The following is a 288,358-nucleotide window of genomic DNA, read 5'->3' as shown; positions in this document are numbered from 1 at the left end:
CTGTACACAGACAGCGTCATCATTTAATTAGGGAGCAACGCGGAAAATAATTGTAAATGCTCGCGTCTGTAACACACAAAAAAAGATAAACACCTGTTAGCTTCAGGGACCATCAAGTAAAAATAGTTGCTTCATAAATACTCGTGACACCTAAAAGAAACTCGTTTAAGTACACCCTTTAGACGCAAATGGGAAATTGCGGCTTCTAAACACACACAACCGCCAAGCTGCCCATTCTGTTTTCGGTGCCTTTGGGCACATTTCTGAAATTCTCCGGTGGCGTGGTCCAGCGTTAGCGCGTCGGGTTCCGCGTGTCTGTCCCTCGACCACGAGCGGCCGAAGGGCATCTCGGAACGCGCACACGTGTTCGTGAATGCGCTACGAATTGAATACAGCAAGGAGGGAAAAAGTTGCAAGGAAACACAAAAGAGGAAGGGGCCAACGTCCTGAAGTTTCGCGAAGTTTTGGGGGAGCAATCCAAGGAACAAAAAGAGACGAACCCGCCCGGGGGACCCCTTCCGGGAACCGAGGGGTTTCGCGCGGGGAACTGGTTTCTTCCCTCGAAGTCCCCCTCCCCACCCGAATTCCTTCTCCTTCCTTCCTTTGCTGGTTCTTGGTTCTGGGTGGCGGTAGGAACAGAAACTGATTGTAACTTAGCGGCTACTCTCATACAGTTTGTCTTGGATGGACAAATAATTTGTTGTCCCTGGGAATGAAGCACCTTCGCTACTGCCACATGCACCAAAGATTACGTGGGTCGCTTTTAACACTTTTGGTCACTTCGAAACAGACGGCATAAACTTTCATGGCTTTAGTTGACAGAATGGCGACATGCGACCGACAAAAATCGCGAAGGCTGCTCGGATTCCCGCCGTATGGCCCGGCCACGCGCATTAGTCGGATGAATGTATGCCACAAACTGGGTTCCTTCCCCGTACGGCGGCTGCTGTGAACATGCGCAGCTGTGAGCGGCTGCTGCGAACAGAAAACAAAAGAAAGCTGCGTCCCTGGATACACTTCGCAAATTTCTCAAGCGCGTAAACATGGACGGCGGACTTTCTGTGAACAGGCTGTGCTAAAAACGTTCCTGGCTGTTATGTGTTTAATGCAAGTGTTAGTCCTCAATGAGTACTCGATCTACAAGGAAACTCGTAGCAACAGTCCCCCGTCTACTCAGCAGGGCCCGAGCTAAAAATTAGGCGCAAAAAGTAAAGCACTAAAATCCATTTTTTTACGTCTTCTTGCTGTCGTTGATTTGTGAGTACATTCCCTTGCACGGCGTAGTTACGGTAGGAAATCTTGCTCGCAGGTGGAGGTAAGCTTAACAACCACGTGCGGATTTTATAAAGGGCATTAGCACTCTTCGATTGCAAGGCAAACATACGTTCATTAATTGTAGTGCGACACCGTACGCGCAAATAGCCGGTTTACCTTGCCGGTTCGTGCTTACCTTGGCTAGACGGCCAACGCCGCTGCAACGCCCCGTCCAAGCAGAGACTACCGCCCAAATTTTAAAACCTTCCTTACCTTACCCCATTTCCTCACCTTACTGAAGGAGCCCTTCATGCTCCCTTACAGTGAGGCGACCTTGCAGCTCCGATTCTCATTTTTAAAGCCTCCCTCAACCTTCCTTACCAAAGGGCGCCCTTACTCCCGTCAAGGAAGACATTCGTGCACATGGGTGCGAGGGTAACTGCAATTAGTTCTTAAAATGTGCCTTCATTAGCCGTGATAGGCATGTAATTTGTCGTGTTTTACATTTATACGGGCATATATATTTAATGTTTGCTTATTGCGCAGTTCTTGAAACAAGTTGTACCGGTCGGTTACTGCAGTTGCTTGTAAGTCAAATCTAGTCTGGCAACAGTCTCACGTTGATTTTTGTCAACATCGCATTAAGCGTCGAAACGTGCGAGCCAACGTTTTGTGCGAGCGTAGCGCCAGTGTAACCACGCCCGGGAAGAAAAAAAAAAGAACTTCTCCAAGAACTGGTACGAAAATACAAAAACTTTGTAGAGTGCAACAAGAGCAACGCCATGTCGCTGCACGCGAAACCTAAAGTGTGGAAGCGACTTTGCGACGAATACAACAGCATACCCAACGTGTGCCCGCGTGATGTAAAACAACTCCGCGTCATAAGCGTTTCCTCTTCGTTGCGTTTGGTAGCCGACGTACTTTGGGAACAGGCGCAAGCACACCGCCTGCGTAACTACCCAGAGCCCATTGCTGACTGTGGGCTGCGAAACGTTGACGAGGTTGCTTCTCAAAATCACGCGATTCCCAAATTGGATGCGCAAACCATACCCTCTAAACAACCGCTCACACACACACACGCAAAAAAAAAATAAAAAGAAAAAAAAACCTCACCCCGCCGGGAATTGAACCCCCAACTTCAGCGCACGGGCGCGACGCGCGAGAGCACTGCGCCACTGCCCAAATGGTGCTGCGTTGCGAAATAGCCTGGGTAATAGATGGAGGCCCATCCTTCCGTGTCATACGTCGGTGTTTACTAGCTGGTTTACACAATTCCTGGCTGGTAAACTGAAATTTCTTAAATAGCGCTTGCACAGCAACGTTCCCCGAAGCCCCCACAATAGCTTATCGCCATCAACTCCGCTGCTTCGCGAAAGCGCTCGCAATAATGTGTGTGCACGGCTGCCGGCTGCGACTGCGATTTCCCACTGCGGGGATAGTGCTTGCTGTACTTTGGTTTTACGTTTCACATGAAAAACCTTGGCCGATGTTGATGCCTTATTACCCAAATTACCCTACGTAACTCTTCTTCGGCACGAAACTGACCTTACATTTTCTACAGGCGAGCCGATCGCACACGCATTTGCAGGTTGCAGCTACGGGGTAGCGGCGTCGCCGAAGGGCACGGCCGAAGCCTCGAACGCCAAAATACGGATTGCATTAGCGCTAGTGTTTAGTTGTATGGGCTTCGTGGACGTTACTGAGTTTATTACACTCCAGAAACTATCAAAATAGAGCCGCATTCATTGCGGCACGAATGTTGTCGGGGAGCAGTTTTCGCTTCTCGGTCGATTCCCGACGACGCGTCCGGCGACCGGTCGGACGACCGGTCGCCGGACGCGTCGGTCAACTCGGTCAACCCGGCGCGGTCGGTCAACTCGGCAGTTGGCCGATGGTTTGGCGACTCGTCGGCGTCGCCGTCGCGTCGTCGTCGCCGTCGTGTCGGCCTAGTGGGAACGCGCCTTAACGAGGCGTGTGCCAAGTGCTGCGGAGAAGTGTGCGTCCAGTTGAAAGAGCGGGGTAAGGTCGCATCAAGGTAGCCCGCGAGCGACCTTGCAGTAAGGAGACATCAAGGGAGCGTTTCGTAAGGAAGCCTCAGTAGGGAACGTTCCAAAATTGAACTAAGGCCTCCTTGCGAGTTCTAAGGCGACCTTAGTAAGGTAAGGAAGGTTTTAAAATTTGGGCCTACGTCCACCCGACGACCGCGCGTTGAGGAGTCCGAAACAGGACAGGCAAAAGAAACGCAGCGAAGGCAGACAAAACGTGAAGGAGGAGTGAGCCGCTCAACTCGCGCTGCAGGTGCCGGGCACAGAGGAGGAGGTAGTGAGCGGCAGTGAGAGGCGCCGAGCTGCTCGCCCTCGCAAGCATAGCCAGGGTTGTCCATCTAAGGCCAATATTTTTCAGAAAAAGAAAATTTTCAAAGCCTCCACAGCGATACCGTCGTAACAACGCTGGCAAATTGCAAGTGTTTTCGTACATATATATACTCGTTGAATTCGATGTTTTTTCTTTGCCGATTGCGTTGGAACACCGCCGCTTACATATTTGTACGCCGAGTTTCTCTCTAATACGCAGAGTTATGTCTGCTTTAGACAGCGCAGTAAGTGAAAGTATCTCCCTCAGTTTCTTTTATTATAAGTAAACATCGAGGAGAAATTCTCAGTGCGTTTATTCATTTGAGATGTATTTTATCCGGTACTTCAGATATGCTTTGCGTGAATCTGCCAATTCAGCAACTGAAGCAGCGCTTGTAGTGTACTCGAAATGTATTTCAGCAAAGCTTTATGAATACATTTAAAATGTATTTTCTATAAGTATTTTTCATGCATTGAGAGTGTATTTCTACCATGTTCGTTCGACAAATGTAAAAGGCATTTGAAATGTATTTCGATTATATTCGGAGTATATTTCCATGCTTGAGCACACTTTTAAAGTATACTCAGAGTGCTGCTCTAAATGTAGTCAGGTAAGTGTATTTTTATAATATTTACAGTGCATTTACAAAATGATCGTTTGGCGGGAAGAAATACATTTTCAATATATTCTGAATGCCTTAAGCGCACATTCATGAGGTTCAGTGCATTTTTAATCTATTTGGAGGGTACTTAAAAGCACTGTATTTTTCCCGTATTTTTAATAATGTATTTTCAATATTTACTAAAAATTGAGAAAATGCAATTTTTAATGCACTTCAAATACATTTACAAATACAAAGCATATTTGAAGTGCACTTCAAGCGTACTCGTACGTATTTCAAACGTATTACTTTTCGCTAAGGGCTACGACGCAGGACAAACTGGATTTCGGCCTCGTCTTTCTACCTATCACAGCCTGCTGCTCCTCAGCAGCTTTACCGGCAAGAAGCGCCGACGTTGAACGAAGATTTACGCCGTGATGGTGTCAGTAAACCTCAAAAAATTGCGCCCACCTCCCCGCGAGGGGAACCCTGTGAAGATGCGACGCATCGTGGGGTGCACTTGGTGTTTCCGGTGGATTGATCCTGAAATCGCGTGAAACGTGCCGGGAGCGCGTATGATTATTATGTTTTATGATTACTATTAGGTTTCATTGGCCAATCCTGGTAAATCTCTCTAAGTGGTATGCTTGGGGCTTCGCTGTCACAACGACCTTTACTCCATCGTTGTTGCGGTAAGTGGGAGCTTCTTTTCTTTTATTGCCAGTGTTAATCATTGCCCCATCAAGCGTTGTATCAGTAGCATCTTGACGTAGTTTGAATGAGTCAAGGATATGAGGCGCGTTCGTAGCATATGATTCTGTCTCGGTTTTGTGGAGCAGTGGGAAGAGCACCATGTACTTCGCGTTCCGCCCACAGGGTCGTGGGATCGAAACCGGCCGCCGCTATTATTTTTTTTATAGTGTATGGGGAAGGGTGTGGACGGACAACGCCGTATGGAGGGACAAGGCGAGTGAATAAGATGCAGTCGCATCTAAAAGGCTTTCGACACCGTCCGACACAGCGCCATTATCAAAGCTGTCCCAGACTGTGGTGCGGGTGCGCGCGTGTTTAATTTTGTTGAGAGCTTCTTGAACGGTCGGACGTTTGAAATTAGAACTGATCAAAACTATCCCCGTGTCTTCACCAATACAACTGATGTATGGTGTACGGCAAGGAGCCATCCTGTCGCCCACGCTGTTTAACCTAGGTATGCGAAAGATTGCAAAAGAACTTTGCAACATCCCACACCAGCAGACTACGTATGCTGATAACATCACCATCTGTGTTGGCCCTCGATGTACTACGCTCAACACGCACCATGTCATCGACACAATTCAGCTCGTACTTGATACCATTGACAAGTGCCTGTCTGCTACTGTAATGAGTCCGCCTCCAGAAAAGACAAAATACCTCGTCATTGGAGGGCTCGACCACCTGCCGGCACAAATACACTTAACGCTGAATGATCAACGCATTGACCCTACTGCCGACAAGTCAGTCCGGGTACTTGGCGCGCCACTTCACGGAGACGGAGGGGCTAGAGAATGGATCCAGCACATCACATATGCTTGGAAACAGCACCTTCATATTATCGAAAGAATCGGAAGCCGCTTCGGCGGGGCAACAACGCAGGTCCTGCGGACACTTACACAGGCTGTCGTGACTTCTAAGGTATGCCTCCATGCTTGGCCCTTACGAAAACACGATGTGACCGACTGGAGGCATTATACCGCGAAAGCCTGAGAGTAATTACTAGTTTCCCTCGGCACACCAGCGCGAAATACCTCTACCGCTATTCACACCTTCCCCCTCCCCATTGCGCTATAATAATGGAGAGTGTCGAAGGCCACAACAGGAGACGCGCAGCCACCCTCGCGGGGTAGCTTGTGCAAAACTTGGCTTCCGGTCTGAGCGAATCGCTTTCCCCGCAATTGCCGGCCATTCGACGACCTTGGGAAGATATCTTGGGTCGTGTGCCAAAGCCTATATCTCACCTACGTGGCCGTAACCATCACCACCATGAGCGCGCAGCCGCTGCTGCACGCGCTGACCACCGAGACGGCGCCATCTTTAATTCAGCGGTCCTAATTCATTGCGCGCTTCACTATCGTGTATCGACGGCCAAATGCGCATATCCCGCACGATTGAGATTCTTCGCTCGCCAAGCCCATGTCAGGCACGCCTCGATTCAATTCCTCTCGCTGCGGAGCACTACGAGGCAACTTACGGCGCCGGTGACAACCACGGATTTAGAATATTTACGGACAGCCACGAAGCTCTCGATCGACTTCGCCAAACCCCACACGTCGGAACCACCTGCGATCTCATCAAGACGATTTGTCGCAGACTGCAGGACACATGAAATGTACTCGTGCGGGTAGACTTGGTCGCGGGACACGCAGGCAGCATCAGCAGCGACCCCGCTTAAGCGTGCGCGAGCGAGCACTTTGAACTCCTCTCCAACCCGGCGTTACACGTCCCATTCGCAAAATACGACCCCCACCTTTCAGAAGCAAAGGCGCGCGTCCAGGCACGCGTCCAAGCAGTCGTTCCGGACTTTGGTCCCATCCACGTGGTCCCATCTAATCCTGCTCCTCTGCCCATTGGATTGCCCCGGGTGCACAAGTGCTTCTGCGCAAGGCGCGGGCTGGTGCCGAGCTAACCGAGGATGTCTGGCGAACTGGCATGCCTATGTGCCAGAACGTCACCAGCATGCTGTCCAGGATCAGCAACCTGTGGCCGCAGTAGCCTGGACCTCCTGCTACACAGGAGCCACGCACACTGTACACCATATGTTGTGGGAGTGTCCCGGCCTTCAAGCGCTCCTATCAAAGTGTCTGCCGCCCGGCGTCCGACGACATGTTGACTGGCCAATGCCTCTCCAACCCGCCACTACACGGCAGACGCTCCTCACTGTGTGGGAGTTCGCGCGCTTCTCAGGCGTCGACCGCCGAATGTAACCGTTAAACTCCCTCCCCCACCTTCCTTTATTCCCCATGCCGACCAACGTATCCACCTTAAAAAATAAAGTTTTATGTACTGTTATAGCTTGTCATCGATGTGACATTCTTTTCAATCTCAACACGATTTGTTATGATGTCGCAAGACCCATATGAATCATGAATTAGTAGCCCGACTTACCATCGCGTTTTCTACATCAGAAGTATTTATGATTGATAAAAGTCATGCGACAACATGAGGAATCATGTCCGCCATGGCAAGATATTTTGCCCCTCAAGTAAACAAGCAATTAAACAGCATTCATTTGATACCTATGATGCAAATACTTGTGATGTAAAAAACATCATGGTAAGTCACGCGAATGATCCATTGGACTGATGCGCCATAATAAAGAATCTTGTTCACCATGACAAGATTCTTCTTGCAGATAACGTAATCAAGTAATTCAACAGCGTTCATTTCATACCGATGATTCCAATACATGGGATGTAAAAAATATCATGCTAACTCACGGGACTTATTCATGATCTATAGGAATCATGCGACATCGTAAGGAATCATGTTCACCATGGCCAAATTCTTCGCCCTTCACCTGAACGATTAATGCAACACCATTCATTTGATAGCTATTATGCCAAGGCTCGTGATGTAAAAAACGCCATGGTAAGCGGCGCGCCTAAGTCAGGAGCCATAAAAGTCATGCGACATCATAAGAAATAATGTTCACCATGACAAGATGCGTTTACACATCACGTGAACAAGTAATGGTCATTTGATAAAAGTAAATGTTATTTGATACCTATGATGCGAATACTCATGTTTCAAAAAACCTCATTTTAAGTAACGTGACTATATGAGGATACATAGGAGTTATGTGACAGCATTCGAAATATCCTTCAAATGATGAGATCATTTGGACATTACGTAAACAAGCAAATGAATGATGATTATTTTACAGCTATGACGTCATTACTCGTGAGGTAATAAACTTGAAGGTAAGTCACGTAACTGGGTCTTGATCCATAGGAGTCATGCGACATAATAAGAAATCATATGCACAATGAGAGGCTTTTTTCGCGTGTCACGTGCGCACGCATTTCAATAGCGGTCACCTAATGCCAGTTACGCATTTGCTCGTACAAATGCAAGCGATGTATTAAAGCTCAAGGTAAATCACGTGACTATTTCGTCGTTCCAAATCATTGCCGGATGAGCTGGCAATTTTTGAGTTGTAGCTGTCGTGGAGCTCTCATGTGACATGGTATTTTGAAGATGTCCCGCCATGATACAGGATAAGGAGCCGTTAAATGCATTTATTGATATTTATGACACTTAAAGCACTTGCACTTGAAAGGCATTGCATATGATGCATTTCATGCATGCCCTATTGCTCTGTGCCAGAATGTCGTCCGCGTCGCCAGGTGCGCACGGCGACAGCACCCCTACCTGTAGAGGGCTTAGCGCCCAACGCCGCAGCTTCAGGCAGATGTGCTCCTCTGATCACGCCCAAAGTCATGGAGGTTTATTCGCATTACCCAACTGCATTCACGTACTTATTATTGGTTTGCACGTTGCATCACGCAGAGTGCACGTGCAACACCTGAAACACGGAAGGCATAGATTTTCGCAGATTATGAAAAGGCATTTTACTCACTGCCCACTTCAGCAGTAATAGACGCGTTACGTGAACATGGTGTCGACGAGTCGCACATTGCGTTATTCAATGATATATACGACGGAAGTACGTGAACAATACGGCTCCATCACAGAACTTGCAATTTTTTTATATTAAAGGCGGTCCGGCAAGGGGATACAATATCACCATAGTTATTGACAACCTGTCTGGAGGATGTGTTCAGAAAGCTTACGTGGAGGAAAATAGGGGTGAAAATTATCGGGGAATAGCTCAGTCACCTATGGTTAGCAGATGAAATTGTCCTGTTCAGTAAGAGCAGCACAGCTATGCAGCACATGCTTTGCCAGTTGCGTTTAGCAAGTATGATTTCAGGCTTAAAAATCAACACTGAAAAGTCTAACGTAATGTCGAATCGGTATGGGAAGGTACATAACTTCCAGGTAGGCAATGAGGTATTGGAAACAGTCTCCGAATACTTATATCTTAGGCAAGTCATAACTGCAGATCCACCCCATGAACGGGAAATAATCCGCAGAATAAGCATGGGGTGGGCTGCGTTTGGTAAGAACTACTACATCCTCACTTGTAAGCGTCTAGGTCACTCAAAAAGCTCGTATTTAATCAGCCGGTTCTTCCAGTAATGACTATGGGGCAGAAATTCGGGGTCTCACCAAACGACTGGAAACCAAACTTCGACCGGCACAATGGGTTATGAAACCACGAATTTTAGGGGTAACGTTGAGGGACAGGAAAACAACCGCATGGATTAGTGAACAAACCAAGGTGGAGGATATTCTAGTTCAAAGTAATCGAAGGAAATGGGGATGGAAATGCGAATGAGGGACAACAGGTGGATCATCCGTTTGACAGACAGGCTGTCAATAGAACTCGTGGTCGAGATGACCTATGAAAATTTTGGGGGAAAATGGACTCAGCTGGCACTCAATAGGTGTGGCTGGAAATCTTTGGGAGAGGCTTTCGTCTTGCAGTGGACACCAACAGGCTCATGATGATGATGATTATGAATTTAGAGCAGACTTCTCGTCCAGCTAATGTCAGAATCATATGACTGATTTCGAGAGTTAGGCATTCTGGCAGTTCCCGCTAACACACCGGGTAAATGAGCAATTTAAATGCAATAATTCATACCCATGACAGCAGCCATGGGCTGATTCAGTAAAAAGGCGAGAGTGGTTGAAAGCCACATGACTCTATTTATCCGCTCACTTTTTAAATTATCTGCTAAGCAGGACAGGTAATATGGTTCCCCGAACTGGGATGAAAATAAACTGTGCCTGGATTGTATTGGTTGCGCCTAAGTTACAATCCTTGGAGACTGTCTAAGAGGGTTCGACTTAAATTCAGGATGACTCAGCGAGCAAGTGAAGGGAAGATGAGAGGTGTAACATTAAGGGTCAAGAAGAGAGTGGAGTGGATAGAGAAACAAACGCGTGTTAAGGACGTCTTAGTAGAAATTAAGAAAAAAAATGGACGTGGGCAGGGCATGTAACCCGAATCCAAGATAACCGCTGGTCATTAAGGTTAACAGAGTGGATCCCTAAAGAAGGAAGCGCGGCAAGTGGCGGTAGTACGTTCGATGGGCAGATGAGATCAAGAAGTTTGCAGGAATAAATTGGCCACAGTTAGCAAAGGACCAGGATAATTGGAGATTAATGGGAGACGCCTTTGCCCTGCGGTGCGCGTAGATAGGATGATGATGATCATGATGATGATCACCAGGATCATGAAGATGAAGTTAAAATGCGATTGCGTCCGTTCGAGACTGAGGAACTCCCAGATTATCGTGACAGGCACCTGGATTATATTCACTGGCGCTGAAATTGTATTCACTGGCGCTTGAATTATATTGAGCGTGAAATCCTGTAGTTACTTTAGGGAAAACCTTGGAAACACCATCCTTTTGTTAGGGTTAGTGCAACTGCAACGTTAGCTAGTGAGGCTTACAAAAGAACGGCAGAGGGAACGGCCCTATCATTGAACACTGAGTGGACATCCCTCCCGAATGGCGCCGTGATATGAAACGTGAGCCAAACTTAGTAAGAACACAAGTCCAGGCAACAGCCATTACAAGAAAATATGGCACCTGTAAAGGCCTGTATTATGTAGACGCAGCCGGACCCACTCTGTACACCATCTGTACGGCTGCAGCCTTACAGGAGGGCACACAGGTCGACGGTCTATCGGTGAAAATGAGTAAAATTGAGTTTGCTTAAAAGACGGCTATTGGACTCGCCGCTGCTGACTCTGACGCAATTCACATAATGTCTGACTCCCAACAAGATTGCCGAAGTTTCATCAGGGGTCGCGTAGCACTCCTAGCTAGAAAAATTCTCACAAATGTTAATCCAGAAATAACCGACACCACAACACAACTTTTATGAGTAGCTGGCCACCAGGGAGTGGAGGGGAACGACGATGCGCACACAGCTGCATGAGTGTCTCTGCCCCGGAGTTCCTGTGACTTCCCAGGCTTCAATCGTACGCATGTAGCTTACCCGCTAACCACCATTGAGCGCCGGCCACGTGCCTACAACGTAGCGTAAGCCATGAACGAGAAAAAAATGAAACCGTTCCCCTTAATTTTTAAGCCGGCGGCGGAAGTGCAGAGTAGTGATTCCCCTTAATGGGTGATGGCGCCGTTATCTGCTCACTGCTACCACCTATCACGCTCTTCGCCGCCCTGTCTCACTCCTCTCTTGATGAATATGCAATTAAATTTTTCGCCTTTGCAGTGGTCGCGCCCCCGGCCTGAAACTGCGCCAGCGGGAGTTCTGTTATGAGGTTGCTTTAATTTCACATTCTGGAGCCGTTTTGCATTATTGCGAAGGCGTAATTGTTTTCTTGTGTGCCTGAAACCTTTCTGCGTCATTTCTAATGCGCCATTTGTTTGTTGCGCGGCTAGAGCCTTTCTGTGGCGTTTCAAACGCTCCATGTCTTTCTTGCATGGCTGGAGCCTTTCTGCGTCACTTAAAACGCGTTTTTTTTTCGGGGGCGCTTTTTTCTCTTACTATCGTAAAAACCAGTCAAACGAGCATTCCTAACTCAACAAACGCGGGGGCTGCGGGTTATATACACAGATTTTGCCTGAAATGCACCTACAGTTTTTTTGCGCTAAACCACGGGGAGATGTATGACTACCTCGAGCGGTTCAAGAGATTGGAATGGTTATGACTATTTAAAACGAGTGGTTTTCGAAGCCTCAGTGTGACTCCATTAAGACGCTACAACAGGCTTTACATGGGTCCGTTATCTCGCTCTGCCACCTGATTTCGGCATTCACTTCACATCGACCCTTAGCGAGCTACGACGACTAGGCGATCCCATAAAGTGATCTGCAGTTAAAAAGGGGATCCCAGTTTGGGTTCACTTCCCAAAGCGTTCGGACGTGTCCCACCTCATCTCTCCTGGGCAATCACAACATTTGTAACTCGGACGTTGCAAAGAATGCTAGGAGCCATAATGTACCCTCCCCTCGATTCCAGTGGTAATTGTGCGCCCTCCGCTGCTGCGCACGGCAACTCCGCACCCACTTTCCGCTTGCCACCCTTCAGCACGCGGCACCTTAACGTGTGGTTCCTACAAGGCCAGGTAAATTCCCAAGCAAGCCACATCACGTCACAAGGGACCCGTTTCAATTATTTCCAATAGTCTTTGCATATTGAGGTCGCGATTGGGCTAAGAGACATTCTCGCGTACCCGTCCTCGGAGAACCCTTACGACGCGTCGACGGCTGCCATATTGAGCCCCATGAGCCTTTCGGAATGCCACTGCTTCCCGCGCCCCCTTTGCGCTGAGGATGTATGTGACCGTCAACCAAAGCAGCTCCTTCACAAACTGCAAAACCTGCTCAGCGACAGTGCTTCTGCCATGGATTCCACCTTACAAAAACGACTTTTTATGCAACGAATTTCCCTCTCTGTCCAAATGATTCTCGTGATGGTCTCTGACCTGCCCGTGACAAAGTTGGCTGCGTATGCTGATATTATATCGGAAGTCGCCACATTGCATCCGCCTACGGTCACGGTGGTGCCCACTGGATCTTCTAATAACACCACGATGGCGCCTTCACAAACCTCGTCCTCGCCGGCATCTCACGACGTCGCCACTCTACAAGAGCGCATGCGAAACTTGGAGGAGGTCGTCAAGTATGCCGCCTTCTATCCATCACCGACTCGTGCTCTTCGATCTCGCCGATTTCCCCGTCCCGCATCTGCATGTGTTTTGCGCCATGAAGGCATATCGCCCAGCAACCGCAACACCCTGATCTCTTGCTTGTACCACAGCCTCTTCGTTGCAGCGCCAGAACGTTGCCCTTGCGCTGGCAGCTGTGCGGAAAGCGGGACGCAAAATAGTTTGCGGCGACAACCGATTCCAATAGCAGTAACAGTCCCCTTTTCTTTATAAATAACCAGGCGAATGGTCAGCGTTTTCAAGTTGACACTGATGCTAGAAAAAGTATTCTCCCAACACATTCCCTTGACCGCACTGAGCCAGGGGCCTGCACGCTGCAACCACATTTTCCCCCTTTTAAACAAGCATTTGGTGCGAAACCGGGTGCCACCTTGGCGGCCCGCCCGCTGTGTTCCGGCACCCGCCCTTAAATGCCAGTCGAAGCCACTGCTTTCATAAGCAGAGTGACCATCTGCGACACAGCTGGCACGATGTCTTCATTGCAGCCGTCAAAAAATGCACCCCGGTCCCCAGGCACCACCTCTGACATAAATATTAAGTACAATGCACCACACCAGTTTGTCAACGCTACCGGTGGGTTTTGTCATGTAGCTCACCACTCACCCTTCCGTGCTGGCGCAGCTCCACGTACAACCTGAGGGACAAGCACTTGTGAATGGCATGGTGACAGATGAGCAGGACAGCTGTGCACCATCTTCGAGATACGCACCTTCCTATCAATTTCTGCATAAGCCACCACGCATTGTGTCCATGCACATCCTGATGAATTTCGCAAGCCAGCAGCCAAGCGTACAAACCACGCTTCCGGCCTACCTTTCCATTTACCTAGCGATCGCTCTCTATCTTACTCTGTAACGATTCGCAACCCCTGCGGAAAATTAGTGCCCTTCCACTCTGTGAAGAAGGATGACCTAGAAAGCTGGAAGCTGGACGCAGTACACGGACTGTACGAAAGAAGACGTTTGTTCGTGATTTGCGACAGAGCCCAATTCAAAGCAAATAAGCTGAATACAACTTTGGATAGACCCGAGCTTGAATCTTGTAACAGGAAGAGGAAGAGGTCGACGAGGAGCCGGGCAGCAGCCAGAGGAGGAGGAAGAAGAGGAGGTGAAAGGACGAGAACGGGAATGTTTGTCTACTTAGTGAACTCTACCCAATAAAGGGGAACGTTACATTTGGCGCAGTCGACCATTCCGGACAATGTGGGTGTTGTTCAATCTGACCTAGCGTGAAGATGGTCGTCTGGTGGTCAACGGTTACCAAGAGGACGGGGATGATGCGACCGTGATCCTCCCAGAAAAGGTCAGCACACCTGACTTCATATCTTTCCTTGCCACGAAAGCTAATCTGACGCTAGACGAGTTAGCGTTGAAGAGTAACATCAAGGTGAACATGCGCACCGCTGAGTTTCAAGCTTGGGTGACTAAGCCAAGTGAATCAGTGAACGCAAGGTCAGACCATCCAGAAAAACTCACGCGTATCATGTAACACGTTTTGCGTTTGCAAGAACATCAACTTCAGCAGCAACAGAAATTTATGTCTTTCATGGAATTGAGTCGTGATTCGTCCCGGTACAGACAGGAAGTTAGGCCTGATTGTTTTGATGGTACCACCTCAGCTCCTGCGGCATGGATTCAGTTCTATGAATACGCGTGCTCCAACAATCACTGGATAACAGACTCTGATCGCATAAATAACCTACGAGTATACCTTTCGGGGAACGCGAAGAAGTGGTATGAATTGCGGATGGCAGGGAACGCTGACAAGCCCTGGGCTGACTGGCGAGAGAGCTTTATCCGCGCTTTCGACTTGAACCCCGTTGAGCTTTGGGATCAGGCCATTTTCTTCAAACACAAGGAGGGGACATTGGTGGATTACTTCTGCGAGAAGCGAAGACTCCTGCAGCTTGCCGATCCTAATCTCCCCGAGTCGTCCATTGTACCACTCATCATCTATGGTATGACGAAAGCCGTTCAACGCCAGGTTCTTCCAAGGGCTCCTACCACAGCGGAAGGACTCCTCCATGCGCTGAGGGACGTCTGCGTCGACCTTCTGCCGCCAATAGGCCAGACCCGACAGTACGACACTGCTCGGAATGCATTACTATCGGTCGGCAAGCCTAGTGGTGCTCATCAGTTAAAAAACGACTAAAAGAGGGTGATCGGTCCTACCCAAAAACACCAAGCGAGACTGTGTACCTAATCAAATCTGAATCCAATTTGCTGTATGCACCAATGTATGTCAGCGCGCGACTTGAAAACGTTTTAGTGGACACCAGAGCATCAGTGAGCATCATGGGTACAGGACTTGCCTCGCCAGATGACATATTTCCTGTTAGGGTTGTCCAGGTACATGGCTACGATGGGACTGCTAGGGTGCTTGATAAATGGACACGCGTCGAAGTCGAGTACCAGGGAAGTAAAGTGCTCGTAGAAGCATTACTAATAGACGACGCGAAGTTTAATTTCATCCTAGCCCGTCCTGACATGAAGAGATTGAGGCTCAACCTTTCTTGGAAGGATGAGGTGCTCGTTGACCATCCCACTGAGACGATATGGGCGCAGACAAAGCCGTCCATCAGGCTGGTCACGAATAGCGAGAACGTCTGTTCCCAATATCCCGAACTTTTGTGTGTAGGCACTTATCCGCCAGCCGCAGCAGTCATGGAAGTGCCGTTTCAACTGCGCGATGTTACTGCTGTACGAAAAAAACCATATGGCATGTCCTACGAAAAAAAGAAGTGGCTAAAAGCTGAACTGCAAAGTCTGCTGGAGTATCGTATCATCCGACCTTCCGTATCAACATTTGCGTCACCTATCACAACGGTTCTCAAGGAAGATGGTACATATAGGCTGTGCACAGACTACAGGCTTGTGAATCGCCAGACTGACCAGTTCCCGCACCCAATGCCAAGAATAGACGACATCATCAATAAAACCGGCGGTTGCTCTTGGTTCTCTCGAGTCGACCTGTGCAAAGGGTATTGGCAAGTACCACTTGAGGAGGAATACAAGCACTTCACTGCATTCGTGACTCCTTTTGGTACATATGAGTACAACAGACTCCCCTTCGGATGGAAGAATTCTGGAGCATGGTTCCAGAAAATGATGGACACCATCCTACAAGAGTTCACTGGACAATTTTGTGGAGTGTACGTCGACGACATAATAATCTATTCCAGGAGCAGAGATGAGCCCATATCACATCTCTCACAGGTGCTAGACGCCCTTAGTAAAGGTAAACTGAAGATTAATTTCAAGAAGAGTGAGTTTTTTTAAAATTCTGTTGTCTTTCTGGGAAGAGTTTTTGATGGCAAGACGAAAAGCACGAAGAGGAATCCGTCAAGCGAATTCTACAGCTATGCAAGCCCTATGACGTGCATTCTCTACGCGTCTTCCTAGGACTCGCCGGCCACTTCAGGGCATTCATCAAGGATTACGCCACTAATTCGAAATGCCTCACAGCATTGACGCAGAAAGATGTTCCCTTTGATGGACCAAGGAATGCGACAGCGCATATCAGGAGCTTACAAAGATTATATCGTCGGACCCAGTGTTGACGCTCCCAGATTTCACTAAACCGTTTGAACTGACCACAGATGCATCCCATTACGGAGCCGGGGCGATTTTGTACCAAAGAGATGAGAAGGAATCACCGAAAAGACCGCTCAGGGCCATTGGTTATTATTCTTACACATTTACCAAGGCAGAGATTAATTATTCTAGGACCGAAAAAGCGGCCCTGGCGGTAGTGATGGCACTACGTTACTTGCGAACGTACTTGGAGGGCCGACACTTCAGATTATTCACAGACAATCAAACCTTGACCTATATACTGAATTTGTCCCAGCCAAAAGGGCGGCTGGCCAGGTGGGTCAGTGAACTGCAGCAGTTCGCATTTGATATTGCTCACAGACCAGGTGACAAGCTACCGGACGCCGATGCCATGTCACGACTTCTTATAACTGCCGCACGTGATGATCACCACGTGAGCGCGCTCTTATGGGACGGCACAGAGGCGATGTCGCTGAAAGATGGTCATTTGCAGGTACCTAAGACTAGTGTACCAAAAATCTTGGCTGTTTGCCATGATTCACCTCACTTTGGCGGACATGGCGGATTTTGGCGCACATACTGGAAAATCAAGCAAAGATTTCATTGGAACACCATGAAGCAAGACATCTCTGAAGGCCAAGTTCAAACCCAGAAGTAGTGCAATGATCATTGCAGAACATTCCAAAGAACCATCTCCAACGATCCACCTTGATTTCGCGGAGCTCAGAAAAAAAGGAGAGGGAAGAGGCAGCACGCAAGCGTTCCTACTGGCAATTGATGAGCGCACGCGGATGATCGCGTGTAAAGCCGGAATGGAAGATGCAAGGAGCGTCATCTGTCTCTTGAACCGGGATATGTTTAAAGACACCAAAACAATTGTGGCCGCCACGGACCAGCCTTTCGGAGCGAGCAGTTGAAGAATTGGGCTCTCCAGCGCAATGTGAAGCTGTGCTTTTCAGCGCCGTACCACCCTGAAGCCAACGGGTTAGCTGAGAGAGCTATACGTGACATCAAGCAGTTCATTTCCCTCTATCCAGATTTCAAAGGGGGCTGGAAATGTGCCCTAGAAGCCGCTGTTGCACACCACAACCCCTCGCACACAGAAGCTCTAGGATGCAGTCCATACTTTGCATATCATGGGAAATCTGAGTGGCTGCATGCCGATCACCTCCTGGGGATTACCGATTCAATAGTACTCCGTGAACAAGAAAGGTCCGAGAGGGAAAATGAAAGGTACCGGATCGCAATGAAGAAGCATTACGACGTCTTCACACGGGCAAGGTTCCGGAAATTAACGTTGGGGATTATGTCCGTGTCCGGAAAGGCTTGCAGGGTTCAAAGGCTCCTTTTTCAGGGCCCTACATGCTTGTGAAGACTGCTCGCAAACAAGGAATATTGAAGTACATATGCTACAATGGACCTAATAACGCCGTGGAAGCTGCGTCTATGTGCTACCTAGTGCCGTATCAACCCAAGAGGGTTGACAACAGAGGGGTGGCCTGTGTAACAGGAAGAGGAAGAGGTCGACGAGGAGCCGGGCAGCAGCCAGAGGAGGAGGAAGACAAGGAGGTGAAAGGAGGAGAACTGGACTGTTTGTCTACTTAGTGAACTTGACCCAATAAAGGGGAACGTTACAAATCTCACGGACAAATATGGAGTTGTCTGTTTTACTTCTGCGTTGTAGGCATCTTACTGTTCGTGTAACACAACAACCCAATCCCCTCGCCCACTGAGGGTACACAGGATAAGTCACATTGTGCCGTTTGACGTCCACGTTTAAACCCCCGCCAGCACAACGGACATGTAATCAGTAAAGGCATGAAGGCTATTGTATGTATTCACTGGCGAGGCAAAAATGCAGGAAACCATGAGAGTGCGCCGTCACTGGTTCCGTCGGGCTCCGCGCGATAGCGGTACTTGTCCATGCTAAGCACATGATGTGTAATGGACATTCCAAACTCTACCCCACCAAACAGAATAATTCCTTAACTACAATGTGAGTGTGATATATAACGTCAGTGTGGACACCACCGTAGAAAATGGGGTTGAAACGGAGCAGAGGACGCACGTCAGTGTTTTTTTTTGTCTGCAGCATGGGGCTACAGTTGCACAAGCCGCCCCATTTGCGTGGCGCTTCGGCCATGTCCGTGGGCGTTTCCTGGTTTGTGAAGCGAAGATATTGACAGCTAAACTTCCCAGTGAATGCCATCTATAGCTGCGTGTGTACTTCTCCCCTCCCAACTCGTGCACGCCAGCCACAAGTTATGGGCGCATCGTTACAATTAAAAGAGACCACCTAAAATATATTTCTAAAAGCCCTTTAAGCTTAATACGTAATATTGCGTGACGTCGGCTTTTAAGCGGGCTTCGTTCATTCGCGATGTATTCGCACCTACTCGACGAGCTGCAACTCGAGGATGCTACGGCGGCGCCAGCGGCTTTCTAAAAATTTCGTGCCTATTCACGCTTCTGTTCGGTCCACCGCTTCTTGAATTCCCGCTCTTTCTCCAAGATAACAATATGCGTCAATCTCAAAGCGCGTTAAAACCTGGAAGGCCTCGAGCTCTAATCTAGCGGACAAACATGCCCGTCTAGGCATCGTAGGGACATGTGTAACACAACAACCCTGACCGAAACCGCTCGATTACGGAGGACACCTGAGTAGACGCATTAATACATGCGACTTTCACGTTTAAATCTCGAACCACACCAAAGGGAATTACCGGTAGCAGAATGGACCGGAGCTGTACGTGCACGCCACACTTCTCTCCCCCACCTTGCCACACGGGCGCGCATAAAGTAGTAACTGGTGACGGGCGCATACTTAGGCGTGAAATAAACCTAAATCTGTACGCCTGGTATGGCGAAATCTGTATGCCTGGTAGGACTGAAATCTGTACGCCTGTATGCTCTTCATTGTAAGCGGTACGCTCAATATTTGTTATGAAGGAATGGGCAGGATCGGTCGGAGAGCCATGAGCCCTGCCACTGCTTGTACACAAGCACACGCATTCTATTCAACAGACAATCCAATGGTTAGGAACGGAAAGTGGGGTAAAACTATTTAGAACGCTCAGACAGAACCAGCCAGTCATTGGCCTACTTCAGTCCGCTGGGGCTGATACAGTGTAGTAGCGTCCCAGAGAGACGGGGCGGTGGCTTGGGTGAGTCGATGCGAGGCGGCGCTGGCCGCAACGCTGTTTAGCTCTGTGCGCTAAGGACCTCCAAACCGGCGTTATGGTCCCACGGGAAAGAACGTGGCGTTGCCGATGACTAGCGCTGGGAGTAGATAGCTGAGGCCCGAAGCAAGGCCTCGCTGCCCGCGCTCCGCGTAACCGGCACACCGCTCACTCGTGGGCCCGACACCGGCTTCTCCCGGCAGCGTCCAGGGCTGTCGTCGGGCCTAGGCCACGACTGATAACTTGGAAGGCAACGTAGGCGACGTGACGTCCTCGGGCCTACACCACGAAGGCGCCGCACTGCTGCCGTTTTGGACGACCGTTTTGGAACAGCTTCTTCTTCGTCTTCCAAGCGGCCTCTTTTGTTTTGGCGCCTTCTGTTTGCGAGCGCTACACCACCAGTTCGGCGGATTGACAACCACACTGCGCTGACACTTCACGACAATATTAATTCCTTATCGAAACCAAGGCGTGTGGGAGTGACTCTGGATGGCTTGCACTGTCGCGACACAAACCTTTGTGCACACGTTTCCCTCTAATCATGTGGTCCACCATCGAACCAACGTCCTCTGAAGGGGTCGAGCCGACGTCCATTCTGTCAACAGCAGTCACGTCCACCAGAAGTTCAAACTTTGGGGGATAAGTCGTATCTTCAGGGTTTCGGGCACTCGGCAAAGGCAAATTACGACCCGTGCAGACGAGAGGTCTTTCTTATTTGAGATAATTATATATTGTCACGAAGACAAGGACGATGCAGTGGTGTTGAATGAGAAACACGTTTGTTGGAGCGAACTTGTGCTCCCCTAACAACTCAAAAGAATACAGAGGCGGCGAAGCAGCGGTCAACAAAGTGACTTGTACAGGCGAATGTCGTCGAATCGAATGCCCCGGCGTCCGCACTGCAGGCTTTTTATCTTTTGGCGCGCGTGGTTCTCGAAACGTCGATTCGCATCGAGAACATAGTAGATCCAAGAAGATTATTCTGGGCTGTTCACGTTAGATCGGAATGCTCTCCCTATCACAACAGATAACACATGCGGAACAGAAAGAAAGAATGGAACACGCGCTTCCCTTGGCGCAGAGATAACACAGACCGGCGCAGCCGGGCGGTAAAAGCAAAACACAAATAAACAAACCCAATGTATGGTTCGCGGCATTACCCCCCCTCTAAGAGTGCATCGACCCGATGCTAACATAAGCGACAGTCCGAACAAATGAAAATAAAAGTTCGTCATCGTCCGTAGAAAGGTTTTAAGCGAACCACGTGGACGACTTCAGGCCGGGTGCGTCGTCGTGATGTGCCGGAGTCACCATCGGGGATCACTTCGTAGGTAAGTTGGCCAACACGTCGTAGAATCTGGTAGGGTCCGAAATACCTTCGCAGGAGCTTCTCACTGAGTCCGCGTCGTCGGATGGGAGTCCAAACCCACACACGATCCCCTGGTTGGTACTCGGCGTCTCGGCGTCGGAGGTTGTAGCGGCCCGCATCCACCAGCTGCTGGTCCGTTATACGAACTCGAGCGAGCTGGCGGGCCTCCTCCGCACGTTGAAGATATCCGTGGACGTCGGCGTTGAGGTCGTCGTCTTCTACGTGCGGAAGCATGGCGTCGAGCATCGTAGTCGGCCTTCTACCGTAGACAAGCTCGAACGGCGTCAGCTGTGTCGTCTCCTGGATAGCCGTGTTGTACGCAAACGTGACATACGGGAGCACTTCGTCCCAAGTCTTATGTTCAACGTCAACGTACATTGACAGCATATCTGCGATTGTCTTGTTCAGACGTTCTGTTAGTCCGTTCGTTTGGGGGTGGTACGCCGTCGTTCTTCGGTGATCCGTGTTGCTGTAGCGTAATACTCCTTGCATCAGCTCCGCAGTAAATGCCGTTCCGCGGTCTGTGATTAGGACTTCCGGGGCTCCATGTCGCAGCACAACCTGGCTTATAAAGAACTTCGCCACCTCTTGTGCAGTCCCCCTCGGAAGAGCGGCGGTCTCTGCGTAGCGCGTCATGTAGTCTGTCGCTACGACAATCCACTGGTTCTGTGATCGTGACGTAGGGAACGGGCCTAAAAGGTCCATTCCAATCTGTTGAAATGGTCTCGATGGGACGGCGATCGGTTGCAGAAGTCCGGCGGGTCTTGTCGGCGGCGTTTTTCGTCGCTGGCAGTCACGGCAGCTCCGGACGTAGTGGGTGACGTCAGAGGTAAGGCCGGGCCAGTAGTACCTCGCCTTGATTTTTCCGATAGTGCGGGCTGTGCCCAGATGTCCGGAAGACGGGTCGTCGTGGCACGCTTCCAAAATTTCGTCACGAAGGTCCGCGGGGATGACGAGAAGGTAATTCGCTCTTGTTCCGGGGCTGAAATTCTTCTTCACAAGGACGGAGTTTCTCAGGCTGAATGCTGGTAAACTGCGTTTGAAGGTCCTAGGAACGGCAACGTTGCATCCCTCGAGGTACTCGATTATGACGCGTAAGTCGGGGTCGGCACGCTGCTGGGCGGCTAGGTCGCTCTCCGTCACGATCCCGAAGAACGCGCTGTCTTCATCAGAGTCTTGTGGTGGTGGGTCGACGGGGGCGCGGGACAGGCAGTCGGCGTCGGAGTGTTTCCTGCCGGATTTATAAACGACTGTAACGTCGAACTCCTGCAGGCGCAAGCTCCACCGCCCAAGACGGCCAGAGGGGTCCTTCAAATTGGCGAGCCAACACAGCGCATGGTGGTCTGTTACAACCTTGAATGGCCTTCCATACACGTATGGGCGAAATTTTGAAATCGCCCATATAATAGCCAGGCACTCTTTCTCAGAGGCAGAATAGTTTTTCTCCTCCTTCGACAGACCACGGCTAGCATAGGCGATTACCCTTTCGCAGCCGCTTTGCTTTTGGACAAGGACGGCACCCAAGCCTATATCACTGGCGTCCGTATGCATTTCCGTTTCGGCATTTCCGTCGAAATGAGCGAGCACGGGCGGGCTTTGCAGGCGTTTTTGCAGCTCGCCGAATGCTTTTTCTTGGTCGTTTTCCCAGCTGAAAGGGGTGCTATCTTTCGTCAAGCGCGTAAGTGGCTCTGCAATGCGTGCGAAGTTTGCGACGAAGCGCCGGTAGTATGCGCACAGCCCGAGAAATCTCCGCACGCCCTTCTTGTCTTTTGGCCTTGGGAAGTTCGCAATGGCTGAAGTTTTTGCCGGGTCAGGTAGGACTCCCGCGGCGTTGACGACGTGGCCCAAGAACTTGAGTTCCCCGTATGCGAAACGGCACTTTTCAGGCTTCAGCGTCAACCCCGACGTACGAATGGCCTCGAGTACAGACTCCAACCTTGCAAGGTGTTCGTCGAAAGTCCGGGCGAATACCACTACGTCGTCGAGGTATACGAGGCAGGTGTGCCACTTAAGGCCAGCTAGCACAGTGTCCATGACTCTTTGAAACGTCGCTGGTGCTGTGCACAGCCCAAACGGCATCACCTTGAACTCGTATAGGCCGTCTGGGGTTATAAATGCAGTCTTCTCTCGGTCTCTCTCGTCCACTTCAATTTGCCAGTAGCCGGTCTTCAGGTCCATCGATGAGAAGTACTTCGCATGGCAGAGGTGGTCGAGGGCGTCGTCGATTCGGGGGAGGGGGTACACGTCCTTTTTCGTGATTTTGTTCAGTCGCCGGTAGTCAACGCAAAACCTTAATGTGCCGTCTTTTTTCTTTACGAGTACGACGGGCGCAGCCCAGGGGCTTTTCGATGGCTGTATAATGTCATCGCTCAGCATGTCGTCGACTTGAGTCCGGATGGCTTCCCGTTCGTGTGAAGAGACGCGGTACGGTGACTGTCGGGTAGGTCGGGCTCCATCTTCGGTTATTATTCGGTGCTTCGCTAGAGGGGTCTGACGTAGTTTTGCGCTCGACGAAAAACATTCGCTATAGCGACGCAGCAAAGCCAATAATTTTTTCCGTTGTTCTTGCGGTAGCGCCGGATTCACGTCGAATGGCTGCGGGAGCTTGAATGTTTCTACGGGTGTGCGTTCAAAGTCGGCGACTGCGATCACATCACTTGCTTCTTGCGTTTCTTCGAGGAACGCAATTGCAGCTCCCTTGTTTAAATGCTGGTACTCTTCGGTGAAATTAGTGACCAAAACGTGAGATTGGCGTTGCTTAAAGTGCGCAATGCCTCTTGCGACGGAGACACCGCGGTCGAGAAGCAACCTTCGATCACTCTCTACGATAGCGTCGATGTCAGAAGCAGCATCCTCACAGTAGACGGCGATCATCAAGCTTGCGCGGGGTGGCAGGGTGATGTGATCGTCGGCGATCCTGACAGCAGCACGGTGATCGGGGTTCGGCTGCGGCGTCGTGGAGTGATTGGAGGAAAATGTTATCGACTTGGTCTGCAGATCAATTATTGCGCCGTTGTCCGTCAAAAAGTCCATTCCGAGAATCACGTCGCGGGAGCAGTTAGGCAGAACGACGAACGCCGCAGGGTACGTTGTGCCGTCTATGGTGACGCGCGATGTGCACGTTCCACTTGGCGTCACGAGGTGGCCTCCTGCTGTGCGTATGTGCGGACCGTCCCATCTGGTCATAACTTTCTTCAGTTTAGACGCAAATGGTCCGCTCATTACCGAATAGTCAGCTCCCGTGTCTACGAGGGCGACTACGTCAAAGCCGTCGATGGACACCTTGACGTCAGATGCAGTCGTCCTCGAGTTGCGGGTTCGTCGGGGCGTCGTATCTCTGCTTGTACGTGTTGATGGTCGGGCACTGTGCATCGTCGTTGTCGTCGTCTTCTCAACGGACGTCTTGGTCAGGTCGGGTACGCGTCGCGCCGTGTAGCTGTCGTCGTGTTCAGGAGTCTCGTTAGGGCTAGGTCGGGTCGTCGGGATGAGGGCATGTCGTGAATGATGGTCTTCAGCGAGTCGCTGCGTCGTTGGAGGGTTTTCATTTTTCCGCCGTTGTGCAACTTTACCTCCCGAAGTTGCTGCTTTTAGTTTCCCCCGCGTGGGCTGGGGGACCTTCCACGTGAGAAGTCAGCAGTGCTGCAGCGGTTTGGTGACTGAGACGGGTAGGGCGACGGTGAACGGTTGAAGCGGGCTGGTCCTCGGTTGGTGTTGGAGAGGTATTCTTCGATCTCAGCAGGGCGCTGGCCGTATCGGGGGCGTGGGGCGTCGACGGAGAACCCTCGCAAACCGAGCCTCTTGTAGGGACAGCGACGGTAGATGTGGTCGGCCTCTCCGCAGTGGTAGCACAGCGGGCGATTATCGGGCGTTCGCCACACGTCGGTCTTCCTTGGCGTCTGGTATTGGTCTACAGGGCGTCGGGCGGGCGGCGTTGGACGGCGGTATGGCTCAGCCTCTTGACGACGGGTTGGAGCAGGGCGGGGTTGACGAACAACCGAGGAGTAGGTCATGGCTTGTGGTTCGCGGGGTGCTTCCGACGGCGTAGAAGTTCCCAGTGCGTTTTGGACTTCTTCTCGTATTACGTCGGTCAGGGAAGCCACTTGAGGTTGCGGCGTCATTGGAAAAAGCTTCCGAAGCTCCTCCCTGACCACTGCTCGGATGGTCTCTCGCAATGTATCGGAGCTTCCATTTGCAGCACCGATGGTCTCTGAGAACAGCGCGTTGACAGGGCGGTCGTACTGCCTGGTTCGAATTTCTAGCGTCTTCTCCATCGCGGCCGCCTCAGACGCGAATTCGGCCACTGTCTTCGGAGGGTTACGGACTAGACAAGCAAAAAGCTCTTGCTTCACTCCTCGCATTAAAAACCTGAGCTTCTTTTCCTCGGTCATTTCAGGGTCCGCACGACGAAAAAGTCGCTTCATCTCCTCAACAAAAATCACGACTCCTTCGTTGGGGTGCTGCGTTCGAGTTTCAAGCAAAAGCGCAGCTCGCTCTTTTCTCACCACGGTAGTGAAGGTCTTAAGGAACTCCCTCTTGAATTGAGTCCAGTCGGTCAAAGAGCTCTCATGGTTCTCGAACCAAGTTCGAGCAGCATCTTCTAAGTAAAAGAAGACATGCCGGAACGTTTCTTCATCGTCCCACCTGTTGAAGATGCGGACGCGCTCCAACTTCTCCAACCATTCTTCGGGGTCTTCAGCGGGGGCTCCCCGGAACGATGGCGGTTCTCGGGGCTGCTGCAGGATGATTGGCGACGTTGTTTCTTGCACCATGGTGTTGGTTGCAGCGTTCCTTCTCTTGGGCCCTTCTGGCAGAAGACCGAACTCGGGCGGTAAATCTTGCAGGCGGGGGCTGGCTCTTGTTGGACTGGCTTGGCGGCTTTTCGAGGTTGTAGTGGGCATGAAGGGTGCGTACCCCGCACCTCCACCAGATGTCACGAAGACAAGGACGATGCAGTGGTGTTGAATGAGAAACACGTTTATTGGAGCGAACTTGTGCTCCCCTAACAACTCAAAAGAATACAGAGGCGGCGAAGCAGCGGTCAACAAAGTGACTTGCACAGGCGAATGTCGTCGAATCGAATGCCCCGGCGTCCGCACTGCAGGCTTTTTATCTTTTGGCGCGCGTGGTTCTCGAAACGTCGATTCGCATCGAGACCATAGTAGATCCAAGAAGATTATTCTGGGCTGTTCACGTTAGATCGGAATGCTCTCCCTATCACAACAGATAACACATGCGGCACAGAAAGAAAGAATGGAACACGCGCTTCCCTTGGCGCAGAGATAACACAGACCGGCGCAGCCGGGCGGTAAAAGCAAAACACAAATAAACAAACCCAATGTATGGTTCGCGGCAATATGTTCTGACCAATACTTTTAAGCAGTGTCTCACTTTGTCCTCGCCTGACATCCAAGGATCAACGAGTCAGCACAGTTTCAGGACTTCTTTAATATATATGGTGAACGTTTCGCGGGTTATTTGAGCTTTTTGTGCAAGACCCTGCGCGGTCTTCCTGTTCAAGGAAACATGTCGCCAAAGCAAACCCGAAATTTATCGAAAAATCTGTCCCACGTATCGAATGCGTGCTCATGGTTATCAAACCACAGTAATGCGGTACCGTTCAAGGAGAGTACGTTCGTGAGCTGCGTCAACGCGACCCGCCTGTTTTACTTGCTGACTCGCTGGAAGTGCTTTAGCCAGTCTCTCTTCTTGGGCAGTTTGTGTGAGCGTGCGCGGTATTCTCAGTGGGCCTCGATGGGGTCATTGGGTTCTCGGGGAAGAAGGCCGGCAATGCGCCTACTGTGTCAACAATGCGGTGGCTTCGCATCGTACAGGACGACGATTACCCAGCATCACCGAAAATGCTACGGGCGTAGCAAATGGAGGCAGGCTGTATTTCAAGGCATGCGAAACACAGGCAAGGCATGGTAAAATGGAGAGTGGTGAGTTGAGAGGCAGGAGTCCCCTTCTTCCCTTCCCTATTCTACGTGCGAGCATACCCTAGCGATCCGTTTCCGAGGTCACATACCTTACAAGGGCGATTTGCTGCTGACTAACGTAACAGACAATCTAGCGATCGTTCTGTTGTTAGCACTATAATAAATTTACAAATCAGCAAGTAGCAAGAAGGACTCAGTATTTCAATCAAGTATTTATTTGTCGCAGCTAAAAATAGAAACTTTTTTTCAAGTCTGACAAGGATGTGCGACACATGCGTGTGTTTTATAGTAACGCTATGGGCTTACAATCGGTGACGTTCTGATCAGTGTATGAATTCGACTTAGAATCTCGACGAAAGGGAATTCACTAATGACATCATTGAGCTCGGCTGGAGCTCACCTGCATTTAAATCAATGCGGCCATCAGAGTATAGTGGGTATATTGTAATAGTAAAGCAGACCAAAAAGTTTAGAAAAGAAAACAAAATTACACCATCTTCCCGTAGGGGTACCCTGAAGAGTATGCGAAGCAGCCATGGGGTCGACTGAAGTTCCCATTAGTTTTCAGTTCGTCGTTTCCGTTGACGTTGGGCTTCTCGTGCCTTCGTTGTATCAGCAGCTTCTTGACTTAGTTTGAATGAGTGAAGGACACAAGGCGCGTTCGTAGCACATGCTCCCGTCTCGGTTTGTAGCGCAGTGGGAAGAGCGCCACGTACTTCTCGATGCGGCCAGAGAGTCGTGGGATCAAAAACGGGCGCCGCCTAAATATTTCTTGTTATAGTGGACTGCGCTGACGTCAGCCCAAACGCTGACGGGGCTGAAGAGACGCGCATGCGTAGTAGAGTGCGGACGGCAGACAACGACCACGAGGGAGGGGGGGACACAGCCACGAGCATGAGATGCTTTGTATCTAAAAAATATGAGAGCATGAGTTTGGCCGCTTTGTTTGGAATCGCTGGTCTGAAATTACGACACACCCGGCTTTGGCGCTGTGCTACTTCCCAAAAATGATGATTCTTGACTGGAGCTTTGAAGTGACGACATGAACTTTTGAAGTGACCAGCTTTCCAGGACGATTTCTAACCTCGTACATGCCGGAGGAAAAAAAGCCTATGAGCATGTAGTGTTGAGGGGAAGCTTCTTTTTAGAGCGCCACAAAAAACAGCGCCCATCACAAAAACCGCCATTCACGGCCACGGTCGCATCGTCAGCACGTCTACAGATGTCGAAAGCAATGACCGTTTTACTCATGCTAAACGCAATGGTTTTTTTCTGTATCATCACATAAACACTTGTAAATAAGTTCGATTTGCGCTAAAAGTTGTGTCGGTGCAACACCTGAGCTTCAGAACTGACTACACTACATTTTTGGACAAAGTCATACCACCTCAATTTTGAAAAAGAAAAATACGCACAACCGGTGTACGCTGAATGCCGCCAGACATAATCTTGCACATTTTTACCGTCAGAAAACCCAAACACAAGAAAATAATGCGAATCGGACGGGCACACGGTGTAAATTGAATATTGAAAGTAAAGACATTGTTTCGGTAAATCACCACAACCTAAAAACAAACACTTCTGCACAAAGCGCAACAGTACACATTTTTTTAGAAAATCAAGCTTATTTTCAAAAGTCATAGGGAGCGACTGTTATACATTACCTGGGCATTATCGCTAATTATATATGCTGAGAATATTTGTCCCTTGCACAAGGAAGCTCCACAGAACCAGCGTCCTCTGAAAGTGTGGGTACAAGTGCAGCGGCGGCTGTGATCAGACAATTAAAATCCGCAGAAACTGACTCCACTGCGTCTCAGTGCTGTCCCAGTTTGCCACATATGCACCGAAGTGTTTGGCCTACATAACATGTGTCACAAGATAGTCGTATCTAGCTTTCTACGCAAACCTGGTAGAAGATAAACAACGCTGCATTCTTTTTCTGGCAAGGCACCTTGTCGCTTCTATTCACTGTGCTATACATTCGTGACAAAGGCCCCGGGGCAGTAAAAACAATGGTAATACGGAATTTTTCAGCCGCCAATCTTGAGGTGGTGTGACAGTCGATGCACTCAAGGGAACACAAGGAAGCGTGTTGGGCGTTGTTGCAGTGTCTCAATGGCCACAGTGACCGCAGACTGCACCTCCTTCACGATGCTTCATTTAACGGAGGCTAACGTACCTTGTTGAAACCTAACAGTAATCTGCCGTCGCACTTGCCGGTGCACCCAGCAGAAAAACCCTTGGGGACTGGATCTTTTGATGGGACTCCGCAGGAGTCTTTAGATTTACCTCTTTAAACAAGTTATACTTGGTCGAATAATGCTTTAGTAAATATTTCGTGGACGGGGCCTATTACCACATAAAAAATACTGTGGAAATGTATGAAAAACTTGTAGGTGCTTTTGGCTGATAGTTTGAACACCCGCCATTCTCTGCGCAATAATCCCGGCACGGTGCATGGAATATTTTTTGCGATCAGAAATATTAATCACGGATTGCAACTTCGTGGGGTCCGTGACGTGCACCAACTCAAATGAACTCCGTTCTGCGAAATGAAGCACTTATCTCTAACCCTGTACTGTAGTGTAGCAACTTCCGGTTCCACTAAACCGGGGAAATCGCAGCAATCACCGAGGAGGGATGATGTAAACAATGCTTTCACGCCGAATAATGTGTTCACTGGAATGATTTCTCGGTAATCCACCGTGCAGTGCGTGTAGCGTGTAATATATATTTTATGCCACTACACAACGCGTGTCCGTGACATCTGGTTGCGTCGTGGTTTTGGGCACCCAGCCGAGGTCCACGCTCCTGCATTAGGCGAAGATGCCAACATTTTTTAGGTCTCCCAGCCCGTGACATCCTAAACCGCAGAGATACCAGAGGGAACTTTTAAATTACTACTGCAATAGTAGGGTTATATTTATTATATCCTTATACAGCTTTTATTGGGGCTCAACCGGTGAGAACCCTCCCCCGCTGGCTCACTGGTGGAGCTACAGACAAACCACGACTGGAGACGAACTGCTTTACGAATATGGAAGCATATTTATATGTAATATTTACACAGATGAGATAATCGCAGGAGTGCGAATCACTTCGTAGAGGACTCCATTGCTCAGCGCAGCACAAATGTGCGTACCCACCGCGGTGCCTCTGTGGCTAAGATGTTGTGCTTCTAAGCCAATGGACGGGGTTTTGATTCCCGGCCGCGGCGGCCACTTTTCTGCGGAGGTAAAAGAGAAAACCCCCGTGTTTTTAAATTTCCTGTTACTTTGTAATCCCCAGGTGGTGAAAATTACTCTGGAGACCGCTACGACGCGGCGCGTCGTCGCCCCTGTAACGTTGTCGCATTACACCTCTGAAGCAGTCAATCCCAAATATGTGTATTATATATATATATCAAGATAAGAGACATAAAGAAATGCATTAGCCTGAAATTTAATACTCTCGTCGGAATAAATATTTGCTATGTGTGCGCAAGGTTCGAACTAGTGTAAAATGTACGAATGTTGAAGGGCGCCTACAATGACTTTCATTATGTTGTTGGCTACCTGTTTTGAGGTATATCACGCGCTACTGCACTGACTGAATGCTTTATTAATCTTCACGTATGCTTCCTCGCATTTCATGCTGCGAGGTGATGGCAAAATTTACCTTTTCTTCCCTGTGGGAGTACGTCATGCAGCGCAGCTGTCATCGGGGTCTTTGTTCGGGAATCCGCGAGGTACGTTTTATGTTCCCTGCGCACGAAAAAACTCAACCGATTTCTCACGAAAATTGCTAGTTTTTATTTTGTTTGCGGAAGTGAAAATTCCCGGGGAACATGGACATTTGCCAGACGTATTTTCTGATTGGCCTTCAGTTTCAGTCACGTCCTTCTGGTTGACAAAGCGGTTCTGTGTGCCTTCATCATTTTGATGTTTTGTTATGTTTACGGGCACCAGTTGTAATGTTTGCCTTATATCACTTTACTGAAAATGCATAATTCTCAGCCGGCAATAAAACACTAGACTAAATGCACAGGGAATGACAACGTAGGCCTGCCATTGCTCATACTGCTTGTAATACACGCCCTCTCTGTGATTTGCTCAGACGGCGCGACGTATTTTCATTTGAACGGCAGGCGGGAACGATCACGTCACACATTGCCAACTTCAGCCTTCGTAAAGGTGACGTAATGTTAAATTTGAGCTTGAAAATGGCGGCTACTTTTCCCGCGACATAGGGTAAAAAAATTCACCGACCTTCGGCGCCGCGAAATGACCATGAATTTTCAGTAGGCGCAGTTTCGCATGACGCGTTGTTAAAGAATGTTTTCTACCTAAATAAATAATAGTTTCGACTGTGTCCGAGACAGTGATCACGGAGCATACAAATACCGTTCAGCATGATGCTTTTATGTTTTCCAATAAAATGAAAATGATTTGTTTAGCGTAACCGCAACATAAGAGGGCAGTACAAGCCTCCCCGTGACTAAGAAAACCCAAGGCATGGCATTTTTCCACCCTCATCCTAGTAAGCTGCTGGGTCACGTGATTGGAACTCAAGACAAAAATAACAAAGAAAAGAGACTCTTGTTTATGAACGCGGTGATTGAAGTTGAGCTTTACGAATGAGTGAACCGACGACATCGGTACGCTCCGAGGTTATAGGGCGTGGCACTTCGTTTCTCTTATGTGTCATACAAGCTATGGTCGTGGCAGTCTTTTCATGTGATGACGCCGTATACTTGTAACGTAGCAGCAAGCGATAGCGTGACGGCGGTGGCGGGCGGGAAGGTGATGACCCATGGTGATAACGCAACACAAATTGAATTGACGATTGGCCAACTACGTTACTAAAAGCGATTGAAAGAAATAAGGAGATGCGGTAAAAACAGTGTGAAGTTCTTTAGCTCAACATCACCCTTTCGCTAGATTTTAGATCAACGTTTCTCGATCGCCTTGTGGTATTGACGACAATTTTGGCCTGCAGAAATAAGGTTGACCTTGCCAACCTCAGTTACCGTCTAAATGTTTATAATCCATGTCAAGGGTTTTATATCTTTTATGGGCAATATTTGATACCTTACTTGTGATCTTTATGAGTAAAGCGTCAAATTACGCTGCATATCGTCAGAGCAATACGCGCATCACGTCACCTATTGCTTACGTTGTGCTTACGCATAGAACATGGCGCATTGCCTTGAACTTTGCGCAGTCGAGAATAGGGCCACTATTTAGAAATGTGTTCGGTAGCCTTGTACTCTCAGCACTTCCTGTTCACAAGTGTACCACATCTCCGGTTTCATTATCACTTGAATTGGGCAGCAGATTTCACTGAAGAGCATCGCTAATGCGTCACATTAATTTCGAGCGGACTGCGCATTGCAGTGTAGAAACGCTAAATAGCTACCATCGCAAGGTTGCGTAATATCTTTTCGGACTGCTATCGTCGAAAAAACATCCCCCTCGCGAGGGGCACGGTCAAATGCAGAGCATTTTCGGGGGTGCACGACGTTAAGTAGGTTGGGTTACGTTAATGTTGTTGCAGTTGTTGCTGTTGGTTGTTATTGTTTTGAAGGTCTTGATTCCATCCCGTACAACGCTGACTCCGACGACAGCATCTGAAGAGAGCGCAGGCGATCACTGGATTGGAGCCCGGCACATACCCGATTTTATCTGGTTCGAAAATAATTGACATAGAGAGCGAACGCCGAGAACCGCCCCATCACGGCACGACCGCGCCACGACCACGTCACGACTACATCACGATCACGCCACAACTGTTGTTGCTCCCGCGCCAATCTACGACGCATACGCGCCCCACCTGTTGCTGAACGCGATCCGAGCCCGCAGAGAACACGCGAGGATAAGCGCACAGCAGGCGAGGAGGAGTGGGGAAAGGGCGCAACTGGAACGGCTGTGGCGGACGCCGAGGCACGCCGACAACGCCGGCTGACATAGTGAGTTAAAGAAATGCTCTGCATTTAAAATGACACCATCTTTCCTTAGAGGAACCCTGAGTAGCATGCAAAGCAGCCATGGGGTCGATTCAAGTGCCCATTAGCTTTCAGCTCGTCGTTTCCGTTAGGTTGAGGTACGTAGCTACCTTTATATTTACAGTTTGGTTTCCATGGTAACTACCACACTTTTCACTTACCGGAACTACGAAATGGGAAATCGCGTTGAGCCCATGGCTGCTTCGCATACCACTCAGGGTTCCCCTACGGGATGATGGCGTAATTTTACTAGATGAGACGGGGCTATGTCATTCCCTTGTCGTTGTTGCGCCGTCCACACCCCCACTGCGCAAGCTAGGCTTGCTGAACGCCCGGTGGTGTCTTACCCTTTAATGGCTCCTGGAGCGACAGAGTTATCGGTGTCTTCCTTGGCCGGCCAGAGATGAGGCGAGAATGCGCAGTGGGATTGTGGACGGCGCCACAACAAGGGAGGGACATAGCCCCGACCATGAGATGCTGGAGTGACAGTGTTGCTGGTGTCTTCCTCGGCCGGCACAAGACGAGCACGCTTCCCCTTAAAGGGCTCCTGGAGCGGCAGTCTTGCCGGTGTCTTCCTGGGCCGGTCTGAGATGAAGCCAGCATGCGCAGTGGGGGTGTGGACGGCGCCACAACAAGGGAGGGACGTAGCCCCGGCCATGACATGCTGGAGTGACAGTGTTGCTGGTGTCTTCCTAGGCCGGCACCAGACGAGCACGCTTCCCCTTAAAGGGCTCTTGGAGAGGCAGTGTTGCCGGTGTCTTGCTGGGCCGGTGCATGGACGGACGATGGACGACGGAGCTGAGAGCAAGAGATGCTTTGCATGTAAAACAATTACGGTGGGCGCGCTGTAGGTTGCATTGCGCTAAGTGGCGCGAGCGGAACTGCACATCTTTGTTAGGTCAGCTTCGCAAGTAATCTGGATGGCACGTGACCTTCCCGTCTGCCGGGCATATACTTTTCCAATGACTGCCCATACGTAGCGCCAGTTAAGTTCCCGCTTCCTTGCAATAGTCATGCCTAGCAGTTTCTTCAGTTGAGAGCAAAGATGTGTGTTGACATACACAGGTGGTTTTACGGCGTAGCCTCAGTTCAACGGTTGCGAACTTCATTTTTTGTGCTTTCAGCATCACAGCATCCCGTTTAGTCTGGTGTTTGAAAAATAACACTTAAAAATGCTTGTTTACATTCTGTAGACATTCCACCAGCTTTATTGCTATCCGCAATTCGCGTTTAAGGTTATCGATTTCGCTGGCCATAGTCAAAGCTAACCCTGCGGCACAGAAACGCAGCAATTTAGAAAGCAGTTTCATAACACTTTGGCAGCAAAGGCAGCCAAGAATGAATGAAACAAATGAGAAAATGCCAACCTCTTGATTAAATCAAGTGAGAATTTGCACTGCTCGCTCGCTGACTCCGCTGCCAAGTGATCGCACAAGCGCTTTCGCCAGGGTCCGAACTGCAGCGTCAGGCCACGTAGCGGAAGAGGCGGGCCGTAGTGCAGTCGGTGCGACCGCTTTGCGGCTAGCGAACTGGTGGCCACGCTGCGCTGTCTCCTGTCGCTCAAAGCCTGTCCGGGCACGCCTGAGGATTAAGCCGAACAATTAAGCCTTTGCACTGCTCGCTCGCTGCTTCGGCTGCCAAGTGATCGTGAAAGCGCCTTCGTCGTCCTTTCGAGGGGATCCGAACAGCAGCGCCAGGACACGTGGCACGCGGAGGCATGTCGTAGTGCAGTCGCTGCAACTGCACTTGCGCCTAGCGGTAAGGTAGCCACGCTGCGCGGTCTTCTGCAGCTCAAAGCTTACCCGCACACGCCTGTGGCTTAGGCAGAACAATTAAGCATTAGCACTGCTCGCTCGCTCCCTCCGCTGCCTACATCATCCATGTAAAAACATTCCTGCATAATCCATGTACTAACTGTTTTACATAGTAACCCAAAACTCCCATTTGGCCCTCTTACTGCCACCCGGGCTTTCACATCGATCCAATAGCTGAATCCTGCTTTCTACGTGTTCTAACGGGGCACGAATGCGGCATTCTTGTTGCTCCAATTACATACGCACTGAAAGAATAGGTAGCATGAAGTATTTTCAACCACACAATGAATGATGTTATGGCTTTATGAATATTTGTTGAACACCCCTTTCAGCTATATGTACAAGGGGCCGATGCTTTGTATTTGAGAATTCTCATCGCTCCCAAAGCTTCCACGTATTGCGGTCATCCTGCTGCCCCTTACTCGGGGTCATATTCCTGAAGCCATTGCTGAGAATTATTAAAACATATCCCGCTTCTTTTAAATACGCAGTGATTCTTTGCCGCATGCGAAATAACGGTGCACAAATTTTGTACACTGCATTCTTCAACATCTACTTGTATAAAATACAGGTTTGTGAAACAATACAGAAACACCAAAGCAATAATTTTCTAATGCAAAATTGTTACAGATTCCCACAAAAGAGGTTATTATAGAGCACTCAAAATGAAATGCAACACCAAGATTACCTATCATACATATTCCCTGTGCCTTCTACCGGTTATACCTCATCAGGCCTCACAGAAATGAAGAATTCAACTCCTTTACTTTTTGTCTTATTAAACACGCAATTTTGAGATTGAAGTTCTCTTTGCGTATGGCCGCTTGCGGTTAACGGCGAAGGAGGTAGATAAAATACAGCAGCTCCTACTATCCACAGTATAATGAACATAACTTGTATTTTGTAAAGAGACTTTAAACTTTTTCGGCAGGCATATGCACCAATATTGGAGTACAGAAGTAAGAAACAAGCCCTCCTCTCCCTCTTTTTCCATGAAGCCATCAAAAATAAAAGCTCCACAGGAAACGAAAACTGGTTCTTTGCCCTTACAAATGACAACCTTGACCAACAATATCGACCAAATTATACCTGTTAGATACAAACGCACAACAATTTGGAAGAAATGCAAATTTCGATAGCGATAGCTTATTTTATTAAACATCGTAGGAACAAATGCACATAACACTAGGACGACACGCACTAAAAATATGCCGAATTGTTTCGCACATATTATACCGCAAATTGAACACTCCTTCCACACGAATGTCGCTTTAAAATCACCGAATTTCGAACTTTCCCCCCAATCATCCGTATTTACACTGTTTTTTATTCAAACCGCATGACACCTTACGTTATCACCTGCACTACGTTTATTGCAATACCCACCTATGTTCTTGGCATTCCTTTTATAAGCATGTATCCCTGATAAATGCTAAACATAAAGAAGCTCCCATGAATTTCTTTCATTTAGTGTTCAGTAACCCACAACACAGTTTGGCACAACATACCAGAATAGCTCTGTGTGTCTGTTGTTTGCTGGCGAGATATGGTAAGAAAATAATTGTAAACGCCAAGTGAATCTAGCGGCCACGCAGAGTTTAGCTCCAAAAAGAATATTGTTGAACGCACTCTTAAATTTAAGCGAAACAGCCATTGTTTGCGTGCCAATGGCTTTAGGCTTGATGCAATGCCCGACCTGAGGGAACACAGAAAAACTCAAAACTATTATTTCAGAGCGAAAAAAAAAACTGCGAAAAGCCAAACGCATATACAAAGAAAGTCACAAGGAGATAACAAACGGAACTAGTTAAAATATAATTACAACATACGCTCTAAATTTAGTAAACTCATTGACCCGTTATAGTACTCTATATCTCAAGATTTTTATGACCACGCTTAATAACTAATCTTTCATAAATTCGCCAAATATATGAAAGCGTTTTTCTATTTCTACAGACATTTCTGTAATGACCATTGTTTCCGCTTTCCACGTCGCTTTCCTCAACCAGCACTTTATATGGTTACAGTTACAAGCCCTCTTCTCCCCATTCGGAAGCACGTTCTTCCTGAGGAGTAAAAACCAACTAATTCATAGATAATTTTGCACTTGAATGCACAGACCAGTACTGACTCCCGGTAACAAATCACCGGTTTCGTTCCCTGAAGGTGCTATTTCCCGTCGTTTTCTTGAAGCAAACTTTTTACCTCTACCTGCCAACGGTTCTTTCGCGGCGTGCTGGACAATAAACTCCCAACGCGGTGGAGACGCCATCGGGGGTGGGGGGTGGAGGGGGGTTTCAGGGGTTATTCCTCACGAAGCACATTGCAGATGGCGGGGCGAATTTGCCCAGCGTTCCCCGCGCGGCGGTGCCTGCTCGGCGGTGAGCGCGTGGGCGGTACGACTTTTTCGTCTGCTTTAGCGACGATAGTTTTGGGCCGGTTCAGGCACAGCATCGCGACAGACGTGCGCTTCCTTCGCATGGCTTGATTAACTACGACAGCACCTCCTGAGTAATCCGGACCCGACGGAATTAAAGAAGCCATGAAGACAGAATACAAGTTTGTTTTATTCGAGAGAGAGAGAAATAACTTTATTCACATAAAGGGTTAGGGCGCGGTGGGCACGGCCCGAAGGGTCGCGACGACTTCAGCCGCTCGAGTCACGAGCTCCTTCTGGAGCTGGGGGTCCGAGCGGCCCAACGCCTCCATCCACTGGTCAGGAGAATTAATTGGAGGGAATGGGTCCTCATCACAAGCCCACATTTGGTGTTGGACCGTGGCTTTTTCACCACAGCGGGGGCAGAGCGAGGATGGGTAGAGGGAGGGGTGGACATGATGGAGGACGGCTCTGCACGGTAGAGATTCCGTTTGGAGTTGACGCCAGAGGCGTTCCTCCTCCAGAGTGAGGGATGAGTGAGCGGGTGGAAGCTTGCGGCAGGAGAGGCGGTAATGCTGTGTAACCTCTCGGAATGTGACGAGACTGTCCCTGGTCGATCTGGCTCCGTGGAGGGAAGAGTCCACATCGTACGCCCGGGAGACAAGTGCTCGGGCTGCCGTGTGGGCCGTCTCTATCCCTCCAATGCCCGTTTGAGCCGGGAACCATTGGAGTTCGACCACGTCGGATGGCGAATTTAGACCGAGAATTTTGTGTGCCGGGGCAGAAATGAGCCCTTTGGCGAAATTTTGGACGGCCGTTTTCGAATCCGAAAATACAATTTCAGGGGTAGGCCTTTGGGTTATTGCTAGTGCGATTGCCGCCTCTTCCGCGACATGCGGGTGACGGGTGTGAATGGTGAGGGTTGCAAGAGGAGGAGATGACGTGGAGTGAATTACGGCAATGGCGAATGCATCTTTATGCCGATATTCTGCGGCATCGACATAGAGTGTCGCTCGGGAAGGGGGAAATTTTTATCCAGTGTCGTGGCTCGATGAATCCGCCTGTCAATATGAAATTTTGGGTGCATGTTTTTGGGAATCGGTCGAACGATGATATGATTTCTGATTGATGATTTGATGCAGCACACAGACTCGGGGCTTTGAGCTGGTCCGATCCCTAGTTTCTGCAAGAGGTGTCTGCCCGCGGAGCAGCGCCCTAGGCGGTTGACTTGGCCAGTGCGGTGGCCTTCGATTAGTTCTGCTGCCGTATTGTATGTCCCTGTTGCCTCTAATCTGGCAGTGGATGCGTTCGGTGGTAACTGCAAGGCGGCGCGGTAGACTTTGCGGATGAGACCATCTACTTTCTTCATTTCGCTGTCGTTGAGGGGAAGATAGGGAAGAGCATACGTTAGTCGGCTGATAACAAACGCTTGTACAAGTCTCAAGCGGTCTTGTTCTTTCAGGCCGTGCCCTCGGGCAACGATCCTACGGAGCAGGCCAATTATTTGGGTAACATGGGCCGAGAACTTTTTGATTACCTCCGTATTTCTCCGATTACTCTGTAGCAGTAGGCCTAGAATTTTGAGGTTCTTGACCTGCGGTACAGGCTTTCCGTCCACTAAAATATGGATGGAAGCCTCTCGCGAAGGTCCAGATCTTTTTGCTGGGAAGACAAGCATCTCTGATTTGGTGGGAGAGCATTGTAGGCCCGCTACGCGGGCTCCTTGCACGATGGCTGTAGCGCCAGCTTGCAGGGTTTCTTCTATGTATGCATCACTTCCTCGAGTGACCCATAAGGTTATATCGTCTGCATACATGCTGTATTAAAAAGACCGGGCACTTGATCCAGAGCACAGGCTATGTGTGACACTGCTAGATTAAACAGTAAGGGGGATATGACCGACCCCTGCGGTGTGCCGCTTGACGGTAGTTGTATTTCAGGAGATTGCAAGTCACCCAGTGTCAGCGTGGCTGTTCTGTGAGATAGGAAGGCGCGACATAGTTGTACGTCCGTACGCCTGGCCCTATGCGTTCTACGCCTGCCAGGATGGCTGAGTGAGATACCTTATCAAATGCTTTTGTCAGGTCCAAGGCTAAAATGGCTGCGGAGTCACGTGAGGGAGGCTCCTTCAGCAAATCCCAGTATAGCCTCAGGTGGAATTCGTTTGTCGCAAGCCCTGCCCTGAAGCCATACATGTTGGGTGACAGCAATTCTTTTTCTTCTATAAGCCTGTTTATTCGTGCCATAATTATTCGTTCCATTATTTTTCCAATACATGACGTTAGCGATATCGGCCTGAGATTTTCTGTCGAAAGCTGTTTGCCCGGCTTAGGGATCAGAGTAACATTCGCATGACGGAACTCTCGAGGAAGACTGCCCTCTTTCCAGTGCCTGTTAAAGAACTCTGTGAGATAAGATATCGAACCATCGTCGAGGTTCTAAGCATCTTATTCGTGACTCGGCCTTTCTCTGGGGCGGAAGAAGTTCGCACGTCCTGCAGCGCTCCCCTGACCTCTGCCTCTGTGATATCCTCGTCCAAGGAGGGGTTAGGCGGCCCAGAGTAGTCCGGGTGCTGTTGTTGTTCCCCATCTGGTACATATCTATTGATGAGGTCTCGAAGTGACTGGTGCGGATCGATCGCAAGCTGTCTGGTTAGTCGGGTAATTTGGTTCGCCTGCTCCTTTTTAGAACGTGATGGGTCAAGTAGGTGTCTTAGGAGGCACCAAGTCCTCTTCATGCTCATAGCGCCTTGTAACCGATCGCACAGCTCTTCCCATCCTGATCTCATTAGTTTGTTTGCATAACATTCGATTTCCTTAGCTAGGATGGCTATTCGCTTTCTTAGGCGCCTGTTATGCTTTTGAGTGCGCCATCGCCTCTTAAGGCCTTTGAGGGCTTCCCACATATGCTGCAATTTAGAGTCGACGTGTGGCGTCGGTATTTCGGGATCTAATTCTTTTTGGTGATTCCGTACATCGCCCAGGAGCTGTTCCGTCCATTGAGCTAGGTCAAGCGTTGGGGAGGAAGGCAGGTCCCCAGCTTGTCGTCCGTCCCGGATAGCGTGCCAGTCTGCGATGAAAGTCTGCATTCGCTTTGGTGGTGTGGGGTGTTTGAGTGTCGTGTGTAGCTGTATTATGTGATGATCACTGCCGAGGGTGTAGTCTATCCTACTCCATTCTGCATGGCCCACTCTATAGGTAAGGGTGAGGTCCGGGGTGGTGTCCCGTTGCACACTCGTTCCCTCCCTAGTTGGTAGATCCGGTGGAGTTTCGAGTGTCAGCTTCTGAGATTGAATCAGATCCCAGAGCAGCCTGCCCTTTTTGCTGTCCCTACGATAACCCCATGCAGTATGTGGAGCATTAAAGTCTCCAGTAATGATGAGGGGTGAGCCTGAAGCGGCTTGTTTAGCGGCCAGGATTAGTGACCGAAAATTATGTGTGTGTTGCTTGGTGCTACTGTAAATGTTTAGTAAATGAATAACCTGTTCTCTCCTACGCTTCGGGTAGACCGTTACAAAGTCATGGGGGATGCAGCAGCTATCAAAGTGTGTGTGTTGTGCTGATATGTTTCGCTGTACTAGAACTGCAGTGTCGTGTTGTGTTTGCAAGGACTGATAACCTATACATCTGACACGCTTTCCGGGTTCCTGCAGCGAAATTATATCCGGGGGATTCTCAACCTCTTTTAGCAATAGCTGCAGTTCCGCTCGTTTCCGAGCGAAGCTCTGACAGTTCCACTGCCAGATCACGAGTCCCTTAGAGGCCTTCATCGGTGATACCATTAATTGGGACGTTTTGGGGAATTATTTGTGCGGCCAGGTCTCTGACACTTGACAGCATCTCCCGAGTAATGTTCTCAAACCGGGCCTGCATTTCGGCCTGGGCGCTCAGGATGCTGTGTACTGTTTGGGTGTATTCAAGCTTTTGCTCGGCTAGCACCCTTTCTATACCCTGCAGGCGCTCCTCCGAGGGGGACTCGGGGAAGAGATGACTCTTCCCATTGGGTGGGTTTGGTGCTCTCCGCTTGGGCGGGGGCTCCTCTCGCTGCTTAGTTCGTAACTGCGTGATCTCCTTTTTGAGGGCGGCATTCTCAACTCGTAGCGCGGCTATTTCGAGGCGCATGGCTTGCAATTCGCGTGCTATGTCAGATGAGAGGGGAGGGGTGGGTCGGATGGAGATGGGTGATGAGAGGGGGGATGATGGAATGCAGGTGGGGGTCCTGACCAAGTGAGTAGAGGCGTTGGGACCGCTCACCTGTTGCTGTGGTGGTCTGCCGTCTTGTCGGAGGGCGGCCTTGTAGCTGTTATTGAGTTCCGTGCCGTGCTGGTTTCGGGGTGGGTGCTGCCCCGCCTTGTGCTCGTTGCCCTCGGGAAGCTTGTTTCGGTCCTTGGCGTTGCGGGCCTGGCGCTCCAGGTGGTCGGTGCGGGTTCCGTGATGGAGTCCAGGGAAATCGGCGGGCCGGTCGTACGGAGCCTTGAGCAATTTTTCTTGTTCCGAGACCACCTGGGCATACGAGGGGGCTCGCTTGCGTGGTTGAAAGCGTCTTGGGCAGTCGACGGAGCCCGTGGGGTGAGGGCCCTCGCACACTATACACCACGGGGTGCACGGGTGGCCATCAGAGGGATTCGTTGTGCCGCAGCTGGAGCATCTCTTGGGCTCTGTTATGTTCGGGCACACATCTTGCCGGTGCCCGGCTTGCCAGCACACCGCGCATGCCTCCGTCTTGCGGCGAAAGGGCTTGCACCGGTACGTCGCTGCCCTGTATCTCACCCAGAAGGGTACCCGGTGGCCGTCGAACAAGATTTGTACCATGTTAGAACTGTTCAAACGTTTGGCATCAAGGATTGGTAAGTCCGAGTTGTAATCAAAAATGCTGTCGCGCACTTGTTCCGGGGTGTCTTCCTGTGGAATGTTGAAGATGATTCCCATGCTGGTATTCGCTGGAGCGGACACGTGAGCGGCTATTTCATATTGCTGACCGCGAAGCACGAGACATTTAATCCCGGCGTATCTGGTGGCACGGTCTTCGGAAGGTGTGCTAATAAGCAGGTAATTAGTCACATGGTGTATCCGGATTTGGTCCTCACGGTTGGGCGCCACTCCCGCTTGGGCCAGGATGGCGTCGGCTAATGTGGCTTGCGCTATAGACGAGAGCGCAAGTCCTCCTCGAGGGCGCAGGACAATTTTTACATCAGAAGATGGCAGAGGCGAAGCCGGCGGCGGGCGACGCGAGGAACGCTTCTTGTTTTGCTTTGGCGCACGTGCAGAGCTCGAGGTGTTCGTGCCTCCAGTCGAGGCACGTGCTTGATCGCGCAGGGCGTGTTGCCGGTGGCGAATCGTAGCACACCCGGGCTGCTGCAGCTCCTCGGGGTCGATGTGCTCCCCTTCCACGAGGCTTTCCATCCCGGGTATTGGCTCGCGCGGCCACTTGCAGATGTGCCGGCGGCGATGGCGACTTCCCTAGGCCTGGTAGGCCTAGCGAAGCTGGTGGCGTGGCAAATCTATGAATCGCTGTAGCTGACCGTTGGCGTGGTCCACGGCTGCGATGTTGGTGTCCTCGGTGTCCGTGTGACTTGCCGGTTGTCGTGGTGCACAAAATGGCAACGTCCAAATAAATTAAACAGCAAGAAAGGGGTCCAAAAGCGGAGCCGACAAGAAGTGAGTTCGCATCGTGCGGCCCCCTAGCGGCCTTTCTCCTGTTTTATTCGAAGTATTTCGCGTTTTATAGCGCCCACAGCCCTTGTCCGGCAACAAATGCTTCCGTGTTCACAGAGAAATTGGTGAATTTATGTTAAAATAGTGATTATCGCACCAAATCGTGGGTTTGCCTAATGTCAGCAATGACGTCAGAAGCGCATGTATTCAAGCGAACTTCAACTGCGTCATTCGGGTTGGCGGCCTTGCTGTCCGTCAGGCCTCCCAGATGGCGCTGCTATAGTCATCCACGAAACGTTGTCCGCCGTTGCTGTTTGTGAGCCTATTTGCACTTGGCTTGTTTGCGTTTCTGTAAAGAGTGATCGTCTTGTGAAACCTGGGGGTATCTTCTACAAACATGGCCATGTAAGCCAACGCCGGCTACGCCAATCGGCCAGTGTCCTGTAAAACGTGTTCAAAGCGGCGGAGTGCTGTCCAGCTAAAACAAGCATAGTGCGCCCAATGCCAACAGCAGTGCGCATCGGTACTTCTATGCTTACGTGCGCTTTCGTAACTTTCATCGTTTATTGCACCGTTCTTACTGCTGAAAAATAAATATGTATTACACGTAAGCGTGAATAGTTCGTTCGGAAAGCCTATGAGCCGTCCCTAATTAGCGTATGTTTCCCGAACTCAGCCAATCGCAGAGCTCGGCTCATATGACATCATAGGTTCTGTAGCGGGAAATGAGCTAGTGGGTCGCATGGCTATTCCGCTTTTTCCCAGTTATGTAGCTTACTTGAGCGAAGTGTGCATTAACCATGGTGTCGGTATGATTCTATCGAGATAATCTTTCGGATGAACCGAGCTTGTGTTTTCTCCTCGTGGCTCCTTTAAGTGTCGGTAGGCAAAAAAATGTTAAGGATTGGTTTGAACGGCGGGAAAACAAAATTTGCAAGCCACATACAGACATTCGGCCGCTAGTGAAACGCTACTTTTTATGCACTGGTTGTGGCAAATGGGACTCCGTTTTCTAAATTGATAAATACCATTTCGGTTGAATTTTAAGAGGTATTGCAAAAAGTGGAAGGAGCAACTGGTTCTGCTAAATAGCGATTATAAAAGTTCTCTCAGCTCTCTCACAATTCTTGCACTGACTAAAAAAACAGTTTAAATTGGTATATACGGGAATCGCTAAGCTCACATGCCGAATTGTTTCGGTGTCTATGCTTGTGTCGCGCGGTGGTGCAGCCCCGAGCTAGCTCGGTTCGGATGTCTCACACTTCTAAAGACTCTCCTCTCCATTTTCTTTCTGTCGACGCACGGCCGAGCTACGGTTGCGGCGTCCACAGCTCTAGCCCGGGCGTGGCTGACGCTGCTGCGTTCGGGACCCCGCCCCCGTGAATCCTAAGTAAGGGCTGGCAGAATCTCTCGTTTCACTCTTTGTAGAGCCACGCGAGTGACTTCATTTGACGTCGCATGGGTAATTGTTGTAGGTGTCGTTTAAACTTTGCTTTAAAAAACCCTTAACAGTGTGGATTGGTTGCCAAATTTTCTGTAAATTGTTGGGGTCGGCAATGCCTTGCGGGAATAGGTATTTTTGTGAAGTATGGTAACAGTAAGCAAGGGACCACAAACGGCCTTTTGTTAAAGTCATCGAAAGTAGTTCTTGGTTTCCTTAGTTTAGGTTGTTTTAAAATATGCCGTTTGCTAAAAATCTTGAGTATTAAAAAAGCATATTTTTGGTGAGTGTCAAACACTACATCAGCTTTAAAGCCAACTGATGACCTGCGCAACCTCGTTTGCATACTTTGCTAACATCAATCACACTATTGTCGTAGTTATGAAACAAACCGGCCATATAATTATTAGGCACCTTGCGTTGCGAAAATTTAAAAAAGTGAAGACGCATAATTGCAATTAGTGGGACCAAAGTACATCAATGGCAATCGTAATGTGCCGCCCAGATTCAATGGTGGATAAATATTTCCACCAATCGTATTCTCTGGTTTGCAATAAAATCCCCTTAAGGTGAAAGTTATTACTTACGCTTTTCGCTGGTATTTTGTTATATTGAAACAAGATGGCTTGCTGATAAATACTAGAAAAATATTTGAGCCTTTGTACTTATGCACTTTTTACGTCATGCAATAGAATTTAATACAACCTTCATTTACAATGTTTATTGCAATGAATACATCAACAAATCTGATACGGGAATTGTAAGAACAGGCAATCATTCAATAGAAGCTGCTCCAGTTGAGCATCCTAACCGGCCTTGCAAGAATGCGACAAATTCAGCTCTGTAAAGATAACGTTGTCGTTTATTTTTTCTCGAGCTTGTTCTATTTTCCACTGTTCCCTTCCTTCTGATCCATAAACATATTTGCCTAAGCCTCAATCCTTGCACGCTTCTGACTACATCGTGCAAGAAGAACTGTTTAGCTTCGTAAGAGTATTTTCTAAAATCATGAGTCTTCCCTGAAAACCCATGTATGCATGGTTGTGTAGTTGTACTATACCCTTTCCCCCAGTACACCTAGCTAATTTTATTGTGTTCATCCTTGTAGTGTCTGCATATACCTGTAGGCATTGCTTATGAATGTTCTGTGTCCTTTTCGTTTTGTAAGGTTTTGTGTCTGGTGTCAAACATCCTTTATAAGAGGGAAGGTCTTTAGAAAGTCGTAATTTTGCGTGTCCACAGATAAAATACCCAAGAAATTGCCAAGCGCGCTCACGTGCGAGCGGGCCTCGCGGTGACTGCCCAGCTATCAACAAAACCGCCCGGCTGTCAATGCTTAGCGCTCGTGCCTGCGTGCCTCGCCGCACCACTAAACCTCCCCTCTTCACGTTTGTCAAGCCAAGCATGCCCACTTAAAGAGAATGGTCATGTTTCCGGCGACAGCCCCGTGGTTAAAAAAATTCACAGCATATCCACGGGGTGAATGATGATGAGTGGGCGAAGCTCCTGAGGGGAAATCATCGGTAAAACCGTGACTCTTCAGTGAAAGTTCGCCCACTACATCTGTGTCCGAACGTAACGTCTAGAAAGTCTCGCTTAAACCGCGCGTCGGCAGCTTGGGGCTGAGCTCGCCTGATGCGTTTTGCAGACGCCTCGCGAGCTCTCACTGCATCGGGGTCTGCCTGCCGATACGCGCGCTTTCTCGCAGCAAGTGTCGGACGCCCTCGAGCTTCAACGCCCGAAAGTGTCACCCCCACCCGGGGGTAGGCATGAGTAGGTGACGGAAGCCGATTGGCCGGCTGACACGACGTGAGGCCGCGTCGCGTTTGCAGGACAAATAAAGATGTTTTCTCTCTCTCTCTCGCCGCTTCCCGTTCTCTGACGTTTTGGAGATCCTCTTCGCACCGCAGCCGCGCCGCTTCGCGTACGGCAAGGTCCTCGCGTCGTTGCCGTGACGCTTGGGCCTCTCGTTCTCGAACGCTGGGATCTTGGCGGCGTCGTCGCGCAGCCAGACGACACGCTTCGGCCTCCCGCTCTCGTACGGCAGGATCTTGGCGGCGGCGTCGCGCAGCTTCACGGAGCGCTTCTGCCTCGCGGGCTCGCACATCTGCAGCCTTATCCATCGGGCGACTCCGAGCGCGCGCCAACAGCGAACGGATTTTATTACAACGCTCCCCGCCATCTAGTAAACAATCCAAGAACTAAACTAGAGGTAGCCACGCCATCTAGTAAACAATCCAAGCGCATCTTTTCATCATATACAAGTACCGCCATCTAGTAAACAAACCAAGAAATAAACTAGAGGTAGCCACGCCATCTAGTAAACAATCCAAGAACTAAACTAGAGGTGGCTACATACATACGTCGAGGATGGACAGACCCACGCCTTAAGGAGCTTCGCCCCTAAAAAACCAAGAAAATGCCAAGCGCACGTGTGTCCGTGCCTCGCTTCGACCGGCCAAGCATACCCACTTTGGAGGTTGTCCAATATTGTCAAAAAAAACTAGTGTTCGCCGTTATCGTGCCAACACTGGCTCGGAACGAGAGAGACAGGCCATAGCGCACGCCTGTTTTAGGTAATGACCAATGATTATCACTTCAAAAAAATGAAGGAAGCTCACACCTACAGCAAGAATCAGTGAGTAAAGAATTTTGCGGCAGCAAAGAAGAAGCAAATTGGCTGCAATCGTGGACTTAAACATTCGTGATGGTCGTAAAGGTAACGTAAAGCTTCGTAAAACTTCGCTACTTTTACTAAACTGAACACTCGCTCTGCGCCAGGGTCTGATGGCATCACTAACAAGGTACTTACCAATCTGGACGACTCATCCATAGAAGACCTCACAGCTTACATGAACAAAGTATGGGACAACGGCCGTCTTCCTCCTACGTGTAAAAGCGCCCTCATTACGTTTATTCCCAAACCCGGGAAGCAACTGAAGCTTGAGAACCTTAGGCCCATTTCTTTGACCTCGTGTTTGGGAAAACTGCTCGAACACGTAGTGTTGAACCGCCTGCATCGGTACATGGAAGAACACCAACTCTTCCCCCATACCATGGTGGGCTTCCGGCCATCACTATCAACGCAAGACGTCATGCTCCAGTTACATCATCAAATCATCGATAACTCCGCTGTATCCCCACTAGACACTCGAGCAATCTTGGCCTTAGATCTGACCAAAGCTTTTGACTCCGTGCAACATAGCGCTATTCTCCACAACCTGAGCGACCTCCACGTGGGCAAGAAGGCCTATAACTATATCGCGGATTTCTTAGCGCAACGAACCGCACAACTAACCGTTGGGCATTCACAACACGTTGGATGAACTTATAGAAGCACAACGCATTGCCCAATACAACAGGCTGGCGGGGACCCCAACTGGGCGGGCCATTCTGGAGTCGCTGAATATACCTTTCGCGGACCAGAATGGAACCAAAGGCGTCATTGAAACGGACCTACGAGACAAAATAAGTGTGGCCCCACTGCCTAGAAATATGCATCCGGAGTACCATCAAGACCGACGGCTTGCCCGTGCGAAGGCGCTCAACAAGCAGTACAGTGCCAACCCAGCGGTATGCTATGTCGACACGGCGAGCTACCCTGTCCAACGTGCGGTAGTGGCCGTGGTGGTAGATCAGCAGGGAAATGCAACCTCATCTTGTTCAATCCCTACGTCCAACCCAGAAACGGGTGAAGAGGTGGCCATAGCTCTTGCAATTACGGGCACGCAGGCTACTACCATCATCTCGGACTCGAAGGCCGCCCTGCGCAACTATGCGCGCGGTAGGATCTCCACCACAGCCGCCAATATCCTTACGAACAGCGCGACCCCAGTTTCAAGGCACATCCGCCTGGTATGGACGCCAGCTCACTCGTCTCTTCCGGGGAACGAGATGGCACATGAAGCAGCCCGAGGATACACGAACCAGGCTGACTTGGAATCCGACAACGTGGCGTCTGTGACGGGGGGGAGGGAGAGACTGGAAACTTACCGAGAGATTACTCAACACTATAGGCTGAGCCGACTGAAATTTCCGGCTGCCCACACTGCTCTAAACAAATGGCAGACAGTTGCTTGGCGCAGGTTACAATCAAATACGTTCCCTCACCCCGCCCTGTGTCACCGCAGCTATCCGGATAGGTACACGGACAGATGCAAGTGGTGCAACATTGCAGCAGCCACACTACAACATATGGTCTGGCAATGTCCCAATAAACCACGGGCCTTTGAACAAGTAATACATAAAAGAAGTAGTGAGCAGTGGGAGGCCGCACTGCTCAGCTCTCTTCCCGGGATACAAGCTGCTGTCATCCAACTGGCAGAGGACGCCGCCAGGGACCACGGGTTCCTGAACGCCGTCTAATGGGACGAAGATACCGGACTTTTCCGCACGGTACATTCGTCTTAAAAGGGATGACACTAAAGTCTGTTCTCTCTCTCTCTCTCGCTACTTTTCAGTCTTACGAGTTAGAGGGAGGTTTTGCATTTTTTCTAACAGAGAGACGTAGTGCAGAACGACAACATTTTCGTGTTGAACTGGCCGAACAAGAACTCTCATGTTTCGGCATTCCAGGTAAAATTATTTTTACACCATTATGACTGCATGAAAACCACACTTGCCCTTCTTATCAAAAGGGAGGCTTGCCCTTATGAGGAGGCCTTGCTCCAAAGTTTTCAGCAACATTTTAATGCTTGGCTGGCGGCACCCAAGCTTTACGAGAAATTAAAGAGTACATTTCACCACGTGGTTCTGTGAAAAATATAGGGTGGTATATAATACGGTCGTTCGGTTCTCCAGTAATGGGTACGGACACTTGGCGTCATATGACGAGGTATACGCTGCAACGGTAAAGGTTTAACACTACTATATAGGTAATCCCTACACCAGAAGTACTTCACCCCGACGATTTGCTTACACTGTATATACATGACTAATGGCATGAAACGAGGGTTAGTAATGGCACTAGAGGAGAAGTGATGTGTAGATGCATGGAAAGAGAATAAGCACCGGAAAATTTTTGCGAATAGTCGGTGGGAGGTTTTAAAAAAAAGTTCATCAGCTGCTAATTCACCTCTCTCGCACACATGAGGCCGGAGCCGAGACACACAGCTTGCTACATTTGCAAGAAACACCCTGTGGAGGGTGTTTCTTGCACACACTTCTCATAGCGCGCCACCTTTGCTTTGTGTTCTGCCTCTGCGGTAACGTGTGCTCGATTTTGTCAGCAGCACTCTCCGCTTCTCGTTTTTTAAGTGCAGGACTGTGTCGGTATTTCGTCCCCGGCCTTTCTATTTAGTTCTTTCTCGACACTTCGTTCCCGCACGTGCGTCGCATCACACACCGAGTTGCAACACGTACACGTGGTAGTACGTGTCAAGAAGACGCGTACTACACGTACTGTTGACGCGTACTCTAGACGCGTACCGCTATGCGTCAAGAAGACGCGTACCGGGAGACAGAAGTCGGCCGGCAGTGATACGAGGTTTACGTTCTCCAAGCAGCTGCGAGCGCATCGTCACCTTAGCCTAAGTCGCCGCCCCTTTCCACACGCTCTCCAGGGCATGGTTTCTTCTACCCACCCCCTCCACCCGCGCTCACCCACTGCCTTTTCGTGTTTTACTCGTTGTCGATAAATCGATGGGTGGAATTCTTCCCTACAAGCCCCATCTATTTGTTTACATAATGATAAAATATCACGGAGGATGAGAAGACCGACCATCTCGCGAATAGGAAAAAGGCAGAAATAGCAACAGGGCAGAATGGAAGCCCTGAAGCAACGCCGTGCCATGTACGTAAAAAACATAAGCAAGAATATAAGGCAGAAAGTGTTTGCTGAATAAGAAGCAAACACCGAAAAGGCACCAAGAAAATTTTCTCCGACCACTTTGCAAACCGAGAGAAAAATATGTTTGTGTGTGTGTGTGTTTGTGTGTATCCGTGCGTGCGTGTATGCGTGTGTGTGTGCGCGTGTGCACCTGTGCGTGTGTGCGTGCGTGTGTGTGTGTGTTTGCTTGTGTGTGTTTGCTTGTGTGCATCTGCGTGTTCGTGTGTGTGCGTGCGTGCGTGTATGCGTGTGCGCATGTGTGCGTGTGTGTCTGTACGTATTTGCCTGTGTGTGTTTGCGTGTGTGTGCGTGTGTGTGTGTTTGCCTGTGTGCGTTTTCGTGTGTGCCTGTGAGTGTGCGTGCGTACGTACGTGTGTGTGTGCGTGTGTACGAGTGTGTGTCTGTGTGTCTGCGTCTGTGTGTGTCTGCATGTGTGCGTGTGTGTATGTGTGCATGCGCGTGTGCGTGTGTGTGTGTGTGCGTGTGTGTTCGTTCGCGCGCGCGTGTATACAGTCCAAGGGAAAGCAATAGGCGTCTTCATTAAAGAGTGCAGAGTGACTATGAAGACATTCAAGGGTATGTTGCACTCCCCGTGATCACATCCGCTTGCGCGGTGGTGTCACCAGACACGTGCTCTGAAACCCATAATAAAATCATCGGCAAGATTCTCGGCCACCTACCGTCCCTTGCGAGTTTAACGTTGTGATAGCTTGGGGGAAGTCATTGAGCAGGGAACTTCAGGCTGAGTGTAACCCTCGCATAGCAACTTCTATGGTCCAACCACTGTGGCTGTAGTGCGCCCGTCAAGATGATTCCTTCAACCGAGATTGCCTCCACAATATAAACCTGTCTGCTTTGCTTCCTGGTTTATATTGTGGAGACAGAGACAAAGGGTATAAATACTAGTACAAAGCTACTGGAATTCAGAAGGTCGCTTATTGCTATGCAGTTTCAGACGTCTTACGTGGAAGTAATAATGACATACAATGGCACACAAGTATATATGGCATACAAAGGTGAACAAATATAGAAGAAAAGGCAAAATGCCGAAAGAGGCCATAAAACGTTTATTTCCTCATTCGTAATATTATACGGTTCGTTCAGGTTGTTTTTTTGTGAGAGAACATTCCCGGCCATTTTTATGTAGCACTGGAATGTCCTTAAGGCCCATTTTTCTGTTCCAAACAATAACTATTTTATTCTCGGCACGACCCATCGTACTAGCTCATACCTGTTTCTGGCTGACTGGCCTTGCGACCAAATACCGCAAGTGCTTTCGTTTTATCTACGTATGTCGTTACCTAGATAGTACGTATACCCACAGCACGTGTACAAACGCTACTAGCCAATGTCAACGCACTATCATTATGACGGCAAGTGCATTCATAAACCACCTGAGCCAGGAAGACAGATGGAATGTTTCCTTTGTTTTCAGTCGGTGAAACATTTGCGTCGCAGAAAGAAGAGCGAGCCGGATGCACAAGTGATCGACCCCTGCGATACGTATAAGCAATCCCCGCAGCGTAAGCAGGCGTATGACGACCTGGCCCGAATATTTCATAATCCCGGCACAAAGGCTTCAGTTTTGCCGTCACCCTTAAGTGGAAAATCTTGTTCAGCTGCCCTGGGATGCAGTCAAATTTTGGGAAGTCGATGAGGTCCACTTAAAAACTTCAAATTTTAAATTTTTTGAAGAACTGGCCCCATTATCGTTACTTAGCAATATGGATAAAAAGAATATTCAAACGACCTTCAGCTGTATTGTTATTCGAGCTAATTGGCTAATCCCCATAAAAATTCTCAAAACATGAAGGAAAGAACGCAGATGCGGGTAGTCTGCTACTTGTTATTGGCCGAGGGGAACTATATGCTTTACGAAGGACACGCCGCGGTAAAGAAATAACAATGTTAAGTGATTAGAAGAAATGGTTATTTCGCGGCAGAACACAAGTCATACGGACCACAGTAGATGATGACCGATGCACTTAAAAGATATCAGGCGTCCTTCAGAGAGCTTTCCAAGGCTCCCTCCCAAACACTCTCCTTCGTCGTCGTACGTTGGGAAAACAGCGGGTCTTACACCGGCCTGTTATACGTCTTCTGACAATAACGTGAAAACAAAATCCCAGTGGTGCAGACGTGCAATACTGACCGCGATTCTGATTCTTCCCCAATAAATGTAGTGGTCTACTCGAGTTGTTCACGGAACACGTGGAATGGCAATTTCTGTGGCACCGTGTCATCAGTAATTACGGTGGGCCCAAAATGTTTCTTAAGTGCTATGTTCATGCTCACTGCTCACTGCTTTTATTATGCTCACTGGAGATTTGCCGTAGCCAAAGCGGAGAGCGAAGAAAATTCATAGCAAAGCGTTGTTCTTTTCCTCTGCAGTGCATACGCCGTGTGCATGCAGAATTGCCTCCTTTTGGCGCTTTTTTTCTAATTAAAACTGAGCAAAAACCGGACAAGAAGTACAAGGGAGAAAAAAAATAGCGCCGTGCTATCATGCTCCACAAAGAAGTCAGTAAACTCACGCTTTTAGGTACTACTTTTTGTGTTTATCCCTGTTTAAAGACAGAGTTACAAAATTCTGGAAGTGCATTTTAATTAAGGTGTCGAGCCAAGACATCAGAAGAAGCGAACGCACGGGCAGGATACGGCTTCGCTTCCACACTGCATGCAATAATTATAATGTCACGTACAGGCATGAATATCACGGAGCCACAGCGGTAATGCCTGCAATATATTTGTATGAATATATCAGCCCCAATAACTGAGTGCATCATCAACGAAGAGATTCATACATGCCAGTCGAGACTGCTTGAACCGCGGCCTAAACATTCGGCGGCACATTTCTATCACCTTGTCTGCTCTCACGAAGGGACGTAATTGAAAGTTAAAAACCTGAGAAACATGAAGGGGGCATATTGTGTTTTCATGGATGCCTTATTCTAACCGGGCTCTTGGAATATCGAATAATGTTTTTGTCAATATATTACCTGTACAAAACTAGGAAAAGTTTTTAAAGACGATAGTCTTTCCTGAGCTACTTAGACGCAGACCTTTTTGTATATCTGTCTGTCTGTCTATCTGTCTGTGCTTTGATTTAGCCACCTGGTCAAAGTGAAAGAGAAGCTGTGCTTTAGTTGTATATACCCACTGCCAAGTCTAAACGTCAAAGTCCGGTGTCATTGTTCATACTTGTCAACATTGTTGAACAAGAACAAGACATTGCGCAAATAAAAAGCAGAAAATCAATACATAAGTGATATTTGCAGTGTTGCTTCATTAAAAAGCTCACGAATGCTTGGTTTTTGCGATAGCAAATGACGTGTTGCATAACTGCATAAACCGCCGCCTGCTGTTTCCCGGGGTTCTATAGCTCTTGGCGGTATTTCAGAAATCAAACGGCGAAAGCGATCACAGCTTCGGCAGGATAGGTTCCACACTTGGAACGCTCGTGGAGTGGGGCAACTTGGTCCTGTAAACGTTACAGTAAGGTGCTGTATTCACGCGTGACTCCGCCGTATGGCGGTGCTGGCATCCAGGCACTCCACTTGGAGCATTGGAGTGCGGTAAATTTAAATTGACGACTAAACCTCCAGCGTGTTATCTTGGGAGGAACAAGACGGGAGAGGTACAGCACGAGAGGTGAGCGGGAAAGCGAATGGAGGCATTCACTTGGCAGGGGCCCCAGTCGACTATCTTCTTTCGTCGCCATTTTCAAAGAAAGGAGCAGATACCCTGCCATTTTGTTTGCCTTTGCACATCCAAGTACTTGAAGGTTTACCTGGATTTTGGAATAAATTGTAGGCTTTCGTTTATTCGTCAAGATATGTTAGGCGCGTTGATATGTGAAATTGGTTTTTGCTGACAAATATCTTTTATGTATTGGCTTAAAAACATTTCAGCAATTTGTGGCAAGAGTAGTCTTAAATGGCGACCGAGACATTCCGTGTGGGCTTAGCAGGTGATATCTACGGCCTGCTATACTGGTGGACAAAGAGGCCTGATTGTTCGCTCCATAGCATGTGACACTTATCATGTCGCACACGCATAGACAGACAGACAGACAGACAGACAGACAGACAGACAGACAGACAGACAGACAGACAGACAGACAGACAGGTGGGTGGGTGGGTGGTTGGGTAGGTAGGTAGGTAGGTAGGTGCGTGGGTGGGTATGTAGGTGGCTAGGTAGGTAGGTGGTTAGGTAGGTAGGTAGGTAGGTAGGTAGGTAGAGAGAGGGAGGGCGGTGAATTTATTTGATTCCCCAGATGGGTTCTGAAGGGTAGAAGGCTTGGCCGGTCTCCTTCCCACAGCCTTGTATTCCCGGTATCCTCAAGGAAGCTTCGTCCATCCAGACGGCTCTGAATTCTGGCTTTGGTGTGTACCTGAGCAGACCAGTCTACCGTTGTTCTGCGGTCTTAATTTTGTATCTTTTAAGGGCATTCATATCCAGCTTGCCATAATAGGCGGTCATATGCATATCTTTTTTCTTACACCCAATGATGCTAACATAGGGTCGCAAGCCGATTCAGACTGCTGACAAGTTTAAAACGTTTAGGAAACCAACAAAAAAACAATAAATACCATTTTACCTGGTTTTCCTTCGCAACACTTCAATGGACCAGTTTGTGTTTTGGGTAAGTTCCGCGTTTTTACAGATAGCTCCGTACGTGTTCAGCGTGCAACCAAAAAAAAGGTAATATATCATAATATTTTAAGGTATTAATCAAACAAATATTCATTGAACTTACCTGGCCTCCCTATCAATCCAGAGAGGTCACTGGGAGATACTATGTAGTGTGTTTGAACAACACTAATCTGAGGAATATAAGATACAGTAGTGTAAACCAGCTAAATGAACAAGCACAAACATAGAGGTACACAGGAAATTAATGAACGAAAACTGCATCGTGTATTAGAGATTCAAATTGTTTCCAGGCAAGCCGTCAGAAACTTCTCCAGAGGCAGGGTTTACCCGCAACCGAGAAACTGCTGCAAAGACAACAAATCCTGATAGAATCAGGTTGTTTGCGGCACATGCATGGACAGTGTCGGCACGTGCTGAGTGTCACAAAAAACCCGCACACGATCGTGATCGCCAAATCAGTAACCGCGGCGCATAATTGTTGGAGGTCCTTTGCGGCGCAGCACACCGAATGATTAATAACAAAGACATTACTCAGGAATATCGACTTTCCAGGCGCACGCTCCCGCCTTCCTGCAAAGGATTGAGCAGGGAGCAAGCGGTCATCTATAGGCAACTCCAAACAAAGACGGTCCCGAGCACCCAGCTTTACCACAAGACGCCCACGGAGGCATACCTTGATTCCAACTGTAGGGTGTGTCGCAAAGCCCCAGGAAGACTCGAGCACATCACCTGGGATTGCATCGCATACCCGGACGAATCAAACACAAAGACGCCTCCTGCGTTCGAGGACGCGGTGTGGACTGAAGATCAAAATCTTCAACTCCAGGCTGTCCAGCGAGTCATCGTGGCACTGGCCAGGCACGGCGAACCCGGCGACCCGGTTAGGGGGTGTGGAGGGCCCCTAGCCGGGTTGGCTACATCTGCCGTGACGACTGAGGCCAAGTCATGGCGACCTAGCAATATGACTTTATTCGCATGCCCAAATGAACTTTTTTCCGATCTAATCCAATCCAATCTACTTCACCCTACAAACGTCAAACATGACGGAGCCATTGGAGCATAAGTGTATGATTTGGTTACACTCCATGCCACCGCCAAAACCACAAAAGGAAGCTGAAAACACGCATTGCACTGCTAACACGAAGATCCGCCGGTGAAGACAAAACACACACATCATGAATGCGCACAATTTATTCTCATCCTACAAGCCACCGTCAGCACTAAATCTACTAAGACTATAACCCGCTCCATGTAAAGCGATAAGCCCACTAGCACCGCAACTGCTTATAGACTGTTTCGCCCCATACAAAACTATTTGTTAAACGACGATCATCTCCTCTCCCAGCTCCTAATCAAATAACCCTTCTGTACAGCCCGTTCTACTTCCCACATACAACCCCTACACCCTATACCGAGAAAACAGCCCCCCCCCCCCCCGACGCACCCTCTACTATAGACTTCTATGTTGCGCGCTCCAATCCTTAACCCGCAATACACTGCCAGGTCGCGCCCAAAACAAGCTTCTAACAAACATAGACAACCCGAAACCACTGCAGCTCTCGGAGATGGCCTTGTTACGGGAAATATATATATTTACAAGATTTGCGGACGTGTGGGTGTACAAGAGAAGCAGGTGGTGCTCCGGCTACATAGCCACTATTTGTAAGTGCTTAACATAATGAGTCCACGACCTATAGAAGACGTGCGAAGCTTTGTAGAGTAGCCGACATGCGAATGTCAGAGTAAGATATCGTTGGAATTTTGTTAAAAGGAATCACCCAAGATGTATAACACTTTCTAATCGGCCGCGAAAAGTTTAACTTTCCATGGGACACCGGCCCGCGTCTTCGCACCTTCTAAGCCTTCAAGATCCGCCTTAAACACCTATGCTAGGTCATTTGGCAAACGTTGACAATGAAGCAAGGCTTATGTCAACCAATTCAGAGAGCTAGAACCGTATGACGCATTGCCCGCGAGGAAATGCCACGACATCAAGTGACTTGGAGCCTTTATGTCAACTCGCCATACTGGCAGTTCCGGGATTCACAATGTGTAGACAAACACTCTCACGCGTTCGAGCGCCGAATTCCGCGGTGCAAACTTTTGCGTTGGCAGTAAAAGCCCGCGGCTCCCTATTTTGTCCGAATCGGTAATAAACCATTGTGACCTCGAGCACTTGTCTGAGCATCCGCAGCCTGCAACGCATGCCTACTTGTAATATAACGCGTACAAGCAATGCTGCAATGACAAGGAACGTGGCCGCGCCAGCTGCTTCCATTGTGACCTGCCGGGACACACATCTCGTCGCCGTCACCGTCGCAAGCCACGACAAGAAGAACAAGGCCATGTGCATTCGCCTCAATGTCTTCGCCACGACTCCCACCAGCAACCGTTTTGGGTCCCCGGGGCCCCAACCAACGCCACTCCGTCATTCGCCGAATCATGGCCGCAGTCTAACGCCGTCGAGCACACCACAGCGACGTTCACACTTACCTTGGCGTTGCTCACCCAAGCCGGAAAATTAGGCAGAACAGCTGGTGCAGGTAAGGACGCAGCCCAAAGCATCATGTAATATGCCTCTCACCAAAAACTCTCATCTGATTTACCTTTGCGTATGCTAAAAAACACTGTGGCAGTGTTGTTTCCCGGCAACTTAACACTGGGTTTCATTGACACAGGAGCAACAGTGTCTTTTTTAAGTTTTGCTTTTAAATCCCCCTTGGCCGCAAAGTGAAGCTTAACTGGCACAGAAGCATGTAAATTTCCATGTTCTTGAAGATAATTGCATACTTCTGCTTGCGGTTTGTACAGTCATTGTTTTGCTTGCGGACACATATTACAAGCAGAGTTTGGGGCGCTTCCGCAATCTAACAACGATCACCTTGAGTTTGGACTTGTTGAACAAGTCTGGCGTCATGAATGATTGCCGCAACAAAAAAATTTACCTGGACAAAACCGCAATCTATGCTTTGTAGACGACTCTTGCTGCGAACATTGCGCTCTTAATGGCCTCAACCACACGACCTTGCCAGCACAATAAGCAGCGTTTTTTTCGTTCTTCGCGCAGAAGTTAAAGCAGATAAATTTTAGCTTCAGCAGATTAATTTTAGCTGCGCTTTCCTGACTATACTTCAGTTGAGATAAGCGCTCCTCCTATGGTTCTGTGTCTGTTACGTTCTAAGTGGTGCTTTGTTTTAAGGTTTAGACATGAATTTGAGATCTGATTAACGCACCCTCTCTGACTTCCAATGAAAGACATCCTGGTGCCTCGATCCGTAATTTCCTTTATCCAAGACCAACCGTATTGTGTACCATTGAATACTCTGACTTAATTTCCTTGAAACCTTCCGAGTCGCCGAAAGTTTTTAATCTCCAGTTACAGTTTCCCCAGAAGCCTTAACAACTGCCTGAGAAATTGTCCCAACTTTCAAAGTCGCGTCAAAGACTCCTTTGTCCCAGAAATGCCGAAGTACTTGCGCAGAATGTTTATTTTGCGTGTCATCCTCACCGCTCTTTGTTACTGACCACACGCACCCGCCATTCTACTCACAGTAGAACCACACGGCGAATAGAGCAAACACATTATTGCGACTTTCTGTTCGAGCTCCGTATAATTAACAAACACATTCATTAACAGTTGCGGAATGCCTTCATTCGAGAATACTGAAGACCTTGGGTGGTCCAAGAGATCTTGGTGAAGAAACACGGGTCATGGTGCATCTGCATTGCCATCCGGCTTCTCATAAAAATTACCAAGAAATTCCTTATTCCGGTTTTTTGATTATTCCGTGAATGTCCCGCTTTGCCAAAATAGGCGTTACATCAGGGTGGTTACACACTGGAATATAACAATCCCTCATTCATACAGCACACTTGGTTGTATTGCAGCCGGTTCCAATCTCTAATGGTCATCACGAAAAGGAATCATGTTCAGAGAAAAAACACTGAAAACACGGTACACAAGAAGAGAGGCAAGACAGTCAAGTCCAGGGACTGTCCTTGTCTTGCCTTTCCTCTTGTGTAGCGTGTTATCACTGGTTTTTTTCCCTGAACAATGAATTAGTTTTAATTTTATGGCTGGGCCCGTCGAAATATTTCGTTTTCGAGCTTTCCACACTTGATTTATACGGCTCCGTTAAAACTTGTAATTCTTTCACGTGGTCACTGCTTCCAGATTTCTTTAATTTACCGTAACTCCGTCACCTTTTCGTGAATAATCTCAACATAATGGACGACATCCATAGCTTCTTGTGTTTACAAAGCTGCCCTCCTTGTTTTGCTGGTATATACATATCGACGAGGGCTAACAACTTGCCCTTAAAGTTAGGCCGTACCGGAAAATTGTCTTCTAGCTTTTAGACTATTTATGTGCAGTCACCCCTACTGAGTAGAAAAACCTTTCATGGTGCACTATTTGAGATGCTTTTATATTCTTTTTTGATTTCTTCAACAACAGCCTTATGGTCGCTGATTCCTAGAATAAGATTGACATTATTCACCAAACTAGTTGAACCTGAGAGCACAAGGTGAAGAACGTTATTATTTTTAATTAACGTTATTATTTTAAAGTAACAAACTGATTAAGGCAATAGTTGTCGATTGTATTTTTCATTTCTATGTTTACGCGGCAACCAGCACCTCTTACACATATACCATAACGCCATTCTAAGTGTCTGCATATTAAAATTACCAGCAAGAATGAATGTTTGTCTTGAAACTTCCGAGATAATATCCTTGAGCGACTGAAGTGTATTGTAGTTGGGGGTCCATAAAATGCACTTACAGCGAGTGAAGAACAATTGCCTAGGGTAATCATGCACCAAACAGATTCAATATCACACTGAACGTCTAAGGCAGCAGGTTCCAAAGAACTTCGCGCAAGCAAAAATGAACCGCCCGCATGGCTTGGTCTATCTTTGTGGTTCGCGAAAAAGTCGCTTGGAAGCACTGTTACGGAAGAACGACGCAAGGCAGACCTGGGCCATGGCTGCCCTTAGCGGGGAGGACAACTTTACTGCCACGGTCTTCACGGTGATGGTGATTGAGTGGCGCATACCCATCGGGAGCTTCAACATCCTGCTGCACCCGCAACGTTTGTATCTCCCCTTAAACAAACGCTGTAGAACACACGGAACCTTCTAGCGGTTCAACAGCTTCACCAGCTGGCGCTGTGTCTTGAACACGTTTTTCTGATGCCGTCTCTCGCAGCACTGCTCCAGTGTGTTCGCCTCGTGACGATTATCGCGCAGTGAGACCCGCAGTCCATCAAACATCTTGAGTGGCAGGTGGGCTTCTCGTAACAGTATGCACGGATTGTCTGTTTGCAATGTCTACGACACCTCTGAGATGCGTCACAAGTCAAACGTGCGTATCTGATACACGCTGTCTTCAAGTAAGGAACGCGTTTCTTCGTTGGCGCTTTAGGAAACGAAATTTTCCCTGCCGCTCCACGCCTCTGCTGCCTCGTATGGCGACCGGGGCGAAACGGTGGCGCCAAATGTGACTGGCTGCTCGACCTTCAGCTCATCTTGGAGCTTGCCCTAACCCTCCCTGTCTATGGCGACGCCTTCTTCGGTGTGTGGCTCAGCAGCTGCGAACAACTAATGCTTCTTTTGTCGGTGTGCACGAAGGCGTGGCTATGGCTCTGTTGCTCCAAAGGACGCTCAATTTCATCAGGTCGACACGGCTCCCACCCACTCCCACCCACGAGAAAATCGTTGTGGGGTTTTACAATTTGTCCGCAATCGTAGTATATTGGTTTTCCTAGCCATATTCATTCCTTCATAAGCTGCACTGAAAGGATGCACCTCTTTTGCTTCCAGCGGTGAATCCGCTGCCTCACCGCTTCCACGACAGCCGACCGCCGCCAAGCTGACGCTTTCGACAACAAAATTCTGCTCCGAGCTCGATGACATGATTCCAGTCCCGTATGCTTATAGAAATTGTAGTGACGGGGTTGTCAAGCCATTATAAGGTTTTCACTGCTGCGGTAGCTATGGTACAGAGAGTCGAGCGTTGTTTCTAAATCAGCCTTGCGCCTTCCTTGGGTTTTCTTTTCTGTAATTGCTGTTTCAGATTCTGGCGAGCTTGCTTTTGTCATAGGTGTCAGCTCAATATGCGTTACTGCTGTTTCTTAACAAGGCTTCGGTGTTTTGTTACATTGACCCGAAATGATTAGCAATAGTGGCTCAGTCCTCCTAAACTCAGGAAGGCAGAACGAACCTTTGTTGTACAACCACCGCCGTAAGGACACAGGGCCGATATTTGAGTTGGTCGGTCATGGGAGGTTGTCACCTAAATGGGCTTCATTTTAAGTGACAACTCAGGTATCGTTGAAGACGTGGAGGTGTTTAGTAAGATTCAGAGCAGCGACCATATGATCATCATACGTCTCCTAATGCTGAATCTCACAAAAAAGAAGAAAACTCATGAAAACTCCGGCACCCCGAATGGAATTACCCAGAGCCAGATCGCACGAGTCTGAAATAACTCTTCAAAATAAATTCCCGCTTGTGAAAGAACAGAATGAGGTCAGTGTATACAGGCTAAATGACAACTTAACACAAGCCCTGAGTGAATCAGCAGCAGCTGCGAGAGAGACAACATGTAAAGGACAAACCAGAAAACGAACTAAAAAAACGAAGTAACTAATTTTTCCAAACGTAAGAACACGGAAGTGTAAAATACGGCAGATCGAACTGACATAGCTGAGCTCCCGAGACAGATTAACAGACGTAAAGCAAGCAAAATTCGTGTATACAACGACGCAGTGATCGAGCGAACGCTGTAAACAGGGGGAAGCTTGAAAGCAACTAAGAGAAAGCTACCCATCGGTAAAGACGGGATGTACGCACTCAGAGCCGAGAACGGTAACATACGCTCAACTTGGACGAAATACCAAAAGGAGCAGAAAGAATCTACACCAGGCTGTAATCCAGCGACGTTAGTCCACGAGACACAGCTCAGAGCACAAGCTCAACTTGCGATGTCACACTAGTAACTAAAGAAGAATTTGGAAAGGCTCTCAAAGGAATGAAAATAGTAAAAGCTGCAAGTGACGATGGCATAACAGCGAATCTTTTGAATCAGGGAGAATATGCTGTACTTGAAAAGCTACCTGTACCATTTTCGGAATGCCTGACGACTCACAAAGTGGCCGTAGCATGGAAGAGCGCCAACATTATGGGCATTCATAAGAAGGGAAATCCCAAGGAACTCAAGAATTGCCGACCCAACAGACTACTCGTAGTTGTTTACAAGCTTTTCAACAAAGCTTTCTAGCTCTACCAGCCAACGGTTCTTTCGTGGCATGCGGGGCAACAAACTCCCAACGGGTTGGAGGCGTTGACGGGTGGTGGGAGAGGAGGCGGAGGGTTTCACACACGGAGCACACTGGAGATGGCGCAACGAATTTACAAAGCGTTCCCCACTACTGGCCGGCGGTGGCGGCGATAATGGGCTATTACCAAGCGTTGCCCGTGCTCACCCCAGAGGGTGCGTCGGCGGGAACCTTCCATCGGCTTTGCGGTCTGCTTCAGCGACGGTTGTTTTGACCTGTTTCGGTCCAGCTTTGCGTCCTTTGAGCGGTGCCTTAGCACGGCTTGATTAACTTGTTCGACAGCACCTCTATTGCAACCCGAACCCAAAGGAATTGAGTGGTCGTACGGCAAACATACGTTAAAGATTCGTGTACGGGGCGGGAAAACAAAACGTACTAACGTCATACAGACATCTGGCCGCCAGAGAAACGCTACCTTTTGCGCACTGCTTGCCACAAATTGGAATTCGTTTTATAAATTGGGTATTACCAATTCGGTTGTGCTTTAAGAGGTATTAGAAAAGGTGAACGTAGCGACTGGTTCTGATAAATAGCGATTATAAAAGATCCCTCAGCTTCCTCGCACTAGTAAAACTTACTAAACTAACAAGTTTACATCGCGAAACATAGGAATCAGTACGATCACATGCCGAATTGTTTCGGTGTCTGCGCTTCTGTCGCGCCGTGTTGTAGCCCAAGCTAGCACATCAAGATGGCTATGTTCCTCTGTCTCACCCTTCCAAAGATGTCTCTCTTTTATCTTTCTTCCGAGAAACGGCCGGGCTACAGCGGCAGCATCCCCCGCTCTAGCCCGGCCGTCAGAGACGCTGCTGCTGCTGCGTTCCCGACGTCGCCCTCACGAATTCCAGGTAAGGCCTGGCAGAATCTCTAGTTTCACTATTTGTAGAGCTGTGTGTATTAATTCAAGTTACGTCGCATGGGTATTTGTTGTGGGTGTCGTTTAAGGCTTTGCTTTCCGACCACCAGCGTGGATTGGCGCCAATTTTTTACCAAAGTTATAGCTAGCCGCATAGGTGACAGCCTGGATTCCCAACAACCTAGAGAGCACGCTCGGCTTAGGAAAGGGTACACAAATGGATCACATCCATGTCGTCAATCAACTGTGGAGGAACCCGCTTCAAGCGCTAAGTGTTAGCGAGCCCAAACCCGCCCGATGAAGTACCGCCGACCATCATGACAACAAATCACAGGTTTATTCAGAAAATCCATCACGAAAAGGAGAAATAAAGCAACTTAGGGGGCACTATTACGGTAGTACACGAAACGTGCACTTAAAGCGTGTATATAATGCATTGCGGTAAATGAAGCACTGTTTGTCCACAAAGTCACGCCATGGTGCTTTTCCCTCACGGTTGTGTCTTCGACCAGTTCTGCGGACGTCGGGTGGAGATTGTCCACAGTGGACGTGGGTTGCTCCTTCGTCCACGGGAGGCAGGATTCTGGCTCACCGCCCCCCGTCACTTCCGTCCACAGCCAAAGGCCGCAGCTCCTATCGCGTTTGCCTGCGTGCGCACTGCGAACCACTTTTCTACAGCTGCAGGTCCATTTGCACATGGGCCGGCTTGACGCGCACTTCGCCTTCCTATGATCGCAGCACGCCCACTATGCGCAGTCACCCGCACGCAGGGGACAAAGGGCCCGTGCTCACGTGGACACAGGGCTCACGTGCCGACAAGCGATAGTGCAATCCGCAGAGTACAATAAAGCTATTTTCATAGGGTTTTCAGAGTATGAGGGAGCGTTTTGTTCTGTACTCACCGCAGCAATTCTACAAGCACTAAAAGAACAGGGAATAGAGGATACGTACTTTAAAAACCGAGATGACATATATAAGGAATTTACGGAGAGGATAGCCCTCCTCAAGAAAAGCTGTATTTTCGATCTACAAGGCGTTAAGACGCACAGACGCCATCTCGCCAAAACTATTCACAGCTTGTCTGGAGGAAGCATGAAAAAAAAACTTCACTAAGAAAATACACCATAAATAACAAACGGGGAATACTTGAGCCATCTCAGGTTTTCTAAAGACATTGTCATGCTGAGTGATGCTGCAGACACATGCAAACAATGCCTGAGGAACTGCCATTAAAAAGAACGTCCGTGTGGCGTGGCAAAAATACATATAATAAATTTAAAGTATGCGAAATAAATATACCAACTATGATCTCTTCGGCTTACGAAAGGAAACCTGCAAGTAAAAGAATATAACTACCTCGGACACTTGGTTATTGCTGCCCCAACCACGAGATACAAATCCTGAGCAGAATAGGCATGCGTTGTGGAGCACTCGGCAAGCACTCCAAATAACGAAAAGTAAGGTACCTCGGTCACCTAAAAGACAAATCTACAACCAGTGCAGACTGCCGGGAATGACACACGGAGTAGAAGCTTGCTGCCCCATGGAAGAACTAGGCAGTTAAATCAGGTAGGCTGAACGGGCCATTGAACAAGTAATGTTATAAATAACACTCATTGACAGGAAACCAGCAACCTGAATCAAGGAACAAAATACAGTGGACGATTTCGTACTTCAAATGAATAAAAAAATAATTTGGCCTGGCCGTACAGTGAAACGATCCAACAACCGGTGGACAAGTAGGGTAACAGAGTGGACTCCAAGAGACGGGTCTAGAAGGGCAAGGTCAGTAACATGACGGAGGGATGAAATACGGGAACTCGGGAGCAAACTGTGGACTCGAAAAGCTCAGGATAGAGCGTTTGGAGGTCACTGAGAGAGGTCTTTGCCCTGCAGTGGACCTGAGTGAGACGATGAGGATGATTATTGTTATTATTCTAATGATGGTGACGACGACAACGACGACGAAATTTGCAGCAGCTAAATAGGAAGATCTGCCCTCTTTGCGTCTAGTGGCGTAAAAAGTAAGTAAGTAGTGTTCTGCTGCCCCGGCAACGTCATGCCCTCCTCTCTGTCGTCATACCTACAGGTCATACCCTTCATATATTCTCTCTGCTTTCCCTTCTTGATTTCACCTGAGGCAACCCGCACACCGTATGGTGGGATATTTTCTCTTGTTCTTCAGACAGCTAGAACCATCATCTTTTGTTCTCAATGTCTGCTATAACTCGCCTATTTTAGGTGCAATGCACTTCTTAAGCGACCCTGAACCGGCGTCCACCGGCGATGTCCGCGCACGTGGAGATGGGCGCGCGCAGCCTGGCCGCTGACATGACACATACCCACGTGGGGGATTGGCCAGGAATCTCCTCGTCTTCCTTGGCAACGGGGGGAGATGGGCGCGCGCTGCCTGTCCGCTGACATGGCACATACCCACGTGGGGGATTGGCCAAGAATCGGGCGTGAGAAGGGCTAATGCACCTGCTTAAAGGAGTACTGATACGAAATTACAAAGCTGAGATCCGCTCTAGCAATCAAGTACAACGACAACACAAATAGGTGTCTGTGAATAAATGCATCTTTCTTTCTTTGCAGTTGTGTGTGTGTGTGTGATCTCTCTTTCGCGAACATTACCGAACCGCGCAAATTCAACTCGTGAATTCGCACTTTCACATTCTTCCCCTCGGGGAAATGTGGGGAATTTTCGAACTTCTGCCACCTTTGGCGAGGCTTTGTTAATCGGTTCTTTGTGATATCTGGGCCCCGTTCTGTCTACATCAGCTGTTCCTGTTTAGTTTTATCAGGTTGCATTTAGAATGAACGGTGTTTGGCGTATGTCGATCTGTCATCTCGTTCCTATCAATTTCGCTTGTCTGTTCAGGCTGGCAATGCGCTACAGACACACCTCGGCCCCAGGCATCTTCGATATTGTCACGTAGCTAAAAACGACGCTGTAGATTTAAATGACACCAAGCTTATTGGAGCGAACATGTGCTCCCCTATCAAGTGGAAGAATGCACAGGCGGCTAAATAGCAGTCTACAAAGTCACGTGCGCAGACTCGTGTCGAAGAATCGGATGCCGCGGTGTCTGCTCTGCCGTCATTTATCTGTCGGCGCGAGGGCTTCTCAAGCAGTCAAATTGCATCGGGAACACTGTACGTCATTGAAGATTATTCTAGGTTAGTTCGCGACACTCTTTCTATCAAAGGGAATAACACGTGCGGCATGAAGAGTAGAACATGCACTTCACTTGGCCGACGGATACCACAGATAACACAGCCCGGCGCAGCCCAGCGGCAAAAGCAAAACATAAACGAAAAACCCAAAACATGGTTTGTGGCATTACTATCTCTCTGATAGGGCATCGACGCGGTGCTAAAATTAATGACAGTCCGGTTAAACAACAAAAAAGTTCGCCATCGTGCGTAGTAAGGTTTCACGCGAAACACTTGGACGACTTCGGGCCGCGGGCGTCGAAGTAGATATATTCGCTTAATACTTCCACGGCCTCGCCACCTATCACAGACCGGTGTGCTGCCCCGATGTTATTGATGATTACTTTAGTTTTCTGCATATTATTTTCATGCCCACGGTTTTACTCTGTTTTCCAAGTGTTGGTAAGCATGCTTTGCAATTCCTCCCCCGAGTTACTTAACAAGGCAACGTCATCAGCAAATCTAAGGTTACTCAGGCATTCTCCATTAACCCTTACTCCCACCTGTTCCCAATCTAATGTTCTGAATACTCCTTGTAAACATGCTGTGAATAACATTGGCGAGGTTGTGTCTCCTTGTCTGGTGCCATTTCTGATAGGTATTTTACTGCTCTCCCTATGGAGGATGATGGTAGCTGTAGACCCATTGTAGATATCTTCTAGTATTCTTGAATAGTTCCTCTAGTAAGAATACTAAAGGAACTATCGAATAGATGCTTAAAGATTGTTCCGTATGCTCAAATGCCATTAGTCTCTTGGCGGCACGTAGCGTACGGAAACGGCCCAGAAACATTTTCTTATCCACAATTGCAAAAGTTTATATCACCTTTGCACCCGCACACAGGGTTCTGGAAGGAAGCGGAGCAGCCGACAAAGATCTGCGCAAACTCGCATACCATGATCCCTTTTGGCAATGACTGCCACAATTTCCTCCAAAATATCCCTCACAAAAATACTGAGAACGTCTCCTCATCCTGGGCCTAGGAACACCATCTTTCCCTCGTGCCACACGTGAATCCCAACGCTGAAGGATCGCAAACCCTGTGCAGTATACAAATCAACACACATATCCACAAGTCTTCATGGGCGAAGATGTTAAATAGTAAAGGTGCGCCACTAAATTTAAACTGTGGTAATCATGACGAAGCACCCACTCTATTTACACAACCTGATAACATTGAGAATTTGCTCGGGAATGAAAAACTGAACGTGGCGTGTTCTACTTACATCGACAGATACGATACTGTCCTATCCAGCTTGTCGTCTCAAGATCACCGTCAGCTGATAATATGTGCCTGGAGTTCGGGTTTCACACTTCGCATCTTCCTTATCTTTAGCTCCTTTTCTGAAGCTTCCATTAAATCTTTCTCAATAAAGTTCTCCTAAAGTGTGTGTGTTCCAAAAATATCTAAACATTCCCCCAGGCCACAAAGCAAGAGAACAAACGCTTTGAAACATTAACACTATCACCCCCTTCCTTAAACGTACCAAAACACCGCAGCCAAAGCAGTTCACCCCCAAATCTAAGCCACAAAAGCGTGAATGGCCTCTGCCTTATCTCCACCGTGGTGATGAAAAATCGTTTCTGCTACTCTAGCTGTTCTCGCTGAACGGTAGTTTTTGAAAAGGATAAAGGGTAATCTATAACGCTCCCACCGCGCCAAAGTACCGCTAACGCGTTATACATCTGAAGACCTAAGTGGAGATGTAACCTGCAACTTTTTTCCATTAAAGTAAAGTTGTTTATATCTGTGAGAAAAAACCTAACTGTGTACGAGGTTGCAATAAAAAATCCGCCTATTGCTTGAACGCAGTGTCCGCAAGCGATACATCATGAAGGCTGGCCGCCTACAATAGTTCATCAGCTATAAAACCACGCAAAATTCTCCCCGTTAGAAATGCTCTTACCCGCCGCGGTGGCTGAGCGGCTAAGGCATTGCGCTGCTGAGCACGAGGTCGCGTGTTCGATTCCCGGCCGCGGCGGCCGCTTTTCTGATGGAGGCGAAAAGCAAAAACGCCCGTGTGTACGAGATTTCGGCGCACGATAAAGATCCCCAGGTGGTCAAAATTAATCCGGAGCCCTCCACTACGGCGAGCCTCATCGCCTGCGTTGCGTCGGCGCGTTAAATCCCACAATCAATCAATCAAATCTAGAAATGCTCTTGGTATCGTTTAGAGGGGTGAACTATCCCTTCTGTGTTTTAATTGGGAAATTTCCTTGCGTGTGCCTATCTAGACAGCAGGCTAGGCCGGCTCAAAAGCGTTGACTGCCATAAGGACTTGGTATACCTGGCACACAAAACATGACGAAGGTTGGTTCTTGAAAATATTTCATTTGCATAAATTACGAAATAATGAATTCTAAAACATTTTTAGGTAGTTTATTTGCATAATGTTAGTTTCCAAATTATATTTTCCCAATCCATCCCTGATTCCTGCTACATCATAAGGTAAACTTGAACGGAAAGGCCAACCCTATCCTGTATACAGACAAGATGGGACCAAGAATAAGCAGTAAGAGGGCTGAGGGGCTCTTTACGAAGGTGTAAATTTTGCTTGTCTGTAACTTATTGGTGCAAGTAGTGTAAATGATTGATAGGCGCCGAGTACCCATCTTGTCATAGGTAGTACTACGCATTGACAGTCTGTACATGCGCTTTCCTGTTAAAACTAAAGCAGTCATAAAACACCACGAAGCATTGTGTGGATAGTAGCACCGTATGTTTAAAGAAGGCGCAAATTTAAGATTTTAGCTGCGCGAAATTAGTGATATTCTGAAAAATAACTGGACTGGGTGCTCTGACTTCTTGTCTTTTTAGATGACTACACGGTCACTACAGCTAAATAAAAAAATCGGCATTGCATCTGTTCGCTTTGCAACAAATATCTTGAAACGGCGGCAGTCTTGTGCCACCCCTGCGACGTAAATGCCCCTCTTCTCTTTCCGATTACCTGTCACGCTCTTTTCGGCATGTCTCGTTCCTCTCACCATAAACACGAGGGATGTTTGATCAAGTCAATTCAATTTTACAACAGTTCCCTTCTCGCACGCCATCCACTGGAACACTTCGTTACTGTTGGACGCATACACTTCGGCCGTACGCGGCTCCATTTCTATTTGTAAGTGAAAACCTTCTTTTCAGCAGGTAGTTTTTATGTGACCTCACAAGAAACCATGGAGCAATGCATTTTTTAGGAAAAGAGCCTTGCAACAGCACTCGTTTTTTTATGCTTCGCATAAACTCTGCTTAATGTTGTTTTTTTTTAGCAGGACAATGTTCGCAAGTATAAAATGTGTAGATGCAGTTATTTGTTTGAAAAAAAGTTTTGTATATTTAAACTTCTTCAAGAATTCCTTTGAACTTTTGGCAGAGCAGTTGAACTGAAATAAAGGCAGACCGATGGGAAGACAGACCAAACTTTTCGTGCTTAACTAGCCCAACAAGGACTACTGTGTTTAAAAATTTATAACTGATTCATTTTTGTACCATAAGGACTGAATAAAAATTCCACCTTCCCCACCCAGCAACTTGAGGCTTGGCCCGATGCCGACGCCTGGCTCCTGACTTTTGAGCAACATTTTAATGCTTGACTTGGCACAGGAAAGCCTTTACGAGCAAATTAAAAACTCGATCTGCCGAAAACAGGTCTTAGAAATTTTGCGATATAACGAACAAAGTCGGATTCCCCTGCAGGTGCTTATACGGCTCACTGTTTTTGTTAACTCGAACTAATGAAACAGATTAAGCGTCACTTCCGTGGTAGCGAAGTTTTTCGAGCTCTGCAAGCCCTCAAGAAGGGGGAGAAAACGAAGAAGTCGCGGCCAGATGCTGGTTGCAGCTTCGTCGCCTTACCGAGCTGGCAGCAGGTGCGAGCTTCACGACTTTTTGAGTGCCGACGCGGACGAAGACGCCCACAAGGCGGGCGTTATGAGCGATGAAGAAACCGCACAGTTAGTTCCCAATGCACAGGAGGTGTCAGAGGATGTGGACCACCGAGAAACTGCTGAAGTTCCTGTGCCCGCTCCAGGCCAGGTGATGGGCGCTGCTAATCTGTTCTCGCACTTTGCTGGGACTCAAGAGGGAAACGAGAACTCGTTGAGCGGTCTTGCGTGCTACGAAAAGCCTTTCCGCCCATTTGAATTGAAGAGCACGCAGGCGAAAATCACAAGCTTTCTTGCTCAGTAAATAACTTTCTGCCCTGAGAACCCCATTGCGTTTTTTTTTATTTTCACCGCGCACTGTTAGCGCTTTGCGAAGTTATGGACATGAAGGCGAGCGCCTTTACCGCCGTACTTACGATGTCACGGCAACTGCGGCGATGCGCCTCCCTTTAGGCCTCGAATTTATGGAATCAACTGCTTGTAAATAGCAGTCCAGATTTTACGAAGTTCGTGGTGTAACAAAATATTTCGCGGTTCCTGGTGACATCGATAGATCGCGCTTTAACTGTATTAAACAGCATGTTTAGTAAGGCAACTCATTGAAACAACGCACAGTGCTACATAATAAGGTCTTACAGCTCTGCGGAAATAGGCACGGGCCATTGGCGATATAAAACAAGGTATATGCGCAAAGGGATAGGTATTAGGAGTCCGGAAATCCGCAAACCGGAAATGCTTTAGCACGAACACTGTTCTAAAGAGAACGTCTTATGAGAGTCGGCATCGAAGGTAGTTGCGTAATGGCACTAGAGAAGCGCCACACAGGCATGAAAAAGGGTGGTAGGTACATAAAAACGTTTTGACAGATACCTTGGTGGGTTTTCAAAAGTGCCTGAACAATTATTTCATCTCCGTTGAGAACGGGAGGATTAACCCGAAACAGACTTTGTTACGGTTATACAATCCCGCGATAGGGTGTTTCTCGCACAACCATCGCACGCCGAGCCAGCAATGATTTGCGTTCACTCTCCGTGATTAGGTGTGTTCGATTCTTGCCGGAGCACTGCCAGTCTCATTTCTTTTTGTGTCTGACCCGCGGTTGCGTTTCGCAGCCGTTATTTCTATTCTGTGCTGCTTTCTTGACTACTCTGTGCCCTGACGTCGCATCACGCATCTTTTTACACGCGTACAAGAGCCTTAGTACAATTCGGGAAGCCGCAAGATTGACTCATCGAGCGGGAAAAGCCAGCTGGTAGCGGAACAAGCGAACGTTACTGAAGCAACTGCGAGCTCATGACCACAGCAGCCTAAATCGCTGCCTCCTTCCACTAGTTCTTTAGGGACATGGCTTCGACCCCACTTTCCGTGCGCGTTGTGTCGCTGCCTCTTCTCATTCTACTCCGTGTTGACGGATCGAGGGCAGAAAATGTTCTTAACATGCCGTATATTTTGCGCACATAATGGTACAATACCGCAAAGGATACGCAGACCATCTTACAAAAGCAAAAGAAGAGCGGAGGGCGGTCGAGGGAAGCCCTGAATCATCCATGTGGGATAGTGCGTAAAAAACATAAAAAAGGGAAAATAGAATCCCCATGAGAAAATGTTTGATTCTGAATTTGATTGAGCAAAATCAAATCACGCTCATCGAACGACGACGACGTAAAATGGCGGATCGTCCTCGCGTGACAAAATGAAATGCAAACGTGCCAATTTCAAAGCCGCTGCAATCAAGATGAAACCGTCACCGATAGAAGCCAACATCGCCTGAGATACAAGCTCCAAGCGTCAACAATCAAAGTGCACACTGCCAGCATCTCAAAGTTCATACTGAGACAACAGCAAACCAATCACTGGCGAGGCAGATGAGCGACACCCCCTCCTCCCCCCCGGCCACCCATCATTGTCGTTGTAACTGAAGCGTTGAAATGCGCCTTAAAATACACAATGGTTTGCCCATGGCGCATAGATTACACCTCGGCTTCATAACGCGAGGCTCCAGGTGTGGTTGCGACCACAGTAAGCAATTTTGTTCTAGTTTGCTAAATATGTTCCCTCCCTTGTGTAAACTTGGTTTTCCTGGAGCATTTATCCAGCGAAAATGTTTAATAAATCGTCATTTTGCGTCTCCGCCGGGGAAAATCCTAAGGAACTTCTTTTTTTTTGCGAGAGTTTGACTTACGGCATAACAGTCATATATACAACATTACATTGGTTTCACGCAGAAACGTCAACAGAGACCGGTACTGAGGGCCCCATATCCACCGCTGTAGATCAGGGGGTCTCCCAGGATGGAGCCCTGTGCCCCGGAGATGTTGCAGGCGAGACGTTTGAAGGGCAGGGCAGGTCCATAGAAGGTGGCTCGTGTCGGCTTCAGACGCAGGGACCGTACAAAAGGGACAGGTGTCCGCAAACGGTGCATGATAGCGGGCAGGCCAAGCGTGGGTCACTGCTGGGGATAATGCCACCCCAACTCGAAGCCTCCGCAGCAAGACCTCCTCCCAGCGAGCGAGCCCACTGGGGAGGTCGGTTCCGCGCGGTGGCAGTAAAGCACGCGTGGCGCGGCGGAGGTTCTCCTTTTCCAACAGCGCGCACGTAAGCGCGGGCCTTGGGGTGACTGTCCGCCTTTTAACAAAACAATGAAAATGCCTAGCGCTCGTGTGTGCGCGTCGCGAGACGGTGGGCATGCGTCTCCTGCGCACGTTCGTCTAACCAAGCATACCCACTGAGGGAGATTGGTCAAGATTCCGGCGAGCACTCGGCCGTTTAAAAATCCGAGAAAATGTCGGGCGCTCGTGTTTGCGTGGATCACGGCGACCATCCAGCGTCCCTTGCGCACGTTCGTCAAGCCAAGCTTATTCCCTCACAAAGACCGGCAAGGACTGTCCAAAAAACGAAACCTCCAGCATTCGCGGCAGTCGCGACACAACACTTGCTCGCAACTAGCAAAACACGTCACGACGTACGCCCCTCCAAGGTGACGTCCGATGATTGTGACTTCTAAAAAAATGAAATGCGTTCCCACTTATAGCAACAGTGATGGAGTAAAGGTCGTTGCTGCGGCCAAGACGAAGTAAATCGGCTGTAATGGTGGACTTAAACCTTCGTGATGGTCGTGCAGGTTGCTTACAGCTTCTCTACCTTCAAGTCTTAAGCATTAGCGTGACCTTCCTTCGTTTTTTGAGGTGACGACACCGCCACCAGTAACACATAGGAAGCGCCGCTTTAAGACACAGCAAGAAAATTCTGTGCGTGCCCTTTTGCAACACAAAAGAAAAAAAAAATGGCTCCAATCTACGCTGTGAAGGTGGTACGAAAGCAAAGCTGTGAACGACTCCCACAACAATTACACATGTGACGTCACTTGAATTCACACACGTGGCTCTAGAAAGAGTGAAACCAGAGATTCCGCCAGACGTTACGTGCGATTCGCGGGGGCACTGTCCCGAAAGCAGCAGCGTCAGCCACCGCCGGGCTCTAGCCGCGGACGCCGCCGCAGTAACTCGGCCGTACGTCGGAAGAAAGAAAACGGACAGGCGCGTGTTGCGAAGGGTGAGTCAGCGGAACCTAGCCATCCTGTTGTGGTAGCTCGAGGCTGCACCACCGCGTGACACAAGAGCAGACACCGAAGCGATCCGGCATGTTAACTTAGTGATTCCGATTTATACATTTTTAAAATAGTTTCGTACGTTTGATAATTACTACAAAGCTGACGGTACTTTTGTGATCGCTATTTATCAGAACGAGTTACTTGAATTGTCTTTTTATTGCCTGTTGAAACACAAACGAATTGGAGTTCCCAGTCCCATTCGTGACAAGCAGTGTGCAAAAGGTGTCATTTCTCTAGCGGGCAGGTGTCTGTATGTGGTCTCTACATTTTTTTTTTCTCTCCCTTCAAAGCGATACGTATGGTATCTTTGCCGTACGACACTTAATTCTGCCGGATCAGGGCTGCTGTCGAAAAAGGTAATCTAGCCGTGAGAAGTAAGCACGCAATGCACGCGAAGCTGCACCATAACAGGCATGACACCGATGGCTAAAGCAGACGCAAAGCCAACGGAAGGGACCCGCCCACGCGCCCGCCGGGAGGAGCACGGGGAACACAGGGAAATAGTGTCCTATCGCCGCGCCATCCACGCTGGGCTGCGTGAGTAAAAAAGCCCGCTACGCCTCCACAGCCGCGTTGGGAGTTTCTTGTCCCGCATGCCACCAAAGAACCGTTGGCTTGTAAAGGTAGAAAGCTTTGCTTTAAAATTGCTCTCCTTCCACTGCCGTGTGGTTTGGGGGCATTCACAGGTCAAATAATAGCAACAACCCCGTTTATGCAGGTGCGCAGTTGGCTTTTGCAGTTGTATGTGATCGCGTGGCTGTTGCACTCCAAGCGTTCGCATCCGCTTGCGGCAATTTATCGCCCCACATGTGCTCTGAAAACTGTAAAAAATTTATAGTAATGGCCCTACCACCCTACCGCCGCTAGCAATTTTAACGCTATGATGTTAAAAGGGGACAAGTTTTTGATCAGACAAATTAAGGGTGAGGGCTACCCCAGCGTAGTTAACAACTGTTGTCGCCCAACTACGCGGCTGCAATGGGTCCGGAGGAATGATTCCTGCACCCGAGTTCGCCTCCAGAGTATACAAGCTAGACGTTTTGTGAACTAGACGTTACTAGTCTGACGTTACTGAACTAGTACTAGACAAGCTAGATGTTTTGTGTTCAATGTATTATGCTACTATTCAATTCCTCTGTGAAAGAGTACTTCGTTTAAGAACAATTAACTGTACGGTAGGTCGCAAACATGAAATAAATTTAAAACACTGAACGAGAAACATGTTGGAAATAGTAAGGTGTATCGCGGTAGTGTTACTTCGCCGTCAAGGGAGCGTTTTGGTACGGAGTTGACGCAGTTAGCATTAGTGCTTTCCAAGCGTTGAAGTTAACTTACGAGAGTTAGGCGAGGCGCACCTGTTTTCATCACAGCGGCACAGGAGACGCACTAGCCATCTACGTTTGTGTATCATAAGATGACGGCCTGGAAAGTTCCGGCTGCGAGTATTGGTCTGTTCGAGCGAGGAGGCGAGTGTTTTAAAGTGTATATTCTTAAACTTCTTGCGCTTTCTGAACGTTTGGTTTCTTGTAAGACACACAGAGAGAAGGACCTTTCATGACTATGATTGATTGAGAGTTATGAAAATGGGTGATAAAGGGATGGTAGCCGCGACGTGTTGAACCGGAAGTCCTGTGCCCCAGAATTGTCTCACGTTGTTCTTGTGTAGGCAAGCTCGACAGGTACGCCTACCATCGATCGTATAACTGGAATATGCACTGCTTTAATTTTTCATGACTGAACACATCCTCAGATAGAATGAGGTTGCGTAGAGGAAAGTTGGTGTTCCTCGAAAATTTGTGCCGTTGTAAGATAATATCGGGCGTTTTATACAAAATATCTTCGCTCATTTAGCTTGGTGCATATATGTGTTGGCTTGTATCCTCCCGTGCAAAGTTCGCGAAACGATTCTTCAGCCTTTAAAATCCCCGGTGGCATGGAGAAGGATGGTTTTCCTATGGGCGTAGGATGACGAGTAAGTTTTATTTTTTTAGGGAAGGTAATTTTGGACGTCGCCGTCAACACGGACCACAGAATGCTAATTCCCATATATATAGGCTAGCTGCGTCGTTTCATTTAAGACCCTTGTGTCCGGGTGCAATGTGATGTTACCTTTCATGTTTTGGGTTAGCAGAATCTTTCTGCACAGTTTAGGTAACCTGCCTTCCGCGAAAACGATAATAGCTTTTTGAGCGTTTGTAATGATGGTTAAGCCTATTTTTGATAGTTCCGCTAGCTCGATCACCCACAGGATTGGTCGTATTTACTCTTTTTCGTAGGGTAATCACCAGAGACCGCAACTTCAGGCAAAATGCCTATTTTCCCGTGAGCTCGCCCCAGGCCTATTTGATGTATAAGCATAAACTAAGGGAAGGGAACCTTTTGAGAAATCGTTTATTTTGCCTATAAGTGTCTATTTTGACTATTAGGGCTTTTTAGAGACTATTTTGACAAAATAGGCATACATGGACTTTTTAGCGCCTAAAATTCTTTTTGAGTTATATATGCGTTTCCTGGTTTTTAAGGACGATGTTCAACAAGGACTGTTCTTGCTACAAAAGCCCGCAGCGGGGTGTTTACTGCACGCAGTTGCTGTTGTTGTTGTTCTTGTTGTTAAAAACGTCTATTAGGAAAGAAGGGAAGAGAGTTGGGTTAAAAAGTGGAGCACCGGGTGGCCATCCTATTCCGGTAGGCCGCGGGCTGTGGCTGCAGTCTTCAACCAGTTTGCAACAAAATTCCGCGAGCCATGCTATACAAGCCGACAAACGCCAACCGTGCACGGGCCACCACAACCTCGACACATCGGCGGAGCCAAAAGAGGCCCCTGCACAGCGACACCGCAGCAAAGCTCACCGACGTCACCTCTGTCCACACGAGCTGTTTTGATTTATGCCCTTCTGACGCGCTGTGTCGGCGGACTAATGGCGAATACTTTTGCCTATGTGCGTTATTCGTTGCTAACGCAATAAAAACAAAACCATGAAGAAAATGAACGCCACACAGCTGCGGACAGGTCATTCAAGGTAAAAGGCAACTCCTAGGGGAAAACCACGTGCGAATCCGACACTCCAAATTGATAGGCGACGCCGCCAACGCATGTAAAGCCATCCGCTGAGCACGAAAACACCGGCGGACAGCAAAATGCAGCATGTGTCGGTCGAGGAACGAACAAGAAACAGAGGTTAAAGCAATGAGCCACTTGGTACTTCGTAGGTACTATGGTTGTGACCGCCGGCATTTGCCGTGCCGTGTAGAGCACTGCACGGGCCCAGGCCGGCCCGAAAGCCCGGGCGAGACCCGGCCCGCGGGCTGGGCCGGGCCCCCCGATGTCGATTTTCGGCGGGCCCGGGCCGGGCACGGACTCAATGCCGCGGGGCCGGGCCAGGCTCGGGCTCGACGCCGTGGGCCCGGGCCAGGCTCGGGCTCGACGCCGTGGGCCCGGGCCGGGCTCGGGCTTGTATTCATAGGTACGGCCGTTAATAGGTCCGACGTGAAGTGTAGAAAAGAGCTTCAAAATTAATATTCTTCGTTTATTTTTGCCCGCTTCTCGCTGTTAGTTGTACGCATTGATTTATAAACGTGTTTTGCTAGGTCTGATAGCCACTTTACTGCAATTTTAATGACATTTCTTGTACTGCATCAAGATTATATATTTTGGTGTATAACATACCAAAGATACGATTACAAGGAATGCCCAAGAGGGGAAGGAATTAATTCAGATATCCTGCAGCAGATATATGTACACGTCTGTTTTAGATGTCGCACCAATCAAAATGCGGCTGCCGTGGCCGATAATCAAACACGCATGCCAGAGAAACACCACCGCTTAATAACCACTGTAGGTGAAGTATTTTAACACGCGTACATATTCGTTGATTCAAATAAGGATAAAAAAATTTCAGCAATATCAACTTGTGGCCGAGACAACCACGTGAAGTTGCGAAGAGTCTCGTAATCAAAGGTGATGGTGTCTCTCGTCTAAGAATACGAGGTATTATGACGCTGATGTGGCGTGAACTGCAGACCGTGAAAGCTGCTGGTACAGACTAGATGCTCCGTCTGATCGCCCGGAATATAATAAACAAACTTTCTTCAGCGTCAAAGACCGGGCCTGGTCACACACGCGCGTGCCCTCCCTAGACCAAAAAATAAATCACCGGGCCGGGCCGGGCCTGGGCTTGAGATGGCGGGCCCTGGCGGGATTTGGGCCAGGCTCACATATGATGTCCGGGCCCGGACCGGGCTCGGGCTAGGTGTTACGGGCCCAGGTCGGGCTCGCGCTTCGCGAAGCGGGCTCGGGCTGGGCTCGGGACTTAAAATTAGGCCCATGCAGTGCTGTAGTGCCGGGTAACCTTCAAGGAAATTTGGAAAACTAACAATAAGGGAAATATTTGCAAAAAATGTTGCGTGCTGTGTTGTATTGATAATGGGTATGTACTGCATAGTGCCAGAGCGGTGTTATTCCCGCAGCCGCCCTAGTCATCTGATTCTGCAGACAGAGTAACTGAGTAGTTTGTACGGAATTATGGCACTTCCCTGTTCTATCACGGGATTCCTTGGTGTTGTGAAGAGCTGAAGTAGTCATTTTGCGTTGTCAACAAATAAATACACGAAGTTAGATCTTTCTTCGGTCTGCAGTGGTGTCATCAAGCAGCAGGTACCGATTGTGCCTCTTCCACTAGAACACTTTTTCCCGTTAAAACTCATCTAAGGGCTGATTACTACTACAAATGCACCGGTCGGATGTACTAACTGCAACTTATTAGGTGCGGAGCGCCTTAGGACCTCGCAATGTCCGTCCGCGTCCGTGCGCATAGCTATTACAATCGCAAAAAAATCACACAGGCACCGGCAGGATTCGAGCCTCTGTCTGGTAGGCCATACCGAGTTAGTATCAGTCAAATCACCCACTGGGATACGACCGTGAGTTTGTAGCCGAGGGTCAAACGGCTTACTCCCTCGCCTGTAACGGTGCTGACTACACCAGGACCTCCTAATGCCCGTCCACGTCCATCCGTGCGCACACTACCGTCATTAAAGAATCTGTGAGGAAACTACCTAAAAGGGTACAAGAACACTCGAAAACCCTTCGAAGAAAGGCACAAGTATAACCTACCAACGAGAAAACTCACAAACACACCAGTGTAGTCAGGTTGTGATCAAGTTGTAATACACACTGACTGCATCGAACTATGGTAGATGGCGCTTCGCGTAAACAGCAGATGGCGCCGCCGTGCACCGCGTATATAAGCGGGTTCCAGAAATCACAGACCCTCTTCCCGCCATGGAAGTAAACGGACATAAAAAGCGTCACGCTGCTGCTCAACGTCTACGAAGACAACGAGCTTCCCCGAATACGAATCATCCCCCCATCTAAGAACTCAACTCTCACGGCTCAAATCGAATGGGCAACTTGGATGTCATTTGGAGTCCTCGTACTCCGCATACTCGCCATCCTCTACGGAGTGGAGATGCTGCCGTTTTTTACACCACGCTACACTTGAACTTGACATGGCACATCCATGTACAGATTTCACACTCTTAGCAGAAAGCATTTCCGCAGCTGAAAGGTTGGGGGCCAGTCTGACTAAGAATGCTGGGCAGCCTGAGCTTATGTCGAAGCCCCAGGAAAGATCCGCCACTATCCCCAAAGGACCTGTTGCTGATATAGTCATTCCTGTCTGGCATGAAATTCATGGAATCCCTGTGCTAAAAAAAGTGCCCAAAGTTCTGAGCCTCTAAAATTTTGATACTCCAAATGGAATCATGTCATAGAGCATCCAAAAGTACGAGCGCGCTCCCCAACCTATTAAACATTGACTCTTGTTTTTCGCACACAATGACTGAATTGAGGTACAACCTGAAGCCGAAAATCAATGAAATGGGTCGGGCTTCTCTTAGATTTTAAGCTTTTAGTTTGTTGTCGAATCAGCCTGCATTTAGCGTAAATCTTTTAAAATAACAACTCTTGTGTGGCTCATCTTCACGAAGAAAAAAAAATTACTTTCCCACAGCACACAAGAATTGTCCGGTGTTTCTACAGAAACGCAAAAATTTGTCATAAATAATGCTGCTCAACTGAATAGTAATTTCGCCTATATGTGCCTAAACACAGTATTAAGTGCCTATCAATGTCTGACAGGGCACCTTTCAGTGCCTGGTATAGGCGCCTAAAACTTTTATTTTTGATGCCGAAATCTCCGGTCTCTATAATGAATTTACAGCGATTGTCACGCTATTGCACTATGACGATTGTGGATTTAGAAATACGAAACATCCAATTTTCGTCGTATACTACGTTTTCATGGTTTCGGAACTTTCCAGGAAAAAAAATTTGAATCGGGCTTGGAATGCTAGTTTGGAATGCTAGTTCGGTAAGGGAATGGCTTCTATGGAATGGCGCTGTAACAATGAAATATCCATCGTGGCGTTCAGCTGTTTTATTCGGTGAAGCTTACACTGCGTTCAATATGACGACGTGTTTTAAAATTGCTTTTTCTCAGACTCTCCTTTTGAACTAGGAGCGAAACTCTTGGATTTCCACCACATATGGCACAATTTAAAAACCATTGCGGTGATGGTGAAAACGGAAGTTTTAGAAAACCCCTATTAGCTGATCTTATATGCTGCATTGGTCAATGCGGGTGCATTTCAGGTGCGGGTGCATTTCAGGTAGAATATCTGGCTTATGATCAGTGCCTCCACGTTTTGTTCTTTCTTCAAAGGGGCCATGAACACAAAACACAAGTTTGGTTCATTCAAAAGATTGCTTCGTTAGAATCATGCTGACGCCAGTTTTACGTAAATTTCGCTCAAATAATCAGTAGAACTAGAAAAAATGGAATGGCCATACGACCCACTAGCCCATTTCCCCCAACAAAACCTATGATGTTATACCAGCCACCTCTGCGATTGGTGGAGGCCGGAAAAAGCAGCAAGCGCATATTAGGGAGACCTTATAAGCATGCCGAACGATCTATTGGTGCATAAATTTAGGGCACATTATTTTATATCAGTAAGAATGGTGGGACAAACAGTGGAAGTTAGGAAAGCCCACATAAACATACAAGTACCGATGCGTTCTGCTGTTGGTACTGTGAGCCCCATGCTTCGTTTGGCTGTTTAGCAGTGCGGGGCTTTGAGGTAGCCTCTGACGACACTGGCCGATTGACGCAAGCGATGGCGTATTACGCGACCATATTTATCGGGCGAGCATTATGTTTCACTAAACGATTATTTTCTTCATGAGCAAGAACAAGCCAGGGTAAAATATGGTCATAACCAAACCAAAAGCAGAAAACGGCTAAAAGTGGTGTGGTGGTGCCATCGACTTTCCCTCACAGTAAGCAAGTCTCCGCTCCAAGCCAAGTTTAGCTGAAAGACTTGTTCTTATGATGTAATTGCAAACGTCGCTCAAACACACGTTCTGGCGCGAAAATCAAAATTTTAGTTTAAAAAGAATAATTGAGCAATGAATAAAGCATAATTTGCTTCCGGGGAAGCACAAGGGCACTACACATCACAAAAACTTTCGAATAAAATGAACTTGTATCATGTGCAGCTTTCCCGCTCATGGCAGTCCTTTCAACAGCGATTACTCCGTAGTTCTTCAGCGAAATGTAAAGTTATTTTGCGCAGCTAACAATGGGGGAGAAAACTTTCTTTGTGCGCAGTTTCAAGTCTCGCACATTGCGCGACTAGGTTCCTGAGCCATAGAAACTGTCCCATAGAAATGCATGGGGAGTAAGATTTCACATAGAATTACACACAAAATATTCAGAATCCTGGAAAGTTCTTTTAGTATTTGATGTTCACGTTGATTTCTTGCTTTATGCCAAATATCACTTTCGTGAAGTGGTTTTGCTAGGTTCCTGAGCGGTCGGAATTTTGAGCGAGAAAGCTGGGTATGTATGCCGTCATGACCCCTTTAATTCCCGCTCTTCCCATCTGCGGGCGTTTTAGAATGTGGATTTAATGGGCAAACATTTTCGATATTTTAGCCATTGTGATATCGCCTCAGCCGCACCTCCGTAGGGCTACGTCAAGCATTCCTGCGTGACTGTTCTTAGGGACGACATGCTCACCTATTTTTGGGTCTTTTCTGATTAAACGCTCATCTGTATTATTGTGTCCCGGTGCTACTCCAACACATCCTTCCAAAAATATAGCCTATTTAGCAAGTGACATTCAAAATTCTGCAGACGGCATTGTATGGAGCCCTGAGCATGCACAAAATCTGTTCGTATACATTTGAAATAAGGATCTCAATACGCCCAGCTGTATTGATTCGAACCGAATGACGACGACCGCGCTAATTTAATACGTGTACGTTTGGATTGCCCTAAAATACATAAAAACCACAACTGGTGGCAAGAACGAATAAAATGGCCGGTGCATGCGTTTCTGCAGCTGGCTGCTGATCTATTCTTGTCCTCTCCGCTTCCCATGTGGGCTGCACACCACTTTTATTCATCCTCCTGCGTACGTCAGTAAAACACTGCTAAGCGCGGATGTAGTTTATATTGCCTTGTTTGGGACAGCACCTACAGCAGCGCAGCAATCTACATTCAGGTTAAATACTGGTAAGTGCGGCTTTGCATTCTTTTTTTCTTGAATCTTCAAGCAAAGAGGAGCTAGTTTAAAAGGACACCATTTCTTCGTGTTTAATTCAAAACTGTTGCTTTATTGGTTGCTTTAGGAGATATCAAAATAAAGCGTCAGCCTGTATTTTGGCTTTAGGTGCAGTGCATGTCGGCTTTCACAACCTCTGATATAAGCGCTGCGTCTCCTTGAATCGGATGACCCAACTTCCCGCTGAAATACAAAATCTCCTCCAGACCCCTCCCAAAACCGCAGGATACGGAATATACGCCGTAGTTCTTTACAACAGAGCCTGATTTCGGGCACAACGCCATATTGCTGTAGGAGCCGTCTTACACTGGCACAAAAAGATGGGAAGATCGCGGGCACATTTAAGCAAATGCGTCATGACAGCAAGGCGTAATGGTAGTTTGTCATGCATTCTGAAATATTTCGGCTGCTTTTCGGCAACAGACTTGTTCCGTAAGGATTCCGTCGATAAATTAGTACGTCAGACAAAGATATTCACACTATTCCTGTTTAAGGAATGTAGTCTTAAATTCTTTTTACACCGTTCTTCAAATGTTCTGCAGCAAAAATTAATTAAACTTGTACGAACAATAATTAACACAAAATAAATGTTCATGGTACGGATAATCTTATACAATTCAGTACGAGCGAGTATCGGGTGGGTTGAAGCGTAATAACTTTCTCTTAGCAGTATATCTTTTTAAATGTGAAAGACAAGTCACGCTATGCAGCTTTGCGTTTGAGGAGTATTATTTGCGACAACCAACGGGACACTATAACCTAGACACGTACTCTATAGAGTGTCGACCAAATATTCGCAACGCTCGCCTTCAATCGATATTGCAATTTCAACGGGAAATCAACTAGGATTGTAATTGCCCCTTATTTTCTGACGCTGACGCCAAAAAGCTGCTCCGAGTAAAACGTCGGCATCTTCTTTTCGGTGGCCACCGCAACAGCTTTCCCGAAGGAGAAAAAAGGAATGCCAACTCTGACTGGCCAGTAGGTTTTACACTTTGCTGCTCGTAACCTTGAAGCACTTCGAAAATGTCGAAGCACAGCTGTTTCCGTCAGTCTTTCCCTCTACACTGCGAACCCTAATCCATTTATCATATGCCTATGCGACCAAGCATGCCACTCTCTGCAGTCGAATTCAAAACTGGAAAAAGTAGCACAAAGAAAGTAACCAAATCTTTTGGCTAAAAAAATGGGATCGCTTTCCCGCCCTGAGAAATTGGATATCCAGCAAAGCTGCTGCGAACCACTACAAATGATGATGGAGGAAAGGATGCAATGATGCTCGTCCTTCCGGCGAGTTTGACGCTTGCCTCCGGCTAGTGTCTCTAGGTAAGGACTGAGTATCGGCACTCTTTTCTCCCATTTTTCCGTTCCCCCGCCATGATCATCGGCCAGTTTGCACTACGTGACTCTTGTTAATCATGCGACGGTCAACGGGCGCCGTCTTTTTGTTGTTTGTGGCTTTCAGTCGTTATTTATGGTAGGCTTACGTTTTCTTCCCTGCTCTGCGGTGCGCGCGACTGACGTTGTTCCAAATGCGAATCAAATATGACGCGTGGAACAGCATTTCCACAGCAGAACTGGGTCGAAAGATGCAGTTTGCTGCATCTCCGGTAGTTTTGTTAACAAACGAGACAGTAGAAGAAGTTAATGGCGAGGCTTTAGATGCGGCAACCTTGCAACCCTTATAAAGGCCATCTTGTCGTTGACTTGCGTGCCTCAGTGGTGGCACACTAATACCTTATCTACTTACGCAATGCTGGGCTTTTCTGGCGGCAAATGCTGGACCCTCCCTAGCCTGACGCATGCACTCGGTGTCCTTAGCAATAACTGCTCAATTTACGGGCACTATTGCTCCCCAGTGTTCAAAAATAATTTACAAACAATCTTTACCAGGAACGCAGAGTAGTGGGGTCCAAATGTTCACAGGCACCTTATCATCCTTAATGCGGTTTCGATGCTTGTTTTCTAGTTTCTTAAAATGGAATCTGAGCTCTATAATTAATTCCTTATTATCCTCAAGCCCGCACTCGGCGTCATACGCCTTGGCGCCTTGACGTTTTTTGCCCAAGGAGAAGAAACTGCTGGGTTGGGGGGAGGATTATAGGTATAAGGCTTGGCTGCAAAATACAGAGGGTGTTTTGTATGACCCATTGTTGAACAAAGGTGCGTGAGCTCGGCAACACGAAGCATATCTTGTTTGTTTGGGGACAGCTAACCTTGACAGATAAGACGTAAATTCTTGCGGCAGCGCTCGTAAGAAGCGCAAGGGCACAACCGCATTAAAAAGCAGACCACTTCTAATAAGCAATTGGCGTTGCAACTTCTACAATAGCCAAATGCCCGGCGGCATTTTTACCGCGGGAAAAAAACTTCTAAGTAAATGTACCGGACAGGGAATTAAAATTCCTTGAAGCTAGGTTATAAGGATTGACATGAGCTGTTTCTTCCCTTAAGGGCCACAGCCGTATCTCGCCTGGCTGTCAGAAAAATTTCGCGGTAGTTTTTACAGAAAATTTACGCCTATTACAGAGGTTACAATAAAATTGGATAAAAGAGCCACTACTCTCCACCAGATGTTTCGCGCAACCCCTTGGACGACACACGCAGTAGCTCCTGTGCATGGCGAACCCAAGAAAAGCTGTCTTTACAGGCATGATTATGCAACTGAAGCGGTGGCTCTCATGCTACTTAATCGCTCCGCTTAACTTGCATCGTTGTGTTAGCACACCGTATAATAATTTCGTACGCTTGGAATGCCTAAACCTCACCAAGACGGGAAGACACATTCTACGAAAACTGGGTTACGAAGTACCGAAAGAACCTAACGCAAAAAACGCATTCCTCTAGATGTTAGAGCGAACATCACTGTCGCCCCTTTACCAAGAAATAAGCATCTGATCCACAACAGAGCACGACGCCAGGCAAGAATTCCAGCTCTTTGAACTGCATACGGGAAACAGCCGCACGTTAGCTCCGCAGACGAATCACTATACGCGAGTCGTTCAGCCCACGCCATCTGCATAGTTAATAATCAGGGACTGGAGCTAGCTTCAGCTCCTATACATACCAAGGACATCGATACCGCCGAAGAAGCAGCCATTGCCCTTGGAGCTACCGCGACGGTTGTTTTCGCCCTGTTTCGGTGCAGCTTCGCGTCCATTGCGCTTTGCTTTCGCACGGCTTGATTAACTTGTTCGACAGCACCTTCATTGTAACCCGCACCCGACGGAATTAGGTGGTCGTACGGCAAACATGCGTTAAAGATCGCTTTTCGTGGCGGGAAAACAAAATGTACAAACCCTATACAGACATCTCGCCGCCAGAGAAACGCTACCTTTTCCGCACTGCTTGCCACAAATGGTAGTCTGTTTTCTAAATACGGCATTACCAATTCGGTTGGGCTTTAAGAGGGATTAGAAAAGGAGAAGTTAGCAACTGGTTCTGATAAATAGCGATTATAAAAGTTTCCTTAATTTCCTCGAGCTGAAAAACGTACTAAACTGGATAGTTTAAGTATGTATATATGGGAATCACTAAGCTCACATGCCGAAATTGTGTGTGCGCTTGTGTCCCGTGATGGTGTATCCCAAGCTAACACATCAGGATAGGTAGGTTCCGCTGTCTCACCCTTCGAAAGACGCTCCTCCCCATTTTCTTTATCCCGACTCACGACCGGGCTCTAGCGGCGGCATTCGCCGCTGTAGCACTGCCGTGGCCGACACTCCTGCTGCGTTCGGGATGCAACCCTCCAGAATTCCAGGTAACGTGAGGCAGAATATCTGGTTTCACTCTTTGTAGAGCTACGTGTGTGAATTGAAGTGACGACTCATGGGCAATTGTTGTGGGTGTCGTTCAAATTGTCGTGGGATTAGTTTAAAGCTTTGCTTTCCAACCACCAGCGTGGATTGGAGCCAATTTTTTTACCAAAGTTATAGCCAGCCGATCAGGTGAAATCCCGGATTCCCAACAACCTAGACAGCATGCTCGGTTTAAAAAAGGGCACACAAATGGATTACAGCCATGTCGTCAATCAAGTGTGGACGACCCTCTTCAAGCGCTAAGCGTTCGCGAGCCCAAACCCACCCGATAAAGTAGCGCCGACAAGGATGAAAACTAATCGTCTGTTTTTTGAGAAATAAACATCACGAAAAGGACAAATAAATCAACTTTGGAGGCACTATTACGCGAGTCACACCACGCGTGCGCTTAGCGGGCGTAAACAAAATATCGCGGTAAATGAAGCACTCTTCGTCCACCGAGTCACAGCATGGTTCTTTTCACTCACAATTGTGTCTTCCATTTTCTGCTGACGTCGGGCGAAGAGGGTCCACCGTGGACGGTGGTTGCGCCTCGCTCTTCAGGAGGCAGGGTTCTTGCCCACCGCCCCCCGCCGTTTCCCGTCCGCAACCGGCGCCCGCAGCTCCTGTCGCGTGTGCCGGTGTGTGCACTCCCCCGTCCGCTCACATGAGAGCCGCTTTTCTACGGCACCAGGTCCATTTGCGAATGGGCTAGCTTGATGCGGAATTCGCCTCCCTATGATCGCAGCACGGTCACTATGCGCAGTCGCCCACACGCAAGGGGACACAGGGCCCGTGCTCACTTGGCCACTGAGGTCACGAGCCAACAAGCGATAGAGCAATCCGCAGACTAAACTAAAGCTCCTTTCATAGCATTTTCAGGTTATGAGGAAGTGTTTTGTTCCGTACTCACCGCAGAAATCCTTGAAGCACTGAAAGAACCGAGAATAGAGGATACCTACTTAAAAAAATGAAGAAGACATATGTAAGGAATTTACGGACAAAATAGCCCTCCTCAAGCAAAGCTGTAAATTTTCGAACCAAAAGGGAGCAACACGCGCAGATCCCATCTCGCCAAAACTATTCACAGCTGGTCTGGAAGTATAAAAAAAAACATGGCTAATAAAATACATGATAAAGAAATAACCTGGTGCACTTGAGCCATTTCACTCTTTTTAAATACATGGTCTTCCTGAGTGAGGCTGCAGACACATGCAAACAATGCTTGGGGAACTACAATTAAAAAGAACGTGTGTGGTGTGTGGCTCAAATACATATAAATATCTTAATTAATGTGAAATAAATATGCCAATCACGTTCTCTTCAGCTTACGAAAGGAAAACTACAAGAAGAAAATAATATAAGTACCAAGGACACTTGGTCAGTGCTGACCCCAACCACGAAATGCAAATCCTCAGCCGAATAGGCATGTGTTGTGGAGAACTCGGCAAACACTCCAAAATAACGAAAAGTAAGCTACCTGTGTCACTCAAAAGACAAATCTACAACCAGTTCAGACTACCGGAGATGACATACGGAGCTGAATTTTGGGGCCTGGCGGAACAACTAGGCGGCGAAATTAGGTCGGCTGAACGGGCCATGGAACGAGTAATGTTAGGAATAACACTCATGGACAGAAAACAAGCTACCTGAATCAGGGAACAAAATACAGAGGAAGATGTCATAGTTCAAATAAATACAAAAATAATTTGGGCTGGCCGTATACTGAAGCGATCAAACGACCGGTGGACAAGTAAATTAACAGAGTGGACTCCACGAGACGGGTATAGAAGGGGAAGGTCACTAACACGACGGAGGGAGGAAATACGGCAATTCGGGAGTAAACTGTGGACTCGAGCAGCCCAGGACGGAGCGTTTGGAGGTCAGTGAGAGAGGTCTTCACCCTGCAGTGAACCTGAGTGGGATGATGATGATGATTATTATGGTGATGACGACGACGACGACGACAATGACCAAAATTGCCGCAGCTAAATAAGATGATCTGCCCTCTCAGCTCCTAGTGGCGTCAAAAGTAGTGTTCTGCCGCCCCGGCAACGTGATGCCCTGCTCTCTCTCGTCATACCTACGGGTCATATCTTTCATATCCTCTCTCTGTCTTCCCTTAGTGATTTGAGCTGAGGCAACTCGCACACCATATGGTGGGACATTTTCCTTTTGCTCTCCAAACACCTCGAACCGGCAACTTTGGTTCTCAATGTCTGGTCTAACTCGCCCCTTCTCGAACTTCTGTCACCTTTGGTGAGGTTTTGTTAATCGGTCCTTTGTGACAACTGGGCATCCTTCCTTCTACATCAGCCCTTTCTGTTTAGTTTTATCGGGGTGGGTGGGTAAGGTGGCCCCGAGCATTTCGAGTGCACCGTGTTGGGCGTGTGTTGATCTGTCATCTCGTTCCTATCCATTTCCCTTGCCAGTCCAGGCTGATGATGCTCTACAAACACACGTCTACTCAACGCATCCAAGATATTGTCACATAGCCAAAAACGACGCAGCAGGCTTCATAGAAAACAAGTTTATTGGAGCGAGCATGTGCTCCCCTAATAACTCCAAGAATGCACAGGCGGCGAAATAGCAGTCAACAAAGTGACGTATGCAGACTGGTGTCGAATAATCGAATGCCGCGGCGTCTGCTCTGCGGTCATTTATCTCTCGGCGCGAGAGCTTCCCAAACAGTGGAAGTGCATCCGGAACACTGTAGATCATAGAAGATTATTCTAGGTTAGTTCGCGACACTCTCTCTATCAAAGGACATAACACCTGCGGCATGAAGAATAGAACATGCACTTCACTTGGCACACCGGTAATGCAGATAACATAGCCCGGCACAGCCGGTCGGCAAACACAAAAGATAAACAAACAAACCCAAAACCTGGTTCGTGGCATGACTACCCCTCTGAGATGGTATGGGCCCGATGCTAAAATAAAGACAGTCCGGTTAAACAAAAAAACGTTAGTCATAGTACGTAGTAAGGTTTCAGACGAACCACGTGGACGACTTCGGGCCGCATGCGTCGTCATGATGTCCCGGAATCGCAATCGGGGATCACCTCGTAGCTAAGTTGGCCAACATGTTGTATATTCCTATAGGGTGCGAAGTACCGTCGCAGAAGCTTCTCACTGATTCCACGTCATCGTATTGGAGTCCAAACCCACACACAATCCCCTGGGCGGTAATCGGCGTCAGCGCGTTGGAGGTTGTAGCGTCCGGCATCCACCAGCTGCTGGTCCGTTGTGTGAACTCGAGCAAGCGGGCGGGCCTCCTCCGCCCGCTGACGGTATCCTTGGGCGTCACCGTTGAGGTCGTCGTCTTCTACATGCAGAAGCATGACGTCAAACATCGTAGTCTTCCGTCATGCGTAGACAAGCTCGAACGGTGTCATCGGCGTAGTTTTTGCGGTTAGCCGTGTTGTACGCAAATGTGACATAGGGAAGGAGTTCGTCTTAAGTCTTATGTTCAAAGTCGACGTACATAGACAGCATATTCGCGATCGTCTTGTTCAGACGTACCGTTAGTACGTTCGTTTGGGGGTGGTACACCATCGTTCTTTGGTGATCTGCGTTGCTGTAGCGTAACATTCCTTGCATGAGCTCCACACTTTACGACGTTCCGCGGTCCGCGATTAGGAATTCAGGGGCTCCATGTCGCAGCACAACTTGGTTTATGACAAACTTGGTGACTTCTTGTGCAGTCCCCCTGGGAAGAGCGACGGTGTCTGCGTAGCGCGTCATGTAGTATGTTGCTACGGCAATCGACTTGTTCTCGAATCGGGACCTAGGGGACGGTTTCAGATGGTTAATTTAAATCTGTCGAAAGGGCGTCGACTGGACGGCGATCGAATGCAGAAGTCCAGCAAGTCTCGTCGGTTTTTTTTTTCGTCGCTGCCAGTCACGGCAGCTCCAGACGTAGCGGGTAACATCAGATGCAAGGTGGGGCCAGTAGTACTTTGTGCTGATTTTGCAATAGCGCGAGCTCTGCCGAGATAGCCGGAAGACGGGTCGCCCTGGCATGCGTCCAAAACTTTGTCACGAAGGTCTGCGGGAATGCCCAGAAGAGAGTTCGTTCTCGTTCCGGGGCTGGAACTTCACGAGGACGGAGTTTTTCAGGCTTAATGATTGTATGTTCCGTTTGAAGGGCCTAGGCACGGCGGCGTTGCATGCTTCAAGGTAGTCAATCACGACGCGTAATTCATGGTCGGCAAGCTTCTTGGCGACTAGGTGGCTTACCGTCGCGACTCCAAAGAATGCGTTGTCTTCATCGTAATCTAGTGGTGGTCGGTTGACGGGGCCCGAGACAGGCAGTCGGCGTCGGAGGTCTGGATTTATAGACTACTGTCTCGCAGAATTTTTGCAGGCGCAAGCTCAACCTACCCCGACGGCCAGAGGTTTCTTTCAAATGGCGAGCTAACACAGCGCATGGTGGTCTGCCACAACCTTGAATGTTCTTCCATAAACGCAGGGCGGAAATTTCAAAATGGCTCATATAATCGCGAGGCACTCTTTCTCAGAGGCTGAGAAGTTTTTTTTTTCTTCCTTGCACAGACCACGGCTTTCATAGGCAATTACGTTTTCGCAACCGCTTTCCCTTTGGACGAGGATGGCCCCCAAGCATATATCACTGGCGTCCCTATGAATTTCTGTTCAGGCGTTTTCGTCGAAATAAACGAGCACAGGCGCACTTTGAAGGCGTTGTTGCAGCTCACAGAATCCTTCCTCTTGGTCACTTTCGCAGCTGAAAGGGGTGCTATCTTTCGTCACATGCGTGAGTGGCTCTGCTATGCTTGCAAAATTTCAGACGAAGCGCCGGTAGTACGCGCATAGTCCGAGAAATCTTTGCACACGCCCTTCTCGTCTTTCGGTATTTGGAATTTCGCTATGGCTGAAGTTTTCCCCGGGTCAGGCAGGACTCCCGCGGCGTTGACGACGTGGCCCAAAAACGTGAGCTCCTCGTACGCGAATCGGCACTTTTCAGGCTTCAGCGCTAGCCCGGACTTCCGAATGGCCTCGATTACAGACTCCAACCTTGGACGGTGCTTCTTGAAAGTCCTGGAGAATACCATAACATCGTCGAGGTATACGATTGTTCTGGGTCTTCTGCGGCGGCTCCTCGGAATGATGGCCTTTCGCGGGGCTGATGCAAGACGATTGGTGACGTTGCTTCTTGCACCATGGTGGTGGTTGCAGGGGTAGTTCTTTTGTGTCCTTCGGTCACGAGACCTAACACGGGCGGGAGACCTTGCAGTAGGCGGTTGGCCATAGCTGGACTGGCTTGGTGGCTTCCACACGTAGTTTGCAGCATAAAGGGTGCGTACCCAGCACCTACCAGATGTCACGTAGCCAAAAACGACACAGTTGTCTTCAAGGAAAATAAGTTTATTGGAGCGAACTTGTGGTGCCCCAACAATTCAAACAATACACATGCGGTGAAGCAGCAGTCAACAAAGTGACGTGCGCAGACTGGTTTCGGTGAATTGAATGCCGCGGCGTCTACTCTGTGGCCATTATCTCTCGGCGCGAGGGCTTCTCGAACAGTCCAATTGCATCCAGAACCCTGTAGATCATAGAAGATTATTCTAGGTTAGTTCGCGACACTCTCTCTATCAAAGGAGATAACACGTGCGGCATAAAGAATAGGACATGCACTTCACTTGGTCCACCGATAACACAGATAACATAGCCCGACGCAGCCGGTCGGCAAAACAAACATAAACAAACAAACCCAAAACATGGTTCGTGGCAATATAACAGTCCCGGACGATCCGCCGGCTGTACGAGCACTGTGTTCGGACCGGATGCCCATTGAAATGCATGGACAAATTGAGCGCCGGATCGCTTCTATGGCACTGCGCAGACGATCCGAGATTGATAATCGAGGAGGCCCACCGCTATGGTCTTCAGTGTGTTTTAGGGCTGTAGTATTATTAAAAACAGCATTTAGGTGGTTGGCAGAACTCAAACTTCTCTTGTTCATGACCCAAGAGCGTTCCAAATGCCAAGCTGATGTGGATCTTAAGTAGAATGCTTGCCCGGTAATTTTGCTCGTATAAGGCAACCGTTTTCACGTCAATAACCCCTCGAATGTTGTCCCCACGCAATTGGAGCCATGCAAAGCGCCCGTAAATTCTTAAATTCCAAATAAACCTGTTGACACAGCACTCACAGTGATTTTTTAACGTGTTGGCGTTATTAGACTAATTTCTCGGATTTTCCGTACCTGCTAGTAGTGCGCTATCAGCCGTGGTCATCACGTGTCTGTGGAAGTTCGTCATCGATGCCAACAGGAAAATACAACTGAGACAACCAGATTCGAGGGCTAGCCCAAAAAATGACTACAGATTGTGGAAAGAAAAATAATAATACTACGGCCGAGACGAGAGAAAAGATAGGTGATTTAAGCAGCCACCGCGCCCAAGCATCGAAATCAGTTCTACACGTATGGGTATGCTCGGCATACCCATGCTCCGCATACCAGTCGCATTCTCAGTACACATGGTCGCTAATCGTACTCCCCTCTTAATGCCACCACCAAAAGCGTGATTCCAAACAATGTATTACCAGCACTAGCTTATATTGCGTCACCTAGACAACTAATGTATGTGAACGAATAAAGCCAGGTTGTCTAAAACAGATGCAAGTCTAGGTTAGAATCAGAAACGAATTAAAATGTGTCCCATTAAAAATAAAATTAGGTATATCGCTTAAAAGTACAAACGTTTTCACGGTTATCAAAATATCCGTGGGCTTTTCAGCACCACTAGCTATGTCCGGCAAACCATGAGTGCCGTCTTGCAGACTATTTACAGAACCTAAAAATCTATCCGCATGTAATATCAGAAAAGCGTGTTTCGAAGGGTGAGACAGCATAGCCTAGCCATCCTGATGTGGTAACTCGGGGCTACACCGCTGAGTGATACAAGCGCTGACACCGAAGCAATCCGGCATGTGAGCTAAGTGATTCCCTTTTATACAGATTTAAAGTAAATAGTTTCATAAGGTTGATAATTGTGACAAAGCTGACGAAACGTTTATAATGGCCATTTATCAGAGCCAGTTGCTCCATTCGTCATTTGTAATGCCTGTTGAAACCCAACCGAATGGGTATTCGCAGTCCCATTCGTGTCAAGCAGTGTGCAAAATGTGGCCTTTCTCCAGTGGCCAGATGTCTGTATGTTGTTTCTAAATTTTTTTTCTCGCCCTGCGAACGGATACTTATCGCATCTTTGCCGTACAAACACTTCATTTTGTCGGCTCTGGGTTACCCAGGAGGTGCTGTCGAACAAGATAGTATACCGTCCGAAGTAAGCGCACAATAGACGCGAAGCTGCGCCAAAACAGGCAAAACGCTGATGGATAAAGCTGACGACAAAGCCGACGGAAGGGTTCCACCGAGGCGCCCGCCGTGGTGAGCTCGGGGAACGCGGTGTAATAGCGCTCTATCGCCGCGCCATCTACACTGGGCTCCGTGAATGAAAAGTGCCATCCCCTCCCCAGCCCCGTTGGGAGTTTCTTGTACCGCACGCAACCAAAGAACCGTTGGCTGGTAGAGGAAGAAAGCTTCGCTTTAAAATTGCCATCCTTCCGCAGAAATGTGTTTTGGATGTATTCACGGGTCAAATAAGAGCCCCCCTTTCCCCGTCGTACACACGGTGCCTACGTCACGTGCTCAAGAGAACATAAGCGTGCATGAACTTTTATTCGCCTCATTGTGAACAAGGCTTTAGTAACGAAGCCGAAACGTCTTGTTGTTTTAAAGTTTTTAAGTTTCTTTTGGTCGGTGTCTCCGTTTCTACTCCAACGAGTCAAATAAGAGCAGTAACCCCGTTTATGCAGGTGCGCAGTCGGATGCAAGAACGTGAATGGGGCTGTTGCACTCCACGCGATCACATCCGCTTACGGGATTGTATCACACCACATGTGCTCTAAAAATCGTAATAAAGTCATCGTAAGTAGCCTACAAACCTACCGTCGCTAGCGAATTTAACGCGGTGATGTTCAAAGGTTAGAAGTCAGGGAATGTCAGTGTGAGGGCTACCCCAGCCTAGTTAACAACTGTTGTCGCCCAACTACGGTGGCTGCAATGCGTCCGTAGGGATGATTCCTGCACCGGAGATCGCCTCCACAATATACAAGCTAGACGTTTAGTGAACACAGTAAAACTACTGCTACAATTATTCAGGAATCCAGAAGGCCGCTTATTGCAATACAGGTTCAGGCGTCTTGCGTGGAATTTGGTCAGACTTACCTTTGGAAGAAACAACTTCAATGGACAGGATTATATGAGAAGTGAGAGAAATTAACTTTTACTGCCTGTTTTCGCTTGTTAGCTGTTATTCGTATGTGCTCACACTTGTATATCATTGTACCCACTCTTTCTGAATGAAAAACTAAAGATTCGCTGTTAGTACGCTCCCCCGTACTCGTTCGTTTCAGTTTCTGGCGGTCGTGCTTTACGACCAATTGCACCGCTGCATCTGGCTTTGTTTTATCTTGATGCGCGTACACCCAGCGTACGTGTACACAGGGTAATAACAAACCTGAAACCACTATTATTCCACCGGCCAGTGGGTTCAGAGGCCACGTGTACGAGAATCAGTCAGGTGTAACGTTTCCGTTGTTCCCAGTCGGTGAGAAATTTGCAACGCAGAAATGACTGCAATCAGGATGTAAGAGCGGTCGCCCCCTGTAGTCGCGTTCAACCAAACCCCGCAGCCTGTGCAGGCGCTTGTCAAGGCGGCCTTGATAACAGTTAAGCAAGGCCTAAAGGCTTCAATTGAAGCTCGTCTTTTAGTGTGAGATAGGAGTCAGCTGCCTAGGGCGGCTGTGAAGTTTTGGGAAGTCCACAACGTAGACTTCAAAAGCGAACGTTTAGAATTTTTTTTGAACAGCTGGCACCATGCTGGTTATTTTACAATGATGATGCGCGGAACGTATGTTTGAGCGATGGTCCGGGTGTGCGTTAACTAACTCATCCCACCGAAAAACGAACAGAACATGAACGAAATAAGACATCAACACAAGTGCGGTCAGACTACTACTTGTATCGCTCGAGTAGAACTATGAGTTAAGGAGAAAACCAAGAGGTACAGAAATAAAACAATCGTAAATGACGGCAGCATATTGATTACGCAAGATTTGAGTATACAACCCGTTTCAATGTTGTTATGTGGCGGCAGGGAAATGTCCAATAAAGCCGCTATCGCCTGTATTTGTGCTAAAACGCAGTAAAATCTTTCGCCCATGGCACCCGAACACCGGCTTTGATTGATACAGAAGCGAGAGTATCCGTCATATATTCTGTTTTTAAATGCCATCATGGCCGCAAAGCGAAGTTGAATTTGAAAAACAAGATCACGTTTCTTGGTGCAAACAATGAGTGATGTATCCGCTGGGGTCTTGCTCTGTAAATCTGTTTAGGGTTGTAGACATGTTTGGTTGCTGGTTTCTTGTGTATCTTGCAGCAGCACTTTATAGGCATATTTTTGTTGGTGGATACTGATCGCTGTTTGTTATGGTCGGCAATGCACTCAAAGTGCAGCAGAGTTTCTGTGTAAGAAGAATCATTACACACACCGCACAATATTTTGCCGCCCAATCGTTTGAATGAGATAGTCTTAATCATTGTATCATTGTATATTCGCTTACTGTGTGAAAGAGTACTTTGTTTAAGAACAATACCTGTTGGATAGGTCGCAAGCATAAAATATATCGAAAGCACTGAATGAGAAAAATATTGCTGATAGTAAGGTGTATCGCGATAGCGTTACTGCGGCGTCAAGGGAGCGTTTTGATACGCAGTTGACGCATTTATAATTTCTCCTTTTTAAGCACTGAAGTTAACTGACGAGAGTTAGGCGAGGCGCAACTGTTTTTATTCACAGCTGCACAGCAGAGGCATAAGCCATCTACGCTTGTCTGGCATAAGATGCGAGCCTGGAATGTTCTGGCTGCGGGCGTTGGCCAGTTCTAGCTATGAGGCGAGGATGCCAGTGTTTTGAAGTGCATATTCTCAAACGTCTTTCCCAGGCTCAACGTTTTGGTATCTTATAAGACAGAGAGAGAAAAACATCTTTAATAAATAAGATTAATTGAGACTTGTGAAAATGGGGGATAAAGGGATCGTAGCCCAGATGAGTTCATCCCGAAGTCTAGGGCCCCAGAATTATCTCACGCTGATCTTGTGGGGACAAGCCGGACAGGGACGCCTGCTATCGATCGTACAACTGGAATATACAATTTGTTATTGTTCAAAACTGAGAACATCCTCAGATGGGACAAAGTTTCGTCGAAGAGAGTTATTGTCGTCCCAAATTTTGTGGCATCATATGTTAATATCGCACGTTTTATACAAAATATCTTCGCCCATTTAGGTTTGTGCATATATGTGTTGGTTTGTATCCTGTGCAAAGTTTGCGAAACGATTCTTCAACCTTGAGACTCCCGGACGGCACGAAGAAGGATGGTGTTCCTATATGCGTACGGTGAAGAGACTATATTATTTATTTTTTTCAGGGAGGGGGACTGTAGTAGTCGTCGTCAACGCGGAGCACATAATGCTAGTTCTTTTATATATAGGCCAGCTGCGTCGTCCCATTCCAGACCCTCGTGTGCGGGTGCAATGTGATGTTAACTTTCATGCTTGAGATTAGGAAAATCCTTCACCGCCGTTTAGGTGCCCTGCTTTCCGCGAAAACAGTTATAGCTTTTTGAGCATTTGTAATGATGGTTAAGCATATTTTTGATAGTTCCGCTAGCTCGATCACCCACAGCACCGGCCGGATTTACTGTTTTTCGTTCGTGTTCGTGGGAGGGTAATGACTATATACCGCAACTGTAGGCACAGTGCCTATTTTTCCGTGAGTTCGCCGCATGGCTGTTTAACATATAAGCATCAATATAGGAAGGGGAACATTTTGAGCGGTATGTTATTGGGCCTATAAATGTTTATTTTGACTATTGGGTGTTTTAGCACCTCTTTTGACTATATGGGAATAGATGGGCTATTTGGTGCCTAGAATCCCTGGGTTTAAAGCCTAAGATCAACGAGGACTGTTTTTCCTACAGAAGCCCCAAACGGTGTGCTTACCGCACCCTGTTTGCAACAAAATTCCGCGAGCCATGCTATACAAGCCGACAAACGCCAACCGTACACGGGCCACTGCCACCTCGACACATCGGCCGAGCCACAAGACGCCCATGCACAACAACACCGCAGCAAAGCTCACCGACGTCACCTCTGTCCACACGAGCTGTTTTGTTTTATGCCCTTCTGACGCGCTCTGTCGGCGGACTAATGGCGAATATTTTTGCCCATGTGCCCTATTCATTGCTAACGCAATAAAAAACAAAACAATAAAGATAATGAACGCCACACAGCCGCGCAAATGTCATTCAAGGTAGAAGACACGTCCTAGGGGAAAACCACGTGCGAATCCGACACACCAAATTGATAGGCGACGCCGCCGACGCGTGTATAGCCATCCGCTGAGCACGAAAACACCGCGAGACGGCAAAATGCAGCATCTGTAGGACGAGGAAGGAACAAGAAATGGAGGTTAAAAGAATGAACACCCCGGCACTTTTGAGGTACTATGGTTGTGACCGCCGTCATGTGCCGTGCCGGGTAACCTTCACGGGCGTTTGGAAACCTAGCAATAAGATAATTATTTGCAAAAAGTGTGGCGTACTGTGTAGTACTGATAATGGGTATATACTACATAGTGCCTGACCGGTGTTATTCCCGCAGCTGCCCTCGTCGCCTGCTTCTGCAGAACAGAGTAGCTGAGTAATTTGTATGGAATTATTGCACTTCGCTGTTCTGTATGGGATTCATTGATGCTCTAAAGAGCTGAAGGGGCCGTTCTGCTTTGTCAACGAATAAACACGTGAAGATAAGATCTTTCTTTGGTCTGCAGCTGTTTCGTCAAACAGCAGTTACCGATTGGCCCTCTTCCGCTGGAACAAATTTCCCCATTAATAAAACTAATCTAAGGGCGGATTACTATTAGAAATGCACACGCCGGACGTACCAACTGCTTTGCAGACGAGAGAGGTTTCGCAGCCGAACTTGTTTACACCACGCTACCCTTGAACGTGACATGGCACATCCGTGTGGCAAATCACACTCATAGGAGAAAGCATTTCCGCAGCTTAAAGGTTGGGGGCCGCTCTCACTAAGAATGCTTGGCAGCCGGAACTTATGTCGAAGGCCCAGGCGAGACCTGCCACCATCCCCAAAAGACCAGTTCCTGATATAGTCATTCCTGTCTTTAATGAAATTCCAGGATTCCCTGCGCCAGAAAGATTGCCGAAGGCTCTGATCCCCGAACATTCTGATATCCCAAATGGAATCAGGTCATGCAGCTTCCCGAAGTACAAGCACGCTCCCCAACTTAGTAAACGTTGTGTCTTGTTTTTCATGCACAATGACTGAAATGAGGCACAATTTCAAGCCGAAAATCAATTCGATGGGTGTGGCTTCTCTTGCCTTTTAAGCTTTTCGTTTATTGTCGAATCAGCTGCATTTAACGTAAATCTGTTAAAATAGCAACTCTTATATGGCTAATCTTCACGAAGAAAATACAAGTAATTTCCCACAGCACAAGACTTGTCCGCTGTTTCTACAGAAACGCAGAAATTTTTCATAAAATATGCTCCGGAAGTAAATACTAATTCAGCCTATATGTGCCTTACGACAGTATTAGGTGCCTATACATGTTTAAATGGCACCTTTCAGTGTCTGGTATAGGCGCCTAAACCTTTTTTTTTTGGTGCCTCAAGGTCTGGTCTCTACTAATGACTTCACAGCAATTGTCGTGCTAGTCCACTGCGACAATTGTGGACTTCGAACTTTCTAACATCCAATGTTCGCGGTATACTATGTTTTCATGGTTTTGGAACTTTCGACGAAGGAATTTGATTCTGGCTTGTCGCCTGTCGTTGCGCATGTTCGGATGCTAGTTGTTCGGTATAGGCGGTTCCAGCGCAACTCCTATGGAATTGCGCTGGAACAATGAAATATCCATCGTGGCGTCCAGCTGTTTTTTTCTGTGAGGCTGATCCAGCGTTCCATATGATGACCTGTGTTAAAACTACTTTGTCTCAGACGCTCCGTTTGAGCTAGGAGAGGAACTCTGATTTTCACCACATATGACATGATTTCAAAACTCTTGCAGTGATGGTGAAAACGGAAGTTTTATAGGACCCTATTAGCTGATCTGATATTCTGCATTATTCAATGCGGGTGCATTTGAGGTACGGCAGGCTGTGCAATATCTGGCGTATGATCAGTGCCTGCATGTTTTGTTCTCTTTTAAAAACGGCCATTAAGACCACATGCAAGTTTGGTTCATTCAAAAGATTGCTTCGTTAGAATCATGCTGACACCACTTTTAACGCATTCTTCGTTCAAATAAGCAGTATAATTATAAAAAAATGGAATGACCATGCGACGAACTAGCTCATTTCCTGCAACAGAAGCTGTGATGTCATACCAGCCATCTCAGCGATTGTCGGAGGCGAGTAAAACAAACGCAAAAAACGGAGAACTGATAAGCTTGCCGAACGATCTATTTGTGCCTAAATTCAGGGCACAATCTTTTTATATCAGTAAGAAGGGTGGGAAAAACAGTGGAAGTTGCGAAAGCACACGTAAACATAGAACTGCGAATGCGTACTGCTGTTGGTACTGTGCGCACTATGCTTCGTTCAGCTGCACAGCAGTGCGGCGCTTTGAGGTTTTCTCAGACGACACTGGCGGATTGACGCAAGCGGCGATGTATTACGTGACCATATTTGTCGAGCGAGAACTATGTTTCACGTAACGATTATTTCCTCCATGAAGAAAAACAGACCAGGTCAAAAAACGGTGACAAACAAACCAAAGGCAGAAAACGGCTAAGGGTGGTGTGGTGGCGCCATCGAGGATGAATTACAGTAAGCAAGTCTCCGGTCCACACAAAGTTTAGCTGAAGGACATCTTCTTATGATATCATTGCAAACGTCGCTCAAACACACGTTCTGGCACTAAAATCAAAATTTTAGCTTAAATTGAATCATTTCGCAGTGAAAAAGCATAGTTTGCTTCCTGACAAGCGCTGGAGCAATATACACCACAAATTCTGTCGAATAAAACAAACTTCTATTTTGTGTTCATAGCCCTTTCAATTCTCACGCTTCCCCTCGGCAGGACTTTTACAATTTTGTCCTAATCGTAAAAGATTTTCGGTACTTTAGCCATTGTGATATCGCCTCAGCCGCATCTCCGTAGGGTCACGTCTAGCGTTCCTACGAGACTGATCTGTGGGATAACATGCTGACCTATATTTATGGCTGTTTTCTGATTACACGCTAATCGGTACTACTGTGTCCAGGTAATACTCCAATACATCCTCCAGAAATATAGCTTATTTAGCAAGTGGCATTCATGTTCTGCAGATGTCATTGCATGCACTCCCAAAACTTGTTCGTATACATTTCAAAAACGGAGCTCATACGCCCAGCTGTATTAATTCGAACCGAATGACGCCGACCCCGCAAATTTCATACCTGTGCGTTCGGATTGGCCTATAATAAAGAAAACCTAACAACTGCTAAAGGTTACAAGAACGAATAAAACGGCCGGTGCATGCGTTTCTGCCAGCTGGCTGATGATTCATTCTTCCCCCGTTTCCAATGTGGGCTGCACACCACTCAAATTTATTCCCCTTCGTACGTCAGTAAAACGCTGCGAAGCGCGGATGCAGTTTATATTGCCTCGTTTGGGACAGCATCTGCAGTAACAAAACCATCTACATTCAGGTTAGGTACTGGTGAGTAGGGCTGTGCATTCTTTTTTCTCGAATCTTCAAGCATAGGGAGCTAGTTTAAAGCAACGCCAATTTTTTTTCTTGTTTAATTCAGCACTCCTGCGTTATTGGTTACTTTAGGACATGTCAAGCTAAACCGTAGGCCTATATTTTGGCTTTAGGTGCCGTGCATGTTACTTTCACAACCTAGCATATAAGCGCTGCGTCGCCTTGAATGGGATACCCCAACCTCTCACTGAAATACAAAATCTCCTCAAGACACCGCCCGAGACAGCCGGATATAGATAGAATCTACGGCGTAGTAGTTTACAACAGAGTCTTAGTTCGGGCATAATACCACGGTGTTTCAGGAACCGTTTTACACCAGCACAAAAAGATGGGAATACCGCGGGCATATTTACGCAAATATGTCATGGCAACGAGACATAATGGAGTTTGTCATACTTTCTGAAATGTTTCCGCGGCTTTTCGGCAACAGACTTTCTGTAAGGACTTTGTCAATAAATTTGTACTTCAGACAAAGTACACACTATTTTTGTTTATAGAATGTATTTAAAAAACGTTTTCTCCGTTTTTACTCTTCTGCAGCTATAAAATATATATGAAACCTGTACTGACAATATTAAACACAAAATTAAATGTTCGCGTTACGGACAATCTTGTACTACAATTCGGTACAAGCGGGCATGTGCTGGGTTGAAGTGTAAAAAAATTTTCTCCTTAACGTATATTGAATCATGTGTGAAAGACCACTCACGGTAGGCAGCTTTGCATTGGAGGAGTATTATTTCCGACAACCAAACGGACAACATAACCTAGACACGTACTCTAAGGAGCGTTGGCCAAAGATTCGCAACGCTCGGCCTCAGTCGATATTGTAATTTGGACGTGAAATCGGCAAGGCTTGTAATGGTCTGTGATTATCTGACGCGAAGCCAAAAGAGTGTTCCGAGTAAAACCTCGGAATCTTTTCTTTCGATGGCCAACGCGACAGGTTGCTTGAAGAAGGAAGTTAGAACGAATGCTGACGATGACTGGTAAATGGGTTTTACACTTTGCTGCTAGTAACGTCGTCGCACCTCGTAGGTGTCGAAGCACAGCTATTTCCGTCAGTCTTTCCCTCGATACTGCGAACCCTATTCCTTTTTCATTGGCCTGCGCAACAACGCATGACAATCTTTGCTGTTTATTTCACCACTGGAAAAAGGAGCACAAAGAAATAAATACATGCTCTGGTTAAAAAACATTGGTCGCCTTCCCGCCCTGAGAAAGTGGACTTTCCAGCAAAGCTGCTGTAAACTACTACAAATGTTGATGGAGTTGCTGCATGCAATGTTGCTCGTCGTCTCGGTGGGTTTGGTGCTTAAGCCCGGCTAGTGTCACTAGATAAGGTTGTCACTAGATTGTTAGGTGCCCCCACAATGATCATTTGTAAATTCGCATTACCTGACTCTTGTTAACTCTCCGACTGTTCACGGGCGCCATCACTTTGTTTCTTATACGTTTTATTCGGTCATTTATGGTAGGATTAGCTTTTCCTCCCTGCTCTGCGGCTGCGCGCGACTGACGTTGTTCCAAATGCGAATCACATATGACGCGTGTAACAAAATTTCAGCAACAAAAGTGTGCCCAAAGATGCCGTTTGGCTGCATCTCCGTTCGTGTTGTTAACAAACGACAATATCGAAGTTAACGGCGAGGCTTTAGATGCGGCAATCTCGCCAAACTTACATACGCCAAAACGCCCCCTCGTTGCTGCTTGCGTGACTCAGTAGCGGTTCTGTATTACCTTATCTACTCACATAACGCTCGGTTTCTCAGGAGGCAAATGCTGAATCCGGCCAAGACTGACGCATGCGCTCGGTGTCTTTAGCAATAACTGCTTATTTAGGGCCATTGGTTATTCCTTTCCTTCAAAGGTAATTTACAAAACATCTTTAATAGGAACACATAGTGAAGTGGTCCTATTGTTTACAGGCACCTTACCATCCATAATGGGGTTTCGATGCTTCTTTTGTAGTTGCTTTAAACGAATTCTGAGCTCTATGATTTATGCCTGATAACCCTGAAGCATGCACTCGGCGTCTTAGGCCTTGGCACCTTGGTGGTTTTTGCTCACGGAGATGAAACAGTTCAGGGGTAGAGGTATACTGCTTGGCTGCAAAATACAGCGAGTGTTTTGTATGACACATTGCTGAATAAATGTGCGTCAGCTCGGCAACACCAAGCATAACTTGTCTTGTTGGGGACAACTAAGCTTGACAGATAAGGCCTTAATTCTTGCGGGTGCGCTTGGTAAGAAGCGGCACGGCAAAACCGCTTTAAAAAGCAGACCACATCTGATAAGCGATTTTCGTTTTAACGTCTACAATACCAAAATGCCCGGCGACCTTTTTAGTTCGGGAAAGAACTTTTAAATAAATTTACCGGACAGAGAACACGACGCCCAGAAGCTACGCTATAAGGTTCGGCATCAGATGTTTCTTCCCTTCAGGACCACACTCGTATCTCGCCGGGCTCTATTAAAGCTTGGCATGTCAGAATGATTTGGTAACGGTTTTTACTCAAAGATTACACCTATGACATAGATTATAAGCAAATTGGATAAATAATCCCCGACTCGCCAACAACTGTTTTGTGCAACCCCTCGAATGACTCGCGCAATAGCTCCTGTGATTGACGAACTCGAACATATTTGTATTTAATCGGCATGATTACACAACTGAAGCGCTAGCTCTCATTCTGCTTAATCGCTCCGCTTCAGCTGCAGCCTTGGGTTAGAAGACTGCCTAAAATGTTTTTATACTCATCAATGACGTCTCTGGTCGCGTCATGTGGCAGGTGACTTTTGCACTTTCGGAATATTCGAGATTTTTCGTTAATGCACTCGTCCCCGGGGAGAAAATTAAGTTTAGCAAGTTGCAAAAAGGTGTTTCGTCAGAGTTTACAATGATGCGTAATGTAACGAGGCAGAAAACAATTGGGGTTCTTAAGAGAAGCTTCAATGACGAGGAAGTTTGACGTGAAGGTAGTGAAGCGGGGGTGGACGATCGTCCCTCAGTGGGTACGTGCCAGGGAGTACCACATCATCACAAATGCAGTCACCAGTGTGGTCGTGTGTTTTTTAACAGCGGAGCTGTTGTACAAGCCGCAAGTTTGCCATCGCAGCAAAAAAAATACAAAAAGAAATGCCGATCGCCTATGAGCACGTACCACGCGGCGGCCTCCGAGTATCTCCGGCTCGCGCGATGGTTTTAGCAAAAAAAAAAAAAGAAAACGCTCCAGCGCTGTAGTCAAACGCTACCCCGCGTGTAAATAGATCTCCAGCGCTGTTGTCCCGCGCGATCGAGCATGTAAAAACTCCGCAGCCCTGATGCTAAAGTTGAAAAGACAGCTTGATTGGGTGAGTTTGCCGTGTCTGCCGCATTCTTTAGCAGCCGTTATTAATAATTGGACACATGGCTACGAGCGGGGCAGTCCTTCCCAAGAGGGCTTGCAGGTCTAGCCACCACTGGCTCAAGTCGATGACAAAGAGCTAGGGGAAGTCTACAATGCTGAGGATGACTTTTCATCAGCCACTCGCTGCGAAGAAGATGACGACCTGTTCCATGCATTTGACGACAATTACTAGCACCCTAACTCTGCAAATTAACAATCATAATGAGACGTAATTCTATCTGCGGCAATGTTCACCTACAAAAGCATCACCATTTAAGTGTTGCGCGTGTGTGGCAGCTTCCATAAATTTCCTTTGTATGTGTGCTGCGAGGACGGCATCTACAGCAATGAAGGACAGCGGAATGACAGAGATGCAGAGGGCAGCCGGAGCTGAGTATTTACCTGCTCAGTGCTTTCCCGTTGTTTGGGATTGTCAATTCAGATGACAAAGGCGCGTAGAAAACTCGTACATTCTGATAGCTACTCGCGGGAAATACATGAAAATGAGTTTCAGGGGACTGGGGGGAGGCAGACTAAAAGGCAGGTACTTGTCGCCTTTCTTAGTGGTGTCGCGAATAGAATGCGTAGAAGCGGATGTCTCGGCGTTAGCTAAGCAGGTTGCCGAACTCGAGGCAGCGCTAAGTAACGAACGCAACGAACGCAAGGCCGCTGAGTGAAAGTTAGAAGTTTGTGAGAGAGACCTAGAAAGTATGGTAGTTATTCAAACAAACGATCCTTGTAACGAAGCGGAGGCATGCAGATAGGTGACACGCGTGGCGAAAGAAAAGAAAGGCAACAGATACTCGATTGTGCTGAAAGATACCCTTTCCATACCAGTAGCAAAGCAGGTGGGCAGCAAAGAGCAACTCGCGGCATATGGCGTTTTGTACAGCTTTTTAGGGCACAAACTCAAATGTTCGCCAACGCATGCCAAATTGCTGGCCTTCAAAGTGATAAAATTTGCTAAACTGGAATTCACTTCCGTTTTGTGGTACCCCTTCCTTAAAAAAACAAGTACCGGCTTAAAATGATGCAAAGACGCGCTATACGGTTCACTTTTTAAAACATATATAAGAAAACTGACTCACCAACTTCTCTAATGCTGGAAAATAATATTCAACCCTGGCACATAGACGAAACGTTGATCGCCTGAAGCTGTTGTTTGCTCTCTATACTGGTTCCACAAAGGCAAATGCATCGGTATACATTCAGCCAATTCATTCACCCCCCGCAAGACATCGGCACACGCACTATTTGCTTCTGTATCAAGCCAGACAAACATGTTCAAGAATTCGTTCTTTCCACGTTCAGTATCTGAATGGCATTCGCTACCTGAAGCGGTCTTCACATCTCAGTCCTGCCGCCATTTTGAACGTGCCATATTCTCTGTACTCCAGTTTCTATTTTTGATATGCCTTATTTGTTCATTGTATGTTGTAAATGTGTAATAGGGCGTTAGACTCATCTGCGTTGTTCTTATGGTCGTGTTAACCTTTATTTAGGGTCCTCTATACATCCCTGTATGAGTAACTTATCTTCTTGTGTACTCTTGTTGTCATTATCATCTACTACGCTTACGTGTGCTCGCCACTGAATTTTTCTGCCTCTCCTGCTTGGTCATTTCAAGACTGAAGTATGTTGTGAATAAAAAAACGTAAGTAATAACTGCGGGAAATTATAATATCCAGAGATCCGGCCCTGCTGTAAGGGAAAATAAAGAGGGTGATACGCTTCTTAAGGTTGGGTGTTGGCCCGGTCACACGATGCAGACTACGATGGCAAAAGCAAATGAGCAACCGGCCTTATTCAGACAAGCTAGAAACCTTGTGATTATTGCGCGGGGCTTAACGGCGTTCCCAAGAGAGAGGAGGAAGAGCTGTACTTGGAGATAGCGAAGGGGCTAAAGGCCTGGCAGTCGACGGTCCGAAACGTGCTTACTGCATTCTGCACCGTAGCGGAGGTGACAAAGCAGGACGTGCACACCGAACGGGCAGTTCTCACTGTTGACCCCGAGATTGTGAGGCGCGGCAAGGAAATCGTATTTGAAGTGGGAGACGTAGACAAGGTAATATGCAGCATTGGACACAGGCAAGCCTTTCATTAGGACGACATTCACTTGACTAAGACCAGGAAACAACGTAGGGTGGGGCTCAAGACTGATAGCTGCAGCTTTTTAGGGGTCCCCAAGAAGGTAAGGACAGCGATGTGGGCGAAAAATGTGAAGCTAGACACGCAGACACACGCATCCCGGGAGCCAGCCAGGCCTAGAGATAAGCCTAGGCCTGGTTGAGTAGAACTTAAAGACAGTTTAGAACGTAGACCAAGGTGATTTAAATGGAAACAATAGAGCGAACAATTTGGTTAGCGACCAAAATAAACGCCGTAAATGAAAAGTGACAGGGGAAAACAGATGCAACAAATATTTAATCCCCTACAAATATATGCAGCGTGGGCGAAAGCCTGATAAGTGGGTGGAAATAGAAAAACAACTTGAGCGGGAAGAAATAAACGTGTACGCATTAGCCGAGACTAACCCCCGAGGCGCAGAAGCCGCACCTGTCATAGGCAAATATGTCTGGAAACGATGCTACAAGACGGCAGGATCGAAGAAAGGGGGAGGAGCTGACATGCTTTGCAAATAATAAAAAAAGAGAACGCATGAATGCTGTAAGGAGCATCTCTGGGTTACAGGCCCAAAAGCGGGGATGAGCACATGGTTAGGGATTGTGTATCCGTGAACCGGCAGCGTAGCTAAGGAAGAAAATAAGGAAATGGTAAATTTTTTGAGAAGGGTTATATATGAGTTCGATGATTCAGGTGAAATATTCTTAGTTGGAGACATAAAAGCGCACGCAGAAGGCTTGGATGGATGTACAGATCAGAATGACTGTCTCGTGAAAGATTTATGTCAGTAAATCGAGCTAGTAGTACTAAACCCAGAAAAGAAGTGTTTCAAACAAATTACGTAGAGAAGCGGTAACAGACTGTCCAGCATATAGCATAGTCTATTTTCTGAAACAGTATACAAAAGGTTGCGGCAAGCCGGGAGCGATTAAAACGGAACAGACACCCGAGGAAGCAACCAAAAGCGGATTACAATGCACTTTGGAAGCGCAACCCGGCAAATTTAGAAACAGGGGTCACCCCAGGAACTAATTTAAACCCTGAACAGTCAAATATAATCTCTGATAATATAGACGACGAAATCAATAAGTGCCCTTACCAAAGTTGAGATTACGACAAAACTATGGGGTACCTAAAGGCTGAGATATGTATATTTATTTATTTATTTATTTATTTATTTATTTACATACTCTCAGGGCCATTCAGGCGTTACAGAGAGGACCGGGTACAAAGTACAAAAATAATAATCATCAAGTAACGAGCAAGAAATGGATGAAAATGGCAAACAATCATAAGTTTTACAGCCAAGAAGTGCGTTTTTAAAAGTGGAATGATCTGTGATTGATACAACAGAGGCCAGAAGGTGGTTCCAGTCCCTGCTGGTTCTGGGTACAAAAGAATCATAAAAAAGGTTAGTCCTGCATTGGGGTATGCCAACTTTCAAATAGCTTAGCAACAGAACCGATGAAAAGCGAGGTAAAACCAGAGAAGCAGGAGGAATAACAAAAAAAGGTGTCTATTTAACGGTGAAATAAGGCTTTAGGGAACATATAGGGGCACAAAGAACTGGTATGGAACCTCATTTAGTAATAAAAAAATAAGACAGCTACCGGAAGAAAGAACCGGGTATACAGAAGATGGTACAAGGAAAGGTCAAGCAAAAAAGGAACCAATGGATGGCACAAATACGAAAAAAGGACAAGATCACATCTAAGCAGTTTCGGAAACATTTAAAAGCACCATGCTCGAAAAACAATAGCTATCAAAAATTGCTTACAGATATTGGGCCGAAACATTTGTAAGGAGAGGAGGAATCACTGCTAGTGAAGATCTGAATATCGATGACATTAAGAAATACGGAGGAATTGAAGCCTACACGGATGGCAACAGCGCCACAGAACGCTGCGGAAAGGGAGATTCGAGAAAGTTGAAAAAGTTGATAAACCTTGGTTTGAAAAAGCGCAGCAAGACGTTACCTCCGAAAACAGAAGTTGGACCGTACGAAATACCAAGGCAGCCCATAAACATGCTTAGGCCAAAAAGTAAGGCATCATTGATCAAGGTACAAGATAAGGTCATACAAACAAAGCCAATGTCGGTGGATTGGCTAAGAGTAGGATGAATTTATTATATAAAGGCAGAGGCGGGAAAGCCAGTATTGATTCATACAGGCCACTTACAGTTACATTAGTGTGCATACAGGGTGTCTCAGGGAAACCTTGAAGTAATTTAAAAAATACGCTTTCGGAGGTAAAATTGTTTCTCCGGCACGAAATGATCAGGAGCTGTGGCGGACGCAATAAACTAGTCACAATTGCTATTCTCGGTAACAATAATTAGTGCTGGGTATTACCTTTTTAATTATTTGCAGTTCGACGTGAGATTGTAATGTGAAAATTGTAGAGGCTCATCAGCCAAACCGATACACAGCGTCAACATTGTGAAAATGTAATTTTCCACTTAGCTATGGACTGAGTACTTCGGGCCCCCGAACAAGCGCTTCTGTAGATCGGCGGCTGCAAAGTGCCGCAAAGCCACGCTCCCGTGTCGACGTCACACGTGAAACGTGCGCCGCCCTTAATGCGGCCAGGCTAGAGCGGAGCTGCGCGAGCGCGTTTCCGCTCTCATAAAGTGCGGCGTATGTTTGACGTCACACGTCAAACGTGCGCCGCGATTTATTGCGGCCGGGCTTGAGCGGCCGTGCGGGAGCGCGCTTCCGCTCTGCTAAATCTCGGAGTCCATAGCTAAGTGGGAAGTTACCTTTTCGCGAATCTAGCGCTGGATATAGTTTGGCTGATGACTTTCTATAGTTTTCACATTACAATCACACGCCTAAATGCAATAATTCAAAAGTTAATTAATAAGTACTAATTATTATTACCGTAAACAGCAAGTGGGACTAGCTTTATGGCGTCCGCCACGGCCCCTGATCACAGCGCAACAAAAACAATTTTACCTAACAAAGCCTATTTTAAAATTACTTAGTCTTCACTGAAACACCCTGCTGATTCGTATTCAGAAATTGAAGCATGAATAGAAGGAAATAAAATCCTAGGGGAACTGCAGAATGCATCTTGACTAGACAGGCGCTTGGGTGATAATTTGCTCGTAATAATGCACTGCAATACAATTTCGAAGGTTCAGAATCGACCCTAATGGGTAGGATTTCTGAACATTGTAAGGGCATATGACAACGGAAACAAAGAGCTGCTGTGGAGTGGACTGGAAATCCAGGGCTTAGATGGCACTGTAATACAGTTCCTCGGAGCAATTTATAAGTAGAATAGAGTGCACCTGACAAGGCAACGACATAAATGCACTCCGCAGGCTAACCCATCGAGGGCTAAAACAGGCATGCCATTCGAGCCCAACACTGTTTTTGCTTTACACGACCGGGCTCGAAACTAAAATGGAAGTTAATCAATTAAAGTACAACCCATTGCAAAGTTGGTCAAGCGACGTGTGGCCAGAAAGCCTATATTGGTAATGTTATTTGGAGACGACATTGTTATGCTAGGTGATAACTGGAGGGATATGCAAGTCCTCATAAATATTAGTGGCGAGGGACCCACAGACTTTGGGTGAAATATTCGCATTTAAAAAACTTGGCGAATGGTTTGCATTGATGCATTGACACTAGCACTGGTCCAGTGTCAATGCAGCATGGTGAAATACCAAGAGTCAAAAACATGAATATTTGGAAGTGTGCATAAACGAAAAGCTAAAAACTCACGAGGCACCACCTAAAAATAAAGGTAAGCGAAACTGAGCTATAATGAAGCATAGAGCTATGTGGGGGTATCACAAATACGAAGTAGTAAGATGAATTTGGAAAAAAATAATGGAACCGCGCTTCACATTTGCGAATACAATACACTGCATAAAATCAGGTTATCTATCATGCCTTGAAGTAAACCAGACTGCGGCAGGCCGTTTGGCCTTAAGTGCGCATTGTGAAACAACTAACAAACCAGTGCAGGCAGATATGGGCTGGGCGTCACATGATGCTCGGCAAGCTTAGAGCAGAATATGGGTGGAGGGGAGGTTTAGACCCATTGATCAACGCATGTAGAGCCGCAATCAAATTTTTACGGACCAGGGAATCGGAAATTGTAGGGTATTTCTCTTCGTATAGAAGCTCGAAAAACTCCCGAATGCATGCGAGGTATCGTATATGTACGGAACTAATGAAAACTAGTGCACACATGGTTCTCCGGGTTGCCATGCGGCTGAGAAATAACTCAAAATTCCTGCTTTCGTTGTCCGTAAACTTCTGCTTCAGCGCCTACAGGTAAAGCTTCAAGGAACATATAAATGAAAAGCGTGGACACGCAGTGGCTAAAAAAGATTAGAAGGCTAAAGATGAAAGATGGAAAGAATAGTGGAGAATAAAACACAGCGAAGGTAACGAAAATATACCAAGCAAATAGAAGCCAATACATCGAGAAAAAAACTGAAGCTAAAGCGTAGTTGGAGATGTACAGCGAATATAAATGGGTCTTTAGGAAGCAAAATTTATACGGAAATTACAACGGCAGTGCTTTACGTTTGCAGTGAAGTCCAGGTTGCTTAAGAACTAAGACCCTTGTGGAAACGTATGCACACAATGATGGGAAATGCGTGGTCTGCGGAATTGAATTATAACTATCATGCACGTAGTGTTGGAATATGCGTGTATCCATCCAGGTCTACATATAAAGAATATTCCCTTTCCGAAGCTCCAGGATTTAAGTGTTGCACAGACAGAGTGCATAAAGGCTGTACAGCTGACTTAGAGGATTGGAATGCTGGTGGAACAAGGCAGAAAGGGCGATATTGCCTAGCACAGTTACCACCTGCAATGAAAAAATGTGTTTTGAGCCTGTCCTAAGAGCAGCGCTAGATTTAAATGAGTAGTACAACATAAATGCATTATATGTAATAATGGCATGACACATCATCAACCCGTTGAGAAGGGGATAAGTTTAACAATAAATGAATCAATCAAAAGACAAAGAAGAAGCACACGTGGAGTAATAAGGCTAAATGCACATCTGATGCCCATTTCGCTGTCCTAGGGTGGTCTTCGAACGGCCAGAGGGCCGCCTCGAGGACCTGACTCTGCTGTAGATACTACGCCCGTCATCCACTGAGTGAACACGGATGCGTGCTTGAAAAGCGGGCCCGCCAACTCAATATTGGTAGCGGCAGTGGTTGACTTGCTGCTGCCGACAAGAAGGCTAGAGCACCGACAGTACAAACCAAGCGTTCTCCTTGCGTCCTACATGAGAGAAAAGAGACACAAACCAAGCGTACTACAGAAGAGAAAAAAGACACAAATCAGACAGTGCACAAATGTGAGGCCACGTAGCTTGAGATGATTCACATAATCGAGGCTGGTGTGAAATCGACGCTTTTGAATCTTCCGATTCCAAACTTGTAAATTAGCACACGTGCGGGTGGAAGTCTCCAGTCCTTGGTCTTTTGATGCCGTGAGAAGCCAATCGCCTCTGCCCGTCCTCTTTCTTTCTGCATTTCCAACAGAGGTGGACATGAAGTTTCATTTGGCGCGGCCTTATCGAAATTCAGTCAGTCTCTTGCTCATGCAGTTTCCTCAGGTATCATTCTCGGCACCAAGAAATCGGTGTAGCACAAAACAGTTCTTTGATTCTTTCTTACCCGGTCTCGCTATGCGAATACCAGAGAAGATATGGCTGGTTGAGCGCATAGGGACGATCAGTTTTCCTGGTGGAAAGGTGATTTGTCTTGGCTACGCATGCGACTGTAGCCATGTGGAGCGAATCTCACGCAGTGCCTGGATACTTGATTATAACTGGAGCGACCTCCACTTCGATAAGCAAGGTAAACTTCTTCCTCCTTGGGTGTTTGTGGCTCCTCTGTGACTGAAGGTCGTCCTCGCGTTTGTCACACCCCTTTTCAAAAAATTAGCATGGGCTTAGCTCGGCTATGCCAGGATATACGTAGTGGGAGGTAAGGTTCAGCAATCATATCAGATCCAATCCAGTCCAGTCCAGTTCAACCCAGTCCAGTCCGGACCAGTCCAGTGCAGTCCCTGCTCCTCGCGCATGCGCAGCATGGCTCTCCAAGAGCCACGCGAAACGGCTATCAAGCGGATCCGGTGCAGCGTCAGACTTAGCCACTGCGCAACGGAGGCGCGCAGCTGAGCACGCGCCGGCGCCAGTGCGTCTGCCGCGGCTATGACGTCACTCCTCTGCAATGCATAGACCGGCCAATGTACAGATCCAATTATCTACAAACCCGTAGTCTAATTCGATTCGATTTCCAACCCAATCCAATACATTCCAATCTAACTCCAATCCACATCCAATCCAAATCCAATCCAACCCAATTCAATCCAATGCTCCTCGTGCTTGCGCTGACCGGACCTTCAAAATCCACGCGAAACTGCTCAACCTCAGCCAGTGTAGCTTCCGCTACAAAAAGGCTTTTCTTCTCGAACATGTTTTACGGTTCAGCATTTTCCTGGCCTGTACACAATGTTGGGGCTTCTAATGAGAACGGTTGGTTTTCACCTCCGAGACTTAATCGTGGTAGTTCAATTTCCTTTGGCAACAGCAAAAAGCGATGTATTATTCTCTTGGGTGGTGGCTGTGCCCGTAGCTGCAGCTTCTTTCAGATTGATCTTTGACGGTAACGGGCGGTCAATGAGCAGCGGCCTGGTTTCTGGTAGCTTAGTTTCAACCCATTCAGGTGTTGTCTTGGTCAACTCAGGCAGCGATGTTCGTTCGTCAGAACGAGATTCCTTTTGTCCTACATGTGTCTTGTAAAGCGGTTGCCGGCACCTGTGCTCATTACAGTTTCTATAGTTTGTACGAGATTGGCACACCACAATGTCGGATGTATTGAAATGAGACTGACTTCCTATGTTGCCAATATCCTCTAGCTGTATCTGCTCTGCCTTTGATTCGATAACTGAAGCTTGCTCAAAGGCCCTTCTCCTTTTCGAGTCCTCTAGAGCTGCTAACTGCTGCCTTAGCATGACTATCTCATTTTCCGGTGCTTGTTCTTGTGCTTGATACTCGGTTTTCAATCGTTGTCTTTCCGTTTCATGGTATGCTTTCAATTTCGCACGCTCGAATTCCACCCACGTGCGCAGTTCTGCTGCCGTCAATTCTGATTGAATGACATTGGCAACAACCATATTTCATTCTTCAATTCTCATATTAAATCATAAACATGCACGTTTTTTTCTCTCGGTCGGTTCTCACTCTCCAAGGTGTTTCTGAAGACTGAAGCCTGACTTCGGACTGCCACTATATTCTCAAGCTTTACGTTTCGAATCTCCTTCATTAATTCAGAAATACAGTGTTTTTTCTCTTCGAGATTGTGAAGAGGTCCTGTCGCGGGCGCCAGTTGTGATGGTATTTGTGGTATTTGTGCAGCTCACGTCGCAAAAATCCACAAAAGGTGGTCTACCACGCTATGTTGTCGAATCTTAATCCACTCCTCGTCGTCGACGTTTGGTCTGACCCAGACCGTACTGTTTACCTCTACCTCTTCACACTTAATAAACATGTTTTTTGCGTATATCGGAACTCGTCACGCTACCTAATTTTCCCAGAATTGTTGTTGCCTGCTACTTCGCTTGGTAAATGTGTTTGTCTTATTGTGGTGTGCACGAAAAATCACTCCTCGCGGTCGGTCAGTGAGAACCATTTTGCTGGCAAGGTTTTCTGGCGAGTTTAGAGTGAAATTAGTTTTAGGCTACTACACTAGGTAGTTTAAAAGACATACGTTTTCCGATAGGGCAGATCTTCCAAGTAAATTGTGTGGTACCAATCTACAAGTTCACAATAGCCCGGTCTCCATGCGCAGGATTTCTAACAATCATTTTTATGTAGCGGGAACTGCACAAACGAAAAATTCAAGTTGCTTTCGGAGAATAAGCACGAAAACCAAGAACCCGTGCTTAATGTTTTGTTGTACTCATACTTGCTAAGACATCCCTTCTCCCTCGTGTGTTCTATAAGCCGTCGCTAATGGTATGTCACCAAAGCCGTTGACTGTTTTGCCTGCCCACCCCCCCCCTCAACTAATGGACGCGAACCATACCTACGCAATACCTGGCCTCGCTTTTTCAATGTACACCGGCTACAAAATGTTTACTGTGCAAGTAAGATTCAGGCTAGCGCGCTTCTTAGATTCCACATACAATAGGCTACATAGCAAGCTCATTAAAGACTAAAGGGACTATGTGAGCCGAATTGCGGAGGACGGTGTCCCTAAAAAACTGCAAAGAACGTGTGGAAAAACTACCGCGTTGGCGTGGCCGTCTCTGGGCAAACGTTTATTTCCAACCATAATCGGAACACATCAAGGAACGTGGCCGACCAGGCACCCTATCTAACAATTGTTACGACATAGTTCCTCCCACGCGCGGCTTTGTCGGCCTAATCACGCAGCCGGGCCACCTTCGTAGCTTCTGGCGCCATCCTACAGATCGTGTGCAACGTGGTATGACCCCCGAGAAAACCGCTGGACTGAACCAAAGAGTCTTTCTTCCTCAGGAGGCTCGAGTAACGCCAGGCAGTGTAATGATGCTATTCGTTGTCGCAACATCATCGTGTTTTGCCTCTCCCTATGTCAAACAGTTGTGCGTTCGCTTCTAGTCTCTCATCGTAGAGGCGGACTCAACGTGGCTCCAGCAACGACGGTGGGAATCGGCTATGTGGGGTTACAACAACACCTTTTATATCCCGAGGCAGCCGTTCTCCACGGGTACTATCGGCAACCAAGAGGCACGAGAATTTGCTGCACAGAGCACGGAGGACGTTGACAAACCCACATCAATACAAAATACCGACAAATAACGCATTAGAAGCTAAATCGGTGGACAGTCCTGCAACCTTACCCAAACCTCACAAAGTCTCAAGAAGAATACTGATACTACTACAAACAGCGTCCTGCACCAAACTACGCTGCACCGAATATCCTCCGCCCAATATCCAGCAGAATGCAAATGCTGTTAACAGCTATATGCAGGCATATTGTCAAAGAGCACAGAAAAACCAAGCATCTGCCACCTTGCCCGTACGCCAAATTCCAGAGCCAGCGCCGCCTCCTTCTGACGGAGAAAGCGGTTGTTGCTAAGACGCCTAGTGGACTCCTGTAAAGAGGGAATCATGCATTTAAGAACATTTTTAAAGCTCACAGTATCTCACTATCAAAGCTCACAGTATCTCACTCTGTATCTTACTGTATGTCTCTCTCTGCACCTACAACAGCCGGAAAGCATGCAACGATATATAACTTTCACGGCCAGGAGAAAACAGCTCGATCGGCGAAGGCCCGCTGAAACACAACCGCTCGATATTCTTTAGCTCAAGGCTAATACAACATGTAAAAGCGAACCATACACACTGTACAACACGCACTCACTGCGCAAACACAAACAGATAAGTGATGGAACTTTAATGTTTGAAATAAGTAAAGAAGATCTGCGGACTTTCTCACCAAAAAAGCGATTTTATTTACAGCATTTCGAGCGGAGTCGTGGCAGGCGGATACGTCTTGTTCCGATGCTTAATCTTGTTATCATCACTGCATTCTAATTGATTCCGCTTCGCCTGCTAACCTAAACAGCATACTCAGAAAGCACCACAACATTCTTCTTCAGAGCGACAGGTTGCGAAAGGTTTTCCGTGACCTTAGATCCGGAACTCTTTGTAGAATTAAAGTGTAGCTTCTCATTTTTGAGGACGGCGGATTTTTTCTTGACATTTTATATCTTTACTCCTCTATCGCAAGAAAATTCCAATTACTTCATTTGGTGCTTTAAATCACCTTCAAGTTCAACCTCCCATGAATATGCATCAGTTGTTATGAAGATTACAAACGAGACTCTAGGGATTAGTATGGCCACTCACAAGAGCTCCAATGTCTCCTAGTGGATACCCGGCATGTATTGATGCCGGAAAACGACAAAGGAGGAGCATGAGTTTTTCGAATGCAATGTCGGGCACAGCTCGCTTGGCCCTCGAAATTTTCGGTTCGCTTTCGCTCAGCATTTTACCGAGAGGGCACATGAACCTGCCTTCAGTTTGGTGGGGGTTGCCAAGACGCCCACTACCACATCCAGCAGTTGACAAGTAGGCGGTAGCATGCAACGATGCAGCATGGCACAAACCCAAACTTGGCTCCTCCATCCCCGCCATCTGTCATCTGTTCTGGTGCACTCCGCTTGGGACATCCCGCCGCCCTCAGAGGCTCCTGAGAAAGCCATGTCGTGGAGTGGCTGGCGTTGTACGAACGGGTATTATGGTGCGCATGCTCTCTCTACTGTACGAGAACGGCGACTTGAATGTCGAAGCTGCTGTGGGTGATAACTGAATCCACAAGGCTAGGCCTCGGATAGTTAAGAACGCATGAGTTAGAGCTAGTTGGTAATCCATTGTGCGAATTGAAAGCGCAAAAATTAACACAGGGGACGAACGGGACAAAGACAAAGACATATTTCGCACAGCCGAGGAAGAGGCCACGCATCGAGAGGCTCGACATGCAAAGCATCCACTGAAGACGATAACCCGTGCTTGCAGACTAGCGTACGTAAACGTTCACTAAAACAACGAGCTCACTCTGGCCTTGCTCAACATGAGGGGATTCGGATCCTATGCCGCCGACGCCACCCACGACACCACAACGCTATTAATACTCCATTTTGTGTTGGTCATCACGTACAACTGCTTCGCATTCAAACATCGCACCTGAGTGCAAGCTTCCCTAAATTTCTTTCGTCCCTATTTGTACGCCATGTGTCTTCTTGCTGCCACTTCAGTGAGACAATGAATTACGATTCAGGAACACCTGCTTTCGGCTCTCCACGAGGCCTTTCCAAGCTGGTTCCGCAAACGTCTTCTAGACCGGCACTTGCTACCTTTCCTTAAAATTGCTCTGATGTCAGTAGCCGCCGTTCGTCCTCTCCACTTCGCCGCTCACTTTTCCCATGCAACGTCGTCCCAGCTCCAAAGAAAACTACCTGTTCCGAATCCAGGAACTACGCAATCTTCGAACTTAAAGAAGCCTACGAATGTTATACACATGTCAGCTGAAGGCATGCCTACACTTGCGTTAGTCGACACAGGTGTAGCTATTTCCGTTAGAAATGCCGAAATTTCCCGCTCCCGCTCACTTGAACAGGCCGTGCAACACTTTTCATAACTTTTTTTCTAAATCCTACATCCTTTCACTGCGCGGGTAACAAACCGAACTAGTACTTTCAGTGCGGGGCCACAAAGTAACCGAGCCCGATATTTCCGCTGTATGCGCTGCAGGTAACTTAAAAACGTCCTAAAAAATCCTTATCGCTTTTTGTACCTAGTGGTCTCCAAGCGCTCACAATACCTCCTTACAACAATGCACGAACTATCGGGGGGTCTGTTTTCAGTGTTACAGAATCCCTTGAAGAAAGTAACAACACCACTGGCCGAAATGCGGCTAGGCGCTGCAACTGCATAACGCGTCAAATTATACTTCCTGTGCGGCTCCTGCAACAATACAAGACGATATTTACGCCATTTAACTCAACATGCTGGCTTCCTGCTCCCACGATGTTATTTTAGGCTGAAACTTTCTACCTCCTCATAACGCTTTTATCAAGTGCACACGCGCCCAAGTTGAATTTGATGATCAGTGATGATTATGAATATGATGTTTAGCGCGCCGACGCAACGCAGACAATGAGGCGCGCCTTAGTGGACGGCTCAGGGGTAGTTTTAACCAGCTGGGGATCTTTAGCGTGTGCCGAAATCTCAACATTTTGGGCGTTTTCGCTTTTCGCCTCCATCAGAAAAGCGACCGCTGCGGCCGGGAATCGAACCCGCGTCCTTGGGCCCGGCAGCACAGCGCCATATTGGCCACTGCGGCGGATAATATGTTGCTCGGTGTGACATGCCTCCTGACGACGTTCAGTCCGTTTCCCCTGCAAAGCTCATCGTAGCTTGCGACATAGACATCGTTCCCCGCTCCGCCGCGAAAGTACCGCATTGTTGTATTTTCGTTCCCGACGCACCAGTTCTGTTACGCCATCGCCCTTAATTTTTCGCCGAAAATTTCTGCCGTTGCCTTCGCCCGTTTGACAGTCCACAATTCCATGAGCCCGATTGTAGGCACCAACGAGTCCTTAGAGATTTCCTGTTTTTTCCAAAGTGAGTTCCCTCACTGCGCAGAGCTTATCGGGGCGCATATAATCGCCAAAGTTACGGACAACTTCCTGCACGTTTTCGTAGCTGACCGGGTCCCACCTCTTCTGCTGCAGATACGCTTCAACGTGACATTGGCGCTTCCAATGATTCTTCCGTGAGACCCGACGAATGAGCGGGATTCCTTGCGCTGGTACATCGGTCCCGCTCTTCTTTTGACGGCGTAGGAGCAGCGCTGAGCCATACATCTGCACTCACTAACGCCGACAACGCAGGCTCGCACGCACCTTTGCGCCAACAGCCGTACTCTGTGCCGCCGAAGGAGTGCACTTAATCCATGACAAATTGAACCACATGCTCAAGCTTGGCGTTATCTGGCTCTACAACAGGCCTTCACTGCCTCCTATTGCGCTTGTAACAAAACAAAAGGGCTCCATCCGCTTCTGCGTCGATTGCCGCCGTTTGAACCGCATATCAAATTTGAACCGCAATCGAATTTCGCTTGATTTTTGCTTGATGGTGGTTTGCGCACGGATCAATGCGGACGGACATTGGGAGGTCCTAAGGTACTGCGCACCGTTACAGGTGAGGGAGTAAGCCGTGTGCCTCTCGGTTTTTAACTCACGGTCGTAGCCCAGTGGGTAAGACGACTGACACTAACTCTGTCTGGTCTACCAGACGGAGGCTCGAATACTGCCGGTGCATCTCTGATTTTTGCGATTGCAAATGCTATTAGCATGGACGCGGACGGACATTGTGTGATCCTAATGTACTCCGAACCTAATAGGGAGGCCGAATATATGGCGCGCACAATCTTCAGAAAGCAGATGCCCCCTTTGCCCACTGCGCTCAGAATATGTTTATTAAAATACTCCCGTAATCCAAACAAAAGAAGAAACGATCGCGCTTTTTCAACCGGGTAAATGACAAAAAGAATTAAATTAGCTGTACTCACTAGCCTTTTTTTATACCACTGACGCAATGTTTCAGAGCTTTTTATCGTATTTGCTTCTGCTTTGTCATTTCTCTTACTTTGTAATTTGTATTTTTACCAACTGACGTTACGAATGAAGACGGAGAGCATTTCATAAGAAAGGAGGTGCACATGGCTAACTCGGAAGCTAACCAAAAATAACTTTGGAGACGCACTGCCTCGTTACACGTTGGCTAAGACCCCGTAGTACGCACGCGGCTTTGAAAATTTTGAACAGTGGTAAATTATTCGCGCTAGACAGCAACGCTAGACATACGTCCTAAATACGTCAGCTTGACTGGGGAATAACTCGTGCGTACAGCAATATTTTCCTTGCATATGCCGGAAGCACCCATGAAAGCTCCCCTGAGCAAAAAATGGTCACGCGGCTTTGCTCTCCTCTAATGATTCGTTATCTTCCAGTCTCCTTATGCGCCACAGCCATCTGCGCGCAGTTACAGGTCAAAAACCTCACAGCAACTGAGACAGAGCATGAAGTATGCGCGCGGCGATAATACATTTTATTGTCGTGAAAACGCTTTTTGATACAATGTGGAAAGTTTCTGACACACTCTGAAAACCCAGCTTTATTGCTTCTATCCCGCACGCCACCAAATGCACCAGGTGCGGTTCTAACTAAAATAACACCGTTCATACGGGACTTGTCATGGTATCTGGCGCCTTGCATGTGGCGGAAATAATGTGTCACTGTTAGGGTTCATACAGCAAACAAGCCACTGAAACATTTCCCTTCCTTCACTTGCATTAGGGCGCTTCGAATCCGGATGTTTTCTGAGGCATCAGAAGTGCTTGTGGTCGATAGTTTATTTTTCACGACAATTTTTCGGCAGCACATAAGCTCGATTTATTGCTGCACGTGTATTCCGAGACTTAAATATTGAGCTGAAATATTTCCCTGTCACACTGCACTTCAGGTCTTACAAATGCGTTGTCGTCGGCTTTTATTGTGGTCCTCTCGCTGCCATTTCTATTGTCTGGCTGAACAAAGTTGTGTTTACCAGATTTCTCTAATTATTGTGTGGTGTGTGTTCACAGACAATGTGTGATATGATCTGTTTGAGAACGCCGTATTAAACAAGTTCGTACTAGTATAACCGAGTTTAAAAAATTGTCCTATCGTAGGTAACAAAGTATTCGTTTTCTGTTAATTACGGGGGTACATCCAGCGAGGAGGCTCGCACTTTCAGGGCGTGGTGTTGGTACGTAAAATGTCCCTGCACAAGCGGAACCACAATGAAAGTACTCAAAGAGCACTGACACACCTTATTGTGTAAAAGATAGCAAATATTCACGCAAAACGAAGTAGTGCGCGACGTAATAATTTAGTACCCTGGAACACAAAACCGCCTTGGGGGTTTTCTACATGTAACAGCAAAATGTTGTTTCTCTTTGGAAAGAGGTTACACTTAGCCATGACATGTGTTTTGTTTTTACAGTGTCACTATCTTCTTTAGAATGGAGGCTCACGGCAAGTCGAAAAAAGGAACCGGCTTGAATTTCCCGCTCAAAAAAGACCTTCTGAAAGTGCCGGACGAACCAACACTAGAAGAAAGCAACATCGATGGGTTCGACAATGACTATCTCTGTGGGATTGGGCAGTTACGTCCTCACTGGTTGCAGCGATTTGCCAACCCTCGGGCGTACGGAATCGTCTTCGGACTGCTTGGAATTAGCCAAGGCGCGTTCAAGGCGTACATGGTGGGCACGCTGTCGAGTGTTGAGAAGCGCTTTTCCATAAACAGTCAAGTGTCGAGCGTTATCCTTATGGCGGACGGACTCAGCCCATTAGTCGCCACTGTCGTCTTCTTGTTGTTCCTACGGCGCACAAGCATGCCGAATTGGATCTCGGCAGGCATGCTTTTGTCGCTAATCGGTGCTTTGGTGAGCTCTTTGCCCTACGCAGTCTTCGGTGCCGGAACGCACCTTTTGGAGCTTTCAAGCTCTTCTCACGACCCAGGATCTACATCTCAGTTTTGCAGTGGTAATGGGAACCAGAGCGATGCCTCTAAGTCTTCTATATCCTGCCAAAAGCAGGACTGGGACTTGAATACAACAAGTGCGGTCGTGCTTCTGTTTCTGGGGAACTTCCTCAACGGCCTTGGAGGCGTTGCCTGTTACGTTGTGGGTGCGACGTACATGGACGACAACGTCAAGAAGAAGAATTCCGCCCTCTACTTTGGTGAGATTTAACTCCTCATTTGCTTCCAGATAGACTGCATCTCTTCACTCTGCGTAATAGATGGACCTGAAGTTCTTGAATCCACTGTTGGCTATTGATTCAACTCTTGGCTATTTAGTGGAGGTTTGGAATCGTGCCCACGTAGTAAAAAAGGCACATGTCTATTTTATCGTTTGCGCCTTCCACACATGGCTCCTCAGAGCTTCCCAGAAAACCGTCTACTCAGCAACACTATTTGCTGAGTTCTCAACGAATTTGCCCAAATTTAGCGCCGTAGCAAATTTGCAGCACGCGTTTACAATGCTGCCGCGTGCTGAATTGCAAAAGTATATCGTCCCTCTGATTTTGGTTGCAGGAAGCATATTCGTATGCCGTTACTTCGGCCCCGTCACTGGACTCATTTTGGGTTTCTTCTGCCTGAGGTACTACGAGGACCCGTGGAGTAAGTTATGGCACCTCTGTGATTTTTACGTGAAAATGTACTCGAATTCGCAACAGTGGGGATTTCATTAATTATGAGAATTAAATTCTGGTAACAGTTCTTCCAGCAAACATGCTGACTCTGTCTAAGCACGTATTGTAAAGGTACTCTTTTCGTCAACACTCAAGTGTATCGATTAAAAGAATGGTACAAACTTAGGGAAACAAATAAAGTTCAGTAATCAATTTTTTGTTCGTCGTAAACGAGTAACACCACCAGTTATTCCATTTTCGGTAATCGTATTTCGGATATCAGATGTCATGTGCGCCGCACGCCACGACAGCCATGTTGGATGGGTTTTCCATGACCATCAATGCCACACCTCCAACCACTCGCTTCTGCGTTATTAGGGTGCTGTGTTTGTACACTGATTTGACAAAAAGCATCGTTCCGACCCCGCTCGTTTTATTGGGAACTTACAACGCACCGGACATGTGGCTACGCTGTACGGCCTCCTTCGCGGGGCCTAGACGTTTAAATTTTAATGGCGAAGCTGTTCAGCAAATGGTATTTTTCATGTCCGCAGACAAAAAGACAAAGAAATTGCAGAGCGCTCGCAGGTAAGCGCGGGCCTCTCGGCGACCGCCCGGCAGTTAACAAAACCAAGACAATGCCTACGTTCGTGTGTGCTTGCCTCACGCCGAACGCTCAGCGCACCCAGCGCATGTTTGGTAAACCAAACGTGCCCACTTACGGAGATTAACAAAGATTACCCGAAAAGGAACTCCGGCGTTCGCCGTAATAGTGTTAACATATGCTCGGGAGGATACCGGTCACGGTGTGATGTGATGTGATGTCCAAATTACCACTTCAAAAAAAAAAAAATGATAGAAGCTCACACTCATTGCACAACGATGGAGTAAAGGTAATTGCGGCAGCAAAGAATAAGCAAATCGGCTGCAATCGTGGGCTTAAACATTTGTGATTGTCGTTAAGGTTGCGTATATGTTTGCTACCTTGAAATCTTACGCGTTAGTGTGAGCTTGCTTCATTTTTAAAAGAAAAACGTCGAAGTAAAATGGCCGCGTATGACTAAACTAAAATATCTGTATTTGTTCTTTGTAACCTTAGTGGATCCAGGTGTTACGCCTGCCGACCCCCGCTGGATTGGTGCGTGGTGGATGGGATACTTGGTGGTGGCTTTGAGCTTACTTCTCTGCGCAATTCCTATGGCGCTGTTTCCAAGAAAGATCCGTCATACGAAGGAGAAAAACGTGGATCTCTCTCCTCAACCTGATCATCCTGCCCTAACAAAAGATTTTTACGGTGAGTACTTATACCCCAATCTGAATTTTTCTAAAATATGGTCGTACAATACGTTTCACCACCCGATTATGAATATTGTTTTACAATTTCTTCTTTGAGGGAAAAGGGAGTTCTCTGGTTTGGCTACTTGGCCGTAGCACTACCGTTACCTTACAGCCATAACAAATACAAACTGTGCATTTGCAACAGAACACTGCAAGTAGCGTGTAATGTAAACAAAGACAGTTGGGTTTTTATATATTTTGTGGTTGAAAAACTTGGATCAATTGAGAAAGTGATGAGTGGTATTTAAAAACGCCAAAACTCTCACTTGTTGCGCAAAAGAGCCAGAGTGACTATTTCTAAAAATCGTTTATGTAAAAAAGGTTTGTAACATTACATATCCCCTCCATTGTAGTTTCGTGAGGATTTAAACGAAATTTAAATTCCATTCCGAACTTTTACACAAATATTTCGTAATATTCATGTTATTACCAATTTTTTCCACACATTTGGCAACATTCACTGAAAATGTAGAAATAGTGGATCTCATGAGCATTTCTTTGCAGCTACGTTTACAGCGGTGAAGACGAGTCGGCGATTATTCATTAGTCTATTCGCCTTTTTTGACTGCTTTTGTGACGACACTAACATACGCTCGCACACAATGGACGCTGCAAATTTTTTAGAGCCTCTTGTAGCCGCTGCTGACATCCCACTTTAGGCAAATATTAATTGACGAGAATATGTTACTCACGTGAACGGTGGTGCCCTGGGGATATTGCAGACCTGTTATGATTCTAGCATAACTGGCTTCCTGGCCACTCGCTTATTTGAGGACGCCATTTGTAATATAAAACAGCAGCTTGTAGCTATTTGTCAATCTTTCCGCAAAAAATATTTCCAATTGCCAAGAAATATTGAGGTGAAAACCTTGGATGTCTCAACAAACAGAAAAAGTAATCGCCTGTGTTATAGACGTCATACAAATGCTGTCAAATTTCCTTGACCCTAGCGGGAGAAACTACTTTGTGGAGAAGCGCGCGGATATAATTTTCTGTATACTGTATTTTCTTTATCACATACACATATTGCTGCGCTACGTGCTGTTGCATCGCCTATTACACTACGAGAGTGGAAAAGGGAACTGTGCTGTGTAAAAATACGGTGTTCATAGGGCGTCGTTGTTGACTGTCGCATTCTTACACGTTACCAGTTTCAGCAGTATTTGTTCATGCCAGTGCAGATTACAATAAACAGCGAAGAACGTTGCGCCAGCAATACCGGCTTTATTAGAGAATGTTCTCATATTCCCGTGATCTTCTTTTTCCTCGGTAGCAAAAAAGTATTCGCAATGAATCAGTTGTTTTGTATAAAAATTTCCGAGTCTTTTCACCAAGGTGAGTTGCGACTACTAGCACTCGATTCGCGCTAGTTAAGCTAGCTTAGGCACGTAAATAAATGACGCGCCTGAAGGCCTCGTTATCGACAAAGTATAGTGAGTCGTAAACTACAAACAAACATGTTGTTTTTGTGCACGCTTTGGAGGGCAACAATAACAACCCATATCGTCCCTAGAGTTTAGATGCCTGTCCTTCTGCACGCAGCCAATAGGCCGAAGAGTTCAGTTTGTTATTCGAAGTATTGTTTTCAAGTAATGTGTTGCCAACCGCAGAAGAACCACCAGCACGCCTACTTGGTGGCATTGTCATTTGTTGCATTGCTCTTAAGGTCAACAGAATGTTGCTACCTCTGCGGTAAGTTTTAAAACACCTACTGTATACTACACCAGCAATAAACGCATCAACATAACGTCGGTTTGGGTTTTCAGGCACGTGCGCTGAAGGGCATCGTGACTATTTTAAGGCACTTTGAGTTATTTGGCTGCGCTCTAATAGCGAAAACGCAACCAAACTAAACCGATGTTCGAAAGCAAACGTTAAAGGGACCCAGAAAAGCCTTCTGTAAAAGTTGCAAAAGGCCTGTATTGTCACGTAGCACCAATATAGCGATGCAATGCCGTTGGAATAATTGATCTACATTCAGTATTAGCTGCGCCAGAAGCAATTAAATGCACCTCTCCCCACTTGCCAATCTACCCCTCCTCCCTCTCTGCCTCCTTCAAAGCAGCTAGCTACATTCCTGCGCCTAGGCTCGCGTCAATCACTGCGGACCCACCTTTGCCGCCTTTGCCTCGGGATCGCGCAGGAAGGAGGAAGAGCAGCCGGAAGCCAATGGCAGTGACGCCGCCGGCGGCTGACCTTGCCGGCGATTGGGCGAATCAGGGGGCCCCTTCGCCGTTGCGTCAGCAGCGATCGCCGTTGCGTCACCCGCGGTCGCCGTTGCGTCAGCCGCGGTCGGCTCGCTGCAGCGTCGCGCTCATCGGCTGAGAAAGGCGATCTTCAAAATTTTTTTACAAATTATCTGTACAACGTATGGGGCTCACACGTGGCTCATAAATCCCCCGTTATGTGTTCTACCACCTAAATGCATTTGATTTCCACCTTCACAAAGCTTTCCGGGGTCCCTTTAATACTATGCATAATTGGCTTCCCCCTCTTTAGCATTTTTTGCAGTTTCGATAACTACTTTGTGTGCTCGCTGTGCCTTATTCCGGCAAAATCGGCCCAAAATTCTTAGATTCAAACTGCTCCTACCTAGTGGGACTGTATAATGCTGTGGAGCTAAATTTTTGTTCAGAGAATCTCCGAGGTGATTTTTGCAGCAGCTTTGTTTAGTTGCAAGTGATCAAGACAGAACTACCTTAATCCATATGCTTTCCTGGAATGCCGAGGTATAGCCTTATTTTGTGTGCCATGGCGCAGACGTCGAACCGAAACGTTTATTTTCACGCCTAAAACAACATCCGGCAAACAGTCCTGCGTTTCCTAGGCTTTTAGGGTTTAAAGGCGCAAGAAAAACGTTGCCCTTTCAGCAACAGAGATTGAATTCCCAATAAGCAAACACAACGGTGGCGTCATGTTTGGATTACATATAAATGCTGGTTGTTTCTTTAAGAAAGTTCAGTTGGGAGTGGAACTTCGTTTGTCTAGGTTGTTTTTTCTCTTCTAGTGTCCGCGTTTTTCTCGCGCCTTTAAGCCCTGTTATCATGTCGAACCAACTGGCCCACATTAAGCTATTGCTAGTTCCTACGCTTGTTTTTCAAGGCCATGTGATGAAACAGTTGGGGGTCATGGTTACTTACCGTATAGGCATTGCAGGAACCCAAAAGCCTTCATTGGGTTGACCTTATAAACGAAATAACAGAAAAGGCATGCATGTATATACGGACGGCGGTACTCCGTCGCGTTATAGCAGAGAAACACCTGGCGACAGCCTCCCTTAGCCGAGTGGTCGCCGTAAAGGCGTGCAACATGTTGCTCCTATCTGAAATCGGGCCACGGGAACTCGTTTCAGCGAATGTCCACGATGCGCAGTTTACATACAACGGGGCAATAAGCCTAGCAAGTGTGCCATTGTGATTTTGTGACCATAAACAACATGTCTGTGTAACACTTGGACAGGGAAAAGTTTGAGTGGAGTTGCCCTTCAACCCTTAACCATTGTTGTCACTTTTATTCACTGCGAAACTTTTATCACTGTGCCCTATTTTGTGTCATCACCTGTAGGCTAATCGTATAGTCTGGTGGATTCATTACCAATAGCTGAGCCTTTTCTGATCATTTCAGTTTAAGCCCACAAGGAACCTAGAGATGCAGCAGTGATAAAATGTTTTGCGTTCAACTTTTGCCATTTATCGGCTATATTACCATTGTTGTGCCCATTTCTAGGTTCTTTTACAAATATACAATCTACCTTTGCCTCTGCCCCGTAACGCTGTACTTTGCCAAATGCGCACTGATTTTCCAGGCATTGTATCAGGTATAGGTCGGCTAGAGTTGGCTTTTATGATTTTTTTCCGGAATTCCTTTCTTAGCGTGCTACAAATGGGGGGTATAAATTAAATAGCATTTTTTCGATGGCTAAGAAATCAAAACATTTTGTGGACATGCTTTCTCGGCATTTTGTTACAGATGCACTGCAAGTGGTGAAAAGGCTGGCTAAAAATCCCATCTTTGTCTTCAGAACGCTAGGAAATGTCGCTGTATCTATGGCTTTAACTGGGTACTACGTTTCGTTCCCCAAGTATACGCAGCACCAATTCCAACAAACTTCGTCGAGAGCGAGCCTGTTCACAGGTAGGTGGGGTATATTTTTAGTTCCCGGAAACAACACGGCAAAACAAGCGAACTTTCTAAATTCGCTTTGCCGGTAGGAGGATGCTAGTTGCACGGACATTGAATCTTATAGTATTGGATAACGAATATTGTTTCCTACGTTTTTATTAGGCACTTTAATTACAATATATGAGCATAGCATAAAAAATGAGTGCGAATCTTTTCAGTAACCCACCTTTTAAGGGGTCTCTCTTAAACGAGAAAAATTGATTTCTGGTAAACCCGACTTTTAATATTTGTAGTGGTGGTGTCACGTGTGCCTGCGTGCCTGGAAACGGTTGTACGCTTGCAACCATGCTAAAAAACAGCACATAGTCTTCGTTGCATATGCGTGGCTCGCGTGGAAACCCCCGTATGGAAGGCTGGTTCGTTGTTATGATAAATTCTTTCTTGACAAACTAAGAACATTCTACCGTGATGGTTGGGTAAGAATTTGTGTTATGTTTGTCGTCTATTTTTACATTGTCACCCAATATTATTTTTAGGTTTGAGACGATTGCCAGCAACGTGTTCATATCACGAAAACCAGAAGGAATGGGTCATGCTTACACTTGTAAACCTAGTTATAACGAGTGAAAGGTCTCTGTAGCTGCGCTTTGCACAGACTATGCACGCACTGTTTCATGAAAGTTCAGTCACACTTTCCCTACGGGAAACTCCTGTGGCGCAGCACCATCCATGTCAAGGCTGAGTGACCAAGCGTCCGCGAAGCAGCCGTTAAGCCATCCTTTGGTCACAGTCGCGTGGTACCGCAGCTTTGAATCTTTGAGACAGCGCGGCTGGCAGGCCGGTCTCCAGAGGATCACCTGTCGCGACGTCTCACCTCTTCCGGGCTTCCAATCGCGATACCCTAAAGAATAATTACCTCCGATGATTATAAAACGCGTAATAAGTGTTTAAGCGAGATTTTCTTAGTTTTCACTATCGTCTCTTGACAGTAGCAATTGCCACACTCCACTTTTTTTAAAAATGCTACATCTAAATTTCACTCACAACTTTGCATCGCATCGGTTGTAGAATACATTTTTTATGTCTTTTGAAACTACTGATGAACACATGCTGTATAAAAACATCAGGAAAATTTACACGATACCCTAATGAACCCGGTTCCCCATCATATACTCTAAAGCATGAGAGATCAAAGGGGGGGAGGGGGGAGGGGGGCATTGGGAGAAAATGCAACCAGTCTTCGCGGGCAAACGTTCGTCTTCAACACAAGCAACTGGGACAGAGTTTGCGCCTTGCGCACTAAGACAGAGTAAATGTTCGCCCCCGGCGATATAAACAGAGCAACAGGAAGCCAACACGCAACATTTGGCCTCGTTGCCACGTCAGTAATCTCCTGTAATGCCGTCGCGTTTAGATCTGGCATATATCTGTGGAAAGTTTTTTTTTATTTTTCAAAACACAATTCATTGCACTCAGTGGGTCTTTTTTTATATAGTGCCACATGAGAAAATGGCACTTTTAATGTTAAGAAAATTGCCTAGGCTAAATCAAGCGACGGGTCATTGCCGGGAGCTCACGAAGCCCGACGGGAAAACGCTTCTCGGTGACGTTATATTAATAAGCTAGCGGTATTCCATGGTATAGAATTAAGTTCAATTAAACATTTCAAGTGTATGTTGATCCCACAGCATCAATACCGCTACAAAATCATGTCATTCCCACATCACCTGCGTCCTGTTCCTGAGTGTGCTGATCCACACTCATCTCAAATTTTATCAATGTATTATTATGGTATTACAAAACATTCTTTTTGGGTTACGAGTAACAATAAAAGCAGGACGGTACCTTCTACGACCCATTATAATCTCTTTATATCACTCATTCATACATAGTCACTAGAGCCACTAGATCAGGTTTCAGAGTATCGGCACCCGTTTCTGTCATTGTTGGATGCCGCCGACAGCGGCTATTGGTCGAACTGCGTCACGTGGCTTTTGTTTACCCCGGAAGGCACTTGGCCGCTGACATTGTGGTGCCCCTGTGTTGTCGCGTGCGCGCGTTCTTAATAAATCGTAATTTTCGGGGCGCACACCGGCTGTATGGGACGTTGAGAGTACGTTTTTAAGCCCCAGACAGAGTAGCGATGCCATGCTGTTCTGTACAATGGTGTTTCAATCGGTCGGAAGGTGGAAACTGCTGCCTCGCTTCCGGCTGGGACAGAACGACAGTGGTCTAGCGTAACCTACAGCCACCAGAAAATTGTTGCTTATTTTGTGGCTCTAGCTTATTTATGGACTGTAGCCTAACCTAGAGCCACTAAATAAGGTACGCTAGCGTAACCGAGCCTGATCGTCAGGCACAGGCGTGCTTTCTCAAAATACTCGATAAGTAAACGCTGCTGCCTTGGTTGTCAGGCAACGCCCGGACGATTTCGCCGGGAAGGTCGGCCGCAATTGGGCGCATAAAGCTGGCCACCATGGCGCTAGGTACCAAAATGGCTTCCGGCGTGCATAAGTGTTGTTACTCTTAAGCGTAGCTCATTTAGTGTCTCTAATAGCCACCTACAACACTGTCTCTGATCATGGGCAAATACTTACTTAAGCCCCATGTCCTATTTACAGCATCTATAGAGACAAGCGGTAAAGCTAATTATTTTTAACTGCCATCTTTCCGGAGAGAGAGAGAGAGAAATAACTTTTATTTGTCCAGTTTGTGGAGGAGAGCTAGACCTCCACCCTAGGCGTCGGCCAGGAGCCCTTGGGTCCTAGCAGCGCCTTCGGCTAACTGGATGGCCCAGACTTGATCCGCCGGGTCTGAGCTGAGCAGTACGGTCTCCCACTGCCCATTACTGGTAATTTTGCGGCTCTGAGGATTCGCCTGAGGACATGCCCATAATATATGTGCAATATCGGCCCGTTCCATGCATCTTCGACATTTATCTGAAAAGTGTCCAGGATAACAATGACTATACGCGACGGGGTTCGGGTACGAGTTCGTCTGAAGAAGCCGAAAAACCATAAATTGCCTTTTACTGAGGTATGGATGAGCGGCGGGGTAGCGGGCTCGTTCGAGCCGGTAATGAGTAGTCAGCTCCCTGTAAAACACAGGCCTGTCTCTGCCCGTCCAGCGAAGCGAGTGAGTGTCTGGGTCAGAAGTGTCGACGCCAGCTCGGTCGGTAAAACCTCGAGCCGCATCGTGCGCACACGCGTTTCCGGCCAGGCCCGAGTGGCCCGGTGCCCATATGAATTATATCTTCCCGTTCCGCTCGTCATGGGATCGGGATTTTAGGATTTCGGACGCCTCGGGTGAAATTCGCCAGCTCGAATAATTTAAAATAGCCGACTTGGAGTCGCTGACAATGAATTTAATTTTTGGAGAACTTGTCATCGCCAGGGCGATGGCCGCTTCTTCACCCACCTGTGTGTCCGTCGTGCGGACCGAGCATGCGGCAATTGAATCTCCACGGAAATTGACCACTGTGCGGGAACATGACATTTCCTGGACCCTCAATGTACTACCATTACACAACCTTTTTCAAGGAAAGCTGACAATTAGTTACCACATAGTTAAGAACAAACTATTCCTTGGTACTCAACCCAATCAAACCTGCCTAACCTCAACCCCACGAGATTCTCTGCAAACAACAATCTGCTATTTCCCAAGGTTAAAAGTAAGTGCAGAAACTTTGCAGTGAATTTTGTGCGAATTATATTCTGAGATCGACTACCTACTGACATCAAAGCTTCTATTTTATTTCATTCCTAAAACGCGTCAAACACCACCTTTTACCCGCACTTGATGATTCATCGATGGCATGAACGCCGTATAAAAGTAATACGTACAATTGTTTATTGTTTTCCTTTGTTTTCATTATGTAAATGTTGGCAATATGTTTTGATGCGCATTTGCGTAATAGAATTACTGTTGCACTATATTTATTTTGTCGATTTCCCTTTTCTTGCGTCATGTTCTCATTCGTGCTGTGTAAGCATGCTTACAGACGAGTTTATTCTGATTTATTTACGCATTATTTCTACTGCCTGTAAAGTTGTACTTTTCATTTGTTTTGTGTATTAACAGTTGATATGCGTGACATTTTTCTAACTTCGGGACTTCCTTCTGTATTAACTGTTGCCATAAATTGAAATTGAAATCGAAATTGAAGCGCGTCACGCGATAAGACAGCTCTCATTGAAAATATCAAACCTTGCCGGCTAACCGTAATTAATTTGTATATGTTTATTCGACGCGAAAAAAAAATAGAGAAAACTCCATTACCTCGACAACCGTAGTCCGGGCCGTGCCACAAGGTCTTTACTTTAAGAGACAGCCGGTCCATAGATCTCCCAGGGTCCCTCACTAACCCAAGTGAAGTGGGTTGCCACAAGTTCTTTCGTCGACTTCACGTCAAAAACTCATTATATGCTCATCACATCAGCAACAAAAATAAAAATCGGGCCAAGCATTTCCAAGTTAGCTTTCACTCTCCGTAGATAATTGCCTTGCCTACACTGCTACAACAATTCTGCAACGGCAGTAAAACCCGCGTGCAATTTGAAGAATTCACTTTAAAGGCACACTGAAATGAATTTATCAAGCTCCCGGTTTTGCTTGCACTGCGTAGACTGGCTCAACTTACACACTTTTCATCTTTTATCTGATTGATAAGTCGGTAATTATTTTATAACGCGCGAAAGAAGAAAAACTGCCATGCGCGGTCGGTGGCGGCCGCACCGACAAAAGGCTGGGAGACGGGAGGAGATGCACCTTGACTGGACGATGTCCAAGGTTAGCACTCAAACAATTTTCGGTTTTGTTTCTGTAAAACAACATGCTTCTTGGATGGGCATTCTCGATATCTCAGTAATCCTCGTACCGTGCTTCTGCCATGTTGTCGGCTGTAAAATGCCTAAGATAAGCCTCCCAGACCGGCTTGGAATCGTAGCAGTGACTAGCCGAGGCCTACGCAGTGGATGAACGCCCTCCGCTTCACCGCAGACGCTCAAATGCCATGCGCTTTTCCCCCATATTTGGAGGTTTCTTCACTTATGCCTGTATCGTAAAAAGCCTTGTTTGTTCGCACCAGGCCAATGGTCTGTTGATTCTAGCCTCTGCCCACTGCCCGCAAGCAGTCGGCGCTTATGTCAACAGCACGCCAACTAGAACTCTCTAGCGCGTCAGTGTCAGCCTGCGCGCGCTCTGTGTACTAGTTCGTGGTGCAGTGAACGTTACGGACCAAAAATGGTCAACTTAGTATAGAAAACATCGGCCGAAAATGAAAAAGTCAACTTACAAAAAAAAAAACAAATAAAAACAATATACCCTCGGGGATTCGAACTTGGGACTTGGGAAATAACATACGTAGCGCTCCAGACCAGTCGGCTACGGGCTTTTCTTTCTTTATTGCCTGGATTCGACAATTCACAACACATTACAGATCAACTGCGTAAATGATGAGGCGGCCCGACTTAGGGCTAGTGATGTCCTTGAAAATTCTTTCAATGACGTAAGCTGCTCTATTTTTGGCAGCCACACAGGCGAGACCTCTTGCAATTTAATAACCTCCACAAACGCCCTACACTTTCTCTGAAGCACTGCTTTGCAGAACGGGCATCTACGTCGCTGTACAGTCTTGCTGTGCGTGAGCGCCATATGCTGTGGAGGCCCAGCGCCATGATTAAGTCATAGGGCATTCCACCCTCTTTGTCTACGGAGAGATACCGTATGCCATGAGGGTTTAGCGGGAAGTCTTTGCAAAATGTTCTCTGTAAAACATCCCGAAAATATACGCCGTCCAAACAATGAAAAAAAAAACAAGGTCTATCGTCTCCGGGGATTTGCAGCTAAAGCAATCTGTCGCCCATGGCACAAAAAGCCCCCTTTCTTCCATAAAAGTCCGGACTAATAATGTTCCCGTGTGTAGCCAAAAGAAAAACGACTTTACTCCAGGCTGTACTTGCAATCTTGTCATCCTTTTGAGCACAACCTGGCCGGTTCCTCCACAGTACATAGCTCTGTACTAAAGCACACGGAAGACAACATCCACAATATCATTGTACAGGTTTTTCCGCTTCACTGTGCTTAAATAATCTTTCGAAAAACGTGCACTCAAAAAGTTCACACTCCCAACTACTTCTTTAAAAAAAACCAAAAATACCCCCCGACAGGTACTCTGTGGTGACGACATAGTCAGGAAGTACCCTGCCCAGCCTTAGCTGACATACTGTTCGTAGAAATGGGTCTCTTACATCTCTTATGAACATAAATCTGTTCACTAGCTGGCGCACAAATAAATGCGCCAGTCCCAGTCCCTCCTTTTTCACTCTCCTAAACAGGTGGGTGCGACTGCACCTCTCCCAGGTTGAGTCCCACCAGCGCCGCCAGCGGTGGAAATATAAGGTATATAATGTATAACCAGCTAATACTTTTGTTTAGTTTTAGCATTTCAAGCAGCTCAGGTGACTATTTGTTGTATAGCGCTCGTGCAGTAAGCGTCCCCCAAATTTTCACAATATCTCACGTGTAGCAATTGCATTGGTTTTACGGAAAAGCGTTCGCATATGTGTGGTCGTGCTGCTGGCCCCTGTGCTTGTTCTCCCAGCGCAAAAAAGTGCTTCGTGCTCCCTTGTTTTACGCTGTACTGTAAAAGTATCAGTTGATTTTATATCTTTAGTACCTCTAATGAATTTGCTGATACTTCTCCCGCCTTCAAGTGGCCTTAGATTTTCTTACTAGCGAACCAGTCAGCGAAGCATCGCATGTGCCCTTGTGCAGCGCTTGTGTGGAGCGACCTTGACTTGGAGCTAGATACAGTGTACAAACTAGCAAAGTAAAGAAAGGCACATTCTTCCATTTACAAACTTGTCGTGGCTTCGTTTCAACTCAGCGAACGAATTGCGACGACCCGTTGGCGGCCGGCGGACTAAACGCTGGGCCGACTGACTCTGCAGGAAGGTCGGCGGGCCGTGCATTAGCTCAGTCAAGCCAAGTCATATCCTCCTGACGTCACACGAATACGCCACAGAAAATGGGCGAGGGTGCAAAGAGGAGGACAGCGCTTTCGAATTGATTTTTCTACTAAATAAATTCGCGTAAACGCGCTCTGAATTGTCGAAACATGGTCTATGGACTCCGGACTACAATTTGCACTAGTAATCCCGCAATGTTTACGAATCATTTCAGTGTCCCTTTAATCAATGCCGAACTTAGTTTCGCCTGTTCATAAAAGAATGGTCACTTTCCCTATTCTGACACTCACTCAGACGACCACTTCCATATACGATAGCCGAAACCCTTGCAAGCGATAAACAGCAAGCGCTACAAACAGCAAGCCATAAAAATTCTTTGTCGACGCTAATTTGTGCCGAAACAAATGAGTCGCCAGATCAGCAAGCCTCCAGTTGCAACTACGCCACTAGTTCTTTTTCGTTTGTACAAAAAAAAAGCGCTGGTTTGGCGGTTCTACTTGCATCGAGTTGACTCAACTGAGCAATATTTGCTAGAGTAATCAAAACGCTAATCGCTAGAGCTTGCAAAGTTAGAAATGGTAATAGAAGCGAAAAGAAAACGTCGCAATATGCGAAGTACTGAACGCTTTGCGCTTTAATACTTATTTTCTACCAACGATTCCACCAACAATTCTGGTTTAGCCGCGTGCCCCAGTGGGGGAGTATTGGGTTCGTGTTGTGGGGGAGCGCGGTACAATTCCCGCTTTGGTGCTGAATTTGTTTTCTCCCTACTCCCTTCGAGTAGGTCGTCCTTCGGGAGTATCGGAACAGACCAATCATTAGCAGAATAACCGTAGGCCCGCTCGCATTTGGTCCCTAAATGGTTGAATCATCGTGGCAAAGGGGCAGTAAGTCCCTCAGAAGTCCAAATATTGTTTTTTTTTGCCTAGGCGCGTAGTGGCGCCGGCGAGGCAGAAAAATAAAGGTGTTGCGCTTATAAATATTCGCAACACGGAGTTTTTTTTCTGACATTTTCAGAAGACAATAAATGCTGCTCACTGATTTCTGTGACTGTAAACCCGAATTCCACGTGTAAACGTTTCTTCAGAAACAGTTACGTAGTGTTAACATTTAGTTTATGTATCACCCCAAGGTGCAACCAATATTCCGACAATACAAAAAACAAAAAAAAAGAGTGTTACAAGGTCCAATATTGCACATGTTGCACCACAAATAAATGCCTCGGAAAATATTTCGAAGCACGCGGAAATATTCATAGGAAGAGAAATATCCTAGAGTTAACTTCAGAAGTGCTGCACATCTTGCGAGAAGGATGAGCACACAGTAATAAAGAGGAGCTCGTAGGTTCATACCAAAATCTGTGTAATCCTTGAGCAAGAAACTGGCGAATTGTAGCCGTGTATACAGAGCGGGAATATGAGAAGCAAAGCCCCTGCAGAAAGAAGGCTGCGGCGGAGACGTAATAATTTTGCGTCCATGAGCTTTTAATCTTTATATGCATAGCTTCTATGAATATCACCCTCAGAAACAGTAACTGAGCGTGGTCCACTCCTTCACAATACTTGTCGTCAGGAAGCAGGCCGCAGTGAATTATATGAATTATTTAACAGTTGAAGTGTATATGCTGTCCCTACAGGCATCATGTGCCACCTCTACAAGAGTAAAAGTATCTCTGCTTGTGCCACCTCTTGGGGAGTATATGCTTACTCTGCATACAATAAAACTTCTGTCATGTAGAGTTAACACGATGTTAGGGGCAAGGAACCTCCACGGGAACGTTTAGGGCCTCTTCCTCATCGCACTATTATTAATAAATACGTAAGCCTACCTCGGTGACAGTCTATTGGAAAAGTTTAACAAGGTTAGAAGGTTGTTGTCCGAGGGACCGAGGTACAAATTACGAATGTGAAATTTCACGCATGATGCTTTCGGTAAGCGGTCATTATACCTTTTCAAAATTGGCCCTTTACGGACGGCAAAATAAGGTCCTGGAAAAGTCAAAAATGCTCATCTGCGATTTTATCAGTCGCCTGAGATTTCAATAGGATGCAACACCGGCGCTCTCAGAGGAAACGCGCGAGGCCTCTTTACCACGAAGATAAATGAGGTCAAATTAAAAGTAAAGAAAACCGATTTCTCGTTATGATCCGCAAAGGCTTCAAGTGCATCTCGATCTGTGAAGTCACAAAGGTGCATCTATTGCCCGAAACTTGTAATGTGGGGAAGAGGGGCCTGTAAATGTAAAAACGCACGTGAGGATTCAAGAAGGCGGAAGAGGGCAACGTACCGTGAATAATGTCGGTCGCTTTGTTTGCGAAAAGGTTAATGTTGAAACGTCTGAAAAAAAAGCTTGTAAGCCGAAACATGCTTGCGCTGAGAAAGGCAGTGCTTTACTCTGCCAGAATATGAAAACGTTTTTCTGCAAAATGAGCCAAATTCACCGAAAAAAAACTTGAGCTAACAAAGAACGTTTTGCAGGACATAAATGCTCCGCTGTTAAAGGTATTCTATGATATGGTAGAACTTTCAGACAGACCAGGTTTGGGGCCACACGTTATTAAAATTATGCGGCGGAGGATTTTGCCAATATAAGATGATAATGTTTGATTTGGCTGGTAATAATCCGAAAGAGTAAATTGGATGCGACAATATTATGAAACCTCTCTTGAAATTGACTGTAAAAAATGGTACGAGATAGGTTTGGTGGAAAAGCCATTAATCATATGGAACAGGGCTTCAGGAACATTAGGACTATACACATGGAGAGCTGGTGAGCCTTCCTGGCAGCATAAGCAGCTCTGGTAGAATTTTTCCGCAGGATCATTTTTTTTCTTATGCCTGAAGACACTGAAAAAAGTAAGCAAGCTTCTTATTGTCTTCCCATGAATTTCCAAAACGCTTTACAAAAGGGCTGATCGCACCTTCTTCGTCCTAAGGAAGTGACTCGTAACCGGGGGGGGGGGGGGGGGGGGGGGGGAGGAGGGCGATTGGCAGGCATGGCGGCTCTTTAGTGCAATAATGAAACGGGAAAAACAAAAATCAAAACAAAAATAAAAATAACCACACTCACTTCATGAGGGCGGTGGAGACGGGATGAAGTGATTGTTTCCCCTGTTTCATATTCAACTAGTTTTCTTCTTTGTCTTTTCACTTTGTCGCTCACATTTGGAGAGCGATCTTTCGCCGATTTTTTAATTGCCTTCGGAATCCGCCATACTCCGGGTCCGAAAAGAAAAAAAAACTTGGCATAGCTCCCCGGAAATGTTCAGTACAGTCACGCCAAAAGCACACTCCGATTGCGCAAATTGATTTGGGTTAGTTTGATCCGGGCGACAACAGGACCTGGTTGATTTTAAATATGAACTACGATCTGGGTACACATCGCCGGGGATAATCTGACCTATTTTGTTGCAAGCTCAAAAGAAACTTTTGCCAGTTATTTTTGTCACTGCAGTTCTATCTGTGTTAGTTCAGGTACGGGGATTTGATTTATTTCGAAAAAAAACACCTCATATACTACTGGTGTCAAAAGCTCACGAAAAAGAGTTGAAATCCTGTGGCAGTCACGCGCTCGCATGCTTAAAGCAAATGTGAATTATTTTGGTTAAAAATGAAGGAAGCTCACAATACCGTGTAAGACGGGAAGGTAGCGAAGCTGTACTTGACCTTTAGGACCATCACAAATGTTTAAGTCTATGATTGCACATGATGTGCTTCTTCTACGATGCCGCAATGACCTTTACTCCATCATTGTTGCTGTAAGTGTCAGCTTCCTTCATTTTTTGGAAGCGATAATCACTGCACGTTACTTGGAGGGGCGTACGCTATACACGTCTTTCTCATTCCGAGCAAGTGTTTCCATGATAACGGAGAACACTGGAATCTTTCTCGTTCGAGCAACTGTTGCCGCGATTACGGCGAACGCTGGAGTTGTTTTTGGCCAAACTTTGCCACCGTCCCTAAGTGTTTATGCTCGGCTAGCAAGCGTGCGGCGGGGTTACTGGGCGGTCGCCGCGAAGCACGCACACATGAGTGACCAGCATTTTCTTGGTTTTTAATTGCCGCGCGGTCGCTGCAATCTCGGCCATTCACCTAAAATGGTAATGCTTGGCTCGACCGAGGAGCGCCGTGGATGCTGGGCCGTCGCCCAGAGGCACGCTCACACTAACGCTCGGCATTTTCTTGGTTTTGTTAACTGCCGGGTGGTCGCCGCGAGGACACGACTCACGTGCGCGCGCTCGGCAATTTCTTCTTATAGTTACGTCTTTTAGGGCCACATACTGGGATATTGTCACCAAGTGGTGGCTGCAGCCATACATGCATATGTTTCCGAGTCGAGGCGCCTGACCGTTAGCTTTGATTCTTTCACGTACTTTTTTCGGCCCCAGAAGGTCATTTTTTCTATCCCAAACTCTACTTTCAACTCTATACCGATTCTATTTTGTAATAATACTCTTTTTCTGCGTATAAATCGCTAGGTTCATATTTTTTCGGTGTTTCAAGCGGGCGCATTAACCCTCCTCACGCCCGATTCCTGGCCAATCCCCCGTGTGGTTATGTGCCGGGTCACCAGGGACAACAACAAATATTTACCTGTGGACAAAAAAGATTACAATGTGCTCAACAGCTTTGTTGTTAAAATGCCACGAAATAACGTGTAGCTCAAAAATCGATATTCAAAACAAACCAGCCTACTATAACCCCTGTATGCTTCTTTTCAGGTCCTATTATGATAGTGTCTACAATGGTGGGCACGTTCGCCGGTGCTGTATTTGTTCACAAGTGGCAGCCTCGGCCAAGGATCATCGCGTGGCACAATGCGGTCGTCACAATCGTTTCTGTTATCGGCATAAGCGCACTGATGGCCATCGACTGCAGCACCCTGCAGCAGAATGAATTGACACCCCGTGGTGATGACAGGTACTTTATCGTACTCGTACTAGTTGCACAGAAAGGTCACTTCATTTGTTTGTTTGTTTTTCATTTTGGGAATATCTGCAGTTTGCGCCATTTATGCGAGGAACATGCACCGAGCCAGTGACTTGGCCATGACAAGATACCTGCTAATCCACTGCAGCAATGCCCTTTTCACTCATCCCCACAGATTTTTATTTGCGTCAACACCACCATCAGCAGCAGCAACCTTTTTTATGTGCACTGCGAAATGAAACAACAATCCAACAATTTTCAGCCACGTCTCTTGCGACCTGGGCGAGTCCTTTCTTTGCCGCGAACTTACGCCGTTTTTATCTTCATTGAGTCCTCGGTATTCTCATAGTTTATTTGCAATCAACTGGCAACTTCTTTGTTAAACAAATGGTTTACCTGTTTTCTCCCTCATACCCCTACAGTTCCTGCCCAAGCCAACTTCTTTTGTTATTTTGAACCGTTGCTTTTTACACAGTAGTTTTCTCTGCATTATTATTACCCAAAATGCTCGTTCCCTACTCGCTGATTGTACACGAAAAGAGAAGGCGCGTGGGGTGGCGCACGACCCCAGCAGGCGATCTCGAAGATGATGCTCTTGCACGCACGCTTGAATATGTACAACGTATTTCTGGGGGCCCATGCAAAGTCCGGTTAGTTTCCGCCAAACACATTTCTAGTGCTAAATTACTATAAACATATTTAACCCATCGATCGGCCATATTTTTTCTCATTGCAACAAGAACAACTCCATGCAACTTCGGCGTTTTGGCGTTACAGACTCTATCAGTGACAACACAAAAGCTCCGTCTTAATTGTTTAGAATTACATTATACCATTCCGGAGGTAAGCACGAATGCCTTTTCAGTGATTTTAAGCCACTCAACCCACCGCCCGAACCCTTTTACCCGCTCTCCACAAATACTTTATCAGTTCTTGGAAAGTGAATTGCTCTACTCCCGTCATTTTCATTTACACCTTCCGGAACTCTACGCTCGCACTCTATTGGACGCTCGCACGAGCGAACTACATTCATGCTCCTTTAATAGATGCGGAAGCACTCGGCCATCCCTGTTGTTTACAGAACATTTCGATTATAGCTGAAAAACCTGCCTATTATAAAGTAACAAACGAATCCGGATCTCTAAGCATCATCTTTATTATTAGCTGCGGTGCTTTCGGGTGCGCAAAGAGTAATACAATACGCATGAAGAGGAACCCCTCAACAGACAACATAAAAGAAGCAAATTTGCTTACTAGAAATAACGTTAGAAAATATGCAGAAAAATATTTTACGTTGTATAGACGTGTAAAGGTTTAGAGTATTTGTCACAGTCGTGCCGCTATTGTAGAAGTGAGTTCTGTGCAGCTATTCCGCTACCTCAAGCCAGGTAAAGTTTAATATGCAGCACAACCTGCTTACCCCCAGTAGATATCCCAATCACAATCATAACGTTTCATTATACGATAGGGTTTGTGTGGAGCACCTTCGGACTGTCCACTCCACTAATGTACCATCCAGTAGAATTTCGGAAGAAAACATAGTAGTAGAGGTAGTAAACATTTATTTGAGCAAAATTACAAGAGAAAAGGGCGGTGGTGTTGCGTCCGTAGTGCAGGATGCCTCTTGACCGGTTCGACGCGGTGGCCCGAGAAACCAAGGCCTTTCGGCGGGCCGGGTCCGGACTGGTTGTCGCGTCTGGCACTACTTCGCCATCCCTAGCCTAACCCTAATATAAGCTGAACATACCTAACCTAAGGAACATAGAGAAATCAATTGAAACCCTTGAAATCTAACTTCAGCCATCAAAGCCTGATTTGAAACAAGAACTGAAACAAAATGTCGTCTAAATGCGACATTCGTCTACTGCCTCTTCCACGTAAACGCCTCGCTTATCTTTCCCGATTACCTCTCATGCCGTTCACCCGGCCCGGCGGCTCAGAGGCTAAGGCGTTGCGCTTCTGAGCACAAGAACGCGGGTTCAATTTCCACCCGCGACCGCCGCTTTTCTGATGGAGGGGAAAAGAAAAACGCCTGCGTGTTCGAGATTTCGGCGTGCGTACAGATCCCCAGGTAGTCAAAATTATTCCGGAGACCTCCACTACGGCACGCATCTTCTCCTGTGTAGCGTTGGTGCATTAAAGCCCGCAATGAATCAAATTAAAATCTTATGATCTTCCTCTTCCATATTGCTCCTCCCCCGTAAAATACGTTAGCGGTTTGCACAAGTCGCTTCAATTTTTCCGTGGTCAACAGCTCCACGCGCGTTCCAAGCGGCACTTAGTGCAACCTTTCGTCGCTGTTTCTCTTTGACTTCTTGAAATAGAGAAAAAAAAAACATTTTAATGACTTCTTGAAATGCCACCAAAATAGCTAGTGTCACGAGCGACCGCTTTTTGCAATTTTGGGGTGTATGTTTACATGTAATCAAGCAGCCATGTATGTTTCCTTGAAAAAACACTGCACATACCTCTTATGTATTGATGTCTTGCCACAAATCTGCGTAATGTTTTTTTTTGCTCATTTATTTTGAAAAGTACAAATATTTCCACGAGATTTAAATGTTTAAGTATGTTTTGCCAATAAGCGTCTCGTTCAACAACCCTTTTAACTCTGGGAGAGCGGCTGAATCGAGAGATGGACAAACCTGTTGATAGACGGGAGGACAAGCGTACGGACGGGCCAGAATTTCTGCTTTTAGGTAGCCCAATAAAATCGGCCGTCTTTAAATCGGCCAAACACTTTAAAAAGCCGGTATTGAGCCAGGGACATTTAAATCACGAAGCTCAGAGGGACCTTTGACCACTAGGCGAGCGCTGCAAACAGTCCCACACTATCCTAGAGAATGCGAATGCGATTGGACTGCCTTTAAGCGCTCCTTATAAAATATTTAAGGCAATACTAGTTTTACTGTGGATAATAATAACTAAATGTTACTTCATTTTCTACGAAACTTTATAACACAAACACATGAATGGTTTCCATGGCCCGTGGTTTGTAGTAAGTTCAGACCTGGTGCTCTGCGGTTACTCGTAACTACACGAGCAAGTTTATGTCATCGTCTACAGGGTCAATTCCCGTCCCTCACACTGGGCCGGCATCAACATCCCGTCTGTGAGCCATCGGACAGGCTTGACCCACATGTTCAAAGCACCCATCTCTAAGAAGCAAAGCAGTGTAATGAATACTCCACCAATAGTATTAAGCCTGATGCGTCATAAAATATACATCGACCGGACCAAACAATTATGTGCGCAAAAAAACCATGGTGTGGAATGTCACTGCCACAAATAGAGTTTCGGTGCATACCTATCGTGTAAAAATAAGGGCTACATGTTTAAATGAGGGTCAATGTTGTAATAAATAACGTGTTGCAGCAATTTACAAACACTCTTAACTTAGGGGAAACCCAAAAAGTCCAGAATTTGTACAAAATTTTCGATCAGTTCCATTACAGGAATGCTATAAAATGGGCACCCTGTTTACAGCATCCGTAAAACAAGAAAAGCCGCTCAGTTCTCATCAATTCGCCCCACTGCCTACTTTGGGCCACGTGTTCGCCCCCCAGATCTGAATGTCTTGATGTAAGAGGGTGTATATTTCCATTTAAAACATCTTCCCTGCAGTGCATTCGGGTTTAGAAGTAAACCAAACCTTAACAAGGTTCATGTAATCTTGGCCTGTGTAAGCTGGCTTCCCCATATTTTGTGTGCCACCATGGAACTCACTCCCTCCTGTTCACTTCGACGCGCCCTTACGTTTTGGTCACATGTTCGCCTAAGGCGGTTTCATATATTGATATTAGGATTCCGTATATTTCTCTTGCAAAAATGGGTTCTTAGCAATGCATTTGTATTTTTAATTGAATTCTATTATGTGGAGGGAAGATTGGTCTAAGGTTCGTCTCTGTTAGCTGGTTTTTCCACATGGTGTGTGAACGGCGATATCTCCCCTCTCCTCTTCACGTCCAGACACCCTCCCCCTTCGGCCACCCGTTCGCCTCCAGAGCTTGATATTCGGATAGAAGATGGCAGATGTGGTCGTTGAAATAGTTTCCATCTGGCGAAATAAAAATGTAAGAGAGAGGACAACAAAAAATTAAAGCCATTCCACTCAATCTGAAAGCAGTCCAAAGTGCAGAGCAGTGATTCGCCATAATGGTTTGCAGCGTCGTTTTCCGCTCACTGCTACCAAAAGATTCTATTCAAATTTGCCGCCTGCGCAGTGCTCCCGCACCCCCTGCCTGAAACTGCGCCAGCGTGAGTTTTGTTCTTTTTGTTCTTGCTTTTCCTCTCGCACGTGCAGGGGTTTCACTGCACTTTTTTTCGCTTACTACCGTAAAAACCAACCCAACAAGCGTTCCTCACTAAATGAACGTGGCCGATGCCGGTTAAGTTCGTGTATTTTGCCTCAAATGTACCTAGAGTTTTCTTTGCGCTAAAAACCAGAGAGATGTATGATAAGCGCTAGCGGTTCACGAGTTTGGAATGCTTAGGACCATATAAATCGCTTGGCTTTCTAATCCTCTGGGTTACGCCGCAATGACAGCGGCTACGACGGAACGTCGTGTGTGTGAGGCTTTACTTGGGCACAGCAAGCGACCTACGATGACAAGGCGAGCATTTAAATTTCTCTGCACTCAAAAACTGTAAGCCGTTCCACTCAATGTGAAAGCTGTCGAAAGTGCACAGCAGTGATTCACCATACTGGGCTGAACCGCCGTTATCGGCTTACTGCTACCACTCCATGCAATTCAAATTTCCTGCCTTCGCAGAGCTCGCGTGCCCCTGCCTAAAACTGCGCAAGCGGGAGTTCAGCTCTCTTTCTGCTTTTCTCCCCGCACGTGCCGGCGTTGCACTGCCACATTTTGCGTTTACTATCGTAAAAACTATCCCAAAGGGCATCCCTAACTAAAGGAACGCGGTCGCTGCCAGTTAATTACGTATATATTTTCTCAAACGTACCCTATAGTTTTCGATGCGCTAAACAACGGGAAGATGTATGACAAGCGCCAGCGTTTCACGAGTTTTGAACGCCTATGACTATATAAACCGCTTGGCTTTCGAAGCCTGTGGTGTACGCCGCGAACAACAGCATTACCACGGACGCAGCCTTGGTGCTCTATATACGTGGGTCCAGCGAGCGAGCTAAGACGAGAAGGCGAGCGCGTAAAGTGCTCTGCAGTTAAAATGACTCCCCAGCAATGAAATTGTGTAGCCAAGTGAAGTTGGAGTTGCACAGATTTGTGTAAGCTCGTGTCTAGTAACCTGGCCCTTCCACATTGTCGCCTTCTACACAAAAAAACGTTGCAAAGTGAAGCCTACTGAGGATTCCGCTGAACAGTTCCATGGCGCGACAACACGGTTTCAGCGGGAATTTAGGGCCAGTCAAAGAGCCCCAAAAAGTACGGATGTCATCCATCTTCAAAGAGTGAAATTGTTCTTGATTTGTTCACAGATCCATTCACAACACCTGCACGGATTATTGTGGCTGTTCCACGAGTGTACACCGTCCCGTGTGTGATATCAAGAACGGAGTCGAGTACTTCTCCCCTTGTTTTGCTGGCTGTACGACCCACTCGGCGAACGAAAGCGTAAGTGAATATGCTATTTTCCTGGTTATATAACGCAACAAGAATGCTTTTATAACTGGTTCACAAAGGCAAGTGAGCAGCACTCCTTGTATTGCGAAGAAATGTGTACGCGCACATTTGTACTGGTCTTCTTAAAACGGAATATTCAACTCACATTTTTCTTCTTGTAAAAGACTGCGCTAAATGGAAATTAACGAAAACGAAGGACGGTAGAACACAAGGTGCACACTTACGAAAGCTTCCGTAAGTGTGCATCTTGTGTTCCGCCGTCCTTCGTGTTCGTTTATTTCAATATAGCGCAGTATTTTCCATGAAGTACCCAGAAGCACATCTTACACTTTATTCCAGAGGCGGGGTGGTCTTTCCATTTCGCCAAATGCGACGATTTCGCGTTTAAGGAGAGCCCAAATACCCGAATAGGTAGCGACTACACAAAACGCCCAGGCTTGTATAAAGGTGACCAACCGGACAGGAAGAAGCTGTAACCGTATTTTGGGTTACTTTTTTACGCCAAGTTAAAAAGTTACTATCCAGCTAATATCCTGGTACTTTCGAGGGCAGAGACAACATGGCATACAAATAACAAGGTGCTCATCTGCGCCCGTGTTTAAGTTTTACTTCGTATGTAGGGGTTTGTACTGCATAGTGAACAAGTTGCCCTAACAGAGAGCGTGGGATAGAATATATGAAGGAACCTTAGAAAGCGTAGGACAGGAGATTTGAAGGAACCCTGGAAAGGTTGTTTCCAAAACAACTAGTTTGAGAGTGAGAAGATATTTCTTATTTGGCGATGCCGAAATGAGACATATTTCCTTCCTAACGAGTAGGGAGTGTAAAAAAAACAAAATAAGGAGCACCCCAAAAAACTAAAAAAGATTCAGGGAAAGGGTGGTTCGGTATTAGAAGCGCAGAGGATGCAGTGTCCCACCCATAACTCCGCCATGTTAACAACATGTAAAATCTTAAATGCAGCCTCATTTAGCAAGATCTGGAAACGAGAAGTCATAGCCAGGCACCATTGGAAAACGTGTTCGTTGAACTTGCTGAAGGGCTAATGAAATCGGTCGCATTACGCGAAGAATTAACTGGCTCCCAATAATTAGTTGCGTTTTTTTATCTTTGCTTCCTTTCAGTTAGAGCGCTTTTTACTCATGCTTGAATGGAAAGCGCTTAAACTTTGACTGGTAAACAAGGACGAGAAAAACTGGCAACGAGAAAAACTGGCAACCAATTTTTGGTTGCCAGTTTTTCTCCTTGTTTACCAGTCAAAGTTTAAGCGCTTTCCATTCAAGCTATGCATAACCAACTAGCCCCAACAGATGCCCTGTTTACTCATGCCTACGGTAAGTTTGTCAGTGTGACTCGGTATTTTATGTCAGCTTGCGTACAGCACAGCTGTTTGATCTTTTAGTTCCGGCGTGAAGCCACCAGAACACTCAGGCGAGTCGGCCGCACATTAGCGTGCGCCTTGTTAGAAGCACCAGCCGTCGTCGAGGCTTCCGCGTCGACATACCCCACGTGAGGAGCCCACCGAAAAATATCTAGAATAATACTGAGTCCACGTGAGCATGCGCGTCGAGAGGAGCAGCCGGTGTCGGCCAGCTCGACCTTCAAGAACACCCTACCCACCGTTCATTGCATTATGTTCTCTTCGCCAGTAAGGAGCACAGGCGCTGAGTTCGCGCTACAGACCCAGAGTTCACGAAGCCGGTTTCCAAGGCCGGTTTCCACTGCGGTGCACTTTGGGAGAGATCTGGAAGCCTCCGGACAAAGTTATCCATGCCCACTCGTCATGCGTAACACTCACCGGCAAGTTCCGGAATTGATGTAAGGTGCAACAGGAGAGTTTAGGATGATGAGAGAGGGGTGACCAGTTCTTCTATTTTTCCAGCCTTGTACCAGTAGTGTATGCTGCCCCAATTTTCTAACACTTCATTCCCATTGAGTAGATGATTAACAACCCTGTTTCGTTCTTACTACGTGCAAGCCCAGTAGGCTCCCAGTGCTGAAAACGGCAGATTTAGCAATAGCTGTTAGACCTTCGTAGACTCAGACATTGCATACTGATCGAATATAACCCCTTCTAATCCGTGTTCACCTGGAAACGTCGTGAGTGTTTAAATTCGGGGTTCAAAGCAAGAAAATTCAACAAATTAGAGGGAATGCCTAAGCGCGGATACGGCACAGATTCAAGGCATGTATGACATATAAAACGGTCACGGTGGAGATGGACCCCACACAATGGTACAGCCATGCTGTGGTTGCCAATTTTTGAAGCAATATAGAAAGGTTTAGTGCAAACTCCACTGAGATTAAACTCCAAAGTGACGCTATTGCCGTTCCCGAAGAGCTAGCAAACGTTTCAAAGGGAACTGCAGCACGCAAATAAAGAATGGGAAGAGCAATATCGGGGACTATTGCAGCCGCTGTCATAATATGTGTAGCGCTAAACCAGAAAGTTCTATACTATTTTATTTAACGAGTAGTACAAGATGGGACTACAGTGAACCGATGTCTTTTTATGAGGTTCACCCGAAGCGGCCATGCTTGTTATTTTCAGCCTAGAATTTTACGTGCTATATTTTGAGGCAGAGCAAGAAAATACCAGCACAAGAAGCTTTGTGCTGAAAACATTACCTAATACATACTACATATGTAGCGCACCCGGCTTGGAAGGATTAAAACCTAGTTTTTTGTTCAATCCTATGTGATTCTCGTTATTTGTGTATTCACAGAATAAGATGAGGACTGAGAGAGTATCTCCGGTGCAAGCATTAGTTTTATTAGATATTTACTTTTTCCGCAATTCAAAAGGGCGATCCCTTAAACAACTTTACTGGGGCAAATGTCGACAGTGTCATCAATTTTGAAAGGGTTGTGTTCGATGATCGCAGACTAAGGCACTTTTTACAATGACAAAAACTGTCCATTGGAACTTTTGTACAACAGATAATGTATGCCCTTGTCTCTTCACAAAAGTTTGGTGCATGGTTTGGTTTACCGTTTACGTCGATACAGGGTCACAATGTATGGATTTTGTGCCATGGGCTGGATAAATAGGATGAGTTTCATTTTCCGTTGTCTGTTAACTAACATAAGTTACGTCTAAACCATTCAGCACAAGAGTGATGTGTTCAAAACTCTACGGTTACCGAACTTAGATTTTTCTGTAAGCGAAACTATTGTTTTAAAACATTTGCGGACAAATAATTTTAGAGCATTCCATATCCCTATACGCAATCTCCAACCAAAAAAGCCTTCCTTGATTCCCACGTCCGCACAAATACAAGCTACGCACGTAAGACTAAAAACAACTAGTTCCCTGCTGCGTTCAACAATTCTCGTGGCGATATTTCTAGAATAAATTCAAGATACAAACATAAAAGTTTTTTGCGACGGGTACTATATATGAACTGCCATCATCTCAATTGTGCGTTTTTGCCATGTACTTTTATGTACACTTCGACTGCCCAAAATTTTTCTGTTATTCTGCTTTTTTTACGTGTATTTTTTTTATTGTTGGCGGCAGCTGTTGTCGTTGGTACCCGATGACTACCAGACTCAGCCCCTCACGCCCTACGTGGCTTTGGCAGGGAAGAAGTTTTGTCCTGTTTCAAAAACGACATAACTGATCTCATCATAACCATAAAGAATGCTTAGCTGAAAATGGAAAGGGGGGCTCCTTTCTCTCAAATTGAGTAACGAGATAATCCTACTCAATGAAGGGTGGCTGCGTACGTTCTTATAGAGATATTCAGAAATGACAGCGCTGAAGAGTCAATTATATAACCCTGAATGGTATGCGATGGCCCAAATAACGAAAATTCAGGGCAGTCTTCCTTATGCGAACATATTTGCTCGCGAGTCACCTAGTAATTTCTCGTGCTACCTGAATATTTCTTCGTGTGCCTAAACGTTTTGGATAGCGAAAAAATCAATGGCGTTCAGGTGAAACGTCACGCAACTCATTGTAGTATTTGCGTATAGCACTGAAAAATTAGCAAGCTGCCGTAAGAATACACGCGACCGTGCCTTAAGGGCGACATTTTATTGGTGAATACATAATTTGCATACGTTAAAAATTCCGAATTGTCAACTTTCCATCTTGGCTATTTTATTGAAAATGTCCTAACGAGATAGCACGTGCAACGGCTGCTATTTCAGTATAGTGACAATATTTATAACATATAACTGTACACTCAAAATCTTTGCGTGAAAGGTGCTTCTCAGATAATTTTTACTGCACGTTCCTTTTTTCGATATGCGGGAGCTATCTGCCTGCTTGGTCGAAATGGCCTATTACACGCAAATTAGCCGAACCACTATTTGCTGATTGCCGCACTTCCGTTACCATATCTGCATATTAGTTATGCAACACAACATATATTGCAATGTCCTTTTCACTAATATCATACTATTATCAGACACACCTGCTCATTGTTAGGCGTTTCCCCAAAACTAAACAGATCTGCACAAGACCCCACTTTGTGGTCCGCCAGCCCGCACGAAACAGACCTGGGGGTGGCACTCTATATATACCCTTACGCGCTACATAAAAATCGGTAAAGGAAATTTGAGGCGTATTTCGCAGAATTTCATTTCCCTGCTGTTTCAACAATTTCTCCTTAAATATTTCGGGGTGCGCTGACTATTTAAAACCGCTGCTTTTTTGATCAAAGAAATGTGTGTTTCCGCAGACCCCACTGGCTGTGCTCTTCCAGTGGGTGTTATAAAAGGCATGAGTCAACGAATAAAATTAGAGATGCCAAAGTTTATGGAAGAGGGCATGCATTTATTAACATAGTTGAACCAACCAAGCAACATACTCACCAGAAATATCTGCCACAAAATCGGTTATATACGACGCATGTATTCTTTTTTTAGATATTGAGCAACTGCCAATGCCTCGTCGGAAAAGAAGACCCAGCCTTATTCCAAAGCGGCACGGTTGAATCCGGAAAGTGTCCCCGAGATTGTACAGTCGCCTTTATGGTGTTCTCGGCAATTGTTTTTACGGTACAAGTCTGCTACGCAACGACAATTGTGGGCTCTACTCTTCTCGTCATCAGGTAGGGTTAATAGGGCTTGCCACGCAAAGAGGAGTCTTCGTAAGCCTTAGCATAAGTTCTCAAACAGTCGCCGATGTTTTGTAGAGGGCGCGATAAACTCCCCCGTGACGTTGTTGCAAAGCTAAGTGTCACGGCAGAGGGCGGAATAAAACATTTCCATTATAACCTGGTACATCGTTACACTTCCGTCCGCGCGACAAAACGGAGTTCGCACAGCCGTGTAGCGACCTCAGACCAAAGAAATCCAGCAGGTTCAAGCAAATGCGACAGAAGGAATTGAATTTTAATAATACTGTTTTTTAATAATAATGTCAGTAGTATTGTTCGAAGGGAGCGTTATATGTAAATTACTCAGATCTTCGAAATCTGCGGGCAAGTAAGCCTAATTTTCAGCAGCGGAGCTCCGTAGGCCGAGCTTTCCTTCCGTCCCACCAATGAACCCCAAAGCCACAAGGAAAAAAATGTGGTTAGTGAGGTCCAAGAAATCGAACCCGGGACCTTTACGTCGTGAACCTTGCAACCTATCTCTGGGCCACCCCAAGGCCCGGTGGTACGGGATTACGGCGGGGAACAACACCATGCGCAGCCAAGTACACAGATAAAAAAAAAACGTTCCCATGGTCGTAATCAAACCTCGGTCCCTCGCGTTATGAAAGGGGCTCCTTTCCGATTCAGCTCTGATCGCATTGCCTGGCAGGCCCGGACGAAATCATCCGGGGCTAGCAGTCATGGATAATTGTCACCGGCGAATTCAGAAATAAATGGGAGGTTCAACATCCCGGTCTTCGACGGAGGGAGGCGGAACGCCAGCTCTACTGTATCTCCAGCCATGCACCACTGGCGCCAGCTGAGCTAATTCTTTATTCGTATTTTGGCTGTTCTTTGGGAGAGTTTTTTTCTTTCATCTTTGCTATTGGGGAGATATGAATACAATAGATTTCTTTTTTATTTTGTAAGGTAATTTTTATGGAAAGTTATTTTTCTATTTTTTTTGGGGGGGGGGAGGGGGGGAGCGGAGGGTTCCAAAATTCTCTCTCAGCAATGATTTCCATTTAGGCTATTACAACAATAAAGGTATTACTACCTGCAAATATGCATTTTTTGTGGAAATGCAGGGCGTTACACAGTTCGAAATTTCGCTATTGTTTCATTCGTATTTTGAGCGTTCTTTGCTGAATTTTCTATTTATTCTTAGCGTTTTGTGCGAGATGTATACGACGCATAGTTTTTATTTTGGCAGATGATGTTTGTAAAAATTCTATTTTTGTGTTTCTCCTATTTTTGGTGTTTTCAAAATTCTTCCCGACCACTTATCTTCATTTAAGCTGTTATAACGATTGAAGATTATTTCCGCAAAATCTGTATATTTGTAGAAATGCAGGGCATTACACGCTCATGGCTATGGTGTTACTCGGCAAATGATAGAGCGGCAAACAAATAGAGCACACAAACGAGAGAAAAAAAATTTTAATCGATACCGTTAAAAATTCAGTAAACGAAGTTCGCAGGGTTAGTATGCAAACGTAGTCGCTAATTCATGCTGAAAGCTGCACCCGTCGGAGCTGATTCCCCTTCTACGTCAAGTATATCATCAATGCGGCCTTGGTCCACCGTGGTATACATTTTACCTAATCATTTAGCGGCACAGGCTTCAGCAAGTTTGTCGTTCTCGCAGACCGCCAGGTTGCCAGGTTGCACCAAAAACGTGATTATAAAAATCAGCTCACGGATGCCTGAAGCAACTGTTAGTAAATAACTTTCGCTCTAAGTTGATGTTGCCACGGTTTTCTAGAAGTACCCAACATTAAGAAATAAATTGTTAATGTAATCTACACTTTTTGCTGTATTAAATATTTATTGACGCTTTAATTCGCCCTGCAGAGCAACAGCCTTCCACAGCATGCATTTGTTATTGATCGTTCTGTTCTATGAGAGCGCACTGTTGCCGCTTGGAGGATATCTGAGTATTTCTTGGGTCATAGCTGTAGGTGTTCAGGTTCGTGAATTTGTAAACAAAAACCCGATGCCTACTTCCCAACGAAAATATTCGCTGCAAAATATATCTCTATCATAAGAAACAATGATGGAAAACAATGCCGCCAGAATTTGAGATAAAATTATTACTATACAAGAATTGGCACAACCTGGTCACCATTTGAGGTTTATTTTGCACATAAATATAGAGGCAAAAACGCCGCACAGAACTGCAATATTGGTTTGTGTTTATTCCTGTGCTCTAAAAATTCTGTTCTAAATGTACGCTATTGAACCCACCTCAAGTTTGTATTGTTTGTTTGTAAAGAAATACTAATCTTTATTTCAGGACTGGGAGATATATATAACTTCCCATATAATTAATAAATTGAACTGATCTTCTTTTTTCACTTCTGAGCGTCAGCTTATCTTAATTATGACGGCGTAAGCTCTACTACGCTCCTTATTTGAAGGTCACTTATCCCACCGTAACTGACCTATAGAAGCCGGTGCATGCAATCTGCGGATTTCTTTCTTTTGTTTGGATGTCTTGAGGCCTCCCCGCTAGGCACCACGTAACTAGACAAGAGTAAAATGGCGGCTTCATCTACTCTTGACATCGTAGCGCGAGCTGGTCCTCGGTTTCCTGCAGTTCAGTAAAACAAGTGCACGTGACGTTGCGCGAGCATAACTGCTGCTTCGGCGGCACTTGTTCCGTCTCTAACAATCGATGGTGCCCAGGCTGCGATGTCTGTGCGCGTCCTCTTGCACCAGCGAATGCCTAAATTCAACAATTAGGCAATGATGGCTAGACGGCAGGCTGCGAAATATCAAGCAAATGAGAAATCGCGTCAAACATTGTTTGAATATTCTCTTGTTTCACTCGGGATAACTAGGCTTGAAGTCTCAACCTGCGCCTTTTTTCCAGGTCACTAAACCTGACTGACAAAACGGCGGCGCTTTCTATGTTAGCAGCTATTATGAACCTATTTTGTAAGTATCTGAAAAAAAGGTGTGAGTGGGAAGGAAAAAGTGCTGTAATTACACTTCTTCACTCTTTTAAAATTCATAAGCGACCAATACGATGCTATTGCTATGCCCCTATGCCCGGAATTTATTTTACACAAATTACTGAGACAACTTAGTCGTATTGCTTTATTGTATGCTGAATACCCTAAAATACCCGAAGACGGAGATGAAGCGATGACACAGACTATGCCTTCCTGGCATTGCAGTTTAGAGCTGTTCCTAATACATTCGTTTTGAGGCTAGCGGTAACGAAATTTACTTCGCTTTGTTTATAAAATCCGAGTGGTTTCTTCGCTGCGAATGTTTGTTTTCAAGCCACCATTCTTAGTAGGACATTAACAAATATAGCCGGCATCGTCGTTGGCCGTTGCACTTGAATTGATCGTTGGACGTTACATTCCTTTTGTTGCATTCATTGTGTTATGTTCGCTTCAGATAAGCTGGGTAAATGCTCCCAAAACGTTTCGGGCTAAAGAGTCCACGCTAGCGAATGAGTGACACTTCGTTAATTCATGGCCACTACGAGTAACCGTCATTTAGTGTGCGAGTTCGCTTATTAACGTAGCTCTCATACATCGGCTTTATTAGATTGGGTATGAAAATAATCATCCGTGGCAGTTGTAAAAAACCTGTGTAGAAAACAGCATTCCTAGTTTGACGGCTGTTCAAACTATCAAGAAACGTACATCATGCTTAGTATACGTAATTTCAAACATTCATAGCGAGTGCGTCCTGCTGAGCAGGCGATTATTTTGATGATATTTTAAAGCAGCAGCATGTCTCTTGGTTTTTCATCGCACATAAAGAACATATTTCTGCGTCAGAGGAGAATAAAGCGGCAATAAATGTTCAAATCAAAATTACGTTTTATGCGCAGCGAAAACACGACATGAATGGCTGTTTCTCAATTTTCGGCGTAATATAGGCTTAGTTTACTCATGTGATCAGAATACCATTTCCCATCTTTTTTGTTGCTAGGAGCTTCGCTTCTAATTTTTTCTACGGTAGTACCAATTATGGTTTTCAGACCTTAGCATTCTAAATAAAGGACAATATGTATTCACACCCCACTATTCTCTCCTTTGCTAACGAGAACATATCAAATGAAAAATTCAAAAAATGCGTTCAGGAAATGTTAGCCTAAAACACGAACCACTGGGGTGACCCAACTTCACGATTTGTGATGAAATGCTTCCTGGTTCTGAGTTGTAGTATTTGTTTCATTTTAACTAAATGGCAACATTTGGCCTGATACTTTTAGTTCTGATTTCTCGTTTTAATCCAAAAGGGTGGCATGTTGGGCTAGTTGGTGGTTTTCAGATGCAAGGGAAGGAACAGCGCACATTCTAACAAAGGACGACAGCGCTTGTGGTGTGTTACTCTGTCGTCCTTTGTTAGAATGTGCGCTGTTCCTTCCCTTGCATCTCGTTTTAATCCCTCTTATGTACACAGTTTCAGTTCCATTTTCGTAAGTTTTTTAAACTGTTTTTGCAGTTTTATTTTGTAGTTTTGTTTGTATTGTTGTTAAGAGAAGGTGGGCCTCAGTCAGGTGGTTAAACACCTTGTTTTTTCTTGTTTTTTGGAGTTTTTATTTTGTATTTCTGTTTGTGTAGTTTTTAAGAGAGGGTTGGCCTCCAACAGGTTTTTAAACACCTTTTGCCTTCCTTTCTGCAGTTTTGCATTTTCCTGTGAAACGGGTATAATAAATCTGAGCCCCCCTCCACTCCCCCCAGCATACTTATATAGTTCCTCTTTCGGCCAAAACATATTTACCTGCGGAAACGTTTTTTGAAAAACCCGCGCATAATTTCAAAATAACTCTCTTTGCTATTTTGTTGACGAGACTTGAGCAGTTGAACTGGGTGACGGTATGCTTGTTTGTGTAATGAGAACGTTTTTCCCAGAATTGCCCAACCAAGGTACTTTTATGTTTCGCCTTTGCATGAGTATGGCGTACACGTCCCAAAACAGATTCCGTGCCATGCTGCGTCAGGGATGGTATGGCCGTGCCTTATTAATTAAGATAAATGTATTTGAAATTCCCGCTAACTGTTTAGAAATTGTGAAACGCCACCATGCTTCGCAAATGTGCACATTGTGTCCCTGTTCTCAAGTAACAAAGCTGTATCTCAGACTTGGTTGTTTCTTTTCAAGCATTCATACCGTACCCACTCATCTACGGAGCCTTGGTGGACGCCAGCTGCCTCGTCTGGGAGGACCGATGCGGGGAGCGCGGTGCATGCTGGGTGTACGACTTACCCAAGTTTCGGTACCTAGTGAACGGTGTCACCGCTGGTCTCCTGGTCGCTGCCACTGTATTTCAGGCCATTGTGGTCCGCTACAGTGACCGCGTGACGGATTTCTATACAGATGAAGCATGTGATTACGGCAACAAAACTTTGGGCCCAAGCATGCTACCACTCGTGGAGAGCAAAGAAAAATCTAGGGGTGGCACGTTAGTGAGTTGTGTAATATAAACGCGAGGTACAATTCCAACCATAAAGTTTTGCTCTAAATGCTTTCTCTGCAGGGATAGCGGCCAGGAAATTTTCAGGCTTCTAAACTCTTGGCGCCAACAGAAAAAAAGTATGTAAATATAGTATTATCTCGTTGAATTGAACCGCAAGGGCATGTCACCTCACATCCAATTCATGAAAGTTCGAACAAACCAAAGTGAAGAATAGCAACTGTACACTGCGATCGGGAAGCACCAGGGCATGTCAACAATTTGTTGCTTGAAAAGTCCGGGATTGCTGCCTTTTTTTATCCCTGAAGGAGACAGTCCACACGTTTTGCTCTAATAACTTAATGTAACACAAATCCACATCTTTGCTTTCTGGGTAACTAAAGAAGTAACGGGCAGCTTTCTATTCTGGCATGACATCTGCGTGCACGGCCAAAATATCCTTCGTCATTGTCCCCCCTGTCGCTATTGGCAGTGACAGGTGCTGCTCTTCGGAAATGAGATATGATGTCCTCATCTCTCAGCGCACAACACACACCAATGTACTCGCGTCACGCTCGACGTGGTTCAGAAAACAGGCGACCCAAACGCCGGGTAGTGGAGTTTTTATTGGTTTTATCTGTTCTTTCTAGTCCGTTCTGTGCAGCGTTGTGTGGTGGGAAGTACAGAGACATCTACGGAGAGTTGGCCGGGCCAGGTCGCCCAGTTCGAGTTATCTAGAATGTCAATTTATTCCAGTTAGAATATATGATCTTTCACAGTAATTATCTTTACATGCTATCTCTTCGAAGCTCAATGTTCTATCGAAGCAACACAAAACACGAACATAAATGTTCATTCTGACAGTACATTTCTCAAGAAAGTAATCTCTTCGCAGCAAACTAATGTCAAAAAAGGATTTCGCCGTTTACTAAAGAATTTATGCTTCATTACTACTGGATCTGAGGCATCAGTACTCTCTTTCTTCTCACGTGTACGGATCGTATACACGCACTCAATTCATTTGCAAATCAAATCTTGTGTAAGAATATGTGAACACACAACAGCAAATTTTGAAAGGGATCTATAGTTTTTGGCAAAAAATCGCTGTCGGGAAAAACATTTCTACACACACTCTGAAGAAATATTACAAAAAATAGGCTGGTCCTAGAATTTCGCAGAGGTTATATAGAAAAGCTCTGAAATGTTAGATATGAGGAAGAAGCTAATCAATCTAGCCGCATGTTTGAATTAGCTACCGCGAACTTTTTTTCCCTCTACTGTAATCAATATTGCTGGAAGAGGTTCAGCCTTAAATTGTCCATCTAAGTCGTCGTGCTTGCTTGAGAACATGTAGCAGCACTTCGTCAACAACGTTTTTTGAACAATATTTGCTAAAAATTATTTTTGTTTTCTTTTTCCCAAAGCGTGCGCCTTAACGCCGGGAGAGGTATGCTAAACCTTCATGTTCTTACGTTTGCATAATTTGGAACTGTATGCATCTACACCATATCTATACGTGGGACTTGGGCGTTCGGGTGTTTTGTGTATCTTACTTTTTATAATTACATTATCCTTAGCTGCGAAAAACAATTCATTGGTGCGTAACCGCCATGTTTTTTATACTTTAGTGATACGGTCCTTACATTTCCTATCAGGGAACAAATACTCTTTGTATCTGCTCATTTTCGCAAGAACTGTTGCAGTGTCGACTACCTTGGTCTAATAATGTGCTCCTAGAGATCGGAGATCCTTCATTTCGAGTGTCCAGAAACGCTGTATACACTTCCGGCTTCTCCCGCCCTTTGCCATGTCGTATTGGCCACAGTTTGTTGCTGGTTTCAGAGGTTCTGTGCCGCTCGCCATTTCCTCTTTTATAAATAAAGCGACTGAACTGAACTGAAAAAAGCACTCTGCTTTTGTCAAACGCCCGGTCACCGCAAGGGCTTCAAGGGCTAACCAATGACGCCGCTGAAATGGTAGTTTGGTGGCAGAAGAGGTGCTGGAACCTTACGTACGCCGATATTTACACGATATGAAACGCTTTTTCAGTGAACACAAGTTGCGGAAGATACAGCAGTTGCGTAATAGTTATATGTTTGAGTTGCATTTATGTATTTAAGCGCTCATATGCTGCCTCGAAAAATTGTACATGCGGCTTGCACAGTCAAATACGAATAAAACTGGCTGCAAGGACGGTTCCTAATATGTGTAGCTATACTGTGCGACCGTATAAACTGCGTGATGTGAAAATTTTTTTTGAAGGGAAGTTGCACTGCGTATGCTGACAAAGACGGACACACACAAAAAAAACGAACACTTTAACGTTACGACAGTGCCTTAACAACTGGACACCTAAATAAAAAATAATATATGAGCATTTCGAAGTAAGCCAGAATAAATGTGGTAAATTTTTTGACCTTCCGTTTTAATTACGATTCCACTGTGGTGTTCGAGCGCTTTTAAAGCAAACCTTTCTACTTCTGCCAGCCAGCGGTTCTTTTGCGGCGAGGGGGGCAATTAACTCCCAACGCGCCGGAGGCGGCGGCGGGAGGGGGGCGAGCGGGGGGGCAGGGTTTCATTCACGGAGCACACTGTAGATGGCGCGGCGAATTTGCCGAGCTTTCCCTGCGCGGAGGTGACTGCTCGCCAGCGGGCGAGTCAGTGCTGCGGCTTTGTCGTGTGCTTTAGCGACGGTTGTTCTGGGCCTGTTTTGGCGCCGCTTCGCGTTCATTGCGCGCTTCCTCCGCTCGGCTTGATTAACTTGTTCGACAGCGCCTCCTGCGTAACCTGGACCCGACGCGATGAAGTTGTCGTACGCAAACATACGTTAGGAATTGGTTTGCAGGGCGGGAAAACAAAATGTAGAGGCCACATACAGAGAAACGCCACGGAAACGCAACCTTTTGCGCACTGCCTGCCACGAATTGGACTCCGTTTTCTAAGTTAGTGAATACCAATTTGGTTGTTTTTAAGAGGTATTACGAAAGGCGAAAGGAGCAACTGTTCTGATAAATAGAGCATATAAAAGTTCCCTCCGCTTTCTCGCAATTTTCAAACTTACTAAACTAACTAGTTTTAATCAGTATAAATAGTAATCATTAAGCTCCCATGTCGAATTGTTTCGGTGTCAGCGCTTGTCTCGTGCCGTGGTGTAGCCTCAAGTTAGCACATCAGGATGGCTAGGTTCCGCTATCTCAACCTTCGAACGACGCTGCTCTCTGCTTTCTTTCTGCCGATGCATGGCCGGGCTACAGCGGGCACCGCCGCTGTAAACCCGCCGCCCCCGTGAATTCCCCGTTACGGCTGGAAGAATCTGTGGTTTCACTCTTTGTGGAGCCGCGTGTGTAAATTCAAGTGACGTCGCATGGACCATTGTAGTGGGGGTCGTTTAAAGCTTTGCTTTCCAATCACCTCCGCAGCGTGGATTGAAGCCAGTTTTTTTAGGGGCGAAGCTCCTTAGGGCGTGGGTCTGTCCATCCTCGACGTATGTATGTAGCCACCTCTAGTTTAGTTCTTGGATTGTTTACTAGATGGCGTGGCTACCTCTAGTTTAGTTCTTGGATTGTTTACTAGATGGCGGTACTTGTATATGATGAAAAGATGCGCTTGGATTATTTACTAGATGTCGTGGCTACCTCTAGTTTAGTTCTTGGATTGTTTACTAGATGGCGGGGAGCGTTGTAATAAAATCCGTTCGCTGTTGCCGCGCACTCGGAGTCGCCCGATGGATAAGGCTGCAGATGTGCGAGCCCGCGAGGCAGAAGCGCTCCGTGAAGCTGCGCGACGCCCCCGCCAAGATTCTGCCGTACGAGAGCGGGAGGCCGAAGCGTGTCGTCTGGCTGCGCGACGACGCCGCCAAGATCCCAGCGTTCGAGAACGAGAGGCCCAAGCGTCACGGCAACGGCGCGAGGACCCTGCCGTACGCGAAGCGGCACGGCTGCGGCGCGAAGAGGTTCTCCAAAACGTCAGAGGACGGGAAGCGGCGAGAAAGCGCGCGTATCGGCAGGCAGACCCCGATGCAGTGAGAGCTCGTGAGGCGTCTGCAAAACGCATCAGGCGAGCTCAGCCCCAAGGTGCCGACGCGCGATTTAACCGAGGCTCTCTAGACGTTACGTTCGGACACAGATGTAGTGGGCGAACTTTCACTGAAGAGTCACGGTTTTACCGATGATTTCCCATCAGGAGCTTCGCCCACTCATCATCATTCACCCCGTGGATATGCTGTGAATTTTTTTTAGTTCTCGTTCACCCGAGAGCCTGCACCCTTAATGATCGGCGTACAAAAAAATGAAGACCCCTTAAAAATGATCGCTTTGAAAGCACAAATGCAGTGGTAATACTTCTGTTATATCTGCTAGTTCTGAAGTGACATTGTCGGGGTGAATGATTACATCGATGTTTCTGTATTAGAATTTCTATCCGCAGTGATTCAGTGACCATGCAACTGAGCACATGGTCGCCAGAGCACTTCTTGAAGGGCTTTTTGTACAGAAATAAATGAAAAGTTTGTGTTTTCTCAGGATTAAAATGAACCCGAAAAAATCCACTCCGGTGCATCTAACTGCCCCATGAGCACTGTCAAAACGAACCGCATGGTGACTTTGTAAATAAATTAGGAGTGCACGGGCCGATTTATGACTGCAAGAAATCTTACGGACGATAAGCTAGCAAGCAGCCAAGTACGCTTCCTGTAAAAAGAAGCAGGAACAACTCTTTCACGCAAGACCGAAGGGTAATAAGACACAGTCCCGTCCCGTACTGGCAATTTCGGGGCCATGGTGGACCAGCCACCGATTAACGGCTGCTCACAGATTATGGGTGACAAGGAAGGCACCGTAGTCTTTCCCATGTGCAGCTACTGGTTATTCGCTTGAATGTACTTGTTTGCAAGCAATAAATTTCTTGGGTCATTCGTACCAAAATATCTTAGAGCAATTACAACATAAAAGAGAGCAGAACACTAGCAAAACATTAGCCACGACAGTCAGCACGATTAGTTAGGATAAATTATGTCTCATGGGAGAAATTCTGTCAACGATAGGTTCCCCTGCAAGTTAGCGTCCTTGCGGGAAAAGAGGAAACCATGTGAGTATGTTCAGAGCCAGTAACAATACACAAATAAGCTGATACCACGAGGGAATGGTGGGCCGAACCATTCATACGTGGCCGATTACTCAGTGTAGCTGTTTCGGTTTTTATTGGGCTGGACACATTCACGAGACAAAATACCATTCGCCGAAGGCGTTGGTACAGTTAATTTCAGTGTCCTATCGACCAGCGACGTTCATATCATTGGCGTCAGGGGAGGCTCTGTTGTATTCACCGCCACCCTCAAAAGCTCCCTCGCATCTCCGATGCTCCTGGGTAGGCTGTCGCGCTGCTCCAAACGCCGGAGCCTTATTCTCTCTACCTTATCTTTGCCTCGGCTACTGCAGCCTCCCGTACTCTCTTCATCTCCACTGCTGTATTGGTTCGCCGAACACCGATGCAACCATCTCTCCGCCCTCGCAAGCATGTGTGCGACAGCATCTCTTCTCCCGGTCTCTTTCCCGGATTTCTGCGGCAGCAAATATTTTCGCTGACAGTTCCGGAGTCGGCTGACCACCTTTGTAAGAAATTCAGGGATGCATACAGGGCCTAGGGGTAATCAGATTCGCTGTAGAAAAACCTAGAGGAACATTACAACCACAGAGGCCAAGCAAACAAATTAATCTAGCCAAACAAACTCTGCAGCTGACTTCGCGACAAAAAGATGCTCTCCCTATTATCTCGGAAATCACTGATGTCTAGAAGGCAACAGGGAACCTGGATAAATTCCTTACAACATCATATTATGCTAACCAACACTTATTTCAGACGTTGTTATCTGTCAGACACGTCGTCGGCTCCTTGCGTGCGTGCACTTCTGTTTTTCTACCTGCGCAACAAAGATGCAGTCTTTATGGTTTGGAAATGACATTACGCAAGAATGCAAACACATCTCGCTGTTCAAGGCCCCTGTTAGATTTTAAAAGGAACGCAAATGGTCAACAGCGTAGCCGTAACAGAAAATCTGTGCTCACTGTGAGGTCCCAGAAGCTTGGTTTACACACTTTAAACCTTCTTGTTACTTTGCAAGTGTAGCTAAACATGAAATGTTGATTGTACTGCGTGTGTTGACAATTCAATTCGCAAGTTCACTTGCGACGAAAGCCGTAAATAAGTGATCCGACACCAATCTTCATCAAACCTTCCTTTAGAGTCGCTAAAATATCATTTAAAAGACCTGTTAGAACGGTTACATTTATATCTCTGCGCTGATCGAAATTCAGTAATTTTAAGTTGCGTTTTGAACACACAAAAAATATCGTAAGCTCTTTTAAAGAATGTCAAGCAGTTAAGTAGTCTTCCCATTTAAGGGCATCCCACAAATGCAAGAATGCGTCGTGCTACCAGTGAAAGCGATTGAAATTGCTGTTGAAAACTGAATTCCAGAGATCGAGGCTTCACAATTTGTTTCTATTTATGCTTTTATAGAAGGCTCAATGCCATAGTCTGGAAAGATCGAGTTTGGTACGAGCCACGGAGTAAACGTTGATTGTCATTATTGCGGCCGTTCTGAGATTCCCGACGGGTCACCGCTTTTTTGTCGTAGTAATGAAAACGTATTGCCTCTTCCATGCTATACATTGCACATTGAGGAACCGAACTATAGTTTACCACTCTTGTTTGCACCTTTCGTGCGCACATACGGCGCGGAAAAGGCACGAAGCGCGCCCACAGTGAGCATTCTTCCGGGCAGCTCAGCAGCGCGACACTGTCGCCACCTACATGTCGATCTCGCGGCGAATACGGTAAAATGAAAGGCAATACGAAAATAGAAGCTTTTAGGACACACATGCATAAAAAAACCAGACTGCGACTCTATTCCTTGTCCCAGAGAAGCAACTGATAACTATCGCAGGGAGGTTAATGAAATACCATGCCAGCAAAAGGAAGTGAAGCGTAAAGGAGAACTTTGCTACATGCTTACAATTATAACGGTGTGATCCTTCGCTTCCTGTAATGACATTAGGGAACAATTTACGTTTTTTTTATTTTATTGGTTGGTGAGGCACGCACACTCTTTGGAGAAGTAATTAATCTTGAATACCACGTGTCACCGCAATGCATGAACTTCCAATTTCTTTCTGTATGCGTTAAAATGTGTAATTCACTTTACTGAACTAGGTAAGCTTCAGCGACCACTTGTGCCAACAATTATTTGCTTCTCGAGACGTTACCTGTATACGTATCTCTTGCACATTCTTAATTATTTTGTTCTACAAAACAACAACAACGAATAAACAAAGAAAAAATTCCCCGCATTTCCCCGAGGGGAAGAATGCGAAAGTGCGAATGCACGAGTTGAATTTGCGCAGTTCGGTAATGTTCGCGAAAGAGAGATCACACACACACACACACAACTACAAAGAAAGAAAGATGCATTTATTCACAGACACCTATTTGTGTTGTCGTTGTACTTGATTGCTAGAGCGGATCTCAGCTTTGAAATTTCGTGTCAGTACTCCTTTAAGCGGGTGCATTAGCCCCTCTCACGCCCAATTCTTGGCCAATCCCCCAAGTGGGTATGTGCCATGTCAGCGGCCAGGCAGCGCGCGCCCATCTCCCCCCGTTGCCAAGGAAGACGAGGAGATACCTGGCCAATCCCCCACGTGGGTATGTGCCATGTCAGCGGCCAGGCAGCGCGCGCCCATCTCCCCCCGTTGCCAAGGAAGACGAGGAGCGCGCGCACCCGCAGCTGTTGCTATGCGGACGGCGGCGGACGCTTCAGGCTCGCTTAAGAAGTGCATTCGCACTTAACAACGGAAATCAACGTCAGCTATGCATAGCGAAAGCTATTGTAAACATGATGAACTGGAGACAACAAATAACTCACAGCTTTAGTTGCACAATCAACTGGGAAGGAGTATCACGTGAAAGCTGACAGGTGGGTAATTTCACTATATAGTTTCTTGCAAAATATTTGGGGGTTAGTGCACAAACCTATATAACGCAATGGAGTGGCTATTGCATGAGAAAAGAAGGACCTGTGTATTGATAATGTGGGTACTTGATCCTAGCAATGGTGTGACTGTGGTTCTGACCGCCACAAGCGTGCTTCGTAGTGCATAATACAGCATGTCTTTATTGTTACTGGTAGTAAAAAGTGTGCAAAATGCACAAACGGGCGATACTACTGCACGTAGCGAAGGTGAGGAGGTTGATGAAGTGTTCGATTGATGTAACACTCATTGTGGGAGTACTGTGGTGCTATAAAAGTGGTGGCGGGGTTATGTATCGACTTGAAATAGTGGTAGAGATATGATTATAAGGGGTTTCAAATTGATGATGCACACTTTATCTTTGGCAATTGAACGTTACAGATGCTTGTTTTTTTTTTAATATCGGCCGACGAGGATTTAAAGTTGCGGCGGAGGAAGCCAAGTGTGCATGAAGCGTAGGAAAAGGGAGGTTTAATATGGGACACCCATAACAAAGTTGACGTCAGATGAACAACAAGATATTTGTAAGTTCGGGCGGGGGTTTCTGGAATTGACGTAATGGTCTACATGGGTTCATCAATAGTGTGTTTCCGGGATAACGACATGGCGTTACATTTGTCAAGGTTTAAGGGCATTAAAATTTACTGCACCACAATAGTAGTTGTGTTAAGATCGGGCTGCAAGCAGTCTTCGATTGGAGAGCAGATGAGGTTTTGCAGATGAGGAGAACACAGGCGCCAGTGATAGTTATACGTTTGTTCTAATATTAGTTGGTAAATTCTTTATATAGATGAGTAATAACAAGGGTGATACGCATGAACCCTGCGGAACTCCCAAAGTTACAGTGGTGAGGGATGAGCATTGTTTGTTTGCAGCAGTATATTGCATTCGACCCTGTCAACGAGGTTCAATTCAGTGTATTGTGTCAGTGGAAATTTTACGAAAAGAAACCTTACACAAGAGAAAACTATCAGCAGAAGAAAAGAAAGGGAAGATCATGAATCTTCGGCAGTTAAGCTCGGACAGTAACATGGAGCATACTGGAATTTTTACGGCCGTGCCGCCTGTAACACTGCTGCCACTATTTTTAGAAAATCTTTTCCACAAAATAAAATAATGTAATAGCTACATTCGTAGATTTTTCTCAGTTTATATCGCCTTCATAGTTTGTCAAACAATTGAAAACACCAATTTCTACCGTCAGATAAATGTAACACAGACAACCTAAGCATTGATGTGAGAAGAAACGTTTTATTAGCTTTCTGGGCGGAGCGTTATTTGTCTGCAAAATCATTGACACAAACGGTGCTGTTGCCGTGCTGCGCAGTACCCTTGAAGGGCTGAGCTTCCCTGCCGAGGATGAAATTGTATATACGATGAAGATGGCGCCTATTCTGGAAGAAACTAGATTATGAATAGACACGCGAGAAAGTCGGTAAATAGGAGTGCCAATAGTTGCTAAATTCACAGATGAACAGCATATTACATGGGTATGCATAGGAAGAATATAAACAACCCACGCTGGGGTTACATATTCTCAAAATTCAAATGGAGCCCAACCACATATGGGAATCAGTGAGAATACCTCCTTGTGTTGCTCGCCCTTCAGTGGAGTGAGATGCTTGTGAGATACGACTGCTTGAAGCGGACTTGTGGGTGAGCTAGTACTGCAGTCCGCTTGTGTAAAATACAATATTTGGGCAAGATACGAAGCAGGAGGACCCGAAAAAGCGCTAATAGATGTTCACCACACTTCGGCCTTAGCCCCATGGTTCCATTGAACCGAAGATAAAAAGGTTAAATCGCCTAACGTTTGTCTTGTCCCCCCTCCTAAACCGCAGCTTACTAAAACAGAAGTAATACTGCAGAGGCTCCAAACAAACACATTTCCTCACCCAACTTGGCTACATCAGATGTATCCCACCCAATACCCTGCCACATGTAAATTCTGCCCTAACACATGTACGCCCATACACATGATCTTGCGGTGCGCACAAAACCCAGCCCTCCCACCTTTACCAACTTCCCTTCCCCTCCCTGAGCTGTGGGAGAACCTGACGACCAGTGCCGGCTTGGATGCACAGCAACTCCTGTTGTCCAGGGCTGGGGCAGCACTGTCGTCCCATAGTTCCCCTGGAGTGAGGAATCACTCCCACATCACCAGGCTCACCATAAAGTTTTTTCTCCACCTCCTCCCAAGTGCCCAGGCGCACGCCAGCTGAGAAAGAAGGCCGGTGTGTGTCGGCCACAGTGGGCGCTATATTGCGCATCAGGTAGCCCTGCGCCACGTCGCGCTCCAAACACGGAAATTTCTTCCTAAAGAACATTAACGTATGCGTGCAGCCAGCGGATAAGTGAGAGGATGATGGTTCTCCCATCCGACCCCTAACGATGCAAAACTAGCCCGATGTGCATGTGCCTAAATTTAGGAAAACGGGTACAGAGGTTTGTAAAGCAAATCATGCAGATTTAGTATGTTTTTTTCACTTAAACCAAATAAACCAGCGGCCAATGTAGGTCATCTTCTAGGAACGATGCACGTGGCAGAAAACCGTTGCCTTACGCCTACAAGAGCAATTCGACCGGTTGAAGGTTAAATCTTCGTTCAGGATGCGAAGCTCTGGAGAGTTCATTGACTACCTGAAAGAACAGAGAGGGCGCTCTGTAGGTGGTCTTAGTATTGATACTGAATATGTGTACAACTCGCTCTCCGAAAACGAACCCCTGAAATGTGGCAAAAAGTGCATTGACACCTTTAACGCCCTGATGTTTCAAAATAGTCTAGGAGGCATTGGACGAGGTTTAGTGGAGCTGTTTTCATTACACCTTTAGTCGCCCTACTCACGATGGGATGGTTACGTCTTCCTTCAAGAGCAAGGTGGGTATATCGGTCATGCATCGCCCCATTATTAGCCACGTACTCTTGACATCCAAGAACAGGAAAGTGGCTTTGCTTAGACGAGCAAAGGCACTTTGTGTCTTTCGCTACGTAGGGGATTTCATCAACGCTTCCAACGCCAGTGACCTTCTCTCCACTAAACAGTGCCAATAATGCTAGAAGTGTTCCAAACATGTTTAAGACCAGTCACCAATGGCCACACAAGATTGCTGATTGCGTTCAATCAGAATGTTCCAAGATATTCGGAACTCCACAATAATGTTTCCAACCATATGTCTGCTGGGAGTACGACCCCGAGAAATGAAGCCGTGGCTGCCCGACTTCTCATGCCACTCAAAACTTCAAAACATAACGCCATCGCTAACTTCTGCCGGCAGACCTGCTCATTAAAGGGTCCCTGCAAAACTTTCGATGAGCGCTTTCACCCTTTTTTGTGCGTCTGGAACCACTGCGAAAGCTATAGTTATCGCCCCATCAGAGCGGCACTGCATGATCTGCCTGTCGCACCAGATACACCTTCCATTTCTACTTCGCTTTGCGACTTTTTTTTAAGTTGCTATCGAAAACCGTTCATGGCTTCAACTGAAGTAAAACCAGGCAACAGCCGCTACATGGCCTTAGTGACGTAATTCGAGCCGTCAAAGAACGTCAAGACTGGGAAAGAGCAAAAAATATTTTGAGTTAATTTGCAAGTTACCTGGTGGGTATAGAGCAGTAATTTGTGGCTGAGGTACTTTGCGACCCCCTATTCTAAGTACTGGGTGTGTTGGGTGGCTACGTTCTGAAAGCATTTAAAATTTCAAAAAAAGTTGAAAAAAGTGTTGCAGGGCCTCTTTTAGCCTTGATTTCACAAGTGCGAGCATATTCGTAGAGCAACTGTTAATAGAGCAAAGGTAAATCACGAAAACAATCTCGTTGCGTGCGCAGAAAATGTGGGCTACTGATGCCTGTGGGAGCAATTGGAACACAGGAGCAGTGACCGCATGCTACCACGGCGTCATGTAGCCCCGCTAGATATAAAAAAAACAAGCTGACACCGCATGCCACCTCTAAGTACGGACTGGTGCGCCAGTCGTCTGTTTGTCTTTTAAGTGCGAATGCACTTCTTAAGCGAGCCTGAATCGTCCGCCGCCGTCGTCCGCATAGCAACAGCTGCGGGTGCGCGCGCTCCTCGTCTTCCTCCTCGTGATCCCTAGCAAGGGGGGAGATGGGCGCGCGCTACTCTCCTCCTCCTCTTTCCGCTCAGTGACTGCGGGTGTTGGGCGCCTCCTCTCCACTTCGGGCGGGAGAGCTCTCGCTCGCGTAGCGGGCGCTCCGCATTCCGACGCGTGAGGGCGCTCGTGTAGCCCTCGCCGTAACGGCGGGCGCTACTCTCCTCCTACTCTCTCCGCTCAATGACTGCGGGTGTTGGGCGCCTCCTCTCCACTCCAAGATCACGATATCCACCGTAATCGCGCAATCAACAACCGTGCATTCGCACTTACACACTCTCCCCCTCGGGGAAGTGCGAGGGAATTTTTTTTATTGTGGCTCCCATCACCGTTCGCGGCGTTTGAGCGAAAGCGCTAGCTGCGGTGGCAGGGCAGGTAGCCCTGCCACCGACTGAATCAAACCCGCTAACGGTTTTAGTATCATCACTATCTGAAGCAGCGTACTTTTTATTTCTTGCATGAAAAGTGCCACTCATATACAGTGTACAATATAGCAGATAAAATCTATGACAGCCAGATATATGGCGGTTCAGATGGCGTCCCACAATTGGCATATACCCATCCTTAGTATGAGATAGAAAAAATTGATTGAGTATTGATAGTGAATGTATAATTGATAGTGACTGGATAATGAAGTAATTGATATTGAATGGATAAAAAAATCCGGTTCCTTCTACTCTATGAAGAAGGTCCATCAGTGAGTCGAGGTGCAGTCCAAGGAGTTGAAGGAAAAAAAACGCGTTGCTTTTTATTTTGCGATTAAGCGTTCTTCCAAGCCAACTAACTTGATCCAACTTGGAAGGACACTAATTTTATTGCAGCCGGCAGTCACGGGGATGTTCATTTTATTCCCGTAGGAGTACATGTATTCACAGCAGGCGGTAATTTCTCAATATATTTAAAAGTCCGTTCTGAAACACGTTATCTTCAAAATTAAATGGAACTTGGGGTACCGTTAGAGTCGCCTTAGCTGCTAGTTGCAATATATTGTGCTTTGTGATATTTTTGATTAAGGAAGAGTTAGACGTGGTTTCTTGTAACCATTTTATCAGAAGGATTATGAATCGGTGAGCCCGTAAAGCCTGCCAGGGCGTGTAAGCATCCCCCACCCCCACACCCAACTCTCCACCACGGGCACTCATGAACGGGCCACCGGTGATGTGAGCGTGCTAAGACGGTAAAATAACCTGCCGACACGTCGCTCTATAAGGCTTTCAAGGCGCACTGGTCTGTGCGGCACAAACTCCGGCCACAACGTAAGTTGAGGATTCCTTGAAGAAGGCAACACAACAGTTTTTGTCTGCAGACAAATACTTTTCGTTTTGAGCGGCTTTGTCAGCGCACGCTGTATTCTAAAACCGACACATGCACAACTTCACTGTAAAAGTACTAAAAAAATAAAAATTGCAATAAAAACACAAATAAAGTAAAAATTTCAGGTGAATCGACATCGCAAAATAGTCATTTTTTGCGTAGGACGACACGTAGCAGCACCAACAATGGAGTGTTTTATCTGACCGTTATTTGACGGTCCACTCAGCCGCTGACCGCGGCTCTGCACAACCGGAGCGTGAGCTGCAAAACTAGGCTGTTATCTAACCGATAAACGTATCTCCTAGAACGGAGAATCATTGGCGCACTGTCCGTGAACTCTGCTTGTGCAACCCAAAACGTTATTCAAAAGCAAACATAAGAACGTATATTTTGGTGCTTCAAATAGGGCAAATAAATACCGTGTTTATTGCATTGTGTTCGTTTTTAAATAATTTAGTTGCTGACACTGTATAATTGTCTTTCATAGTTTAGGAGAAGCTGCTCAACTTTGTTTTTTTTTTTCTTGTTAACTCCTGTGCTGCGGCTACACTTCGAGCCCCGGCACTTGCTGTCCGTCCTAATATAGGTGGCTCAATCTGGTGGAACCTACATTTGAGCATGCGGCGGATTCCGATTTCACTGAAGCAAGAATCGGTGTTCACACGGCTAGGGTGCTGTCATGAATACTTCTGAATCTGCTGCTCTTTAGAAGATGCGCCGACAGAGAATCCGCCTTCGCCTGGTACGGCTAACTAAACCTCGAAGAGGAGCCGGAACACTTCCGAGTTTCTTGCTTACCGAAAATGACAGGCAAGCAACAGCTTTCGGAAATCATCTCGCTTATACAGTGAATTCTGGCTGCATGAGCTTGTTATCATTAATGAGCACATACTGATGCTGTGCAAGAGGCCGTTATTTTAACGACGCCTATGAATTTGTGTCAGTTTATCACACCTAATTGATCGCCACAAGCTGTTGCTAACGGAAGGAACTGGATTCTGCCTAATGAGTAAGCTTATGCTTCTCATGTGCTTGCGTCCCTTGTTCCGTATTTAGCGGACAGACATCAAGTGCCGGGGCACCAAGTCATATACGTCCAAGGACCCCAGCGGAAGTAAACTACCACTTCCTTTAACATCATAGTTTGTTACGATACAGTGTGGTTTTGCGCCTTTTAGACTAGCAACCTGTGAAAATTCAAGATGTTAAAATCTTGATACCGTATCCTAGCTCCGTACCGTTTACCGTAAATGTCGTCCTACCGATGCTGTGATGAACCTTGAATAAAAAAAATGAAGGGAGCTCACACTAACCGGTAATTGTTGAGAGTAGCGAAGCTGTATGAAAACTTCACGACCGTCACGACGATTTAAGTCCACTATGGCAGCCGACTTACTTCTTCCCATGCCGGAGCGACCTTTACACCATCATTGTTTCTCTAAGTGTGAGCTTCCGTCATTTTTGGGAGAGTGATAATAATGCGACATCACTTTGAAGCGGCGTACGGTATGACGGGTCTATCTCGTTCAGAGCAAGTGTTGCCACGATTATGGCGAACGCTTTAGTTTTTCTTTGACAATCTTGGCCAATCTCTCTGAGTGGAGGTGCTTGACTTGACAAACTTGCGCCAAACACGCCGGGCGATCGCCGCGCGGCATGGACACACGAGCACTTCGCATCTTTTTCTTTTTTTAACTGCAGTGCGGTCTCCACAATCTTGGCCAATATCCCTATTGTAAAGTAGCTAGTTGGGCAAGTTGGTACGGATTCATGGTATAACAACAGCGCAAAATACAAGACGCACAAGAATGGAACCCACGACGAGCGGCGACTCTCAGCTGAAAGCTGTTGATCAAGTATTCTATTTATACCAAAAGCAATCGCCACTCCCCGCATGAGTAAGACAAGACAGCAGACATCAAGAAACAATAAAAATGTAAACGAGAATGTCGATAGAGTGGGAACCCATAAATGGCGTGAAATATGGGCCCCGTTACAGGCACCCCTGAAGTGGGTATGCTTGGCTTGACAAATGTGCAGCGGGGAAGCTGCGCCGTCGCCTCGAGGAACGCACAGACGAGCTCACGGCATTTTGTTTGTTTTTTAAGTGCGAATGCACTTTATAAGCGACCCTGAATTCCGGTGACCGCCGTCCGTCCACATAGCAACAGCTGCGGGTGCGCGGGCTCCTCGTCTTCCTTGGCAACGGGGGGAGATGGGCGCGCGCTGCCTCGCCGCTGACATGGCACATACCCACGTGGGAGATTGGCCAGGAATCGGGCGTGAGAAGGGCTAATGCACCCGCTTAAAGGAGTACTGACACGAAATTTCAAAGCTGAGATCCGCTCTAGCAATCAAGTACAAGGACAACACAAATAGGTGTCTGTGAATAAATGCATCTTTCTTTCTTTGTAGTTGTGTGTGTGTGTGTGATCTCTCTTTCGCGAACATTACCGAACCGCGCAAATTCAACTCGTGCATTCGCGCTTTCACATTCTTCCCCTCGGGGAAATGCGGGGAATTTTTTAACTGCCGGGCGATCGCCGCGAGGCACGCACTCACGAACGCATGCTCAGGTGCGCTCGGCATTTTTTAGCTATTTTTAACTGCGGCCACAAAAAATAACAATTTGCTAAACAGCCCCGCTGTTAAAGAGCAAAAGCAATACCGTTCTTGTATTGCTCTGGCTAATATTAAATCATGTAAACACTACACAAGCACTTTGACACACATAAGCATCTTAAAGTGCGTGTTATATTCTTTTCATTATTTAAAAACATACCAAACACAAGGCCCCGCTAGAGGGGATTCCAATGTTTCAGTCGTCGCGGCCGTCATTGACACATACTTTTTGACGCTTGTTTTATGAAACTTGGGCGAGAGGCAGCTGAGAAGCCAGTATTACCCGTGCGACGCCGCGACGCCCGTGTTGCGACGCCGCGACGTGCAACCGAAAACTTAAAATGACGTCATGAGTAAGAGCAACGCCACGCAACTCCCTAGCCCCATTTCACCAGTCGTTGCCATGATGATTAATGGAACATTTCTTCGGACACTCCGGGGACGGCCACGACAACCAGGGGATGATTTAGCGCTGCTCTATGAGTTACGTGGGATCATGGTGAATCCTACAGAGGCCCCCTCAGATGTGATACTACAGCAGTGCGCGCGTTACAGCCCGATGTGTGTCCGCTATTAGCGGGGAAATATTTGAGTGGCGCCCCCTGGCTCTGACGTGCGCTTAGGGACACGCGCCGCTGTCGTCTGCTACACTCGGCTTGTGAGGAGCAGCAGTGCCTGTGCTAGAAACCGCCCGCTTTGATGCTTCAGTGCATTAAAATTCGTATTTGCGGTAATCGACTTATTTTTGCCATCTTCTGACACATCTAAATAATTTCAAGCTGCGTCCCCCCCCCCCCCCAAGTTTTCAGCGCACGAGGAGAGAGAGAACAACTTTCTTCAGAGCATCGGTAAGAAGATCGTGCGTAACTCGTCCTTTCTAGGTTATTTGGGACGTTCAGTGCTCACAGCTCCTCAATACGTATTCAAAATGCGGAGGCTTCCCTACAGTATTTTTGAGATGCTCTTATGAAGAGTCAACAGTCCAGTGCTACGTACAAAGCAGGAGGCCCCTTCACGCCCATCGCACAGCAGGCAATAAAGCGGCTGCCTTCTATGTCTTTTGTTCTTGTTGAGTTGTATAATGATTTTTTTTTTGTGCCCAACGCATTAATTTTTCTGCACCATCTCAAATGTCTGATTAGTAGGTTTGGGGGTGTTTGGGAGGATCACAAAGATGGTGGGGATATTTTCTTCAGGCTGTATGACATACATTCCCTTCTTCAAAATTTCGCTTTCGTTATCCGCAACGTGCGTTGTTTTTTCACATGCAATTACAATGAGAAGGTTTGTGCAACGCCACCGCGATAGCACCCCAGACAAGGTTGTCCAGATTGTCCAGAGTGCTCGAAGGGGGCTTTTGTGCTCCGAATGTCTATCGTAACCATCATTATCTTAACGAAGTCACTCTCAACCCGAACAATTAGGACATGATTACGGTGTTGAAGGCTTGATATACTCGCTAACGAATGCAATAAATGGAATACCTACATAGATTACAAGAATAGAAAACTGAATATTTCCAGTCAGCTCTTTTTTGTTTTCCAACCCTTTGAGGCGTTAAGAACAAATTCTGGTCTACTCGGGATGGCGTTCTATGAAATGAAGAAAATTACTATTACTCCTTTGTCAAGAGCTCAGGGCAGAGCCCACTCATCTGCTCGATTTTATTGTTGAATAAAGTTTTCTCCTCCACCTCTTACTGCTCCTCCTCTTGAGCGCAGCTTTTCTATAACACATATCTAAATATTTTGAAGATGTGGCTGTGGGGAATGTACCACAATATCCCTCCAGGTATGAACAAACGTTGTGTTACTGTATCTTTACCGTAGACGTGACTCATTTTGCTCAATAAACCTCCATACTGGTTAGAAGCTTGGTATAAAACCAGCACCCGCCTATACACACAGTGGGTAATTTGGAACTCAATCTAAAGTTCTTGCCGCCCATATTGCATGTCGGCAAACTTTCATGCCATGACAATGTAAAGTGATGTGATAAAATGCTTTCGAGCGTTCGGAAAAGTTGCAGAAACTGTTTTACCTTACGTATTATTACCGGGAATTCGTAATGCCTTCTGCCATAGCCGACAGCTCCGAAGGCCTGGCATTTGTTTTGGTATCTTATTTTCGTTTTTGTAGGGTACTATCAGCTGGCTGTTCCCTTTGTTCGAAAGATTGCTTAATACGGAAGCTGACGCCTAGCTCCGACTCTTCGCGTTCCGCACAGGGCCGGCTTCGCATGGAATGGGGCGACGCCGGCAATGTTTATTCCGTAGCGGCATCCAAAACTATACTTTAACTCATGCCTTGAACTAGTGTATGCGATGTTCGGCCTATTATTATGATGAAAAGTTACCCACACGCAAAATCTGATGCGGACAAGCATCAGACGACAACCGAGCGCAAAGAAACGGCAGGGAGAGCGAGCCCGAGTGAAGAAGACGATAAATGCGAGAATTCCTAAGCCGACGTTACGGAGGCGCGCTTCGCAACGTCGCCAGTGGTCGCGATCACCGCCAATAAGCGCCATTAGTGGACCCAGCACGCTCCCTTAGCGCAGCGGAATTGGCTGCGGGCCGCGGTAAGAAAACGCATTAGAGGTCTTTTAGGGCCATGGGTTTGCCACGCGCGCATGTGCTGCCAGCTCTCTATTCTTACATCTGACGCTGCTACATGGCGCTGCGACAGGATTTGACCACCGCTTCCATGTTCCACTTATTTTAAGGTGCACCCGTACGTGATGCCCCTGTCAAGTCGTCGCCATCACGTAGGCAAGACACCGCAATGTTAGTACCGGTGCGCACGTAGTTATGGGTCGTAAAAAGTAAAAATCCACTGGAGCTGACCGCACAATGAAATTCGCATGAAGCCTGCCTTTGGCGACACGCTGGTAGCAGGAAAACACAGAAACCAGATAACCAGTCATAATTTAGAAGATTGAGGTGTAGCCCTTTTCGTTTGTGCATTCATATGCAGGAGCTTTGAGGGTTCCTAGCCCAAGAAAATTGCCTATCTTTTGTTCACCGGTATCCACGTGAAATTTTCCTACTGCCAGTATGTTTTGCGGTCTTGTATTTTATTGCCATTTCTACTTTCAAAGCATTCCAAAGCATCCCGGACTTAGGACGCTGCCCACAGAGTGGGTGCCCCAATACGAGTACCTCGACTCAGAATAATCACGTTTATTCAACTTCAGCGGTTTTGTCGTCCTTTAACGTTTTTTATCTTTTTCCGTTTGTTCGTATTTTGTTTTTCAGGCAGAAGCGTAACACAGGACCAGACTGATTGATTGATTGATTGATTGATTGATTGATTGATTGGTTGATTGATTGATTGATTGATTGATTGATTGATTGATTGATTGATTGATTGATTGATTGATTGATTGATTGATTGATTGATTGATTGATTGATTGATTGATTGATTGATTGATTGATTGATTGATTGATTGATTGATTGATTGTAGGGTTTAACGCAGCGACGCAACGCAGGTGATGAGGCGCGCCGTAGTGGGGGGCTCCGAATTAATTTTGACCTCCTGGGGATGTTTAACGTGCTCCGAAATCTCGTACACACGGGCGTTTTTGCTTTTCGCCACCATCAGAAAAGCGGCCGCCGCGGCCGGGAATGGAATCCGCGACCTCGTGCTGAGCAGCGCAACGCCTTAGCCACTGAGCCACCGCGGCGGGTCACAGGGCCAGAGCTGTCACACAATTGTCGTTTGTTGTCTACTGTTCTATTTTGCACATCAAGGCACCTTCGATCTGATGCAAAGGTGCTGATGTGATCATAAGGAGCTCCATTTTGTGTACTGTAACTCCTAAGTGTTTGGTTGCTGATGTGTGCACGGTTTCTACATATTGTCACGATACCCACTGTGCCTATACACACAGTGGGCACAGCAAGTAGCTGTGCCCAGCTTGGAACGATCTCAATATTGCTTCTTTCTCTACGTCGCCACGGTGTTTTTTCTGCGCACACTCGTCGTCTTGACTGAGCTATTCACCCGAAGCGGTGGCTCAGTGGCTAAGGCGTTGTGCTGCTGAGCACCAGGACGCAGGTTGGATTCCCGGGCGCGGCGGCTGCTTTTCTGATGGTGGTGAAAAGCGAAAACGCCCGTGTGTACGAGATTTCGGCGCACGTAAAGATCCCCAGGTGGTCAAAATTAATCCGGGGCCTTCTACTAGGGCACGCCTCATCATCTGCGTTGCGTCAGCTCGTTAAACCCTACAATCAATCAATCAATCAATCAATCAATCAATCAATCAATCAATCAATCAATCAATCAATCAATCAATCAATCAATCAATCAATCAATCAATCAATCAATCAATCAATTGAGTGAGCTATTTTGCTGGCAATTCCCCAGTTGGTATGTGCTGTAATTACAGCTGCTTTTAGGTGGCTGTCCGCGGGAGTAGCCGTAAGAATCAACACGATCATAAGTCCTGATAATATATATTTGTATATTTTACCAAAAAAATTTGAGTTGGAAAATGCGCCTGCCTGTGTCGTTCTCTTTCCTCTTTTTTCCAAACTTTGCGCATTAGCCGCGAGGATGCACGAAAGCGACGCGTAGACAACTTATTATCTTCATAACAACGCACAACCGCCCAATTTTTATAGCAAAAAAGTATTCTAGCAAGAAGCATTCGTTTCATACTTGAACAGAAAATTTTTAAACCAAATTTGCTACTGTGAATAAGCGCAGCCTTCTCAGAAAGGTAGGTTGCACTAGCGGCGCCCTTTTCCTCTAATATGACAATGATCTCTACAAATAATTTATCTCTGCACGTTATAATGTTGTTACATTAGCACAATTGAAGAAATGTTGACTTTTGGAATGTGTACAAGAAAATATCGGCGTATACACCATCAGCGGGACCCTTTCTATTAATCCTAGTCCGGTATTGAAGTTCCAGTTGTGTGCATGGGTCATTGGGAGAAGCTTTAATTCTCCTGTTACGTGGCTATTGGTGGTTTGGTGGCACAGGCAAATTATTTTGCTTTTGCTGTTGGCAGTTCAGTTAAATCATTCAAGTTAGAAAATTTTTCTGGTGCAGTTTGGATTCGAACCGGACATTATCTTAATGGCATTGTAAGCTGCTATTTCAACAACGACCAGTAGTCGCATGCTTATTTTTCTTGAGTATCAAAAAGGCTACAGAAAAATGATCCGACATAAAGTATGTAGGAAGAGTGTCATTATTTTAGAAGTGCTCAGCTACCCTAGTGGCGTAATAGCAGTAGGGAACGCACGTTGACGACACAAAGGTGCAGACTTAGCCAGTGATAAAGGGCAAGAAACACACAGCGAGAAAATTAGCCCTACTGAAAAGTGTAAAGGAGTAAGTAGGAAGTGAAATGCAAGACATATTCGAAGCACAAACACCATTTGTTTCTTCACGTTTCGAAAGGATACTTGCGAATTTGTAAAGGGTCATGCACTTGTACCCAAACACCTTCCCTACTGTGGCAATACCGCCGTATTCAATGTGTTGGGGAAAGTAGAGTCCCAATGACATATTTCAAATTTTATGAGCTGAAGAAACACAGACTCTATAGAGCCTTGTTTGGTGAAATGCTGCATACTGATTACAACATTTTTATTTGAGGTTAACCGAACCTTTCGTCAGAAATATCGAGGTATTCCGCTTTCAGTAATGAGACTTGCTGACATGTAAGGGGCCTGTTTTTGCCCAGGATAGGCCTGCCTGGTAACCTTTTTCCTCCTCTTGAGGGCAACATAATAGTGTCATTTATCACCTCGCCAAATAACGAAGCCAGCACTCTTGAAGCCCTCCACCAGAGAAAATAAAAACCCTTTAGGTTTGCCTTTTTTAATATTTTGCATCAATGGTACGAAAACCTGCGTTAAGTTGGGTGGTCTCATCGTTTTTTAGGCGCAGTGGTACTGTCCTATCTTATATTTCCAGAACAAACCTCGGTTTTCAGTCAAGTACTATAGTCTACGATAAGGTGCAGCTGGTAGATTTAGGTTTTCCGAGCATCCGGTTTGCAGGTGTGCTCGTTCGTTCCAGCGAAGCACTAAGGCAAAAACAATGGGATGGAAAACGCGCAGCGGAAATCCCATCATGTAGGTGTGTTGATGTCAGAAACAGCTGCGGGATGTGGGACCAATGTCTGTGCGCGACAGTGCAAGGAACTCATCACAAATTTGTCTGTCTCTAACGAACAACTGGCAGATAATCCAAATGTTCCACGAGCGCCTTCGACCGCAAAGCCACGCTAGAAATCGTGGAGGCACACTACGGCAAGTAAATGCTTTTTTTTACATCTTGGTTCAACGCGGATGCTAAGAAATGCATGCTTTGTGATTCAGCTTTACGAAGGAGAATACAAATTGCTGTTGTACTTTCTGGGGAGGATCGTATAAACAGGCATATCAAACTCTTCTTAGGTCAACCTTGTGGACACAAATAAAACCGTAATGAGAAGGTCATCTCGGACACAATATTTGCTGAAGTTTTTGGCTGCTACCAAGTGCAAAGTACTTACACATTGCGCCATATTTTGTTTCTTCATTTTATTAGTAATACGGTGAGCTGCATAAATCCGGCCCCCTCGCTGTATTTCTCGAGAGCTAGTCAAGTGTTTAGCCTTTTCTCTTCGGTGTCCTCTGCTTCCTTAGTGGAAATGAAGTCATTATTATAAAAAGTACACTGGTTTTATGACCAACAAAAGGGGCAATATTCTTGTACCCTCTAAGTGCTCGACAAAAGTGTAACCAAAAACACATGAATATCGTTTAAGACTTCAAGGGCTGGTTGCTATAGATATAACGTGCATTACAACACGTCCTGCCCATATACCACACATGTACCCCGCTGACTGGATATTAGGTTGTTAAGAATACGAAAAAACGCCTGCTTACATGCCAGTCACACGTCTTGCTGCCCTAGTGAAGTTCGTGGTTAATTTGGCTGTTCTAGCATGCACAAACATATATGAGGGAGCAAAATGAGCACTGTCAGAAATGTTGCGTAGATAGTTTTACACGGCGAACATACAATTCAACGCAATTTGACATGAATGTAGGAAATGAAGCGTTGTAACACATTACTTGCAAAATCCGATAAAATCAACATCCGTTTCACGCAGTGGTTGCTTAAGCAGTAAGCAAGGACGTATCCACGACTATCTGCAGTGTTGCATGTATTTTATCACAATTATTTGACTTAGCGTGCTGAGGAGAGATGCTAAAAACCTTAAGTCGTGTTTATCGAGACAGGTCAAGTTCTAAGGCTTATACTGCGTTTCTTGGTGATATAGCGTCTTCGAAGCTTCACCCCATATGTCATAACAGGCACCCGGCCTGAATAAGGCGAAAATTACACGAGTTTGGAAAACATTCTTCAGTGTATTGTTTGAAATTTTATTTCCGTGGAAACAATGTTGCACACAAAAGTATTTCCTTACTGTTGCCAGCTGAAGCCAAAATGCTTTCGCTTTCCAAACACGTAGCTTGCTCCGGCGCAGCGAAGAATTTTGTGCAGCGAGGAGTAGACAATGGGCGTGGATAGCGCCTGCTGCAGGCAATCACTCGCTTCCATAATTTTCTATCCTCGCGTTGAATAGTTAATTTTAACGCTTCAAGCTCTAAAGACACAAATAGGCGTTTTTCTGATCGGGTACGCCGTTTATATATTACTTCTGAAAACTTTGTGACGTGGACGACCTATGTGATATTTGTTATTATACTTGAACTTTCTTTTCGAGTGAAGACAGTTGTTTGCGTTTTAAGTTGTCATGTCGAAGACCAGGCTGGATGGGGAATTTGTCGCAGGAGTAGACAATTACATAGGTCAGGAATTATAACTTCGAACCAGCTTTCAGATCGCGGGCGACCGCATTCACTTGAAAACAAGCATAACACCTGGAGCTTCCCGATCCCTGCGCCTCCTGGCGCCGCTTCTGCACGGCACTTACGGGAGGAGCGCTGCGTGGCTGATAGGGGCTCATGCAGGGGTGTGGTTCGCATTTCCTTCTTTTTGCCTTTCCGCGCCCTCAAAAACTTGTTATGGCGATGTCTGTAGGCAAATACTACGCTTAGGACACTTAAAAAAAACAAGTGCGTCTTAGTAGCGTACTCGAACCCCAACAAGAGCTATCCGGGGACGTGCTCCTGCGCGCTGCTAGAACGCTCTAATGGGCGTCGGCGATGGCAGTAGCTTATCTCCACTGAGCTTCGAATACATCAAGCACGATGGAATTCTATGGCCGCTTTGTTCAGATCTGATACTGACACAGTGATAGGTTGGTTTCGTTTTGCAGCGCAGGCAACGAATGCGGCGTTGTTTGGAATATATACGCCATAGAAAAATATGTTTTGGGGATGTCATTACCCAATACCTGACAATACATTGTGCCTCTTATGGGAATATTGACTTGCCGCGGTGGATCAGTGGTTAAGGGGTTGCGCTGCTGTGCACGAGGTCGCGGGTTCGATTCTCGGCCGCGGTGGCCGCTTTTCTGATGGCGGCGAAAAGTAAAAACGCCCCTGTGTGCGATATTTCGGCGCAGGTTAAAGAGTCCCAGGTGGACAAAATTAGTTTGGAGCCCTCCACTACGGCGCGCCTCATCGCCTGCGCTGCGTCGGCGCGTTAAACCCTACAATCAATCAATCAATTATGGGAATGTAAGCCACGCGACCAAGGCTGGGGTTCGTTAAATAGGTGCCCACTCGCGCTTTATAGCAAGGACCGAGGAAAGTTGAAAATGAAGGGTTTGCCATGTCCGGACGAAACAGAACAGTTCGTACGGTGATGAAAAGAACCAGTGCCGCTTTTGAAATGCTCAAGACGAAATTTGTCAAAACTTAATTAAGCAAGCCAGTACTCGCCAGACCAACTTGGTGCGAAATGCACTGATATTTCGCAAGACATAGGAGGGGGGGAGGGGGAACGCCTAACTATCGTTGTTTACAAATTCGGAGTGAACTGAAGGAATGAAATGTTTAGTAATCAGACACACAACCTGCACGTTTACTTTCCTTTTGTTTTTCGACATCAACGAACAGCTGATCACTCGGCGGACGCATTTTTTAAAGATATACAGTAAGCAAGTATACACAGTTCAGAAGCGATACACTATGTCATAAGGCCATCTGGTAGGAACGTCCAATTTCAGTTTGTGCTAGATTCTGCAGGCTCCCTCATGTGTCATATGACGATGTTACGAAGAAGCGTTTAATTGCGGACGTATAAGCGCGTCTCCGCACTGCTTGCAGATGATATATGTAGGAGATAAAATATTGCGAACGCTGACCTTGCCACAAGACGACCCAGCGTCAATCTTTTTTTCTCGTGTTCTGATTCCCGCGTAGAATTTTGCGTTATCAATCGTACTTATTTCGCAGAATGTGCGTGAAATTTATGCCGCATTGGCTTGTCAGGGCAGTGATCAATATCTTAGGTATGAAGTGCAACTGGCGTGGTCAGGCATGAGTGCTCCGCTAGATTATGTAAGCATACAAAACTGATTTACATCGTAGTGTATAGCCGTAGCATGACCATCTGAAGGATGCGGCCTCCTCTCACTTTTCTTCACCCTGCAATAAATGTGGCTGCTAACCGAATCTACACGGCACAATACTTTTTGTTTAAACATGGTCGGCCGATTACACGCCAAGTTGTTGAAGCCTTTCACATTGCAGACAGGGAAGACACGTGCGTAAGCCAGGCGAGCGTGTTGCTCCATTCTAAAGTATTTGCATATCTGAGGGCCTCATAATTATGTACGCGCGTATTCCGACCCCACCAAAGGCACACGTACGAAGAAGCACGCACCAGCTTTTTATGCACGGAAACGAGCTCTCCCAGAAGGAGCAAACACTGATGTCGCTCGATATTTCGTGGTTGGCAGTGCAGCCAAACTGACAATTCTTTATGGCGATCTTTTTGCCCATCCGCTGTTTTTCACGCGTGAAGGGGAAACGCTGCTGTGAACAATCGGGAAGGGAACTCATACTGCCCACTGTTTTATCACTGGTTTTATCAAAGGCGTTGCGTAGAGCGCCGTCAGGTCGTACTTACTATAAGCAATCGACTATGTCGGAGTCCACCGGCGCTCAGTGCATAAATGACGTGTCTGGCATTAAATCACTCTATCTTAGGTAAACTAAGACCACGTAACATAAGGTAGCATAAACTAACAAACCATTACCTAAAGAACACAAAGTAATCATTTATATTACCAAAAAGTAAACTACAAATCGGAAATTATAGTTGAATGCAAAGGTGAGAAAATAACCAATGGAACTCCCCGTCTCGAACCACCGGCCTAGGCATCAACACGCTATGTGGGAACCAATATCGCAAGGACATGTGCTTAAGGCGGTGTTAGGCTAGTCGTATTCTTGCGTCACACGGCACTTTAGCCTGGACGCAGTACCGAGCTAGAGGGCCGCCGGACGGCACTCTACCCACTGCGTTTATCAACTGATACTAAGAATGTATCCCGAAAAGCGTTTTTCTGTTGATAGTAAATTTAGTGAATCGCAAACCTTAGTGGTGCTAGGAAAGCAATTCGTTATGTTTTGTAGCAGTTTTCTTCCCTGGCGCATCTTTTCTGCCTACTTTTGTAGCGACCAAAGAGGTACCTATTTCTAGTAAAAGACGACTGCTCTGCTTAAATAAGCACTTGTTTATAATCTGATGTCTTTTTCTCCTCCGATACGCAGGAACCCAATGCAAGGCTGACCGCCCTTAGAATCTTTTTGTGTGCAACTCGTGACTGACTGAAGACCGGTGAAATCATGGAGACGGTTAGAAACCGAATGAGATCGAAAGCGTCCGAGCAGGACTCTTCAGAAGTAAGCGCACAGAAATCGTCAACAAATGCACGCAACGTCAGCACGCATTCCAAAACACGTGCAGCGCCTGCCGGTTCCAAGGGGTGGTCCCAACGAATTCCTCCCTCACGCATCTACAGCTTCGTCATTGTGTCATTTGGCATCTGCCAGAGTGTATTCCGCTACTACCTCATTGGAACTTTATCGAGCATCGAAAAACGCTTCTCCCTATCCAGCCAAGAATCGAGCCTCATCATAGCAGCAGATGCCGCTAGCCCGCTGATAGCCACAGCCGCCTTCCTTTTTTGCTTACGCCGGCCCAGCACTGCGGCCGCGCTTTCCGGGGGAGTTGTCCTCTCTCTTGCGGGGGTTATCGCCAGCTGCCTCCCTTACGTGATGTTTGGTGCTGGGACACCTGGAAGTTCAAAACATTTGCCCCCGTCGGCCGCTTGCCGGGACGACCAAGACGGGCATTGTCATAAAAGCAGCGACGGGTCTTGGTCCGAGAGCAAAACCGAACAAACCTCGAGGGATATTTCTGCGCTTGTAGCCATTGCCTGCCTCGTTGCGGGCAACTTCTTCAACGGCCTTGGAGCTGTCGCTTCTCACGTGGCTGGCGCATCACACATAGACAAAAACAAAACAAGTCCTGCGGTCCACTTTGGTGAGTATAAAAAACTTATTACTTCTAGAACACGCGCTCTGACAGTAGTACATGCAGAAAGGCGGGTCGGCTAAAGTCTCGTGCGCCTGTGAAGAAACGTATACGTAGACGTTCTAACGTAAACAGGTACCTTGTTATTTACGGCACATCGGAAACTGAATCTGCATTATAGCTTCAGTAGATTCATTCCAGTTGCAGGCTAACTCTGCTTGCGTAAATTTTGCGGCGTTTTCTTGTCACTTTTTAGTTTTTGTTTTGAAGATCATCAACGTTTCACGTCAGGCTCTAATTTTACGAATTTTGCAACCTGCTCCCACCACTTCTACATGACCTGCTACCGCCGTAAAGTAGTTCGCATTTTCAAACCGTCTGAGCGTGCTCTCTTCAAACTTTACCGTAAGACACCGCATTTATCAAGCGAAAGAATAAAATGTAAGGCGTTCGAAATTTAAGCCTTCGCAAAGCATGTTCATTCCTAAAAATTCAAAATTTCCAAAAGCGATGTGAAACAAAATACCAGCCAGAACACGAATGCCCACATAGCAAATAAAGACACACTACTTCTAACTGCACTAACGTGTCCACTGACACTCTGAATATAAAGACCCCGCCTTCCTTCCCGTCCAAAGTGGATATTCAAACAACATGTTGCAAAGACCACGGTACCAGGTGATAAAATTATTGGCGGCTTCACAGTAACGGTAGGGATAATCGCTTAGTGGTTCCTGTGGACGACCACTATAGGTTCGCTGACCACTCCCTTTCCGAGCTTGTCCCTTGCGCTGAGCTACGTGAGCAAGAATGTCCTCGTCCTTCCTAGCTTGGCGTTTGCTCAGAGCCTGTTCGAAGGGAGTTCAATTTTTGAGTTCGGGGGGTTACGTCGGCACTCCCGTTTCTTTTCCCTTTGGCACCCCGCGTAATAACGCTGCTCGTCGGAAGTTTTACATCAAAATGACCCTCCCATGGCGCTGGGCGAATTCGCCTGGTGCCCCCAGAAGGCCCAACAGGAAACAGCTCCTACAAAACTGGGTGAGCTCGTTGTTACCATTGGCTATGGCGGGTTAGACATCTTAATTATAAACTCAAAACACCAGAAAACACTCAGGGGGCACTCGATGTTTTTGGCCTAGCTGCTTTTTATACTGCCCGTACCGTGCAAATAAAACAGGGAGAAAAAAACCTTATTCGCCTCTGTCTTTTTTAGTGAGGACACTGACATGAATGCCCACCGCCTCGCTACCAACTACTTTGCTCTAAGAGCATTGCGGACTACAGATCTTGTTGGTCTAAAACTGGTTTTTTATGTACTCTGTTGCACCCGCGTAAGACGTATCAGCTTATATTTTTCTCCTATATCATTCGCGTTCAATTTCCACGGTGTCGCTTTGTCGTCTTGGCCACTCATCACCCTTTTTTCACATTCAAGTAGTTGAAATGAAAAGAATATGTGAAACATCCGGTCCTGTGTTGCTACTTTAATCCCTCCCTCGTCCCGTCCTACACTTCCACATCAGGGCTTTTTCCTACTACCTGTCGGGCCCGCTATGCAAGTGGCGAAAACAGGCCACCGACACCCATAATCATGCACGGCTCGTTGTTCTGAGGAACGTAGTGACAGCGGAAGTACAGACAGGTAGAGCGGGCGTGACGTGTGGTTGCGTCACCCTTTCTCACCGACAAGCAGTTTCTACGGCCTCGTCAAAACAAGTGCGAGGGGTTACGCGGTGCTATTAATCCTCGATGTGATTCCCCAGCTAGGAACTCGATCTCTAGTGGACGTGCTTTGTTGAAAGCATGATATTGCAAGAATATGCAAAGCCCCAAGCTCTCGATACCTTACGAAAAAAACTTTCTCTGAAATGAGGTGTTTTACAGTGGGGTTATTCAATCTCCAAGCGTCCTATCCCTCAGTCGAGTAACCTGCCGGAGAAAAATGGAAACACTTTGATGACCTAAGCGTCCGCAAATTATGTCACCCGTTTGAACACTCGTATCTAAGAAAAGACGGGCGGTCGTACATATAGTAAAGTAAACAGAGTGCAGAATTATCCTTTAAACGTGTTGGTTAAAGCCTGGCTTTCTGTGATTCTTGAGTGGTGTGTTCTTAGGGACATCTGTGACAATAGAAATTTCCGCTATTTTCAATGCCAATTGCCATCGGCCAGTCATGTCACACTGAGTAAAAAGGATTATTCGCCTTCGTACACTGGACATAAAGATCAAATAAATGTAAACCTTCCGCCACACTGCCCAAAATACCTTCATCCACATGTTACACTCACCAACAAAGAATTTGACGTCTGCCCAAGCCTGCAAACTGATACATATAACAAAATCAACATGTTTTACACCTCCCCCAGCCATTTCACATGCAACTGCCCTGACGGCAACTAGCAACCAAAACTCCCCATCTCGTATTCTTCTGCGAAAGCCACTCCCTGCCTACACCCCTCACCTACTCCAGAGCGGTGGGAATTCGCGCTGATCAGCTCGGACTTGCACAAACAGTAACACCTGACCCAGTGGGACGCCCAAGCAACAAAAGCATACCGATGGCACGCCTAAATAGTCCGATCTTCCGCTCTAAATTTTGAAAGAAAAAAACTTTTACTACTCCTTCCCCTCTACATGTAAAATTTATTTGATATCTACTAGCCTTTGTATCATACCGACGATTGACGAATGGGCAAGTATTAAAGTTGCTATGAAGTGAATATATACATTCTATCGTTTTACTGTATACGAATCAGGCTAATATTAAGCAACATACACAACTACAGCCGGTGGTATCGGATGCCACCGGTATTTTTCAAACTAATGAAAGATGAGCCGACGGACTGGGTTTAGAACTCTTACTTGCTTGTACGCTCTCGCCCTGCCTCTTGTACTTCATAATTATTTTAGAAATTGATAAAGGCAGGAGGATTTTATCAAGCTAAAAAAAGCAGTAACTACATGTTTTACCTTTTTACGCCGGAAGATGTGGGTACTTGAAAACGTTATCAAAGCTAACATCATTACCTAATTGTTCAACGTGCTACGAAAAGCCCTTTAACGCTCCCTCTAGCAAAACACTGCCAGGAAACATATTTTCCACACATTGATAATTACCAATTCTTTGATCTGTACATTTTAGTCGTACAACGTACCTCTCACTAGAAACGTGTCAAAGACAAAAGTATGGCACTTTGGCCTTTTTCTGCTGGCGGTTTATTAATGCAGAAGCATGGGGATGCTTCCACACGCCCACCGTCGACGGGACGGTTCCGATGGGTCTGGAAGTATATATGTGTACGTACACCCATCGACAGAGAAGCCATGCTGTTTTACCGTATCAAAATTATCCTCTCAGAGCTGTACTGTCGTTTACCCACCTTAGTTGACACTAGTTAACTTCAATCCAACCTAATAGCACCTAAACACACTTTACAAATCGTAACTATTCAGTTGCTGTTTACTTTAGAAATCATTCATATTTTAGTAGCGGTGCTGTTTTATGGCTGGCGCTGATGACAGTTTATACTGGTATTCTCACGCCCTCTCTGCAGTAGGTTTTCCAACGTGCCGAAACTGGTTCTTGGTGTATAAAAAATATTAAAACAATGAAGAGGTTGGGTCATCGTATTTTGGTTTAGACGGCTTATACTGTCCTTAAAAAGATGTATTTTCAGCATTGCACTTGTGTTTAGAGGTTAAGCTGAATTTGGGGGGTCGTTGTATGGTTGCAGTTTGGAAGCTGGCTTTCCCACCTTGTGGGTTGCACAGTGAAGCATGGCAATTCAAACAGAGGGAGCAATTATAGATCAAATGGCTCTTACTCATGTGTTATCGAAAGAATCCTGAAACAAATTATATGAAAATGAGCCCCTAAGACGACTCTACCACATTTCATTGTGAAAATTACTCCTGCGGTCAAATTGTAAACAGTACAGAATTACTGTCTCCTGTCGATATATAGGCACCTACGGAAGGAGTGTGGTTAGAGAAAACGCCTGTAACTGTTCGTTTACCTGAAGTATCCCGAAACAAATTCTATGAAAGTAAGCTGTTACCCCTACACTAACATTAGGCACTGCATATTCGCTTGTCACCCTTCTTGGCGAGTGGACAGACACTGAATATTGTTTTATACACGACTGGCATACTTTGGTTTGCCTGTGGGCTTCTTCTGGTCACGTGATAAATCTGTGCCATAATTTGTACCCTTCGAGGCGACGCCACGGTCTATTAAAGTCAGTTTATATAATAGGTATAAGTATTGATTTTTAACATTACTGGCACATTTTTGTAACACATGATTTTACCGTTCACTGTGCATAGAAAGTTTTACATGTAGCACTCCTGAGCGGGTGTATTAGTGAAGCGTTCAGGTGCAGAAAACAAATTTAGGTTCAGGTTCAGGTGGAAAAAAAGATTTCAAAAACTATCCAACTCGTCTAACTCATTCTATCTTTTGCAGAGGTACAAAGGCTGCCACAGGTTTCCTGAAAATATATTCCTAAGGAAACATTGTTTACAGTGTTATTTATCACACACAGAGCCGCGCTCGTCAAGAGCCGAGTAGATTAAAAAATTTCAGGAGCCAATTCATGCACACTAACTGCTTCCATCCGGCAAGCCATCGGAACATATGATGGAATATAACGTGCTACTTTTCAGATCAACAGATGTCAACGGGCACAAATACATCTGAACGCTCCCCGAAATCTCTCAATGTGTAGCACTTGTGCGGAAAACTTCAGGCTGCGCACACCCTCATGAGAAGCTACGGGATGCCCATGCGCAATGGTGCCAGTGACAACGACCTAACGTGCTTCCGTTCTGAACTCACGCCACTTGTTTAGTGTGTAAAGTGAGCAATCACAGCGTATCGCTGTAAAAAAGGACATGCGCATAGGGTTACCCTTGGAATACGGACCTCATCCTGGCCACCTGCGGGATACGCGAACAGGCACGTGTGTCCTGAAACCTGCTTCAACCACCCAACCCGGTCACTCGACGAACTTACGCCACGTGTACGCCCTAACAAATTATCGATAACAGGGGATGGCTGTAAAACAGACGAAAAAACCTTTCGGGTGACCCGGGATGTAGTGAGCTGTAGTTAGAGAATAGACTGCGGAATAAAATAAAAATGTTTGTTATTACAGCTGTCTAATTTTATTGCAGCCTTTTCAGGGGTCCCGTCAAATTTGAACTTGGTTTTGTCTCGTTGTCTTGAAGATTTTTAAATGACCTGTCGAACAGTGTTGAGGAATGCTCGCTAGGAATAACTGTCAAAGCTATAGTCGTAGCAAAACCGACCGTTCGTTGTAATTTCCTCGTGCCTGCGAACGTCACTTCCAGTATCTCTTTTGCTCGCAGAGTAATTTTTTTCAGGGGGCAGTTTTTTTGCGTGCACTGCGCACTTCCTTGCACTGCTTGATTAACTTGTTCGAAAACCCCTACTGGGTAAGCCGGACTCGAAGGAAGATATCTGGCCGCTAGAGAAACGCTGCCTTTGCGCACTGCTTGCCACGAATGGGACTCCGTTTTCTAAATTGGTGAATGCCAGTTCGGTTGTGTTTTAAAAGGTTCTACAAAAGACAAAAGTAGCAACTGGTCCTGATGACCAGTTCCCCCAGCTTTTTCGCTATTCGCGAACTTATTAAACTAACTAGTTAAAATCGGTATAAATGGGAATCACTAAGTTCACATGCCGAATCGTTTCGGTGTATACGCCTGTGTCGCGCGGTGGTGTGGCCCCAAGCTAGCACATCGGGATGGCTAGGTTCCGCTGTCTGATCTTCGGTAGACGCTCCTCTCCGTTTTCTTTCTCCCGACTCACGGCTGGGCTACACCGGCGGCGTACGGCGCTGTAGCCCGGCCGTGGCCGACGCTGGTGCTGCGTTCGGGATGCCACACCCCCACTAATTCCTGGTAACGGCCGGCAGAATCTCTGGTTTCACTCTTTGCAGAGCCACGTGTGTGAATTCAAGTGACGTCTCGTGGGCAATTGTTGTGGGTGTCGTTTGAAGCTTTGCTTTCCAACCACCTTCACAGCGTTAATTGGAGCCCATTGTTTGTCCGAGTCCTAGAACTGTTAGACCACGCAGGCAACAAGTGCATGCGATACTTTGATGAGTGGCCACAAAAGATACAAAATGGCATTATTTATAGTAGAGTGCCAGGCAGCCCAGTAACTTCATAAAATGTTTGTCCTTTTCAGTATGAAGAATCTCTTCTTGTTTGAGCTACGCAGTTTATTTGAATTGCTGCGATTGGACTGGTTTCTTTCCGGGGCACAAACAAAAATATTCAATACAGGCCCAAAACAACCGCCGCTAAAGCAGAAGACAAAAGCCGTACCGCCGACGCAGTCGCCGGCGAGCAGGCACTTCCGCGCGGAGAACGCTGAGTAAATTCGTTGCGCCATCTACAGTGTGCTCCGTGAGTGAAACCCTCCGCCCTCCCCTTGCACCCCAACGCCGCCTCCGCCGCTTTGGGAGTTTGTTGCCCCGCACGCCACGAAAGAACCGTTGGCTGGTAGAGCTAGAAAGGTTTGCTTTAAAACGTAAAGAAGGTGTTGCCGGAAACTATAAAGCAAAGCTACACCAGCGTAAAAACTACAAAATTCCTAAGGTTCAGCAATTTTAAACCGAATTAAAACGAGGGAAACCAAAAAGTACGCATGCAGCGTTTGTTGAAAGCTCGCCTTTCCATAAAAAGTCTAAACCTGCCGTCTAGCTATAACTACTGTATGAGTAGTCTCATCCTTTCGTTTGCGTTGAAGGGCACCCAGGGACAGACCAGACTGGGCGCCACCGATGGCCAGTCTGAGTGACCAAGCGCTGGCGAAGCAGCAGTTAATCTCTGACATAGTGACGTGGTTCGCTTGCGTCGAAGGGTCCGCACAGATGGCCCAGCCAGCACATGCGTCATTCAGCGCCTGCGAAGCAGCTATTTCACCGTCGTAATATCGCAGGAGAAGGTTTTGGAGAGAACGAAGCGATAAGAAAGTCGCAGCTTGCGCGGTGGGTGAAGGTCAAGTTGCCGCGACGATTGACCTTGAATGATGGGAAAAAAAGTTTGGCATCCGCCTCAAATCACCCATACGGCTACAAAGGAAAGCTTTCCAAGAAACTTCACAGAAGAAGAAAAATTCGTCCTGGTCCAGTATTTGAACCCAGGACCAGCGCTTAACGGAAGGGTGAATTTTTCTTCAACTGCACAGTTTCTGAGAAAGCTGCATATCTTTCCATTGTAGCCGTATGGCTGCACTGAGGTGGATGTGAAACTTTCCTTCGCAGAATCTTACTCTACACTGGGTATTTCTCCTAAATCTGGGCGATAAAGACCTTGAATGATGTAGCGCAGTAGAGCTTTCACTCAAAAATTGAAAAAACAATTGCTTGCGGGATCGTGCACGTAGATTTTCAGACGCGTCAACTGTAAAATGTCTGTTGCATATAATTTTTTGTGTTTTCATTTCAGGAACGATGTTCGTTTGTCGATTCATTGGTCGAGGTGTGGGTCTCGCTTTATGCTCCATTTGCCTCACTTACAGCGAGAGCCCGTGGGGTAAGGCTGTTTCTTCCTCATTTAAAAAAAAACTCTACTAGCACAATTGCTCAAGCCAAGGTAGACAACAAAGTTCACTGGTGCTTGCAGTTCTTTGTGAAGATTCATTTAGAAAGTGCTCAAAGCAACACGCGGACTTTAACGTGGTACGTTAGGACCCGTGCAGCAGAAAAGCAGGCGTCGTCGGTGTTGTTAACTGGTAGCAAAAAATCCCATAGCCCTACGTAGTTTCGCCAACAAAATCTCCGAGATAGGAAGCTGCTACCCCAAAAGGTGGGTGCTCGCCGGAGCGGAGAATTTCTGGCTGCTTGGGTGCCGCAAGGGTCTACTATGACGTCTCCGTTAGGGTGTAAGGCACGTCACCGCGCACTCGCTGTTCATAAACGTGTGGAGGATGGCCTACCGCATATCTGTGCCAGACGCCCCACAGGCTCTTCCTCACCGCCTACTATGGTGACGCCACCGCGTTCTACACTGAAAGGAGCGGAGCAACTTGAGGCTCCTTCAAGTTTTGTGTACTGGGTGGATTTTTCTAGTAACGGCGAAATTTTTAGAATTGCTGTGGGTGAATGCTGTGGACAATACCTATACACATGCTTGCGATGAAATTGCGGCTTTCGCTTTTAAAAAAGGGTTTGAAGTGGGAGGTGCATACTACTCTTACTGAATGCATACATATTTTACGATGCATTATTCTCTTCCAGTTGGCGACTTTATTATGAGGATTTATGCATATTAACCACCATAAATAATTTTCCTTGACTATAGGTACTATCAGACAAATGTCACGACATGAAAAGAAGCTTGGTTTAGTCCGTCCGGAAACCAGCTAAATATTTGTGCACGTCCAATAGTTTCAACTCCGATTTTTTTTATTATTTCGCGTTTTATAGCCCTTGCCAGATTTCGTGCAAATCAGGTTGTTAAAGTTGATTGGGTGGCTTGTATGTAACCGAAAATATGTCGTTTGACTCGAGATAATGGTATTCACTAAATTACCATGGCGGATGCGCGACGTGACTGATCTGTCTGCTCAGTAAGTTGTACTACTACGTATATTTGTAGTTAGCCTATCAATTGGAGCAGATATGCCAGTCGGGCGCTGCTTCCGGTCAGTATGAAGGGTTCCTTGAACCGCAATATGGAAACCGCTTTGGGCTACTATCAAGTCTGAATCGTGGTCAGGTGTCAGATGATGCGTGAAAGTCTTTCTGGTATTTTTAGCTTTGTCATTGCTTAAACAACTGAAAACTATATGACATGGTTAGTACCATGATTTATTTATCTTTTTTTTTGTTTTGCTGGAAACCATAAAGGACTTTTAATAATTGTTTTTCTTTCGGATTCTTACACTTCCCTGAAGGCTTCACATATCGAAGATTTTATTGTCACAGTTCATTAACACTTTTCTCACCGGAAGGTGTTTGAGCAGTTTCCTGTAAATATAAGAATCATGCCACTTTTATATGTGGCAACTTACAATTTGCAGTGCATTATGTCAATAAAATTCTGTTCCAAAATATGTTTGCGCTAATATGATTTGTTGAGAGCAGAAACCTTTTGAACCACTGATCAATAGCAGCTCTGTCAGTACTGTACACTTTTTTTCCCGCACAGCTAAGGGGAATTTTGCGCGCTAAACTAGAGAAACAGAACAGCAAACACTGTAAAGGGTATATTTATCTCATCTGTAGCAGCTATCGTACATGCGTGATTAGGCTTGCTGGAATAGGAAAATTTGCATTCAAATTTATTCTTTTATCACGCAGCTGTTCCAGCAGATGCCTCTCAAGGCTCCCAAACAGTGGGAGGTTGGTGGTTGGGGTATCCAGTGATTGCGGTATGCCTCGTTATAAATTTACTAGCCCTGGCGCTACTTCCTCGTACCGGAGAAAACCGAGAAGACCACGCAGTAAAAACTACGGGTAATGTTAGCGCACGGAAGACTGGACGCAATGAAGGCAAGTTCTTTTCTTTACACATTTGGTAATGGTGAGGACCCGGTGGAAGCATCAATTTGACAGCCAAGTATCAACACAGGGACACTAAAAAGATTTGTAAATACTGAATATTTCATTACCATTATACCGTAATAAAAGCCTGAAAACGACTACCTTACCCAGAGTTTCACGCTTCATTTACTCGTACGTTTCGGCGCTAACAGTGTATTCTAAACCACCCTTCCCTTCGCACCATTTTCTCTGTTGGTTTGTTGATGTTGGTTATAAGGACACACTGCTAAACCCTCATAAATATACTTGCGAATTCCTTTTATTTTAACCAGCATAATGCGTGCGTGAACACTCCAGTCATTTGATTGGTGAGAATCAAAATAACACCGGCTGAAATAACCTAACATCTTTCGAGCTAAAATTCATCATTGCAGTATTCAGTGCGGCGGCCTCAAACTGCCCAAGGCATCTGCGCTCCTCCGGCAAATTACTCACTTTTTGAGGTACCGTACTGGCGCAGAGTATTTTGCTGTCTATTAAAGGGGTTGACGTACACAGTGAAACAACAAATCAAACTTTGTTGAACTCACTTCAGTGACCCTTCAAGGCGGCAATTTCAAACAGGTAAAGGTTTGCATATCTCTATGATTGGTTGGCCCATCGAACCACAGATACCCAAGCACCCTCTACCTCCGCCGTGGAGGGAAGCGCTCAAGACCAAGCCCCTGCCGCGCAATATGCAGGCCGGCAGGAACGACGAGAGGCGTGCCGCGCGGGCACAGGCACTCGCCCGACAGCTGGAAGCAGACCCCCGGGTCCTCTACGTGGACGCCTCACTTCCCCAGCACAGCAGCAAAGCAGTGGACGCCGTCACGACCATCGACAAGCTGGTGACCAGCGCGTCGCTACGGACGACAGATGCCAGCCAAGCAGAAGAGATGGCCATCGCTCTCGCCTTCACGCACGGAGACGTGCATACGGTCGTCACAGATTCCAAGACGGCTTACGGCAACTACCGCAAGGGGATCGTCTCCCACGCGGCCATAGCAATTCTCGCAAAGCGCAGCCCACCGGGACGAGACGTTGAGCTCGTGTGGGTTCCGGCACACTCGACAGTGGAAGGCAACGCCCTCGCCGACCACTACGCCCGCGAACTAGCAGACCGGGCCGAGGACGAGTCGGAGCAACCGCACCCAGTTACGAGCTACCGCACCCAGTTACGAGATTACCACGCTGTACAGGAGCGCCAGGTGCCGGCTTCCCGTGCCACACCAGCAACTCGACCGCAAGCAACAAACAATAGTGCGCCGCGCACAAGCGGGGTCACTGGCGCACCCAGCTTTATTGAACAAGATGTTCCCGGCAGAACACGACCCCATCTGCCCGTTCTGCAAAAAGACGGAAAGCACCCTGCCGCACATACTGGCGGAGTGTTAGCACAAAAGAAATTCGGATAGAATTATGTCAGTTTTGAACTGATATAAATAAACGTGTGCCCAAATATGACAGCCCAAGTAATGTGGAATTGCGTGGAGGACAATCTTAGGTTATTTGAGATTTGATAAAAAACATTTACAGTGCCAATTTTTATCAGTTATCATAAAGTGTGAACCCTCTAAATTGCCAACGTTGCTATTGCCCACCCGTGATTTGTCATTCTGTTAAGCAGGTTAACAATTTGTTATTTATCAGTTCTATCCTCAGGGAAAAGAAACCCCCCCCCCAAAACCCATAGCCTTGAATATTTTAAATCACCCAAAACATGGCGATACTCCAAACGCACGAATGTGGTTTGAAATTCGATTTGTTTTCTGCATTTGAAGGTTATAAAAGGCAGAAACTTCTTAGGTCCTTGTGGGAATAAATCAATCAGTTTTTTTTTCATTGCACAGGTTCGATTCAAGTGCTCAAAAGATTGTTCACCAACCCTCTCTACGTGTACCGCCTGTTCGGAACCATTGCCGTCAACATCGCAATGATGGGATACTCTACAAACTTCCCCAAGTACCTCGAGCACCAGTTTAAGCAGAGTGCGTCCAAGGCCAGCATGTTGACAGGTAAATAAATGGCTGCTACACCAAAAAATATGGTTGATGCTGACAACTTTACAGGAATGAGGAGGCGGAACTATAGTTGGAACTTCTTTTGATCGGCTGCCAAACGTTTTGTTTAAATTTCGTGTTGCTCTCATCAGGCACATGCCGCAGCATGTCCATGTCCGCTTTCTTCCGAAGGCGGTCACGACAAGTGGCATGTCGACTTGTGTAGCCTCTTCCGCCATGGCGAGGTTTCGCGCCTCCCCCATCCTCGACATGGGCTTGCTGCGTTGTCCCCTAAGCGATTTGAAATGAAGCGGTGAACCCACGCCGAAAAGTATAGGTACAAGGCGCATTCAGTACGTTCCAAGACCCGTCGCCCTTTCTCGGAAGCCTCATCCGGCAGCTGCTGTTTTCACCTTATGGCTCATGCTCCCCACCTCGCAAGCATTTTTTTTCGTCCACTGACTTCATTTAGAAGAGTTGAAGCTTGAGCCGGTTGGTACATAACATTGAGAGTAGAGGGCAACGCAATGAACGGGACGAAGCGAAGACGAGACAAGTACAAGCGCTTGTGTTTGTCCCGTCTTCGCTTCGTCCAGTTCATTGCGTAACCCCCTCCTCTCAAAGTGACTTTATTTACCCCACCCAATTCTTTCCCCACCGTTACTGGACGCTAAACAATTTCCAATTGGGGGCGTTGCAAATATCTGTGTTTCATTAAACACATGGTGGAAAATTTGTTTTGGTTTACACAGAATCGCCTAGAAAATTGGCGCACGAGATGGGGGCATGCGCCATGAAAAGGAAGCAATAGTGGTGGACGTGGGTCGAAGGGTGGCTCTGAGACAGGCCATGCAGCGCGCTGGGGGGAGAGAAAGAGCTGTGCCAAAGGAACGTGAGCCGCGGTGGCGCATGCAATACGAGCCACCTTGCCAAGGGAAGGTGGTACCTAGGGAGGTGAACATGATGCTTCTGGGCGTGGATAGTGAGAAGAACTGCTGTCTTGGGGCTGGCCGTGTGGTGACGCACGCGGTCGGAAATATCAACCGAAAGTTCACTATCAGATGGACAGATAGTCCAACTATCTTTCCGACTTCACATTCCGAGGAAGTTTTAAACAGCAGCCGTGATTTTATGCACAATTTTGTAGTTCACCACCTTCCAATAAATACAGAAGCCTTTCGTCACTCTAGCTTTTGTTTGGAGTGCGTACTCTTTATTACCGCTGAGAACAGAAGGAGGCTCTACATTTTGCTCTCAGTAACTGTGTTTTTCGCACATAATAATGCCTGCATGCCCTCTCCTTTGCCTCACGTCACGACCACCGCTTGGTTTCTGTCATGCAAAGTACTGAGGTTAAAAAGACTTTTTCGGTTCATTATTTGCTTCTTCAGCGTTGCAAATCCTCGAATATTACATTTAAATTATCGAAGAATCTGGCATAGTAATTTCAAGCGTTCTCCAACGCACTCCTCGACGAAATGATAACGTGCGTTTCTTTCAATATTAGCGTGTGTACACAATAAGGCATCGCATTTAGAGCACTTATTATATTTATCTTGGTACCATCTCTAATAGTTAATATATAAGGTGCCTAGATAAGTTCTGTATTTATTTATTTATTTATTTATTTATTTATTTATTTATTTATTTATTTATTTATTTATTTTATACCTACTTTGCCTTTGCTAGCATTACGGCAGGGGGATACATAAAAATACGCATCAAATTTGAAACCAAATAACATTGAATTTATTTACAGAAAGTGCGATAAATATTATCATTAAAACAACGGATGCAATCATTGGCGGAAGATTGTTTCATTCTCGTATTTATCTAAAAAATAAATAGCGCAAGGCCCCACCTCTAAAGAAAAGTTAATTTACTTCAAGATTGTGATCCCTTCTTTAGGATATGTAGGATGGCGATTTGATATAGTGCTCCTTATCGATTCCAGTTTTCGAATGGTAAATATTATGTAAGAATTTCAACATCAGGCTTTGTCTGCGATCTCTCAAGTCTTTCCATTGAAGTTTACTTTTGCTTTCTCTAACACTAAGTTGACGATCCCAATTACGTAAAATGAATCGCAGGGCCGTATTCTGTAGATTTTCAAGTGCATCGGACATTTCTTTAGTATAGCCATCCCTGCAAACACATGCGTGCTCTAACAATAAGCGCGCATGAGTGAAATACGGTTTTTCTTTTAAGATGGATGCAAGTTCCCTGAAATTTCGTCTTAGAAAACCCACAACGCCTGCAGCCTTCACTTTTATGTTGCGAACATGCCTGTTCCACCTTAAGTAACTCTGTAAATAAACTCTTAGATATTTATATTCTCCGGCCGCGCTTAAAACAGCGTCATTTAGTATTCAGCTGGTATGAAGGTTTCCCTCTAAAGGTGACTTGAACACACTTTTTAACATTCAAAGACATTTCTGAATGGGCCCACCAGTATGCTATTACATTCAAAGTATGCTACAGTTTTTCGGAATAACGTTCATGATCTAGAGCCCTGTAAACTACACAGTCATCCGCGAACATCCTGAACAGAAATTTGAGGCCGATAGTAATATTATTTATGTATAATAGAAACACAAGGGGGCCCACATCTGAGCCTTGAGGAACTCTTATGTCACGAACATATCCGGAAGAACAACCGTTGAAAACGACCGACTGCTGTCTTATTGGGAGATACTCGGCTATCCGTGCAGTAACAGATTCAATCAGCTTTTAGCCTCGTAATTTACTAACAACGAGTTTATGTGGAACAATGTAAATGCTTTTTTGTGGTCCAAAAAAATACAGTCAACTACTTTCTGCTTATCTATTGCCAGATCTAAATCATGGGTTAACTAAACAATTTGCGTTGAGCAAAAAAACCTTTACGAATGGCGCGTGGACTATAATGCCGGAGATTAGGTTTATCCAAATGGGTCATTATGCAGCTATAAAGGACATGTTCAAATATATTACATGTTATACAAGTTAAAGACACCGGCCTGCAGTTCTCAACGTCATTCTTTGGTGCATTCTTGTAAACAGGTGTAACACGTGCTAATATCCTAAGCCCTTTCGAAATAAACCATGAAAGTACAAAGATAACGTTGCCGAACAGTTCCTTATTATCGCTGCACAAATGCCGTCTGTGCCACCCGCTTTTTCTGGTTTGACACTTTCTAACAATCTTCGAATACCGGTCATACATAAAGGGACCTCAGGTATCACCTCTGCTTAAATGGAACAAAAAAACTGTGTTAACAACGCGCAAATAATTTTGACTAAACACTGACGAAACGTAATTGCTAAATATGTCTGCGTTAGATGCATCATTGTGAAAAATTGTGTGAGAATATTTTAGAGGAGGAACAGTTGTGTTTTCTTTACCATTGAGACGAACGTATCTCCAAGGCTGTTTCGATTCCTCTACGAGCTTCTTACCAAGGCTTGAAACGTGAGACTTCTTAGCTGCTATATCTAGAGTCTCAAAATTAGGTTTCAAACTTTTTGGCTCACACTTGTTTTACTAAGAACCTATTTTTTTACATCCCCCGCACATTGTCCTTATACGTCGCGGTAAAATACGCAGTGGAGTAGCAAACCATGGTTTATTCTAGTGCGTTCTGATCACAAGACTCTAATGGCAATGAAAGTCTCCCCCACGTAAAATAGTTTTTCTTTATACACGTTCCATAACTGTTCATGTATTTAGTAGGTCTGCTAGTCTATCAAAAGTGGCAAAGTATGTGTAAAATAGCAAATTAAGTGTATTATAATTTGCTCTCTTATATGCATACACCTTTCTAGCAACTTTTAGGGATAGAGATATATTCATAACAATTACATCAGCCGAAACCATTAAGCAGTCTCTAACATCGGGTAAACAAGGACATCGATGCAATACTCGGCATATTACAAACACGTAATTCAAAAGCATAACCTGTACCGGCATTTAGCGATGCGGCATGGACGTACTGCTCAAATGTGTAATCACCCAGAATATCAAAAAAGTCGCACATAGTCCGCCTCCGGCAGTATACTTTGGTTCATTGCATGACCAATTAATATGTGGAAGAATAAATTCCCCCAATTAAAATTTGATAACCTTTAATCGTTTCGAGATACTCAGAAAATTTAAAAACGTCTCGTACGATGTTCCAGGAGGGCTATAGAAAGAACCATCTGTGATAACTTTCCCATTCTGCAGATGAATCCTACAAAAAGCACATGCAATGTCAGTAGGAGAAGAACCCAATAGTGTACTAGTACAATAAAATTTACAAATTTATGCCGCCTCCTCTTCTTGCACTTCGGTCGCGACGGAAGCATTGAAACTCAGGAGCAAAAACTACCGAATCCGCGACTGCAAAATCAAGCCCCGACTCTGTGCTCAAAATGATTGAGGGTCGTATCGATCCTGCCACCATAGAAAAATCGTCGATTTTGTTTTCTATGCTCTGATAGCTAATCACCATAAAAGTAAGCGGCTGCGAAACACTTGGCGTACAAATTTGTCATTGTTAGACCACACCCCCTGTGGCTTTATCTACTTGACACCGTTTTCCGTTTAAGTGCAGCGCATCGAACATGAAAGTAACCTTCTTTCCTTCATGCTTATGCTCACTTGCTTACATCCATAATTTATTTTTGCCGCGAACGAAGCGCGAAAAATGTTCTGATACGCTATAATCTGTACTTTTAAGTAATTAGCTCTTGACAGCACATATTGACGAGACACAAAAGAAGAAAATTAGCAAATAATGAACTCGGTATGCCTCCACAATGTGCCCCTATTCGATGCCCACGTCCAATACTGACAACAGTAAGTTCCAGCTTAAAGCTACACAAATGCGCATCAAGTTTATCTGATTTTAAATCTGTCTCGGCTGCAATTGCGTCCGTAAAATCATAAAATATCAAACTGTTCCTCACTTTTGAAGATCATCAATCTTTTTGTTGTAGTAGCCAGTGCCGCACGATCCTGTCGTTGCTGAACTTCGATAGCGGTAAAGCAGTACTCATGGCATCAAAATTCGCAACTTCATGTTTCACAGCATGAAAACGAGCTTTTAAATCTGTTACATCAAGAGGGAGCCTATTTTGGTTTTCATCTATGGACCTTACTTTTGCCAAGATAAGACTTTGCCCCTTAAAGGAACCGCGGAAATAGATTTTCCGTGTTCCCTGGATTTAATTCTATATCCCCTCCGCACACTAATAAAAGCGGCAGGGAGAAGGCGGGGATCCAAAGAAGAAGAAATTGTCGTTGGACTTGTGCTCACGTCCGGGCAGCTCCGGATCGACGAGAACACAGTACGGTTAACAAAGTTTGGGGTGGAACGGGCAAAGCAAGATACTGCCTCTTTAGACAATTAGTGACAGGACCAACCTGCGCAACCAGAAGAACAACGCTAAGCGCCTCCGTCTTGCCGCCGGATCCTCGCCTCGCCGACGACGTTCCCCTACGATGAATTAATAGCCGTAGGTCACCACTGCCGCTGCCAGGTAAACAATGTTGTAAACTTAAAATTAAAAAAAAAGTCCGTATTGGGTCGGTACTCGCCATGGCCGGAAATGGAAATACTCGCTTGACGAACATTGCGATGCATCGTTCGCATCGTTCGTTTGGGATGCCCACCTCGTTATCCGAAGTGGACATTAAAGGGTTTCCCACAGACGATACGCTGCATGTGGCGACTTGCGTAACCATAAGAAAACTAGTAAGTGCTACCGCCATACCGCCGTTTCCACACCCAGGTTCCAGTGCAAATGATTTTGTTTACCACAACTTTTGATAGTTTAGTGGTTTATATTACAGTTGTACACGCTACAGACTTATCCTTCGGTCAATACATGACCTTCTAAAGAGGGAGTATGGGTACAGAAACGACTGTACTCTTGTTCTGCCGAAACTACCCCGCAAAAGATTGTAAGACCACAGGCCACCTAGATGACTGTTACATAACGCCGACTTTAGCCCGCTAACATTAATCATGTAGTTCCCGGTTAAATTGTAAACGGTACGGAATTTCTGTGCACTGTCAGTGCGGGGACTTCTTAGGGATTTAAATTAGTAGCTCCATGTTTTTGCACTATAATCAAACTGAAGTCCGTCAACGTTTTCTAGAGCTTGATAAAAAAGGAGGTGTTCTTTTCGCCCCAAAATAACACAGTTCCACTCAGTGTTGAATCTGTCAATTGGAAATGAGGCGTAATGCGTGCTGACTAATCCGCAATGCCGGGCTATAGCGGAAATTCACATATTTATTGAACTTGTCCAGTTTTTCCAGTGTCGTCGATCGAGACAGGTAATGAGACGACGCTATTATGTTGTGACGCACGATACTCAAGCATGCTGTGAAACTCTCACAATTCCTGCTGGGCAAAAGTGGGTACCGGTTTGCATTTGTAACACTACACTCACCAAAGATCACGGGCTGTCTTCTAAAGTCAACACATGTGCTTTCTTGAGTGCTTCCGCGCAGTGGCTTTTAACGTATCTGAAGAGCTACCCCCGAAAACTTTGATATGCGGCTTCTTCGTAAAAGTACTGGTGCTTTGGTGTAAACGAAAAACCTTGAAATCATCAAGTTAAACCGCCTATCGAATGAACCGTGTATCTGTGGGACTTGGGAATGATCGTTCCTCATCGAGCTTGTTAGTTACATCGGTGATCAAGTGATGCTCCATCCTCGTTGGCCTCAAATACGGTCGACAAACATGCCACTTGCCGTAGATTTAACTGCCTGCCTTATCGCGTGTTGCAGGTTCTACCATGATGTTTTCCAACATCATCGGTACAATTCTGGGTGCAAGTTTAGTCCACTTCTACAGGCCCCAGCCACGGACTATAGCACTGCATTCCCTGATCGTCACCCTTCTCGCAGCAGGAGCGATTGGTGCCCTCCCAAGCATAGTACGGGGCCACATTCCACACAGGTATGTAGACTACGTTATCATTTGTTAATTGTGTTTATTGTAGGCTTAAAATCTTTAGGATTTTTTAACGTTATGGTGCTGGCAAGGTTGTTAAGCTGTTTCACTTGTAATTTATTGAGGTACTTGGAGTCAGAATTTCAGCAAACATTCGCAATCTATTTAACGCGAATCCTGAGAGCCTGCAGGAATACGTCTTTCAAAGCAGTGTTATAAGACAGCTTTGTATTGCTGCAGCACGAATGGGGTTAGGCTGTCGGCCGAGCATACTGAATGTTAAAATCTGCGTGTGGGCGCGGGTTCAAATCCCGGCCGCGGTGGACCTTTTTCTGATGGACTTGAAAAGCAACAAAAAAGCCCATGTGTTCGAGGTTTCGGCGCACGTTAAAGATACAAAGGTGGTCAAAATTATTCCGGAGCCTACATCCACTACGGCTCGCCAAATCGCCTTTGTAGCGTCGGCGGTTGAGGCCTCATAATCAATCATTCAAAGTCTTCGTGCTCGTGGCCTAGCACATGTCTTTATGACTAGAAAAGGTCTCATATGTATTTACAATGGTATCTCTTCACATATTTCTTTACCACTAGCAGGTCTCATACCTGCAACTTTGGAAAGTGAGTGGGACGGTCATATATGCATTTGCGTGATGTTGAATTTTCAGGATAATCCTCGTCATCCAATCTTCTCGCCACTTTCTGTTCTGATGGTGTAATACTAGTTCGTCTTGGTAACGCTCGAGCTAACTATAGCATCTGAGCCTTTGTAAATTATATTAGAATAGTAACAGGAAAGCAAGGATATCATATCTTTGCGCATTTTCTACATTTCGTGATCTCCAGAAAAAAACTGGAGTTCGTCATCATGTCGCGATTTTGTTCACAGCTTTAAATAATTGTTTACAAAGGCGGCATATTTATCATCATGACCATCATCGTGTGGTTTCTTTTCAGTTTTGCCTAACAGGAAAAACTGCAAAAAGGAAGGCGAAAGGTGTTGAAACACTAGAGAAAGGCGAACCCTTCGTTAAAGACAAAGTGATTTTCAGAAAACAGGAAATGATACATACAGAGTCAACGACCGTTAGAGTGTTAACATCAGCAGAACAATGCATAAACTACCTCTATTATACTATCACGCGTTGTTTTAATGCATAGTATTCTTCGCCCAGTACACCGACAGCGTGGACGTGTAACGCCAGGCATGTCCACAGAAATGCACGAGTTAGCGGAAGTAGCGCCTTTAATCGTTATATTAAGATAAATGGACATAATTGGTAAAACAGAATTTTGAAAAACCCAGAAGAATGAAAAACAGAAAAAGGAAATTTTACTAAAAACGATCTGCCAAAAATCAAAGAATGTGCATCTTATACATCTCCCCTTAAAACCAATGTCCAGACATGAAGGTAGCGCAAAAGAAGGCCTCAGATACGAATAAAAATAACAAAATACAAATCAACCGTGCCTTGTATCTGCGAATAAAAAGACGTAATTAGCGACGTAAAGGTAGTTCATAGCCATAATGGCAATGGCTTTTCAGATGGCGGGCCGAGTTTTATGAAGGTGACAACGCTGAGGGCGTTACGTCGAATCACAGAGGGACGCGAGAGGGGGGGGGGGGGTGGCTTCGACGGAAAAGAGAAAAAAATTCAGCCAATCGGCAATAGTATTAGCCAATAATTGTCAACAATCTGGCTAAGTTTGAAGATGGGGTACAAGTAGGGTTACCAACCATCCCGGATATAGCGGCACTGTCCCAACTTTTCATACAACGTCCCGAGTCCCGCGCCGTCCCCGTCGGGACTGCTATATGTTTCGGAATTGTCCCGGACCGTTCATTTAGAAATTGTTATGCGATGGAACGTCCGCTCAGCAATGCGCGTCACGCTGCGCCACACAATCTTAGCACGAACTTGTCCAGGCAGAGCTGCAGGTGAAGCTTGACTTCCGTGTGAAGTGCGATAACTTTAACGAGTACAGTCTCCCGCAAGAGCAATTATTGCGAGCAGCACTTACCCAGCTGAAGAACCACTTTAAGACAACGCAGCAATAAAGAAACAATAAATTTGTCTGGAAGATACCGCAATAAACATAAACTGATTTCACTGCCTACCTACGTTAGTGCACGCCCCAATGATAATGGCACGAATAACAAGAAAGGAAAATAGAAGGGTGGGAATAAGATTGTTAATCTTTTGTGTCACCTACCAGAGTCACACCACATGAATAGCTTATCTCTTTATCATGTGGTATGATTGATTGCATGCTAACAGAAAATTCCACGATTGTGTAGATTGCGAGCGCCTCCGAAGCTTTACGTGTGCTTTACGAAGCTTTGGTGAGCAGTTGAGCTGTGTTTTCGGCAATGAGTTGCAGGAATTCTTCCCTGAAACGTCTTTAGAGAATTTACGTGCTCTCACAAACAGTCGTTAATGCAACCCCCCCCCCCCCCCGTCTCCCCTACGTACGACTGCCGCAGGACAGCGGAACGTTGTACACAACACATTGCCTGGAATCTGTGTTGAGGCGTTTATGCCTTAGGTCACAACGTCCGTATTTGCGATCATCACTTGACTTTTCTGCAAAGCAGGGAAGCTTGTTTGGGGCTGAAAAAACTACTCGGATGGCATTACTTGTTTATTACTGTTTCCAGAGTGGAGAATTGGATAGGCGTCTATGCAGATATTGGTAAACGTATTTTGAAAAGCTTAAAAAAATTGCATGAATGTGATGTTGTCTTTCAAGTCTCCGTTCCCGACAGCTAGGAGGATGGGAAAGGAAGCACTATTAAATGGTGACAACAACCTCCCGCTATTCTTCTGTGCAACTAAAGTACTCCAGTCAGCGTTCATAGCCAGATTGTGCAAGTGAGATGAGCCCTTGTAGATTTTTCGGAATGTAATAGCCTGTTTATTAAAACTACTCACTTCACCGCGAAGATGAGGAGAGGAAGCAAAACTCCATTTATCTGTAAAGCCGAGGTGGTTAATGGATGGGATCTCTAGTCCAGGACTCCGTTGGAGCGGCCAGCCGTCTTCACCCCTTCAATGAGCCAAAGTTGCTTACTCAGATCGAGCTGCTAATTGATCAAAAATTGGTATATGTTGAGTTACAAGATGCAAAGTTTTGATGAGGGGTATTGGAAAAACAGACATCTATAAGGGATTCAGTGGTAGCAGTTTATCGAATAAGAGCACCACTACTATTTGGAAGCCATGACTAATTAGTATAATATTGAAGTCTCTAGCTACAGCTTCCTAATATAGGAGATCTATATTTATGTCCCAAACAACAAATGCACTGATATTAGGCAACGCAATATATAGCCAATTTGAAATAATTTGAAATATTATGCTAATTTGAAATATAATACCAATTTGAAATATTTTCACAAGGAGCCTGACGGGGGCGAATGCATGATATTTTTAAACCATACTGAAATTTCTGCGTCAGCGCTGACGTGACAAAACTCCGACATATTATAGTGCGTTATTCCTTTTTTTGTGCAGAGAAAGCAAACCGCCTTGCTTGTTTGCCTAATAAGGAACCAATATCGTAATTTCCAATTTTGGTTACATAACATTCTTAAGAAAACCACTTCCCACTAAAGATTACATGGTCTATCTGTATGCCTAGGTTACCTGAAGGACCTAAGACTTTATAACTTTTTTTTTGCGTGCTTCAAATATTAGGACGAAGCACAGAAAAAATTGGGGCAGCTTCGTATTGTTGGCACGACAACAGGGCAAACAGCTGGGCGGGCGGCTACAATTACCTTAATCTTGGTTCGACTAAGTTTATGCGTGGTTATGCTGGAGACTCAGCCGAGTGTTTTGCGTGTTTATACTTCGAGACCCGGTCAAGTTTTCTGTGTTGTGCCGTCGTTAGCCCCCAAACAGCTATGAACACTCGGTTAATAAAGTCGGTGTAATTTTCGCGAGCTGGTAACTCCGGGTCTCCTGCAACTCGCTTACGTTTCGCCGCCGCTTCCCTAGGGTGATATTGAGGATTGTACAATCGGCGTTGCTGTTCTCGAGTAGCGGTGCGGCGCCTTCCGCAGCACACTTGGTCTTTTTCGGAAGTGGCGCTCTTCTGTCACCCCGTCTCTCCCTACATCGAAACCCCGTCTGTTCCACCTTACATTGATTTTTGAACCTGCAGCTGAAACCGCTCCATGACTGACAGGTCCGCAACGTTATGTCCGAAGGCTTTCGCATCTCTCCTGAAGGGGACCGCGCCAGCAACCGCTAGAACCGGCGGAAACCGGCTTCGCGAACTCGGCGTGTGAAGTGCCAGCTTTTCGGTACTTCTCACTTTAGGCACGAACTCATGTGAACTGGCGGGAAGAAGAGCAACCGAAATATCCTGCTGCGACCCCTGAGCAGAATGTTCTCGAAGATCGAGGGGTGCCAACGCACGCGATGGCGTAATCGCTCTGAAAGGTATTCTGGTTCACATTCGCCGGCCCAACACCAGCTTCAACAGCAGGGGTGTTAAAAATTGGTGCTTGAAAAAATGTGTATTTAAACAGAACACAAGTCTCCCACAGTTATACTTTTACAACAAAACTACCTGAGGAAATCAAGTTCGGATGGGTCGCATTGTAACAAAACAGAAACAATTCCAAGAGCTGAAACACACGTTGCGAATCCTGTAGGTAGGCTTGTACACAGGTGAATGTGGGGATCTGGGGTAGTCTCCATGGCTGGTTTTAGTCTGTTCCCCGCTGACAGTGCTTCATTTGAAATAAATGCACTGAAGATTGTCTATCTTGCTCTGGAGGTACTCCGTGAGGTAGAAAGACGTCATGGAGTGGTAGGCATCCTTCTCGGTGACGTCCGGCAGCTGAAGGGCGAAGGCACAGCACTCATCAGCTGCATTGCTGTTCTTACTGTAGTGGCTTTTTATTCACCGCCCACAGCCCACCTCTTTCTTTGCGGTAGTGCAGTGGCTCTAAGCAACGTTTTTAGATTAGGTCAGTTTGCAAACTCCGCCGGCGGAGGCGGGCCCAACTCGTCTCCCTGCCGCAGCGGTGCTGGCGCCGCGTTGAGATCGGCGGAGCAAGCAGCCGCCGACGCCGGATGCTGCAGCCGCAGCAGCCGGCCGGCAAAATCTTTCCCCCTCAGTGAGTCTCGACTTTGGCGAGAGCCAAAGACGGTGCTTTGCTCGCTGTGCGTTTCTTCGTTGTTGATCGCCGAAGCCTGCCTTGCAAAAATTCATTTGTAGAACTGTTAGACATGATTACGCGTCGATGGGTTTTGAGAACTTTTTTAGAATCGTAGCACCTCATCACTTGGTACGAGCACGCCATAACGGTAGCAGTGCAGTCGAACCGCGTTCTAAAAGTAGTATCGGGGCAGTAGATTCGTTCGTTGTATCCTATATTCGTTTTAACAGTAGGGGTAAAACTCGGTTCAAGCCAATCGGCAGTCTGGCTCGCGCGAAAACTTAGATACAAAGCATTATTTCAGTGTTCGAACCCATGACATACGATGTAATCCTTACCTGCCTCCGTGTGGCATTTTAAACTAAATGGACAGATACATGAGAACGTGGCATTAACAAACTTCTTTTGACAAAACAGGCATGCGTTGTTATTTATTTGAAGAAAGACGTGACGCGAAAAATGGCTGTGTTACTTTCGTATTTTCGTTTTGATTTGATTTTTTTTTTCATTCTAGCTTTCGAGTTTTGAGTCTTGCGCGAACCAAAACCCCGAGGAGCGAGAAAATGCCGAGCGCTCGTAAGCGCGTCGCTTGATGCATATGTCGATGACTATAACCGTCAATAAACAATTTCAAACTTCTACAATTGCGTGGTGATGTGTCCTTAGTGCTCACGTAGAAAGAAATCGTGCAGCTTTGCTACGTTTCAAGACTTGCGCAACTTATTGAAAGCTTCCCCAGATTTTTTTCTTATTACGCTGGACGGCGGAACTAAAAGCCTAAAAAGCTCGGCTGTTAAAATAATAAATGGCACTCAGGAGTGTATCTGCACATTTATTTTTCCCTTGCGATGCTTATGATGCATATCAAACTTCCGCAATAGAAAAATTTAGCGCAACCAACCAAAGTTTGTATTTCGTTGGCTATAGATGTCCCAGTGTGTTCAGTTTTCGCAAGGATGGTGTGCGAATTTTACAAGTTATATTTTTCATGTCTGCGAAGAAAAACCGTCGAGTTTGCTTACGCGTTTGAAGCGCGAGGCGCTGAAATCCGAACGTGGGGGTGTGTACGCGCGTTTTTTCACGTTTCAAACGGCGTATTATTTCGATGTTGACCGCGCAAATATGGAATACACACGGATACTCGCGAAATGAGCTCGGGACATAGCCTCTAGCGCAGCATACTCCACGTACCCATCAAGAAAAAAATTCTTTCACTGATGTTGCTCAATTTACACGTAAAGGACTTCGGGTTTGGTAAGAACAAAGGCTGGAGTACCGTGTATTTTTGTTTTGGGTGCGCACAAAATGCCTTGCGGGAATGCCAATCTCATTGATGATCAGCAGAAAGCGGCTAGCTCTAACGGTATGTGTCTTTCCTGGGGGACCGCCGTCAGGAGTACAGTGAACCAAGATGCGGTCTGCGAAAAATTATACCGTTAAGTACGCATCCGCGTACCATTTGTCTCCGTTTCAAAATTACCTTCGGGATCGTTCTCAAGTATATAGTATCACTTGGATCAGTGCTGAGTAGTTCTATCAGTCTTAAGAGTGGTGCCCCGCAAGGATATATTTTTTTCACCTCTTCTTTTTAATTTGTTTGTTTATGATCTTTATTGTTGCTAAAACTACGATAATGTATCAGTACGCTGAGGACACCACGCTGCTGTCGGACAACTCGGATTATTCACTAGCTCTTCAGGATGGTGCTAGAAATGTAGCCTATTGGTTTTGAGGCCAACGTAATAACAATTATTCCTGTACAAAGTCGGCTAATTTGTTTTCGCAATCCACAGAAAACAGTGCCAAATGACTTGTTTAGTTGGCCGCTTGTTTATTCCTTATCCACCATTACGTGCCTCTTTGGAAGCTAATATCAGATCATTTTTATTTCATAGCCAAGCAAACTGAGTACGTGAGGCATTCTTCGAGTAAATGCGCTGCTAAACTTACTCAAGAAGTAGTGTTATTCACCTGAAAACAATGCGCCGTTCAGGCGCAAAATCGCATTTAGAGGGGGGGGGGGGGCACAAATCCAAAAGCCCAACGGCATTCCTTCATAATACACGTAGCAGTTTTTATGTACTAGTGAGGCGTTTTGTAAATACATTTTAAGGTTTAATTTGTGACCTGGCTTAAACATAGGTTTAAGCTGAGCAGGCACCTTGTCTCAAAATCTGTCCGATTAACCGAGTACTGACGAGCCCTGCTACGTGAAAACAATAACTCCCAATTTTTCGGGAGTACTGTGATGGCTTTTGTTTTTACTGCGCTAGGTATTATCCAACTACCTCTTTTCAATCTACTTTAAGGGCTTTACACTGAAGCAAAGCTAATTCGCTTGCGCCGTTCAATAGACGACTTCGGGAGGAGCGATCTCAACGCGACCGCAGCGCCGCCGCTGCGCGGGCGACAGGATGGGGCCGCGCCGCCGCCGTGGCGAGTGCACGCTCTTTCAAATTGAGTTAATCTAAAAATGTTGGCTCTAAGCGTGTCCGAACCTCTCACACTTTACCTGCCATGTTACAAACTGCTATCTAAAACCAGACACGTATCCTTGCGATGTTGAGAAGTTATCTGTAGTACATTTTCTGGTGTATCTTTTTTTGAGTTTTGATGATCCCTGCTTTCCGGCTTTTTTGTTCCATATCTTAACGAGTTCGATGTCTTCATTTCCAGAGTGTCAAACGTTTCGTCCAACTATCGCTTAGACGATCCATTCGTCTTCCATGCTTGCTTCTATGTCTACGAGTTTGAATTGCGCTAGCTGAATTCCTCGCTACTTTGTTGCTGTCTCCTTTAAATTTTAGTTCTTTATAATCTGTTCGTCAAGCCTTTCAGCCCTTCTATTGATGTGAAGGACACAGTCACTCCTTCCCTGCTCAGGCATACTTTCACACTTCTGAGACCAAGCTAGGAGGGAACGACGTCCCCCTTCTTATGCGGAAAAAAGTACTGAAGTTTAAATTACCAAAAGTTCGCTTGTTCAAAAGGTAAATACTACAAAATAATATATCAGAAATTTTAGCGAGAAATCTACCATCAATGTGTACTCAAATCGACTGTGGCAAAGTAAGCTGCAGTATAAACTGCAGAAAAAGAGGCATCTGTACGCTTGAACATCTGAGATTTCAGAGAACTCAACAAGCTTTGCCTTGATTGTCAAATTGTACACTTTACTATTTTTTGCAGCGCCCCAGGTACTGGTGATTCCCTTCAAAAAAGCGTGAGTCATTTACTTCTTCACACTAAAGCGCCTGCAGAAAACGTAGCCCAACACTCAGCATAAGAGAATCTTTCGCATAAGGCCAAGTATTGCCGTGCACCGATTTGAACGCATTTAATGGGATTTGAAGCACTAATACTTTTTGCTGCCAAAAGAATATATGGGACCTCGTAGTTTCAATAACTATTTTTTTCATAGATTTAGACACTAGATAAGGATATAAATGAGGGACTTCATGTGCGTTACTTTTTGAAGCCTTTGTACTTGATAAAAGGCTTTCCCCTGCATTCTTTTCAACTTCTTTCAAACAATGCACGGCTGCAAATCCAACCTATCTGTAATGTTTGGAGTATTGGTAACGCATACAATCGAAAAGCCCTTCTTCATTTCCTTTTTTATTTCATATAAGCTGATAAGCTGTACATTCTGCTCAATGATATTTTAGGCCCACTTCACACAGTGTAAAACAATCATCACATGTTCATGCAGGAAGGTGTCTTGCAAGAAGACCTCGTGCAGGACACCACAAACCGCCTTCCGGTCTCCACTGGATATCTAGACAACTTGATGGTCTTCTGCGGGATAGTATTCGCTTCTCAATTCTTCTATGCAACCTCAGCAATTGGCTCTGCTGTTGCGGTGGCCGGGTAAGATGTTTTAAGTTCGGGGAACTTCTCGGCTTGCGCGGTAGCTACTCTGGGGAATTGCTTCACGCACCCAGACAAAGTTTTCGAAAAGAAAACCACTTTCCCTAGGCGGGTTCGAACCTGGGTATGAAACTGCCTATCCCATTGCGCCCCGCCGGAACTGGTTTTGAGGGTGATCATTATGCTGTGCCGTTGCCATGCTAGGCCGCAAATAAGTACAGTACGACATAAAACGAGGTAAACATCATGAATCGGCACATTACAACCGCAAATTAATAAACATACAATCCAGTGCTTCATTACAGGTATTTTCAGTGGCAGAGCGTCCTCTGTTGATCTCTTTCGGTATCAGTGTTTGTCAGATACAGCCCCTCTTGGCGCACAGTAGGAGCAACAGCACCTGTATCATGCAATGTACAGAGGTGGTGTTGGTAGGAAAGACCTAACAATTGAACCTACGAACAGCCAGTCGTTAAGGCCGTCGACGACCAACTGCTGGCTCGGATCGAGCGAAAGCGGGCGCTTGCTCCCGAAAGGCAACGAGGCCGCATGGTTTATTTCATGTGCACTGTCCTAACTAAGTGTACAAATATAGCAAAAACAACATAAAACAAGGTATTCACAAAAATACCACAAGGAAAACATGAAACATTCGCGAATAACTGCTCTGCCCTTCGAACAGCTTTAACGTCAAGTGGAGCTGCTTGAATTTTATTCTAACGTACCGAACTTTCCAGGAAATAAAATTTTGATCAAGACGCATGCATTCATTGAGGTTTTGTATAGAGAAGTTCCACACGACCAAGCTAAACTCAAGGTCAGAAATAAACTGCTATAATTTCTATTTCTATATAGTTACGGGGTGTTAGTGCAAGAACGCATTTTGTATGGAAAATCAAATGGTGTATGCAAAATTTCCTTTCTTTTATTTATAGCGCACTGTGGTTTTTACTTCAAATAGCTGTTACTGCGTTCACCTTAGTGAGAAATAGTTCTGATAAAGAGGACTTATTTGGCGGGTAGTTTCACAACCGCATCTGGGATAAGCAACAAGACAATTAACTCCAGTTTTAAGGCAGACGTTTTGCAAATATTTATATTAAACTCTTACAAAATGTCGGTGTAAAGCATTTGAATTTTTTTATGATCAGTAAAAACTTTCGTCTATTTAAAAGACAGTACTACCGCACGTATGAGATCCACAACCACCAAAAAAATACCCGGTTATGGTGTCCTTCTTCCCGACAGTTATATCTGTTGAAGCCACCTGTACCTTAGTTTCTCTTTTTCTCCTTTGGGGCTGTTGTGTAATTGCTGCATTTATTTGGTCATTAACTGCCAGGCATGTCGTAAAAAAGTGCTTTTAGGAAAGCCTACTTCAATTGCTGAAAACCATCACTCATGTCTTCTCTACATGCCTTGACAATTCCGCGCAAGTTTGTTAACAATTTTTAGAGATAGAGAGAGAAGAGGGGAAGAGAATAAACATATTTGAGTTTCCCAACTTTTGTGCTTAGTCGTCGGCCCTGACGCCTTGGCTCTGGCTTCCTCAGCCAGCTGGACGGACCAGGGTTGATCTTCCGGTTGCGAGCTAAACAACACGGTCTCGCACTTCTTTTGCGTCTCTTCGCGACCGCCTGTGGACACTGCCATAACATGAGCGCTAAGTCCACGCGTTCCCGATATTCAATACACTTGGGTGAGTAGAACACTAAAGAGCAATAGCTGAAAGAATATCACTTACAGAGGTATGTGTGCGTCGACGGGTAGCGGGCCTGTGTTAAACGATAATACCTTGTAATGTTACTGAGCAATTTCTTAATTACAGCATCGACTTGTATGGAATTGATAAATTATGCCCTTAATATTCACCGCATTTCTCTGCCTGATGCTCGGTAAATTCCGTCTGTGGTCACGTAGAATGCCAATTAAACAGGACTATTTTTTGCTTTAGGTCAATGAATGCAGAAGACCGAGGGGTGGGAATGTCCATGTGGCAAGCCATGATGAACTTGTTTGGTAAGTAGTTATAAATGTTTTATTTTACAAACATTTTCAGTGCAAATAATTCGCCGCGATGATTACAGCCCGCAAAAATTGTATCGAAAGGTCGAAACATCCGTGTTCGGGTCAGCCCAGGCACCGCTTTAGCTCAAACTTAAGAGGACTATACTGCAGCGATGGCGTAGAGGTAGAACACCCGCCTCGCATGCTGAAGGACCGTGGTTTGAATCCCGGTGCCGGACAATTCCCACCGGATTAAAAAAAAATCCGCATATTGATGGAATTGCACAAAGGGGCTTGGGGTGCGGCCTGACCCCGGCGACCATTGCCGGTAATGCACTCCCTCACCAGAGCAGGATTGGCCAGCCTGGTGTAGTAACAGCCACAACCACCCATGAATACGCCAATTAACCCTCGGCCCTCAGTCCCCAGCGGCTGCGATGCAACTGACCACGGCTGCGGTCAGACCTGTGACGCAGCAGAGGGTGCTAAGAATCCCTGGATCCGGACAGGCCGCCAATGGAACCTGAACCTGGCAACGTTTAACGTGCGAACCTTATCTAGCGAAGCAAGCCTCGAGGTGTTGTTCGAGGAATTAGAGGACATTAAATGGGATGTAATAGGGCTTAGTGAGGTTAGGAGGGCAGGCGAAGCCCTTACGGTGCTCAAAAATGGACACGTCCTATGTTACCGTAGTCTAGAGGCCAGAAGAGAACTGTGAGTGGGACTTCTAGTCAATAAAAGCATAACTGCAACATAGACGAATACAATAGCATTAACGAAAGGGCAGCAGGTCTTGTAATTAGGCTCAATAAGAGGTACAATCTCAAGGTGGTGCAGGGCTACGCGCCCACATCCAGCCACGACGACCAAGTAGTGGAACGCCTCTATGAAGATGTGGAATCGGCAATGGCTAAAGTAAAAACGGAGTATACCGTAGTTATGGGGGGCTTCAATGCTCAAGTAGGCAAGAATCAGGCTGGAGGCAAGGCAGTTGGGAACTATGGACTGGGCTGTAGAAATAGCAGGGGGGACCTACTAGTTGAGTCTGCAGAACGGAATAACCTACGCATAATGAATACCTTCTTCTGTAAACGGGAGAGTCGGAAGTGGACCTGGAGGAGCCCGAATGGGGAGCACAAAAATGAAATAAACCTCATATTATGCGATTACCCTGGCGTCGTGCAGGATGTGGAAGGGCTCGGAAGGGTAAGGTGTAGTGACCACCGTTAGGTAAGATCTCGAATTAGGCTAGATTTGAGGAGGGACCGCAACAAGCTAGTACGAAAGAAGAGATAAATGAGCTAACAGTAAGACGTAAAGTAGAAGAATTCAAGATCGCGCTGCAGAACCGATATTCCGCCCTTAACGAGGAAGCCGAACTTACGACACAGGAAGCCAGCGACTACCTTACACGCATTATCATGGAGTGTGCAGTAGAAGTCGAGGACACGATGGCTAGACAGGATAGTGGTAAACCTTCACAGGAGACGAAAGATCTAATTAGGAAACGGCAAACCATGACAATCTCCACCCCTGCTGACAGAATAGAACTAGCGGAGCTTTCTAAGTGTATCAATACTGTAAGACAGCTGACATACGGAAGTATAATATGGAGAGGATCGAATACGCTGTAAAGAACGCAGGTAGCCTGAAAGCAGTAAAGAGACGTCTTGGCGTGGGGGAAAATCAGATGTATGCACTTAAGGATAAGCAAGGCAATGTCATCACAAATAAAGATAAAATAGTCACAGTGGCCGAGGAGCTTTATAGGGATCTGTACAGTACCCGGGACATACAGGATAATGCCGAACGAGAGAGTAGTTCAGAGGAGATAGCCATCCCACCAGTAACGACCGAAGAAGTAAGGAAGGCTTTGAAAGAAATGAAAGGGGGCAAAGCACCTGGTGAGGATCAGATAACAGCAGACCTCTTGAAGAACGGCGGCGAAATTGTACTTGAAAAACTGGCAAACCTGTATACCCAATGCCTAATGACAGCAATGGTACGGGAATCTTGGAAGAACGCGAACATCATCCTAATCCATAAGAAAGGCGACATGAAGGACTTGAAAAATTACAGGCCGATCAACTTACTGTTAGTCGTCTACAAGTTATTTACCAAGGTAATCGCTAACCGAATCTCTGCAATCTTAGATTTCAGTCAACCTAAAGAACAAGCAGGGTTCCGTAAAGGTTATTCAACAATGGACCATATTCACACGATCAATCAGGTGATAGAGAAGTGCGCTGAGTATACTGAACCCCTATATATAGCCTTCATGGATTATGAGAAAGCATTTGACTCGGTCGAAACCCTAGCAGTCATTCAGGCATTACGGAACCAGGGGGTAGATGCGCATTATGTAAGAATACTAGAGGATATCTATAATGGGTCTACAGCTACCATCATCCTCCACAGGGAGAGCAGTAAAATACCTATAAGGAAGGGTGTCAGACAAGGAGACACAATCTCTCCAATGTTATTCACAGCATGCTTACAAGAAGTATTCAGAACGTTGGATTGGGAGCAGGTGGGAGTAAGGGCTAATGGAGAATACCTCAGTAACCTCAGATTTGCTGATGACGTTGCCTTGCTAAGTAACTCGGGGGACGAATTGCAAAGCATGCTTTCCGCACTGGGCGAACAGAGTAGAACCGTGGGCCTGAAAATTAATATTCAGAAAACTAAAGTAATGATCAATAACCTCGGGACAGCAGAGCAGTTTGAGATAGGTGGCGAGGCAGTGGAAGTGGTAGGCGAATATATATACTTAGGCCAAGTTGTGACACCAGATCCCAACCATGAGGCAGAGATAATTAGAAGGATCAGAATTGGGTGGGGTGCATATGGCAGACATTCTCAGATAATGAATAGCAGCATACCACTGTCCCTGAAGAAGAAAGTGTATGACAGCTGCATCTTACCGGTACTCACCTACGGGGCAGAAACTTGGAGGCTCACTAAGCTGGTTCAACTTAAATTGAGAACGACTCAGTGGGCAATGGAGCGGAAAATGATAGGTGTAACATTAAGGGACAAGAAGAAAGGGGAGTGGGTCAGGGAGCAAACTGGTGTTAAAGACATATTAGTAGAAATTAAGAAGAAGAAATGGACGTGGGCAGGGCATGTAATGCGAAGGCAAGATAACCGCTGGTCATTAAGGGCAACACAGTGGATCCCTAGAGAATGCAAGCGTTGCAGGGGCGGCAGAAACTTAGATGGGCAGATGAGATCAAGAAGTTTGCGCGGATAAATTGGTCACAGTTGGCACAGGACCGAGGTAATTGGAGAATATTGGGAGAGGCCTTTGCTCTGGAGTGGGCGTAGATAGGCTGGTGATGATGATGACGATAATGATGAGAGGACTATGATGGTGGTCATTATATTTACCGCGTATTCCCAGCTGATCGAAGCTAAACGTTTGTTGTCTTCGCGTCACCCGTGAGGCATAGTATCATGTCATTGAAGTTTCATCGTAAAGGAAACCTGAAACCCTTTTCTCAACCTTTTTTGAACAAATAAATGCTTGCAGAACGTAGTCAGCCAACACATCCAGTGCTCAGGTTAGGGGGTCGCAAAGTACCTTAGCCAAAAAGCACTGCTACATGTCTATCGGAAAATTTAGTCACACGCTCGGAAGATGTTTCTCTCTCTGCTAGTCTTGGCGTTTTTCGACCACTAGAATTAGGTCACTACTGAGGTGTAGCAGCTAGTGGAAGGCTTTATTTCAGTAGCAGGAAATGAGGGCACTCGATAGCCACTTAAAAAAAAAAGCCGCAAAAGCGAAGCAGAAACGGAAGGCGTATCTGCTGCAATGAGCAAATCAAGCCGTGCCGTGCCGTGCTGCCAAAAACTACAGCTTTAGCAGTGCTTCCAGCCGCAAAGGAAAGAGTTAAATCCTTTATCAGAAGTGTTGCAGAGTCGCTTTAAACGGAGCGTCACTAAATGTTCTCGGTAATACCCCAGGTATGGCTTAGAAAAAACTGCATATAAATATTGAAAGGCAAGCCTGGTTATTTCGCCCTCGCAATTTTCAATCCGGTTCCAGTACTCATCATTATAAAAACACTCGAATAAAGACATGGAATTACAGACATGGAAAGCATTTTGCCGCAGTCTGTTACAAGCCGTTTCGGCCCTGTATCGAAAAGAACGAAGTTCCAACGACCGGCGAGCTCTAAATCCGCAACCATAAAAGAAACATTTGCCACACCATAATAATTTCGTTTCCGAATCCAAAACTCCCTGAATTGCCGAAATGCCTCGCGTGATCAAAGTATATGCATACGAACGGTTCATTTATTACGGGTATTTATTTTTGTTGTCAATACAGGTTTCCTGCCATACCCGATTATCTACAGCAGCTTGACCGACTCCAGCTGTCTCATCTGGGATGAACGCTTCGTCGGAAAGCGTGGAGCCTGCTCAAGCTATGATGTCCCCAAGCTCACTTTTAGGCTGCACGGAGCTACGGCAGCAATACTACTCTTCGGGTGCGCGCTCCAGGCTTTCGTCGTTTGGTACACCGACTGTCCGAAGCGGTTAAGCGAACGCGGCGGCGACGCCAGTCAATCAAAGAAAGATTTGGCTACACGCTTAGCGAAAACACGTGATCAGAACAGCGGGGAAAGACACGTGCGAATGCGTCGGTTGGCTTCCTGAAAGAACTTGTTTAATTTACGAGGGTGCTGCTTTGGGCCTGTTGGTATGACATGACGGAATCTTGAAGCGCTAGGACACAGGGACAAGCGAGTGGGACAACACAAGGGACAACACAATTTAGTTTTTCTTGGGTCCCTAATATTATCAACAAACTTTTTTCGAGTTTTGACTATACTGCTGTAGTTAGGATCAGCTTATTAAAAACAATAAAGTTTTCTCTTTATCTCTTCCCTTTTTCTACAAATTTTCGTATTTTTTTCCACCTCGCAAGCTTCAATTTTCTTGCCGCTCAAAAGTTGTGTGTTGCATGGAACGTGCTGTACTTAGTTAGGAAGAGGTCGGTGAAGTGCCCTGTCAGTTCTTGTCTGCTGGGTTACCACAAATTTTAATGACTATCGAACAAAACTTATTACTACTTAATCATGTCTGTTCGCGATTGTGGCGCAGTAAATAGAGCCGATGTCTTTTGAAGCACATTTGAGGACTGAATTGCAATATTTGAATTTCTATCTGTATTACTTACACTATGCTACCCGCCGCGGTGGCTCATAGGCTAAGGCGTTGAGCTGCTGAGCACGAGGTCGCGGGTTCGATTCCCGGCCGCGGCTGCCGCTTTTCTGATGGAGGCGAAAAGCAAAAACGCCCGTGTGTACGAGATTTCGGCGCACGATAAAGATCCCCAGGTGGTCAAAATTAATCCGGAGCCCTCCACTACGGCGCGCCTCATCGCCTGCGTTGCGTCGGCGCGTTGAACCTCTCAATCAATCAACTTACACTATGCTATACTTTAGGCGAACTCCGCTTTTTGAAAACTTGTAATCTTCCGTTGGAGAGCTGTGTGCTGGCTATCCATGATTCCAGCATATCTCCCAAGAACGCTCCATCTTTTGGTCAACAAATCAGCGTCGTCCATTGCTAAATTTGTCCGGTGCTATTGGCTCATAAGAAGTCTGAAGGGAAGGTGCTTAAAAATTACAAGAACATTTAGAGTACATTTTATAACTTTCTTCTGCAATTTTTTTAATTATACGTTTACCTTTTTGGTCTCTAAATAAATTGCCTAGTGGGTAGTGGGAGTACAACATGCGTTCGGAATGTTTTTTATGTAGTTTTACAACTTTAATTTACTTGCGCGCAAATGTTGATAAGCTTAGCACATATAGTTCTGGAGTTACAATTTAGTCCCACGTTTCAACACGATTTGCCTGCGGTCGGTTGTAAGAAGATCCTACCAAACACGAAAAATCAGACACCTGTCAGTGCGTTTAGGTGTGGTTTAGCGTAAGACTCCCGTCAATTGGTCGCTGCGCGTTTGAGCATTAATTGAATGGCATATTTTGCGGTATGAAATTATGTCTCCTTGCCGAACTAATCAGACCAATGTCCTGCATATAGCGCTGGACAGTGTTGTAAAGATACCGCAATAACAGAAACAGTCAGCGCAAAAATGAAACAGTTTACGGAGTGCAAAGCCACAAAAACCTGTAGACACCCGCCGAAGAGCCCGCACGCGATATCTTCAAGCAACATGCAGCCTCTAGAACATTACGATAAACACTGACGGCTCCCCTTACAGCCAACACAAGACAAACATTGTCATCGTGACTGGCAACGAGGACAGGAAAGTCACTGCCGCCATCACCTTTACTACAAACTCAGAGACAGCGGAAGCCGCCGTAGCCCTCGTCCTCGTCTCCCATATACGGAAGATCTCAATCATCACGAACATTCAACCTGTCTGCCGTATGTAAATTGAAGCCGCATCGCCATGACCACTGCAAAGCCCACCACCATTATAGCCTGAGTTCCAACATCATCATCCACCTCGCTCGTCTTGCAAGAGATCGAGCCACCCGCACAGACAAAATCAGGCACCCGTTCCGGCAAGACGTATGGTGGCCTCGTGCCTGGCATGCACTCACAACCCCAATGGGAGTGTCTCACACAGGAACTACAAATTCTCCGGCGACTACCCAAACACCCCTCGCCGACATTGTCGACCTCGCTACCATGGGCCTGCTGGGCAAAGAAGCGGCCCTTGCCACATCCCGAGTGCACGTGTAGGATAATTAACACCCGCCCTCGTCCACGTCTCTTTCCGCACGCACACCCAATGCTGTACTCACATATCCAGAAATTTTCCTCCACTACCGATTATCCCACCAAACACTCTTATCCCCACATCCAGATCTCTCCCCGCACGAGGCTACAAGCCTCCGAAATCGGCATACCAACACATACCCTTAAACAGGCTTTTCCATGACGTTGTTGCCAAATAAACCACCGCTGCATTTGAACGCTGCCCAAATCAGGCTTACTCCACACAACAGTTGGGGGCACACACAGAACCTCTTTCCCCTTAATCCAAAATTTGGCACCAAAACAGTGGGCGACTGCTGTCCAACGCGGCCCTAGACGCCGGCCGCATGATGGCGGAGAGAGCCCATCTCGCCAGCAAGCACCAAGGTATTCTCAACAAATGAAATCTTCCACCACGAGAGTTTAGGCAGCCATTGCTGTTACATAAAGTTTATTGACTCACTCTCGGGCATAAAGGGACATATAAACGCTTAAAGGCTCTAACGTTGTGTAATAGAACACGACTGAGCATTTTAACTGGCTTGTGTTTAAACCTTCTTTCCCAGCCTACGCAAAAATAGAGTTGAGCGCACTGTAATGTGAGCACAGAGGGCTGGAATAAATTGCACAGCACGGATTCAGTAATTATATGTTTCTCCTTGAGCACTGCTTTATGTTTCCACGCCCATGAAAAGCTGCAGCGCTCAGCGCCTGTTGTCAAACTCGGTCAGCCTAGTATACCTCTTCCGCTTTATCAGCAATTGCCATTTGAGTCGGTTGCTGATTGCAGCTATGTAATCGCTCTCGTTGAAATTGCCCCGTGTCGCGCGCAGTGGAACAAGAAATTAGATACGCCGGGCGATTAACGTTAATCCCTTGAACAAACCAAGGAATCATCTTAGCGCGTAGAGTGGAGGCTCTAAGTGCTCAAATAGACGGATCCACATCTGCAGTTTTCACATAACCACTGAACAGAATTTCCCAGTGAGGTTCACAGCTATCGTCCGAATCACACTGTCGTTCCCCCCGTTCGAATAAAGACGTCAACATAAGAAACCTAAATTCTCGCATTGCTTAACACGTCATTACTTACAAGGCGTAGCACAAACTCACACGTGCTTTCGGTAATATGTACCACTCACACATAACACGAAGGCCCATGAGCTGCTGAATAACGCCTTGGCATGAGCTTTGGCAGAGGCAGGCTCCACTGCGGGAGCTTTCCATTGCGCAGGGGCGATATTCTCGTAACTGTCCCTTTTGAAAACATCCATTTTGTGTCCCTTTCATCGTGACGTAACTTCCGGTTGAGAGGTGGGCGTTGGGCGTATGGAGGACAATTGACAGTAGGTTTGCCGCGCTTGCGGTACGTCACTTCCGGTTGTTGGCTTTTAGCCAATCAGGGCTCGCCAAAAGGGACACTTTTGAAAGGGACAAAACTCGAGAATACCGCCCCAGGTCAGAGTTATGAGTGGGCGAGCGACGCCACAGTGTACGCAGGACACGTAGCACCATTCCCGATTTGAAAACATTCCACATTATCGGCCCCCGCACCTTGCGAACCAAAACGCGGCCCGTTACGCGGGCACACCGCAGATGAGATAAATGAGTTGAACACAGCAAAACAAGCGAAAAGGGGGGGGGGGGGCAACGAATTGTGCCATAATTGACACGTCTCCAAGTATACTGTTGCAGGAAACTTCAAAAGCACAGCTAACACGCGAAATCCAAGGACAATGCGCTCATGTATCCGATACGCCGCGACCTTTGACTTGAAGTCGCTTCGCTTAGGAGCGGTGTCACAACGGCTTGGCGAACTTGCTTAGACATCGCAATAAACAACTTAGGATGGGTTCTCAGCATACTTTCGCGATTAAAAGGATTGGTCTCTGCAGTCACCCCGAGTGCGCCATCATCCATCTAAATTTGGCTGTTAAAACGCCAAGACTATACATACCCAAGCGGTACCCGACAGGGAAATCGTAGTCGCAGAAAAATACTTGTGGCGACCGTACTTTGCTGCACATGTTACAACACTCACTGCGTGAGGTGAAATGCACTTGAAGGCTGAGTAGTCCCGTCTAAATTATTGCGGTCTACAGCCAACGTGGTTCTGCAGTAACAATAACGTAGCCCACTTCTATATAAGCACAAAACTGCAAAAACGTACTGCGAATTTACTAGAAAACGCTTGTCGCATCGCTAAAACTAAGTAGAACTCAGTGGCCATTACTTGGACATTATGGCTGTCGAATTCACAACTCATCCACTGGATTGGTGTCCTCGATGACGTTCTTATAGAATCCACTGTTCTATCGGTGAAGAACAAGGTAGCGTCTTCAGCAGGTTACTGAAAATTGCAACCTTGACAATGGGTAGTGTTAGTACTTTCTGTAAACGTAAAGAGAGGGCCTACAAGTGCTTGTCCTGGGTGCTCCAGAGCTCACACAATTTAAGAAGCATGAATGCTCACTTATTAGGTGGTGTTGCTGTCGCCGGCTTAAGAACCAAAGCACTAGGTGGCGCGCAACAGCACTCTGGACTATTGCATGCAGTTTACAGAGAAGTGTCTCACAAGAACACCGTCAACCCTATCCAAAAAACCCTAGGCACGCCAGGGTACCACCATTTGCCGTCTCCCTATACTACCGACGTTGCGGAGCAGCATTCGCAGCCGCGTTAAGTCAAGTAAATGAAGCACCTTCTAGCGTTAACATTTTACGTGTCGAAAAATTAACCCTCCAGCCACGCAACGACACACCAAAGACGAGGTCCCATGACGCGACCATAGCTTGTCCTTTCAGAGTAATCCATACGCGCAGGCGGAACACGCAAATGACAACATACGAGTAACATACCATGCATGATCAAGAGTGACGACCGTTACAACAGAGAAGAGCACCCGACTGTAAACAAGAACTACTCATAGTAGACGGCTGAATGCATACAAAAGTTGTTTAACTCTATCAGCTCTGCAGCAAGATACGTATTGCACCAACATGGCAAGCAGCTCTGCCGCTATCCATCAGCAATCATTACGTTACAGCACTGATGGACACGAGACCCGACTCTGTTGGGATGCGATAATCTTTCAAGTCGAAGCTGAAACAGGGTACGATAAAGCGAGATGGTGCACACAAATGTAGAGAAGTAGATTATCTTGTTGTGCAAATGGAAATGTGAACATGGCGTGTCACCATTGCGACGCCGAGGCCTCGGATTCGTCTGTCATGCCCACAACAACTCTCTTGACATGATCCTAGCCATGTAATTTTTAGAATTGCCTGTACAAATATTGGTTTGGGGGGCAAAATTTACAGGGTTCTCTGCCGATTTCACCATGAAAGTGAAACCTGGTCGCTTACGAAGATAGCATAAATTTCTGAGGAGTATGTGAGTCTCCGTTCCTGTTCACGAGAAAAAATTAGCAACGGCTCAGCTCGGCTAAGCCAGGATATACGTAGCAGGAGCTAAGGTTCAGCTGCTTATTCTTTGGTTTCCTGGTTGTCTAGGATTAGCCGATGACCATGCTTACTGCTGCTAAAACGATTTCCAATCCAATCCAGTCCAGTCCAGTCACTGCTCCTCGCGCATGCGCAGCACGGCTCTCTAGGAGCCACGCGAAACGGCTATCAAGCGGTTCCGGCACAGCGTCAGACTTGGCTACTGCGCAACGGAGGCGCACGGCTGGGCACACGCCGGCGCCAGTGCGTCCGCTGCGGCTATGACGTCACTCCTCTGGAATGCGCAGGCCGGCGAATGTGCAGTCCCAATTCTCTACACACCCGTACTCCAATTGTATTGGATTTTAAATCTAATACAATACAATCCAATTTATTCCAATCCAATCCAAATCAAATCTAATCCAAGCCAAACCAAGCCAAGCTAATCCAATCCAAGCCAAGCTAATTCAATTCAAGCCAAGAAAAGCCAAGCCAATCAAATCCAATGCTCCTCGCGCTTGCGCAGCACAGCCATTGAAGGTCCACGCGAAACTGCTCAACCTCAGCCAGTGTAGCCAACGCTACGGAAATCATTTCCATTTGTGGGGAAGATGGGACTGGCCCCGGCGCTATTGTCGAGAGCCCTATTATCCTTCAGCGCGCTGTAGCCGTCACCAGTGTCATGATCCCAAGCGAACTGCTAAAGCAGCACCTTCTCATCTTATATTTGAACGAAGAATGTGAGAGTCTTAACAAGAATGAATCTCCCAAGTTCGTCGAAGAAAAGCATTTCTGGGGAGACGTGAGTCTATTACGTGCATTGGAGTAGAACGCGTCACGTACCCTTGTGACGGGTGCCCTTAATATGCACTTCCACTAGTCGACACAGCAGCCACAATATTTAACCATCCCTGATTTATAATAACTAGTCCTAATGTTACTAAAATAATGCTATTCACCCCAATTTTATGCAGCTCATCTATACTCTTAATCACTAGTAATACCTAATAACGCTGGTTATCATTTATCCCTTATCGTGGCTGGCATTCTCGCCTAACAATGGCTCCAGTGAACAGCTGAGCATCCTCACTGCGCGGTTTCCCGTGGGTTTCTTTCGTCGTAATATCCCACATACACACCCACACGCCTACAAGCAGTCAAAATATGCGACATAAGAAAAACTACACCAGAGAACCACCACGCTCCTACACTGCTTGGATTTCCCTGCTGAGGTGACGTAACACTATGGGTGCCATTCGTGTTGACGTCGCCGCTGCTGATGACGACTACGGTGACTTCTTTATCGGTACTGCATTGGCTTTTGTAACGAGTGTAAAATGTGTTACTGATGTTTCCCTTCTCTTCTGCGAAGATATTGGGGCTTTCAAACCAGGGCTCCCTTCTTTCTGGCCTCCTGCGGTGCCCCGTCATTCAAAATTACATAGTTAACAGATCGCCAGTGCTGCCTCTGAAACAGCATGTATTCTTAAGACCGGGGGGGTGGAGGACCATATAAAAGGTACTCACCTCTTGCCTACATAACGTTGGGTTAGCTCCGCAACTTGGTCATAGGGGTGAATATTTCTGTGCGTCCATTAGGAAATACGCTTTTAGGGTCAGTAAGGTGTTCTTTGGTATTCTTCGTAACATGTGTAACTCTTGGGCCATCAAGGATTTCTGTGGGGTTCCATAGGGTTCTCAGTGTCCATGTTGGAATCCTAGGCATCATCCAAAGGAGTTGGGGAAGGCGGAGGCTTTGCGACGTGGTTTACGTCAGGTTTGTAACCTTATGGGTCGTCCTTTGGGCGGCTTCTTTTCCATCGAGACACTCATGTACTTGGGTTCTTGTCATTCGACGGTTTGTTTGGAGTATTTGGGGGGAATCATTCAGCATTTGGCCGAATCTTCGGCGTATTGTGTTGTGTATGTAATTCCAAGGTGCCAGTATGGAGTCTGTAATGACATGACAGCTTTCTTTGCCTCTGTTCATAGAGTAGGGCGAGGGAAATGACTGCAGTTTCGGCTTCCTTCGTGTTTGTATCTTTAACTGTTGAGCCCAGGGACCTACAAAAAGCAGGATGGCGTTCCTCCAGCATAACCTTAACGCTTAAATCAGCAGATCAATAACACCGTATACCGAAGAAAAAACACTGCCTTCAAAAAGCGCGCCAAAGCGAAGTGTGTTCTGCTAAATTTAGCAGAAACAGAACCCAAGCTCTTCATTTTATTTATTAGATTTAACGACAGTGGGCGCCGTATGACGCGTTGTTGGCAGAAGGGCAGTTTTACGTTTACACTAGGTCTCGCCATCGACGGAATTCTGGTTTGTGTTGCAAAACCTGCTGTGAAGTAAGCCAATCGATATTTTTACACCCGTAGAAACAAATATGAGGAACATGCTGCTAGAATATTGTGACGCTTGTTAGCCTAGAAGAGAAGCAAGGCGCCTGTTAGCACGGTCCACAGTATTGTTGAGCTCCTAGTAAAGGGTAAACGAACGCGGTGCGCGCCTCACGAATTCGTTTCCGCGCTTTTACCATCGTAATTATTGCCGGATGTGGTGTTTTTGTCCAAAGTGAACTAGGAGGAAATATATAGTTGCAATTAAATCCAGAAACACTCATTTGTTTGTCAACATCAATGTTTCAAATAGGATACTTATACAATTGCAAAAACATGTGTAATCCGGTGTATTTGCGCAATATTTTTCTTGGTAGGAATCCACATAGATCTCCTCTATAGAAAGCAGAAAATAGACGCGTTTTATAGTCCACTCCGTACAAGTGAGTCTGATCAAACCTGTAGTGATGACTACAGATGTGACGAATCTGTGCACGCTTACACCCCTGAAGCGTCACCAAGCAGGTGATCCCTATGTAGGAACCAGTGTACTGCTCTGCAGACGCTTATTATTGTTTGCTAAGAGCGTATCTCCGTCGAAGAAAGCAAAAGGCTGCACCCGCTCACGGAGGCACGTAATTGGTGTCGGTTAGGCTTATGTGGTGCTTAACCTTTCGAAGTCGCCAGCAAAATCCCGTTGGGCCCTTTCCTCTTTAGGTATGCATTAAATGTCACCGAACAAATGCTGGGCTTCCGTGCACGACGACGTCCTTTGCACAGGATGGAAAAAGAGCCACTCAAGAATTTCCGCGTCCCTATTTCCAATTTCTGAAAATGCTTAACGAAGTTCTCCGACCTCGCTTGCTTGGAAGGCCTCTCTTGTGGACCCTGCAGCTCTTTGTCGCCAAGAGAAAAGATAAAATGCCCCTTGTAATGCAAGTTATGAAAATATCAGCCGCCGGCCAGTCGCCCGTCGCAGCTCGAGAAGGCGCCGTCGGATCTCCTCCGCGCATCGACGAAACCACACAGGTGCTTGATAGTCACTGTGTCGCAATGCAGGCTCCACGTTCAACTCCATCCAACATGGCATTTTTCTCTTCCTGAAGAGTGGAAGCCACTGCTTTCTAGTTTTCTACACCCACTAACCTTTTGTGGGCAGAGAACACGAAGTGAGAAGAGTATACACGTGACTAAGCTTATAAATATGAGTTGTTTTTTAGCTCCGATTTCTTTGCTGTTCTCTGGCAGATCAGCAAACTTGTTCTCCTCCTTACGCACTTTGGAACTTCACAATACTTCTTTGGATATCTCAGCAAGTCCTAACTAAGAATTGTATCAGCAAGAAATCTGGCCTGGCTTTTTTTGGCAGGTAAAAGGTGAAAAACAAGCCAGACGTAACTTTCACCGACGAAACGTTTTTATGAAAACGATATGGGGGCTGTGTAAACTGCTCGACTACGGCAACGACGTAAAAAGTTATCATTCCTTACTAAAACAGGTTGAGAAAATAGGGAAAACAAAATGTGCGTCGAGCATTAGCTAAAAGTGTCCCCAATCAATCACAAAACTGTGGAAAATATAAATAAGAACGAAGGTCGAACCTGTGCGACGATTTTTCTTCCTCAAAGTGAACGCATCTCCGAACAATCTAACTGTATATTGATATGTGGTTTACGAGATAAAGCTCTACACTTGTACTACTCCTCCACGATGTATGCGCGTATTGTATTGTCTATAACCGTTGCTTTTTCGACTTTTTGAAGTAACCGTTTCGACGCAATTAAAGCACGGTTTTCACGCACGCGCCGTTTGTGCAGAAATCTCATCAGGGCTTTTCGATCGGACAAATCACCCGTAAGGAAATGCGATGTTATTTTGACAGGTCACCATCGGTCCAACTAAGAAGGCGTTGTCCACAAAACCTGTTAATAAAGCATTTATTCTGTGACCGCTCTCTCCAACCTTCATCATGCCCCTGTGAAGACATTTGAACTGACCCGGTCATGCATTTTAACATCTTAAAGCAACAATATTAGAAGCCGCTTTCAAAACCCACCACGACCGCGAGGTTCGAGAATCTTATCTCATTTATAAGTTTGGAACGGCGACGCTTGGTATTAACGAAAGTTACAGGACAATAACGTGCTTATCCCTCGAATAAAATTGGCGACCTCATAATTTTTATCACATTGTCCATTAATCCTAGCATTGAGTTTCCCAACAGAATTCACAGAAACTCTCCAAATACAGCAGCTTTATTAGCCTAATGCGACTCAACACTGCGCTTAGTCCTTGGAAAGGAGGCCGCGTTCCCCCCCCAACTTAGAAACCTTTGTGATCTATGGACCCTATCTATTTGCTGTCTAGTTGCTAGCTGCTGTGCAATGGTTTTTTGTACACTGTATCTATTCTTTCCATCCGCGGGGGGCACACCCCAAACACAATCCTCGTTCGTGCCTGTATGGATCCCTCCGAACCAGTCTTCCTACCCACTAAATACCTTATTGTATACTTTTCCCTTCCTTTTGAAACCGCCATTTTCCAGTTTCCCGCACTGCCTGAACTTGTAGCCCATGCCAGGTACGTTGACCAATCATGGTGCAACCTTGACAGTTGACAGCTGCCTTGTTAATACGACCCCTTTCTTACTCTTTCCCTTCCTCCTTTCTCTCTGTTTTTGTTGTTGTTGTAACATAGACATAGCCCGGCTGCATGCATACTCTCTATTTCCGAAATGTCTTCCACTCCTCTGAGTTTTCTGGAAATCTATATAACAAATGTGTTCCAAATGTTTGTGACAGCAAAATTATGTAACTGTACTCTGATGAAGGTAAGTCCCATTGCCCGTACGTAAGTAAACCTTCTCACTGATGGTGGCCTGGGGATATCATACGTTCATTATTTTCTGCTAAGGTGTGCTACCGCATATTCAAATGTAAGTGACTTCGTAGCTGCGACGCTACGCCATCGGCGATGTGGACGTCATGGCAGCGATAATTGAGTGAGGCTTCGGTTGCTACGCAGCGCCCACAAATGGGCTGGGTGTGTGTGACTCACATGAGAACTCGGAAGAAACTCGGGATAAATATTGCACAGCCGAGTTGAACTCGTGACGCTCGTTTTAGCGGCTGCTGGTGCGTGGATCATGGTTCACGGTTGTCTTATCAGGTATGTATCTATTCCGACAGAGTTTTTCTATAGCGGAGGAGGAATTTGGAGCCCTTTTTCGTCTCTCGAAAGTACTGTGCATTGGCTGTGCAGCCATCTGGCCCCCGATCCCCTTTGCGACAATTTTGAGGCGGGTTTCGCCGCATGACTGCCGAGGAGCGAGTGCTGCGTGCGCTGCGGCTTTACGCGACGGGCACCTTCCACGGAAGCGTTGGTAGCGACCACACCAACGACCGCCCTCAGTCGACAGTCAGCCGGTGTGTGCGCTATAGGATTACTGCAGACAGGCTTCTTCGCCTTTTTAGATGCGACTGCATCTCATTCACTCGCCTTGTTCATGCAGCGTCGTCGGCGTCGTTGTCGTCCGCCCCTCCCCCATTCTCCTCGCCGCGCGAGCTGCGCTCTCCGCCGCTCACCCCCTCTCCTCTCCGATGCCCCTCTCTCGCGAGGGGCATTGGATTGGATTCGAATGGATTGGCTTGGCTTGGCTTGGCTTGGCTTGGCTTGGATTGGTTTGGATTGGATTGGATTGGATTTGGATTGGATTAAAGTGGATTGTGTTGGATTGTGTTGCGTCATAGCCGCGGCAGACACACTGGCGCCGGCGCATGTGCAGTACTCTCTCTTCCGCGGCCTCCTCTCCTTCGGGCGCGCTGCGCATATAACCGGCGGGTCGCTCTCCGGCGGCCTTTCGGTCGACGGTTGCTCTTCGCTTGCGCTTGAACCCCCCCTCAGCGTCGCATCACACCAGGGTTCCCGCGAGAGGAGGTGGGCGTAATTTTTTTTAGGTGGTTAGCTTTACATGGCTTCTGCAGGTTCTACCATGCGTTTATACGTATGCAGCAAGAACATCCGCTTCAGTCGCGACCGCTCGATGGAAAGAAGGTTTCCATCGAGTGGCTGTGCTTCAGTTACCGTCTGCTAGCAAAACTTTCTAATGTGACGTTGCATGACCATGCACTTCATTTATCGTCACCGCGGCAGATGGTTTTTTAGGCGTTTGCTGTCACACCATTCTTGCGAAAACTTTACTAACAGGATATTATATAATCAACGGCGTGTGTCTAACATCGGAGGCGATCTTTACGCATTTCAACGGGTTTGTCCAGCATCTTTGTCGTCTCGCTGGAAGCGAATCATAAAAACCTTGCGAAGGGAAGATAGAAACCGAAAGAAACAGCGTGAGGCCAGATGGAGACGGAAGGTATAGAGTCCATAAAAATAAATGAAGGACTCTAGAGAGCTTTATCGAACAAGAGCTGTAAAGAGCAAAGTGAAACAAAGGAAAGAAGTCTGAAAAGCTGTGGTTGTTGCTCTTCCTTTTTTTAGCACCTGGCCAATTAGGTGACTTAAACGCAATTTGGAGCTTCGAGGAAAGAATGAGCTGCGTCTTGAAAATTCACAAAACAGTTAATTGGAAAATAAAAGTAGAATAATGCGTGACACGTGAACGTGATGGCACATAAGAAGGACAGGTGCACCCGGCCGCGCAGATACACGATTGTAGGGAGGCTGTGCTGTGTACCACTCTTCTTACTGGCACGCTCACTACGAAATGAATCTCGGGCTTTCTGGAATAGCATCCCTGTTCATGTTTTTGCCCTCATTTTCGTAGGTCGTCTCCCCAACGAGTTCTTGCCGGACCCTTAGTGCGTTTGCGGTCTATTGGCAGCACCTACCAAAAATAACTTGTGCGTTAATAAGTAATTGGTTTGATCATTGGCAGGCGTGCAGTTTAATGCTGGTGCAATAATATCAACGGGAAAACACCTTTCAGGTGTCCTAGATGTACGACCTTAAATTTTTCTCTTACTAGGAACACGCACGCGCCCATGCTCCAAAATTTATGCCATCCGACATAGCTAAAGGTCCGTTCTGCTAAAGGAGGCCAATAGACCGGAAGGACGCGCAACGTTCAACGTATTTGTCAGGATTAAGTGCTTTGAACCACGGGTGCACGGCTGCAACAAGAACAACAATCCGTTCAGGTGCAGGTGTTTTTTAGCTTGCGGAGTTCTTCGCAGCTGCTTCCGCAGGAACCGGTGACCCCGACATAAATGTTTCGCATAGGCACGTGTGAGATCCTTACTTGAAAAAGTGGGAGCTCACACACCCTTGAAATTATGGTGGAGAGACGCTGTAAAGACCCTGTGCTTAATATAAAGCAGGTGTTTATTATAGGCGAGGATAACACCGGAAGGCCGAGCTCCCGAAGATATGCAACCCACAAAAACACGCTTTCGCAGTAAGGAGCATAAAAATGAACCGCACACATATAGGAATGAATGCTACAAGCGTGTGGCTTATCAGTTTCGTCCTGAAGCGAAAAGCAGGATATGCGATTATCCGCCATTGGTACCAACTTGACCGAGGACTATAAAAAGTCATATTTAAAGTCATAAAAGTCATAAAAATTCATATTTGACTGGAATTTATTACGCATCAAAATACAATTTTACGTTCACCAGTTGGCATTTAGGAGTGGCGATGCGCCAAGCGTAGTGGCCCAGTGGATCAGGCGTTCTAACGCTGAGTACAAGGATGCGGGTTTAATTCCCGGCCACGGCAGCCGCTGTTCTGATGCAGGCGAGAAGTGAGAATGGTGGTGGGTTCGATATTTTGGCGCACGTTAAAGATCCTCAGGAGGTCAAAATTAATCCGGAGCCCATCATTACGGCGCGCCTCTTCGTCTGTGTAGAATCGGTGCGCTAAACCTAATAATCAATCACGGAGTGTAGAGCACTTATATTCTGGTTTAATCGTGCGAAAAAAACACAAGAAACGACAAAACTGCACAAAAGCTTCTTAACACTACTCTTGTTGTATCAAACACACCCGACAACAGACTGATCACCACCATACTCTAAACCATCAAGTTAGCCGGATTAGTTTTGCCATGGGCACTTCGTATTTTTCTGCAAGTATAGATATTGATGAAGCTTGTAGCGTTACCGGAACTCAAATAAAAATCACGTTGCTCTACGAGCGAACATCTGGAACAGACACAACTTGGATACCTAAGACTGTTTAGTAACATACAATTATCTGACACAGTAAAATTATCTCTACTGGTAACAAATAATAACGATCTGAATGCCCTGAACACCTCGTTAAAGGATATATCAAAACTGTTTTGGTTGCAGAAAATCTTCGAACAGAATAGATTTGTTGTTAGGATAAAACGATATAATATACTATTAAGCCGAAAACCTAAGGTAGCCCATTCTGCGAAAAAGCGCCGTTGTTGCTACGGTACGATAAAAAAAATGGCCGCCGCAGTAAGGAGTGCCGAAAGAAAATTTCATGGGGCTCTCACGTATGCTTGCGTAGTTTGCAGGGGAAAACCTGGCGACATTTATTAGAAACTTAATTTAGCGCTACATCATATTTGCTTCTCTTTAATCCCTTTCGTTTCTTTGTGTTCTGGCATGAATTACTGTGAATGGCTGATTTACTGTTACAACGCGTTTGGGTCTGTTTTTTAGGTTTCATTTCTCGTTATTACTCCACGAACTACGTCAGATAGTAGACTGGCTCACGCCACAGCCTCACTAGAATCTCGTTTTAGGTTGAATGGTGTGAATCACTTCTACTTACGGGCCATCACGTCCAGGCGTCGCACGGCGCGCCCTTTCTTCAACCTTTACGGTTCCAATTCCGATTTTTGTGAGCTTTGTGAAGCGAGCCCATTTCCCCCTCAAAGCCCCCGATTCCGGGTCCTTCCTGCATTTTGGTATGCACTACGAAGGAAGGAGCAGCAATAACGACAGCTTTTTTTTTACTGCCTTAACGTTCTGGAATGACGGAGTCAGTTGAGCATCCGGTGGCTTCTGTAGAGTCCAGGGTCGAAATCCCACCAGGTCACACATGTATTTGTTTTATTTATTGACTCTTTCAGCAGCGGCCATCTTTTTTGACCGGACAACAACAACGGTACTTCTAGCCAGACTGGGGTACTTAAGGGGGACTCACCTTTTCATATTCCTGTGAGATTTACGAATTCATGACCCAGGGGTTTAAAAAGCAGAGCTTACGGATACGAAACCTTTCACAAATTCATATAAATGTTCTTAACGGCCTAGTTTGCTTTTTTTAAAAGTATCTCTTCTCTGCTGATATAAAAAAATAAACAAAAACAAACAAATAAACGCGTGCACTAAGTGTCTAGCAAGTACGCCTTTCATTTTTTTATTTCCGTGTAGAAGTCACACATCTCTAAAATAGGCAAGCTATAGGCTGTTCAGAGCATTGATATGTATTTGTAAAGCTTTTCGTATCGGTGCACAACGATTTTTAAGTGTGTGGGTCACGATGCAATAAGTCCCATAGGAATGCTAACAGGTGAGTCCCACTTGAGGCTGTCTGTTTAAAAACACAGCAGTGATGCGGTAAGGCTCGAACCGGGGTCTCCGGACCTGCCGTTGCGCTATGCAACTGTACCTTTAAAAGAAGTTGCGAGACGCGGAACGGGGAACGGGGAAAGGGTTTGTTATGTTCTTTACGAAAAAAAGACAACCTGTATAAAAAAACTAAGCGGCAACCATTTGACACACGCCTCAAAACCAGATATACACGATAGTGCACTATGTTATCCGTATTGCTAAAAAAGGCCAAGCGAGGATATTATGAAAACCAAATTCAGGACAGTGCAAGCAACACAAAAAGAAAGTGGCAGTTGATAGGCGAATTCCTAAACACACCACTTCAACGTGACTCGGTCACAGCCATTAAAATGAACGACTCGCTGGTCACAGCACCGCGTGATATCGCGAACTGTTTTAATCAACATTTTTCTACAGAATCATCTGACCCTTCTTCTTTGATGTATACGCCCACATTTGCTCGCCAACCACAATCATTCTTTCTTACTCCTACCAACGTTGCGGAAATTGAAGCCGTCATTTCAGGGCTGAAAGCGACTGGTCCTGGCTTAGATAGAATTCAGGGGAAACACATCAAATTGATTTGTCCATTCATTCTTCCAATCTTAAGTTCTGTTTTCAATCTTGTCTTTAAAACCGGTGTGTTCCCAAGCATATTTAAATTGGCTAAAAAGGCGATCCGAATCAAATAGAAAATTATCGACCGATTTCAGTCCTCCCATTTCTTGACAAAGTGCTTGAAAAGAATCGAAAAGAGAGTGTCTAACTACTATAAAAAGTTGTATATACTAAACTCCCAGTCAATTCGGCTTTCGACCTGGCCTTTCAACAGATAAAGCTTTGGCATGTTTTGTCGATAGTATTAAATTATTCATTGACACAGGAAACTACGCTGGCTCGGTATTCTTCGACTTATCGAGGGCATTCGACAGTATTGATCACGACATCCTCTTCACTAAGCTTCAGTTATACGGAATAACTGGACCGCCCCTTCAATTGTTCAAGAGCTTCTTGTCAGATAGACAGCAAATTGTTTGCGTAAATGGCACTTTTTCGTCCTCTGCTTTTAACAGGAAAGGCGTCCCTGAAGGCTCTGTTTTAGGGCCGCTTTTATTCCTTACTTACGTAAATGATTTACCGCACTGCCTCACGCACTCGCAATGTATTCTATACGCCGACGATACCACCATCTTTTCAGACAATCCTGATGCAGAGATATTAATTTCTGACTTGCAACATGACTTATCGTCTCTTGAAAATTGGTGTGCTAATAACAAACTATCTATTAACTCGTCCAAATCGTCCCTTATGGTATTTCACTCCCCGAATAAAAAGTTGCAAATAAATCCTTGCCTCCATATAGACCTCAATCCCATTCTAGTGCGGAACCAAACACCCATTTTAGGTGTTATTGTTGACACTCACCTAAAGTTCTAATGCAATATCTCCTCCATTTGCAAAAAGATGTCATTTGGCATTCGAGCACTTCTTAGAGCTAGACTGTACTTTAGAACGAAAACTCTTTTGGATTTATATTATGCATTTATCCATAGCCACTTGACCTACTGCATCACATCGTGGGGTCGATCGTATAAAAATCACCTTTCACCATTAGAAAAACTTCAAAAACAAGCAATGCGTATAATAACGTTTTCCCCAAAAACGTCACCATCTCTTCCTATCTTTACTCAACTTAATATATTACCTTTGCCAAAGATGTATTTGTATAGCGTTGGAGTTCTATTTTTTGAAGTGCTGCATAGCCTCCTAGATCTTGACATCTTCCCCCGCCACATGTTAACCAACCCTAATTGCACTAGATTTCCCTCCCGTCCGAATTTGTTATTGCCCGAAGTAAGACCTAACTATGGCAAATTAAGTCTACCTTTTTTCTGCTGTTTCTTTTTGGAATGATGTCCCATTGGAAATAAAGACAGTTAGCTCGCTTCAACCATTTAAAAGAAAATTAAAGATGTTCTTAGCTACTCAGGAGTAACAACTAGAAATATTTTTTCTCGTGTGACATCTTTCCCTGCTTGTTCTGTTGTCAATTGTTTACAATGTTCCTGTTTTTTTTTCCACAATGTGTTATATTTGTATAACCTACCCAATACATACTAGTTGTTTTCGCTCACAACTTTTTATCTCCAAAACATCTAGCATAGGAGGTCCCGCCTGCGGTTCGGAAACCTTGGGACCTCCTCCTGTAAATTCCCACTATGTCAATACAACCTTGTACTTTTTGAATAAATTTGAATTTTGAATTTTGAATCGGAAGATCTTGTACTTGTTGTGGTTGCTTTCTTCTTCGCGTTTACGTATTTGGAGGATTGTCCAGGAAGGAGAAGCTTTGAGCGTGAATGTGCCCGCTTGACGAAGTTCACCAAACTATGAATTTGATGTGCCAATGTTGTCGAATAATGCACGTCGCCGAGCACCTAGACGCGATGGTACATGTCTGGAACAGGTGCACAACCGCCGCCAGAACCCTTATTCTAGGCAGCTGTGGCGTGTGGAAGTTTTCTTGCTGTCGTAATCCGCGCCGTAAGATGAAGAAAAGATTGGTCGCCATCCCGCCTTGCGAAAGTCGATGTCCAGCCGAGCTGTTTTAAGCCACTAGAACTGGTGATGGAGGAGGGTATAAAATGTTTCTCGTCGCCAGGGCGGGCTTGTCGCTTGTGTTCGGCTAGGGTCACTAGATATGAGTACATAGTATCAGCAATATTTTCATTGTTGCCTGCCGCCAGCACATTAATTGGTCGGTTTGCTTTACGTGATATTTCTTTACAGTGATACGGTTCATGGACGGCGCCATTTTGTCGCTTATGCCTGTTAGTCGGGTAAATCTGGAAGACGTAGCTTGTCTTTTCTGCTGAGCGGATGCGCGTGACTGATGTTGTTCCCAACGCGATTCAAAGATAACGCGTGTAGCAGCATTTCAGCAGCATAAGTGTGTCCAAAGATGCCGTTTTGCTGCATTTTCGGTAGCCTTGTTAACACTTTAATGATGCCCCTTTAAGGATGTTGGGTCTAAAATTCCGCTGACAGGTGTTGTAGGGTCTCATAGGAAAAAGCGGCTAGGTTTAACGCGTTTTAAAGGGACCCTGGAACAGTTTCGATAAGCGTTTTCAGTCTTTCCTTCGGGTCTCGAACCACTGCGAAAGATATAGTTATCGCCAGCGCGGAGCTGCACTACATGATTTGCTCGTCGCACCAGATATGCCTTATACTTCTGCTTTGTTTTAATGGCCTTTTTCTAAACTTTCTATCGAAAAGCGTTCATTGCTGCAACTGAAGGAAAACCGGCCAACAGCCGCTACATGGCCTTAGTGACGTAATTCGAGCCGTCCAAGAACGTCAAGAGTGGAAAGAGAGGATAATGTTTTGAAAGCGTTTCCAAGTTATCTGATAGGCATAGAGCAGTAATGTTTGACTGAGGTACTTTGCGACCGCCTAATTTAAGTACTGGGTGTGTTGGGTGACTACGCTCTACAAGAATTTAAGATTTCAAAAAAAGTTGAAACAAGTGTTCCATGTTCTCTATAAAAGTATGCTGCTCTGCGACTCACTGTTATCTTTTCAAGCATTCCTTTTGGAATCATACTTAAGGGTGGTAGATTTAAATTTCACTGAGAGGTGTTATAGGGTTTTATCCAGAAAACCGGCTCGGTTCAAGCTGCTTTGAGTGACGCCTAAATGCTAAATGCTAAAGTAGGCAGGAATCAAGCTGGAGACAAGGCAGTTGGGAACTATGGTCTGGGCTCCAGAAATAGCAGGGGGGACCAACTAGCTGAGTTTGCAGAACAGAATAACCTACGCATAATGAATAGCTTCTTCTGTAAAAGGGAGAGCCGGAAGAGGACCTGGAGGAGCCCGAATGCGGATCGTAAAAAAGAAATAGACTTCATATTATGCGATAACCCTGGCGTCGTCAAGGATGTGAAAGTGCTCGGAAGGGTAAAGTGCAGTGACCACCGTATGCTAAGATCTCGAATTGGGCTATATTTGAGGAGGGACCGTAGCAAGCTAGCACGAAAGAAGCCGATTAATGAGCTAGCAGTAAGACGTAAAGTAGAATTTAGGATCGCGCTGCAGAACAGATATTCAGCTCTTACCGAGGAACCCAAGTTTACGACACACGAAGCCGGTGACAACTTTACACGCATTATCATGGAGTGTGCAGTAGAAGTTGAGGACACGATGGCTAGACAGGATAGTGGTAAACTTTCACAGGAGACGAAAGATATAATTAGGAAACGGCGAACCATGACAATCTCCTCCCCTGCTGACAGAATAGAACTTGCGGAGCTTTCTAAGTTAATCAATAAGTGTAAGACAGCTGACATACGGAAGTATAAAATGGAGAGGATCGAATACGCTGTAAAGAACGCAGGTAGCCTGAAAGCAGTGAAGAGGCGTCTTGGTGTGGATAAAAATCAGATGTGTGCACTTAAAGATAAGCAAGGCAATGTCATCATAAATAGCGATAAAATAGTCACAGTGGCCCAGGAGTTTTATAGGGATCTGTACAGTAGCCGGGAAATCTAGGATAATGCAGAACGAGAAAGTAGTTCAGAGGAGAAAGACATTCCACCAGTAACGACCAAAAAAGTAAGGAAGGCTTTGAAAGAAATGAAAGGGGGCAAAACAGCTGGTGAGGATCAGATAACAGCAGACCTCTTGAAGGATGACGGAGACATTGTGCTTCAAAAACTTGCAAACCTGTATACGCATAAGGATGGCAAGTATACCGGAATCTTAGAAGAATGCGAACATCATCCTAATTGATAAGAAAGGTGACAAGAAGGACTTGAAAAATTGCAGGCCGATCAGCTTACTGTCCGTCGTCTACAAGGTACTTACCAAGGTAATCGCTAACAGAATTTATGCAACCCTAGATTTCAGTCAACCTAAAGAACGAGAAGGGTTCCGTAAAGGGTATTCAACAATGGACCATATTCACATGATCACTCAGGTGATAGAGAAGTGCGCTGAATATACTGAACCCCTATATATAGCCTTCATAGATTATGAGAAAGCTTTTGACTCAGTCGAAACCCTAGCAGTCATTCAGGCATTACGGAACTAGGGGTAGAGGAGCATTATGTAAGAATACTAGAGGATATATACAATGGGTCCACAGCTACCATCGTCCTCCACAAGGAGAGCTGTAAAATATTTATAAGGAAGGGCGGCAGACAAGGAAACGCAATCTCTTCAATGTTATTTACAGCATGTTTACAAGAAGTACTGAGAACGTTGGATTGGGGACAGGTGGCAGTTAGGGTTAATGGAGAATACCTCAGTAACCTCAGATTTGCTGATGACGTGACCGTGCTTAGTAACTCGGGGGACGAATTGCAAAGCATGCTTTCCACACTGGACGAACAGAGTAGAACCGGGGGCCTCAAAATTATTATAAAGAAAACCAAAGTAACGATCAATAATCTCGAGACAGCACAGCAGTTTGAGATAGGGGGCGAGTAAGTAGAAGTGGTAAGCGAATATGTCTACTTAGGCCAAGTTCTGATCCCAGATCTCAACCATGAGGCAGTGATAATTAGAAGGATCAGAATACGGTTTAGTGCATGCGGCAGACATTCTCAGATAATGAATAGCAGCCTTCCATTGTCGCTGAAGATGAAAGTGTATGACAGCTGCATTTGACCGGTTCTCACCTACGGGGCAGAAACTGGAGGCTCACTAAGAGGGTTCAACTGAAATTGAGAACGACTCAGCGGACAATGGAGCGGAAAATGATAGGTGTAACATTAAGGGTCAAGAAGAGAGCGGAGTAGGTCAGGGAACAAACGCGTGTTAAGGACATATTAGTAGAGATTAAGATGAAATGGACGTGGGCAGGCCATGTAATGCGAAGGCAAGTTGACCGTTCGTCATTAAGGGTAACAGAGTGGACCCATAGAGAAGGCAAGCGCTGCAAGGGGAGGCAGAAAGTTAGATTGGTAGATGAGATCAAGAAGTTTGCGGGGATAAATTGGTGACAGTTGGCACAGGACTGAATAATTGGAGAATAATGAGAGAGGCCTTTGCGCTGCAGTGATGATGAAGTGACGCCCGTTTCATTTCCTATATACTCTATGAAAATCGGTTTCCTGTCCCTTTAAGGACATCTTCCGGCTGAAGATGTGTGCTGTCTGTTGTAAAGCGTACCAGGTTGGAGAAAAAGGTACCCGTCGAGTATTTTCAAGTTCCGCACAAAACGACGGTGTAAATTCATGAACCTTGTGATGTCTTGCTGATTGCTTGGGGGCTGACAGAGTCAACAGCGGTGGCAACTACAGCATCTGAAATACCGCCGTCAGTACGCGCCATGGGGGAGCCAGGGTGTAAGGGCGCTGTGTATTTCGCCAATGTGTAATTCAAGTGCAGATGCCTAATTAAAGGACAGTGGGTGACGAATATCAGGTGGCTTGTTGCTACCTTATTGTGCATACTGTTCTGACGCAAAACAATGTCCTTTTGCGTAAGGGCAGTATGAACAAATTGATCCTGAAGTTTCAATTGCCAACGCATTGCTTCAGGGCAGACGCAGTATGACTTTGAAAGTGCATGGGGCAACGTTTTTCGATATTAGTGGGGTTGATAACAGTACACCTTTATCGTGCTGAGTATTATATTTGGGACCATATTAACGTTTTAACCATGGCCATCTACACCCGCATAATATGTAATTTATTATACTTCACAATTGTTCCGATAGTATTTTGTACGTCTAACATACCACTGGAAAAGCATGACATATTCTTGCGCTCTGTTTTAGAATGGTATGATTCTTTGGTATTTTAAAGGAAACCGGGTGCCCATCCGGGCAATGAGTCGCATTCGTACGCTGAACCTTTCTTAGGTCTCCCTATCCCCAAAGCAGCTGTGTTTGTAGTGCATGCATTAGCAAGGGCAATGCGAGCAATCTCAAGGTTTCCAGCCAACAGACTGGCGCCGCATTTTATTGCCGTTTTCAACAGCCAAGTGAGCTCACGTGCACGACCTTCGTAAAGCGTTCTGTCTCATTTTTTTGTCCCGCCTGTCTTTCTTTCATGAGCTATAAATTGCCTTGCCATTTCCTGCATTTCTCGCCGCCAACACGCCGCGAGAGGCGCCACAAAAAGTTATAAAAAATTATTGTCAATAATAAAAGCCGTACCAGAAAGCCATATAGGCACTTGCTCGCCGTAGCGGCCAACGATTAGGCGTCCGAGTCGCATAAGAATCTTTGAGGTGAAGTGTGCTTTTTATTCATCTATTATTCGGTTATATGCATGATTTACAGCCATTTTATTCTCCTGGTTTATATTCCAGAATATTAGCGATTTTCCAAGCAGGTGTACAGCCTTAAATGCGAAATATTACCATAAACAAATATGCATTGAAGCTCGGAAAACAGCAATCTAACGACAAGATTTTGAAGGCGCCGTTAGCATCTTTTCACATCTTAGTAGTGGCGCCTACCGTGCGTTACAGCTTCAGTGGCTGACAGCGTTTGTAGAGACCACGTAGTATACTTGAGCCAACTGGGCTAGGGATGGTCTCTTAAAAAAGCAATATGAATCTGTTTTCTGAGTGACGCTACGAAACAAAAACGAAACTTTCCCAGATTTTCCTCATCATAGGCCATCACCGAGTAGCCCTAAGAGTTACTCTGACGAGCCCTACGGATTTGTTTGTGGTCCAGGTGTCGGCGCAGTAATTTTGCCCCTTCAGGTAAATTGGTAAATCACCGCAGGTATATCATCTAGGGCCACGTGTAAAGTTATCCCATATTACGGGAGCAAACTACGCAGGATGACGGGTTAACCATGTGATTGAAATTGAACAAAGGGCTCCCTCACCTTGCTGATTTGTGGTGAATTTGTGGTGAATTTATTTTGCATCATGCTCGTTATTGTCGACATTGATATTCTCGAGGGGCAATTCGTTAGCACAATCTACCGTATCGAGTTATACATTGCATACGAAGGGCCGTGTCGTCTGCACGTATCCTGCTTTTCCGAGAGCCATTCATTTAGTGCTGTATACAAATAATGTTTCCGCCACCTGCGACACCGAACCAGATCGAAGGGGCAGCGACCATTTCTCAATTTTTTGTGCGCACTGTAGGTTTTCGTCAGTGGGCCCGACAAGACGGTAGCATCGTCAACTAAGATCACTATAGAGACGAAGTGAGAGCTTCTCAATGAAATGACTTCGAGGCCGGGGCTTTGAGGAAGCAGCGAAAACAAAGCTCAGGCTACTGGCACTCTTCCCAGTGGCAAATCTCATGCTTGGTAACTTGTGTGCGGCACGGCGAAGGGCGGAGCGTCAGTTGACACGGGAGAAGAAAGATGCGTCAATTAGGACTTGCTTCAAGAAACAGACGTCGGCATTTAGGCGTACATGAAGACATTATCGTAATCTCAATTGTAGACCTTTCACTATTCTGTGCGTCTGATACAGCATCACTCGTTTCACGCATTATCATTGACTTTCCAGAAACTGGCCACTGCATAGGACATTCGTTCATGTAGCCTTACAAAAGAGCCCGAAACTTCAAGTCTCTTCCTAGAACTTCATTAACCCTATGTTGGGAATTTAAGGAGCCCGCCGTGTGATACACAAAAAGCGTAGTTATATACGAGGCGCAATAATCTAAGCTCAGGTGTTTTTTCAGTGCTTGTTGTGCTTTTTTCACTCTTTTCCCTTGTCTTCCGTGCAGTTTGCACGTTCAGAATGAACCAAGAGGCCCCACTTCCCGCGTTAGTCGAGTTCATATACCACACTTATGTGCGTCCATTATGGCACTTCTCTTCCCCTTACGGGACCTCCTCCTTATTGTTATCATCCGTTTACACCGACGCTGTACAGCAGGTACTGAAGCAATAATCTTGCCACCACGCCGTAAATAAAGGCTACTCTAGTATTTCAACTTTGCTTGCGGTACAGGTACTATTTCCTTGCTTTTGAAGCTTCCGTGGGAGGTACCGGTTTTAAAGCCTTCCAAAGGTATTACCGACATCGTCTCTTGCAAGCCTGTCTTGCTCGCTCCGTGTGACTCAGGGCAGATGGAAATGCCTGTTGGAGCTTGATAGAGGAAGACACTGTAGCGCCACCTCTGTGTGCGCGCTGCAACAACATCTGTGCCTAGTGTTATCTCTGTGTGGAGTCTATTCCCGAGGGAGCGGTAGTCGTCCGTACTGCAACAGAGTCCCGATGTTTCCGGTGTGTTTAAAGTGCGAGGCTTTTTATTTTTGTGTGCGTGCGTTTTTTTTTGTTACGCACGTGACGAATCTGCGACTCACGCGAGAGGCAGCGTTGAACAAGCGGCGTGTATAAAACCAGCAGTGGTCGAAAATGGGATTTATGTTGCCCTCTTGATTCTGTGTTTTCCATTTGCTACGAAAAGGGCGCTTGTAAAGATGACTTGGAAAAGCAACGTTCTTTAGCTGTTTGCCAAGGGAAGCGGTAGAAAACGCAATAATGTAAACGTCGGCGGCGGGATGTGAGCAGCGACGAATATAAGAAGGATAAGAATAAGAACGCACGCGGCTCACTACGAAAGACGGCGAATGTCGCAAAGCTCGCCACGGACTTACGATGACGCAGGTATCAGTGCGCGAAATGGGTGAACAAAAGTGCACTATTTTGCAAACGCTCAATTTAAAAAAGAAATTCTTGACAGCCATTTCGGATTTTTAGATTTATTTGTACGCTTTGTCATCGACATGCCAATCAAGAGAGCTATTATTCACGGTACTACTAATCACAATATTCTGTTCCACAAACTTGAATCCTACGGTTTGACCGGACCTGCGTTAAACTTACTAAAGATATTTCTTATAAACACAGAAGGTAGTGCTTGTGGTATTACTGCGTATTGTAAGAATAAAATATTTAATCATGGCGTACCACAAGGTTCTATTGCCGTCTTTGACTGTTATTATGTATATTAATGAACTTGCTGACTCTATTATTGTATCCTACTGTGTTCTACATGGTAATGACACCATAGTATCTTCGGCTGATAAATCTTTGTCCATCCTTACGTCTAAACTAAATATTGTGTTGAATTAAGTAACTAAATGGTGCCTCATCAACCACCTAATTATCAATCCGTCAAAAACAAAATTCATGATTTTAAGACTGCCCCAGAAGAACGCATCATTTGTTCGAACCATTTCACTGCGTTCGAACACCATAACTCCATTTGGCAGTTTCCTTTTTTCTAAAAGTTTTTCTTGGCTGCATCTTGAATTTCACAAGCACATTGATCACCTCAAAATTAGAACAGCTTATGGCATTCCGGCTCTCAAAAAACCCGCCTATTTTTTCACGCCAAGCCCTTCTGTCTCTTTATTTTGCTTTTGTACATAGTCATATCACATATGGTATTATTACATGGGGTAACGATTTTGATTGTCATCTAGCACTGTTACAAGATATTCAAAATCAGGTTATTCATATTGTTACTAACAGCTCACTTCATGCTTGCACTTGTGTTTTGCTTCAACAAAATAATGTCTTATCGGTTAAAAATTTATTCTATTATAACATAGCCACGCTTTTGTTTCATCTGCGTATTATTAATTCATCGTACCAATTTACTGACAGCCAACAAATAAAAAATAACAACTCCACCAGATTCGCAGGCAACAAAAATTACTTATTACCCATATTCCGTTCTACCTATGGTAAAATGACTTCCCCTTTTCCAGCTCTCTCATTGTGGAATAGTCTTTCGGCAGAATTAAAATCTTCATCATCATTTTCTTCTTTCAAACACATGCTAAAATGTTTTTGTTGAATCGATGAATTAATTGTTTTATAATCTGTATTGCCATATCACTTTTTACTTCATTATATTACCTGTACTGTACATTACTGTACTTTATCCTCTACTGAGCTAGATTGTACGTATAGTGCCTGGTTTATGTATTGTTTTTCTGTCAACCTTTTTTAAATTGTTTGAATTTGTATTGGGCTAATAATGTGCCACACTTGTGTTTGCTCTACATATTGTTAAACCGAGTTCTTTGCTCTTTCTTATGCGCTACCTTGGCTGTGTTCGTTCTTTTTAGTTTATGGTGTTTAGTTACTGCTTGTTTGGTTTTGCTGCATTCTGTGTATTTATTTTGTTTTGCAATATTTATCAAGGGTACCGTTGCAGTCTGATGAGTCAGGGACCCTCGTCTGCATACTAACTTGAATGTAAAAAAACGCATGGGCGTATCTTTCGTCACAACCGCCACCGATGAACACTTAAATAAGTTAACACTTTGGATCAAAACTTTCTGCAACCTCTGCCTCGTAGTGTGCTGCACAGCTTGTATGATAATCTGTCTTCATTGATTGGACTGAATTCTAATTTTACTTCGTAGTATCATTTTCATCGTTGTTTTTACGTGGCATCTAGGTACCACCATATCCCAAATTGGCAGCCTCAGCTATATTGTTGAAGACGTCAATGTACGGGAAGTTGATGGAACGAATATTGCAAGTGATCGACTCAAGCAAATAAGGCTCCCGTAAATTCATTTCCCGAGAGTTCCGACGGCAGTACTATTTGGGAAGGTTACAAGAGTTGCGATGAACGTCAACCTCTTGTAACACTTTATGCGATTGTTTATCACTGAATATATAAAGAACAACCCTTGAACCTTTAACAAGGAAATTCTTTGGCAACTGCACTGAAAACCATCTTCAGTCTGTTCGTGGAATGTGAAACTAAAGGTTTTAACCATTGTAACTTCTCACGCTATATGGCCACAGAGGCTGTTTACCACATGGCGGAGAGATGACGCAGGCTTTTCAACGAAGCTATGAACTCATTTTTTTCTTTATTGGTTGTTGTGATGAGAGCAACAAACACACTATTGCTGCCTCGACCGTTCAGTCCATAAAAACGCTCAACTAGACAAGAAATGCCTCTCATGAAAGCCTATTTTAAGTCAAGCCTACATGTTTCCTTAGTTCGCTGCATAGTACGTATCTGTCGCTTTTTGCTCCGTGGAGTTCTTCACGACGTTCATCGTCTTGCATAGCTCGCCGCTTGCGTTCCGCGTCCTGGGCCAATGCCGGGGCCAGTTTTTGCCCGCCGCCGACGTTTCAAATCTTGTTGCGATTCCCTCCGCCGGTCCTGGTAAAGACGTTGTTCTTCTAGAGTATATTATACGCGGCCTTCTCATTGGAACAGCTTATCACAGAAGTGCAGTGAAAAATAGATTCTTATGCTGGCCTGGTGCTGCTTTTAAACGACGCAGCCTCTTCTACATTGCATCTAGCATGGGGCGAAAATGTTGTTATAAGCGCCTAAACAAGCAAACGCATACGAACGCATCACCTCGTAGAAACTCAGTACTGTGCTGCAGCCTGGTTAATTACCACCGCCTCGGTGACGAGAAGGACACTAGCGACGTACGTATTTGGGTAGCGGACCGAGACACGGTGTCACTGTTCTCTCTTGGCAAAGCAGCAAAATACATGAAACCGTAGCCACATACTTGTTGGTTCTAAAATCATTGAAGACCCATTAGTGAATAGTCAAGGACCCGTGAACATCTCGTTCGTATGCGGGAGGCTTGCACCCTCTTCCTCTTTTCCCTGCCTCCACTTTCTGCACAATTCGTACTAGAAGGCGTGCAACCGGTGGCTGCAATCATGAGACCCGCCAAGATTTAGCTAAGTAGACGAAGATCCACGCTTCCAACTGGCATTAACCTGGCAACGTGTAAACCATAGCGAAAGTGCCTCACCCCTTTCTCTAGCACCCTAACCAGGCGTTCTCTCCACTCTGTCCTTCTGTGCTCTTCTCGCTTGCAGTTTTGGCAGATTGATACAGAGTACCGCGAACATTTGCCCAGATGTTCCATTTATTTATCACGCATAATAACAACCGCAGAAAGAAAAACTTTAGTACAGCGCGAGTATACACAGCCTGATAACGACCGATTGTAACGCGGAGAAGACCAGCCGTGCCAAAACACGCAGCACCTGTCTAATGGGGTGCGTAGCGGAAGTGCACCACTTGTTCTACATTGCGAATCGCACGAGTTTAAAACGGCTTCAACATTGCCAAAACAAGCCTACGAACCAACGCATTAACAAGGTCGCCTCACGGTTTGAACACACGTGGAACCTAGGGACAGGGCTTCAGCCTGGGCGAGTACCACGGATTCGAGGTGTCCGAAAAAGCTGAACGTACGCGTGATTAAGGCGAAGACACCAAGTTTGTTACTTTGGTTTCTTGATGGTACTGATATGCATCCTCAACCATACTGATATGCATCCTTGCTTTAAAAAGAAACGAAGCTATATCCTAAAGGTGTTTATGGTGAGCCTGTTGCGGACAAAAAAAAAACGTAACGGTTAAGACCCCATTTTGGATGCAAATCTACAAAATAGGCGTGTTTGCGGCGATTGAAGAAATCTGCATTATAAGGTCCTATAATTTTTGTGTTGCTGTTGTTGCGGTAGAAAGCGCCTTGTGCGTGCGATAGTAAGTAGCAACCTTCACTGGGAGGCCTCAAATTATTCATTTCTACAGACATATGCATATAGCCTGCTTTAAGTCTGCAAGAGGGTTCAAGAAATAAAAATAAAATAAAATTCTATTTGGACTGCTTGAACGGCTATAAAGACATACTAAAAGTTAGGTTTATTAAAAAGGCCGTTTTGTCCCGATGAAAACTATATCAACTGCACTGCGAATTCCAAACAAATAATAGACCTACTAAGGAAAACGTATGAACCAGTGGCGACTCCGCAGCACATTGCCAACGATTTGTTTATGAGTTCATAGGGTCTTCCTTATGCAATTGGCGGCCTCCGCTCTAAGCCACCGCCAAGAAACATGACAGGGTGATCGTATAAGGGCCTCTAGCTTTTTTGATCGTGTCACTTGACAGCTACCGTGAAGTTGATACACTGATAGGTATGTTTTTAGTGGTGGACCATGGTAGGACACTCCTGCTCATATTAGTCACGGCAGCGCCAAACGTGAACGTTTTTCAATCATTCTTGTGCTTTTTTGGTTAAGGGGCGCATTTGGGGGCCATAGTAAGGTGAGCCAGTTGAAAAGGGTAGTTTTTTTATACTGATCAAAGATTTCATTGTTTATGGTCCCTTTAGGTCCAACAACCAAATAAATGCGGCAGCGCGCTGTTCATGTGGTGTCAGATTGCTTAAAATAAATACTTACATATGCGTTTTGATATAGCCGGTGTATATTACGCAACCTGCAGCTGCAACCTGCACCATACGTATTTTGGGGCTTTTTGAAGCTGCAAATTTCTTACACAAACTTGGGCAGTAACCGCGGTTTCATTTCAGTCAAAATTGAAATTTAGAATAAATTCACTTATTTGGGTTAAAGTGGAATTTATATTTTCAGGTTTAGAAGTACCAAGCCGTTCTCATAAGGCTTCTCCCCATGCCGCTCTCTCCAGCGCTTGTGTTACTTTATACGGGCTTGCTGACTGGCCTCACAGTGAATGGGTAAGACAACGGCTTAGTTGTGCTGCGTGGTATACCTTTACAGCAAGCAATCGTCTCTAGTTCATAAACAAATAACCTTCGAGGTTGCATTCGCACCTTGTAAGCAGTATTTTTTGAAATAGTAGTACAAAACTGGCGGCTACATTTTTCTGGAATCATGCAGAAGTCTGTAATAATTTCGCAATCATCAGGTCACATGAAATATCAGGGCAGATACACTTCACTAGTGAGAATAACGGCAGACAGGAGAGCAAATGTTACCCGCGTCAGCAGGTGCGAAGAATTGCTAATTGCTAGGATGAAGGCGAAATGTCCAGAAGCATCCACCGAGCGGTAAATTTGGCGGCATTTATAGTGGTGTTCCAAAAGTAAAATATAGAAAAAATGACCGGCTAGTGGCGGTTCTCAGATATTCTTGGCTGAAATTGCAATTGTATTGATTTCCCTTGTTCTAACGGCGAAGAAAATTCTGCCATGTGCACGGAAAATCACCCTACGACCTTTTTCGTAAGGCAACCACAATATTTTACATGACAAATGAGCCTTTGAAAACAATGAATAGAAGAAAAAAATGTTTAATTAAAGGATTGGCGATTGTCATCTTCGGAAAACAGGTGAAGATTGCGGAATGACAACACTTAGGGCACTACTAAACTAAAAATGTTTGTGCGCTTAAGCTCACATGTTGCAATATTCGGCGCGTTTCCTGGAGCTATCGTTACAGGTCCTGTGCAGAAAATACCCGGACTAAGCTTTGTCGGCGCGTTCATGGCAAAGCGAAGTCGCCATGACTACGATGCTTGCAAAAATAACATTGGCTGTTATGTCAATCACAATATATCAATATATGCTATGTCAATGTAGCAATGAGTATGACACCTGAGGAGTTATTTCTTAAGTGTCACATTAGTTCGCCATGGAAGCGGAACACAGTTACAAATCCAGCCAGCTGTCTCTACATTAGCTCCCAAAAACGCATTTGGAAAAATATAACTGCTCCCAATCGTGTTCGCTTAGAGCTATCCGGAAGGAAATTGTACGACGTTCGTGCTTTCAAACGACTACTACACACACACACACTCATCGAACATTTCACCACATTTGGTGTTGTAGATAACTATCAGACGCAGCTTGGTAAAGAATCACTTCGGCTTCTGCTGCCGACGAGTGGTTAGCGAAAATGCCGCGCGCTTTACCTACAGATGCGCAAGAGCGAACAACAAATTTATATTTCTTTCGACAACGTACGCTCCAACTATGATCTGAAAACTACCCGGAATATTTGCCAGCGACGACAACAGCTGCTGTTAAAAGCCCGCGACTGGTTTACCAATTGCTCTTGGCTACGGTATTTACGCGTCTTCTGCATTTAAACGCCAGATGAGGCTGTAAAATATATAACAAGCAAAGAGTCATAAATTCCAGTATGCATTGGGCTGGAGTAAGTTTAACGAGTAAATGTCGTCTCAACACTGGATATGGGGTTTTCCGAATTTCAGGCCCTATTGCGATTCCTATTTGCTGGTGTGCAGTAATTTCCATAGAAGAGATGTACGCAAGAAAAAAGGACTGAGTCCACCAATGCACTGTTTTTGTGTAGCTTTTACTGGACATCTTTTGTAAGATTCGGGCTGTTTTCGAGTCTTTTACAAACACAGTTCGCTTATACGGTTACGCTTTTGAGGTATTCGCGCATCTTTTATACCTCCAGAAATGTAGTAAACTGTCTATAGTAAACATGGTAAACGTAGTAAAAATGTAGTAAACCCGGTGCGGGAAACACGACTTCACAAACATGAGTGATATGTTTATTGAAGTGAAGCTGCAAAAATAACATTGCAATGCGTAAAACTATTTCAGAACAATTCATAAATCACGCGCAGGATCAAGGGGATGCCTCAGATTTTGCTCAGCGACATTCCCACTTCTACGCTAAAAACACGTTTCTCCATAAATACACACTTCTCTACAATTTGTTATGTACCTGAAAGCATTTAAATTAAGAAAAAACTTCTGTGTGCATATAAAAATGCCGAAAAGTTGCATGAAGGACGTAGCTTTCTTAACATAACAATTTCTGAGCCACAATCTGGGCGAGACAAAACGGCGAACTCTCATGGGAATAGATAATATCACGCGGGTGGTGCAAAGCCGCGTTTCCTGGATGTAAGTACCCCAACAGAGCGAGAACACTGTTAACTTTCCAAGGGGATGGTGTTGATACACGTGGGTAGCCCATTTTTACAGTCTATAAACCCCTAAGCTGTGCAGAAGGTTCCGTACAGCTCCTCCGATCCCGCACGGAAGCCTTCTCTTAACACTCTAACCTAAGTTTAGGCCCCCCTGTTTCAGTCACTGCCACAGGGGCGCCTAAGATTTTACGAGTTCTGTATCTCATATCACGCATTTGTTGCAGGCTTCCCGTACAAGACGGCAGCGTTGAAGCCAGTTTATCTAAGGACAAGAAAGCCGGTAAGGCTCATATTTTATCAACTTCTTAAAAATTTCCTGCGTTATGAAAAAAAACCAATGCACTCGCCATTTGTACAAGTGCGGCACGCACACACACAGCTGACTGGCGCCGCATCTTTTCAAAGTGCTGCGAGTTGTGCCACGTCAAATTCAGGGAATTCGACAACAAAAATAATAGTCCGATTATACAATTGTCCACCGCGGGAACCAGTGTGCATGGAGCAGTCGAGCAGGGAAGTCGCGCCTGCCGCGAGCGTTGCGTTCCGTCTTCGTGATTATGATACCATTTGCTAGATGGCGGGGTGCATCCCCTGACTTATCGTCAGCCTTCACGGAACGGCCACGCATTGCAGTAATGTCTTTGCCGCAAAACCATCGCTTCCGCTCCCTGTGTGCCTCTGAAACGTTCAGGTCGTGGCTTGTTGGAATGCGGTTTGAGCTAGTATACCGAAGCATAAACCTAGGAGTACTAGAAATGTGGATCGAGATACGCTTTTACGATCGTATTATTCAATTTTCGGCAAAACTGTCACCGTAATGAACGAACGAAAATGTGTAACGTTGGCCGGGAACGACAAAAAAATTAGGCCTAACAAAGTAATATGCCGAATCGTATCAACAAGATTCCAGTGTAGATGCCGCGTTTCGTTTCCAGGACTTGGAACAATAAACTTCATGGTAGTCACAACAAACACAACCCAAATTGCTCCTTTTTAAAATGTGTCTGCTTCCCAAAATACCTCATTAATTCTCGACTGGAACTTAAGCTATTGCGTTTGTTCCACCTCATAAAAGCATTGCGCTGTATAGGCTCAATTCGAAAGTCTTTTCTTAGATGTGGAAATTTATATCTTATGGTTTCGTTAGGTCGAGGTTTGACTGTAAATAGGAATACAAACGTGCGCCTGAGGTATCTGAACGGAGTTGAGGCAACTGTTATCAGCAAAGAAACCTCTATACCATGAGACCCCCACCCCGTGGGTCTGTAACACATCAAGGCTGAGTGGTAAGCCCCCTGGAACTAACAAAAAATTAAAGCCGTTCCACCCAATGTGAAAGCTGTCGGAAGTGCAGACCAGAGATTCGCCATAGTTGGCTGTACCGCCGTTATCCGCTTACTGCTACCACCCCATGCAATTCAATTTTACCGCCTTCGCAGGGCTCGACCGCACCCTGCCTGAAACTGCGGCAACGGGAGTTCTGTTCTCTTTGTGCTTTTTACCCGCACGTGCCGGCGTTGCACTGCCACATTTTACGTTTACTATCGTAAAAACCAACGCAACAGGCAAAGAACGTGGGCGGTACTGGTTAATTACGTATATTTTTCCTCAAAAGAACCTATAGTTTTCTTTGCGCTCAAAACAACGGGGAGATGTATGACAAGCGCCATCATTACGCGATTTTCGAACGCTTATGACTATATAAACCGCTTGGCTTTCGAAGCCTTTAAAGTGTGCCGCGAACAACAGCCTTACCCTGGCACGCCGCCTTGGTGCTCTATATACTTGGGTCGAGCGAGCGAGCTAGGACGACAAGGCTAGCGCCTAAAGTGCTCTGAAATTAAAAAAACTGCACCCTAATTAGGCCGCTTCGCTAGCGTGTAAGGTCGTCGGAATTACAGGAAATCTAGGTATCGCCTCAGTTTACAGGGCCGGGCCGTGATATCAGGGCCCTACCGCATCATTAATTCCAGGTTCAGGTGTGGCCCTGCAATGTAAAAAGTTATCAATATTAGTCGGGTGACCCAAGCCCATCCCGAGCGCTAGGCTGAGCCCGGGCGTTCTGGTAGGGCCTACCTGGCTCGCGTGCACCTCTGATCGGTTTCCCGCTTTCACTTCGCATGCACCCTTCGCAGTAACATCGACACTAGGCACCCCATCGGCGACGTCCTCTCGCAGAGGGCTCGGGCTCGGGCAGCCTCTCGCTGGGCGGGGCATCCTCTATCAGCTGTGAGGCTTGAAGCCCCGCCATCCGTTGTCACCAACACAGGAGTGGCGGCTGTGCTACGTGCGCGAGATGCACTTAAACTTCTACTACATCGATTTCCCCGTTTCTCTTAGTGACTAAAATGCCGGCGGAACCTCAGCTGCTGCCTGTAATTCAACGCGTTCGCAAGTGTGTGGTGCTCCAGGCTGGCGCGCGAAAGTCGACGTATCGATGTCTGGAGCACAATGCTGACATCCATTGAGCTCACCAGGCACTTCTAAGTTCCCTCAGTTCCCTTCAGGGCATACAACTGCTCCCCTATGATTGGAACCTGAAAATCCTTCTCGCCAAGCCTGGAAGGACACTGAATTGTCGGGGAAACAGGTGTGATTGGTACCACTACCTCGTGTGCCGCCCACGAACTATTCATGGCAGGAGAACACAGCTCACTGCCAACAAGGCCTTTGAGGTTGTTCGCAAAGCGCGGGAATACTTCAGTTCGCCTATCAACAGACTGGTGCTTTGAGATTCGAGCTGTTGCGCATTACCTCTATTCTCTTCAATGCCAGTAAAACCGCTTCTCGTAAACTCTACATCGGGAAGCTGTCCGCGCGTTTGGATCCGAGCCATGTTACCCGCAGCGAAACGCAAGAAATCCCCCTCACCTGGCACATACTAACGTCGTTTTTCGCCCAGAGTAAAGGCTTGTGTTCAGTGGCGTACACCCTCGTTGGTGGCTCCAGGGTGTACTCCTGCACCGTATTTAACCCTGCTCATGTCAAGCTCAACAACGTACAAGGAAGAACATGGCGCCTACAAGAAACAAGTACCATCGCAGACGTGACCAGTTCATCGTATTCTTTTGTCATTATTTACCTCCAAATCTGCCGATAATGTGGCATTCTCTTCGCTCCAATTATCTCTGCCTTCAATAACCTCTTACAAGCACAGAGAGAGGTCGCTGGGCAGCTCCAATCCAGGGCTTCAGGCTTCGATCATGAATCCGGCATTGATTGTCGGCACTGCAGCAGAGGCAACGACCACCAATTCCCCGTAGCAGAACTTCGCACATTTTTTTTTATCTCACTATCCCTCTCTCACTCTTTCGTTCGCAGCTATGCTTGGCATTCAGTTCTGTCCTCAGGTAGATAAAACTAAACGTAAAGTACGCTCTACTAAGCAGTCCTGCATTATATTTTTAAAATTAACTGAGTCCTACTTAGACACGCGCCCTTCTCCTGTTGCCTTATTTCCTGTTGTACATTATCGATTTCCCTATGCAGGTGATCCACTATTCCTCACACCCCTCATTAAGAAGGGTCGCCTGGATGAAGCCCTCTCCATGAGCAAAGTGAAGGGTCTACCAGCAGATGTGGATATCACCAGCTATGCCGGGTATATAACAGTGAACCAGAAATTCCGCAGCAATCTTTTCTTCTGGTTTGTGCCGTCTCTGGTAAGTTCATTTATCAGCCTACTATCGCAACTGGTGGAACTCATTATTCCAACTCATTCAGCTTTTAATATAGCAGCTCATGCGATACACACGGCATTACAATAGCGAAAAAAGTCAGCTTATTACCAATCAGAATGCGCAAAACATTTTATGGTTTCTTTTTAGTTTTTAGAGAGGACACACAGGTGCGCAAATATTCTTCCGCAATTTTGGGTTTTGGAATGAAGCGTTCGTAATCATTCAAGGTTCTTGTGGTTAAGCTACGTCCACTACATGCGGAAGGCCGTTTAAACGAAGCGCTGCTTCTACATTTATGACATGGTGTTAATATTGGCACTGTTGCATATTGAGTTCACGGTGGCATTTTGCATGTTTGTTGAAATATAGTTAGGTTAAAGTCAGGGTTAAAGTTACTGGGTGTTGCAATATGCGGTAAGCTCACCTAGTTATTCTGACCTCCAACAGCTTCGTTGTCTCCTTATATTTTGAACGGACATGAAGTGCAGCGTTGGGGGTGATCTTGGATTTCTTGACTCTTTTCCAAGGAAACGGGGCCCCGCGCCGACTTGTCTCGGGACGGGCGGAATTGCGGGTGGAAGGGTGGCCAGGAAGCATATTCCTTGCATTGGAATTGTTGTCAACGCGGTTCTTGTTTGGAGCCTGAGCAGCAACTGTATTGTCTTAAGAAGAAAGACCCCGATAATTCTTGTGAACATATTGAAGGGGCCACGTAGCCAGAGCCCTTCGGACATAATAGTTAGGAATGTCATAAGGACCTGCGTGGATGGCAGAAGTATTCCCCAAGAAAAAAATATCTGCGGAGGCAATGGAGTAACGCAGACATTGCGTTATCCTAAGGTATTAGACATACAGAAGGAAATTGTATGGTCCTAAATTCCATCCTTCCTCATATTGACGCACCGACAATATTTTATGACCGGGTGCAAGGCCTGCTGCCCTTACTAAAATAAAGTGTCAATTATGTTATTTTTGCAACTCAGCAGTTATTATAATAACCAGTGGCGGCCGAACACGAGTTCTAAACGTGTGATGTAGGGGGACTTTGGCAAAGCGAAGAGTGGAACCGGGATTAGGAATGAGGGCGCAGGGCGAAGCCCATTACCTAAATTTCTTGATCAACGGAAGCTATTTCTAAACAGTCTAATCTTACACCGAAAGAATATAGTGAACACGTTAGAAGTTAGAACACGTTAGACTCTGAACACGTTAGAAGTGCGGAAATAAAGTATATCGAATGGTTGCCTGGGTACGCATCAGACGAGCTGCCTCTTAACAGCAGAGCTGTTTGAACTTTTAGTTCCGCCGTGGAACGCTACCAGGAAACTGCAGAGAGTGATAATTCCAGACCAAGACGTGTGACTGAAAGTGGCAAAGAGGCAAGGCAGACGTTGGGGGTATGCGTCTCAAGAAAAAATAGTGGTTAGGATGGTCCCTGGAATCGAACCTAATCGAACCGGAATAGTAGGCATATACAGCTTCCCAGTAAAGCGCTTCCCGTGGTCGGAATATAACCTAGGTCCATCGTGTCACGAAATCGGCTTCTATGCGATTGCGTTCGTGGCGCCATCTCTCGCTTGCTCTTCCACTTGCCAGTTCACGAGCATAGACGCCGAGTTCGCGTTACAGGTGCTAAGTTCACGAATCCGGTTGGCACGAGTTCTAGCGCGTGCTAACGCGGTCGACATAGGGAGGGATGGGTTAGCCTCCGGACCCAACGATCTGCGTCTACCAGTGATGGAGAACTTTCGTGGCGCCACCGCTGCTGTTTCTCCAGCCTTTCACCACTCGTGCAAGCTGCGCAATATTTTTTTAATTAGAAGATTTCCTGCTTTAATGTCATGGTCTTCATGTGCGCAACAATATAAAAACAAATTGTGGGAAGGTTTTTATCTCAATTAGCAGTGAACGCTTCAATCTCGATGCTTTATATCAAATGACTCCCTACGTTGTGAGTGATACTGTGGTTTTTCATTTAATCGAAACGAAATAGGAAAGCACGCTAAAGGTCGGTCAGCCGCTTAATTATTTATACCGTCAATTTAAAATCTAAAAACTTCTGCTGTCCGTCATTTCATGTATTATTTACTTTCATGTCTTTAGACACCGAATTCGAGTATCTATCGAGTTGAGCCCTACGCCGACATTTCGTTAAGAGCTGTTCAAACCTTGCTCATTTGTTGAGGTATACAATCTGGTATCAGGTGGCGCTAGAGAAATTTTAGAAATTTTAAACAGAAAAAAACGGCGCAGCTTCCCTAGTGGTGATAGGATGGAGAAACATCCGAGCTGGCCGCCCATTTCCGTTCTTTGGAGAACCGGCTGCTGCACCTCAAATGGATTTCCCAACTTGTCGCTGAACGTTCTCCTTGACTGGAAGGCCCGGATCGTTTTGTCGGCAAGCTTTCACATCTCTCCCAAAGTGGACCGCGTTAGCACGCGCCCAAACCCGCGGCAACCAGTTTCGCGAACAACTCCCCATCTCTGGGGCGAGGTCGGCGTCTATGCTCCCCACTTAAGGCACAAACGCACGTTAACTGGCAGGCAGAACAGCACACCAATGATCACCCCAAGAATGCAATCACATAGAAGCCAGTTTCATAACACGGGGGGCCCAGGCTATATTTCGAAAACGCGAAGCGTTTTTTCTTGGGTTCGCCTCGTTTTGTATCGTGCGGCACTGGCCCTTTATTGTTCTCTGTTGTGCTGATTTTGGCGGGTTAGGTTAGCGCTTTTTTCGATCTTTTATTATTTATTTGCAACATCCTAAACCCATGTGTGCATTTGCCTTTCAATGTTGTAATGAGGCGGGCAGAAAAGGCAAGAGAGAATGCTTTCTGCACACTATGGCGGCTTAACTCGTTCTTTGGTTTATCTAGTTTTTCCACTTTAAAATTAACCCATTCAGTTTTAATACTTGCGAAACTTCCTATTTGCCTTTTTTGTTTTAGGTGTTGTGCACTGCGTGCCAACACTTAATACTTCAGTTGCCTGCACGTGTTTTGTTTCGCCCGCTGCTGCTAACACCGTACCCCTCCGACCGTTGAGGTGGCCCAGTAAAAACGTTGCCAGTTTGACGGCGTAAACATCCCGAGTTTGATCACTGGAACCTCCCTGAGCGCATTTTTTCTTGGGACGCACGATCCCAACACGTTCTCATGGGCTGTGTGCCTCCTCGCTACATTCCCATACACTTATTGTCCTGGCATTTTCACTCCTCGCCACTTCGACGATGATGATTGTTTTCTGGGGGCACTCCACTGTGGAACTGCAAGTTTAAACAGCTCTGCCGTTGAATATTATTTCAGCTTTTGTGTATTAATAAATAAACCAAACTAAGGAATGGTTATCCTTTTGGGTGAGTCATTAGGCCTTACAAATTTAAGCTCTTGTGCTGGAGAAGAACTGTAACGGAAGATGGGACTACAGTGAAACTTTGTTGATGCGTTCTTGACGGGAACCGGAAAATAAGACCCGTTATGCGAAAATCGTATTAACCAAAAAGGTTGAAAGCAGGAGGAAAATAAGCGTACTCCGTCAGCAACTAACGTTTATTCAGCAACGCTGAAGTTGCCGGTCAATTCGTGCGGGAGTTTCTTCTTTTCAGCGTCCAGGATTACATTCTTCTCCAACGTAAAAAAATAGGCTATCGGTATTTTTCGCTTCGCCGCGCGCTGTTTCGTACAATTCGTGTCCGGCCTTAATTCGGTGAATCCAGCCGGTGGACTCTTGGGAGTCGACGTTGACTCCTGCCGCTCTAGCTTCCTCGAAGCATGTCAGCAACATGTCATACGGTGCCATTACGATACGTTTCGCGAGATGGCGCAGTGTATCGCCTGACGTGTCGTCATCATTGGACGGAGCGGCCACGTCTGGCAGCGGTATTTTTGCCGCTAAACGGGCACTACCGCGGTCTCAGCGGCTCCGCAACGTGCAGATCATGCCTTGTTGGTAAGCGGCTTAAGCTAGTATAGTGAAGAGTAAGCGTAAGGTTTCACGAAATGTCTGGTGTGATCACTTTCGTGATCGTATTAACCTATTTTTTGGGAAAGATGTGATCGTATTAAACGCACAAAGATGCGTTATTTCTATGGGACGTCGGCCGTGAATAAAAGTAAGAACGTATGAAGCCGAAAACGTATTACGTCGAATCGTATCAACGCGATTCCACTGTACTTGACCTGCATTTCTGTTTACTCGATTTAGTGAGCGCTGCTTCACCTCGTCCGCGCTAACACCTATATATTTCTTTCTCTCACTGATTGTTCTTTCTCTTTCCCGTCCATCCTGTCCTCCTAGACATTCTTTTCACTGCTCATATTTTTCTGCTTTTTCTTTGCGGTTTTATATGTAGCGCATTCAAGAGTCATTTTTATTTTTACCACTTCGCTCCCTCCCGGACTTTGTTCGTGTCAAACCTTTTCTCACCCTTTTTATACTGCAGTCATGTGATTGCTCAGCAGCCACGTCAATGCACGCAGCCAAAGTTTAAGTCAGGGCGCCATGCATACACCTCGAGAAAACGCATAATTCCTCCACGGCTTTCCAGAGAACATAATCAACGATGAACTCAACCTTTGCTGCCGATGCACTCAAGCATGTCGGTACTGACTGGCGGCGCTTAAAGTCTCCAGAACCCCCACATTTTCCTTTACCGGTTTTCCTCAGAGTGACCCGCAGAATGCTCCGGTTGTACTCTGGCTGCAAGGGGGACCGGGAACCACATCGCTGCTGGGATTCTTCAGCGGGAATGGACCATACCGCGTTTCAAACAATGGCACGCTTGCGGAGTTCCGCCAGGTGACGTGGGCTCAGCGCTATTCGATGCTGTATGTGGACCAGCCGGTGGGTACGGGTTTCAGCTACACCGAGAAGGAGGCGGGATACGCCCGGAATGTGTCTGACGCCAGTCGCGACATGCTGGAGTTCCTGCAGCAGTTCTTCACGCTGTTCGGAGACTTGGCACAGAACGAGTTCTACGTAACCGGGGAGTCGTACGCAGGTGAGTGCACTTTTTAGAAGAACGACCGGTTATTTCTTTGTACATCCGCCTGTGGCTTGCCTGATAGGTCAAACAGGTCTTTAAGGAACTATATATGTGCGGAAAATCGTTACTTCCACAAGTGCATGCCAATTAAAACAATATATTAAAGTACATTTTTTTCCCATTAAGAGATATTTTTCTCTAGCTACTGATTGCAGCACTGGAAGACGTCACGGCCAGCCTCAAACAGCAGAGGCCGAAGAGTTTCCCCGTTTTGTATAGATGTACACGATCACAGAACAGCACACTTAACTTGATCTGCGATTTCTAGGCTATGTAACCATTATCGCGCAAGACGCTGCCTATATTCCACTCACAACTTTTTTTAGAAATACACGATGAATTACTAAAAGATGTGTGCATTCAACACCAGCCGAGCTGCTGTGCAAATAAAATTGACGGCCACTGTTCCTTCTTTCTTTTTGTTTTCGAGAAACGAGCATGAAGCACACTTCCGTTACTTCCCAAGAGATTTATTTTGTGCTTTCCAACACCTTGAAAACAGAAAAAGGGACAAAAGCTAAATATGTCTTACTGTTAAAGCTTCTCGCGTCTCGTGCGTATAGTTCGCTAATATTGCTGCATCACTTAATACAAAAATACCGCGCACAATTTAATGCGTTGATTTAAGCATGAAACATGCGTAGATGTGCACAAACGATAACCACGAGAAACATTATTGCTTCTCCTGACCGTTCTCTAATCGTGAGTGTCCGCAGAGTCTAACAGGAAAACTATCCATTTTGCATATGTAACCATGTACATTACTCTGGGCAGAAAATATGGCGTTATGCCGGTGCTTTGCACTTCCTTTTAGATGCTACCGCTGGTAGGACGCAGATAGGCTGCGTAGTGAGTGCGTAATTAACTTGGATTGGGTGACGTTGACTGCAGTAGGACGTTGTAAGACGTCATGCACATGGAATTTCTCGATAGTTTACCTTGGGTCCTATCAGGAATGATCGCTGTAGCGTACGTTTAGCGATCGCAACAATACCAATAAAATGCTCATTATAGTTTAATCAAAATTTTGCAGCGTCGTAATAGGATTGCGCGCAAATTGTAGTTAGTTGAGGGTGAAATAAAAGGGCAGAAACAGCAACGCCTTACAACCAAAGCAATCATTGCGTGCACACTATGATGTGCACATAAAATGCACACTATAATGTGCACAGAAAGTGCACACTATAATGTGAACTTAAAGTGCACTCTGTGATGTGCCCATCGCAGGATTAATCAAACATATACCATTGTGGAGCCCCTTCTAAATGAATCATTTTTGATGCACTTGCTACCGCGCCGTTTTTACCTTTTACGCAAATTAGTCTGTAGGGCAAGGTCCAAAAAACCCCAATTAGTCCAGTTTTGTGCAACTTGTTTTAGCCTGAACCATGAAGGACAAAACGGCCTCCTGTGCTGGTAAGTGTTCGGGGGAATGCAGGCCAGAAAAAAATGACGCAGGCACTGGCCGATGCAGGTCAGCTGGCTCTGCACTGAGAAATGGTCATCGAGCTCCTGATTAACATAACTCCTGGTTCTTATTACTATGGAAAACGAACATTTCCCCAGTTGAAGTAAGAATGCCATCACACGTGTCCCCCCCCCCTCCTTTCCCCGAAGAGTGACAGAAAACTTGCACCCTACCGAACGCCCGCTTTTCCGCTTAATGGGGCAGATAAAATTTCCATAATAAAGCAACACTGTTCTACAAGCACAGGGCACATATCCATGGCTTCATTGTGCAGGATATTTAAATCTGCCAAGCGCATATCAGCGGCAATATGTCTTGTTACCTGACATTTCGGCAAGTTCAAGTGTCGCCGAAGCGTCACACCAGCTGGTCCGTAAACCAATCAATCCCACCCGACCAGGTCAAGTGGCCTAATTATTCTAAGGAGTGCTTATGACTGTGCTGACGATTCCTTAAACATGGATACGTTTGTCCCCATCATAATCGTAAAACCTCATCAGCAGCCCTTTCGATGAAAACTAAACAAAGCTGGCGCTTCCGTTGGTTTTCTAACTGCTTTGCTAGATGCAGCAGAAGGAAGGCAAAATATTTGTAACTGCTGCATATAGGTCTCCAAAGATAACGCTACAATCGTAGAAAGTTTTTGCTAATGCACTGAAACTTTCGCTTAAATGCTGAAAACAAACTGCCTTGTGTAATGTATCCCATTCTTTGGACAGAAGACAAGTTAGGACACTGATAAGAGATAGATACAATTCAAACTGACCCATTAACATCAATACCGGTCAACCCAAAACGAATATCATTCGATCAAACAGTCGACAAAATGCTGCATCTGTGTTCTCCACGGCTCTGATGTGAGATTCTAGTGCCTGTAATGCTTCATCTGTGTGAGTTGTAAAGTGCACCCATCTTATACAGTTCTCTGAACAGAGAGACATAAAGAATAGTAATTTCAAATAGCAGAAATCCCCCTGCACATGTAAGGCTCTGATTTTTTAAACAAAAGTGAACGCAATAAAATATAGACAACCTCACAATTCTGTGGTTACGTTTAATCACCACATTTAAGATAAATGATTATGACAGTAAAACCACCAGTCGCGAATAATATAGCAAGAGCGTCAATCAAGAATACGGCTCGTGATATCCGATTTCAGGCTCGAAATTTCACCTTAAATACTCTTTTTGCATCACTTTAAGCGATCAAGCGCTAAATGCGCGCTATGACACAGAGTACCAATGTGTTTGAGTGGAAATTCAGGTACTGATATTGCGTATGAAAAGCCAGATTCGTGGTTTGTGTTTGGCCAGTTTACAAACAGCTTTTATTTATATTCCAGTGGTTACACACGCTTCCAGATTAGTCACTAAACTAGTAATTATTTTATCGTTGGAAATTAGTTACAGTTAAACCTATATGTAACGAACCTCTATGTAACGAATTCCTGGATTTAACGACGTTTTCAACTTCCCCATTTCCACCTTCATTGCAGCCGATGTGTTTGCAACCTGTATGTAACAAAGACGTTGCGACGGCTAACTTTAATGTAACGAATTCGGTACGCTGAGGATCGAGTCCATCTTTTTTGCCCTTTTTTTTTAAACGCGGCTGGCGAAATCCACTAATCTTGCGATTTTCGCCCGCACCGCATTCTCCCGTACATTTCCACGTGTAAGTAAGGGGTAGGTTAGGTACTCGGCCTGCTTGTCGGCGTGTAGTCGCGCGTGTCCACTGATATCTGAGGTGTCGGTACGTCGGTGATGAGTTCTGCTGCAAGAAAAGAAAAAGTGTTTTTCTTTTCAAGAAAGGCTCGATATTCTAACGGCCCTGTCCGCCGGCCAGATAAGAAGGACGTCACCACCCGGTACAGTGTCCCAACTAGCATCACCCTCAGACATTTTGAGGGCAGAAAACTGCATAAAGTTCGCAAAAGTGCCCTCTGAGTACACGTTTGGTTCTTGAAACGTGTTAAGGCACCGGAAACTATCACCGGAAGTGATACTTAAGATACGTTTGGTAATAAGGGGTCCGTGTAGCAGCAGCAGGCACCAATCACGCAGTTTTTCAGTGCCAAATATGTCAGTGAACAAGGGTGAGTTCAGCATCACTGATGTATAGCATGTTGGTTTCGTTTCTGCTTCATTCACACGAGCTTTAATTCGAAAACTGCTCGTAACGAAAACCCGGATGCCCGGTCTCACATATAGGTTTATTCATGGGTTTTCGCAACATTAATCACGGAAGTTTTCACTGAGGCGAACTCGCGCTACAATTAAAACAACAGCCAGTTCGTCACAGAAGTGAAGTTGCAAAATTAAGAGGGGGATAAAAATCGCGACCATAAAAAGTAGTTGCACAAACACCAGGTCCTCACGAAACAGGAAAATAAATAAGGAGCACATGACAAGCCCGCACAGATGACAGTTTGCGAGGGCTGCAAATCTACAGTTTAATATTTGTCGCAATGCGGCAGAGGTGTTGGGTTCCCTTTTGAGCAGTGCGACAGTGATCGTCCGTTACAATGCCTCGTCACTGCTTCAGACGGACGTATACTCTGCATCGATTACTACGGGATATGTCATGATATTCTAATAGAGAAGCTGTTGTGGTCGAACCTTTTCGTCCCTCTACTGAAAGTCGTACGTCGCGCTAGGTTAGGAGGAGGTTTCCAGACATTCCGCGGCCTCGCAAAAACCGGTTCCCGGACCCAACGATAGCAATCGCTGTGGTCTCGCAAGAATTCTTTTACGGTCTCCCGCTAGGGGAGGACGAGGGGAGTGACCTCCCGGCACTGACGTTAAGTTACTGACTCCTTTGCGGGAACTGTGAGATTTGTGCGTCGACGGCGCTGCTGTGCTTGGGCAAGCACCCGTTCACGTTCGCGGCGACAGAATAGAACAAAAGCTGCACTATTTTCAGAGAATTCACACTAGTTGAAATTGTGTTTAGTTTTTGTGGGGTCGTGTGTAGGAATACTCCAGAAATACGTTTTTGTTTTCTTATCTAATCCTTCCACTAATGAAAGAACACTTTACACGTCTGCTGCATCAGTTGAAAAAAATTATTTTTTGCAAATGCGGACACCTTGAAATTTTGGTTTAAATCGTTATATTTGGAACACCACGTTACAGTTTCCTCCTTTCATACGCGTGTCATTTATCGCAGTACACTTTTGTATATACTTTTCCTTCAATTTTCATTCTCTATGCGCAGGCAAATATGTACCCACTCTTGCTGCAGCCGTCCATGAAAATGCGGGCACAATGCGAGTGAAGATCAATCTCCGAGGAATTGCTATCGGCAACGGCTGGACAGATCTAATCAATTCGCTTGGATTCGGCGAGTTTTTATACGGAATTGGCCTTGCTGACCGCCTTGCCGCCTACGAGATGACCCAAGTGGAGCACGCAATTATCGGACACATTCGCAGGGGCAGCACAGCAGCGGCTGTTCGGCTTTTGGACAGTCTACTACTTGGCATTGAAACGAATGTTACATTTTTCAATAAGGTCACGGGCTATTCCTACCTTTACAATTACTTGTTGGACAAAGAGCCGGCGGACGTCAGAGACTACAAGAAATTTGTCCCCCGACCCGAGGTCCGAAGAGCACTGCACGTCGGTCAGCGGCCGTTTTCCACAACACGCGACGTCGTGTACGATCATTTCATCGACGACTTCATGCGCTCAGCTGTACCGCAGTTGACAGTTGTCCTGGAGAATGGCTACAGGGTTCTGCTGTACAGTGGAATGCTGGATATTGCCATTCCCCCGAAACACAGCGAACGCTTCTTATCACGGATGATTTGGTCACGTGCTCTCTCGTGGGCCCGCGCACCCCAGCGTCCCTGGCACAGCACAGATGGCCAGGTTCTCTATGGGTATACGAGGAGAGCTGATAACCTCAACTTCGTGGTGCTGCGCAACAGTGGACACATGGTACCTTACGATCAGCCGCAGATATCGCTTAATTTAATCACGGCCTTCATAGATGGTAATTCCCCGTTCGAGCAATAGTTTGGTCTTTTTTAAACACTGCGTTGGAAAACCAGCCCAATCAATAGTTAAAACTCAAATATTTGCCCAGCGCCTTGTTCACTATCCTTCAAAGCTCACGGCGATGATCTGAGGGTGGTTCAATCACCATCTTTTGTGACTGGCGTATAAGTTAAACCGTGAAGAATGGAGCGTACTATGGCCAAAGTATTGATTGAAGCACCTCCTTTTTGCGAGTCTCCAGGTATAAATTGTAGGGCATGCGGACACGCAAATGGATGCCTTTACGGGTGAGACTGCAAACTCAATGTGAAATAAACACATTCAAATTGTGTCTGCTTCTACTTCCTCTACAAAGTTTACAGAGGAAAACTACAAGTAATATAACACGGTCCCATAAAAGGTATTGTCTTTCTGTCGCGGATTTTGTTTTCTTTAAACACCATTCTCAGAATGGGGGTGACGTTGCTGTATGAGGTCTTTAAAATAATCTGGAGGTGACGTTAGAAAATTACTGAACTTTAAATAACTTTATTTCAGCTAAAATACAGAAACCCGTACACCCGTTGTTGTCGTTATCCTGCCAAAGCCGATGCTGTATTCCTTAAGAATGAGCTCATGAAGTGTATCCATGATCCCCTGACAGGTAGGATTGGATTATACTCTTTCAAGAGCTCCTCATTAGGGTGGAGCTACTAAAAAACGTGCTTGTTGCTTAGCGATTTGACAGAGAACAGAAGCGAAAAAATTCAAAATCATGCTGAACGTCTACTTGTGGTTCACACCAAATGTAGATTAGTTGGAGGATTTAACGCGCCGACGCAACGCAGGCGATGAGGCGCGCCGTAGTGGAGGGCTCCGGTTTAATTTTGACCACCTGGGGATCTTTAACGTGCACCAAAATCTCGCAAACACGGGCGTTTTTGCTTTTTGCCTGCATCAAAAAAGCGGCCGCCGCTGCCGGGAATCGAACCCGCGACTCACACCAAATGTTATCAGCCAGCAGTAATGTTCGCTCTAAAGATTTGGTCCATTGCCATTCAGAATTGTTAATTTGGGAAACCTTGCACACAGGATCTTTCGGATATAGCAGTTGTATGTCTGACCAACTGTAATACCTGGCTTTGCCAGGGTGGGCTGATATACCAACGGGTATTATACATTTTGATGTAGTCGTTACTCGACGTAATTACCGCACAGCTTAGATGTACACCACGAAGAATTTACGCGTATTGTCTACACGTTGGCTTTTACCGAAACACTGTGGTAATAAAAACGACTGTAACTAATTCTTTATTTTATCTATAAAAAACAAATTATACCGCTACTGGTGTACACAAACGATAGCATACCACTTGGAAATTTTGTCAGTAGTTCTTACAGAAACTATTAGTCACTGTGTTGTCACAAAACGACATGGCCCATACAAAAGGCGTGTGGTCCCACAAAACACCGTGCTGTATCGCAACAGATGACGGGTGAGCCATGGGAACACCTGAAGATTAAGTCAGACTTGAAAACGCTCCCTTATTCATCACGCGAGTTGCTAAAGGGCGCTTAGAGAAGAGGTGCGTAATTAATTTACGAGAATGCGAGAGAAAACACCGCGTTCTATTCCGATACGCGGCTCCCGGGTTGTCTGAGCGGGAAAGAGTTTAGGTAAATTGAACAAGGCTCCATTTCATTCTTTACGTTAGGTGCGAGTGTGCAGGGGACGTGCATCACGGGTATTTGGGAAGAAAAGATAGGTATATAATTCGCACAAAATAATGCTAAATCGCCATTAAAAAAGTTTCAGACGAATATGACGTTTAGGTCGTAAGAGGTACGACGCGCTAGCGTTACTCTAGCGTCCAGAGAGCGTTTTGGAACGGCGTTGCTGCATTTACCATTCATGCTTTCCAAGTGGTGAAGTTCAGAGACGAGAGGCAGGGTACCAGCTACCGTTTTTAATCACCGCGGCGCAGGAAACTCAGAGGAAATCTATTCTTGCGTGGCTTGAGATATGGGCGTGAAAAGTTGCTTCTGCGGGGCGTTGATCCGTTCGAGAGAGAAAGCAACAGTGTCAAAGGTTAAAGGTGTTTATCGCGCTAGGCTGACAGAGGTTTGGGTTCCTTATCAGCGGAACAGAGAGAGGGAGAGGGAGAAGTGTCTGTGCAGCAAGATTTATTTACACTTCGGGGGAAGGGGATAAAGGGTTGGCATACCTCAAGGATTGAGCAGAAATCCAGGAGCAGGACCGCAGCCGCCGCAGTGGGCCTGGACTGAGGGCTTCTCCCGCAATCAAGCGCGAACGTCTTTCACTTTAATAAATGTTTCACCACCACCACCACTGGAATTCCAGGACCCAAGAATCAGCTCACCCTGATGTTGAGGTGACAAGCGGGCCAGGGGAGCCTGTCGTGTGTCGATAAAAGTTGGATATTTATGGTTGGAATCGTTCGCCCCTGAGCATATCTTTGGCTGCTATGAGCAGGTTTTGCAGACGAGAGGGGGTGTTTGCCCGTATTTAGCAAAGTGTTAGGCCCATCCCAGACATTTCCTACCAAACATTATCGTCCATCTAGATTTGTGAAAAGATGTGCTGGTTTGTATCCTGACCAGGGTTTGCGATCCTTATGCGATGAGATCACCGCGTGGCGTGGGGAAGGATCGTGTTTCCACGCGTAGTATGAGGAGACGTTTAATATATTTTTAGGAGGGTTGAGTATGATAGTCGTGGTCAACAGGAAGCACGGAATGCGAGATCAAGTGAATTTTGGGAGAGTGCGTCGCTCCCTTGCAGACCCCTCTGTACGCATGTTAATGTATTTGTGACTCGTTGTCGTGTATTGGAGAGTCCTTCTCTAGTATTTAGTTACTCTGCATGAAGCCTAGATAGTAATGGCCTATTGAGCGTATGCAGTGGTGTTTAAGCATCTATAGGTGGTACTCATTGAAACGTTTACCGGGCGATTTCTTCGCTTCGCAATGCTGAAAACCGCCATGTCCGTGGCCACAGTTACAGCGCATGCTCTTCGCGCCTGTATCTCGCAGAAAAAAAAAACACCAGCGTCCATCGCCTACTGCGTTTCAACCCGATTATCGTAGTGGCATCAACAAATATATTAGTAATCGCACGCACATTATGTGGTAGCGCTCTAGCTGCCCTCGAGCACTTCGCATCACCGCCTCATGAAACCGCGGCTGTGAACTGTGCGCGTAAGTCCGACGCTGCAGTTGGCTGTCACCGCGGATGTCGACGCAAGTGCACCTGCACCGTATCCACGACTTTATGTCGGGTAAGCGCCCTCTAATACGTGGTTGAGTACAAAAACCTAATAATTTCTTTGGATAAATGTTTCACGCGTATGCTGATTTAGTGCTGGCTTTCTCGTGCGCTTAATATTTCACACTCCGCAAAACAACTCACTTCTGAGGTTAGAGCACGGCGGCTTGCAGTCAGCTGATCGGCGGCGGCGGCTTCATGCGCGTCTGCCGATGGATTAGTAACGTACTGTGCTGCACTCAACAGTACTTTGCATAGAGGTATTACTTTGCGTTCAGTGGTCAACAGTTTGGAATTGATGCAGTTCCTGCTGTCAAAATACCACAGCGCTCACGTTGCAACCGTTGTGCCACGGCCAAGTCGCTCTCGCGCGTAGGTGTGCGTATAGGCTGGGCGTGAATTGCAGATAAGGTTGTCACACTCATGAGCGGAACCATGACTTTTAGCGTAACCAACGCTGTCACGGTACAACTGACCATCGAATCACTCGCACACGCCTTGCACGAAAACACAAACTCATGTCGTGACCCGCGCACTGACTGGCCACCGTGAAGGCATGGAGCAGAACAGGGGTGCCTGATCTGGCGGCCGTGCGTGCCGAGAGCACAATGTCGCCTTAGCAACAGATGCTTGGGCGCAGATATGGCGGCGCATACACATGGTTACCTTCATGCATTCCATGCCAATACCTGCAAAGTAATACCTCCTATTCGATAGTTCCGCTAAAGGGATCACACAGGGGATTCAATTCATGTGTTTATTATGGTACAGTAAGGCCTCGTTAACTCGAACTCGCGTATCTCAAAAAATCGGCTATGTCGAAATTTTCCGCGGCACCGAACCATTTCCTATACGTCCCATGTATTGGTTACCCTTAATATGGAAGTATGTTTGGGCCAAAAAAGCGGATATCTGGAAATCTTGACTAGGAGTGGAATCAAAATTTCGCCGCCGCAGGCAGTTTCACAAGATTCCTGCGATGCTGTCGCGCCGAAGTCACTCGATTTATTTCTCGTTTAGCCGCGCCTACCACAAAGCCGACGATTTTCCCGAACGTGAAGTCTGAGCCTAGAGGCATATAGACTTCGTCGAGCGACCCTGTGGGACGTCAGGGTGCACTCAGCCGGTGAAAGTCTCTTGTGTGTTTTTTTTCTCTTTCAAACCTTTATCAAAATGAAGATTGGAAGCTTCTTTTGAAGAGCTGGTAAGTTTTAGTGCCTTTTTTGCAATGAACTCGATCTTTCATGACAATTCACTCAACTTTGCTTACGTCGAAAATCCACTTATCTCGAAATATTTCCTGGTTTTTACTACTTCCAGTTAACAAGGTATTACTGCAATTTAATTACAGCTATTGCCACAGTACTCTAATGCACCAATTGCTCCCTTGTAGTTTTCAAGGTCCGGGCGTCAGCCTATACTCTTATTTTCATGGTTTTGGAACGTTCCTCGAAGGAATTTGATCCTGAATTGTGGCCGGTCCTCGCGTAGGTTTGAATCTGTTTCTCAGTAGGGGTAGGCTTTTCATGGAAATTGCTGGATCAGTGACGTATCCATCGTGGCGTCCCGACTTCTTTTTTCAGGAGATGTGCCTAGGATGACCGGGCCCAATTTTGTTTTTTCCCAGACACTTCTTTTGTGCTAGGAGAGTGACCTTCCCGATTTCGTCACAGTTATAATAAGATACAATATAAAGGCTCTTGCGGTGATTGTGAAACTAGGAAGTTTAAGGGCTGGCCTATATTATGCTTTAATGATGGTGTTTATTTGGCCTTGTTCAGTGCGGGTAAGTAGTTTGTGGTACTGCAGGCTGTATGATATCTGGCCAATGATCAGTGCCTGCACAAGTTTTATAATTTTTTTTTCTTTCACTCCTACACTTCCCCTGCCCAGGCGTTCTACTAGTTGGACAAAATGGTTGAAATATTTTCTTTACTGTTGGCAATTTTGAGATCGGCTCAGCCGCTTCACTGTAGGGCCGTGACAAGTAAACTTACGTGAATTCTTTCAGTGATCTCACGTTGCCCTATTTTTATGGGTACTGTTAAATTTCCCTCAAGGCGCCGTTCACCGTTCGACTGACAGGGTTTGCAGTGGTGACACGACCATGAAAAACTTTTAGTTGTTTTAAATTTCGCGTAATTACACGCCGTACACACACGGTTTTGTCTCGTATTGGGGCACATTTTAGCTCGTTCCTGGTTAAAATGTCGGCTTTGCTTGGTTTTTGAGAGCCTGGCATTAATCGTATGCCGCCTTTTTAGGCTAGGTGACACAATATTCGCGCCAGCATTAGGGTGCCTCAATGCCCGCGCGTCTGTGTGTGTACGGCTACGCTGGCATCGCGGCACACTAGCTTGTCTCATTTAGGTCGTCGGAGAGGAACTTTGGTGGTAGCGTGAGTTGCGAGCACGGGTGGCGACCGTGTCTGCTCTGCAAATAACTGCGCTGCGCAAGCGCGGTGCCTGCTCAGATCGCGTGTCTTATCTTTTACCACGACTGTACCATCGTTGTCCTCCTTTCGACAATCTAATTGTCACTGCTCGGCATTCCAGATTCTGGCGATCCCTCGTATCTGTCTGCCTCGGTTATAGTGTCCTGTTAGCACCGGTGACGTACTTCCATGGACGCTTGATGTGCACGGCTGAAAGCGGACGGCTAGCAAGCACGGAGATATCAGAAAATGAACCCAATAACGCGGGCGCGTTAAAATGTTGTGTTATGTTGCTTGCACACGTATATCTTGCTCCCCGGTAAATCATTTCTGTCGAGCAGGAAATGGCCGCGCTTAAAAATGATGTTCACGCCATGGTTTGGCGACACCTACAAAAGAAGACAGTGCTTGCCTACCTAAGCGCGGGAAAGTACCAGAAGTCTTTTCATATTAAAAAAAATCGTCGCCATCCCGCCCTGCAAAATTGCAATTCCAGCGAAGCGGTTCCAAACCACTGCAAACGCTGGTCGCGGAGGGTATGAAATATGTCTCCTGCCCAAGGACGCGAGTGCGTTTCTCGGTCGTGGCGGCCGCTTTTCTCGTGGAGGCGAAACGCGAGAACACCCGTCTGTTCGAGATTTCGGCGCACGTTAAAGATTCCCAGGTGGAAGAATTATTCGGAAGAAGAAGATGATGATAATGATTAGTGGCTTTCCCTTTGAATCGGGGCGCCGGATGTCAGCAACCGACTTGCCAGTTTTATTACGCCTACTCGCCCTACTCCCAGCTAACCTAATACATTTGCATCCTCCCACCCATCTCCCTCTCTTCCCTGTTTAAAAACTCATCGCCCCCACCCCCGTTTTTTGCTCCCCTCGCTGTTCTAAATTCTCATCCGTATGATTACTCCGCCTGCGTACTCATCCCCTCCCTACTTTTCCTCCACCACCACTCCAGTCGCCTCTTCGTCACCTCTATGGCCTTGAAGTTGAGGTTCACCCTCGGCCCAAATCCCAAAGCCTCCACCAGCGTCGTTTCCCCCTCACCCCACGGTGGTCGTATCTCTGTGCAGTTCCTGATTATATGGTCTATAGTTTCCCGATCACTGCCGCAGCACGCACATGTTTCATCCTGCTGCCTGTAGCTACCCGTGTATGCCCGGGGTCTCAGGCATCCTGCCCGTGCCTCGAAGAGCAAAGTACTGCCTCTCGTATTGTCATAGAATCCCTCCTTCTTAATTTCCCGTTTCTCTGCCCTATAAGTCTCCAGGGTTTTTTTCGCTTCCATGCTCTGTGCCCACTTCGTCGTCTCTGCTGCCTTTACCTGCTTTTTAACTGTTGTGTAAACACCACTTTCCCCTACCGAATTTCCGTACCGCTTGGTCAGCTGTCTGGTCCTCCCTCTCCACCGCGTGTCCAGGCTCCTCATATACAGGTACTTAAACACCCTCGCGGCCCATTTTTCGTCCTCCATGTCACGAAGTCGCTCCTCAAACTTTATCTTGCTCTGCGCCTCCCTCGCCTCGAAAGACGACCAGCCCATACCCCCTTGTACCGCTTCATTTGTAGTTTTGCTGTGGGCCCCTACGGCCAATCTGCCTACCGCCCTCTCATTTACCTCCAGGCCGGCTTGGGTCTCTGGCTTCATAAACAGAACCGAATTTGCGAAAGTTAATCCTGGTACCATGACCCCTTTGCAGACTCCCCTTACCACCTCGTATTTGCGGTATCCCCAGAGGGCTCTATGCTTCATTATGGCTGCGTTCCGTCTTTCTTTCCTCTTAAGGTGCGCCTCATGCACCTGCGTGTAATCTTCGCTGTCGTTCAGCCATACTCCTAAATATTTATACTCTTTCACCAATGGTATTTCTACTTGCTGCACTGATACTGCTTTGTGCTCGGCGCCGTCGTTAAAGACCATGATCCCCGATTTTTCTCTGCTAAAGATAGCCCTAGGTGCGTCGCTTCTTCACCGCATATATCCATCAAGCCCTGCATACCTATCCGGTTTTCCGCCATAAATAATATGTCGTCTGCATACATTTGACCCGGAACCCGTTGTTCTACCACCTGCCTGTTTTTCATGTATGATAGGTCGAATCCCAGCTTAGTGACTTCTAGCTTCCCTTCTAACCCCGCCATGTAGATCATGAACAGCAGCGGAGAGAGAGGACATCCTTGTTTCAAACCCTTGTAGGTGTATACAGGCCTATTGTATGTTATCCTTTCCCACACTATTTGAACTTGGTTCTCCCGGTTTAGCTCCTTGAGTAAGCTAATGCGTTCTGCCCCAATTCCCTCGTTCTCCAGGATACTCCATAGCCTCTCCCTGTCTACATTATCATACGCCGCTTTAATTTCCAGAAAGGCTAACCACAAAGGTCGGTTTTGCATCTTCGCCACCTCTATGCACATGGCTCACCAGAAATAAGTTGTCGTCGAGCCTCCTTTCGAAACCCATTTTGAAGTTCCCCTAGTATCCTATTTTCTTCCACCCACCGCTCTAGTTCGAACTTCACTGCCTGCATTGCTAGCCTGTACAGCACTGACGTGACGGTTACTGGCCTATACGAACTCGGGTTTGTCTTGACTCCTTTGCCCTTCTACACCAAGTTCATGCTGCTCATTTGCCACGCGGCCGGTATTGCCTTTTCTTCTATCTTTGTTCTGATGGCTTGTAGTAGCTTTCCTTTGCTCTTTGGTCCTAATTGGTTAATCAACTCCATCGGTATCCCATCTGTGCCTACCGCGGTATTTTTGGGGACCTTTTCCTCAGCTCTTTTCCATTTCAGCTTGTCCCCATCTATCGCCAGACATTCCGGCCTACCCGTTGCGACATCTCTGTGTCGCTGCGGGGCCTCTTCATCCATCTTACCAAACTTCTCCGTGATGATTTTGTGTAGGTATGCCAATGCTTTCTCTCCCTTGAGCATCTGTCGCTGCTCGTTTTCTATAGTACCGCCTTCTGTGGGACTCGTGCGTTTCCCTATTGCCTGCACATGGTTCCAAAACCTTTGCGGCACGTCTCTACCCCTCCCTTGTATTTGCACTACCCATCGCTCGCTGTTCCCCTTTATTTTCGCCTGCACTAATTGCTGCACTTCCTGCTTCATTTGCTTATATTGCTCCCGTTTTAGGTACACCTCTTCTTGCTGTCTCCCTGCCCTCTTGGCCTGTCTGTGATCTCTAGACGCCTGTTTACGCCTCTCTATCGCCTCCTTGATTTCTTTGTTCCACCTGCTTTTGGGTGTTTTCTTTCCTCTGCATCGATTGGCCCCCTCTGCCTTGATTATTTTTTCCTGCATAGTTTTGATCAGCCTATCATATTCCCACTCTTCTCCAGGATTTCTTTCTATGTCAGCCTCTATGCTTTTGGCTATAACCGCAATTTGTTTGCTGTTTAACTTTGTGCGCTGACCCCGTCGACCCGTTTTCTCGCCCCCCAGTTTCCCAAAACCCAGGTTTATGCGCTTGTGGTCACTGGCCAGACCGTGACCCCCTTCCTCATCTATGGTCATGCCATCCAACCATTCATAGAGTCCCTCTGAAATAAGGCAGTAGTCAATACTTGACTGTCTCCTACCACACTCCCACGTTATTTGACCCTCGCATTTTTGTTCCCTATTTACTACGATCAGCTTTTGGTACTCACACATATCTAGCGTTAGATTTCCGTTGAAGTCTGTGTAGCCGTCTAGATCTTCAATGTGGGCGTTAATGTCCGCTACTAATAGTACCTCCTCGGAACGTTTCAAATCCTCGATGTCCTTTTTTAGACACGCCACCAGTTTTTCGTTTTGTTCTTTGCTATCCTTACCCGTCCATAGATACGCCACCCCTGAAGCCATCTCCCTACCCTCCACTATCCCTTTCACCCACACATGTTCTTTACAGTCTTCTTTCACTCTCTTCCAATTAGCCCCCGGTCGTATAAGCATACCTACTCCTCCGCCTTTTCTCAATCCAGCCGTCCTATTACAGCCTTCCCATACATACTCTCCGATTACCGGAGGTTCTTCCAAGTCTCGTAGGTGCGTCTCGGTCACAGCGTATACCTGGATATCTTCCTGTTCTAGCTGCTCACTAATCTCCATCCACTTCTCTCTTTTCCTGCCGCCCTGCATGTTTATGAATGCGATCTTCAGTTTCCTCCCTCTCTTGTTTACATGCCGTCGTCGTCCTTTTCGTTTGCCTGCACTAATCTGCACCGACCCCGCTATCTCGCTTTTCTCCTTGCATTTGTCTACACCATCTTCGCAAAGGCCAGTGGCCCCCCTAAAATAGCCACAGTTCGCGCCGCGTGTCGTCTTCCGATGGCTGCTCCCACTTGCCCGCTGAAATGCACTCCGTCACGCTGGAACGCACTTTTCCGGCCAACCCATCGGACATCCCTGTTGATGTCTACGACAGCGAAACTCAGCTCCTTGCCCAGCTCCCGTATGTCTCGGTTTACTGCTACAACTTCCCTTTCCACATGCTTCCCTCTCCCAATGATCTCTGGTACTGTGCTCACGACGACCTGCACATGTGGGCACAGCGTCCGAAGCTCCTTCACCCCCTTTTCCATTTGCTTGCGCACTCCCGCGCCCCTTCCCTGCAGAACGTCATTGGTTCCTCCTGCGATAATCACTAGGTTCTGCCCCTGCATATTTTCCCACATTTTATCCTTTGCCTTTTCTAACACTACTCTGACCGTCTGCCCCGGGAACACGCCAACCTGCACTCTCTCGTCCTCTCTCACCCGTCCTCTAATCTCCATCTCTGAGTAGCGCATGTTGAAGTCCCCGGCCACAATCACCATGCGTCTTTCTTCCTTTTCCTGGCTGCCCACCGGCGCGGCCACCTGCTCCCGCACCGGCTGAGTCAGCGCCAGTCCGGGATCGTTTTCCGGCGTGTCTCCTTTTTCCTCCTCCTTTCCCTTCTCGGGGTCAAGCCCTGTCGACACACCTGCCTCGTGACCTACGTCCTTCTTTCTCGGGATGTCACCCTTCGTCGCCAGTTTGACCTCCATTTGTGCCAACCTTGCTTCGATTGCCTTTCTCTGCCTTTGTACATCTTTGAGCTCCTCCTGTAGCTCGCCTACCTGAATCCTGAGTTGCTCCTTTTCTTCCTAGAGCCGGTTGAGGCGCGACGCTAGCACACACACTCTGCACCTGAAGTCCTGCCCTTCCGCGTCCTCGACCGACTCGAACCTCGTCTCCTCGATCGGGTATTCGTGCTCGCACCCCGTGCACACCACACCCGGCTTCCTCTTCTAAGGCATGGTACTGCCCGTCCAAGTCTTGCCCAACTCTGACAATTCCCTGCCGCGTTCTCGTGCGCTCCCCTCCAATCTAAAAGTAAGCCGCAAAGTGCGATTTTTTCCTACAGCATCAATTATTCTTTCACTAATTACCCACTAGAATCACTAACTAACACGCTTTCCAACCGCCACGTGCCACAACCGCGCGGCACATCTGATTCGGTCACTTCCCTGCGCTAACAACTACCGCTCCTTCAACTAACCCTATTGTCTAAAACTACATCTCTCTATAAAACCTGGTCAATCTGAAAAAGGAATGTGAAATTTAAAACACTTATCCGTTTTTGTCGTCGATGCCTCCGCCGCGCTCTGTACGTCCGCACACCTCGGAAGCCCTCGGCTTCAACGCGCCTCATTGCGTGTGTAGCGTCGGAACGCTAAACCTAAAATCAATCAATGAAATGTTTTTCGTCGTCTCGGCGGGCTTGTTGCTTGCTCTGGGCTTCTCTGGTGGCAAATGCTGAGTCCTGCCTAGCCTGACGCATGTGCTAGACGTTTTGGGCAAGGACTGCTCTATTTGGAAACACGAGTACTGCCTATCCTTCAAACATAACCTGCAAAGTAATCTTTACCAGGAACACTTTATGGAGGAGGCGGAGGGGGGTGGGTGGTCCACCTGTTCACAGGCGTCTTATCATCCATAAAATGGTTTGATGCATGTTTTGTGGTTTTCCGATAGAATACTTAGTTCTATGTTGTACGACGGATTAGCCTGACGCATGTGCTCGGGGTCTTGGAAGAGAGCTACTGGGTCGCGTCTGGATTTTTGTTTACGACCCGAAAATTTCTGAACTAGAGGCTAACCGTTTTGCTCAAAGCATGTTCTATCAGTTTCTGCGACAGTTAATAAAAAATGGGACAGCACGCTAAAAAGCAGCGTCAACAGTGGCGTGGGGACCAAAAAGAAGGCGCGCAAGAAGTGTGAAACAAAAAAAACAGAGAAAAGTGGGGGGTCCCACTGTCCACAGGCGTCTTATCATCTATAAAGCGGCTTTGATGCTAGTTTAGTCATTTTTAAGCAAAAAATGACTAAACTTTTTTTTTAAGCAAAACCCGCCGCGGTGGCTCAGTGGATAAGGCGTTGCGCTGCTGAGCACGAGGTCGCGGGTTCGATTCCCGGCCGCGGCGGCCGCTTTTCTGATGGAGGCGAAAAGCAAAAACGCCCGTGTGTACGAGATTTCGGCGCACGTTAAAGATCCCCAGGTGGTCAAAATTAATCCGGAGCCCTCCACTACGGCGCGCCTCATCGCCTGCGTTGCGTTGGCGCGTTAAACCCCACAATCAATCAATCAATCATTTTTAAGCAAATACTGAGTTCTATGCTGTATGCCGGATTAGCCTGAAGCATGCACTCGGCGTCTTGGGCAAGAGCTACTGGGTCGTGTCTGGGTTTTTTGTTGACGACACGAAAATTTACTACCACCTAGAGGCTAACAGCTTCACTGTAAAACATGTTGTACCAGCTTTTACGGCAAATAGTAAAAATAGGACAAGAGCTTAAAAGGCAGTTTCAACACTCGCGTTCTGACCAAAAAAGATGGTGCGCAAGTGATAAAAAAAAATAGAGCGCGACTTGTACAACGACAGTAAAGAAGGACCCGTCGTCCTTCTTTAGTGTCGTTGTCCAAGTCGCGCTACATTTTTTTAGTCATAATGCACCAACTTGCCCAACAGATTTGCTTAATGGCGCTCAAGAAGTGCGAACACAGAAAAATTGAACTGAATTCGACGAACTTTATTGTGGTAGTTTGGTGAAGGCAAGAAAGAAAATTGTAGGTGGACGGGGAAGAGAGGAGTGGTATCTGTGTGGAAGGAATGGTTGAAGCCTCATCGTTGGACGATATTTTCAGCAAACACAGCAAACACCTGGCAAATTGTTTCAAGGCATTAGGGCTCTTATAATAATACAGAGCTTTATTGAACTCAATCGCCGCATTAGGTGTGTCCTCCAGAAATTTCAAGTCTCTAGGTGTCGCATTTCGTTGTGCGTTTTGATATGACTGCTTATCCATTTTAACTTCGTGAAAGGCATAACTTAAAAAAAAATCCTTCCACACTTGAAAGGTTTGTTATGACAAAATATTGACATTGGTTGCGAAAATTTTTCTTGGTAGCATTTTAGAGCAAAACGAAATCGGATAGATCGGCGGACTGAACGCTCATTCAGTAATCCGTAACTACACTGTGACAAAATATTATACGTATGAGTTAAGTGTAAGAAAGGTATTGTTTAACCAAGCAATGAAGGGTTGAAAATAGCTTTCCGTTTTCCCAAACGCTGCTGCCTTCAGGCAACGTCTTCGCTCTGTCGTGTCGTGTTCAGCTGAAGCTCGCCTGGTGGATATTATGATGCTCACGTACGCAAACATTTTGCTGCAGTGGGCAATCTGTTGCTGAAAATTGTAGATTTTATTACCCTTCATACCCCAGATTTCAATTTGTCCATGAGATGGCTTTCAATTGAGTAAAAACCAGTCATAAAACTCGCCAGCCAAAAAGTTTTATTCAGGGTTCACGGATATGTTCAGCCATTTTGATCTGTTTTACACAGTGTCATGTAAATCAGATTCTGTACCCATAGACGCTCTTCTTGGGCACGTATTGCTTCTCGAGCCTTCACCATTCCGGGCCTTAACTTCAAGTCACTAAAATGCAAACGAAGCGCCCCTTGCAGATTTTTCTTCAGTTTTCGCAAAAGAGGTAGACGGCCTTCCTACCGTGGTACTGAGAGCCTAAAGTAAGGCTAGGTCCATCGCGAACAGGCATTTTGTGCATCGGTGCGTACGTTTGAGCAGATTGATTTTCAGGACAGAAAAATTTTTTCTATCCCTAGTCACATTAGGCTTCGCTGTGAAAGTTAAGGGCAGTTCAGGAGGAGTATAAAGATAGCAGCGCAGTTGATGGCGGCCTTCATTAACGTCGGTAATTAGTGTTAAACTACGCTGGGCTGGGGTATTACGAAGGTGCGATGTCGCGTCAACGCAGCGAAAATGACAGCAAACTTTTCAGTAGAAGGTTTATGGGTGTGGATAGCTAAGGCAGCCCTAAGGAAGAGAGAGAGAGTATAAACATCTTTAATTTGGAGCTTAATGGTGCAGGATGGTGAGTGCATCACCGGTGGGGGGCGTCCGCTAGTCCGGGATGCCCTGGTCCTTGCTGGCTGCTCGTGCCCATATATCAGCATGCGCTGGGTCGAGAGGTCCGAGCTGGACAGCCGGTCCACCCACTGCTCGTAAGGAAGGCGCATCCAAAAGGAGTTGCCAGCAATGAAACCAGGGCACGTTTATTGGGCATGTCACGCATAGTTTATCGGTTTCAGGAAAGCGATATCACCGGAACGTGCAAGGGTCAAATATGGAATGAAATGTTGGTAAACAACTTCCCTGCTCTGACTAGAAATGACACCACTTTTAGCCAAACACCACCAGGATAGGGGCAATGGCGTTAGGTAGCGATCTTGGGCCTATGATAGCGACGGCATATATTTTCGGTCTTGGTGCCCCCACTTGAGCTGGTACCTATGATTTATCACTACTTTAAATTGCCCGTGTGAATTCTGCACTCTGCTCAATAAGTTGCCTACCATCTATGGCTCTTTTAACTCCTTGTCATCAAACAAATTTTGCGAATTTAAATTATTTCCTTTTTGGAATAAATTCAGTTTAAATTTCGTTTTGTGGACATGATAGACGTCAAAAGCGCTTCATGTTTTCATTTGTTCTGAAGGTGTGCGCTTGTGCTTCTAAGTTGCTTTTTATTTGCAAACTGACCATTTGTGCACAGTTGCTCTTTCACCGCAAGGTTACCCTTGTGCGCAGAAATGTTCTCAACCGATATACTTCTCATTACCAATTCTTGTTTTGCTAAATTGTTTCTACAAAGAGAACCACTGGAAACGTTTTTGACCCAATGCACGTTCCTTGGCAATGCTGGAAAGCGCAAGGAAAAAATCCTTGTAGTGTTTTTTGGTGGTATGTGCCACTGTTATCTTTTCAGTGAATGCAATGATGTTCACTCATACTGCTACTGTTAAGGTTCTATGAAATCGAGGTTACGACGGACGCCCGTCTTGTCGGGAATTACATTGAAGTACAAAATAAAGAATACGCCAACCACAAGAGAAACTAAAACAATGACGTTTTGGCACCCCGAACAGGAGCCTTGTTCCCGTTCGGGGTGCCGAAATGTCATTGTTTTATTTTGTCTTGCGGTCCGCGTATTCTTTATTATGTACTTCACGTTAAGGTTCTAGTCTGGAACTCGGTGGGAAGACTTGTCACACATAATTCTCCCCAATGTGTCACACAATCTGTGCGGGTGTTCCCTCTATTTAAAAAAATTGCATCAATTGTCATGTCCGTTTAAATGACACACCCGACACGATATTCATAATAAGAATTTTAGACCGTTTCATCACGGACCAACATGACAGGCATGTCACACTCGTGTAGGAGGTTTTTCGCCGGCGTCACCGATCAAAATAATTTGGTCCGTGAGCTCGTCCATCAGCTGTAAACCTTTCTGCCAGAACACGGAACCTCTGGCACTTCGCAACAGCCCATAACTCAAGAGGCGAACACCTTTGCTTCCGTGTTCTGCACAGGTGTCAGATAGGTACATATATTAGCTTCATCTTCTGCAAATGCCACATGCTCGTTCTTGAGTGTAATTGTGCCCTACACACCAAAATGTTTCTGGCTGTGCCTAGAATTGCTTTAGTAACTGCGATTTACAACCGGTATTTTCAAGAATATCCTATTAATTTTCACCCGTTTTCTTTTTTAGCCTTTTAAACGTTTCTGCATATGATATTGTTTCATTGATTGTGGAGTTAGGCGATGAATCTGCACTTCGGGGGCTGGATTAATTTTGACCACCTGAGGATCTTTAACGTGCGCAGAAATCTCGATACACTGGCGTTTTGGCTTTTCACCGCCATCAGAAAAGCAGCCACCGCGGCCGGGATCGCACCCGCGTCCTTGGCCTCTGTAACACAACGCCAGAGCTACTGAGCACCCGTGTCGGGCGGCACTTCCATTTCAAGAGAATTGTAGAACATCTTGAGAGCCAACAATTATTGGTGCCAAAGTAGTTCGGCTTTCCAATATTCACAAAATTGCCCTTACCAGAATTCAAAGATACAATAGTCGATCATACGGAAAGGAATAGTTTTACAGTTCCCATCTTGCTAGGCGTAAAATTGCTTTCCATTCCATCAATTCGATTTCGATTCCGATTTCTTTAATAAAACTATATGGGCGAAATAACAAGCTCTAATATTGATTACATCTTTTAAGTGGTATTGATATAAGGAAAACCAAGCTGAGAATTTGGCATCACATCAGGGATCTATCAACAATAGCTTACTGCGCGCAGAGGTCTTACTTCTATTATTACTTTCCACAAATGATATATGCGACATTCCGCATACTCTATTACTCGAATACATGCCAATGACCGGAATGTGGCTTTTGCTGGATGCAAATTAAATGACTGAAATGGCACGTAGGTAGAGATGTTGGTTAGAATCGGACTAGTTTCTTCACAAAGCCTGAAAAATGCCTTAAAAATGCTTGCACGATTTTTCTAGCGCGGATCGTAAACAGAAACGCTCCAAGTGGCTTTGAGAAAGCCATTTAGGCGCACATGTGGGCACGTTTCAGAGGAGAAAATGCCAGCGATGTAATTCAAAACTGCGAGAACAGACACGGGACTCTGTCTGCGTTTCATTATTGATGTTGGGGACATGTACTTTATTCCCAACAACCGGCTCCTTACCTGCACTGAAGGATATGTTACCCACGAAAATGATAAGCTTATTTAGAAGGGAAGCTTTATGTGTCTGAATGACAGCGTGCGCCATCCGCGTTAGAACGTACTCCGGAAAGGCAATTTTCGACAAAGGGTTTTACGAAACGATGATGATATTAGGCGAGTGCACATCGAGCGCCTCGAGGAAAAACTCTTCCCGCGGTTGGAATCGAACCTGGGTGCCTCGCGTTATGAAGCTGACATTAGTCTCATTGCGCCGCTCCGGCACGATCGAAGTAATTTGGATTTCCAACGTTGAGTTTGACTCAGGGTGAATGGGAGAAAGCTTCTTTCTTCTAATTAAGGGGCTGTGATTTTTATTTAGTTATTGCGCCATTCATCTTGAACTGTTCGTGAAGTGATTGGCCCCTTACTTTCACATTACTTTTGCTGGTTCGCAAAGGCCCACCCAGCCTAGCGACGAGGAGTGTGCATGGCGTCGTCCGTGGCACCTTTTTGAGTCAGGTTCAGAGCTGGAAAATCTTTATCGTTGCCACGGCTGGGATCTTTTCCCGGTCGACGTTAGTGTTCTTGCGTCGACGGCAGCATTCATATAATTATTGGCGGGGTCTTGGGCCACCTGGGCTAGCGAGGCCTAGGTCAGAGGGTCGGTCCTCAGCAACGCGGCCCCCCACTGCCCCTCTTTCTTAATTTAGAATAAAATGGGGTGTTTTGTAAGAGTTTGCCGAGGCTTCGTGGTATGAAATGTGATAGGTGTGCGCATGGACGGCATAGAAGGCATTGGCTAGAGTGCTACTGGGGGTAGTAGAGTGGCAGGAGCGCAAGGGTGGAAAGGTGGATGTTTGAACTTGGCGCCACACTACAGCGGCGTGGCGGGGGAGGGAGGGTCGGGTGGTGGGAAGCGAGGTTTGTAGATTCGGTAGTAATCGGGCACCGATTGTTAGGTCGAGAGGCGGTACTTATAGGGCAACCATTGAGGAGGTTCTGCTGCGTCACTGGGCTCTCGGACAAGCAGTTCTGAAGCAACCACGTTTGTCTATTTATTTCCTGAAAGTTCGCTGTGGCCCGGTGCCCAGACGAGGTATATTGTAGCGTGAGCTACACTGGCCGAGGTTGAGCAGTTTCGCGTGGTTACTGGAGAGCCGCCCGGCGCATGCGCGATTAGCAGTGACGTCACACGGCGCACAGAACGTTGCTCGCTGCCACGCGTCTCTCGTACACTCCACGCGCCATTGTCTTCGCCGACCTCTGTTCCGGACGTGGCGGCCCGGCCCACTTGATCGTGGCAGGAGTGGCCGGCTGTGGAACCGATGGCTCGTGCGTCGCAGCATCACTGGCGTGCGCCTGTGGAGCCATCTTAGCTCGAGCGCGATTGGTGACGCTGCGCCGGAGCCGATTGATAAATATACATGTGTCACATAATGTGCATACCGTGTGTGCGTCATTGAAGCAGCAGTAAGCATGATAATCAAGCTAATCCTAGACAACCAGGGAAGATAGGAATAACCAGCAATACCTTATCTGATGCTACGTTTATGCTGAAATAGCCGAGCTAAGCCACTGCTAATTTGTTTTGTTGCGTTAATTGGCGTGCCTGCTGGAGTATGCGCAATGTTTGGGGGCAGCTGGACCGTTGTATAAATTGGTGATGGGTGATTTGGATTAGCTTGTTAGGATATTAATATATGGCTGGAAATACTGGCAAAAGCGATGGCCACTTGTTCGGCTACGGTGGCAGATTGAGTAGGGAAGGAGAGGGCGGCTAGTGTGTGATGAGAGGAATCAATTACGAGCACCACCATTGCTTCGCGTCCTGGGTATTGTTCAGAGTCCACGTAGGTGGTTGGTAGGTTGAAGGTGTTTTGTGTGCGCAGACCTTCAGCTCTGGCTCGGCGCCTTTCCCCGTTACGAATCGGGTGCATGTAATTAAGGAGGGGGTGGATTACTAGTTGGTTTCAGATGTCGGTGGGCGTATGGACGCAGGTGTCCGAGATGGTGGGATGACTGAGCCCAAGACTGTGAAGAGTGGGGTCCAGTGTCGCTCCTAGTGAGTCCCTAGTTGCGAGACCCGTTGGGGTCCGATAGGTTTGTTTAATGTATTGTGAAGAGCCTAAAAAAATGGGGCCTCTTCGATTTACAGTCATCTAAGACTCACCGCGAACGCCCCGAGAAGCAATCCGGCATTCGATTTTCTCATGTATTCCTATGGCTCGAGGAATTTTCAGAATACACGAGGAATACACGTGTTTAGTCCGAGACTGTAAATCGAAGAGAACCACTAATTTGTGTGTCAAGAGGGTAACGGCGAGACCCTCAGCTTCAGATTTGTGGAATTCGCGGACTTTGCGGTTTGGGAAGGGGCTGACGTATGCTATTCTGCTGGGAACGAAAGCGTGCATGACACATATTAGGTTGCTTTCTTTCGCTCGCTGGTGTTGGGTAGCGATGCGAGCGATGAGTCGTGCAGTCCTGTAAGCCCTTTTTCTAGGGCACTGAGAGCATTTATATTGTAAGTGTTTTTCTGTATGCGGACACATAGCACCTCGATGCAGTTAACTATTGGGAAGGTTTGGCCGTCGGAGGTAGCGATGTGGGTGATGCGAGCTTGTGTGGAGGGTGGTGGTTTTTCTGGTCTTGAGGAAGAAGCTCTGAGTTTGTTTGGGAACACGACAGGCCGCGTCAGGCCGCATGCGACTTGACGACGTGAGTTGCAGTTTGGAGGGTATCATGGATGTGGCCCTCAGTTTCTTGAGTAAACCGCAACGTGAGTTCGTCGGCGCAGATGTTTTCATGTACTTCGGGGATAGCCTCAGGCTGTGGGGCAGCTCGTGGGGCCACAGTAAAGAGAAAGAGGAGAATAACCGATCCCTGGGGGGTAGCTTTGCTATCGAGAATGATTGAATGTATATTCAATTCTCGATGGGTTAGTGTGGGTGTTCGATGGGACAGGAAGTTACAAATGGGCTATGCTCGCACGCCTGCTCTAGCCAGGGCTGCATTTTTCACGATAGCAGAGATCATGACGGAGCTGAACGCTCGCTTTAAATCCAGGCCGGAGATCTCCTCGTGATATATGTGCAGAGCTAAAACAAGCATTGATGATGGAGTGTTTTAGATGTGGCGTGATGTCCTGTGTACATATCAGGGGAAGAAACCCCAGCGTGAAGGTAGGGAGCAGGTGGTGTTTTTTGGTGTGACTGTTGAGGTGGGTGGGAACGACGGGCTGTAGAAGCTTGCCCAGCAGGATGAATATATCGGTTGGACGTTATCGTCTTGTGGTTGTTTCCCAGGTTCGGGGATGAGAACGGTTTTGGCTGTCTTTCACTGAGGTTGAAGTTCCCCCTTCTCTGAGCATTCATTGAAAAAATTAGTGAGGCTTGCGTTGGTAGGGTGATCAAGGTTGCGGAGCAGCTTGTTAGTTATTTTTTGTGACACGGGACCGATTTGGTTTTTAGGTGTTACATGGCGGCGCCTACTGCAGCCTTTTTTTGTGGGTGCGTCCAGCTCTGGGTTTGGGTCCCGTAGTAACTTCGCTGAGTTTGGGTGGGGCAAGCAGGGCTGTATTTATTCCAATTGTCAACGAGGAGTTGGGTCTCAGTACCAGGGAACTGAAGTATGATGCAGGATACCAGTAGGCGTTGTGTGCTGCGTGCGGATTAGATGATTGAGGGTGCTGCATGTCCGTGAGAGATTGGAATTCATGTTAAAGCCTCGCATGCGTAATGGCAGTTTTGAGTGAGGAGCATGTTGGTGTATTTTTAATATCGAGGTAGAGAGCAGCCATTTCTCTTCGACGGGTTCGACTGTGGCGCTGTTTAGAAAGGCGTTTATAGAGGCTAGCCTTTATTTCCACACATGTGCGACTTTCGAGTCAGGTTATGGTGTATCTGCAGGGATGTTTACCGTGTGTGTAAAGTTGCATAGACGTAGTGTGGCAGTAAGATTGTCACTTATTTCTTGCATGCGTGATTAAATCTCTTCTTTAGTGACGTAGTCTGGCTTGAGTTTTGAAGCGAGGGGCGCGCATCTCCTGGCAGGGGGGATTCCGTATCGATTGCATTGTCCCGCTGTGTTGAGGTTGAATAAGGAGGAGCTGGAGAAGCAGGGGTGTTGATCATGGCCCTTTGGGATTTCAGTTCTGATTTCCGTGTAGAGAGTGAATTGGTATCCATCACGTCGTCCTGTGTTAATGGGAAGATCGTAGGAAAGCAATCCCCTTTCTGTCTACTGATCGTGGCAATTTTTGCCGCAATGTCTACTCCCATTTGCTCCTTTCTTCATCATATTTGCTATGGAAAAACGGAAGTTTTAGGGCGTCTTTATTAAAAATATTATCACTCTGTACCTCTTGGGCTTGTTGGTTCATGTGAACAATTTACATCGAAGACACACGGAGTACGGAGAAAGAACGGCAGACCAGTAGCGCTCATTTTTAACAAAATTTACTATAAGCGGGGCTGTTCAAGCTTGAGTTCCATTCGTCCCTGGCTTCCCCCATACCTTGGCGCAGCAGAGTAGAGAGGGCGAAAATGCTAGTTCAGAAAGTGTGAGATAATTGGCGAGGAATGGAGGAGCCCACGAGGATGTGTGGGGAGTGCTCGTCAGAAGAAAAACATTTCCGTGGTGGGAAAGGAACCTTGGTCCCTGGCGTTATAAAACCGGCGTCTATCCGATTGTGCCATCATCATTTTCGGGGTGCTCAGCATTTTGTTTGCGTTAGTAGTGCATGCGTTGTCTTTGGACTTTGACTGAGTTGAAGTTGACTTTGCTTCGAACTTCGGCCGCGTGGATTTTGAAATAAAGGAGGGTAAACTGTGAACTTTGATTTCACTCAGCTTGAATGAAGAAAGCTTTGCTTTTTAGCCATCTTTCTGTTAAGGAAGGGTCCGACCTAAGAACATTTGAGTTAAAGCTATTGAAGACCATTGGCTCCGCTGTTTCCAGATCTGTTCACCCCAATTGCGAGAATTGCCGAACTCTTTAGTAGAAAAAAACGTGTAGCTTATAGATGAAAAATCATTGAATGTTAAACAATACGGGGTGCTTTCTGAATCAGCTCTAGGCAGTTGCGAAGAAGATCATGAATGCGCAAAAGATGCCTGTATAAACATCCATCATTTGTCTGCTATGGTCAAGGAAGGTGCACTTATGCAGTGACCTTGGAGCCTGACAATCTCGACTGCCTCTATCAGAGGGAAACCTTTCTTAGTGGGACCAATGGCGTTCCGCCAAAAAAACTACTGCACTTCCCCATAGAACATTTCTTTAACCGAAAAGCTCTGACATTATCTCTGGACACATGGCGCGTGGGCGAAATCGAGCTCCATTATGTCAAAACTGCTACTTAAAATTTACTAAAAAGGGACGGTTCTAGTTAAGAACACATAGGCATCGAACGTGAAGGACTACGGCAGTACACATTTATCTCATAAGCAACTTACCGGCTTGCAATTAGATCGTATGTAGATTAGTTATTTCGGAAAATTTTTGTCGCATCGGTTCGCTCTTCGTTTTCGATATGGGGCTTTGGAGGTATGATAAGTTGCACCAACTTTCAGCGAATGTTTGACGCACCTTTAGATTTCGCACTTGTCTCAAATTTCTTTAGGAAGGCATGACAAATTTCATCTCTCATACTACCTTTTTGAGGCGTCTAGAGATAATCTTGGTGCACGCGAACGCGAGGGTGCAACCGCATTTGCGGGAATGAATACAAAGGTGTCCACTCACGATAGGATCCTCGAGCACCCTTACGACATGCACAAAGCCGTCAGGAGACACCTTGGTTACAAAATCTTCCCAGCGTAACTTTAATCACCCCGTGCGGCCTTGAGGACACAATGACGCTTCTGCCGTCTAGGTTAGCACACCTGCAGATTTTATACTCGAAGGGAAGGCGTCAAACAAGCACGATCAGTTTATGACATGAAAGCACCAGACGATCTATCGGACCAGCGCTTTTTGGAACCGAACAACTACATTTCCGACATAGACAGCCGTATACAAATGCGGACATCTAAACTTTTTGATTTTGCCAACACCTGAGATATCCTTTCAGTGTACAGGTGGCCCTACACCAGAACACACGCTAGACTGTTCTTCAACCGAGACGAGGTTCAAGACATCCTCATGAAGGATATCAATAATCCGCCTTCCACCCCGTCAGAACAGTCTCTGGGTGCTTCTGTGTGCATTACAGGATCACACAAGATCACAGAAAAAGATGTTTACCCGCTACCACACATTGTTTTTTGGACTTCTTTATTTACATGGTACTGCCGATCTCTGGTACAAGGTCCTTGGCAGGAGGGGGCGGTAAGAAAAAAAAGACGTAAAAAGACGCGACATGAAGCAGTAAATGGAGCAAGAATGTGGCAATATGCCTGGGAAATGTTTATGTGTAGTGGCATTATTGTAGGCACAATATAAAAGACAAAAAGAAGGCACCAAAAAAAAGAAAAAAGAAAAGCGGTAATACAACCTGATGCACGCATGCGCAAAAAGATTTGCACTGAGGTAACAACCTATTAGTATCGATAAGATACGAGGCATCTTTTCAGTAGCAATTTCATCCCAACAGAACGCGACAAAGTGAGCAAAAAACTGTCTGTGGGGGGAAACCAGGAAACCAGGATTGTCTTGACTGCTTTAAATGATTCTAGTCCAGCGACGTGCGTTCATGCTGCATTAACAAGAAAAACTTGTTCGCCATCTAAAAGATGCTTTGTGAATTCAGCACCACATTCACTACCGCGGTGAATTTCGCTTGTTCAGCCTCCTCGTAAAAACGTTGCTCACGTAACCGCTTTTTATGGCGTGGAACTCTCAAACAATTCACTGATAAAAAACTTAAAACTTTCTTAAAACCCAATTCACAGATGTTCTGTTTTTTACCTGGCGCCCAATGTCAACGACAGAACACCAAGCGCAATCGCTTGTCGCCGCTACCTACGTGAAAGTAAACTCGCCCGCAGCGCTCATGACTGTTCCCGTTTTTTATAATTTAGGATAGCCGTAAAACAAACTTTTCGTACTTCCTCTGCTCACAAAACCCGCTTTTGTTAAACGCAGGCGACACCTTCAAAAACGCCACGGCCTTTCAGGATGACGTCGAAGTCAACACAGCGATTGCTCCTATTCTTGATCACAAGTGGAGCTCTTCAACTTCTGAACACGCATCATTACGAGAGTGCGCGCACGCGTATTCTGTGGAATGCCCTATATATATATAACGAATTGCTCCTTGCGCCCTCAAATGAAGACGGGGGTGTTACAAAACTTACGACAGCACAATGCTAATATGCATAGAGGCATAATATAAACCGTTAGGCAAGCTTACGTTCACCTTAATAGAATAGAACCCGGGTGCTCTCCCTTGGGGTGAACCACTCATCATCGAATAGGAATAAGTTATTGCTTATGGAGCGCGCCAATCTAAGTTGTTCAACCGTAAGAGTATCAGCAAAGAAACGCAGCACCACAATTTGGTGTTCCTGGTAGCAGCACCAAAGGGCGACTGCTCCGCCCACTATGCATTGCTTGCTCTTGCAGGAAACATCAAGTTGCCATCGGCCTGCCGGACTATCTCCTAACCGATAGCACCGTGTCCGGATGAGTGCTTGGCTAGAGGCGGCGAAGGGCACGAAAAAGAAACCCTGCGCCAACGAAAACACCGCTGCATTAACGCGTACACCAAGTTCGCCAACCCCGCATGTCGAGCAGAAGTCTACTAGGACTGCCTCGCTTCCCAGGTAAAACTATTTGGTTTATTTCACTCTATTTTGTGCTCGT

General features: G+C 46.3%; 3 protein-coding genes across 4 annotated transcripts; all 3 read left to right on the top strand.

The window, feature by feature from the left end:
* The first annotated feature begins 121,114 nt into the window (after positions 1-121,114).
* LOC144180551 (solute carrier organic anion transporter family member 74D-like) lies at positions 121,115-157,723 on the top strand. Its single transcript, XM_077708880.1, has 9 exons — positions 121,115-121,851; positions 122,207-122,293; positions 123,404-123,598; positions 127,612-127,776; positions 139,454-139,652; positions 145,117-145,252; positions 150,137-150,321; positions 153,224-153,288; positions 155,479-157,723. Exons 1-9 carry the CDS (start codon positions 121,128-121,130, stop codon positions 155,799-155,801), a joined length of 2,079 nt encoding a protein of 692 aa, XP_077565006.1. The 5' UTR covers positions 121,115-121,127; the 3' UTR covers positions 155,802-157,723.
* A 20,245-nt stretch (positions 157,724-177,968) lies between these two features.
* Positions 177,969-217,778, top strand: LOC144179362 (solute carrier organic anion transporter family member 74D-like). Of its 2 annotated transcripts, none has more exons than XM_077707690.1 (10): positions 177,969-178,114; positions 182,543-183,317; positions 190,791-190,877; positions 192,647-192,838; positions 194,722-194,886; positions 201,636-201,807; positions 210,161-210,194; positions 210,684-210,841; positions 212,796-212,860; positions 217,182-217,778. In XM_077707690.1, the coding sequence occupies exons 2-10, from the start codon at positions 182,618-182,620 to the stop codon at positions 217,508-217,510; spliced, it is 1,902 nt and encodes a 633-aa protein (XP_077563816.1). In that variant the 5' UTR covers positions 177,969-178,114; positions 182,543-182,617; the 3' UTR covers positions 217,511-217,778. The 2 variants fall into 2 exon arrangements, with proteins under 2 accessions (XP_077563816.1, XP_077563815.1); XM_077707689.1 differs by having other exon boundaries at positions 177,969-178,118.
* Positions 217,779-228,684: 10,906 nt separating this feature from the next.
* On the top strand, positions 228,685-263,881 carry LOC144179986 (venom serine carboxypeptidase-like). The gene is made up of 5 exons (XM_077708400.1): positions 228,685-228,797; positions 249,823-249,878; positions 253,088-253,260; positions 257,947-258,280; positions 263,011-263,881. Exons 1-5 carry the CDS (start codon positions 228,685-228,687, stop codon positions 263,811-263,813), a joined length of 1,479 nt encoding a protein of 492 aa, XP_077564526.1. The 3' UTR covers positions 263,814-263,881.
* The last annotated feature ends 24,477 nt before the right edge of the window (positions 263,882-288,358 follow it).

This window comes from Haemaphysalis longicornis, unplaced genomic scaffold (genome assembly GCF_048455015.1).
Source record: "Haemaphysalis longicornis isolate Haplotype H1 unplaced genomic scaffold, Haemaphysalis longicornis Haplotype H1 scaffold_4, whole genome shotgun sequence".
NCBI lineage: Eukaryota > Metazoa > Arthropoda > Arachnida > Ixodida > Ixodidae > Haemaphysalis > Haemaphysalis longicornis.
This window is presented reverse-complemented; position numbering and strand designations above follow the sequence as displayed.

Coding starts and splice junctions, on each gene's coding strand:
- LOC144180551 (XM_077708880.1), top strand. CDS start 121,128: ATGGAGGCTCACGGCAAGTCGAAAAAAGGAACCGGCTTGAATTTCCCG. Junction 123,599..127,611: donor CCTAACAAAAGATTTTTACG/GTGAGTACTTAT, acceptor ATTTTGTTACAG/ATGCACTGCAAGTGGTGAAA. Junction 150,322..153,223: donor TCTACTCTTCTCGTCATCAG/GTAGGGTTAATA, acceptor CCTTTTTTCCAG/GTCACTAAACCTGACTGACA.
- LOC144179362 (XM_077707690.1), top strand. CDS start 182,618: ATGGAGACGGTTAGAAACCGAATGAGATCGAAAGCGTCCGAGCAGGAC. Junction 192,839..194,721: donor GAAGACTGGACGCAATGAAG/GCAAGTTCTTTT, acceptor TTCATTGCACAG/GTTCGATTCAAGTGCTCAAA. Junction 194,887..201,635: donor CAAGGCCAGCATGTTGACAG/GTAAATAAATGG, acceptor CGCGTGTTGCAG/GTTCTACCATGATGTTTTCC.
- LOC144179986 (XM_077708400.1), top strand. CDS start 228,685: ATGACTGCCGAGGAGCGAGTGCTGCGTGCGCTGCGGCTTTACGCGACG. Junction 249,879..253,087: donor ATCTAAGGACAAGAAAGCCG/GTAAGGCTCATA, acceptor TTCCCTATGCAG/GTGATCCACTATTCCTCACA. Junction 258,281..263,010: donor AACCGGGGAGTCGTACGCAG/GTGAGTGCACTT, acceptor CTCTATGCGCAG/GCAAATATGTACCCACTCTT.